The 285,073-nt window shown below is 44.8% G+C and overlaps 13 protein-coding genes across 22 annotated transcripts; 8 read left to right on the top strand and 5 right to left on the bottom strand.

Moving 5' to 3' along the window:
- The first annotated feature begins 2,965 nt into the window (after positions 1-2,965).
- LOC124069141 (tripartite motif-containing protein 16-like) lies at positions 2,966-6,436 on the top strand. Its single transcript, XM_046407970.1, has 2 exons — positions 2,966-3,231; positions 3,384-6,436. Exon 2 carries the CDS (start codon positions 3,463-3,465, stop codon positions 5,215-5,217), a length of 1,755 nt encoding a protein of 584 aa, XP_046263926.1. The 5' UTR covers positions 2,966-3,231; positions 3,384-3,462; the 3' UTR covers positions 5,218-6,436.
- An 88-nt stretch (positions 6,437-6,524) lies between these two features.
- Positions 6,525-38,829, top strand: LOC124069126 (dynein axonemal heavy chain 8-like). 6 transcript variants are annotated; one of them, XM_046407932.1, is made up of 93 exons: positions 6,525-6,550; positions 7,792-7,884; positions 8,016-8,150; positions 8,875-8,959; positions 9,617-9,762; positions 10,296-10,482; positions 10,593-10,756; positions 10,959-11,135; positions 11,472-11,585; positions 12,185-12,292; positions 12,378-12,479; positions 12,598-12,738; positions 12,823-13,017; positions 13,116-13,192; positions 13,267-13,366; positions 13,478-13,597; positions 13,685-13,820; positions 13,932-14,119; positions 14,203-14,283; positions 14,642-14,758; positions 15,048-15,167; positions 15,926-16,064; positions 16,170-16,273; positions 16,357-16,463; positions 16,538-16,643; positions 16,778-16,901; positions 17,221-17,390; positions 17,494-17,620; positions 18,624-18,859; positions 19,142-19,246; positions 19,349-19,462; positions 19,548-19,610; positions 20,020-20,120; positions 20,234-20,371; positions 20,626-20,866; positions 20,967-21,166; positions 21,367-21,520; positions 21,617-21,780; positions 22,056-22,158; positions 22,433-22,537; positions 22,696-22,857; positions 23,416-23,640; positions 23,759-23,931; positions 24,012-24,190; positions 24,273-24,460; positions 24,565-24,651; positions 24,741-24,848; positions 24,927-25,061; positions 25,147-25,308; positions 25,395-25,641; positions 25,888-26,129; positions 26,230-26,370; positions 26,441-26,672; positions 26,766-26,908; positions 27,016-27,150; positions 27,239-27,361; positions 27,445-27,658; positions 27,748-27,857; positions 27,928-28,091; positions 28,175-28,367; positions 28,445-28,567; positions 28,656-28,786; positions 28,917-29,070; positions 29,181-29,345; positions 29,549-29,775; positions 29,893-30,011; positions 30,120-30,223; positions 30,692-30,868; positions 30,958-31,125; positions 31,432-31,647; positions 31,783-31,920; positions 32,007-32,134; positions 32,235-32,406; positions 32,499-32,654; positions 32,910-33,065; positions 33,145-33,327; positions 33,605-33,710; positions 33,814-34,066; positions 34,249-34,439; positions 34,872-34,993; positions 35,073-35,188; positions 35,285-35,487; positions 35,561-35,634; positions 35,733-35,885; positions 36,022-36,177; positions 36,277-36,393; positions 36,471-36,572; positions 36,670-36,830; positions 36,936-37,092; positions 37,168-37,320; positions 37,796-37,985; positions 38,173-38,294; positions 38,384-38,829. In XM_046407932.1, the coding sequence occupies exons 2-93, from the start codon at positions 7,840-7,842 to the stop codon at positions 38,669-38,671; spliced, it is 13,683 nt and encodes a 4,560-aa protein (XP_046263888.1). In that variant the 5' UTR covers positions 6,525-6,550; positions 7,792-7,839; the 3' UTR covers positions 38,672-38,829. The 6 variants fall into 6 exon arrangements, with proteins under 6 accessions (XP_046263888.1, XP_046263890.1, XP_046263885.1 ...); XM_046407934.1 differs by lacking the exon at positions 6,525-6,550 and adding an exon at positions 6,585-6,932 and having other exon boundaries at positions 38,370-38,829; XM_046407929.1 differs by lacking the exon at positions 6,525-6,550 and adding an exon at positions 6,586-6,932.
- A 141-nt stretch (positions 38,830-38,970) lies between these two features.
- Positions 38,971-42,171, top strand: LOC124069159 (tripartite motif-containing protein 16-like). The gene has a single exon (XM_046407996.1). It carries the CDS (start codon positions 40,727-40,729, stop codon positions 41,879-41,881), a length of 1,155 nt encoding a protein of 384 aa, XP_046263952.1. The 5' UTR covers positions 38,971-40,726; the 3' UTR covers positions 41,882-42,171.
- A 1,847-nt stretch (positions 42,172-44,018) lies between these two features.
- On the top strand, positions 44,019-53,483 carry tmem71 (transmembrane protein 71). The gene is made up of 11 exons (XM_046407999.1): positions 44,019-44,239; positions 45,793-45,869; positions 46,365-46,426; positions 47,163-47,208; positions 47,380-47,589; positions 48,444-48,685; positions 49,151-49,345; positions 49,633-49,699; positions 49,892-49,953; positions 50,566-50,615; positions 50,707-53,483. The coding sequence occupies exons 3-11, from the start codon at positions 46,396-46,398 to the stop codon at positions 50,728-50,730; spliced, it is 927 nt and encodes a 308-aa protein (XP_046263955.1). The 5' UTR covers positions 44,019-44,239; positions 45,793-45,869; positions 46,365-46,395; the 3' UTR covers positions 50,731-53,483.
- Positions 53,484-53,913: 430 nt separating this feature from the next.
- On the bottom strand, positions 53,914-57,814 carry LOC124069152 (zinc finger protein 90-like). 4 transcript variants are annotated; one of them, XM_046407985.1, is made up of 5 exons: positions 57,416-57,814; positions 56,771-57,206; positions 56,233-56,321; positions 56,055-56,142; positions 53,914-55,472 (listed from the first exon to the last, which is right to left on the bottom strand). In XM_046407985.1, exons 2-5 carry the CDS (start codon positions 57,081-57,083, stop codon positions 54,559-54,561), a joined length of 1,404 nt encoding a protein of 467 aa, XP_046263941.1. In that variant the 5' UTR covers positions 57,084-57,206; positions 57,416-57,814; the 3' UTR covers positions 53,914-54,558. The 4 variants fall into 4 exon arrangements, with proteins under 4 accessions (XP_046263941.1, XP_046263938.1, XP_046263939.1 ...); XM_046407982.1 differs by having other exon boundaries at positions 53,914-55,475; positions 57,416-57,810; XM_046407983.1 differs by having other exon boundaries at positions 53,914-55,475; positions 57,460-57,810.
- Positions 57,815-58,239: 425 nt separating this feature from the next.
- Positions 58,240-61,279, bottom strand: LOC124069155 (zinc finger protein 181-like). The gene is made up of 3 exons (XM_046407992.1): positions 60,712-61,279; positions 59,684-59,744; positions 58,240-59,207 (listed from the first exon to the last, which is right to left on the bottom strand). Exons 1-3 carry the CDS (start codon positions 61,084-61,086, stop codon positions 58,303-58,305), a joined length of 1,341 nt encoding a protein of 446 aa, XP_046263948.1. The 5' UTR covers positions 61,087-61,279; the 3' UTR covers positions 58,240-58,302.
- Positions 61,280-61,469: 190 nt separating this feature from the next.
- LOC124069157 (zinc finger and SCAN domain-containing protein 2-like) lies at positions 61,470-66,246 on the bottom strand. 2 transcript variants are annotated; one of them, XM_046407994.1, is made up of 5 exons: positions 66,059-66,246; positions 65,735-65,975; positions 64,099-64,211; positions 63,568-63,685; positions 61,470-63,219 (listed from the first exon to the last, which is right to left on the bottom strand). In XM_046407994.1, exons 2-5 carry the CDS (start codon positions 65,961-65,963, stop codon positions 62,399-62,401), a joined length of 1,281 nt encoding a protein of 426 aa, XP_046263950.1. In that variant the 5' UTR covers positions 65,964-65,975; positions 66,059-66,246; the 3' UTR covers positions 61,470-62,398. The 2 variants fall into 2 exon arrangements, with proteins under 2 accessions (XP_046263950.1, XP_046263949.1); XM_046407993.1 differs by having other exon boundaries at positions 65,735-66,246.
- Positions 66,247-66,768: 522 nt separating this feature from the next.
- On the top strand, positions 66,769-90,020 carry dnaaf11 (dynein axonemal assembly factor 11). Its single transcript, XM_046407981.1, has 12 exons — positions 66,769-66,903; positions 68,088-68,255; positions 68,479-68,556; positions 69,060-69,232; positions 70,128-70,348; positions 70,646-70,819; positions 77,857-77,934; positions 80,158-80,223; positions 80,355-80,424; positions 82,802-82,897; positions 83,979-84,070; positions 89,727-90,020. The coding sequence occupies exons 1-12, from the start codon at positions 66,894-66,896 to the stop codon at positions 89,920-89,922; spliced, it is 1,422 nt and encodes a 473-aa protein (XP_046263937.1). The 5' UTR covers positions 66,769-66,893; the 3' UTR covers positions 89,923-90,020.
- An 11,451-nt stretch (positions 90,021-101,471) lies between these two features.
- Positions 101,472-175,043, top strand: kcnq3 (potassium voltage-gated channel, KQT-like subfamily, member 3). The gene is made up of 16 exons (XM_046407951.1): positions 101,472-101,725; positions 102,280-102,724; positions 155,586-155,676; positions 156,019-156,145; positions 156,398-156,570; positions 157,243-157,416; positions 159,186-159,296; positions 159,821-159,916; positions 160,034-160,128; positions 160,594-160,620; positions 164,270-164,469; positions 164,590-164,695; positions 166,049-166,180; positions 166,271-166,366; positions 166,546-166,633; positions 166,932-175,043. The coding sequence occupies exons 2-16, from the start codon at positions 102,411-102,413 to the stop codon at positions 167,634-167,636; spliced, it is 2,535 nt and encodes an 844-aa protein (XP_046263907.1). The 5' UTR covers positions 101,472-101,725; positions 102,280-102,410; the 3' UTR covers positions 167,637-175,043.
- Positions 175,044-175,361: 318 nt separating this feature from the next.
- Positions 175,362-188,381, top strand: LOC124069158 (HERV-H LTR-associating protein 1). Its single transcript, XM_046407995.1, has 15 exons — positions 175,362-176,595; positions 177,832-177,980; positions 178,869-178,985; positions 179,551-179,607; positions 180,037-180,117; positions 180,619-180,702; positions 181,021-181,104; positions 181,179-181,262; positions 181,363-181,419; positions 181,642-181,722; positions 182,122-182,217; positions 182,929-183,243; positions 185,189-185,345; positions 185,809-185,891; positions 187,973-188,381. Exons 3-15 carry the CDS (start codon positions 178,892-178,894, stop codon positions 188,014-188,016), a joined length of 1,317 nt encoding a protein of 438 aa, XP_046263951.1. The 5' UTR covers positions 175,362-176,595; positions 177,832-177,980; positions 178,869-178,891; the 3' UTR covers positions 188,017-188,381.
- Positions 188,382-191,739: 3,358 nt separating this feature from the next.
- On the top strand, positions 191,740-204,639 carry oc90 (otoconin 90). The gene is made up of 20 exons (XM_046407950.1): positions 191,740-191,761; positions 192,708-192,759; positions 193,157-193,225; positions 193,660-193,834; positions 194,541-194,647; positions 194,861-194,992; positions 195,858-195,887; positions 197,212-197,277; positions 198,216-198,329; positions 199,097-199,174; positions 199,409-199,498; positions 199,905-200,099; positions 200,291-200,434; positions 201,179-201,265; positions 201,642-201,935; positions 202,359-202,457; positions 202,568-202,742; positions 203,264-203,370; positions 203,846-204,092; positions 204,204-204,639. The coding sequence occupies exons 2-20, from the start codon at positions 192,717-192,719 to the stop codon at positions 204,508-204,510; spliced, it is 2,559 nt and encodes an 852-aa protein (XP_046263906.1). The 5' UTR covers positions 191,740-191,761; positions 192,708-192,716; the 3' UTR covers positions 204,511-204,639.
- Position 204,640: 1 nt separating this feature from the next.
- efr3a (EFR3 homolog A (S. cerevisiae)) lies at positions 204,641-284,842 on the bottom strand. The gene is made up of 24 exons (XM_046407952.1): positions 284,643-284,842; positions 284,283-284,403; positions 253,735-253,811; positions 251,817-251,944; positions 251,547-251,697; positions 244,458-244,579; positions 241,209-241,358; positions 232,719-232,859; positions 223,105-223,183; positions 222,846-222,981; positions 220,767-220,934; positions 220,528-220,642; positions 219,147-219,198; positions 217,881-218,053; positions 217,687-217,762; positions 216,815-216,976; positions 215,241-215,372; positions 214,947-215,014; positions 213,704-213,831; positions 210,513-210,598; positions 210,307-210,355; positions 210,076-210,179; positions 209,937-209,986; positions 204,641-209,693 (listed from the first exon to the last, which is right to left on the bottom strand). Exons 2-24 carry the CDS (start codon positions 284,290-284,292, stop codon positions 209,588-209,590), a joined length of 2,463 nt encoding a protein of 820 aa, XP_046263908.1. The 5' UTR covers positions 284,293-284,403; positions 284,643-284,842; the 3' UTR covers positions 204,641-209,587.
- On the bottom strand, positions 257,662-260,250 carry LOC124069146 (tripartite motif-containing protein 16-like). Its single transcript, XM_046407976.1, has one exon. It carries the CDS (start codon positions 259,896-259,898, stop codon positions 258,234-258,236), a length of 1,665 nt encoding a protein of 554 aa, XP_046263932.1. The 5' UTR covers positions 259,899-260,250; the 3' UTR covers positions 257,662-258,233.
- Positions 284,843-285,073: the final 231 nt, after the last annotated feature.

The raw sequence follows: 285,073 nt of genomic DNA, 5'->3' as shown, positions 1-285,073 counted from the left end.
ACCATGTAGAGTTTGCTTGGTGGTGACATTTTCTCACCTTTGTGCCGTGGATCTGTTAAAATGCTGGTCGCGAAAATCTTAAAGACAAAGCAGAAACCGAAATCGTACAAACATGTAAAAGTGGCTGAGCCAAGCTTCATCCTCAGCAGCCACTTTTCAACCTGACTTTAATGTGCCCGGCAGGTGCTCACGAGTCCTCTGCGATTTAATTGGGCAGCTCCTCAGTGTGCAGTGTGACTTCGTGTACCAGTTTGAATGTGAAGCAAACGGGTGCAAAGAAATGACAAGCAGGCTTCCATAAATATGGATTAACAAAAATGGAAACTGATGCTTGAATTAGAAATGAGCTGCGGACCTCGTTGCTGTTTCGTTCGTTATGCACCTCCACACCACAGGGTTCACCGCTGCTGGGGGTCCAGACCCCACGACTGCAATTTAGTTGTTCTTTTTCACGCTGGAATTAAATTTATGCACAGAGGCCTGAATGACTGTCATAATCCTCTGGCGTTTCTAAATGATTAAAAAATCCTGACATGTTGTTATTCCTTATATACCATCACAGGTCAGCACTTGTTTGTATATGTTTTCCATCAATAATTTGACTTGTAGCAGCTCTAAACACAGCAATTTGCTGTTCTTGCTGTTCTGATAAGTGAGTGAACATAAAAAGTGTCCACACTCCTGCATTTTCTCATCCATTATTCTTCTTTTATCTCTTGAACCTATGTGATCTGAAAGTCCTAAAACGACAAAAGCCATACAACAAACGGTTAGAAATGAGCTGTAAAACATACCGTATGGTTCATGTGCGAATTGTCATCTAAATTAAAGTGGGGGGAAAAAGTGAACTGAAAAGAAAAGATGGAGCAGGAAAGCAACTTCCTCAACACAGTTTTCCCATTGAGTGTTTCTCTTGGCAATTAAATGTGTCTGTGTATGAAAGACACATGTAACCAGATCTGGTTTAAACGTGACACCGGCTCTGCCTCCTCGCTAACACCGTCAGGTCTGATGTATTTATGCAAAACGAAGGCTGTTTCACTGCCGCAGTCGGTTTAGATCCAGCCTGTCTGATACAACAGAGTCAATGCCCACAGCTACAGTTAAAAAGAAAATCTAATCCATCAGTGGGCTTTTGGAAAGCAGTTCAGAGTGGATCAGAGATGCACGAGTCAGCGCCTGCTTAGTTTTAATGAAGCAAAGCCTGCAAGCTTTCGGTTCAGGCAGAGGCCACCAGAGGTACCAACAGTATGACCGGGCTGATGTTCCTGCACACAGTGTCTGTCAGAATAAGAGGAAGCCATCAACACTCCCCAAGAGTGAAACCTTTTAAAGATGAGAGCCACCGATTGTCTCTGAATGACAACCAAAGGACACTGTCTTTTTTATTGTATAATTACGTACACTTAAACCTGCCGTAACAAATTCTGGCTTCTGGAGACATGGTTTACATAGTATGAGCTGTATGGAGCCATTTTGTGTCATTTTTGGATTGTTTTTAGAAGAAGTCCCTCCTATTTTGTAGAAACTTCACCCGACTTTCCATCATCATGGAGGTGAGTAGATGATGACAGAATCCAATTTTCTGGGGGGGTCGGTGAACTCATCCTCTAAAAAAATGAGCAGCGGTTAAATAGCAATGAGCTTAATGAGTCTCACTTTCAACAAAATGCAGGATCTCCTGCAGACTCCTGTCCCACCTTCCTGTTATGACATTCCTGACCAAAAATAGGAACCTGTTGAACTTGTTTGGCTCTGCAGGGCCAACATTGGAAACACTGAACAGACTGCTGCCCAGAAGCTCTGGAAACTCCACTTTGAATGATTTGACAACCAAATGCCTCTCCAAGCAGGGCACCAGCCTGAGGCAGATAACTGGAGCAATGTGATCATCATGCTGCTGCTGCACAGAACGGGACAATCTGATGCCTCTGAGAAGCTTATCCCATTCCAAGCTTACTCCCACTTATTTTTTGAGCTTGGACTTTGGGAGGTGGTTTAATTTAAGATACTGTAAGTTGACATTGAAGTTGACTTTTTCATTAAAAGTTACGGCTGATGGTGTTACTTCTGAAGCATCCAGTGTTGGTGTTGGTGGTTTTTGCAACACCTGAGGTGAGTGAAAGGTTACATTAAGAAGCATTTTCATAAAACGCAGAGTTACAAAATGAACCACATTGCTGATTCAACTGTGCAGAATTAAGGGTCTCCTCCTCTGACCTTCTCTGAGAGCCTGCATAACCAGCAGCTTTACCCCCCCATATAAAAACCTCATATAGAGACGTTCTAATATCTCGTGCAACAACGAAATTAATCAGTACAACATTAAGATGTAAAACAGGATTGTGGTGGTTAATTTCATTCTTGGGCAGAGTACACCTACACAGGAAACAAAAACAAAAACGTGTCATGGCAACATGTTTCCTCACGTTGGTGGATCTCTGTCGCCCCCCAGTGGTGGCTCAGTTTTAACAATTTGTAATGCTGGTTTTCTTTATTGTAATCAGAAAGAACTAAGCAGTCGTTAAGCTGTGTTCTAACCATATGCTGTATATTTATATTCTATGAAAAATTAGAGGCATCCATCAAACTCTGTCAAATCAGCATACATTAGCAGAATGTTAGCGCTTTATGGGCAAGACCGTCTGCTCTGTGAGAAAAAAGAACGGGATGTAGTATTTTTCGGTTTCAGTTCTGATATTTGATGTCTGATAATTGATACTATATTTGCAAAAATTGAAATATGAAAATGTTTTGGTCCGTAAGTTAGTGTAAATAATTACTCTCGTTCATTGTGAACTACCTCGCGAGTGCCCCCTAGGTGAATTGCAGCCAACTTTCGATGCAGTGGGCTTTAATAGGGAGCGGACAGTCCGTGGAAACGCTGTGGTTTCTTAGGCTGCACGAGCGGAAACACTTCCTGGCTGCATCTGATTGGCTGAATGCTGTCACGTGTGGGTTGCAAGCTCCGGCATTAGTTCATAACGAATCAACAGGGCGGCTCGTTTGGAAACTTTGGCTCAAATCTCGAGAATAGTTCAACTAAAGCTGTTTGTGAAAACATTTGAGGCGAGACATAAATAATGCAGTTTCTGAATATACCTTCATTTTTGATCGATGGCGACAGTAAATGCATTTTTGGTTGCAGTTTCGCGAATCGTGTATTTGCGACGGAGGCTGCTCATTTGCATAAAGCTGAAACTATTCAACTCCGACGCTAACAAACCCCTGGTATTCTTTTCTGTAACATTACACGTGGGCAGTATAAATAAATAATAACCAAACAAAATTTCAATGCTCACAAAATACATTACAATTTGACATAGACAATCTAACGTATCAACACAGTCATCTCCACATGTTTCCTGTTCCCTCCCCTTCAGATCCACAGTTTGAAGATGGGTGTAAGCAAGATGGCAGTGAAGTGCAGGAGCCGACAGGCCTCATTCACTGCAGAGACACATGTTGTTTAGATCAGAGCTCAGACGAGTTTCCCAGGAAGAGAAACTCAGGCAGTCGTTTCCAATGAGAGGTGAAATGGAGCAGAAAGGAGTTCAGCTCGACCGGGAACAAATTTCTTGTTCAGTTTGTCTGGATCTACTGAAGGATCCGGTGACGATTCCCTGTGGACACAACTACTGCATGAACTGTATTAAAACCCACTGGGATGAAGAGGATGAGACGAGAATCCACAGCTGCCCTGAGTGTAGGCAGACCTTCACACCGAGGCCTGTCCTGATGAAAAACACCATGTTAGCAGTTTTAGTGGAGCAGCTGAAGAAGACTGGACTCCAAGCTGCTCCTGCTGATTCCTGCTATGCTGGACCTGAAGATGTGGCCTGTGATGTCTGCACTGGGAGAAGATTCAGAGCCCACAAGTCCTGTCTGGTCTGTCTGGCTTCTTACTGTAAGAAACACCTTCAGTCTCACTATGATGCACCTCCATTAAAAAAACACAAGCTGGTGGAGCCCACTGAGAAGCTCCAGGAGAACACCTGCTCTCGTCATGATGAGGTGATGAAGATGTTCTGCCGTACTGATCAGCAGTGTATCTGTTATCTCTGCACTGTGGATGAACATAAAGGCCACGACACAGTGTCAGCTGCAGCAGAAAGGACTGAGAGGCAGAGAGAAGTCGAGGTGAGTCTACAAAACATCCAGCAGAGAATCCAGGACAGACAGAAAGACCTGAAGGTGCTTCAACAGGAGGTGGAGGCCATCAGTCGCTCTGCTGATAAAGCAGTGGAGGACAGTGAGAAGATCTTCACTCAGCTGATCCGTCTCATGGAGAAAAGAAGCTCTGATGTGAAGCAGCAGCTCAGATCCCAGCAGCAAACTGAAGTGAGTCGAGTCTTGGAGCTTCAGGAGAAGCTGGAGCAGGAGATCACTGAGCTGAAGAGGAAAGACGCTGAGCTGAAGAAGCTCTCACACACAGAGGATCACACCCAGTTTCTACACAACTACCCCTCACTGTCAGCACTCAGTGAGTCCACACACTCATCCAGCATCAACATCCGTCCTCTGAGATACTTTGAGGATGTGACGGCTGCTGTGTCAGAGCTCAGAGACAAACTACAGGACGTCCTGAGGGACACATGGACAAACATCTCACTGACTGAAGTGGATGTTTTACTGTCAGAACCAGAGCCCAAGACCAGAGCTGCCTTCTTAAAATATTCATGTGAAATCACACTGGATCCAAACACAGCAAACACATGGCTGTTATTATCTGAGGGGAACAGAAAAGTATCAAGAACTAGAAAACATCAGTTTTGTCCTGATCACCCAGACAGATTCACTGATTGTTGTCAGGTCCTGAGCAGAGAGAGTCTGACTGGACGTTGTTACTGGGAGGTGGAGTGGAGAGGGGATGGAGTTTGTGTAGCAGTCGCATACAAGAATATCAGCAGGTCGAGCAGCAGGTCGAGCAGCAGGAATGACTGTGAATTTGGAGGAAATAACAAATCTTGGCTGTTGGATTGTCACCAAAACAGGTATAATTTTTGGTACAAGAATGTCCAAACTGCTGTCTCAGGTCCTCCGTCCTCCAGAGTAGGAGTGTACCTGGATCACAGTGCAGGTATTCTGTCCTTCTACAGCATCTCTGAAACCATGACTCTCCTCCACAGAGTCCAGACCACATTCACTCAGCCTCTCTATGCTGGACTTGGGCCTCTTGCTGATGGAATCACTGCTGAGTTTTGTAAACTGAAATAGACAAAAGTCATTAAACGGACAGTGGATTAAATTCTGTTTTAATTCTTCAACGTATTTTGTCGTCGTGTTTGTAGCTGAGAGCTGATTATTTGTGCTGACTGATTTTACCTCTCAGTGAAAATGGCTACTCATTCATTCATTTCACTCTTTTTAAAGTCAAAGCAAACTAGTTTGAGCTCTGATCTAAACAACATGTGTCTCTGCAGTATATTGGGTCTGTCAGCTCCTGCACTTCACCACAATGTTGGTTACACCCAACATGTTACATGCAGATAGTTTCAGCCTCATTTGTTTGAGTTTTGACACGTCAAATTACTTCGTACAGAAGATGAATTGATATGAAAACTGTTAGTAGCATGTTGTCCTCTGTCGTCCTCCAGGACTTCTGTTGTTGCTGAGCTTGTCAGTTAATTCCTTCATTTAAAGATTGTTCCAACTGCTTTGGCACACTTACGTCAAAGCCCTTGAATTAAACCTGAAAGTCTTCACTTTGCTCACATCCTGCGTGGTGGTGTAGAGGGGCTGAGGGCCAAATACCTTATGCTTGTCCCAATATACTGTATATGGACTTAACTATATGTAATATCACACTGCGTCAGTTTGTCCACAGGAGTCACAGCCTGCAACACTGATGCTGATGTGACATTTCTTCACCGCTCAGACATCACCTGCCAGGCAAACATTATGGACGGTACATCTTTTCATTTGTTGTTCTGTAAAAATATTCTATAGGTAGTGGTGTAATGAAGTGTTGTATAAAATGTCATTAAATGATAAATGTAACTCTCTTGATCATAATCAGTAAGCAGATCTTTGATTGTGTCCTTTCACATAGCTGAGGTTCTGCTCATACAAAGTGATTGTGTGGATGAAGCGAATGTGTACATGAAATCACTGAATAAGATTCACTTAACGGCCTTCACTGACGGTGATGTGTGAACAAACTGAAGGTTTCTACCATAAGTTAACAGGCATGAGAAAAATCAATGCAAAACGCTGATGAGCTGCTTCAGATGTTTGAATTCATGAAGCTCTTAAGTTCAGTAACTGAGCCCGAGTTTGTCAGTTTTGCAGAAACTTGGAGCTGCTTCTTCAGCACTTTAAAAGTAACCTGTTGGATATGACGCCTTTTCATGCTGGATGACAGATTATCTTTATTACTCAGTTACTTTAGTAAGCAGCTCTGTCATGCGAGTCCTCTGGCTTCTTGGCTTCAGGGTCCTTCGTTTTCTTACGAGGCAGGAAGTCTCAGTCATTCTCCAGACTGCTAGATTCTACCTCCTGGTTGTCAATCTTCACACACAGGTCTGATCTGGATTTAGGATCAGTACAGGTGGGTCAGCTCGTCGCCTTAGAAGCAACAGGTAGTAGGTACAAGTAGGTACAGTAAAAATGAGCCTCCACTTCCAATCATGAACGTCAGCTAGACGAAAGACTGCAATATTCTAGTACACGGACAAGTATAATTTACATCTTTGGGAGGGGAATAAGGCCCGCCAGGACCGCGGAGGTTCACACTACGTCACCACGTCGTCTTACGCGCTAACGGCTGGAACGCCTGCCGTTTGCGAAGGGTCGAGACGGCGGCGACAGTGACAGAAATTGACATTTTCAGCCGTTGAAAGTCTGAAACCATCACCAAGTCGTACTCGGAATACCATCAGAATATGTGCCCAGTAGGCAACTATAATTTCTTATCAGTTGAGTGAGTTTCGGTAAGGGCAGAAGGTGTAAGTAGTATAGATATATAAGCAATGTTAGGTTAACAAACGGAAGGTATAAGCCAGCTAATAGCGAAACTGTCCGAGATAGTTCGCTCACCTCAGGTAATTTTAGTTGTCATAATGTCAATGCTGGCGCTAGGCTGGTAGTTTGCTATAAAGCTTCACGTTCACCTTATCAGTAAATTAAGATCCGTCACAGTAAAGGAAGTAACGCTAGCTTTTACGTTTATTTAACTTTGAGTTAGCTTAGAACACGGTGTAAAACTGATAAGACTTTGCAACGGTAGTTTGCTAACTACTGGTAATTGACCGACGAGCGTTAGCTTAACGCTAACCTCGTAACTGTACGTAAATTAACATCCATCACATTAAAGTAAGTAACGTTGGGTTTTAGTTTTATTGAACTATTGAGTTAGTTATGCGCATGTTTGCAATACTGAGATGCAGTTTCAGTCGTAGGTAAGTTAACATCACACAAATGAAGCGTTCGTTGAACAGTTGAACGTTAGCCGGCACTTAAGGTCCCGAGTGTGTTGGCGCTAGTGTGTATTTGAGTTGTGCATTGTGTCCAGCGCCACCAACTTGTAACGGGAATATTAGTAAGAAATCATAATAAAAAAGTAGCCTTCTGACCTATTGAACCGTAAATTTTATGTGTTTTTTAACTATTGTATTTGTAGCCCATGTTGATTATTGCGAAGCCAAAGACAATTTTCCAAATTTTGGACAATGAAGTTTCTAACATAACCATCATAGAAGTCTGTGTGTTTATTTGCTAGATCTGTTAATCTAAATGAACAAAGTACATGAGGTTCCATCACTAATTTTTTAGTTCTATGATTAAATGTAGGAGGATAAGCAGAAGAGCTGAGTTTTTCAAGAGCAAAGAGAGGTGTTCATGATGGATGCACATGATTCAAAGGCAAACAAGCATGGATGTCAGGTATATGGATGTAACACCTTTACACAAAGGATTACAGAGTACACGTCAAACAAATCCATCCAATTTATCAAGAACGATACAGTTTTTCAGTGTGGGAAGAGTAAAATTACTACTACCATTGTCTTTCCCAGGACAAATACAAGCAGGCACGAGAAGAGCGAAATAAGCTCCTCACCCCTGCACACAAGTACATGATTGACCTCCTGGCTGCCAGGCTGTTCTTGGAACCAGCAGCAGTAGAGGACTTTATTTTAGATTCTCCTTCTGTGAGTTTTTCCCACTGATTTTGGCAATCAGTGCACAATTCAATTCAATTTCAGTTCAATTCAGTTTATTTATATAGCACCATTTCACAACCAAAGTTATCTCATGACACTTTCCAGTTGGAGAAGGTCTAGACTAAACTCTTTAATGAAGTTGTAATACAGAGAACTCAACATTCCCCTTGAGCAAGCACTTGGCGACAGTGGCGAAGAAAAACTGGCCAGAACACCATGTTAATTACATTTCGCCTTCCCTGCACCAACAGTTTCCTTACTTCAGAGACATGGAACAAAAGAAATGAGAGCCAGGACTTGGCATTGATATGAAACACACCTTAAGCATAAAAGTCATATTGTCTTATATTTATTGGCCAGGTCAAGTTCGCGATATGGCAGTTGTATGATGTATTCAAAGGTGTTGCAAATTGTCAAGACATATCAACACATCATATTGGTGTTTTTTATACTGCAGTACAGCAGACTGAAATTTCTTTTTTCATGCAAACTTTGGATTAAAGTGTACACTGTGTCTCTAGTGTCAATTCGTGAGGTACTCTGTTACAACATTGCTTTTGCTCACTTCATTGTTGATTGAGTTTTCTTTTTAATGTCCCTTCTTCACCAAGAGTATGGTGTTGTTGGTTTAATTTCTTGATTTCTATGTTATAGTGACATTTATGTTAAAAAAAAACCCTTTCATTTCTGTTTTTCTTTTCATGCTGTACAGCTGGCTGCTTTTGATGATTTTTTTGCCAAAGGAGGTCGTAAAACCATTTCCTTTGTGTATCAAGAGGCTGACATCCCAGGACCAGGTAAGCTTCAGTCTAGAAATACTCTGATTTTAGATTGTTTGACATTAGGCCACCATGCCTCATTTATTTGTCATGGTTTAAAATGGTCCAGGATTACGTACTGTTCCTGGACTGTTTTATGTCTGACCAGACCTCTTTTTCAGACCAGCACGTACATTGGTACACAGATAGGTGTGAGTACATTACAGTGACACTTCTACTGTGTGCCGCTTTGCACTGGCTGTGGGATAAGGCCATAAGATGGATTGTATTTGTGCTGGTCGTTTTGGATTCATGGTTCTAGCAAACCACCAGCAAACAAAAGTTGCAATCTGTTTGTTTCTGTTTATTTATGTGAATGTCGATTTCCATGATTGCTGTGATGATTGCCATCATTCCAAACAAATAAGGAAACAAATTACAATATCTTGCCATATATCCAATCTTCATATTAGGTTGTAAATTAAAACTCCTTGGATATTGAAAATTATGATTAGTCAAATACTTTCATTATCATTAATATTAATAATTTAACAAATCAAAGATTACCCAGTTAAGTTCCATTTTTACTCAAATTTAAGATTAGTTGAGAGACACATGGCAAACGCTCACGACACTCCATCTTGTTGAAGGTTGAGGGAGACCTTCTCATCAAAAATCATTTGGATTTAATTTCAGAGTGTGGGCGCTCGTATCCTACCAAAGAGGGGAAAATATTACGGCTGTTTTTAGCCAATTTGTCTCAGACGTGCCTCACAGGCGTTTGCTGCTCTTTCATACGGAGGAGAGTGGACGTTCCCGTGAGTCCAGAAAGCATACATCAGGTAAGACGGTCTTTTTGTGTGTGTGTGTGTGGGTAAGTGATGTGTTTATGTAATTATTTTATTTTTTTGATAGATTCATTTTTCGTAAGATTCTATTCTTTTAAGTTTATTGCTGTGATTATTACATAAAAAGCCACATGTATCTCTCCACACATCATTAGCAGTTATTGTGTGCTAAAATCTCAGTACAACTGATTTATGGCCGTTTAAATGCATCATGTTGCTGGAGTGCTCATACTGGTAAAATACTTTAAGATTTTCTTAGTTTATTCTAAGCTGATGCAGTCATGTTTGAGGAGTTCGGTTTTTCTGTCATTTAACAAACTGCTTATTTTACTCATTTGTACTCAGCCAGTCAGATGAAAATAATTAGCATTCACTGAGTTCATTTAGGAGAAGCTGGTAACTGTTGCCTTTGAAAACATGCACTGCATTACCTGACTGTGACTGTGCAACCAGCATTATGTTAGATTTTACTTGTTTGCCTTTGGAATTTGTGAAGCGATGGATGATCTTGTCTGAATGCCTTGTAGGAGATCTTCTTCTCAGAGGTTGATGCCAGAGATGGCCTCCTGAAAGGAATCAGGAATGCCTTCAACTTTGTACAACCAGCTCTTGATACAGCACAAAACTGGGGTGCTTTAGATAAGTCTAGACATGGAAGAAAATTTATAAAAAACTTCAAGTACACCATAAAACGTTCTCTTCGGTCCTTAGATGGTAAGTCTTTTTTTTTAGGTTGTCAGTTACAGATCTTTCAAGTTCTGATGTTGAAAAAAAAATTAGAACTGTTTGTAGTGATCATTTTGCCTTTCTTGTTTGAACTTCAGAGCTCCAGAAGAGCAATGAGAGTGTTGTTCAGCTGAGCACAGTCACAGATGTTGACTTGTCTAAACTGACCACCCTTGAACACATGAAAGTGGCAGCTGCTGATCCTGACATGGTGCATCAGATGGAAGACATTCTGATTCAGTGGTGCAAGCAAATTGAGAAGGTTGGTAAAGTTAATATTGAATGTTTTTTTTATCACAATACTAACTAACATTGGAAAGAAAATGATTCCGTTGTGAGCAAATCCCATATTTTGTAATGCTTAAGTATATCAGTTTCTAAATTGGTTTTATTGTAGATTTGTTGATTCAGTTGCTGCTCTTAGGAAGGAAATTGTAACTTTTCTCTTTATTCATCGTTACCAGGTCCTGATAGAAAGTGATCTGCTGAGGACAGTGGTTGATTCTGAAGGGCCTCTGAGTGAGTTAGAACATTGGAATAAAATGTTTTTAAAGTTCAACTCCATCATCAGTCACATCAAAGGCCAAGAGTGTAAGGCAGTGACCATGGTGCTCCATATCGGCCGTTCCAAGACAATGAAGGTACAGATGGTTAGACTTATACTAAGTAATACATAAAGAAGTAACTAATCGCGATTTTCACCAGATGTTGGTGAATCTGGTTAAGGTTTGCTGTGTACAGGAATGATACGACTTCTAGTTGTCGTGGAATTCTGTCTGATTCCAGTGTTGAATTATTTTTTGTTCATCGGCTGACGAGTGATGCATTGTTGATTGTTACTGATTCTTGATAACTCTGTTTAAGACAGGGCATGTTATTCAGAAATCTGAAAGCATTACTTTGTTCCCTGGAGCAGTATCTTTTAAAAGAACATTTTATGGACTACAGAATTTCACAAAAACTTTGTACCTTCGCAGATGTGGCGGGAGCTTGATGCCAGAATAACAGATCGTATCAGTGAGGCAAAAGACAATGTAAAATTCCTTAACACACTGGAGAAAGTTTGTCAACCTCTTTACGACAGTGACCCGGTATGTATTAATAATTTGATGTAATGAATATCTTGTCATGTCTAAGGAAAAAGCGTACTTTTTAGTATTGAACTAGAATCTCTCTAAGGTGTAACTTTATACAGAAAGATGTAGGAGCATAATTCACGTTATGCAAAAAATATCAAATTAAAATGAAGTATTTAAACAGCATGCATGCCTTAAGTGAGCAAGCAAATTATCATTTGTTGGTGCTGGTCAACAACCGACAGCAAGTAGTTTTTAAATAACTAACTGGAATATACTGTTGATGTGCAAATCTTTGCAAAATGAATACTAAAAAAAGTGAACAATCTCAGTGGCAGCCCATGTGTGCTACAGGTGTGTGTTAAACCTTGCACACAGTGACCTCTAGTGGTCAAAATCAGGTTCTACTTGAAAACCAAGCGGATACTTTGCACCTTTTGATATCTTACTGAGACAAATGTAATGATGGCAACCGCTCCATCAAGTTCTTCAGACTAATATGTTACCATACACATACATGAAAATATGTGTGTGGAAAATATTTGTTCATTAGAAGGATAAGGGACTCCTGAATATTGCAGGTAACAGAAATATATTCAAATGTGTGATTTCAGGTCACCATAATGAAAGGTGTGCAGAGTATCATCAGTGCCACCCAAATGATTTATGATGTTTCATGTTACTACAATACAAGCGAAAAGATATCTACATTGTTCATCAAAGTAAGTACACTGTCTTCAGTCTCTTGAACTTAATGATCCAGTGTACTTTGTCCCGCTGTAATTGCATGCCTGAAAAAACTTCCAGGTCACAAATCAGATGGTTACAGCATGCAGATCATATATTACTGACAATGGCACTTGTCTAATATGGGATCAAGATGCTGAAGACGTCATCAGGAAGATACAGGTGATGATGACGCCTGCCTGCAGTATCTTTGTCAAATCTCTGGTATCATGGATGACGTTTCAGTACACATGTTGACATTTGCATGCAACTCTTTTCATTCATGTTTTATCTTTGGTAGGACTGTATCTGCCTGTACCAGGAATATCGGTCTTGCTTCCAGAAAACAAAGACTAAAACAAGACCTGGAAAGAAGCCCTTTGAGGTTTCAGAGATGCAGATTTTCTGCAAGTTTGAAGGCTTTTGCAAGCAGCTTGAAAAGGTGCAGTCTGTGCTAATCTTAAATGTGAATCCAGTTCTCACCAAAAGGCCATGCAATGGTGACAATAGGCGTTTTCTTTTATAGATCTCACAAGTAATTGCTGTGTTCAAGAAGTTTGAATCCCTTGGAAAATCAAATATTGAGGGCATTGAGATTCTGGCCAGAAAATTCCACACAGTATCCATGAATCTGAAAAGGAAACAGTATGATATGCTGGCTGGGACAGCCGAATTCGAAGCAGATTTTGCAGGGTTTATGGTTCGGGTCAGTGACATTGAGGTATGTTTCGTTCTGTTTCCAGTCTGTGGTGCATACATATTGGGTGTTGTTTCCCATGGAGATGTTCATACATTAAATTTCTGTCTCCTTATCTGCAGAAGGAGCTGCGGGCATTTATGAGTTCATGCTTCTCAGACATCATTTCATCTCAGCAAGCTCTTTGCCTAATGGAGCGGTGAGTATGATGTAGTATGTTATAGCAGTATAATCTGAAGACTACACCGATCTCATAAATTCCTTTATTTGTAGTTTCCGGAAGCAGAACATTCCCTGTCTTGACAAAGAAATTTCCAACATCTTGGGTCTTATCCTTCAGCGTTATGCTTCAGAAATAGAGTTTGTGAAAAAGGTATCTTGTTTTCATGCATGAGTAGATATGGAGAATTGAATCAAATTTATTGATCAGTATTGAAGTTGTTGATTATATGAACAAATCTACTTATGTGCATTTTTTTTGCAGCTCTATGACGAACAGAGAAATGATCCTCCATTAGCTAGAAATATGCCTCCTGTGGCTGGAAGGATTGGATGGGTCAGGAACCTTTACAAAAAAATAGAGCAACCCATATTTTATATGCAAGTAAGCCTAAATGTTTCTCACCAAAGCAACAAAAACGACTTTATTATTTTACTGAAATATTTTAACTATATTTGTTGTCATCAACAGGAAAACTCTATCATCCTGTCCAGTCCTGCGGGACAACGTGTGGTTAAAATGTACAATCAAATTGCAGCTGCGTTTGTGAAGTTCGAGTATGTTAACCACACAGCGTGGATGGAAGAAGCGTCAAAAATAGATTATGGTTGGTTTTCTACCTCTGACTTCAAGTTTTGCACACAGTGCCTCTTGATATGTTGCGTGATAGCATGATGACTCATTTAAAATACTTTCTCATTGTTCTGCTTTGTAACAGTTTTGAAAGTTACACTGCTGGTTCGTCATCCAAAGACTGGAAGATTATTCATCAACTTGGATCCTAAAGTGACTGAGGTAATTCGTGAGGCTAAGTGTTTGTTGAAGATGGATCTGGAGGTTCCAAGGCAGGCTTTGCGTCTGGTCAAGTCGGAAAGTAAAATAAAATCCAACCACCTCCGTCTACAGGTAAGTCATCATCACGCATTTTTACAAATGTATGGGTTACCTTAATATTAAGTGACTTGTTTTCCTTGTTTGTTTTTTTATAGACCATTTTGGCAGATTATGAAACCACTTGTGAGAAAATACCTGCAGAATTCCACAGCTTGATGGCTCCAAAAATCAAAAAGGTATGCAATTTGTTAATCCAGGACATTTTAAGATGGAACATTTAACTAAAGCATAAAATATCAGAATGCTGAAGAATAAATAACTTCGTATTCACAGGAATGTAAACATAGTTTCACTCTGGTTCAGCTGTCAAGTCAGTGTGAGTACACATTTGAAGCATTTCATCGTCAGGTGCTTGGCAAGAAGCAAACACTCGTGTCTTCTGTGGGGAGAAGTAGAAGCCTGCAAACGTGAAGTTTGCACCAGGTGGTGTGAACAGATGTGCAGCAGGCTTTGTGTTCTTGTTTTCAAGGCTTTTGTGTTTTAGTGAGTTTAGTGTCCTAAATTCTTAGCTAGTATATTTTCTTAAACTACCAGGTGGAATCTGCACTTCGCCACGGGACAGTGCTGCTCACCTGGACATCCCTCCTCCTCGACAACTTCTTTGAAAATGTTGAGGCTGCTCTTCTTGAGCTCAAACGTCTTGTAAAGAGGGTAAGTTGCTGAATAAAAGCACTGAGCAAAATGTTAGCTGTCTTCTGTTTTCAGATATGGGTACTGTTATGATATCAAGTAAGTTATTGCTGAAAGTAACACCAAAATAATTATGTTCTGAAAATCTGATCGTTAATCTGCAGTGAGTGGATCTGCCATGAATAAAAAAAACTCTTTTAGCAATGCAGTCACCAGTCAGCAGCCCTTTGTCACACCTTTACGGTTCAGTGATTCCTCAGATTACTGTTGCTCAGAGGCCATGTTTGTAGATGACATTTCTTTTTGTTAGGTGCAGGATATCTGCGAGATACATATTGATAATGTCCTTAAAGACATCTCAGAGACTATGCTGATTGAACTCCCAGAAGAACATGCATCTTCAGTGGAGCACCTGGTTGAGCTTAATAAGGTATGGACTTTTTATGTTTTGTTTTTTTGGATGACATCTAATTTTGAGCCTCCAAATGAAAACACATGTTTTTTTAAGCTTTGTAGAAGTAGAAGAAGAAGAAGAAGAATCAACTTTATTGACAGTATATATATTTTTACATACACACACTGAATTCGTCTTCTGCATTTATCCCATCCTTAGTTGAACACACACATGCAACACCCGGCAAATTACATGCAGTGAAACACACACAGGAGCAGTGGGCAGCATCAAGCGCCCGGGGAGCATATTGGGGGGTCAAGTGCCTTGCTCAAGGGCACATCAGCCGGCTAATGGAGGGGGGGAGCATTTTTCGCATTAATCACTCCACCACACCCAAATTTTTCCTGCCCGTCTGGTGGGGGAATGGAACCGGTGACCCTCTGATCACAAGCCGCTTCTCCAACCTCTAGGCCACGGCTGGAGTTAATTGAGTTGCTTATGTACTTCCGTAAAATAAATCATTAAAGCAGCTGTAATAGTTTTAAAACAACAATGTTTCAAATGACAATGTAAAAACAATGTGAAAGGAGTCACTTCTAGTGATAAACCTGATCAACTCTAGAGCGGACATTGTTTCTGCTGCTCTCCAGCGTCGTAGGTTTAACAGTTTTTTTTCTTTCTTTTGTGAAGTAAGTAAAGATGAGGTTTGAATTGTTGTCTTTTAAAATATGCTTTGGAGAATGGAAGATAAATTATGAACTATGTCTGGTTCATATGTCTTCATGTTTTCTTAGAATAAATGTAAAGAGTTGGCAAAGACATTGCACGACAAATGTAGTCGTGTCAGCCAAGCAGTGAAGGAGCTGGATATTGTGCTGAGTGCCAGCTATGAATCAAAAGGCACCAAGAAGACTGTCGAGGAACCTGTTCAAGGTGCTCCTACATCCTAGTTTGAAGTATTGCACACAAGTATAAATCATTTAAAAGCGTTTAAATTACAGTCGCACAGCACAAAGAAATCGCCTTTGAACATTTTAGGACAGAGAAGTGTGTCAGCAAAGAGCCAGAAAACCCCCAATGAGGTTGAGGAAATGAGTTTAGATGGTCCAGTTAGAGACAAAGCAGTCAGGCCATTTCAAAAGGTATGTTTGCTTGCCAATATCAATGTGTTCTTGTACTCAGTAAACAAACAAATGAATGTTTGAGTTCAAAATCTGAATTTCAGGAGTTTAAGACGCTTTATGAACACTTTAGTGCAAGGGTTTTGGATGCACTGGTCAGGACAACAAAACTATCTCTGGAGACCCTGAAAAGAAGAATTTGTGGCACAAAGTAAGTATGTCTGTGTTTATCAGTATGTAAAAAAAAAGGCTGATATCTAATAGAAGAAATATGATCTCTTACAGATCGACATCAGTAAATTGGAGTTTTAGTATTTCCCGGAATCCAAAGTCTGAGTCAAAGATGGTCCCCCTGATAAAATCTGAAGTCCAGCTAGTTATACCCAATTTGGTGAGTTTCTGTTGTGTACTGGCGGCCCCAGTTCACTCTAGCTACCTTGTATGGAAGAGACACGATCAAGAATTCCTTCCCAGTCCTGTTAAACAGAAAATTTTGGTTTTCTGTCTGATATTTGTCGTCATCAGGTAATGATTCCCACTATAGATGAGATCCAACAGGCCATCAATCAGCTAATCAACGTAGTGTTGGAAGCTAGTAAGGATGTTGCCTGGCAGCAGGAGTACAGTCGTGATGACACGGACAGCAGGGGTAAGTCACTGTCGGCATGGACATGGATCAGAGGAAACCTGAAAGACTGAAAGTTTACTGGAAGGACAGTGACAATTCATCTTCGTAAAATTACAGCACAGTCTGAAGTTTAAGTTGATTCATCCAAGAAATTCAAAAAGAGAATAATCAAAATTTATTTATTTATTTATGTTTTAATCTGAAAGTCCAGTGTATAATACAGTTAGTCTTCTGACTTGGCCAACATCGATCAAAAGTTTAGTCTTTTTAAATTGATATTTGGAAATCAATAACAATTTCTCTTTATTTTTGTGTTTGCCTGTTTGTGATGATATCTCAGGTGAAGGAAAAGATCATTTTCATCACAGAGTTGTTGAACACAAGGACATCAAAAAGTTTGCGTTCCTTCGATCAGTCCTCAGTTCCCAGAGAGGAGAAGTGACAGATGTTCTAAGTCAGTTCAGTCCTTTCAGAGTGATCTGGGATGAGGACAGGAATCTCAAAGTCAAGGTTTGATTTTCTGCTAACATCACGTGTTCTTGTTTTGAATTTTAGACAACAAATCTGTTTGTTCTTACAGTTAAATTGTTATGATTATCTTCTCTTTCAAAAGGAATTCATGGACAGCAAACCATCTTTGATCCAGATCAAATCTGAAGTCCAGCGCTATGATTCAGTTGAACAGGAGATTGATGATATCAAACCCTTCATTGTTCTGGGGTCTACTGAATTGTCAACAGGTATGGTAATACGTGTTAACATAATGTCCTCTAGACAGAAACCAGATAAATAAATGAAGTTTTTTGCTGTTTTTTTACTTCTACACTACACATTTTACACACTGTGTGGCTGCTGGGTCAGATTCCACTAATGAGTGGAGAGAAATCATTTAAGTGTTACAGCACACAGCCAGAGGAAGGAGCTAAAGCTTTAGGGTCTTCCCACTGCTGGGACAAGAAGAGGTCGGCCGTTTAGTCAGTTTGGCCGATTGGTCGTTGCTGACAGGATGTTTTACGATCGTTTGCCCACTGTGCCTGTCTCCTTCACAGCCACATGTTCTACTATGTACGGTAGTTATTTTGATGAATGGATGTTTGAGAGAATCCACTTTATTCCACCAGCACACACTGACTGATTCAGTAGTTTGCAGGAGCAGTCCACAGTCAAAGAGAAGAAATAACAGGAACTGCCGTAGCACAGAAGCTCGGCTCATTAATCCTGCTCACACTATAAACCTGCTGCCATCAGTGTCAGGCTGGTTACTGTACAATATACTATAAACTTGATTCCTATTGAATTATAACTACTTTGGGGTCAAGGCTAAGGCGAGAGCACAAGGACAGCTTCATGTGTATCACTCGGTCCAGTGAAGTGTCTGCTTCATCAGCGTCTGTCGACTTGTTCCTGCTACAAACCATCGTTATCGTGTATTTAAAATCCTCTGTCAGAAACCTCCTGCCTCTAGAAACAGCATTTGTCTTTCTTTCCATTTATCTTCATCCTATATAATGATACTTTGATTGTTAATTTAATAATAATGAAGTTGAGACTTAAAAATAGTAAAATAGTCATTAGTAATAACTAACTAGTAATAAAATCTTGAAAAGCCTTACCTTTACCAAAATAGAACAGATTTTTTTCTGTTTCTGTCTCATCACTTGTAGGTTCTTTCTGCTTTGAGAAGTGTGCGTTCGAGGGGAATGTGAGAAAATTTGAACTGTAATTTTTCTGTCTTGAATTCAGAACCATTAAAGAAGTCTTTAAAAGCTGAGACCAGAGCCTGGAAGAAACTGTTGTGCAGATATCTGAAGGAGAAGTACAGGAAGAAAATGATTGACACCAGCATTCACATGAACAAGTACCTCACTCAACTGTGTCATCCCGTGGCCAATCTGGAAGATGTGCGTCATGCCATGGGGGCCCTGTCTAAGCTTCGGGATGCTGAAATACAAACTGATATGACATTGATATCCATTGAGGTATGAATACCAAAATAATTTGTTTTCGAGAATATAAATGGAATCTATAATTGCAATGGTAATCTGACCCTGCTGGGGATCACATGTAGCCCACCACCCTTTAATGTGCTCTGTCTAAAATTCTATGCTTATGAAGTAATTTTCATAGGTTCATAAATGCTTTTCACTTTAATTCTCTAGTTGAAGTGGGGCAGGGTATTATTTATTCTTCACAAGTTAGCCCTGCAGTTTGATTAATGCAGCTGTATAATAACCATCTTATTGTAATGTTACATTTTAAAGGAAGCCTATGAGATTTTGACTAAAGCTGAGGCCGAAGTGACCAAAAGAGAAGCCGACGGTGTGTACAATCTGAGGCAGCGCTTCACAAAGCTTCAGTCTAAGGCTGTGAGTGTTATTGTTACTTTATGCTTTTTTGCTTTGAAATTTTATAATGTGTTCTTCTGTAACACAGCTGTGGTCTTGCTTTTTAATTCCTGAATTTGTCAGAGGTCAGTGCAGGACGAGCTTGTTCATAAGCAGCCCGAGTTCAAACAAAACCTGCTGGAGTGTGTTGCCGTTTTCAACAATGATGTTGGCACTTTTATGGAACAGTATGATTCAGTAAGTAATCTGTAATTGTATCAGCTATAAGTCTTTCAATTTAAATTTAATATGTTAATCAGTTTTTGTACAATTCGTTCATTAGGAAGGTCCCATGGTCGATGGCATCGCTCCCAAAGAAGCCAGCCGTAGGCTCCAGGTCTATCAGGTAACACTGCATGCATGAGAACATTTAAAGAAGTGAAAAATATATACTGCACAGAGTATGTGGTACACTCTAAACATTTCAGTTTAAGGAAACTGGAAAATCAAATTTCTGTAGTTCTTCTGTACACTAAGTTTTAGACTAAGTCGTGTCGGGCAAAAATTTAACATAATGAGATGAAGAAAGCTGCTAGTCCACATTGTGGACTACATCTAACATCATGATTCCTTTGTCCCACAAACTACTTGTGATTTGTAATTAACTTCCTGTGTCAACCAGCATCCTGTCCTGATTTTTGTTTCTGTCTATATTGTTTGGTCTTGCTGCGTGTGAATGTCTGTTATAAAATAAAATTAAAGAATATAGCACCATCTTACTTTTCTTTAGTACAGACCCTTTTTATTTTACTTAGGCCAGATTTGAAGAACTTTGGAGAAAATTCAACACATATACCTCTGGGGAGCAGCTTCTTGGCTTGCCAGTCACAGAGTATGACTGTCTACAAAAGAAAAAGTGTGTTTCAACTCTACAAAATCTTTCTCCTTCATTACCATAACATTGAAACTTGAGGTGTTTTTTTGATGGATTCCAACTAAAATATCCATGATTTCCTGTGATTAACTCAGAAAAGAGCTTGACCTGCTACAGAAACTCTATGGCCTATATGATGCAGTGATGAATAAGATTAGCGGGTACTATGGCATTTTGTGGACAGATGTGGATATTGAGAAGATCAATGCAGAACTTCTGGAATTTCAGAACAGGTAATCCAAGTATTTATGTTCATTCTCCATACCTTACTATTGAAAACTTTTTTTCTTTTAAGTGGTCGAAAGCAATCGGGAATTTAAGTAGACATGTGCCAATATGAAAATGTTACCAAACTTAATACAATATGGTCTGTATAGCCACTGTAAGAAGGTGAAAGTACTGAAATGTAAGTTGTGTAAGTATATTATAGTATAGTATATTTCTTCATCTTTACTCTTGAACACACAATGAATATCCTTATTAATAGGTGCCGAAGGCTGCCTAAGGGACTGAAGGAGTGGCAGGCCTTCCTCGACCTGAAGAAGACCATTGATGATTTCAGTGAGTCATGCCCTCTGCTTGAGATGATGGCAAACAAATCTGTGGTGAGGAGACATTGGGACATGATCACAGAGCTGACTGGGCACCAGTTTGAGGTGGAGTCCAATACCTTCACACTGCAGAACATCATGGAAGCACCTCTACTGAAGTACAAGGATGATATTGAGGTTTGCTGGCAGTTTAGAAACCATGTTTTCTAGCTGCGATATTTTATCTTATTTTGTTCGCATTCATAAGCTTGACTTTGTGGTTTCATTTGTGCTGTAGGACATATGCATATTGGCTGTAAAGGAGAAGGATATTGAGGCCAAATTGTCACAAGTGAAAGAGGCGTGGTCCGGCCAGATCCTGACCTTGATGACATTCAAGGATAGAGGAGAACTGATGCTGAAAGGGGCAGAGACGGCAGAGATCCTCACCATGCTGGAGGATGGTTTGATGGTGCTGGGATCACTGCTGAGCAACAGGTACAGCAGCAGTATTTAACACCAAGTAAGAAATATGCTGCTGTAGGCTGAAGTGGTTATAGCTGGTCATCCAAGAGGAAAATAAAGTTTTAATGCAGAGAGTTTTGGGTTCATTTAATTTAATGCATCCTTTCACACGTCATGCTCACACAGCATCTTGTACTTCTTAAAGAACTTGTGTCTTGGTCTGACTCTTACAGATACTGCACTTACTATAAAGCAGATATTCAGGATTGGGTCTCCAAACTGTCAACATCATCTGACATCATTGAACAGTGGGTCATTGTACAAAACCTGTGGATCTATTTGGAGGCTGTGTTTGTTGGGGGTGACATCGCAAAGGACCTGCCACAGGTTCAGTTAATGCGTTTTGTCCTTATATTCTGAAAAATACAATGTTGAGCTTTTCTTTAAAATCTAAAAACAATCATTTTATTTTTCCCAATGCAGGAAGCAAAGCGTTTTGAGAATATTAACAAGTCCTGGATTATGATCATGCAGCGAGCCCAAAAAGTCCCAAATGTGGTGGAGTGCTGTGTGGATGATCCGATTCTGGGATCGCTTCTGCCAGATCTTCAGAAACAGCTGGAGTTCTGTCAAAAATCTCTCGCAGGGTAAAGCTTCATCAGCAAGCTTTTGAAGTTTATTACATTTTTTTGGATACCTCTGTGGGACTAGAAGCATCTTTGTAAACACTCTTGTAAGAAGAACTGCCTTGTTATTGTATAGTGTATTGTATTCATACCTAATTACCACCACTCTTAATGCCGTGTAAATGCTTTGGACCAAAAAAAGAAAAGATTGTCCTGAATGACGCAGGCCCGAGCATTCCTGCTACAGTTGATGGAGACAGTGTGTGCAGTGAAGATGATGTGATCTAACTCAACAGGTACCTTGAGAAAAAGAGGCTCCTCTTCCCACGGTTCTTCTTTGTGTCTGATCCTGCCCTCCTGGAAATTCTCGGACAAGCCAGTGATTCTCACACAATACAGGTTTTCATTTTTTAAATAGTTCAGTGTCAAACAGAATCGTAGTGCATAGTGAGTGTATGTTTTTACCCTCATTTATATGCCTGGGTTTGAGCAGGATGTTTTAGTTATGTTTGGTAAATAAATCCATGGAAGAGAGGATTAGAGTGCACAGATACTCTGATCAGGAAGATGTTACAGGATTTCTCAAGATTGTGAGAGAGGAATGACAAAATTTATAAAAACTACAACGTGTTGGAGAAATAAACTAATTTGAGGTTCAATTCTTTTTTTCTAGTCACATCTGCTTGGAGTGTTTGACAACGTTAATGAAGTGGAGTTTCATGCAACAGACTATGACAAAATTGTGGCTGTTATTTCACAAGAGGGAGAGGAGCTACCCGTATGTAATGTTAACTGCATTTGTAACTGTGATGTAATTCTGTGTTTGCAGAAGGGAAATAATGTGGAACTGCCTTAAACTGTGCTTTAGTAAACACACTTTGTTGCTGTCTTGCAAGTATTGTGTAAAATATAGTAAATGTGTGTTTGTGGTTTCAGCTGGACACTCCTGTCATGGCACAGGGACCAGTGGAGCACTGGCTCGGAGAGCTGCTGGTACAACAGCAGACGTCATTGCACTCTGTTATCAAAGCTTCAGATTTAGAGATCAACGATGAAGACTTCGAGCTTCTCTCTTTTCTCAACAAGTTCCAAGCACAGGTCAGAAGACAGTCAGGTTGTCTGTGAAAATGTTTAACGAGTACACACTTGTAACTCTTAGTTGCCCTCTGATACCTTTAGTAGAGAGATGTATATGGAATAAGTTGCAGGCCATACAGGACAAAACCACACACCTTCTCCATAATATCGTGACCTGACAAAGGAGTGATGTAGCATATGGCTCATTTCACTGTGCTGCTGAGCAGAGAAGTTTAGAGAACTTTTTTTTTTTTTTTTTCACGCACACTCACACACACCCCGCTTTACTGGTAGGACCATGTGTGGTATTTTGGGCACTTACACAACATCTTTAGATCCTTTGATTATGTATTAATTATGCTTAATTTATTCATTTTGCCCCTGTGTCCCATAAACCTATATTTAACCTATGTTCATCTATCTAAGCTGACTTTTCTGATTCATTAAGCGTGCGCTTTAATTTTTGTAGTGTTGCGTTTATATCTGCGTTGAGTGTATATCAGCTCATACTTTCAGGTTATATTTAGATATTTCACTTCATGCACCTTTTCTTTCATTGTTTTGTTCTGACTTTTCTAGGTGGGCTTGCTTGGAATCCAAATGCTTTGGACAAGGGATGCAGAAGAGGCGCTGCAAAATGCTGAAGATGACAAGGAGATCATGCTTTTTACCAAAAAGAAATTCCTTAACCTGCTCAGCACACTCATTAAACAAACCACCTATGACCTGAGCAAATTTGACAGAGTGAAATATGAGACACTCATCACCATCCATGTGCACCAGAGTGATATATTTAATGATCTGGTAGGTCCTTTAAAAATCTGACTTCTATCATGAATTCTTTTTGGTTGTTGGCTGCCTGTTATTGTCATTTATACCAGTATACCCAATACACTGAGATCGACATTCTTCTTGTCCTCAGGTGAAAAAGCGTATAAAATCTTTCAGTGACTTTGAATGGCTGAAGCAGAGTAGATTTTATTTCAAGGAGGACCTGGATAAGGTCATTGTGTCTATTACGAATGTCGACTTCATTTATCAGAATGAGTTTCTAGGCTGCACTGACCGTCTGGTAATCACCCCTCTGACGGACAGGTAGGAGAAGAGGAATTTGATTGTGTTTGATAATTAAAGGAACTTTTTGTTCAGTTCCTTATTTTGATTTTTATCTTCAGGTGTTACATCACACTGTCCCAGGCTCTGGGGATGAGCATGGGAGGTGCTCCTGCAGGGCCAGCCGGCACTGGCAAAACTGAAACCACTAAAGACATGGGTCGCTGCCTGGGCAAGTATGTAGTGGTGTTCAACTGCTCAGACCAGATGGACTTCAGAGGACTTGGCAGGATATACAAAGGTGGCCCAGGCAATGAAACAAAATTCATCATCAACAGTGTGGTGTACAAGATCACTTACCTCATGATGTGTTCTTTGTTCAGGACTTGCTCAGTCAGGGTCCTGGGGCTGCTTTGATGAGTTCAACAGAATCGACCTTCCAGTGCTGTCTGTTGCTGCTCAGCAGATCTCCATTGTTCTGACGGCACGCAAAAGACACAAAAGTACTTTCATCTTTACTGATGGAGACTGTGTCAATCTGAACCCAGAGTTTGGCCTGTTTATCACAATGGTAGGATGCACAAATGCACAGAAATCTTATAAATCCTTAAAATTAAAATTAGGTAAATAAACTATATGAGTACACTCAATAAGTTGTTGTGATTCCGGGTCTAGAATCCTGGATATGCTGGTCGCCAGGAACTTCCTGAAAATTTAAAAGTGCAGTTTAGGACAGTGTCTATGATGGTACCAGACCGGCAGGTGGGCCAAGGCTACGTTTTCTTTGTTATATTTCTTCTCTTTTGTTGTAGTCTTAACGGATGTCACTTCTCCACTCTTGTCCTTGGCAGATCATCATGAGAGTCAAACTAGCTAGTTGTGGGTTCAATGAGAATGTCATCTTAGCCCAGAAATTCTTTGTCCTTTATAAACTCTGTGAAGAACAACTTTCAAAACAGGTGAGCATGCTGTGGCCGCTGTTTAAATACCAATTTTAATGATTAGCAACCTACCAATGCACAACATCTGTTTGTCAGGTCCACTATGACTTTGGCCTCAGGAACATCCTGTCTGTGTTAAGAACACTGGGAGCCAGTAAAAGAGCAAGACCTGATGACACAGAGTCCAGCATTGTCATGAGAGTGTTGCGTGACATGAATCTTTCTAAACTGGTATGACAAGAACTCTGTTGACCATCTGGGATTAATTTAAAGCCTTTTAGAGTGTGTTCAGTCTAAACATTTCTGTATGTTTCAGGTGGATGAGGATGAACCTCTCTTCCTTAGTCTGATCAACGACTTATTCCCTGACACTCAGCTGGATGGGAGCACATATGTTGAACTTCAAGCTGCTGTTGCCCATCAAGTTGAGCTTGCTGGTCTTGTCAACCACCCACCATGGAACCTCAAACTGGTTCAGGTATCTCAAAACGTTTATTTTTTGTGTTTTGTGTGTTGTGAAGTTGTTGGGATCATTCCTTGCTGACACGTCACTGTTACTATCAGCTTTATGAGGCCTCACTAGTGCGCCATGGGCTGATGACTTTGGGCCCAAGTGGAGCTGGAAAGACCACGGCCATCAACATTCTCATGCGAGCTTTGACTGAATGTGGAACCCCACACAGGGAGATGCGCATGAACCCCAAAGCAATCACTGCACCACAGATGTTCGGTCGTCTTGATGCAGCCACCAATGATTGGACCGATGGGATCTTTTCTTCTCTGTGGAGGAGGACGCTTAAAGCCAAGAAAGGTTTGTAACTCAAAGTTTAGTGCACATTCGTACTTACATTACCCAGAATACATTATTGAATTAAATATGATTTATAGAATGGAGCTTGTTGCAGTTAAAAATAATGATACAGCCGACATCTACAAATGTGAAGGTCAGCAGCTGTAACAAAAAGGTCTCTCATTGAGACAGAATAACAGAATGACTTACTGAAAATGTGAAAGAGAATTGAAAACTGTGATGGCTTTGATTATGTTAATACTACAGGGGAGTTCATATGGATTGTGCTGGATGGCCCTGTGGATGCCATATGGATTGAAAACCTCAACTCTGTGCTGGACGATAACAAAACACTGACCCTGGCTAATGGTGACCGTATCACCATGTCTCCATCTTGCAAGCTAGTGTTTGAGGTACACAACATTGAAAATGCCTCCCCTGCTACCGTGTCTCGAGTGGGTATGGTCTTCATAAGCTCCTCAGCTCTCAGCTGGCAGCCCATACTCCAGGTACACTGGTTTGTTACATTATGGAAGGAGAGAGTGTTTCAAAAAGAACCGCTTCTTATATACTGAAGTGCTTAGGTGGAACATGGGCTTTGTGTTGTAGGGGTGGGCTCACAAGCACAATGCAAAAGAGGCAGAGAGCATAATGAGTTTATATGACAAGATATTTGAAGATGCTTACGTATACATGAAGCAAAATCTTAAACCAAAAATGGAGCTTTTGGAGTGCAACTACATAATGCAGGTATGTATCCCAATTCAGAAATTAGATTATGCATGACAAACTGAATTAACTGAATACGATCCACCCTCAGTCTGTGAAGCTGCTGGAGGGCCTCATCCCAGCCAAGGAGGCTGGAGGCCTGGTTAGTAGCCAACACCTTGAACGTCTGTTTGTCTTCTGCCTGATGTGGAGCCTGGGAGCCCTTCTGGAGTTGGAGGACAGGGACAAACTGGAGGCCTACATTAGAGCTCATGACAACAGCGTCGATGTACCTCAAACACAGACGGGCGAGACTATGTTTGAGTACATGGTAAACCCAAATGGTATCGTCATTACATACAGTCGTGCTGCATTTATCTGTTTTTGAGTGCGTGTTTGTACAATTGTGTTATTAAGCATGATGAGTTCTGTTTCAGGTGAATGGTGTCATTGGAATAACCATGTCGGGGAGTACGTCTATCCAACTGACCATGTGCCAGACTACACCTCCATCCTTGTGCCAAATGTGGATAACACAAGAACCTCTTTTCTGCTGGAGACTATTGCAAAGCAGCGCAAGGTTTCCATTTTGAAATAACATAACTGTTTGCCATATTAAAACTTAATTTTTAATTTGTTTTTTTCTCCAAGATATGTCTGTTAAAGATGAATATTGTGTTTGTGCAGGCCGTACTGCTTATCGGTGAGCAAGGGACAGCTAAAACAGTGATGATAAAAAGCTACACAAAAAAATATGACCCTGAAACAGACCTGTCCAAGTCCCTGAACTTTTCATCTGCTACAGAACCGGTGATGTTTCAGGTAGAATATTTATTGTGTTCTATGTGCACGGTTTCGCACGGTTCCAAAATTGGTTTGTGATTACAAAAGCATTTTTGTTCCGTCACAGCAAACAGTGGAAAGCTACATTGAGAAGAGAATTGGCAGCACCTATGGACCCCCAGGGGGACGCAGGATGACGGTTTTCATTGATGACATCAACATGCCTGTTGTCAATGAATGGGGGGATCAGGTGTGTCCTTTATATAGTAGGGTTTTTTTTTTAATATATACTTTATATTTCATGTTCAGTGTGAGTAACTACAGTATTTATAGATCACCAATGAGATTGTACGCCAGATGATGGAAATGCGTGGCATGTACAATCTGGACAAACCAGGAGACTTCACTACTGTTGTGGACGTACAGATGCTGGCTGCCATGATCCACCCAGGCGGTGGTAGAAACGACATCCCTCAAAGACTGAAGAGACAGTTTACTGTCTTCAACTGTACTCTACCATCCAACACATCCATTGATAAGATCTTTGGTAACTGTCTCTAAAATGATTTGATTTTCTGTTGCATTAGGTTGTATGAAATACTAACTGTTTTTTGTTCGTTTGTTTTCATTCTGCAGGTGTGATCGGCTGTGGATATTTTCATACATGCAGGACATTCAAGCCTGAGATTTCAGATATGGTGAAGTCTCTGGTGTCTGCTGGGAGGATTTTATGGCAGTGGACAAAGGTAATCACTGGAAAGAAGAAAATTTGTAAATAGTGGAGACATGATCTGATCTGATAATTTTACTTTGAAGGCAAAAATGCTTCCAACCCCATCCAAGTTCCACTACATCTTCAATTTGAGAGACTTATCCAGGATCTGGCAAGGGATGTTAAATATAAAGGCAGAGGAGTGTAATGATATCCTCACTCTCTTGGCTCTTTTCAAGAGTGAATGTGCAAGAGTGATTGCTGACAGGTACAACGCTCTCATACAGTCAGTCTCCTTAAAAGTACAACACAAATGACAAAAAAGTAAACTGAGGCATTGCTTGGCTGTAGGTTTATTTGCTCTGAGGACAGAGAGTGGTTTGAGAAGGCTGTATCGCGAGTGATTCAAGAGCATGTTGACCCCAGCCTTGTCCCAGCACTTCATCCAGAGCCATACTTTGTGGACTTCCTGCGAGATGCTCCCGAGCCCACCGGAGAAGAAGATGATGATGCCTGCTTTGATGCACCTAAAATTTATGAGCTGGTATGACCTTATTCTTCAGCTCATTTGTATGATATTTGTTCTGTCACTACCATCCAAGCAAATCAACATAATTCCAGGTGCCAGGTTTTGAGTTCTTATCAGAAAAGCTGATGATGTATCAGTCCCAGCACAATGAGATCACAAGAGGTTCTAGTCTTGATTTGGTTTTCTTCATGGATGCCATGACTCATCTAGTCAAGGTCAGACTAAAAGCCAATCTGTCTGATTCACTTTCTGAAGAGCAAACCTAAGATAATTGTGATTTATCTGAGATCTGTCTTCCTGTAGATCTCACGAATCATTCGAACTGACAATGGTAACGCCCTGCTTGTGGGAGTTGGAGGATCAGGGAAACAGAGCCTGACTCGCCTGGCGTCTTACATAGCTGGATATAACATCTTCCAGATCACACTGACAAGGTAAAAGCAAAAAGCAACTCTTGTTATTGGCAAACAACACTGAGGCAATTTGGAGGAGGGCAGTCATTAATGAAGTAGTTGTTGGTATTTTAGATTTTGTTATCCAGATTTTGTTTGTTTTTTTCTTCAGAACATACAACGTAAGTAATTTCATGGATGACTTGAAACTGTTGTATAAAACAGCTGGGTCTGAAGGAAAAGGCATCACCTTCATCTTCACGGATAATGAAATAAAAGATGAAGCCTTCCTTGAGTACCTCAACAATGTTCTTTCTTCTGGAGAGGTGAGGACATCAACAGTAACACTCTTAATGTGTGTGAGGCCCCAGTCTGTTGTAACCCAAACCAGTGGAGGAACAATGAGAAACCCACTCTAAATCTTAACTGTGTGTAGGTCTCCAACCTGTTTGCTAAAGATGAGATACAAGAGATCACTCAGAATCTGATCCCTGTGATGAAGAAGGAGTTTCCTCGTGTTCCACCAACTTTTGACAATCTTTATGACTACTTCATATCCCGGTCCAGAAAGAATCTGCATGTAGTGCTTTGCTTCTCACCGGTAGGTGAAAACTTTGTGCGCTCGTTACCTAAAAGCAATAACCAAAAGGTGTTCAGATGCCTTGTTTACTTAATATTTCATAGCATCTTAACTTATTTCCCCACCTTGTCACTTACTGTGTTTTCATTCCTTAATGGGCCATATTTGTTCTGCTTAATTCAACATTTTTATTTTAACTCTGTTATTTCTACTCTCTTTGACAGGTGGGGCAGAAGTTTCGCTCCAGGTCTCTGAAGTTTCCAGGGTTGATTTCTGGCTGCACCATGGACTGGTTCACCCCTTGGCCCAAAGAGGCTCTGGTAGCTGTGTCCAGCTATTTCTTGTCAGAGTTTCCAATGGTTTGCTCTGCTGAAGTCAAGGCTTCTGTGGTGACCACCATGGGTACATATCATGACAAAGTATCCAGTACCTGTGAGAGCTACTTTGAAAGGTGTAATGCATAAAACATATCTATGTAATTGGAATCATTTATATCCAGATATTCTCAAGTATTTAGTCCAGAAACATTTTGTACTTGAACTTCTATGTATATTGTTTGCTGTCTCAGGTTCCGAAGAAGGATTCATGTCACTCCCAAATCCTACCTCTCTTTTATAAATGGTTACAAAACGCTGTACACTGAAAAGTACGACTACATCAACACACTAGCAGAGCGCATGCGTGTTGGTAAGGTAGTGCGGCAAGCCTGTGACATACTGCGCAAGATGATATGTATTAACAACTCTGAATCATCAGCTCAGGGAAAAGATTTTAAAAGGAGTTACTGTTTTCCAGGTTTGGACAAACTAATGGAGGCTAGTAAGTCTGTGGCTCAACTATCTAAAGATCTTGAAGTGAAGGAAAAAGAGCTGGCTATAGCATCTGTCAAAGCTGATGAGGTAAGTAACAATAAGTAACAATACAGGAAATGGATGGCTGGACAGATATGTGCAACTTTGCCCACATCAAAATCTACAAAGTAACATCAAACCAAGCAGTAAAAGGTGTCAGGAGTAAAAAAAAAATCTTTGTAAAATCATTCATTTGTCAATATTTTAAATGGTAGTATGACTGTCACCATAAATGAAAGGCCTAATTATTGTTAATGTTATTGTTGTTTATGTTTTGATATGTATTTATTTTTTTTTTACCTCTAACGGGCAAGAAACAATATATGGTCACTTTGTTCAACTTGATTTCCTACATGAAAATACATTTTTTAATCAAAATGTTACAAAAGTAAAATGGTCATGTTATTTGCTCCAACAACACAATTTTGAATTTACAAGTATTTCGATGAGTGCCCTTTAAAGGGTTAATGTGATTCAATTTATTATGTGACACTTGTTCTTGTTGTGTTCACGCAGGTGGTGGCAGAGGTGACAGTCAGTGCTGAAGCTGCTACCGTCGTAAAGAACGAGGTCCAGGTTGTGAAGGATAAAGCCCAGAAAATTGTGGATGGAATTGAGAGAGAGAAAGCTTTTGCAGAGGAGAAGCTGGAGGCTGCCAGGCCAGCTTTAGAAGAGGCTAAAGCCGCTCTAAATGTGAGACGTGTGACTTGAACATGTTTGTGTATGTATACTATAACTGTACGTAGTGCATGACATGATATACTTTTGATGTGAAATTACAGACTATCAAGCCTGCTGACATTGCCACTGTGAGAAAACTGGCCAAGCCTCCACATTTGGTCATGAGGATTATGGACTGCTGCCTGCTTTTATTTCAAAAGAAGTTGGATAGTGTCTCTATGGATCCAGACCGATGTTGTCTCAAACCATCATGGATGGAAGCACAGAAGGTAACAAAAGTCATTTTTAATCAGTTTTAGATGTTGAGATTCTGTTCCAGCAGACTATAAACACTTTCTGTAAACCATCATAGAGAGATAAGACTGTGTTGTTAACAACAACAGCAAACATAACTATAACTTATTTTAAATAATAAATAATACAGTAATAATCAACATTGTGACAATAATCAATCGTGTGAAGTACAAACATAACTATAACTTAAAATAATAAATAATACAGTAATAATCAACATTGTGACAATAATCGATCTTGTGAAGTTACTAATGGCTCCCTTTTCTCAAATCTCTCTTTAGCTTATGAGCGGCACGGGATTTTTGGCTTCCCTCCAGCAATTCCCAAAGGACAAAATTAATGAGGAAGCAGTAGAACTGCTGCAGCCGTACTTTGACATGGAGGACTACACAATGGAAAATGCCAAAAAAGTGTGTGGTAATGTAGCTGGTCTGCTAGCATGGACCAGGGCCATGGCCACATTCTATGGCATCAATAAAGAAGTGCTGCCACTCAAGGTAAAGTTCAACTTGTCTTGGTGCTTTTTCATATTTTGCAATGCAGGTCTGGTGTTTTTATTATGAAAATAATCGAAATGCTTTTTTTTAATTGACTGCTGCATCGTGCGTTGTGTGTCATTTTTCTCTGTCCAGGCTAACCTGGCCATTCAGGAAAGCCGTCTGAAAGAGGCTAATAATGAGTTAGCCAAGGCTGAGGCTCAGCTGGCCGAAAAGCAAGCAGAGTTTGACAAAGTTAAAGCCAAATGTGATGCTGCTGTTAAAGAGAAACAGGTGTGTTTCAGTTTATAAAAACACTGGCAATATTGCACTACAGATGGAAGATGAAATTGAAATACTTAAAATATTGTATTTTTCAGGACTTGCTGGATGATGCTGAGAGATGTAGGAATAAAATGCAGGCTGCATCTGCACTTATTGATGGACTTAGTGGAGAGAAAGCTCGGTGGATACAGCAAAGCAAAGAATTTAAATCACAAATTAACAGGTTTGTTACAAAGAAAACAGAACTTAATAATGAAAAATACTATTCCCAAAGGGCACTGCAGCTGCACTTTAATGAGCTCCTCTGCTCCTCATCTTGGCAGACTTGTGGGTGATGTGCTCCAGCTCACCGGCTTCTTGTCCTACTGTGGGCCATTCAACCAGAGTTTCCGAGATATGTTGTTGAAGGACATCTGGGAGGCCGAGCTCAGGGGACATAAAATCCCTTTTACAGAAAACCTCAACCTCATTTCTACCCTAGTGGACCCTCCCACTGTAAGAACCGCAGAAACTAATTTTAATTTTACCTCACTGTTATAGCTGCACAAGAAATCATTCACTCTGTGAATCTCGCGTTTATGTTTAAGATAAGTGAGTGGAACCTTCAAGGACTCCCTGGAGATGACTTGTCTGTGCAGAACGGCATCATTGTCACAAAAGCAACAAGATTTCCCCTCCTCATCGATCCCCAGACTCAAGGAAAGACTTGGATTAAGGAAAAAGAGAAGGCGAATGCATTGCAAGTGCGTAGTGAAATGCAGTGCAGTTATTGTTGTCAAGTATCAATAATCTGATACTTTTTCGGTACCAGCGATGTAATATCCACCTTTGATACTACTGAAAGTACCAAAGCTATTAAAAAACATATTAAAAATGTATGTTTTATACTGGTATTGTACCTCTAGTTTTGCACTTTAGAATTCTGGTTGTGCCAGTTTCATTCCAATGAGCTGTTTGGGTAGCACTTGGTACAATTTAATCTGTGATCTCTCTTCCAGGTAACGTCACTCAACCATAAGTTCTTTCGTTCTCATTTGGAAGACTGTCTTTCCTTGGGACGCCCCCTGCTTATTGAAGATGTGTATGAGGAGCTGGATCCTGCCCTTGACAATGTCCTTGAGAAAAACTTCATTAAATCTGGGACCAGTTTCAAGGTAATCAGTTGTAATACCCGCTTGATATCAACAATACGTCTGCAAGCTGTATCCTGTCTTAATTTCTTCTCTCGTGCAGGTTAAAGTTGGAGACAAAGAGGTAAATGTGATGGAAGGCTTTCAGGTCTACGTAACCACCAAACTGCCTAATCCAGCATACTCCCCAGAAGTCAGTGCAAAGACATCCATCATTGATTTCACTGTAAACATGGAGGGCCTGGAGAACCAGCTACTTGGCCGCGTCATCCTTGCAGAGAAACATGTAAGGGTCTTTGTTTTCCATGTTGTAGAAAACAAACATTCGTTATTGGAGATAAAAATTATAACATTAAATGGTGAAAACGGCCCTAACTGCTTCAGCCCATGACCAACAGCGGAGTGTGTCATCAGGTGTTGTGTTAGGCTGTCTGAGTCAGCCTTCTCTCTTAAAATACCTTGTTATTACAGTACTGAGAAAGTAATATGGATGGTGCCTTGGGCTGTATGTTAATTTTAGTTGCACTAGTGTGTTGTGAGAGTTACTTAAGTTATTTTAACAGGAACTAGAGGCAGAAAGATTGAAGCTGATTGAGGGTGTAACCACCAACAAGAGAAAGATGCAGGAGTTGGAAGACAACCTGCTGTACAAACTCAGCAGCACAAAAGGTACAGTAGTTACTGGTGGAGGTCAATGCCAGTTTCTTCGGTCCTACGTGCAATGTATTTATACATTTCTAAAAATAAAACAGTGTTGTCTGTGTGGTTAAAGGTTCCTTGGTTGATGATGACTCCATGATCGGCATTCTGAGTACAACTAAGCAAACCGCTGCTAAAGTTAGTGCACAGCTCAGTGTTGCAGCAGACGCAGAGGTGAAGATTAACAGAGCTCAAGCTGAATATCGTCCTGTTGCCTCCCGAGGCAGCATCCTTTACTTCCTCATCACAGAGATGAGCATGGTCAATGTCATGTACCAGACCTCCCTGGGTCAGTTCCTCAAACTCTTCGACCTGTCACTGGCTAGGTATGGTGTCATCCAAACCGGTCTAAGATGTATGTCTGTTTTGAGCATGAAGCAGTAACAGTTGTTCTAATATGGACCATATATTCCACAGTATGTTACAAATTAACTGTTGAGTTATTATTTGGTTGGTTATTTTAACACAACCATTGCTTACTCTTAACAACCAACAACTGCTTTTACAGGTCTGAGAAGTCCCCTAAAACTCAGAAGCGAATTGCAAACATCATTGAATATCTGACTTACGAGGTGTTCAGATACACAGTGAGAGGCCTGTATGAAAACCACAAGTTTATCTTCACACTCTTGCTGGCCCTCAAGATTGACTTACAGAATAACAAAATAGCGCACAACGAATTTCAGATTCTCATCAAAGGTAAGAGAATCATCGCTGCCGTTACATGTCCAGTGTGGAGGATGTAGTGGCATCTAGTTGTGTGATGCAGAAGTCAGTCAGTGGGGCAGCTCTCATCTCAGCCTTCCTTGTGATGGCCTCTGAATCTGTGGAAGGCCTTCTTCTCTAGAACTTCTGTTTGGTTTGCTGGTTCTGAGTTACTGTAGAACCTAGCAGACTCCATGGAAAAGGAGCCACTATTTTTGTAGATATTAAAGGCTCATTCTAAGCGAGCACAGCAATTTTTAGTTTCTTTTGATTATACACTAATAGATACATAATTATGAATATTCAATATTCAGTTTCTGCCAGTATTATATTTCTGCCTCAAAGTCCTACAATCTGGATCTTTAAGATTTAATTCTTTTTTTATGGCATCTTATAACATGATATCATCTTTGGATACACAAACAGGTGGTGCAGCTCTTGACCTGAAGGCCTGCCCCCCGAAGCCATTCAGTTGGATCCTGGATATGGTTTGGCTAAACTTGGTGGAACTCAGCAAATTGCCAGAGTTCTGTAGGATCATAACCCAGGTGAGCTTGAGTTCCATGGATCATACATCTGAGTCTTCCCCTCAAGTCCTTAATCCTTGCTACTGACATGTTTTTAAAGGTGTCTCAAAATGGGAAACCCTGGAAAACGTGGGTCAGTCTTGATGCCCCAGAAGAAGGTGTCGTTCCAGACAGATACAACTCCCTTGACGTCTTCCATAAGCTTTTGCTGATAAGGTTGTGTCCTGCTGCCAGTCATGTTGCGTACAATATGTGTGCAGATATGCAGTATGATATAGAATCCAAAATTCTTACGAGCTGTTTCTTTCACAGGTCTTGGTGCCCTGACCGTACTTTGTCTCAGGCCAGAAAGTATGTAGGAAAATCCCTGGGCATGAGGTTTGCTGAGCCTGTCCTCTTGAACCTTCACAGCACATGGGAGGAGAGTGACCCTCGCACTCCTTTAATTTGCTTCCTTTCTATGGGCTCTGATCCCACCAACCAAATTGAAGGACTTGCTAAGAAACTTCAACTTGGTGAGCTTTACTGCCCCTAAGAGACGTACACGTGCCGCATGTCATGACCTCACTGCATTGTTGTGTCTCCCAGAATGCAGAGCCATATCCATGGGACAGGGGCAAGAGGTGCATGCAAGGAAGCTTGTTCAGACATCAATGATGCAGGTCTCTATTTTAAGTTGATGAAGAAGTATGTTGTATGAATGAGTACTTTTTCAAGTGAGGGCTGACCTTGTCATCTGATCTGCGGCCTGAATGTAAAGGGAGGATGGGTCCTTCTTCAGAACTGCCACCTGGGACTGGAGTTTATGGATGAGTTGTTAGAAACCATCACAGCTGCAGAAACCACACATGAGTCTTTCAGGGTGTGGATCACCACAGAACCACACAGTCAGTTCTCCATCACACTCCTACAGGTAACACTTCATGAAGCCTTTATGTGAAGTGTTATGAATCACCGATTTCACAAAGTGCTTTGTTTCCTAAACTAAACCCTAGACTTGCTGTGGTGAGTCTGTGTACAGTACTTGTCTCTCACCTCTTAATCTGTAGTCCTCTATCAAGTTCACCAATGACCCACCTCAAGGACTGCGTGCTGGCATGAAACGAACATTTGCAGGAATTTCACAGAACCAGCTGGAAGTCTGCAACCTTCCCATGTGGAAGCCCATGCTGTACAGTGTGGCCTTTCTGCACGCCGTGGTGCAGGTAGTGTCCATTCTGAGACCACGGAAACCTCAAAATCGAACTGATGCTTAATGACTTGATTTTATATGTAATTATGTGTGTAATTGTTTTGGTTTTTAGGAGCGCCGCAAATTTGGTCCGTTGGGTTGGAACATACCGTATGAGTTCAACTCTGCTGATTTCACTGCAAGTGTTGAATTTGTTGAGAGACACTTGGATGATTGTGGCCCCAAGAAGGTGAGGATCTGAGCAGCAGTGGTCTGAGATCTCCTGGTTGTCTTCTCTCACTGATCATTTTGTGTTTGTTGTCACAGAATGTGTCGTGGGTCACTGTGCGGTACATGCTAGCTGAGGTGCAGTACGGAGGCAGGGTCACTGATGACTATGACAAACGCCTTCTCCAGTGTTTTGCACGTGTAAAAATCCCTTTTTGTTTCAATTTATGTTATTTCTCCTCAGTAAGTTTTTTATAAACTGTTGTAAGACATGAGAATGGGTGTTTTTTTATTGCAGGTGTGGTTCAGTAAAAATATGTTTGATCCATCATTTTGCTTCTACACGGGCTACAAAATTCCAGTGTGTCAAACTGTAGAGGAGTACATGGAAAACATTCAGAGCTTACCCACTGTGGATTCACCCCAAGCTTTGGGCCTGCATCCTAATGCTGATATCACGTAAGCAAACATTGTCCTAAAACTCTTAAAGGTAAAGATGCTGTGATTATATTGTGTCATAATAGCGTTTTCATAGCACTCACACTTTGGTTCAATGTTGAACAGCTACCAGACAAACACATCCGCTGAGGTCCTAGACACAATCACAAATATCCAGCCCAAGGAAAGTGGAGGAGGCTCAGGGGAGACTCGGGAGTCCATTGTTTACAACATGGCAGAGGACATGTTGGAGAAGCTGCCCCCCGATTATGTGCCACACGAGGTCAGTTTGTCGGATCGGAAGGGTTTCAGTCACCAGTTCTTTCACCAACTAAAATTTTAACTTTTGCATGTTAAGGTCCAAGCCAGGCTGTTGAAGATGGGAGTTCTGAACCCATTGAACATCTTCCTACGTCAGGAGGTGGACCGAATGCAAAGGATCATCAGTGTGGTGCGCAGAAGTCTGACTGACCTGAAGCTGGCCATTGATGGTGCAATCATAATGAGTGAGGTCAGACCTTTTTTTTTTTTTTTTTTTTTTTTTTTTTTGTGACATATTTTGTCATTGGAGGGAACTCACTCCAACGAAATTTGTTCTCTGCATTTAACCCACCCAAGTGACGTGCACACACACACAGCAAACCCGGGGCAGTGGGCGACCGCGTGCAGCGCCCGGGGAGCAGTGGGGGTTAGGTACCTTGCTCAAGGGTACCTCAGCCATGGACACCGGGACGGGGAATCGAACCAGCGATCCACCGGTTACGGGTCCAACACCCTAACTGCTGATCCACGACTGCCCCCTCTAGACCTCTAATCCATCCCATTTATTCACTCTGAAACTCCAGAACTTTACTACTTATTTCTTAAAACACTGACTGCAGTACATGTTTTCAATTCAATTCCAACAATTTTTCCACAATTAATGTTGACTGAAAGATTGTGAAGGAAGTGTTGCGTGAAAGTCCTGATCTGTACTCGACTCCTAGAACCTCCGCGACGCCCTGGACAATATTTTTGATGCCCGTGTGCCTAACCTGTGGAGAAAGATTTCCTGGGACTCGTCCACACTGGGCTTTTGGTTCACAGAGCTGCTGGAGCGAAACAAACAGTTCCACAGCTGGGTGTTTGAAGGAAGACCCAAAACCTTTTGGATGACAGGCTTCTTCAACCCACAGGGTGAGTCTGTTTAAGTCACTGTAGACTTAAGAATAAAATAAATAAATCCCAAAACACTAATTCCAATTGATTGCAACGTTTGCTTGTATTAAGATGTGTTTAAATGAAGACGTCCAGTCACCATCAGCTGGGGTTGAATCGATATCAGACTCATGCTAATGATGTCTTTCCTGGGGGACGTTTGCAGGGTTCCTCACAGCTATGAAGCAAGAAATAACAAGAGCAAACAAAGGCTGGGCCCTGGACTCAGTCACTTTACACAACAAAGTCCTGAAGAAGGCAAAGGAGGAGATCACAGCATCGCCTACAGTGAGCGCAACATTGATTACACATCAGTCTCAAATTCACATTCATTTTGACTGTGAAACGAGTGAACAGCTTAAGTTTGTCCTCAACAGGAGGGAGTTTATGTTTATGGTTTGTACCTGGATGGCGCAGGCTGGGACAGGAAGAACACCTGTCTCATTGAGTCCTCACCCAAAGTGCTGTTCACACCCATGCCTGTCATCCACATGTTTGCCATCAACTCCGCCGCCCCCGTGGACCCTAAGCTGTACGTGAGTCCCATCTACAAGAAACCAAGGCGCACAGACTTGAACTATATCACATCGGTTGTGCTGCCTACCTTCGAGTCGCCGGACCACTGGATCCTGCGTGGGGTTGCCCTGCTGTGCGACATCAAATAAGATAGCTGCATGTCTGTATTGATATGTGGTATTGCTTAAAGGTAAAATAAGTCATTTTTGATGCCAAACTCCCTGTTTTGCTGTGAAGCTCCAGAAATGGTTTGTGAACAGAGAAAGCAAAGCTTCTTACATTTATAAACATGTTCTTTCGGCAATAAGAAATGTTCTTTCCATTTCTTTGGCTTTTTTAGTCCACTGCTGTCAACAGGGATTGGAACAAAATTAACAACCAAACCTATAAAAGTGACAGTGTGGAGAATTCCATTTCTAAAGGCCATGATATACAGATAATGTTTTGAAGTGATGTAAATGGTAAATGAATGCTCCTTCTTACATTTGGTGATGGTGTCCACAGGGGTCTTCCATGGCCTTGTAATTTTCCCTCCAAGCATTGCCACAGTACTCAGTATCACCTGTAGGTAAGTGTTGAACGTCAACGCAAAGTTCAAAACCCTTCTACAGACAGCCTGCCTGTTGAGCTACATTGCACCAAAAGTTGGTTGCAATTCACCTGGGGGACACTTGCTAGGTACGGAGCTAAATGGCTTAATTAAGTATTTACACAAAAGCGCAAATTTAAATTCAGTTTTTGCAAATATAGTATCGATTACATATCAGAATTGAAAGGAAAAAATACTAAAGCTTGCTCTTTTTTCTTACAGGACAGATGGTCTTGCTCATAAAGTCTAGCCTTTTGCTAATGTATGCTGATTGGTCAGTTAAAGATTTACAACCAGCAACCTTATGTTACAGTAGACTAACTTTAATTATCATTCAATGAACATGACCACAGCAATTGGTTATTCTTGGTTTTGTTTGTCATAGTCCTTATGCATTTTCCTAATGATGGCTACAGCAGACGTTAGCAGGTTAAAACAAAGCACAAACTTAGTGCTTGATTGGTGTGTGAAACCAAAATGGCGACTGCCGTCAACTGGTGCGTATGCCGCAAATACTGAAATAATAATACAGAAGGGTGTTTTGTCACAAAAAAGAAGAGAATTTCATGGAACTATATTGTCTCTGTCGCTTATACTGAAAACATAATGCAAATATTTACCCATAAAAGCCTCCGTTCATTCTGGACTACGTCGCGAGCGCCCCCTACAAAACCGGAAGTCCCAGACTGGGAATTCTTTTCCTGTAAGAAATTCTCTGATTTGGTCCCAGGTCCCAGGTGGACCTGTTTGTCCACCTCTCTTTGTGGACTTTTCTTGCTCTCTGCTGATGTTTGGAGTTGCCAAAGGCTCAGTGGAGTTTTCACGTCCTGCTGCAGGTGAACAACTGAAATGAGCAAACTGATGAGCGCCACAAGAGGGCGTCCTCGGCCTGCTAACCAGGGACGTGGTGGAGCTCAAAGCAGCTCAGCTCGCTGTGTGCAGGTTCACAACATGTTTACATGCTGACAGAGTCTTTGTATATATGGCTGCTTGTGACACCTGTGTTCAGAGTCCTCCTCTCTGACTCCTTACCTTTGACAGCCTGTCTGGGACTGCATAATGTCAAACAACACAGCTGAAACTGCTGCCTTCATCAGAGACTGTTTGGCTTGTGATTCTCACTGCCTGGAGGTTTGATTTTAATTTGACCTCCTTTATTTCAGCTTCAACAAAGTGAGAAAGAGATTACGCAGCATTTTAAATGGCTCATGACGGTGCAGATTGTTAGCTTCCTCATGTCTTTCAGCTGTTTTCTAAACAGTAAAATACTGAAGATAATTTGAGTAAGAGGCAGTGAAAACACTGAGCCATCACCAAAGACTGAGGAGCTGAGACATATTTTACAGATAAAAATGCTTTCAAATGTGGAGCAGGTTTTAGCTGAGGCTTCTTTCTAAATGAGGACACACAAGTTCACATTCACAGAGCTGCTCCTCTTCCTGGAATGAAACAAAGCCCGATGAGCTCTCCTTCTTCCTGCTCTCAAACACAGTCAGCTCCTCTCTGTCCACATGTTTCCTGTTCCCTCCCCTTCAGATCTACAGTTTGAAGATGGGTGGAACCAACATGGCGGTGAAGTGCAGGAGCCGACAGGCCTCATTCACTGCAGAGGCACATGTTGTTTAGATCAGAGCTAAAAACTAGTTTCACTTTTGAAGGAGTGAAAGCCAGACAATTGTCGTTGCTGAGAAGTGAAATGGCGCAGAAAGGAGTTCAGCTTGACCGGGAAAAATTTTGTTCGATCTGTCTGGATCTACTGAAGGATCCGGTGACGATTCCCTGTGGACACAACTACTGCATGAACTGTATTAAAACCCACTGGGATGAAGAGGATGAGAGGAGAATCCACAGCTGCCCTCAGTGTAAGCAGACCTTCACACCGAGGCCTGTCCTGATGAAAAACACCATGTTAGCAGTTTTAGTGGAGCAGCTGAAGAAGACTGGACTCCAAGCTGCTTCTGCTGATTCCTGCTGTGCTGGACCTGAAGATGTGGCCTGTGATGTCTGCACTGGGAGAAAACTGAAAGCCCTCAAGTCCTGTCTGGTCTGTCTGGTCTCTTACTGTGAGAAACACCTTCAGTCTCACTATGATGTGGCTCAGTTTAAGAAACACAAGCTGGTGGAGCCCACTGAGAAGCTCCAGGAGAACATCTCCTGCAATATTTCACTACCAGAGACTGAAGTGGATGTTTTACCGTCAGGAACAGAGCCCAAGACCAGAGCTGACTTTTTAAAATATTCATGTGAAATCACACTGGATCCAAACACAGCAAACATACAGCTGTTTTTATCTGAGGGGAACAGAAAAGCAACAGTAATGGAGGAACATCAGTCTCATCCTGATCACCCAGACAGATTCACCGACTGGTCTCAGGTCCTGAGCAGAGAGAGTCTGACTGGACGTTGTTACTGGGAGGTGGAGTGGAGAGGGAGAGGAGTTTATATAGCAGTCACATACAAGAAAATTAACAAAGCAGGGAGCTGGAATGAATATGGATTTGGATGTGATCACAGATCTTGGGCGTTAGATTGTTCCAGTCATGGTTACAAGTTTTGGCACAACAAGGTCCAAACTCCTGTCTCAGGTCCTCAGTCCTCCAGAGTAGGAGTGTACCTGGATCACAGAGCAGGTATTCTGTCCTTCTACAGCATCTCTGAAACCATGACTCTCCTCCACAGAGTCCAGACCACATTCACTCAGCCTCTCTATGCTGGATTTCGGTTTTACTGGTCTGATGGAATCACTGCTGAGTTTTGTAAACTGAAATAGACAGAATTCATTTACTGATTTAACCCACAGGTTAAATTCTGTGAGCTGGTTGTTGTGGCGTTTCTTCACTATGCTAAGATCAATATTTGTACTACAAGGTGTTATCAAAATGTAATTATCATGATAATCAGTTAGGCTTTATTATTTTGTTTTATGTAGCTGAGATTCTGTTCAAATAAACCAATTGTGTGGATGAAGTTAATCTGTACAGGAAATCACTTAACAAACTTTACGGATGGAAATGTGAACAAACTGAAGGTTTCATTATGAATAAAAAGACATAAACAAAATGTTTTCTTCTTGTCTTCATTCCAGGATATCACACTATGGAAGCTTTTTGCGGCCAAAAAGGTCATTGTTACAACAAGGCGATTTTCTAACAAGATTTTTCCACATCATAACATTTGATATAATTATGAAATAAAAACTCATCACATTATAGAAGAATCTTTTCTTGTTATAAAAGTATGCTCTGCTGTGCCATGTGCAACACAAAACCTTTAACATAATAACTAACACTGTCAGCACACACAACGTTTCACGTTATTTCGTGATTAGTTGTTGTTACGCTCGGCCTCAGGTCAGTCTGAGTGTAGGATAAAATAGTGACTCTCGTCTTTCCCAACTCACAAGGACATTATTTTAGGCTGGCTTACATAAAGATTGTCTGTTTTTCACCACGTTTTGTTGGCTCAGTTCAGTGTTCGCTCCCATGTTTTCTTCATATTTCTGGTTGACTTTTTTCTTGAGAAGCACTCAGGAGTTTGATTTGGGTGGTTTTATAAGAAATCCTACCTTGCAGCAGCTAAATAAATGCAGCACAGTGGATCTGATGCTAATCTGTGGGACCTGCAAGTGCCTTTAAACTCAAAAGAGGAGATCTTGGTGGAGACGCTGGTGGAGATGGGTTTGATTGGAGATCAGTCCACTGCAGAGGGACGGAGGAAGGCTGACGTGGATCTCCAACACCCTGTACTGTCCTCCTCCTTGGCTGAGGAGCTCCAGCTGACGCTCCGCATTGAGGAAACGGAGGTGCGAAAGGAGAGCAGCATAACAGGGTGAAGTGGTTAGCTCTGTCGCCTCACAGCCAGAGGGTTCAGGTTTGAATCCCAGTCTGGACCCTTCTGTGCAGGGTTCGCATGTTCTCCCTCTTCCTGTGTGGGTTTTCTCCAGCTTCCTCCCACTGTAACAAAAACATGCACACTGCATTCTACATACTGTACATTGGCGACCAGTCCAGGGTGAATCTCGCCCATAGTCAGCTGGGTTAGACTCCTCAGGATCAGCAGAGTCTCCACAGATACTCATCTTGTTCCACAGTACCTGGGGACTGGAGCTCCTGGGGAAAACAAGTCCTCTACCTGTTTTGGTTGCAGAATGGCAAATGTACTTCGTGCCTGGTGGCAGACAGAACAGCAAAGTGAAAGCGAGGCCTATAGGAAAGCAGTATAAACACAGATGGGTCATTTTTCTGTCCATTACACTGTGAGATCAGTGTTTATTCAGTAGTGATATCTTTACGGAAAAGCTGTCTTTCACTTTCAGTATTGAAAGTGAAATATGGCAACAGGTGAAACATATTCACATGCCATGTTTACTGTGAGTGAAGTAGCCAGTAAATGTCGGCACATGATTTGTTCCTGCTGTCTTGAAGTTTCATTTGAATTTTAAAATGCTCATTTTAAACATGAATGTGTTCACGTGGCAGAATTTATGTTTGTAAAAATGTTCAAAGCAGGCAGCGCTTAACGGAGACAACAGAAAACCGAAAATGAAAACTGCCGCAATTATGTTTTAAATATGTTGTTGAACTTTTAAGTGAAGTCCCATTGTGCGACAAGTAACTCAAGCTTAAACCGGAAGTAGAGGTATCTGCCCGTCAAAATAGCGGATAGCGGATTTCGAAGGTGTGTTAGCGCAGTTATAAGCTGCAGAGAGAGGAGCCAACTTACAGTGGTGGGTAATGTTTGTTAACACACACACTTTATGATCTCAGTACTTCTACTACCGCTGATAAATACAGTTTTGTATATATTTCTTAAAAATATTTGTTTATTTATTCGTTCATGATTTTACTTTGAAATCCGTGACCGGAGCCTGTTTTGTTTTGTGTTTTACTTTGACAGCTGGCCGTGATTCCGGTGGGTGGGCGAGGTTCAGTGACAGCTGCGGAGGTCCGAGCTTCAGGTCGTTTGTTTGTCTTCGCTCGCCTGAAGAAGAATTCAGGGTTTATAAACAAGAAAAGTAGAAGACAGAAGAAGAAAAAGAAGAAGAAGACGACGATTAACGCAGAAAGCCCCGTCGCTACGAAGTAAAGAAGAAGAGTTGTCTTCTTCACTTCCGTCCAAGAATAAGTCGGTGAGTTCAGTTTGTCCCGTTATTCTTCTTTGTCTGGATTTGTACGGAAGATTTAGCTGAGATCAACATGAAATATTGAAGCAAACATAAACGTTTCCTGTTTTTTGGGTATTTTTAAGTATGAGAAAAGAATTTAAAATCAATCGGATATCCATTTGAATGTAAAATACACATTGTTGTTGGCTAAGTTGTTCCTTTATCATGAAAAACGCAAGCTTTATTAATTTCCTCTGGTTACAGTTTATGCTAATTGAATGCCTGCAGGACGGACATGACTGACTTTATCATGGAAATATTACAGGAATGTTGCCGTTAAAAACATCGAAGCCGCCACAAGCACAACGTGAACTGCTACGTATGAAAATAAAACACTTAATTGAATATGAAGGGCAACAAACACACTGTGAGGTATTAGAATAATGTTATGAATCATCAAACAAAAAGAAACACACCTCGAAATACTGGAAAAGGGTTTGTAAAATGACTTTTGAGCAGCTTTAAAACTGTGTCGGAATATTATCACAGTTGTTGTTATATTTAAAATAAAATAAAATGCAGTAATGCAATACTTTTAGAACAGTAACGACGACACACACAACAAGCAGCACTAAACAGACATTATGAGGGACTTTAATGGATAACTAAACTTCAAATGAAGATAAGAGTCCGTGCATATTAAACACGCAGTAAAAATACTATAAAAGTACTACAGATCAGTACTGCAGGCAGGCTCGCACAGTGTGGTGCTGATGGTGAAATGGTTTGATCCGTCTTTGTGTTTCCTGCTACGCATTTTCCTCCAACATCAGCAGCTCCAGCACACACAGACTGCTGCTGCAAGGCATGCTGGGAAACGCAGACTGGGAAGAGTCCAATGTGACCCACACGGTGGGGGGATAAAACAAATTAATTAACGTAATCCCGTTAGAAGACCCTGAGGTTCATTAGTTTAAAAATACAAGAAAGAGAAACAGAATGTCATGGAGCCAACAGGACTCTTATTTTGAAATGCTATAAAAAATCTCATTATTCAAATTTGTATTTCACAATGAATTTTGTAGTGTTTGGGATTTTACTGCTTTTTCTTTATATTGTGAAGTGTGAGAATTTCTTTCTTTAGATTTTTATCACCTTTTAATCCAAATTTCTGAAGGTCATGCATGTAGAGAACAACAGGAGGACCGTGAGTGCTCTCCTTTCTCCTCTCGTTTGTTCTGTCTTTCCATAAACCCATTGAGAGCAGCGAAGAGGAACTTGGTTTGGTTTTTGCCCTCCAAACTCTGAAGGGCTTCAGACAGAAAGTGTGAGCTTCAGTTTGTGAGAAAAGATGTTTTCCTGTCAGAAGAAGAAGAGGAGACTTTGGCAGCTTATGTTTTGTGAAAGAGTGAGAACGGTCGTTCAGAGCCTTCAGAGCGTCCAGAGCCTTCACCTCCAACCGAGCCCTGGGGCTTCTCGGGGTCGCCGGCGGACTTACAGCCGCTCCCAGCGGACGCAGAGTTAACAGGAAGCTGCCCGTTAACGGCCCATCTGTTTTCTCCTGCATTCTTTCCCAGGCTGCTGCAGGATGTGAGAGAACCACAACACAAGACGCCGAACGCGAAGTGACATCTGAGAAGGAACGAGTTTGAAGGTACGGCTCAGTATCCTGCGCTCATTTTGTTTCCCGGTCAGTCTGGAGTCGACTCACATTAGCCTGATTTGGTTAATTCCTCGACTGCTCTGAATGCAGAGAAGAGATCCTCTAATCAGGATTAACCGAAGTGACTGAGGAATTTACCGGAGAGCAGCTCAGGGAGGAGGGTAGACTTTTATTTTTGTACCTCTGCGCTTCTCCCTTCTGTCTCCTGTGGCTGGATTTTATTCCAGTTCTTTTATCTTCCTGACCCAAACTGTTCGGTCCATTAAAAACACACCAGTGAGCCACACTGTTGCTGCTTCATTACCGTGAAGCAGCACCAACATGTGGATCGATCTGAGATTACCAAAACCTTTTGTACACGTGAAACTTTGGGCCACTTTTGAGATTTGCATCCTGGTGGTTTTGGTCTTTCTGTGGGATTTGTTGACTGTAAGAAAGACTGCATGTGTCTCAGTGCTGGTGTCGCGTTTCTGTTGTCTTTCACAGATCGACGGACGACGCTCGGCTGCACACAAACATGTCTCTGTTCTTCTCCGGAGCCGTTACAAGTACGTCACCGTCAGCGACATCAGACGCACACAACACGTGGACGTGGACGCGTGCGTCCCTGTTGAAGTTTGTCTGCTGCTCTGCGTTAATAATGTGGGAAATTCTCTGATCGACCTGCGCACACAGCAGTTACACATCGAAAGTAAAGCATTAAATTGTTATAGGAAACACTCATGTAGATACAACACATAGAGAAACCACGTGGAAACACAGTGACTCAAACAGGTCTTCAAAAGGTCCTAAAATGTCACCTGTTTTAACAAATATCAGAGCCTCTGATCTTTAGGTTGTCTTAAATTTTAGCTTATAGCATCGTGCTGCATTCAAGAGTCCACAGGCAACAGTTTCATTCCTTTGGCAGTTAAAAGGTCTGGGAAAGTGGACTTCAGATGTCCCCCACAGACGCCGCGTGGCTTTGCTGCTGTGATCTTGACAGCAGCACAACAATAAGCTCGTTGTCCGTCAATTCCCACAGATTGTACACGAGCGTCACGTCAGCCTTGTTCAGAAGAGCGAGTTCACCTCAGTGGTTTCCCAGGCCCACCTGAGGAATGTTCTCTGGCTCTTCAAACTGACAAAAGTCAAGCTGTCTTTATTTAGAAGCAGGTCAGGTTCACAGGCTGGACAGACACGCTGAGTGTGTGTGTGTGTGTGTGTGTGTGTGTGTGTGTGTGTGTGTGCAGTTCCTCACCTTTTTGCTCGTCTAACTTATTTGATCTTTTTTCTGCTGTTCAGGTTCACCAATCAAACGCAGGCTGCGGGCCAATCAGTCCTGTCAGAGGTAGGAATGAGAGTCTTTTGAGACTGTGTTGGATGGATCTGTAAATTCTGTTTTCATAGCATAACAACAGGTGAACCGTTGTTTAAAGGAACAGTTCACCCAAAAGATTCAGTCAAGGAGCACATGAACTTGGACTAGACTGAGCTGAGCCTCCCGTGTCTCTCCCCTCAGCCTGGACGTGTCTCTCCTCTCCCCTGACTCATCGTATGTCTGTTACTCGTCTGCGGACGGCGGCGAGCCGTGCTCCTGCCGCCGTTCGCCGCGCCTCCTCACCAACGGATACTACAGCGTCACCGAGGACAGCTTCTTCTGGGACGACGACGGCAACGTGTCGCTGTCTCCCTGCAAGACCAGCGTGTCCTACAAGGAGAACCTGGTCAGGTGAGAGCAGATTTTAGAATAAATTCACAGAATTAGCTTAGTTTGTACCGTGGTACAGAGTTAACTCGTCAGCCAATCACAGCTCTGTTGGAGGGATTAAAAGGATGTTAATCTTCAGGAGTCTCAAATGTGGATTCATTGAGAAAAGGCCTCGTCAGGTCTGTGAATCGGCTGATTATTGAAAACAAACTCTGAATGGTGAAGCTTGAGCCGCAGCGGGTGGTGTTGTTATGGCTGAAACACACACACACACACACACACACACACACACACCCTCTTCAAGCATCTCTCGTTATCGTGATGAGGTCATTCTCAGCAGCCAGTGAGAGCGAGCCGTCCAGCATATGTCGAACTGGTTTCAGAGCTGTAAATTCTTCACCTCTGACACATGCGGCGTTCAGGAGCCAAGGTGTGATGTCATCCCTCGCGGTTGCTAGGCGACCCCGGTGTTACTGAAACCAAAGGGTTTCTTAGTTCTCTTACATAACTGATGAAGTCTGTGGTGTTTACTCTCAGTTTTAAACTCATTTCCTCAGACTGAAGGTTTTTTAACTTTAAGATGTCACCTCTGCCTTTGGTAACTTATAACGAATCCTGCTGACTCCCCTGTGCAGTCTTCAGGTCAAACTGCTGGTGGACATTTTATCTTGCTGCATGATGGGGGGGTGTATCACACGTTCAGCGTGACAAGGAAACACTTAAATATGCAGAAAAGATAAAATTGATTTTGAGGTAAGCTGAGGAGTCAAACCCAGAGTCCAACAAAGAAAAAGCACCATTCATAGCAGTTAAACAGAAACATGTGACTGAGGTGGACACCAGGATCATTTCATTCTCATTTCCTGTCTCTTCAGGGTTTTCCGGCGAAGGCGGCGACCTCGCGGCTCTCTGGCTCGCCTGCTGAGTGATGTGACGGAGAGCTGCCAGTCCTGGCTGGACGAGAAAGTCTTCAGAGGCGTGTTTAGGACGGGACAGGGCCAAGACCAGGACCAGAGCTGGGACAGGACCGGCCAGGAGGTCCTGGCCCCATTGGACGAGTCATCCTGGCCTGGATTCACCAGCACCGAGCTGGACAGCAGCCACACCTTCACTTATGGTTAGTAGTTGAGGGTTCAGCTGAGCCACCTCGACACGGCGATCAGTTTTTATCCGGACTCTTCCTTCAGGACTCTTCCTTCAGGACTCTTCCTTCAGTCGGAAAAAGTTCCAATATGCTTCTGAAGGGTTTTGTGTTTGGGTTCTTCAATATGAAGCTCAGAAATATCATTTCAGTGCTGTGAGAACCTCAGCTCTGTTGCACTCGAGGGAGCAGAAATCTCAGACACCAGAAACAAAACTGTCTGCAAGGAGAGACAGAATAAATAAGAAGTCATTTTCTGGGCCAACTGACTCTCAGACCGTTCTGTCGGTCGAAATGGTCGTGTAGTTGTTTCCAGCTTGGGCTTCAGGATGAAACTTGGTCACTAGATGTTTCAGCGGATGGGAGAGGAAAACGGGAACAGCTGCACCTGAGAATGTCCCCACTGCAGGGCTAATAAACACCTGTGTTTTTCTTTTTCAGATCACACCGAGATCCCGCCCCCTCCTGACAAAGAGACTCCGCCCCCAAAGATGCTCATCCAGGAGGAGATTTGTTCTGAGATCAGCGAATCCAAGGAGCGGTTCACCCAGTCACTGGGCGGCCTCTCCGAAGTCCCGCCTCCCTCGCCCTTCTACACCAACAGCTGCTGCTGCCAGGCTCCACCTGAGCGCACAGGTGAGTGGTGACACTTTTTATTCTTCGTGTTTGTTGTTCGTCTGGTTTCAGTGGCGCCCAGCGATAGGTTAAATGTTGTGATTGGGATATTATTGAAAGTTTTCTCAGTTTTTAACAAAATACAAATTTAGCAGCTTTTATTTAAACATGTTAAAATCAGCAAAAGCTTTTTAGTGGCGCATTAACATCAGCGCCTGACGAGAAAAGGTCTGCTTTAGAAACACGTAAATATTTTGTGTTGTGATTGTTTTCTTCAGCTGTTTCTCTGACTTGTATTTGTGTTTCAGGTCTCACAATGAAAGCCCTTGTCCTTTTCGTCTTCACCATCTTCATCCTCACTGCTCTGTGCTCAGGGTAAAATGATTTTCACTTTAAAGCAAATGAGAGACCCACTTCCTGTGGAATAGACCGTAATGATTTGATGTTTCCAGAAAGTAGTCGGTTTTCCCATTCACTTCAATGCAGTTTGTTTGGAGCACCTAGTGGCCGCTGGAGGAACTGCAGCTGAAGACATTCTCAGCATTGTGTTTGTTTCCATTCCTGCAGGTGTCTCTGGTGGAGCGCGACTGTCTCATCGGCCGTGTTCGCGATGATCTCGACGTTTATGTGTGAGTATCACATAAACTTTGATGGATTTGTCACTGCAGGTCAGCGTTATTGATTGGCTGATGAAACGTTCTCTGATCCGGTGAAACACAAAACGCGCAGTGAAACATTTGTTCAACAAATTCCATTTTTTCCAAATTAGTTTTAACGTGATGTTTAGCCGACCCCCAGCGTGCCGTGATGGTCTAACAAGACCCGAAGCGACTTAATTCAGGGGAAATGAAAAACAAATTTAAACATTTGAAATACGCGGGTGACGTATCGAGACAGTGGACAGACAGTGTAATAGAATCAGAATCAGAATCAGAATCAGCTTTATTTGCCAAGTATGTGTGACCATACAAGGAATTTGACTCCGGATTTTTCTCTGTCCTGTGCACCATACAAAATACAAAATAGCAATAATAATAATAAAAAGAAGAATAAAATATTTACAAGAGAAAAAAAAAATATATATATATACATGTAGTGCAAACAGTGGAATGAGGTAGTGCAAACAGTGTGATGGTTCACACAATGGCAAAAATACTGCTGTTTGCTAACTCACAGTCAGACATTGTAGAAAGTCGTTTCCTGGATTAAAACCAGTTCTGTGATGATCCCGTTTCTTTCAGTCCTGACGAAGTCGGGGCCGATGGGCGAGTGGAGGAGGGCGAAGACGGAGGTGAGTCCACCATCGTACAAGTTTCGCTTCATTTTTGTCAACTGGCAGCCACAAAACAGCAGCAAGAGTTTCTAATGATTCTGTTTTTCAGGATATCACATCAAGGAACGAGTGAAAGCGTCGGGGGACAGTTTCCAATGATCCAAACTGGAAAAGAGGGCCAGAAATATTTCACATTTCACTAACTGTTTGCATGAACGTTGCACTTAAAGGACCAGGCTATGCTGGGCTCCAGAATGCATTTTACGGAAACACCAGTTTGATGCTTTGACTGCAGAAGTTCCTCGGAAAAATGACCACTTTTTAAAGGTAAATTTTCATCTCAGCTTGTTTCCTGTGCTGAGACGCGTTGATCAGAAGGCTCAAGTCTGTTTGAAATCAAACTGAAGCAGACGCATTCACAACATTTGACCTTTAAAGCCGTCCCAAGCAAAAGTCCTGCTGCTCGCTGTGCAGGTGGACGATGGTGGAGACGTTCCAGCCTCAGGCTCTGACTGGACGTTCCTTTAACGTTTCCTCGTGTTAAATGTTGGAGTCATGAAACGTTTGAAGGACGTCATGTCTGGATTTTCCCAGAGAGAAAAGCTCAGTCAGACGGAGTGCTTCTGTTAAAAAGCCGAAGGAGCTCACTAGTGTGACACAAGTCACCGTAGATTAGAAACAAATAGTATCTGTATTAAATATACTGTATGTACGTACCTGATGTATTCTTGAAATACTGTAAGGTACCTTCTGTTGTTAATAGCTGAGCTTGGCTTTTTGTTGGGCTGTCCAAAGTAACCAAACGTCAGACTTTCCTTGTCTGGAGAACAAATTCAGGCGGCCTCTCGTCTGTTTAAAATAAGAGCTGCAACTTTTTCTAAAGCAAACGCACAAAAACTACTGGAACCGCAGGAGACGGGTGCCATTTTCTCCTGTAGAAAGTGACTGAAGGGTTTTATTTCAAAATGAAATAGCACAAAATTTAAAAAGAAAAGAAAATCATGTTGGGATTTTACTGTGAAACTGATTAAAAAACGAAAGTTTGGTGCACAAAGGCTGAGCAGCAGGTGAAGAACCTTACGAGGCTTCTGTATTTTAAATATCGGTTGTTCTCTGCTGCGTTTTGTAGTAAAACTCTTCAGCTGTCAAGTGCCTTTCCAGCAGCCAGGAAAGTGTTGGACTTCAGCCCCAAAGTGCTGCAGAGACTTTAAACTGTCCTGCTTCAGTGGAGGTGCTTCTCAGAGGTGGTGTAGCAGACAGGTGCAGCTTCACATCTGAAACATTATGTGGCCACACATTTGATTTCTGAACAAATTACTGTGAGGGAAAAATCTAAATCTGAAGTTCCAGAAAGGACAAACTCTTCAGGTGACCTGCTGTAGCATCTTGATGTCAGCGGTTTGGAGGTGAAGACAGTTAGCTTAGCTTAGCTTAGCTTAGCGAGGGGCTAAGGAAAGGCAACTCAGCGGTATTGATACAGTTAGTATTGATCAGTTATCCCTCTGTGATTCCTGTAGGAGGAAAAGAGAAATATTTAAATAGAAATGTTTTCATCAGGAAAAAAAAGTAAGTCTGGACTGAGAAATGTAAAGGAATATAAGCACTGTATGAATATATCAGGTTTTCACTTTATTATAATATATATTAATATTTAAGTTCTTCAGCTTCAGTCATGTTTGGGCCTCAAAGTACGCCAAGACTTTGGAACCTGAAGGGGGAAGAGACGAGCTGTGCTTCCTTTCTTTGCAACATTTAAATGTTTTCATGTGTGATTTTGTGTACTGAACGTCCCTGCGGAGCCGAGACGTTTTATCTTTCGTCCATCATGTGGGTTAGAATAAATAAATGCCACTGTTGGTATGTTGGTATTTTCTATTGGTCACTGGTGCAAATTCTTGAGTCACCGAAAGTCATTTGTAATTTGTAAGAATTGATTTTAGTTTGTTAAAGATGAAACGTCTCCTCCAGACTTCTGAATGGTTTGTTTTTATTCAGTCAGAAGTGCCAAATGTGTAGAAATCTGACAGTTCAGGACAAGAAAAAAAAAGTCTTTATTAGTGATATTTTTATTACAGCTCCGTGTATCTCGTTACTTTGCATTTAAAGCTGCACTTCTCAATATTTTTATAAGTCAATCAGATGACACTGTGTGATGTGAGACTGTCCACAGCTGTGAGACGCTTTTAGTCTCGTTTGGCTCCTAGTTTTGACTTTACGGATAAGATTTATAAATAGGAAAAAAAATTAAGATAACAAAACTGATCACTGCCCCCTAGTGGCCAAATGTGTTTTAATGCAGCTTTAAATGACCAGAGTTTAAATAAGGTAGTTTGTCATAGTTTTTCTTTTTTATAATAAACTTTTACGAGGTTTTGTAAAAAAAACAACAAAAAAAACAAAAAACTGCAAGAGACAAAAGATCAAAAGTTTCTGAAGCTTTAGTTCAGCTCTTGTCTGTGATGTACACATCTGCTGTACATGATGTTATATGTATATTTTTTTAATTTTTCAATGACTGGACTTGTTTCCTAAGGTGGAAATGTGGCACTCTGCTTGTGATGGCACTTATTATATCTGTTCATTTTATATTCCACTGTACTGTAATCTGCTCTTAACCGCCTGCTCTGAAACTGTAAAATTAAACCTTAAACGATGTACTAACTGGATGATAATCTGAAACTGAGACACAAAGAAATGAACAAAGTAAAAGGACCAGTGAAAGGACAAAGTTGTCCTTTTGTTTCCATAAGGGATGTTTGCCTGTTGTTGGTGCTGCATTTTAAGATTTCATTTTTACAGTATTTTCCAGTTTCAGTGAAAACATTTTGTTTAGTCTTTAAAGTTTAAATGAATGTTTGTCATCCATTAAAGCCCATTTTAAAGACAGTTTCTGTTCAGTGTTCTGACTTCTGTTTCAGCCGCTGGCAGCCACAACACAAGATGATCATCAGTCTGTTCTCCTCAGATGTCAAAACATTTTCAACTCGCGCGGCTTCAACTTCTTAAAGTTTACTGCTCGGACACAAAAAACAGCGTATGACTTTGATGAACGGATCAAAAAGAGCAGGAGACCAAAAACCTTCAGTTAAACTAAAATCACTTCAATGAGTGATGTTACAAGAACCTAAAACGAGACTCTGAATTTGTTATCTCCATAAAAACATGTTCTAATTTTTTTATTTTAAAGAAACTGGTCGACAGCCTCTGAATGAAATTGTTCTGTCTGATAATGTGAAGAGATCCCTAAACGCACCGTTCAGCTGGAGGCCATGACGAGAAAAACCACGGCGACTCTCGGATAATCAGTGCTCACAGATTTTCCTTGTCAGACTTCACTTTTATTACAAAATGACACCATAATCATAAAAACATCACAAAATACAAACATGACATCACATAAACAGCTGATGAAGATCAGCTGGCTGGCCACATGACCGAGTGTTGCAGGCCGTCAATCTGAGTGAGAACATTTTTTCATTCTTGGACTGCTGACAGAATAAGGCAAATCTCCACCACAGTTTGACTGTCTGTTGAAACAGCCTGCAGGTTTTCACCCCGACTACAGACTCCGCCCACTGACGTAGAAGCCCGGAAGTGACGAGTGAAGTCACCTGCCGAGCTGATCAGCTCAGGTGAGAACCTGCAGGCAGCCCTGACGAGGTGAGTCAGATAAACGACTTCTCTGCAGCCTGATCCCAGAACAGTGAATTCTGTGTGTCCAAAAGCACCAGGAGGGACCAGAAACCGGACTGCAGTGGATCCGGGTCTTGATCTGAAATACCAAATTCAAACTTGTGACTGACGCGTTCGGTAAACCCGTTTCTGCTCCTGTAAATCGCTGCGGTGAGAAATAAGCCTTTCTGAAAAGTTCAGATGTTTTCCACCAGGCTGAAGCTCCTGTGGCTCCTGGACGGTCGTCCTCGTCCTCGTCGGCTCCGCAGTCCCACCATCCCACCTGTGGTCACTGAAACGTCGCAGCGTACTGTTTCTCTCCGGCGTGCATGGTGACGTGGCGGCGCAGGTGGCTGCCGGAGATGAAGGTTTTGCCGCAGTACGAACACCTGAACTGCTTGCAGTCCGTGTGGACGGTCATGTGGACCTTCAGGGATCCGGATTGGGCGAAGCGTTTCCCGCAGTGGACGCAGCCGTAGCGTTTCTCTCCCGTGTGGACGCTCTGGTGGCGTTTCAGGTTGCTGGAGTCGGAGAAGCGTTTGCCGCAGAGCGTGCAGACGAAGGGCTTCTCACCTGTGTGGACCCTCATGTGGGTCTTCAGGTTCTTCAGGCAGGCCAGAGTTTTACCGCAGCAGTTACAGACGAACGTCTTCCCGCCGCCGTCCCCCCTGCTGTGATCGGACACCCTGCTGACACCATCCTGATGCCTCCACCTGTCCCTTCTGATGAAAGTATTTTGTCTTTCCGCCACGTCTTTCCTCACAGGAAGCTGCGGCTCGTCCGCCAGTAAGGGCGCCCTCTGTTGGTTGTTCTGGAAACCTGCAGGCTGCTGTTGCTCTGCTGCTGACTGAGCCAACTCAGCGACGGCGAAATGGAAACTGCTGCAGCAGCCGGAATCGGACGCAGCTGAAACAGCCACGTTGGTGTTCAACGCGTACGAGCAGACAGGATCTTCACTCAAAGGATTCTGGGTAGTGACGGAGCCGTGTTGGAGCTGCGGCTCGTACGCCAGACGGTCATAACTGCTGTCTTCTGATCTCTGGTTGGTGTTCAGAGGTTTTTGGACGGACCCGGAGGTGGAGCTGACCTCCCCGCTAACCCACGACCGAGTACAACTGCCACCTTCGTCTGCTACTTCCTGTTTGATCAATGAGGGCGGAGCTTCTGTCTCCATCGTCTGTGCGTCAACAACTCGACAGAACTCTTCTGGAGGGAAAGGAAAGCAGATCATCACACACTGACACATTTTTCAGAGTACAAATTTGCAGATTTTACTTGTAATTTGGAATTTAGTTGAAATGGTGGCCTGAGGTTCAGGTAAGAACCTGACCAGCCGCTGCTGGCCTAACACGAGTCTGTCAGAGACCCACTGGTGCCCCGTATGGGCTGATAGGAGCATTTTTACAGAAGATAAAGCAGAGAAAGAAGCAATATGCAATATTTTACAATCAGTCGCCATATCGGTTTCAGAACATTTCTACTCTGTAAAACTGATAGCAGCTCCAAAAATTAAGAATCAGTCAGGCTCCGTAAAAGTCTGTTTCTTTATTTTCTTTGAACCCGAACCTTTTAAAACGATCAGACAAAATCCACCACAAGTAAACACTCACATTAAAGGTGCTGGACAATTTCAGGCAATTTGATTCAGAAAATAACTATTTTCACTGACAGATTTATCAAGCTGTAACTTCAGCTCTAATTCGGACCCAGCCTGACTCAGATCCGACATCAGGTCCCCGATGCTGGGCATCCATTTGGGGCTCCATTTGCTGAAACCGTACTTACTGTCCTGCTCAGACTGGGACCAGGACTCATCGTCGTCTTCCACTTTGATCAGAGCAGTCGTCAGTTTGGCCGACTCACCTGCAGCAGGCTGCAATCGGAGCAGAGAGAGAATGAAACCTGAAGCGTGAGGGAGGAGATCGAGTCAGAAAACCATGGCTGATGTTCTTCTTCTACTCACCTGGGTGGTATCCTGTCCAGAGTGTGAGGACGAATCTGAGTCTCCATGTCGAGTCTCATGGTTGGACATCCTGGATGGCACCGCCTCACCTGGAGGAAGCAGCAGGTGGACCTTAAAGTGAGTCAAGTTTTTTTGCTGTTTTTTGTCAAACTGCTTGTTATTTTAAGAATGAATTTTGGATGAATACACAGCTGGAAGCACAGAGTCAACACTGTGGGGGACCAAATCCGGTCTGCTGGTCTGGACCCCCCAACCATCAGTAACAAAGCAGAGGGACGGCAGCCTGCAGTGTTTGATTGAACCTGCCCACAGCATTCAATCTGCTGGAGTACGGCAACACTGCTTGGACAAAACACACAGGCCTGCTTACAGTAGTATTTGCACATCAATGTATTGGGGGGGTGAAAATGGGGACGAGTCCCCTCATATAATATTGACTGCCTTGGGTGGATGGATGAGTGGTCAAAATCCTTATGGTAAGTAAACACAACACACGTTCACACGTTGAAAGCCGTCTGTCATTCACGTTCATACCTACCTCGCGCCGCTCCGTCGCTCTCCGGCTCGTGGCCAGCTTGTGCGGGCGGCTGAGCTCTCGCGCGGCCACTCGCGGGCAGCGGCGCGTTGCCGCAGGCGGTGGCCGCTCGCAGGGCGGTCGTGCGAGCGGCTCGGAGCTCCATGAGCCGCAGTTTTCTCCGCAGCAGCTCGTTCTCTTTGCGGCTCCGCGAGATCTCCAGCTGCAGCACCGAGTATCCGCTGTCCACCAGCTCGCAGATCTCCGCCACCGCCGTGTTGGCCAGCACCTCCATGATGGAGGCGAGCTGCGCGTGGAAGGCAGCGGCCGGGGACATGTTGTCTGGTCCACCGCGTGCGTGCTGTGGTTGGACAGAGCGGTCCAGACGAAGGGGTCGTGCCAGGTGACAGACGCGCGCTAGCTCCGTTTATCTGGATGAATCCACCTGGTGTAAACAGTCCTGAGACAAACCCGGAAGTGATGCGGGGGTAACAAATGACCACGGACAACCCAGAATACGCATGTGCGGAGGATCAATTTACATTTTCCCCCCCAGCGTGACCTCAAATACACTATTATTTTATAATCGATTAATCAAACATCTTCAGCACTACAGACGAGTCCGTTTGTTGCCTTTTTGCATCTGGTCCAACAGTAAATGTAACCCACCTGATCCCAACCAGAATCCAGACTTCTGCTGCCACTGCACTCACCTGGTTTGAGTGGTGTCCAAACGTGTCGTTCAATGGGAACCAAACTGTGTCCACACGTGAAGCATGAAGCTGAGGCATCACGTGATCTCAGCTGCTGCCTGCTTCCAACAGCTCATTCCTGTCTGTCAGCCGTCCAGAAGAGGTCCCAGCAGTCCTCTCACATCTGCAGGCCCAGCGGCTGCACATCTGGATGCGTTTCTGAAGCTGCTGGGATTATGTCAGAGTGTGTCTGTGTGCAGCTCATCTCCACTCAGACATCTCCTGTGAAGTGGTGTTCACCTGTGAAGAGGAGGCTTCAGCCTTCTCCTGTTCCAGACGCTTTCACCTGCCAGTGGAGCACATAACCTGGAAAGAGGCCACGAAGGCGTGCTCGAGGTGACCTTTCGTCCGATCAGCAGACCAAAACCCACAGAGAATCACTCTCTCCCGTGAGGAGGAAACCGGCGCATTTGCAAAGCTGTCAAATGTTTGACCTCTGCTTCATAAAGAACTTAAAGTCAGTTGTTTCTCATAGCTGCAGATTAATTTTGATTTATCTGAATGAGTCACTAAACAGAATTCTGAGATTCTTGGAGCTCAATTTATCTTCTCCCCCTTGAGAAAACAAATTACTTCTGAGTTTTGAATGTTCTCTCAGTGTTTCGATTTGTCTTCATTCTGTCTTTTTATTATTCCATGTAAATTCTGACTGTCCTCGAACTACACGCACGACTGAAAGGTGAAAATGAGTCCTGAATGCACCAGCGGAGTGAAATACGACCGTGTGACACTTTAGCTTTGATTTTATGTGAGTTTTATTCTTTTTAAAACAGGACATTTACAGAACATTGGGGAGTGAGACGTTCACTCGCTCAGCACGTTGGGATGACATTTCTTCATGTGTAACTTGAGGCTGTATTTGACGATGAAGCTCCTGGAGCAGAGCGTGCAGGCGTACGGCCGCTCGCCGGAGTGGACGCTCAGGTGCGACTTCAGGTGAGCCGACTGGGTGAACTTCTTGCCGCACTGGTCGCAGCTGAACGGCCTCTCGCCCGTGTGGATCCGCATGTGAACGTCCAGGTTCTGAGACGTGGCGTACGTCTTACTGCAGATGGAGCACATGAAGCGCTTCCCTCGGGCGCCGCCGCTCAGCTGGGGGTGACCTGATTGGTCCCTGTAGAGGGCGAAGTTCATCGCGTCAACGTTGTCGTACTCAAACGCAGAGCTGCTGCTTTCAGACAGCTGGGAGTCAGTGGACGCCGAACCCGAGACGCTGATCAGTTTGATCCCGAAAGCATCGCAGTCCGTGTTCTCGTTTTGGTGAAACTGAGCAAACGTCATGTGACTTTTCGAGTGTTTGGTCCACGTCAGGCTGAGATCGAGTTCTGCTCTGTTTGTGGGAGACTGAGACTCCATCAGAGCGCCGTTACCAAAGTAGGCTGTTTGTCTGTTAGCGCCCGGAGGGACCAGCGAGCACTCCTGCTGGACCAGCTGGACGTCCGGGTCCATCTGTGAGGAGTAGGAACAAATGGACTCGCCGGCGTCCATCTCATCGGAGCGGCTCGGCTCGCTGTGGGGGGAGTCCAGGGTGTAGACGGACATGCTCTTCTTCTGCGTCCCTGCAGTCACTTTGGGCGCTTTCGGCGTGAGCTGCTCAGAGGACGACTTCCTGTCCCCCGCCTCACTTCCCGGCCAGTGTCTCTTCACGCTGCAGCTGATGGGGGTGGACGTGGCTGAGGCCTTCCCTCCATCTGCAGCTGGTTTGTTATCTGAAAGAAAAGACGAGCTGAATGACACGTCTCCCCAGCCTCACAGTGACATCCTGCCTCCACATGACCAATGAGCCGGCAGGAAGTGGATGAGAAAGATTATCTAATTATCACTATTATTGGCAGTCGTGGCCGGTAAGTAATCAAATATTGAACTTAAGTTGATACTGGAGTGTTTCCATTTTCTGCAACTTTCTACTGTTCAAAGGGAAATACTGTGAGTACTAATACAACATATAATCAATAAATGGATTAGAATAGATTAAACTACATCAGGGTGATGTACTACCTAAAATAACAGAAACCATTTTGGAAAGATTTATTTGACTTTGAGTTTTTAGTTTGGCTGGCGTCCCATTCGCTAACATGAAGGGTGAGGGTTTATGTGCTGTACCGCAGCCAGCCACCAGGGGGCGTCCAGGTGGTTTGGGGAGCTCTCATGCATCTTTGTGTGGAAGTGTGTTGTTCAAACTCGCCTTCCTCAAAGCTGTCGTCGCTGTCTGAGTCCTCATCTTTGATCAACACAACATCTGGAAGCTGGGAAAGCACAGCAGCACAGCCACAAAAGCAATTCAGTTATTGACATGTAAACAAACTGCAGTCAGGTAAACAACTAACGCTTTGTAACCGCGAAACGGAGATAAAGTCAGCAATGTTGGAAAAGTCAAAATGTCTCGAGTGTCCTCGTTGGCTGACTCGGCCATCATGGAGGGTTCAAATGTTAATGGGACTTCTGTGTGTCTCACTGAGTGACTGCAGCTTGCAGTTAATCTCCTAATCTGAAAATCAACATTTAATTATCACATCATCTTAAAAAAACAACCTTTGGGTTTTTCAAGATAACAAGAAAATTAATGTGTTATCACAGACATCGAACTTCCGGCCAAGGTAACGAGACTGCGATTTAAAAAAGGTTATCTTTGAGAGATAAGGAAGCAGCATCGCTCCGAGCATGCGCAGAGATTTGATAAGGAGATAATTAACATCCGATTTTGAGATTATGTGGGATTAAAACCCGCGTCTGGTCTCATCATATGCAGCATCTGATTCATATCCTTAAGGAAGGAAGTATCATTATTATTACCATCATTAACGCAAAAGTACGGAGGCCGTTGAGTCATTTTCTTCTCAACTTTTACTGATTTTATCCTAAGGACTTAATTTAAAAACTGTCATTTCCCAGATTTCTGTCTTTACCTTTTAATTAAAAATAAATTTATCCTAAGCGATGGACATTTTTAGAACGACTTTCTAAAATTACATGATAAATCTTTTTTTTTTGTCTTTTTTAAAACTTTAAAATAAAAATCACATCGATTGTTAAAGTAATTAGTCTTAATTCGCTTTGCAGATTTGTTTTTGTTGACAAATGGCTCGAACGAGTGAAGATCAAAACTAATCATTAACAGTAAGTCCACTGTTGCCTCGGTAACTGTTTCTGGGATGTCCCGGCACTACAGGTGAAAAACATCAGGTAAGTTAGCTCCGACGGCCGTGTGTTCACCTCCTCCCGCACCACCACAGTAACGTCAGCCCCTCCGTCTCCGTCGACATCAGCGGCGGCGGCTCCTCCGTCACCGTCCCGCTTCTGCTGCTGCGGCGTTTCCGCCTGCTGCGCGAACTCCGCGGCAGCCGCGACCCCCGGTGCCGCCGCGGCCACCGCCTCCCCCCCGCCGCCCCCCCGGACCACTATGGACTCGATGAGGTGCAGCTTCTTCTTCAGGTCCTCGTTCTCCTTGTGGCTCCGGGTGATCTCCATCTGCAGCACGGCGTAACCTTCGTCCACCACCTCGCAGATCTCCGCCACGGCCGCTTTGGTCAGCGCGCTCATGATGATGGACAGCTGCTCGTGCAGGGCTTTGCTGGTTAAAACGGCCATCTCGCGGCTCGAGGGGAAACCCGACCGGACTGAAACCCGCCCCACCGGACAACACGGAGCTCCAACGGGCTCTGAAGCACGGGCTGCTGTCGGTAACGGAAACGCTGGTTAAATCTGTTCAGACACTACGCTGTCCGTCGCTGATTACAAAGAGGAGAACTGGTTTTCTACTTCCTCCCGAATCGCACTTCCGGAATACCACCGCTGACTTCAAAATAAGAGCGTGTTGTTGTTGTGACGGCTGTCGACAAGAGGAGGGACACAAACAGGAACTACTGGAGAACCATTTCAAGATCCCACAGTAGTTAGTATGTTGAGAAACTTGTTGTACACTGGACAGCGATGATGTGAAGGTGTTGAAAGAGATCTCCGCTGACACCGTCTTGCTTGTATAAAAGTTTATTACAAAGCAACCCAGCATCAATTACATGCATGTGAGTGGATCCAGACCAATAGAATCACACTGCCGAATCATCTCCAACCACCTGCTTATGTAAGTTGGTCTCCAGCGTGGGTCTTCCCATATGGCAGATACCCCTGAACCTAAGGCCCCTCTCTAATCATGACTCCAAGAGAACATTAACCACACTGAGCTGCAGACACCAAACTGACTGAAGCTCTCAGAATGGATGAAAGAGTTAGTGTCTCCAAATAGACAGCATTTAACACAAACTAATGAGAAGCTTTGCCAAACTGACTCCTCCATGTTGCCAGCGCAGTCATCCACGTGCCAAATTTACCCCTCAAGGTGTTTCCTGACATATTGGGCAGATGAAAAGCTCGAAGCCTCCAGCCGTAATGTGAACTCGTGTTTGACTCCAAACACGTTCAGTCTCTACGGACTTTTCTTTTCGCACGTGTAAAGTTGTGTTTGTTTCTGTCATTCTATAACATTAAAGCACACGCTGAATGCAACAAACTTTTAATGGCAGATTTACACCAACCAGTAAACATTCACATGCTGATTACAGGTGTTGCCTCTATGGGAATCGTTTGCAGCAGGCAGCTGTCGCTTGACCACAAAGTACTGAGGTGGACCCAAAATGGTCCGTGTTGTTTTGAGGTAAGAATCGATCTGGATCAGGTCACAGTCCCAGTCACCTACCAAGGCAGTTCTGATGGCTGGAAACACATAAGGCCTGATAAAATGAAAACAGTCATACTTATTGATCAGTTTTCAATGAAAAAGCACTCATTCTCAAACATACTAAAAGGCCCTCAGCTGTGAGATCTCGTTAAACGAGTTCAGAACCAGCAGTGCGGTTCGGTCTGTCACAGTTTAGACCTCCACCTCTGACAGGGTTTGTCAGAGTTAAACAGCAGCAGCGCCCTGCTCAGCCGGGTGGTGTTTCTGCTGATGGATCCTCAGGTTCTGCTTCCCGGCGAATCTTTTCCCACAGTGCTCGCAGGCGAAGGGCCGCTCTCCGGTGTGGACGCTCTGATGCGTCTTCAGGTGTCCCGACTGCGTGAAGCGCTTCCCGCACTGAGCGCAGCTGTACGGCCGCTCGCCCGTGTGAACACGCACGTGTGTCTCCAGACTTCGGGACGACGTGAAGCATTTCCCGCAGTAGCTGCAGACGAACCGCCTGTCCCTGCAGTACCTGTTCAGGTCCAGCGGGTCCAGTCTGGATCCGCTGAGGCCGAGCGCTAAGGGGAGGCCCGCAGCGTTCAGGTCCGACACTTTGTCCAGGAGCGTCGGCCGGTGAGCGACGGGCACCATGCTTGGCAGCCCCTGGTTGGTCCACGTGGAGCACAGATCCAGATCTGAGTCGAAGGGGAGGGAGCTGATCAGAGACACGCCCCTCTTCAGCTCCGAGGTCCTGGGCAGGGAGGCGGGGTTTCCTCCTGACCTGAGGAGGAAAGGCTTCCTCGTCTGGAGTGCGGGTGGAGCTTCACAGTCCGATTCTGAGGCCAAGTCAAACATGACGTCTGAAGAGTTGCTCTGGGAGCCCCCCGCAGGGCCCGGGGACCCCGGAGAGCCCAGCACACTGTGGGAGTCTTGGTGTTCAACTGGCTCTGACAGCCCGGTGCCGTTCTGATCCCATGGCCTCCTGTCAGCCGCTGAGGTGGAGGCCGACACCCCAGAGGGTCCTTCTTCGCTGTCGTCTGCATCGGACAGCTGCAGCTCCGCCCCTTCAGACACACAAACCAACAAACGCTTTAAAACGGCAGCAGTGACTGGACAGAAGTCCAGTGTGACAAAAACATCAGCTGTTTGACGTCTAACGGACAAACACAGAAACGTGATTTTAACATTTTAACAGTCGCTTTGTCACGTTTGGACAGAGCTGACGCGCTCGCTGTGGCTGCGTGGCGTGACTTTTCACAAGCCGAGGACGCTGTGGCTGTAGAAGCTTCTCTAACTTTCATGTGCCTGGTTTTCATTTCGAAGGCTGACTTACGACTGCTGCTGCTGCTGCAGTAGAGTCAGCGTTACTTCCTGGATTATCATGGCTACAGTCAGCGTTTTTCCTCTCTCACCGTCTTCGTTGAGAAGCAGCTCCTCTGTGGCGTCGCTGCTGTTCCCCTCCTCTTTCTCAGCTTCCTCCTTTATCAAAACAACATCCTGGTTATTGGGCTCCTCTGCAGCTGAGGAATCCTGAGAGCAGGAAACAGTGGTGACATTAACAACTGATTGAATTCGCTGCTGGACACTTGATTTCATTTGTTTCTGAGCACAGACGTGCAGAATCATGTGTTCACGTTACAGTGCGATGCTCGAACACTAAACCCCCACAGGCAGCGAGTGAAGGCAGCCCAGGTGATGCGTTTAGACCGAGAAAAATCCTGCACTAAGTAAATAAATACTGCAGTTTGGTTTGTGGTATTACTTTATTACAACATCCACAGGAGGAAACAAACTGGTGGCGAACTGAAGAACGTCCAGTAAATCCAGAAAAACTCCAGTTCGACCCCAGCTGGTCGGCACACTGCATGTACGTGTTACTGAACTGATGAACCTTTGCCAGTTCTCATGAATAAACACCGAACCTTCAAACTTTGTACTCTCACCTGATTGCTTGCAGGGGTCAGCGCTGCCGTCGCCTCCACCACAGGGACCCGAACACCTCTTCTCAGGTTCGCTTTAGGGTGACTGACCCCCACTCCGCTCGGCAAGGCGCGTTCTGCGTGGGATGAAGGAGAATGTAAGTACACACGTTTTCCTATGAGTGCAGCAAGACGTTGGAGATCTTCTACCAGTCTGCCATTTTCTCTGCTGTTGTGTGTCGGGGCAGCAGCATCAGAGCCAGCGACGCTAACAGACTGGATAAGATCATCGAGAAGGCTGGCTCTGTACTCGGTCTCAGACTGGAGTCTTTTGAGACCGTGGTGGAGAGGAGGATCCTGAACAAACTGTTATCCATCATGGACAACGATCAGCACCCCCTCCATCACACAGTGGACAGACAGACCTTCTCCCACAGGCTGCTACAGGAAGTCTCTCCTGCCACATGCCATCACACTGCACAATAACAGCTAAACTCTGCTCATAACATACAGTCACTACGCACTTATGTTTTTTACACACTTGGTTCACTGCACCTTATATTCTATTTTATTTTGCACAACAGTACACTGCTTATTTGGTGTATATACACTTTTTATATTGCTGTTTCAACACATTTCGCACAGGTTATTGTTTTTCTTTTCACTGTATCGTCACTGTGTGTAATGCTGCTGCTGCACTGTAATTTCCCAGCCTGGGATCAATAAAGTATATCTATCTACACTTCTCAAGCCATAATGTGCACAGAAATTATTTGTCTTTTCTGTTTAAAAGAAGGAAAAGCCAGGACTTGGTTCAGTTAAGCTTCAAATTTTAAAGTTGTATTTTAGGGTTTTTACATAAAGCTGTCATGATACCAGATTTTCAGCCAAGGCCAAAAATATTATTAGCAGTAATAATATTATTGTCATGTACCACCAAAATTGATCTCTTTTTCAACAAATGAATTACACTGAAAATATGAGTGTAGGATGTGGACAGAGAGTCCATAACTTTACAAACTGAACTATCGAGGCACCAGAGCTGACTGATGAACCTGATCTTCCTTCTGTGTTCATGTCATGGTCCACCTGCTGACCACTTGCACTGTTTACCTCACCTACCTGCACTACTTCCACTCTGTACTACCTCACTATTGTACTACCTCCAGAACCATATTTATTTTACTTATCTTATTTTGTTTTACCTTAGTCTATTTTATTTTATTATATTATTATATGTTACTCGTTCTTATATTTTATGTACGCACCAATCACCGAAACAAATTCCTAGCAATGTGAAACCTCTTCACTTACATGGCAATGAAGACGATTCTGATTCTGATTCTGATTTGCAAGCCTTTGGGTTAACAGACTGAAGGGTCGAAAAAGTTGGCATTGAGTGACTTTGAAGTTTTTTTATGAATGCCGAATATACAAACTATACGAAACCAATCAGACTCTACTTTACTGACCATGTACAAATACACGGAGTTTCACTCAGGGGGCGGAGATGTTTTATAGACAGTTTTCCAATGGAGTTTGGTGTGTTTGGTGTGCTGTCTGAGCCGCGGGGAGTTCGTTCGTGCAGCGCACATCCTGCCGCTATCTTCAGTGTCATCGAAATGCAAATGAGGGAGTGCACACAGGGCCCGAAACTCACCGACACTGAAATCCATCAGCCCCCCGCCGGCCGCCTCCTGCCCACCGTGATCCAACATCGCGACGCTCCCCCGGTGTCCCCGGGCGATGATGGTCTCAATGAGCTCCAGCTTTCTCCTCAGCGCCTCGTTCTCCTTGTGGCTCCGGGTGATCTCCAGCTGCAACACGGCGTAGCTGTCGTCCACCAGCTCGCAGATCTCCGCCACCGCCGCTTTGGTCAGCGCCTCCATGATGGATGTCAACTGAGAATGAAACGCCTTGTAACTCGTCATCGTGAGAGGACGTGAAACGAAAACAAACGCGGAACGTGAATTAACTCATTAACATTAGCTGGTAACAAGGTGCGTTCATGGAAGCGGGACAACGTCCGGTGAGATCCTCGCGGTTCACTGGCCTTTCCTCAGCCAGACAGTGGATGACCGGCTGGGGCAGGCGGCTGGATGCTGCGGAGAGTCCTTGTTGTTTGTTGTTAGTCGGCTGTCTGCTCTTCAGCGTGTCGCTGAACAACTTCCGTAATGCCACTTTCAAAATAAAAGACCAGAATGAATCACTGAGTGATACCTTCCGGGACACCTTGTAACTTTCTGCTCTCTTTATATCTCTCTCCCTTTATATATATATGTACTTTCCTCTCACAAAATTGCAAGATATTTTTTGCACCGTGACTACTATTCATCGATGGCCTACTATATACATTATTTTTTCTTCCCTTCACATGCCTGCAATGGCTTAAGAAGAGAATTAACTCAGCCAAGTTTCACAAGACATAGTGGAGACGTACAGCAGGCTAACTCGCTGTCCCTCAACACCATTGTTGTCCTGGTAAAGGACACTGTCATACACTTATTTTTTTATTTAAAAAAACCCTGCACATCACCTCCACCCTTAAAAAGAAAGGGCTGTCCAATGAGTGAATCGGTGCAGCCAATGGGAACGTTTTGCCAAAAAGTATTTTCTGTTGCTAGGTTCTGCTTGATTTGTGTTTCGGTCAACTTCTTAGGGAGGATAAACATAGTCTGTGTAGAATAGCCACCACGTGTTATTTATTTAATTATTTATAGTAGTAAAGTCCAGCCAGGTTGTGGTTGAAATATTTCCCACAGAACGTAAACGCAGCATCAGGTCGGTTTCTACAGTAACGCCTGACAACAGAGCGGGAGATGGTTTACAGTAAGTTTAAAAAAGATAAGCGACATACCAAAGTAGCTCCGTCTAAAACTGTAGAGAATTTCTCTGCTTGTTTAATTTACTGATTTTAGTGTTTATTTTAGTGGTTCACAGTTTTGAAAGCTAATAGCCTCAGAGTCGGTTCTGAATGGGGCTAACGTTAAGGCAGGTTGTCTCCAACTAATGTTAGCCGCCAGTTAAGCTAATTATTTGGAAGCTTCTAGCTGGCTTCATGTTAACAGTTCATGTTAATGTGGGTGGTTAGCGGTGTTTCACAGATAGCTTTCAGTGCTAACATACTACTAAATTTAATTAGCGTAGGAGCTGCACACTACTAGCTACTAAACTTAGCAAACTAATGTACTTACTAACACTGTTAAGCTAGCGCCTACTAACAGTACACTTCATTCGAAAGTTAAACATGGTTTTTGTTATATACACAAAGACAACAAGTGAACAGGGACAAATGAGTCCACATTAGTTGAATGAAAACAAAATCGTTTGAAGCTTCGGTTTAGAAGAAGAGCGTTTGCTCTGGATATGTACTCTGTGCGGAAATACTCTGTGACAAGTAGAAGTCGTGCATTTTACTTTCAACTCAAGTACAATACAGTTCGAAAAGTATAGTTACCAAAAATGCATCGTGTTTTTTGTATTATGAGATTATAATTATTGATGCATTCATGTGTTCAGCGATTTAATGTTGAACTTTAACTGCTTGGTGTGGTTTATCATCAGGTGTAGCTTGTGAATTTCTCCTTAAGGATCAAAGTTTTATTTTTAGCTGTAATGTGACGTAATAGTTATTTGTTGATTGTAATTTTTTATTTAATGAACTGAAGTTGTCTAATAAATGTAGTCGAGTGGAACTGAAGTAGAAAGTAGCAGTAAATGGAAATACTCAAGTTAAGAACAAGTGCCTCAAAACTTTGCTTCCGTAAAATAGCTGAGTAAATGTACTTTGTTCATTTCTGCCGCAGCCAGTCTGTCTGGCTTGGTTTTGTGGGATGTAACATTAGGATTTCAAGGTGTGAACATTGACTTTTAATCCTTGGTTTTCATAGTCCCAAAACATCATGGACTTGAATTTTAAAACGAGGAGTTTGAAACGACAGAGATCATCACCTGCTAAGTAAGCGAGGTTCTTCTGTCACGCTTTGACTCTCGTGTGTGTTTCGTCCGTCCAGTTACAGAGGACATGGTCCGCCGACGGGCCGAGCACAACGAGGGCGAGATCTTCTCCCTGGAGGAAGTTTCCCTTCATCAGCAGGACATCGAGAGGATCGAGCACGTGGACAGGTGGTGTAGAGACCTGAGGATCCTCTACCTGCAAAACAACCTCATCCCCAGGATAGGTGAGGCCTCAGAGGCAGCGTGTGGATGATTTCCAAGCACAAGAGAAGACGTCTGAGTTAAGACGTTAGCTGAAGGTTTCTAGATAATCTAAATCACATTTCACTGTTGTGTTAACAAGATGATGTTGAGTCACGAGTTCATTCACTGTTGTTATTTATGTGTTTGGACCAGGAAGTCGCCACATCAGTGTTTGTGTTGAGGACTTATTTGTTTAATGTCTAGAGAATGTTGCTCGCCTGAAGAAGCTGGAATATCTGAATCTGGCCTTGAACAACATTGAAGTCATTGAAAACCTTGAAGGTCAGTATGCAGAATACACACAGTTGTGTTTTATTAGAATTTAACTGAATAAATATTGGGCGTTATTTTTAAAGCACTGGGCCTGCAACTGACAGTTTGATTAATTTGCTGATCTTTTTATTTCTTTGGATTTCTCAGTTAATAATGTAAATAAACATGCCACACTAAATGTCCTCACGGTTTTCCAGAGGAAACATCATCCATCTGCTTCTTTCTTGCTCGTCTCAAACAAAAAAATGTTTTTTAAAAATAGTCAGCGATGACCATCGTCTGCTGTTGATTGACTGAAGGACCATCCAGCCAAAACAATAACTGTGAATATATTGTTTTAAAAATCATTCTAACTCATGTGGATGGCGGAGTCCACACCACATGTTTAACGATGTTTTGAGAACAAAAAGACGGATGTCCCATGATAACCACGTGTCTCTAAAAAGTCAGTGTTACTGTTAACGTTGCACACTGATGAGCGTGCTGTTTGTGTGTTTGCTTCCTGTCTTCAGGCTGTGAGAGCCTGCAGAAGTTGGATCTGACGGTGAATTTCGTGGGCCGTCTGAGCAGCGTGGAGTCTCTGAAACATAACGTCCACCTCACCGAGCTCTTTCTGGTGGGGAACCCCTGCACTGAGTTTGAGGGCTACAGGCAGTATGTGGTGGCCTCTCTGCCTCAGCTCAAGGTAACCGTACCTGCCTTCTCCCACAGGTTACACCTGGGCAGTCTGAGCCCCAAGTGGGGAGAGACATTGTGCCTGTCTGACTTGAGGCTGTTAGAATCATCATTTCCGAAAATACAGATTTAGAAGGTTGTGAGTTTGTTTTGTTTCCTTATCAGACTTAACGTTAAGCGAGATTGTTAAACTTAGCAAACCCGCCGCTTGGGTACGACTCCCATCTGAAACTGCGGGAGCTTCTAGATAGGTACAAAGTGGCATTACAGTCAGGACTGGTCGTGGCTAGCTGGTTAGCATGCTAACTTCAGTAGATACCTCTGCGAAACAATACAGACACGTCTCTGACATAACGTTAGTACCGTCGTTTCTTCACATTCTGTTAGTTGGTTCATTTTTAGAATGCTTTAAACTAACATTCTGGATATTTTGTACAAATTGTACCTTTAAAACACAGACAAAAGGATTTCTTGTTTAACCGCAATGATGAAGATGATGAGGAAGAGGAGAAAATATGACAGAGAAGCCAAAAAAGCCATCTCATTTTGTTTCTGACAGCTTGGATCAAGTTTTAGTGGAACTGTCCTTCTGTCAACTGAGATAAAGGTCACTTAGAGCAGTGTTTCCCAAGCTCTTTTGAGCCGCGGCACATCTTTTACGTTAGAAAGATCGTGCGGCATAACGGCATGCAAAACTTGGATCAGTCGGCCGCTCTGCATGCCACCACACGCTGCCCACCCAGAGCGCTGAGCGGGTGAAGCCGGATGTACACCTATGTGCCGTGGCACAGCGGTTGGGAGTCACTGAGTTAGAGATCAGTTCGTGTCAGATTCAGAGGCTGCTCCGAAAGTCTGCAAAATTCTGATCCTGAATTCAGCTCCCTGCTGTTTGTCTCTGTCCTCAGTGGCTGGACGGGACGGAGATCAGCCGGTCGGAGAGGATTCAAGCCTCTCAGGGACTGGATGACGTAAAGAGGCGAGTCTGGGAGCAGGAGAAGGAATACCTGAAGAGGAGAGCCAGAGAGAGAGAGAAGGCTCAGAGGAAGGCAGCAGGAGAGGAGAAAGGAAACGAAGAAAGGAAACTGGGCTGTGATGGTCGCTGGCACACTGACATCAACAACACGATGTGAGTGTAAACACGACTACTTCCTGTCAAGTAAAAAACTCTGTGAGTGTCTCTAAAGTCGGCGATTATTGCATTGTTGATTCACTCACGGGTCTGGTGTTGCCCTGAAGCATTTTGAATCAGCATTAATAAAACTGACTTTCCTCTGAAATGTGGTAGAGGAAAGAAGAAGGTCTTGAAAATATTCAAATAAAGAATGAGAAGCTCTAAACTGCACGCAAGTACAGAACCTGCCTCTGCTGAACTGAGCTCGACGTGTTGCTGTGAACCTGAAGTCACTCCGTCTTTTCTCTGCAGTCCAGTGTCGGAGGAGAATAAGGAGAACCAGGAGACGGAAGACAACACCCTGAACTCTCACCTGGATGACGAGCAGCGAGAGAGGGAGTTCTGGCAGACACCGTGTTCATTCACCCCCGAATCTCGTCTGGAGGCTCACCACCACCTGGAGGAGAAGAAGAAGGCGAAGGACAAGTAAGTACTCGGCCTAAATTCATTTAGGATGAAGACGTGTGCTCTGATTGGTCCCGTTGAAGCCTCTCACACACATCATACCTCTCTCTGCACAAACCCACTTTCCCTTTAGTTTGTTACCCATTTGTCACGACCACAGCAAACTCTCAGCAGACCAAAGAAGAATTCATTACCTCTAGAGATAATATAATATTCATAAAACTCCATTAAACAGAAGTGCATCAAGCAGAGTTTTGTCACTTTTAGTGCACTTTACTATGTTGGCCACTGGATGTCGCTATAAGACCAACTGTCATCATGTTGAAGTCCACAGTGACTCAGGATGAGTGGGGACAGGCTCAGTTTGAACGACAGCTCTCTCTCTCTCTCTCTCTGTGTGTGTGTGTGTGTGTGTGATTTTGTAAAGGGTGGACTGACAGACGACAGCAGAGTTATGAGCTCTTTGGGGTGAAGGAGAGGGCTGCTTCTCCTCCAGGGACGTCCATAAAAGGAGACACAACAGATAATGTGATAATGAGTTTCATTTCTCTGTGTGGTCCAGAATCCAAACAAATCAACTGTCAGTGTGCTGTTATGCTGGAAACTGACAGCCAACAGCCAGGATTCAGACATCAGAATCCATCGATGTGTTGATTTCGGTGCAGATAATTAGAATTAAGCGTTAAACATCTTAATGTAAAAGCTTAGAAAAACCAGTAATGGAATATAATTAAGTACCATTTATTTAAGAAGTGGACTTAAGTACAGTTTCAAGGTACTTGTACTTTACTTCAGCTTTTATTAAATTTTCTGCTTTATACTTTCATTCCACTGCATTTTGGTGGCAGATATTGTCCTTTTTTACTCCAGTACATTTATTTTATAACTTAAGTGACTTTGCAGGTTCAGATTATTCAGTGTTGACAGGCTGTTAGCTGTGAGCAATCAGATTGTGTTGTGCGTGGGACACTGAGTGAGAGAAACAGCTGCAGACAAGGTGTTGCCACACATAAGAAGTCCAGAAGCAGAACAAAGCGCGGATCACGGGTTCAGGGGTATCCACATACTTTTGATCATACAAGGTGATACCTCTGCTGAGGTGGTACCATTTTTCATGAATATGGATGCTGAAATGCGCTGAGGGTGATTTGGTCCAGTGTGTGCTGCCTCCTCAGCCAATCACCAGAGGAATAGATCAATCTGCCTCCTTATTGACCACACAGTTAACATCGGAGTGATTTGTTTTCAGCTCAGGATAGAAGGAAACATTAGTTCAATGACCAAAAATGAGACCTACGCATCACGTTTTGACACCACAGTTAGCAGGACGGATGAGGCTACGTTCACAGGCTTCATCTGTCGGGTTAATGAGAAGTATTCAGGGTCGAGAACAAGCTGTGCTGTAACTGCAGGAGACGTGAACAGGTTCACAGGCTCAGAGAGGATTCCCCTCTGACGTTTTATTTATACGTTGTGACTAATGAGGCAGTTGGCGAGCTGGAAGGTGCCAATAACCCTGAATGATTTACCGACGGCGTGTTTAGGTGAGCTGGAACTGGACTGTCAGTGACCGCTGTATAAGAATCTCACTTAGATTAACATGAACGTGCTGAATTTAAAGCCTGTGACATCTTAGTTGAGCTATTGCTCGATGTGGAAGTAAACCCCTGTGTGCTAACGCCTTAGCAGCTGGATAATGTGATCATACTGTACATCTCAGTGTCTGTCTGCTTGTTGTGAAACTCTTCTGCCCCCTAATGGACAAAAAAACATATGACTGCATCTTTGAACTTTTAGCTATTTGGATTGTAACGTTTTGAACTAATCACAGGGGGGGTCAGGTGTGTTTGTGAACCAATCAGAACAGAGCACATCTCAGACAGGTTGGCCCTGATGTGGCAAAGTATTTGTTAAGTCCCTGCATGCTGCTAATTAGTGCTCCCCCTTAAGGTGACCCTGTTGCCAGGGTGTTAATTGGATGTGTGTGTTTCACATCCTCTCCTCACTCTGTGACATCAGTCAGCAGCTGGGAGGTTTCGCTTGGTGAGAGCAGCCGGTGGGCCAATGAGGACACATCAACACAATGAGGAAGTGTGCTATTTACCGGCAAGCCTACACTGTGAGATCAATTTTCAAGGTGACACCGGTCGTCTCTGTGTGCCTCCAGTGGAACTTTTGTCTTGTTAACAGTGATGAGTTTGTATTAATCTCGGACTAGCGGTATGTTTTGAATGGTCAGAAACAGTTGAGTATCCCCCACTCCCCCATATTTAGAATTTAGGTGTGACAGGCATCTTTTTCTTTTCTCTGTGGATTGTTGCTTTGAACTATTAATTTCCCTCAGCCCAGCTGCAGTGTACTTGGAGAGACATTCCTCTCTGTGATGGTTTCCTTCTTTTCTGTCCGTAACTTCGTGTGGCGTTCAGTTTGCAGTTGTTGTCATGGCATTTCAGTTTGCTGTTGGTCTTAGGTGGGCCTTGTGAAGCCGGGACTGTAACTGTGATTAAAGACCATACAAATAAACCTGACATGTAATAGATCACGACTCCTCCTTCATTCATCCAGCTCCTCTGAGACTTCAGGGTCAGTCCGGTGTTTGTCCAAGGGCACTCTGACAGTGGAAGTGATGCCAACATTCAGCCTCCAGCCTCCACAGGGGGATAAACCCTCCACAGGGGGATAAACCCTCCTGCTGCGTATTAAACCACCAACCCTCAGTCTGCTGGTCGTAGTTCAGTAACTACTTATTAATCTACCTGTTTTCTGCTGTTGCGTTAAAAGAGCAGAAACAAACTCTTTGGCTGTTTGTGGTCCAGTTTGTTTAGGACTGCAGCAGGCCTCATCGACAAGGCCAAGGACCCCCAAGGATGTAAAGGTGGTTGGTGGAAACACACGGTGATTGGGTCAGTGTTTTAAAGTAAAAACTACTGCGGTTGGGTTTCTATATCATATCATACTGGATCTGGGGCCGGCTTATGTCCACACAGAAAAGTTTGACACATTGGAAATCAAAAGTGTTTATAGTTAGTTCCAAATGGTTGAGGGTAGAGTGAAAAGCCAGCCACCATGGAGAGGGATAGAAGAAATATTTAAATATGGAAATAATGGGGAACTTTCTCAGACTTTCATGGAAGACTGTCTTTTACATTCCTTGAAGGTGAAGAGAGCACTCATATTGGGACGGTACTTTGTAAGTCAAGGTAATTAAATCTAACTGTTTTGGATATGTAGTTTTTAGAGTTGTTAGTGCAAAGCAAACACCATGTTTGTAAAGCGAGGTCTGACTGATCTGTTTGACTTGTTTGTTTTTGATTTGTATTCTGTTCAGCATCCCTTGAGCCTGCTGGACACAGCGCTGACTCACTACATTTAGTTTTCTCAACACCAGAGTCATGAACAGCTGAGCTGAGTTTGACCAAAGCTTTAGAAGTATCCTGTTGGGTTAGTGCTCTCACTGCTGCTTGATCTCCTGCCCACAGGAAACTCGGTACATTAGCCTTTCAGCATTTGTTTCCCGGCTGTGCTCATTATGTTTTTGTCAGATTAGTTTCATCCATCCTCTATCTTCAAGATGTCCTCTCCTCTTCAACCTGCAAATACGTGGGACCGCTTAAACAGAGTAAACTTCCTATTTTATTCCTCACTCAGAGCCCTCACTTTAAATGAAATGGCAGAAAAAACTCACAAAGGAGCGTGATGAACCCCTTCCTGTTGATAATAAGTTGGGTAAAACCCCTGGATAAGCCCTTCTGGAAGAAACTCAACCCGACCGGTAACCCATATCACAAAAGCGTCCCAGGCCTGCGTGCTGCCCAGGCGTAAAATCGGGCTGATATGTGTTGCCTTTTTTGTCGTCCCGCCGCGCGTGGCTGTCAGAGCGCACTGACTTGATGCGTGCAGTCGTGCCGTCACTGGATTGTCAGGAAAGATGAATTTCCCTCTCCTGAGGTGGATTGTGCGATAAGGTCAGTCAGGAGACGCCTCTGGGTTTAACGGCTGCTCGGTTCCTCTGAGAGGAAGGCAGATGAACAGCAGATCCCAACTGCAGTCTGTAGAACTGAACCTAAAAACACGGTCGAGCTTTCAGGTCAAGGGAGACTGACGTGCAGACAAACGGGTGCAGTCAGTTGACAGGCATGAACGAGATGGACGGGTGGAGTGTTGTTGGATGTTCAAATGAAGATAGATTTTTAAAATGACAGCCAGCTATTCATGATTGATTACAAACTTAATGCTCATTTCACTCACTGCTGGGACACTTTGTAGCCATCTTTGTTGCACCAGAAGCGAACACACTGAGGAACACATGGAGGGAGTTTGAGTCGTGTTTCTGGTGTCACATGGTGCGTTTTTTTTTGTTTGAGTTTTTTTTGTCAGTTGTTCCTAATGAGGAGAGGGCAGCATTAAAAGCTTTGCACCAAGCGTCCTCCACCTTTTTCTGCTCCAAACTCTTTTAGTTGACAATTTCCGATCTTTTCAGAAAGGCACTGGGGTCCTCACAGTCGCTCTTTTTTCAGGCAGCTTGACTCGTCTTGCATCACCATGGTAACCGGGAAAATGAAGCAGAGGCTTATTTTTTCTGTGTTTCTGCCCCGAGCTTTATCACACAGAAAATCCTAACAGATCTGTGGGAGCAGAGTGTTGTTGTTTGACGTGGACTCTAACACCACAACGTGCCTCCAGTATGTTCTACGACCTGAGAGTCTGCAGACAGAGTTGTACATGGCTAACTGAAGGCTGTCCAGACAGATCATCCTCAGCTCGGGACTCCACAGAAACCGGTAGAGGAGCTGTCACCACTGATGTCTCCATGACTCAGCTGTATGATAGACCCCCTTTGAGAAAAATAAAACAGAACAGGGTTTTCTTGTGCAGAGAGCCGTGTTGTGACCTCGACAAATCCACAGTCTGTGGCTTAGGTTGGAGATGGAGGCGGGAGAAAAGCTGCTGTTTGAAGTGGGAGGCGGTGCGATGGAGATGCTCCTGTTGGTTTGACTCACTTTAAAAGGGTCTTTGGAGAAGCGCCTAGTGCACATTAGAGTTACTGCTGCTGCTGTTCCTGTTTGTGTTCCATCTGAATTCCTTCAGTTTGCTGAGCACTAAAATACTTCAGTTGTAATCAACTTCAATTATCCTTCAAATGTTTGCTGCCCACTATGTTTCCAGACAATAAAAATCTTGTGATACATAAAAGCTGATGAGGCATGCATTTATGGTTCACTGGGAGGAAGTAGGACTCGGTCCTGAGCATTAAACAGTGAAAGCCAGCAGACCTCACACATAAACGTTCCACTGCACCTCACCTGAGCCTGAACACAGGTAGGCTGACTGGCTGTGTGACTCTCACACAGATGACCACTACAGTAATGGAACTATTAACCCAGGAAGTGTTTCGTCTCACCGCTCGTCTCCACCGCAGCACTTAAACTCATTACAGCTCCCTCTGCGGCTCTATTGAAACCATGAACTTAACATCCCGAGTTCAGCAGCAGATTGAAGGCTCTTCGAACACGCTGTCACGCTCCTCCTCCCTGTGGCTGACTTATGGCTACAGAGGTCACGATGGCTGACCCTACACAGAGCGCTGAACGCTCACCCGCCTCGACCGCCGACTCGTTCATCTGCTGCTCAGTGGGCTTAATGGATGGACGTATGTGCAGTGTGTGTCTCCGTGCTTGTGCTGCTGCCACAGTCTGCTTCGTGTGGCTAATGGAGGGACTGCTCGTACAGCGAGAACACAGCCAATCGTTTGTCTCAGAGGTGGTGGCTTGTAGAGTGGCTTCCATCTGACTGATGTACTGATGTATGAGCTGTTAATGTGATTCTCTTGTACCAATTGTTTTGTTAAAGGCACATGATGTGGACAAAAGTATTAGGACACTTGACCTTCACATCAACAGGGACTTTAAAGATGAAAAGATGAAAGTGACATATTTTGTCATTGGAGGGAACTCACTCCAACGAAATTTGCAGCTCTAACAGCTTCCACTCTTCTGTGAAGGCTTTCCACAACATGTTGGAGTGTTTCTGTGGGAATTTGTGCCCATTCATGCAGTAGAGCATTTGTGAGGTCACACACTGATGTTGGACCAAAAGGCCTGGCTCACAATCTCCGTTCCAGTTCATCCCAAAGGTGTTGGATGGGGTTGAGGTCAGGGCTCTGTGTGGGCCAGTCAAGTTCTTCCACACCAAACTCATCCAACCATGTCTTTATGGAGCTTTGCTTTGTGCACTGGGGCACAGTCATGCTGGAATAGAAAAGGGCCTTCTATATCTATACAGTGTACCTTCAGTTCAGATCAGCACTCTGAATGATTAACATGTCAAACAGGATAAAATGACGAAGTGATGACATTTTCTCTTCAGAAGGTCAAATTCACTGTGTTTCCTGTCTGTTATTCAGCAGCAGAACTCGGGAACTGAAGGGCAGGTTGGGACCAGATTCCACATGTGGTCCCAGACTGAACTGGTGACTCTGATCTTCAGACTGTGCTGATTGTGTTGATCTTCTGAGCTGTCAGGTTCCACATGTGTGTGAAGCCTCCACGTTTTCCAGTCTGTAGCTTCTCTGCAGCAACATCCAGATTGCAGACTTTGTAGTCCACCACAGACTCAGTGGTTTGACGATCACTGCAGACGTTATCTTACATGGATGGAAACTAAGACCTGACTGATTTGACTTGACTGAGAGACGTACAACAACAAGGTGGTGATTCTACTTTACATTGAAAATATTTGCGTTTTTCCTATTTTCCACTAACTGTGACGCATTTCAAATCTCAAAGCATAACTCAATGTACAGTCTGTGTGTGGGTGTGTGTGTCCTGCTGTACAACCTTCTATTGCACATTATCTGTTGTGTCTCCCTTTATGGACGTCCCTGGAGGAGAAGCAGTCCTCTCCTTCACCCCAAAGAGCTCATAACTCTGCTGTCGTCTGTCAGTCCATTACACACACACACACACACACACACACACACACACACACACACACACACACACACACACACACACACACTACCCTCTGTGCTCTGCTCATGCTTTGCTGTTTCTCTGCAGGCAGAAAGAGAAGAAGCCGAAGGCCCAGAGGACGCTTATCACTGCTGATGGACGAGTTTTGAACGTCAACGAGCCCAAGTACTCACAGACAGACGCACTTTCAGTCCAAACAGTGCAAACTTTGATAAAGTGGGATTTTGAAGTAAAAGGAAAGGGAAAGTTGCTTACCAGCAAAACTGCCAAGACCTGCAGACTCACACCAAAACATCACTCAAACCACCATAACAAACCCATGAAGCTCCTCAGTTTCATTCTGTTACTGAAACATTTCAGCTGTTCTCACACAGTTTTATAATACAACAGGTGGTTCATTTTCATCTCAGTTCATACATAAATGTTTCAGATAACAGGGTTGATGTTTTCTACAGTCTGGTGATTTGACATTTAACAAAGACACACAATGATGTTTCGTTTTCATTACTAAGATAACTAGGATAACTAACCAAACCAAATGAAAGAAACACGAGTCAGGCTGAAAAAACAAACAAACAAATAATTTGCGTGCAATGTAATTGAGTTCAATTTATTTACATAGTGCCAAATCACAACAACATTTGTCTCATGACACTTTCCAATTCTAGACCAAACTCTTTAATGTAAGTACTTTGCTGTAGTACAAATTACTCAAATCTTTTCTTTTCGTGCCACTTCATGCTTTTACTACCATACATTTCAGTGGATTAACAGAGAAAATAATCAGCAGATGAATCCACAATGACAAGAATCATTAGCTGCAGTCCTGTACAAAATAGTTCAAAATGAGCTCCAGCTCAACCAACTCCAGCAGTAAAATCCTGCTGTTACATTAATGCAGGAGTCACAATCATCTGATGTGAGATCAGCTGTAACGACAACAGTCACAGGGGATACCGAACCCTTCCTGCTCCAACATGTTGAATCCATCTCATGTCAGCAGCTTTGTTTTGTTGCACTGTGGTACAGTTTTACCAGCTATGGCTGACTGTGAGAGAAACTGAGCAAACCACTCAGCTGCAGCAGCGAACGCAGCAGAAAGCGACCTAAATGAGCAACAAAAATGACTTCCAATCAACTGCTCCAGTTTTGTTTCAGCTCACAGCTCCACTCTCATACACTTTCCTTTCACAGTTCTTCATAGCTGTAATGTTTTTTTCCTTTGAGAGCCTCGATTACCTCATTTTGTGCCTGGTCAAAACTGCAGCTGTGTGATTGCTTTGTATGTGGCCTTCGGTTTTTGATTTCTGGTACAGAATTGGTTCAGCTGTCATCAGAGAGCTACAGCATTGTGCTGGAGGCGCAGCCTGATAGCTGCTGGCCACCCCAGCCCGCTTCCATTAGCCATAGGTTTATATCCAGAACAAGGCCACGGGGGTCGAGGCCCTAAACCGCGTCTGTTTTCATTTGTAATGTGAGCTGAGTACACGCTGAGGTCAGGAACGCTTCCTTCATATGATCCATCACTTGACATCAGGACAGTCTGTTTCACTGGAGTCAACACGTCGCGTGAACCTTGTGTTCTGTAGAAACAGTCAAGCCACACAACTCAAACACAATATTTCACTGACCAACAATCAGTTGTTCACGAGTTGAGGCCGTACATCACACGTCTGAATATTTAGATTGTGTTGAATTTCGGCAGTTTAAGAAGGCAAGAACAATAGAGTGCTGGAATGTGCAGCCTTGAAGCAACTGCGAGGAACCTTTATTTTGTGTTTATTCTGGCACCTCTGTGGACAAAAGCAGTAGGAGCACCACCGACCTCTTGTCACTAAGATATGATCTGCCTTCGTTTTGGAAGCGAGTGAAAGAAAGGCATCGGCTGTTTGCAGGATACACATCGACGTAACGCAGTGAGATAATCCATCTCTCTGTGGCTACGTAAGATTAGGCTAAGATTCAAGCTGAAGGTTGAGCTGTCAGTGGAGTGAAGGTGTCATTTAAGCATTTTAATAATCACTTTTTGTTGAGTCATCACTGTGTGAAAAACCAGCAGATGTCAGTCTAAGGCACGATGCTGTAGATATCTTAAAGAACGTGTCGCTCAGCACTTTCATGTCGTGCACCTAGACGGTTTTGTTTTGTCAGGTAGGCCGTCATATTTTGTCGTGCATTTTGTGTGTTTGGGGAGCGTACTGACGTCATCTTGGAGCGACTCCAACCTGCGTTTAGCGTTTGCAGAAGCAGCCGTCTGACGGAGAGGACAGCGGTTGGACAAACTGCCTTCAGCCACACTGACTGACTGCTGACATGACATGTGTGACAGTGTGTTTAAACATATGAAGAAGACTGTTTGTAGTTCTTCCTCTCGGTGTGCATTGACAGGCTGGATTTCTCTCTGACTGAAGATGAAGGGAACAACACGATTGTCTTAGACCTCTCAGTTTACAGGTAGGAACTCGAAGCATTAGACATATTTAATAAATTACTACCCATATTTGTGTTCTTAATGAAATAGCTAATTTAGCTGTGTTTATATCAACTCTGTCTGCTCCTGACCTCCACCTCCTCTCCCCCCACAGACACATGGACACCTCCCTGATAGACGTGGATGTTCAGCCAACGTATGCCAGAGTCACCGTCAAAGGAAAGGTACCCTGTGTATATTTTCATAGACCTTATGGTAGACTTCCTCCCACTGGTTCGGCTGCACGCTCTGAACTTTGTAACAAACCCATTAATTCAGGATTTTTAGCATCTTAAAGGGCAGCAGCGGAGGTTTAAACACACGTCTTAAATCACTTTCGGCTTGCTGAGTTTATAGGTCAGACCATTACTCAGCGACTTCTTACCATGATAGAGCTATTTGGAGTCAGTCTGTGCTGATTCATCTCTGATACGGTGCCTCCAGTGTACATAAAATTCTTAAAAACAAAGAAACTGTTGCACTTTATGTATTTATGCATTGTTTTTTATGTTATACAAAATATTTTATCCAGTGAGGAATTGTCCCCAGAGCTGCAGCCTCAGCTTCATTCCTCATGCAACCATACTGGACTGTGGCCAGTTTGACCAGACAGTGTAGGTTCTTGCTCAAGGGCACTATGACAGTAGTTGGCAAGGAAACATCTAGTGACCTTCTAGCTTTCACGTCGCAGATATCAACGTGTTAAAAATGTGTTTCTTTCACCTTACTGAGTGACGGTGACACATGTATTCAGACGATGGAGTTCTGTTGATTTGTGGCTTGCAGGAACAGCAGTATGAGCTCTGGTTTCTGAGCAGCCAGTAGATGGTAAAATAAAAATAAATAAGAAATAAAATAAAGAAGTGCTCCTCATGTTTTTACACATTGCCTCCCAACATCCCAATTGAAACAGTCTGGAGTGATGCATGTGATCACTGGCTGCTGTGAATTGATGAAAGTGATGCATGTTGCTGAGTCAGGGGCAGAGAGGAGTATGATGGATGAAGAGTCAGATTTGGAGCAAATAAAAAGCTGTGAGAAGCTGCTGGATCATCAAACTTGTTTCTGTCCATGGTCTTCTCATCATGCATTTATGGACAGAGTTTATTACACCTGCTGAGAAGTCATTTCCCAGCTGTGAACTTCAGACTGTTTTTTCCAAAATGTCAGCTGTCCAGTCCAAAACTGATTAGCCAAAGTGTTGATGTAAATAAAATATGACCTGTAATCACCTGAGCTACCTGCCAGAAGAAGAAGATTGAGTGTCAGCAGATGAGAGCAGTTTTTATTGTCTTGTGTCAGGTGTTTGTTTCCTGCACTACATGAGATCTGCTGAAGTCTGACTGCGCTTTATTGTGAAGGGACCCTCGGTTCTGCATGTCATCATAACCACAGAGTTTACCTCCAAGGACCAGACTCGGTCTGGATTCCAGACAGCACAAGTTCTGCCCTGTGTGATCGTCTGATTCTGTCTGATAAATCTCAGTGATTGTAAAACTGTGTGCACATGAACAAGCCTCAGTTTCACTGAGTTCACATGAAAGGAAGTAGAAACGCACTGAATCACTTGTTTGCACATCGATACTTGTGTGAGCTTCACCACACATTAGGCATGTCAATGAAATGAACTGCCAATAGCAGTTCGGAGGCTATTTGTAGCACCTGTAGTGATGAGCGAGTACGCCTTTATCTGCAGCTCAACTGTTAAACCCAAACAGCATGTTGCTCAGAGGAATGGTTCGCCCAAAAAGAAAAACATTCAGTCATTAACTACTCCCATTACTTACTCTATGCCAGTTTGTTGCTCGACATCTCTTCTTGGTGTCTTCCAAGTTTCTGGAAGGCCCAAGACCTCAAATTAATTTGAAAAGATATTATTTACACTCTTTTTAAATTGAAATCTTCACTGTAGCTGCTAAGCTAAGAGCGAAGTTGGCGCACGAGCTTGAATTCGTTTTGTTTTATTTCGTTGTTTTCCAGCCTCCAGAAAACAAACAATAGGTTAAACAATGACGCTGCAGGATTGGAGTTCCTCAGCCCTTTCTGCCTGAGTCCTGAATATCATGGCTCCTCTTGAAGCTCTTGGTGTATTTATGGATGGTTTATGCTAGGGGTCAACCTGATTGGACGGGTGCCGTGATTTACGCAGAGATACATCAACTCAGGCCTTTAAAATTCATTCTGAATACGAAGTCATTTAGAGGAGCAGGGGAATCGACTGTGAGGAGCGTATATCAAGTCAGCAGACGGCTGCACGGCCTGCAGAGGACTTTTCTTCTCCTGTGCTCTCAGAATTCCCCCTCAACAGGAAACAAAAGTAGACTGAAAAATGAAAAAGTTCATTGCCCATTTTGCCTCCCATTTGGATCATTTGGGTTTCATAGGATTTTGACTGATGGAGTCGGAGCTATTCTGGTCACTCTCCCAAAGTCTTTTCTGGAAAGTGTACCTATAAAAAGACCCACTAATGATTAAAGTCATTTGATGCACTGGGACGGCAGTGCGGTGCCAGATCAGCGCATTAATCTTGCTAATTAAACTTGTGAATAATTTACTCTGCAGATATTTCAGATGGTTCTGCCTGCTGAAGTGAAGCCCGACAGCTCGACAGCTCAGAGGTCCCAAACCACCGGACACCTGGTCCTCACCATGCCCAGGGTACGTACAGAGACACGTCCGACCGGAACACACGTACACCTGATCCAGGAACTGTGAAGTGCAGCGGAGAAAGTCCAAAGCAGTCCAGCACATGCAAAGTCTGTCAGGGAGCAGGCAAGAATAAAACATCCAGCAAATAAACACCAAGTAAAACTGTGGAACATTTGACAAACGGGCAACAAATGAAGGGAACACAGAAGGGCGGGAAGGCTTCCGAGTAACAGGTGAAGCTGATCAAAAACAACCAGGGCAGGAAAATAAAAAGGCAGGATGTACAAAGCAAAGCATGACGCAGAAGGAAATGAGCGGTCAAAGTAAAACCAAGTTTCTGTGCACCCGTGAAGCACTTTGGATTTTATCTGGATGGTGCTGAATGGTTCCTTACTTTTCTACAAACTGTACAAACTGAACTTTTAGCCACGCGAGTGATGTGAATTTAAAGCTAATGATGTCACTCTGGTACGCTTTGCTGACATCACTTTGCTGACCCTCTCACATTTCTTTTAGCTCTGGCATCACATCAAAATTTTGACCTGCTCAACACCACAGCACGAGTTTGTGGCTTAGAGGTTCAAACGTCAGCCGTCAACTGCTGCATCCACCTGTGTGTCGGTTCCTCGGAGGTTTAAAGCTTCGTGGTGGTTTAGTGTTTTGTCTGTAATTTGCATCCCGTAGAGGGCGATGTGTGAGCAATGTGTGAATAGTGATGTGTGAATAAAGTTGCATGATGAAATTTGAAATGAAACCTAATAATTCTGTTAGACGAAAAGTGTTCTCACTATTTCTGTTAAATTACGTCTGAGGAAGTAATGAGGAACTTTCGACTCGGCTGTTTTCTGTGATTGTTTTGCTCCTGCCAATGAGGATGCTGCATTTTGTTGTACTCGGAGCTGTAATGAAGGAACTCTTTATCGTGTCATTAAAAAGAGACAGATGCTGACCCTGCAGAATCAGAGCTGCTACTATTAATCCTCCATATGGCTTGTGATGCAGCCCTCGCCCTCAGCACCAGTAAACAGTGTGGAAGCTGTTTTCGGTGACTTTCAGTGAACATACTTTTTCCTCTGATGTGTATTTTTAGGCTGAAGGTGAAATCAAAGTGACAAAGAGCGTCCAACGTCCACTCAGAGCGAGTCAAACCAGGCGCAGCAGTTCGCCGCAGGACAATAAAAGGTAAAGATCTTCTCCACAGCCCCTGCAGCTTCAAACCTGATGATCCACACATCCTTGAAATGTGCTAACCAGAAGGAAAATGAACAAACAGCTTTGAAACGTCATTCAAAACCAAGCAAAGCCGTGTCTCTAGACTTTATCCTCAGCCCGTTACCGTGTCATCTTTTCTTATGTGGCTGCTTCCTTGATTTTGTCTTTATAATGTTGTAACACAATATATTTGACAACGTGAGCAAGCACTTATGTATAAGAAAAAAATATAAAAATACAATGAACAGAAAGACTTTAGCTTACAACAAAGTCACACAAACACAACTTCTCCTAATGAACGAGTTCTTTGTGGCATCAGGGAAAGTAATAATAATAATAATATATATAAATAAATAATAAGCTTCCTGTTAGTCCAAATCTCTTCATGTTTACTTGTTTGTTTAATTGGTCAATATGAACCCAAACCTGACCAGAGCCAACAGTGGATTTTTTTTTTCCTTGTTCAGTCTGGATGAACACATCCTCATAAAATAGTCAGAAATGCTAAGTTAGTAGTGTTAATGAGGAGCAGGGCTATGGCCTGCAGGCAGCTGTGGGTCTGTATGGATTTATCAGTCAAGTGTTGGTCTCCTGGTGCTGGTCTTTGTTTGGCCTTGAGTTGGACATGCACATATTCACATGCTCCTGGCATAGCAGGTCCCTATTGTCCTAATTACAGATGCCGGTCGTATTTTAAACCCTCTGCGTGATTCATTTTATCAGCCATGTCCATGATACAGCTCTCCTTGCTAATGACTGCATACGAGCCACAGATGACCTTGACCAGAGCCGCAGCATCACAGCGGGAGGAAGACGCTCGCACAGTTTCTCACACACTGTGAAACACTCGCACTGTGGGGTTCAGTCCTCGCTGCAGGCTGCTGTTCTCTGGATGAGGAGTCGTATTCTTGACCCGACCAGGGATCCATGTTGGGACAGTTCATAGCGGTTATTTTTGCCTGTGTTTAATATGATTGTGGCATTGAACAGAGGGTGTTGAACGTGGCAAACTCACACATAATGTTCCAGCTGAAGCTGCAATGCAGTCACACAGTGAACGTTCAAATGTTTCAGAGGAGACGCTTTGGATTGAGGCCTGAAGGGAGGAGGTGGATTTTTTAAAATCAAGCTCAGCGTTAATGAAGTCTTTCAAGAGCACATCAGTGTTTGTTTGATGCTGTGGCTGTTTTACTACAAACTGCACAGGTTCACTGCTGATGATATTCAAAACTTTGCTGTGTTGTGACATTCATGGTCGCAATGTTGGTGATTTCCTGACTTTTTAAATTTGTTTTTGGTTTATAAATTCGGCGCCCTCGCAGGTCTCCCAGATTTATGGAAACGTTTTCACAAGAATGTGAGCTTGCTAATGCTAGCATTTATCAACAAGATAAATGCTAACCTTAGCATCACTAAATTGCTAGCACGTAGTTTTAATTTTTACTATAAAAGTCCATTTTCCTCTCTTCCAGGTAGTCGTTGGATTCCTTTCTAGTATAAAAATCAATGTGCAGAGACTTGAAGCCTGCTTACGTTACATTACTGGTGGGAGGAAGAACAGTGGAGACTTTTGAAATCAATCTGCACTTACACCTGCATTATTACACAACTGTAATGTCACTTTGATGGAAATAGAAGCAGACGATGATGTTTACTGTGATCGATGAGTTTTGAAGGTGCTCCAGCATGGATGTCATGGAGAATGGTCAACATTACTCAGAGCTGCTGTTCAAGAAAGCTGTCTTGGAACTTCACACGGATCTGCAAAACTAAGCATCTTTTATTATAAATTCTGTTGAACAGAACACTCGGATTACATTGGAGGAGGCTGAAATGATCCTGATGAACGTGAGATATGAAATAAGTACAGTTTTTTAAGATTTTATAGCTCAGCACTAACATGAATTATGCTCAGCGGCTCTTCCTCTGTGGAGCGGAGTGAAGCATGACTCAGGCTGGTTTAGTTCAGGTTATCTTCACCTCTTAATGACCACATTAGTGCACAGTGCTCTTTGCCTGAGCTCTGTTTCCTTGCCCGGAGGAGCGCTCGTCACCGCACTAACATCATTGCCATTTTATGACCAGGAGCCGCTTCTTGTCCTTCATCTGGCCCCATCAAATGCAGTAAAGAGTCCCGCTGCTGTCTCGTATCTGCAAATTAAACACGGGATAAAAATGTTAAGCTGCTCCTGCACCACGGCAAGGTGACAGGTGAGCAGCACTGCAGGCTGCTGACTTATTGCATCATTTGGACATGATTAGGGGCGACCTTTGACCCCAGGTTCCCCCACAGATTCTATATTCAGCCCGCGGCATGGATTGAAATGGATGTGAAGGACGTGATTGGGTCTGAAATGGGGTGGCTCGATGACACGCGGCAGAGCAATGTGTGAACTGTATCCCAAGACGGAAAATCAAACGTAATCTAAAAGCGACAGCTCGCGCCAGCTTAGATGATGTCCCACGTGGTGTTGAAAGGTCAGAGGTCAGGGTCAACTCCAAAGTGAAGTGTGTGGTTATATTACAGTCAGTGGGCTTACGTTTCCTGCAGTCTGCGTTTCTTTTGTTGGAGCACACAGCCGTGACTCCACAACTGGGATTGTAAAAACTCATACGTTTCGTGGGTTCCCTACGGTCCAGCAGGACAAAACTGTGCCAACATCAGGAGCTTATTGTTGTAATTCTTTTCACATGGTGATGGGTCTGATGGGTCAAGAAGACAATCAGACCATTTTATCTGTAGTAGTATGTAGTCTCTGTAGTAATGACTGTGCAAAGAAAACAATGAGTGCACAACTACAGCAAGTACGGTAGGTCCAAGTCAGACAGGAAGTGAATTTCTCTGATGGGCAGTTTAGGAAATAAGTTTACTGTTAGCTGTTAGGCTCATTCTCTCTTCAAAATAACTTTGTCTAACTGTTTGACTTTCTGCATCTGTCAGACTTCTTGCAGAAAATGTTTTTAATTACACATTTTGCGGGGGTCCACGGCGGCATCTTTAGGGCCACAGAAAGGTTAGGGCCGGCCCTGCGACCTCTCATAATAATGCATGACTCTACCCATAACAAACTGAGCCAGTGATTGTGCCCCTCAGGGCTGATTTGATTATCTGTTTACAAAAGAATAACCACTATGTTCAACCCCTTACCCTCCTCCTCCTGCTCCTCCTCCTCACCTCCTGACCTTTGATTTTAGCCAGCCAGCAAACTTCACAGCAAATGACTCTATCGATATTGCACCATCCACAGTCTCTAGCTCTCTCATTATCCCATGTTCCCTGTCTGATAATAAGGTGTGAATGGAAGGGACTTCGCTCCTCTGTTGACGTTCCACAGACCTCATTGCCTGTGAGATATAATGACCAGTGGGGGGCCTTTGCCCTGGGTGACCCATTACAGGGAGCCATTTCGGACTTCCTAACCAGGGAGGGCTTGACTAATGACTCCATTCATCTCCCACAGAGAAGTGCTGACCATCAGGTTTAGCAACCCGTTACCAAGATGAGCGCTAGAGCTAAACTTAGACTGGCTCCAGGATGTCATCAATCTCTCCGTTACTCTTTAATTAATAAACTGGATTCATTCAGCTCGCTCATAACATTGTCAACTTTTTATCAACAGAATATATTTGCATCTAGAAAAGGATCTTTATCACATGCGTGAGGAAGGGACCAGTAACCTAACGTTCCAAGATCAGCAAAATGAAACCAGCGATCACAGCAAAAGCTATGACTCAGTTCACATAGGAGAGAAGAAAGTAAGAACCAAAACACATATTCAGTGACTAAAATCTGAACATTTCAAGTAGTCAATGTTTTTTTGGAAGTTTTCTTTTCATGCCTGGTTGGACTTTTGGGGGTCTTCAGCTCAGGACCTCAGTATTTGTAAAACTCTCTAAATGTGGCTAAAGGGGAATTTTCACCTGCTCTCACCTGTTTTTTTCTCTCGCTCAAGCTGCAGTAGCAGTTAAAATGCTGTTTGCACGAGGCGTCTCCCATACTAAACATGTCCATTCCAAAAATACACTACACACTCCTCCTCATCAGCAGGAAAACGGTCTGAATTACTGTCCCGTTTTCTCTGGCCGAGCAGGTGATTTTGGTGCTGTACAGTGAATTCCCTGCAGTGGATGAAGTACAGGTGTACATATACAGCACATGTCCTGTGGCAGCTTTATTCCCATCTTAATAAACAAGTGGCAGGACGTACAGAGTAATGAAGCGGCTCCTCCTGCTGCTGTTTATTGTCAGCTGCTGTGCAGGACATTAAACTGTAATTGCTGCACTCTTCCTGGAAAATCAGCACATTTCATTAATATCATCTTGCCTTTGGTGCCCACGTGTGGACTGATGCCTGTCGTCATATTTACACCACAGGTTTTATAGCCAAGGCTGATTTAAATCCCACAAAGTCGACTACTGGCAGCCCAGTCAGCAGAGGAAATATCAGTACTGGACGTTTCTGCAAACCACGCTGAAACTTTCTGTTTCAGTTTGATGCTGTGACAACACTGTGCTCAAAGTCTGGTTATGTTTAGGCTCAAAAACCACACACACGCACGCACACACACACACACACACACACACTCTGTGTAATCTGGTGATTTCAAAATCATTGACCACTCACATCTCATCTAACTGTGTTTAAACATGAAATTGATTCATCGGCAAATGGAGCGACTTCACTGTTGTGTGGTGGAAGTGAGGCGTTTAATGGTTACATATTGTGTGGTAAACTGGACCACCAGCCCCCTAGAGAAGAATGAATGGATGTTAATAGGTCTCTCCGAACTCAAACGCTGCAGCACACGTCTGCACAACATTCATTCATCTCCAAATCGGATTTAAAGGCAGGCAGGGAATAAAATACAAGTAAAACAAAATCAATGAAAGAACATTGATTGGTTGTCTTTAATTGGCAGCAGAGGAGGACAGAGCGATGTCACTCGTAAGTCACAGCATAACAAGGCTCAGCAGCAGCAACAAGAAAAAAGAAATCCGTTAAACCTTCTGGGTTTGATCAGGCACAGAAACCTAAACAGATCGGAGTGGAGCTCGGAGTCCTTTAATGTTGTGTTGATACAAAACTAATTTCACACATTCGTGAGGGCAGGGACACTTCCCACATAGTATACAAATTCTAAAATGTAGTGGAATTACACATCGAGGTCTGCATCTTCCTGCAGCGTGCTGTCATCAGATATTCCTGACGTCGCACGAGTGGTCTAAAGGGAACCCAGAGATAATTTATGTCCTGCTGAGATATTAAACATACTCTATGTGACATCTGGCCATCTGTCATGTCACAGCTCTGCAGGAGGCTTCCTGCAACATAACAACTAAACTGGGATGAATATGTGCAGTCATATTCCTGGTCTGCACGTCCCGCTCTGTACTACGCGTCACTATTATGTAAGGTCCCGTACCAATGTTACCAAGACAAAAGATGACTGATTTATTGTACTTAAAGTGTTAACTCTGTGTTTTTTACGCCAAGGACCCTGAAAGTACTTGTTTCTGATTGGTCAACTGTTTAATCCCTGCTCTGAATCCCAGTCTGTACTGTAGAGTGAAGAAGAAGCTGTTATTGCCTCTGAATTATTGCACTCTGATGTTTTAACTCCACAGGAAATGTAATGTTCCTGTGATGCTGGAAGTGGACCCCAGTAAACACACATCCATCGACCTCGCCAACATCGTATCACGCCACAGCGCCAAAGAAGGTCCTCCGGAAGCATCCAGGACGGCTGCACCTTCCACCTCAGCTTGCAGCACCTCCTCCGAAGGGTTTGTGGACGACCCTGAAGTCCCCCCACTGATGTAACATTTCAGAGACACATCTGTTGTGTACATCTTGTTGTTTCTGAGCCTTTCAACCCTGTAGCCTTTCACATAGTAGAAAATAAAAGATATTTTTCTGTGTTGGCGTTTGCAGATGTTTGTTTCTTGTCCTGAGCAATGTAGCTGAAAGCAGCAGCACTTCAGAAAGCCGGAAAATCAATCACCCCAGTTTGGTCCGTGTTGTCTGTGGCCCTTCTGTGTTGCTGGAAGCTGCTGTACTCTTGCCCTATTGTGTTTTCTTCCTTCATATGATGCCCCCCCCCCCCCCCCCCCCCGAGTGCCCTCCTCAAAGCTCCACATCCAGTAGTCTGCCAGACTTTGGTCAGAGAGACTCCTCTTTGTGCCCCTCTCTTCTTGAAACTCTGCTGAAGTCTCCTCACTCTTTACTTCCCTCAGAGTTGTCACTCAGAAAGCTTGGAGGTCACGACTCCATCTTGTCCCCTGTGAGCAGCAGTGAGAGCCGGTACAGCATCAGTTTGGTTTTGGACCATTTCTGCATTCTTCTCTTATCACCTCAGTGCTCCAGAGTCAGCCTTTTGGATCGTTTGCTTGTCCAGAAACTGTCTGAGTCTTTGTGAATACAGATTTGTTCCTTCAGGTTTCAGTCTGAGGATTTACTCTATTAAGTCTTTAACTCTATATGTTTAAAAGACAAAATTCAACTAAGTATTAAGTGTTATATCATGGAATTTGATGTTGTTAGGCACATACAGCAGCACACGGCAAGTGTCTCACAGGACTAAGTTTGGGAGTGAAGTGCTCGGACAGTTGGACCTGGCTGCACTACTTACACTTAACGAAGTGAAACGCACTCCAGCAAGGACCCATAAGACTTATTGTTCAACCAGACCGGTCAGTTTAGCTACGTGTGGTGCCCAAGTAAAGGGTATGAAATGAAGATTAAGATTTCCCTTCGCTGTCAGTCAGGAGCCAAGCCCAACCCCTGAAAAACAGCTCCACCACAATCCTGCTCTAATACAATACGACAGAGAGACAAGCGACTTACTGCTCAGGTTGGATCACAGTCTTCCCCGACGTGAACTACACGTCCGACGAGCCCCCATTGTTACGACACTACCTCGGGAAAACCGTGAGACTCCCCTCCTCTGAGCTCCAAGAACCAACAGTAACAAAGGCTTTAAGATTTATTCCAGTTCACGCCGAGTACGTGGTACAGTTACCTGCTGCTCTTAACGTTTCAGCTTGGACTTCAGCGTGCAGGCAGTTAAATGATATCAGTCTTGAGAGCATCCAGTGATTGACATGACTGACTGATCTTCAGAGTCTTCTTCTCTGAAGGATGACTGACATTCGGGTCACGTGATGAGCTCAGGCTGTTAAAACATGAACAATTTTGATTAAGTTTAGCACCTCACTGTGAACATCTGCCATCTGATGAGGGCTCAAACTCTTCCAGACGTAACAGAGAAAACCAGTTGTGTTCAGATGTTCGACCTGACCCAGATCTGAGCACAGGGGGCTGCCAGCAGCACACACACTTTTGCTCTGCCTCATTAACTATTGATAAGTAATGTGGTCCGTCGTGTGCGGTGCGGCTCTGCAGATAACACATGTGCTGGCATACGTTTCACTGAATCCCTTTAGCCTTAATGAGACCAAACAAACATCATCGCTGGCATTTCAGATATGCCAACAAGGCTTAATTTGTTATCTGAGACGCATGCGATCCCCTGGAAATGCTTCATTAGTGAAATTTAACAATTCATTTAACTCCTTTCTATTATCGCTCTGGGATGGTTTATTGGCTTAATGGCTTGGTGGTTTTTGATGAGAGAAGGCCCTCCGAGCTGGACTCCTGCTTCTGGTTGCTTGAGATGTGTGTGTCAGAAGGTGCATGTGGGTGGAGAATCACAGGTTTGAAACTGCATATACAAGACTTATGAAGCTGACTAAAAATGAAGCTGAAATAAAAACAGTCAAAGACTAAACTTTCTAACTTTATTCACTGATTTGGGTAAATCAGGGTCATATTTTACAGAGAAGATACTTTGTTTTCCCCTCCGATGTCCCTGATGAACAGATGGCTTTTCTTTGTGCTGCTAACTGTACCAGGCTCCTGGAGTCAACCTGAGATGAACTGGGACCAGTTCTGAGGTGGTTTAAGGAGTTCCCTGATGGACAGACAGCTTTAATGTTAGCTCAGTTAGCAATGCAGCTAACTTTAGCAATCTTATATGCTGACTCAGTGCTGTCTGAACCTGTCTGTCTGTCTGAGTCTTAACCTGTCTTGCTCTGAGTCTGAACCCGTCTCTATGGGCAGGACAGACATATGTGGACTTGGGCTTCGGCTTACAAAACGGCTGGATTAATCATCAGTTTCTGAGCTTCCAGCTTGGTTTTGGGACATTTGACTCATTATGGATTTTAAAAAGACAATTCAGACAGCAGCCTGACTGAGTTAACTTCTTTAATCTGTTAATTCAGCTGCTCTCAGTCTGAGAAATCCATGTTGTTCTGTTTCAAGGTTTTGTGGAGTTGCACCTTTTCCCTTTTATAACCTCTGGCCATCAGTTGGACCCTCGTTCACACCTGTCATCCAGAGATGTTTAATCAGATTGGAACCAGACAGCCAAGAATCCAAAGTCAGATTTTCATTTTCTGTGTGATTAAATCCAGAGACACAAAGAAAACCCTGAACTGCCTGCCGCCTCCCCACTCCATTCTTATCCATCCGGGCTCCATCGCTGCCTCATCGATTTTTGTCTGTTGCCATGACAGCAGATGGTCCCACTAGTTTTTAGTACGCAACGCCGACTCAGTGAGCTGACCTGGGTCAGACAGGCTTGACTCGTATCTTTCCTGTTCCTCTTTTCTTTTATTTCCACTGATACTCAGGTTTCTCAAGTTATTTTTATTCGACATTTTCTTTTCAGAAAAGTAGAGATGCACTCAACTGTAAATAATAAGAAACACAGTGGTAATATTAACACATTTTCTTATTTATGTCCCAGCTGTGCAGCAACGCAGTTGGAATTGGCAAAACCACACCCAAACTGTACACCACCTGTCCAGCTGGTGGTGTGATGTCATAGTGAGGCAGCGTGGGATCATGGGAGTTGTCTTCATTGTTGCTGATGAGAGACGATGGGCTGATCTTCACACAGATGTTGGTGGGATTGGCTCAGCACTTGTTTATTTGACCTCTGACCTCTGAAGCATGGCGATAGCAGGGCTGTCTGTGTGATGAATAGGTCGGCTCCTCTGTGCTACCTGACGGGAGGTTTTCGAGCCTCCGCAGCCTGGTGTCAGTGTCGTAGTGTGTTGCGCTGTTCAGTCAAACGGCAAAACCCGCGAGTCCCGCCAGCTTTAAGTCTGAGATAGCTGCGGCTCGGATTAATTAACGCCACACCGGCGCTCTGCAGGGTTACGTCCTCTGAGGACGTCGCCCGGCTGCATGCAGAGCTCAGAAATTACATTGAGAAGACTGGATCCCTGCCGGCGATGAAAACCCAGATTGGATGCTTGATTGTCACTCTGAAGAATCAAGGGGCATTTCAAGGATTCAGGAAATCCAAAGACATTTTGTTTCATGAGTGGTCCCTCCTCTTTCTCTCTGGACTCTCCATCGTCCTTCTCTCCCTCCTTTCCTCAGTGGGATGAATTATTTAACTGTTCTCCATCTCCTCCATCTCTCTGTATCTGTGCTGGCCAGGCGTCCTGCGGCAGCCAAGGACAGATCAGAGCTGTGATGGCAGGCTCGCTCTGCAGCACCGAGCCAGTGAGAGACAATTTATTACTGCCAACATCGTCGCTAAAGAGCTAAAGAGCTAAGCAGCTGCTGATTGGTTGTAACATACTAATTATATACTTTACATGAAAGTATTTCCTTTAAGTCCTTTAAAAATGCTTTAAATCCACCAATCAAAGCGACTGCCTGATGAAAGGCCTCTCAAAGACCAGCGACCACCGGCAGTCGTGTTTCTAAACACGCTGCTTTGTCATCGTCTGTTCGTTGAGTTACTAATCAATCTTCAGGTGTCTGCCTGTCATGGAAAAGGCTTTAAAACTACTTTAAAATTGACAAGATTACTTTATTAACAACCATGTCACCTGAGGTTTTCAAAGTCCAACCCTGTGGCCCCCCGTTCTTCTGTAGGCACTGATGGATTTCTTTGCCTTACTTCTGGTGGGTGCTGCATGTTTTTGAATGACAGTTTACACGCTGCTTTGGGGCATGGAAACAGGAAGTCAAATCTTGCCATGGATTCAGTAAGTTAGGTTTAATGTGTTTACATTCAGAGTGTGCTGTTAGCGGCGGCTCGTGTTAGCGACGGCTCGTGTTAGCGGCGTAGCCATGGACACATGATGCTCTGTGGTTCTCAGAACATCTTTTGTATCGTTTTTATGTGTATTTATGGACTTTTTTGTGAAGGACATCAAACACAAAGTTATAGTCAGTAAATGTAAGTCACATTACAAAAGTATTTTCGACTGAGTTTTCAGATTTTTGTCCCTTTTTCAATTTAAAGTCAGGTGAGTGTAACAAGCCTGAAGGTCCACAGGTAGAGTGGACTTTATCGCAGTTCAGTTCAGTTTGTTCACAGATGGAAAAATATAAATGTGGGATTTTACCACTGAAAAGGGCAGATAAAAGCACTCATCATGCAGAATCATATATTTTTTATTAGTGCACAAACCAGCTTTTTATACTGCAGCTCCACTGCGACTGTCCATGGCAGTAACACAGGGACAGAAACTGGACCCTCTGCAGGTCTTGTGATTGCTGATCCCAAAGCTCAGGTGTTTCAGACCCTGTTCATCAAAACCAGAAGCCCTGTGGCCGCAAATCTGCTTTTTAAATCGAACCAGCCAACAGGTCAAGAATAAATTCACTGGATAAATCATAAAAGCTGCTTGCTGAGCGACCTTTTCACATGACCTCTCGTATGAGAGACCGTAGCACCTCTCTGTCCATGTGGGAAGGGACTAAAGCTGTTCACAAAATCAATAATCAAAGCTGCACCTGCTGCAGAGGCGCCTGCATTTGCACAAGTTATGAAAACATCACTATTGAGATTTAAAAAAAATCATCTGTGGCTTCTGAGCAGTGATTTAGTATCAAAGATTCCTGATCCCAGAGAGATTTCCTGGCTCTGCACAGCCTCAGCAACATCTCTGTGTGTTTCCTGGTTTGATCAGAGTGACCCTGGCAGGCCTCAGGGCCCCTCTGGATGAAACGCTCCCCCAGACGTTGCAGTACGCTGGGTACCTGCCCCCGCTCAGAGAGGTCACATGGTGATTTATGCCGATGGGTGAGACTGATACGTTTATTTTAGCATTTATGCTGAATGGTTGTATCTGGTGAACTGAGAGTGTCGGTTCAGCAGCAGCTCGGCCCTCCGGGAGCCGACAGCTGGAGCCGTTTTTCACGCTGCCGGAGACACGAGCAGCTTGATTCATGACGGCTTTCAGTCAGCGAGCGTCTCCAGAGGCCGACCCGCAAAACGACCTCACGTGTTCAGCTCATGAAGGTTAACCAACGCAGTGACACCTTCACCTTTTATCCAACCACAACATGCTGGTTTGACTGAAGGAGAGGAGGCTTACTGCTGCAAGCAAACCTGGTGGAACTGCATCCTTTTCAACATTTCTTTAGAAAATAAAATATGGTATGGTAAAAACAGCCGCAGCCTGTTCTCCCTTCTGCCAAGTCATGTCTGAATCCTTCCAACAAATAACGTGTTATTACTCGTTCATTCATACTTGATTGTTGCATCATCTGACCCTTTAAAGCTGGGTGATTTGATTTTTGTCCACTAGGGGACAAAAAACACAGCCTCCATCACCACCTGCTCAGCCTTGCTTCCCATTTCCCCCCAGTGGTCACTCACAGAATTGCAGCACAGGTTCTTCTGTGGCCAAAACAGTAATTTTTCCCATAGAACACCATTATAAAAAAATGTTTATAAAACTGCTCACAGGATGCCTCAAAATGGAAACAAGATTAGTTATAACTCTTTCTATTATGATTTTTTTCATTCATGGATCAAAAATACCCAAGTGGGCGGGGTGAGCAGGAGAAACTCCTGCACATATTCAGTGGGCTGCATGACCAAGAAGTAAACCAGGAAGCTAGTAAACCTTTAGCATATGCACCAGATGAGTGATCCTCATTGGACCACGTAGGGGCCATCTTGAGGGAACATATCTAATTCTGTGGCTGCCACTTTAAAGCATCATGATCATTTGGAGTTTCTACCTGCCTGAGCTCTGGTCTCCTCCAGCTCCTGAGGACAACATCTGTCTCCGACGTGTCCACCCATCAGTGTCCAACTGTCTGTGTGCTGTTTGATGCTGGGAAGGTCAGCAGTGGAGAAAAGGCTGAGCTAAAACCAGGAGCTAAAAGAGACTAAACGTGGTGTTTGTCAGCTGATCTTTATGTTCAGTAGCGTGTTTATCAGGATTCACCTCAGGCAAAGTGCTGAGCTCTGAAGGCCGAGGAGCCGTTGTGTAACAGGAGCCACGCCAGTCTGAAGACGCTTCCACTAAAATTAAGTGCTGATGTCAGGGATTCTGCTTTCTGCTCGTCTCGCTGTTTTGATGAAACTGAATCTGTTTTCCTTGAGGTCTGAGAGCAGTTGCAGTCAGACGTCAGAGACGAGGAGGATCTGTGAAGCTGCTTCCTGTTCAGATAACAACAAACAGTCCAGGTGATCGTCTATCCTAAAATATTCCTATAACATCATGCTTTGATTGTAAAAACAGCTCCATCCATTCTTCAGGCACAAATTTCATTTTGAAACATATTTTATAGAGCAGCTAATCTTATTTACACAATATGTTTTAGAGGCTTCCCTTCACTTGCTCCTGTGATCTTACCAGTAGCCTCCACCATCAGACAGCTGGTTGAACCCGGAAGCTCCCAGCTGTGGTTGTTGTTGCCTGTGTGAAGGTGAGCAGCAAAATGAAGCAGCGGTGCTCCTGGACGAATGAAAATTTCTGATTTTCTCATCATTTTCTTCTGTGCTGTCGTAGTCACTTCTCTGTGTGTGTTTTAACCTTGTATTATGAAAGTTGGATGAAGCCGATGAATAAAACATGCGCTGAAGAGTCGGCCACATCGTGCAGCTCTAACACAACGCCTGTAACGCCTTCAATTATTCACCAGCTGGAACTCTGACAAAGGCCCTTCTACTCCACAGGAAACCAAAACACTGGGCTGCACCCTCCGTCCGGCCGTCCATCCGTCCGTTTGTGTATATGTCAAATTATGTTCTGAATTTTTAGAAATCCCGTGGAAAATCATGGACATAAATGTTTTTATTGAGTTCTGAGGCCAGTCAGAGGCTGAGCTGTCACATAAACCAACATCTGTGTGGTTGGTATATTTGCTGCTTGGGGAATAAACAGACTACTACCTGATCCTGAGCTCAGCCATCAGTCATGACGCAGCTCCTTTTTATAGCATCACATAACTAATTAAAACCAAACTGATCAGAAAGATAAACTCTTGAACAAACATCAGCACGATAACAACTACCTAAAATGACAGAAACCATCTTTGGGTAAAGTTTATTTGACATTTACTTTGAATTTTCAGTTTGACTCACGTCCCATCTGCTGACATGGAGGAGGAGTTTATGATCTGTACTGCAGCCAGCCACCAGGGGGAGCTCTCATGTTTTCTCATGTCGACCATCTTTGTATGCAGTCAGTGGTTTCTTCTGTCATCAGTGCAATCACAACAAAGTAGATTTAGTTGCTGAAACTTAACTCCGCCTTACAGAAGGTAGATCACAAAACACTCGTGCTTCGTTTTTAAGCACTACAGTTGTTGACATTAATATTTCTATGAAAACCTTTTGGTCACTCAGGCTGCTACATATTCCTAAAAAGTTGCAGAGAAAGAAGAGGAAGGCTGTGTTTTATGTTCTGATGGTCTGATTGACAGTCTGTGAGGAAGACCGTTGGTGTGCACCACCCAACACCCAAAGGCGTCTCGACTGGAAGCCACAAATCGGCTCCTTCGCAGCCTCTTGCGAGCACAGCGTCGTTTATTTTCATCATCAGAATTGTCAGAACGCGATGCTGTTGAATGTGGGGCAGCAGTGTGTGCGAGCAGGGGAGATTGTTTTTCTGCAACGCTGGTGACCTTCAGGCTTGTGTCGTTAAAATAATTTCAGTAAAACGCAGACTGTGTTAACATTGCAGTTCAAAGTGACTCAGTGACTTCTTGGCATGTGAAACGTATCTGACATCAGTGTACAACAAGCCTGCTGCTAAAATGTCATGTCACAACAAGTTCGTCAGCATCAAAAACAATAAAATGCAGGTGCAGCCGTTTCCCCTGCTGATGAATACTGGCGCAAAGTGGTACTACAGACAGGACTGGCCGACCAGCTGACATGATGTTAGCACTGTTGCTTCTTCACCTTCTGTTGATGATGTTAGTTCATTTTTTTGAATGCTTAAAACAAATACTGAAAACAGATTGCCCCTTTAATCTCAGGACTAGCAGGGCTTCTCCTGAGCTAACTGCCTTTTGTCTTCACAGGCTGAATTATGAATACAAGTCTGAGAGAATTAATGAAGTGTCCCAACAACATCCCTGAAGTTGCTGATGAAGACCATGTGATCAGTCGCTTCAGAACAGGCCAGGGAGTGGATCCTCCTGAAAGAAGGTGACACTTTGATGTTTTCAGCCAATAGTGTAAAGGAAAGTGAATCATGTTCAGGGAAAACGGGACAATGTGTGAGACCTGCAGGAGAGTAGACAGCAGGACAGTCTTTCTATTTTAATGTTCTTGCGTTAGAACACATGGTTGTCGGGTTGATTCTCGTGCCTTGAAATTTTCATGTATTGAGTGCAGCTGTTGGTAAAACTGACCTTGTGAAAATAAAAAAGTGCCTCCTCAGAAGAAGAAAGGTCTGAGGCTTCATCTCGGGACACGTGAGCAGGACGTCCCCACTGTGGGAGCTGGACCCGGGACTTTGGCGTTAGGACAGTATCAGCAGCTCGTGTCCTGTCAGCTGCCTGCAGGACGGATGGTCTCTGGCGAGGGACGCCGCGTTCCTCTCAGCCAGTAAAATTACGCGGATGATGAATTTGTTTCCATTCACGGACAGGAGTATTGATCGCAGCCTCGCCATCACCAATCACTTTACACCCACATATTGACACAGGGAGCGCTTTGAAGGGTTCTGCTGAAATCTATCAATCTGCTGCTGCCTGAACGCCCCACGCTGCCTGTGCACTGTGTCAGGGAGGCAGCAGGTTGCAGGTTTGAAACCCCAAACTGTCAGCTGCGGGGGCAGAAAACTGCTGGGATGAAGTACTTGTGTGTACTTTTGTGTACTTGTGCGGTGAGAGAAAAAAACAATGCTACACATCAACTTTGACTGATGTTAGCTTTGGTGGCTAACACTGTGTTAGCAGAGGGGTGACTACCCAGAACAACAAGCCAACAAGTCATATGATGATGACACTCCATCTGCTCCCACTGGTTGGCTTATCTGTCTCAGCTCTGGTTGCAGGACTTCTTGGTTGTCCCGGACTGCTTGTAAATCAGGGCTGTTCCTGTTCCCTGTCCTGAAGCTGTCTTAACTGCCAAAAACACTACAAGAAGCCGTTTAGTCACGAACACAACAGTTAGCTAGAAAGCTAAACACAAACACACGGATGACTGTTGGTTGTGCTCGCAGTTTGGCTACTTTCCTAAAACGTTTGCAGGCTGCAGACTAAATGACGTCTTGGAAACACGTATAATACAGAATAACATCGTGATCGTGGGGCAGGAGGGAGTGTCAGGGTTTAGTTCTGCTTTATCTTGTTTTATTTTGAACTTTTCATGTTTTGTTTGACACTTCCTGTTTCACTTTAGCTCTCCTTCACAGGTGTGTGTTAGTGTGTTTTTCCTTCGTCGCACCTCGTGTTCCTGTTTTGTTCTCGTGGTGCATTTATGGGTCTTTGTTCTGCCGTACTTTGCTCAACTGCTGATAAAATATCAACAGTGGAAAAACACACTTTAAAGCAGTGCGCACATCAAGCGAAGCTCGAATCAGGACTTCATGAGGAAACCTCAGCCCAGTCGTGAGTCAGAGGACGCTCCTGCACACGCAGTCCAATCATTGCTTTTTCAATTACAAACTCCTTCTGCCGGTTTTCGTCCAGATAATTAGTCAAATCCTCCGACCGCCAACGATTAAGCAGAAATACTAAAGGCCACCGAGACGCGCAATCAATCTATTTTAAGATTACTCTGTTCGGCTCCTCAAATCCTGTTAGCGCGCGTGTGTGTGTGTGAGAGAGAGAGAGAGTGTGTGTGTGTGTGTGTGAGGGAGTGTGTGTGTGTGTGTGTGTGTGAGGGAGTGTGAGTGTGTGTGTGTGTGTCTGTGTGAGGGAGTGAGTGAGTGTCTGTGTGAGGGACTGAGTGTGTGTGTGTGTGTGTGTATGTGTGTGTGTGTGTGAGGGAGTGAGTGTGTGTGTGTGTGTGAGGGAGTGTGAGTGTGTGTGTGTGTGTGTGTGTGTGTGTGTGTGTGTGTGTGAGGGAGGGAGTGAGTGAGTGTGTGTGTGTGTGTGTGTGTGTGTGTGAGGGAGTGAGGGAGTGTGAGTGTGTGTGTGTGTGTGTGTGTGTGTGTGTGTGTGTGTGTGTGTGTGTGTGTGTTGCCCGTACAGAGGCTGTGTAGTCAGTATGTGTGAGAGCGGCTTCAGATTAGACTGAGTTTATTTTTTTGTGCTTGTGTGTCACTTCAAAATAAGATGAACTGAGTGTTTTTAAAATGCTTGTACAGTCAGCACAAACACTCCTGATCACCTTACAAAGGGTTTTATTTTAATTAATGACTCATTTATAAAGTGTTTTTCTCCAGCAGACTATAAACCAACAAAACATTGTTAGTTTGGGTCTTTTCATGAGAAAAATATTTAACCAAAATAAATGAAAAATAAACTCCTGGCCCACACGTTGGCCCACCACCGGGTTTGGTTTGGCCTGTCAGGTCTGCGTGACGGTGACGCTGCACAGGAAACTTTAGTCCCGTTTTGCATCTGAGTGATACAATGCGACATGTTTGCTTTTAGCTTCCGGCCCACCACACCCCAGTTTCAGTTTCGGACCTCCTAAAAGGTTTGGGCGCCCCTGTTGACGTGCTTAAGATCCAGGTTAGTTTAATGAGGTGGGTCAGGTGTAGCGTTACCTGATCAGGTAATCAGGCACATTCATGGCTCTGGTTTTCACATGTGTTGGATTGAAACGAGTGACCTGAGGTGTCAGCACCTGCGGGTCGATCTGCTCTCTCCACGCGCTCAGTGTGTCCGCGTTACTGTTAACTCTGATCTTCAGCGTGTCTGCAGCTTTTCTTCTCGTATTTTGAATCGTGTGTGCTCCTGCAGCCTGTGTGTGTGTGTGTGTGTGTGTCTCTCTTTATTTTTCACGTGCACATGCCAGCGAGCACGCACAATCGTGCGTGACTACTCTCTTGCGTGCGTCTGCCTTCGTCTGTCTGTGTTTACGCGCATCAAGGTGTGTGCGTGCACGCGCCACTGTGTGTGTGTGTGTGTGTGTGTGTGTTTGTGTGTGCGCGCACGTCGCGTCTGCGTTGCTGCTGATGAAAGCCTGATCCTCTCACTCTCTCTCCTGCTTCTCCTCCGTCAGCTTCAGTACGCTGTCGACCTCCTTCACGCAGCATCTCTGCTCTCCATCCTCCGTCTCCACCCTCCTCCTCCTCCTCCTCCGCTGCCGCCGCCGCCTCAGCGCCGCTTCCTCTGCAGGTGGATGGAGGCTGGAAGCCCCGGAGACGCGAGCCATGCACGGGAGCAGCTGCCGGTAGGGCTCGGAGCGGCCGCTCGGTGTTTTTGTCTTCAGCGGGTTTCCTCCCATCTGCTGTGTGTGTGTGTGTGTGTGTGTGTGTGTGTGTGAGAGGGGATGCAGCGTGATGCCAGGTCTTTGTTTCTCCGGTGTGTGTCTGCGTGTCGTGAGGGGGCAGGAGGAGGTGGGGTGGGGGGGTCTGCCAAGTGGGCAGTTGTTGCTTTGGATCTCAGATTGATGGACTGATTGACATCAGCTGTTTGATCGCCTCGTGCCGAGTAAAATCTCCCGACACGGGAGTGAAAAGGCGCCTGTGGTGTCTGTAGAGACTTTGTCCGACTTTGTGTTGCTCTCACCTCCTCCTGTGTTATATCACTGTGGTGTTCAGTGTTTTTATCACGAGGGCGTGGAGGCTTTTTGCTTTGCTTCGCGCACCATCAAATCTCCCGTCAGGTTTCTGTTCTGTGGGCCCAGGATGTACCTGATGCTGCTGCTTTCCCAAAATAAAACGCGCTCTGTCTTTCTCGCTCTTTCTCCCTCCTTCCATCACTCCTCCTTTCTCTATTTTCCAGTCAGATTGCTGAGCACCTCCCTTCGCGCCGGGGACCACATCCTTAAATGACCCGCGGCTGAGGAGGGGGTGTCTCCGGATCCAGCGCCCGGATCATGGCATGCTGCCCACGCCGGGCATCCAGCACTGACCATGGGACTCCGGTCCAGGACCGTCGCTAGCGGCTCGGAGGAGCAGAAGAAGACCTCCGGCGCTCCTTCCGGGGACTTATTGGACCAAGGCACCGGGGGAGCAGACAAGGATGGCGCCCTGCTGCTGGTGGCTGCGGGCCGGGACGACTTCAAGCGGGGCTCTCAGGGCATCGGCATCGGGCTGCTGGCCAAGACCCCCCTGAACTACACCCGGCCGACCAAGAGGAATAACATCCGCAAGAGGAGGATCCAGAACCTGATCTACGACGCGCTGGAGAGGCCGAGAGGATGGGCGCTGCTCTACCACGCGTTCGTGTGAGTACATGAAACCGCGTTTGTCCAACTTGTGCGCGCTGGTTAACGTGAAGCGAGCAGCTGAGGAGCCTCGCGAACGAGCGGCTCAGTTTGGTGCAGCAATTTTCAGTCCATTAATGAAGGCTCGCACAATCCAGCGAGGGTGTAACCTAATATTACTGCGGGGAATGAACAGGTTGCGCCTGCGTGGCACTGGAGCTCCTCACAGTCAGAGCTCAGGTGCCTGTCAGTCTGAGCTGAGGGTTCAGCTGCGGTTCAGACAGACAGGTAGCTGAGCTCCCACACGTGGCTCAGCTCAGAGGAAAACTTGGTCCCGAATCCTCTCCGGGTTCGGTTTTAGCTCCGACTCAGCTGGTCTCAGTCAGTGCGGTCCGCTCACTCCAAAGTGAGGTTTGATGTTTGAAAAGTGAGCCTCAGAAACTGCCGAGGAGCTGAAACATGTGCTGAGTCATCGTTTGGTTTGTAGAACATCAAAGAATAACTGAAAAGAGCCGAAAGAGCCGAAAGTGACGTCTTTTCACCTGGCAGTGAAAGTGCTGCTATATTTAACACACCTGTGACACAACAGCACAGTGAGCTGTACCAAAGCAGCTGTCCGTCGCCGGTTTCGCGGTCAGTTTCGCGGAACAGGAAGCAGAATGAAAAGTTTACGGTTGTTGTTGATGATCCAGATGATGTCATAGTGATGTCATCAGGGTTAGTCTGCATCCAATCTGAGGTGTCCTGAGAGACGGGGATCCAGCTGCATGATGGGAAATGTAGGATCCAGTGTGTCTTTTGGGAACATGCTGGTGAAGGTGTGTCATGTTACATCTGACCAATCACGTGTCGGTCAGTCAGGCTGTGATTTAATGAAGCAGCAGCTAATGAAAAGCCTCACTCTCAAGCTGATTATCAGCTGCTGCTCGGTGTGTCGTCAGAGGTCTGCGAGGTGATTGGTTGGCCTGTCTGTCTGCCTGCCTGCCTGTCTGCCTGTCTGTCTGCCTGTCTGCCTGCCTGTCTGCCCGCCTGCCTGTCAGCCCACCTGTCTGTCTGTCTGTCTGTCTGCCTTTCTGCCAGCCTGTCTGTGTGCCCGCCTGCCTGCCCACCTTTCTGTCTGTCTGTCTGTCTGCCTGCCTGCCTGTCTGCCTGCCTGCCTGCCTGCCTGCCTGTTTGTGTGCCCGCCTGCCTGCCTGCCTGTCTGCCTGTCTGTCTGCCTGCCTGCCTGTCTGCCCACCTTTCTGTCTGTCTGCCTGCCTGCCTGCCTGTCTGTGTGCCCGCCTGCCTTTCTGTCTGCCTTTCTGTCTGTCTGCCTGCCTGTCTGCCTGCCTGTCTGTCTGCCTGCCTGCCTGTCTGTCTGCCTGCCTGTCTGCCTGTCTGCCTGCCTGCCTGCCTGTCTGTCTGCCTGCCTGCCTGTTTGCCTGCCTGCCTGTCTGTCTTTCTGCCTGCCTGCCTGTCTGCCCGCCTGCCTGCCTGCCTGCCTGCCTGCCTGTCTGCCCGCCTGCCTGCCTGCCTGCCTGTCTGTCTGCCTGCCTGCCTGGTGAAGTTGGGTCGTGAAGCAGTAATTAACATTCTGCTGACGTGTTCGGCTGCATTTCAGCCGTCCTCTCTGATCGCAGCTGTGATTCTGACATCTTCGACAGCTTCGTCTGCTGCCAAAGTGTCAGTCGATAGTTTGTTTGTTGTCCTGAGCTCTCAGGTTTTCATTGTTTTTCCACATGGCGGTTTTGTAGCTGCCGGAGTTTCCGACTCGTCACGCTGAACAAACATTTAGGTTCCCTTCCCCTTCGGTTCCTTTTCAGTCTTCAGATCTTCATCACGACCTTCAATAACATGTTCAGTTCTGTTTCCTCATCAGGAAGCGTAAATCAGTTGATGTAGAAGCTGGAGCAGAGTACCTGGTTGGTTAGCTGTACTGGGACCAGCTTTGTGTGTGAACAGTGTAGCCACACCTGCAGTCTCGCTTGTCTTCCTCTCTAAAGGTTCCTGTCTCGCCCAGTTGCAGGTCCTGAGATTTAGCACCGATCGATGTGAACAGCTGTTACTCAGTCAAGAGATTTGCTACCCAACGCCAAACGTGAGGTCTTTTTTCCCTGAAACTGGTCTGTCAGGTCAGTTTACCTCTTGGCACCAAGGAAGGAAGGAAAAAAAAGTCTGAGTTCAGGAAAATAAAGTTTACTCTTGCTGGATCTTATTGTCTTCAGTGCTTCTCTCTAACATGTCGCAGGCTCTTCCAGCTGACTTGAATTTATTTTCTACGTATCAGTTTGTGGTCATTTTGAGCTGCAATAATCACAGACAAACCTTAGAGTCTCAGTTCGAGGCGAAAGAGAAAAATCGGAGGCGTTCCCCTTGTTCTCGCCTGCTGACCGGCGCAGCAGTTCATTTCCCTTCATGTCGGCTCATTAACTCGGAGAGGAGGGAGGAAAACACTCTGATCGGACTGACTCACCCCTCAGCTCGTCGCGTGTCTCCTGTTCCACTGCAACACAACATATGCAGCGTCCAATATGGCCGCCCCATATGGACTGCGGGTGTCAGAGCTGAAGCTGCATGTGAAAATTCAGCCTTTTATCGGCGACATCGCGCAGCTTCAGCTTTCTGCTGTTGGGTTTGGTGTGAAGTCTTCTCAGTCCACAGGAAGTGACGAATGAAAGCACACACGGCGCTCGTCTCTAACGTGTGATGTCATGTAAAGTGATATCAGCTGCGGGGTAACACGAGGTCGAGGGAGACTGACGCCTGCTGCGGCGTGGAGCTCAGTGTGTGTGTGACGGATTATATTACATTCACGCAAAACACACAAGATTTGTGACTTTAGTTATGATTAATTTAAGGGTCAGTTCATCTCAGATTTCCTCAGTTAACTGCTCAGTTTTTTAAACTGTGTGTGTGTGTGTTCCTTTAGGCTTCTCTAAAGTTGTTGTTAGTTAATAAGTTAAAATAAATCTGATAGGAAGAGACAATTAACAAAATGAAATTACACTATATGGACAAAAGTATTGGGCCACCTGCCCATCACACCAACCGGGACTTTAATGACGTCTCATTGTAAACACACAGACAGCTTTGCAGCTCTAACAGCTTCCACTCTTCTGTGAAGGCTTTCCACAACATGTTGGAGTGTTTCTGTGGGAATTTGTGCCCATTCATGCAGTAGAGCATTTGTGAGGTCACACACTGATGTTGGACCAAAAGGCCTGGCTCACAGTCTCAAAGTTGGAAGCATAGCATTGTCCAAAATGTCTTGGTATGCTGAAGCATTAAGATTTCCCTTCACTGGAGGTCAGGGGCCCAAACCCTGAGAAACAGCCTCATATCACACCTGAATTGAAAGATAAAGACCTGTCCCAATACTTTTGGTAAGATGCCTCTAAACATCAATAGGGATGTCTGTATTTGTTTTTAATAACTAATTATTTCTGTATTACGTGCAGATGTGGACACGACACATCTGTTGTAGCTTTAAGGCCCTGCTCGGCTCTCCTGAGGTGTCTTTGCTCAGCAGCACTTCAGTGGTTTGTGTTGACTGCAGGCTAAGTGTTACTCACACGCTTCACCCACAGATTGTGATGCACAGGCAACACTTCAACATGACACACGTATGGGAAGGAGAGGGAAGTGGGATGGGGATTAAGGAGCAGGAACGGATGGGTGGACTGAGATAAAGGCAGATGTATGAAGAGGTGGAGGAGAGATGTCACACTGTCAGAAAACCAGTGAGAATCCATACGACAGCTGAAACAAAGCCAGCATGAAAAGTTGGGTGATTTAGAACCTCTAAAAACGTCTTCACTGTCTTGGACAACAAGCCAACCTGTCATACAGAAATAAGGCTTGTGAAGTGAGAAATGCTGGGCTTGTTGCTGTAAACCCAGAGGATTCCCAGAAGAATTCCTCCACAGGTGGGCCTTAATGCAGAGAGGAAGTTCCCTCCAGAGCTCCTCGAACCTCATCGTCAGACCGAAGAGAACATGTGGACTGTTTGCCCGTCCGCCGAATCGTACGATATGACGTGCAGCATGAGACGAAGCTGCGCTGACGAAGCTTCGAAGCGTCTTTCATGACGTTGGCTTTGGGACATTTGAATGTCCACTTTAGAATTTATGCGTCAGGTTGTTCAGTTCAGTTCAATGTATTTATATAGAGCCAAATCACAACAAAAGTTATCTCATGACTCTTGTCAATCAGAGCAGGTCCAGACCAAACTCTTTATTTTAATTTTTGGTGCAGAGAGACCCAACGAAACCCCCATGAGCAAGCACTTGGCGACAGTGGCGAGGAAAAACTATGGCAGGTTATTCTGGGATGTTGTTACCTTGGTTACAACCCACATCCTCTGCACATGGAGTGTGTCACTCCAAACCGTTCAGATCCATCAGCTGTGGTTGGATTTAGTCTGCTGCCTGCGTACTTCTGTTCATTAAAGGAAGCTGATCTATTGAAACCTGAGGGAGACCTGAGTAACCTGGGAACAAACTAAACAGCTCTGCTCCTCACCTGAAGAGCTGCGCCCCCTGCAGGTGACTCTGTGAGCCAGTTTACACAAGTATCAAATTCAAGCTCCTGCCACAGGACTGAAGTACCAAAATGTTGGTTACCATAACAACAGAGAGAGAAATCAGACCTGCCGTGGAGGCTGACAGTCAGGTAGAGCGAGCATGTGTGAAGGCAGGGAGAGAGAGCTGAGCAGAGGCAGACGGACGGAGATGTTGGACATCAGCAGTTTGGGTGGCAGATGAGTGGTGAACCTTGGCCTCGTCCTGGCATCCAGACAGGCCTGACAGGAGGGCTCCTTCCCAGAATGCACTGCTCTCTCTCTCTCTCAGACACTCATGTTGTGCTCTCTCGCCCCCCCTTCCTCCCCTCATGTCTCCAGAATGTGGTTGTTTGTGCTGGAAAACAGCAGCAGCTGTGGGTGCTCATCTCGGCTGTCAGATGAAATCCTCGTGTTGTCAGTGTCGGTGAGCTTCACGCTTTCAGCTCGCTGCTCTGCAGGTGGAGGCCGTCCTCCAGCCCCCACACGCTCATTACTGTCACACCAACATCCTGCTCAAACCACGACTTTGATCCTAATCAGGAAATTTTACATCAGAAATTGTGCATGTTGGCGTTGGTCTGGCGTCTCGGGTTAACTGAGCTGAGGTTTGCATGGTCATGGAGGAAGTGGAAGCACTCTGGCTGCGAGCTCCTACTGAACTGGTTACGATTTGACTTTGGAAGCTCTGCTGTGTCCTCGTGTGGTTCTTATTGTCAGGTGAATGTCACGCCACACGCGTAGGTTGGACGAAAACAAGACGGTTGAAGACGTCTTTTTGGAGTCTCGGAACCTGACCTGAGAACTTGACTGACATTTGTCTCAGTTTCTCTGACATTTTGCAAGTCAAACGAGAAATCGATTGAGCGACCCATCGTAACTGGACCTTCAGTTCAGAGTATTTTGTTCTGAAAACGTACGTGACTGAGCCTGAAGTCGCATCCCGATGCAGCCGCTGTGGCTTTGCTCTCAGACCAGCACGTCATGCATCCAGCAGAGTGTTCACATTGGGGCTCTTCAGTTTAAATAATGTGTTTCCTGTCCTGGTGTGTCCTCCTGTCCAACACTGAGTGGTTTTGTCACTGCACGCCGGACTGGATTCCATAAATCAACAAACTTCCTTGTGCCTCACTGACCTCAGATCTGTGCTCCAGCAGCTCTGAACACACTTTTCATCAACAATCCTGTTGTCTGTGGGTGTTTAGGGGCAAACTCAGGATAAATTTTAGCTGTAATCAAACCTTCCACAGAAGTCTTTATTCAGGGTTAATGCTCAGCTTCCTGCCTCTCTCAGACAGACAGAAGGCGGTCTGAGTGTGGCACAGGAAGGTGGACTCCACCGCTAACATTAAAAAACAGTTGTTGAGCTAACTGAGGAATGTAAATTCATTGAAATGCAAAAAAATCAAATCAAATCAAAAAAGGGTTTGATGTAATTAAAACCTCAGTGATTATAACTCAGAGGAGGTGGACTCACAAATGTTTTGGCAGTTGGTCTTTAGGTTTTGCTTCTGGCCGTAACTGGAGGATGTACTGGATCCTGATCCTTTGGTGACCAGATTCAGTCTCAGAGGACGTGAAGATCACATCAGACGTGCTGCGGCCTTTGTGACGTTACTTATTCCCCCTCTGATATTGTTCATATATTTGAAGAAGCAGACTTTAGCTTCAGCCTAAGTTTTGTTGGGGTTAAACCGAGCCGATCAAACAGGATGAAAGCGACGCAGTGGAGTTAGAGACTGGAAGCGACGCGAGCAGCTCATTAGGACACTCATTAGCGGTTAGCGGCTGTGAACAGCACTCGGCAGCAGAGCCATTCGGTCGCGGCGCAGGACGGCAGGGGAAACAGCTGAGTGTGAGGAGTTAATTGAGCTTACGAGTAGACGAGTCAAAAGGAGGCAGGTTTTTCATCTTAAAGCTAAATCTCCTCTGCCCTGGAAAAAACAACATGATTGCAGTTTTGGTGATTATGTTTAATATTTGGAATTGAAAGATTAGACTATGATAGAAGTGAATCTTCTGGTCTTTTGAGCCTTGAGGTGACATAAAGTGTCTTTCTGACAGTTTCATGCCTCAGCTTGATGTTCAGAAGCTGACGGTTTGATCCTTGCTGCCAAAAACTGCAGGAAAAAGCTGCGTAAGTTGTTTTGTCCTTCCTGGAACACATATTTTTGTAGACTCACCGTTTTCATTGAACAGCAGCAGTGATGTTAACATGCTGTGCTGCGTAGTGGACAAAGGGAAGCCCTCCTCTCTTCTGTTCAGACCTCGGCTGAGCTCTCGTTTCCTGAAGGGTCTCAGTGAATTAAATGTGGTGCGTTTAGACTCAGGCGCCCTCGATCCCTGCAGCCGATCAGTAATGTATCCTGTCACATGCATCCGATTGATTTCTCGTGCCAACGCTGACCTGAACGTAATGAATGAGTCAGTAAAGCAGAGTTTCTGTGGATATTGTAGCTTCGGCAGGCTCGTGCTGAAGCCCCATCAGCCGACCGAGTGGTCAGAACAGACGTCGGCGCTGTGGGTTTCTGCAGGAGTTCAGTGTCTTGAACTGATCAGAAATAACCAGAAAGACGTCAAATCTGCATCCGTTTCTGTCTGAGACGGGAAGCAGATGTTCCATCCGCCACCTCTTGTTTGTGACACATCACTTCCTGTTTGGCAGGAGGGAGCATCAGGTGTGTGTTTACGACAGAACGTTTGCAGGCACCAACAGCTTGTCAGTTTTAGACAAACTGGGGATTTTTGGTTTTTTATTAGTCCAACCAAACTTCAGTCAATGAAAACAGTCTCATTTACAGTCTGGCAATCTGTTTATGTTAAGCCGCCATGGATCCAGTTCAGGTTTCCTAATGGACTCTGTGGTTGTGGTCATTTGGTGTAATGACATTTTCTTCTTCTACAAATGTTGCACCACTGGGAGAGTCGTTCATATGAAATGTGAGCTCAAGGTCTTAAATGTGGGAGAAATGATTTGTAAACACAAACACAGGAATGAAACAGGCGCAGAAGAATACGAGATGCGTTTAGCTAAAGGACTGGGCTCAGAAGCGTGACTCGTTTGTCAGGGACAAAGGTGGAGGTGGCGTAATGTCACGAGCCTGCAGCTGCTCTGAAGTTACTCGTCCATCTGAGAGTCCCTCCCAGTTGGCCCTGAGCCGAGGATCTGAGGGTCTGCTGCCAGATCCTGGACGTGACCATTAACATCCAAACTGTAGACACGAGTCTTTAAAACACAACGTGGGCTTGTGCCAGTTTCAAACTCTTTCTCATTCTTGATGCCATTTCTTGCAGAATGACTGTGCGTGTACTGTGTGAGAAATCAACTGAATGTATTTTACTGCTGAACTGATGAAGGCGTTTAGCTTGGTTTTCACGTGCTGGGTTCGATTGTCGGGACGTTCCTCTGCTCGTCTTGTCCTGATGAGAGGACGGTGGTGTGAGCAGCTGTCAAAAAGCACTTATCTCAGCAGAAAAATGGCTTTCATGATGGTGGATCATGAGTTCATAAGTGAATTATTGTTGTTAGCACAGCAGGATGATTACACACCCAACCAATCACTGGCTTTTTCCTGTCTCTGCTGCAAATGCCTTCAAATTGCGCCGTTTTCCCTGCAGAAATGCACCATTACAGCTAAGAAGTCTAACGGGGGACTGTAAACAGCTGCCTCCTTCCGCTGACTGCCTGCACTCCACACGGTGCATTCAGGGGCTGCGGTGCATTCAGAGTTTCTCCCTGCGTTTCCTTAACAAAATGTCGGGCTCAACTTTGAATCCAACATTGACGAGGAGTTCTGGAACAGTTTGATGGGAACTGAGCCAGCTGCTGATGAGGACTGTGTGATGCATGGATCATGTGTGAGGTCTGAACGAGTGTGTCGGCTTCTCGTGTTGTGCGACAGTCACAGAGATGTCGAGGGTTCGGTGCTCGGTCCTCTCTGATCCACGTTGTTCCAGACGATCTGGTGCTTTGAGATTCGCTCTGTTTTCCTGCTGAGCACAATCACCTCAAACCCCAGAACGAATTCAGTTGTCCCGCTGTTGTCCGTATCAGTTGTACATTTTCCCTGTTTGAATATCCTCTGCTGTCTTCATCCTCTCCTCCTCGCTTTGTTTCCTTCCTATCTTCCCCCCCCTCCCCCTCCTCCTCCCCCTCCTTCAGATGGCTGTAATGTTCATGGCGCTCAGAGGCTCCAACCTCCAGCATCCCGGAGGCTGTTTGCCTCTCGTCCTGCTTCAGAACGATGCCGTCAGGTTTCATTTGCGTCAGGTTGTGCGGCAGCATGTTGTAATGTTCAGGTGTGAGTCAGTGAGCTGAACAGAAGAGCTTCAGGCTCCCCCACGCTGGAAATGTGCAGTTCTAAACCTGCGTAAAGCTGCTCTTTGTCTCATCCAGGAGGCGCGTGGACGTGCCGACAGAACAAATCTCTTGCACGTCACTGGTTTCTGTGTTTGTCGAATCTAACGACAAGGACTTTGACTTTGACTTTGTTTTTGGATTTGCAAAATCACAAAGTGACATGTGGGAGCCTTTCTTGACTTTCCCACATGTGGATCATGACTAAAGTTTTAGGAGACAACCTACCGTAGCTGGTGAGCTAACTGCTAACAGGAACAGGTTGTGCTACAATAACCTGCCAAGCTGGCTGGCATTTGATGTATTTGTATGACACTCCAGTCCTCGTCCCTCAGCTGTCCCCTGCTTGTGCTGTGCAGCAGTTTACACTCAGGCAGAAGACTGTGATTAAATATGGAAGTTCTGACACAGCTAATCTGGTAGCATCCTTGAATTTTGGACTCTCTATGGAAAGATCAGTACAAATATACACTATAAGGGCAAAAGTATTGGGACACACTTTATTCCTGAAGTCGGGTGTGGTATGGGCTGTTTTTCAGGGGTGGACTGATGTCATTAAAGGCCCTGTTGGTGTAATGGTCAGTTGTCCCAGTGCTTTTACCTTTTAGAATGTATATTGATACACTGATGTTACTGTTGTACATGTTGCTGTGACCAGCTGTCAGCTTCGTTTGAGCCAGAGGAAGGTTTAAAATGGGATTAAAAATGGCTTTAAAGTCCAGAAATTTGTGCTCACAAAGTGCACGCATTAGCTGGTAGCTGCACTGACAGGAAGTTTGTTTAATGGCCTCAGTTGATCCCAAAACTGACCAGATAAGTAGATATACGTCTTGTTTATGAGCTGCCGGAGCGGCACAGCTGCAGTTTAGCAGGTGGCTAACGATGATTTCTCAGCTCGTTTGTCTCGAGGCGGAGGAGGTTTACGGCTCACACGATGGATGCCGGGAAACAGTAATAAGTGATTTCATCAACGATGAGACGTTACTCATGGTTTTATTGTGATGATCCTCACCGGGTTTGACTTCTGCTCCGAGTTTTAAGGCGTTTGGTAATGAACACACGGTTGAAGATGGAGGACTTCAGATGTGGGCTCTGACCGTCCTGTTGGCCCGATTCCAGTGCGAACTCACAGCTCAATGAATCGTCTGAATGTGGTCAGAATGACTGGAGACGAGCAAACACGAAGCTCCAGTTCAGACTGTTCTTTTAGTGTGAATGAACACAATCAGTCAGTAATCAGTTTGACAGTCAAACACTTCCTGTCTTCAGGTCTGAAGGTGGATCTGAAGAGCTTGTAGCTTTTTGCTGTGTGTCAGCTGTTGGCCCAGTGTTGTCGGCCCATCGAACAACAGAAGGGAACAAAGTTGTGACAAAGAAGCAGCAGACTGACAAACAGAAGCTACTCGTCATACAGAAATCGACTGAAAACTGAATCTTTTCTCACTCCGTCTTTCACAAAAGGAGCAGCACACAAACTTTTAAACCCGCAGGCCGTTTGTTGGAGAGAAGACAAACATGTGTGTTTCACCGCCTTCTGATTTCAGCTTACGCTGACAGTCGCGGCTCTGCACGACTGTTCAACGTCGATGCAACAATGCTGATGACATCAGCTCTGCGTCTGCTGGACAGCTGACGACACACAACAAGTCCCCGTCTGGACATGAACCTGGTCCAGAGGTGGTGTCCTGACCACTTGTCTTTAAGTGATTTGCCTGAAGAAATACGCCAGGGTTAGTTGGTGCATCCAGTAGTGCAAACCTTTAAATTATTAAAAGTAAAATTAAATAATTTAAAGGAAAGCAGAAAATCCTGAAGCCGTGAAATGTTTCTACACGAAAACAGACGATAGCTGGCAGATGAAAGTAGTGCAGCAAAAGTCCCTCTGAAATGTAGCGGAAAGGAAATATTTCAAATTTCAACCCAAGTACAGTACTGGAGTAGATGTACTCGTTTACGTTCCACCACCTGCTCAAGTTCCACTGAAGAAAAGCAGCCTGTTGATGTGTGCTTCAGTCTCTGCAGATCGTGTACCAAAACTCCACTGGGTTCCTTTTATTAGTTGCTTCCCGCATCAATAAAATCAATAAATTATCAAGAATCAATAAAATGTGCTGCGAAATTACATTTACTGCTTTATCCGCTTAAAATGCCACCCACTGTCATTGTTTAAACACATTTTGTTATCACTGCAGCTGCTGCCCAGCGTGACACCTGAAGCACGCACGCACACACACGCACACACACACACACACACACACACTCTACAGGCAGCATCTCTGATCACTGCCTGGTTAATTTGATACGTGACACTCGTGCACACAGACGACGATCGATGGGTGCAGGTGGAGCAGTCGGACCCTGAGGAGGATGATCTTACCGGGAGCAGGAGAAAGGAGATCTGGCCTTTGAAAAGGGAAACCCGCCCCTCCAGTCCCACAATGCCTTTCTCCACCGCCGGTGCTGAACACCAAACCTCAGCCTCGTCTCTGATCCTGTGTGTGTGTGTGTGTTGTAATGCTCGTTGTCGTCTGTCAGTGAGGGGTTGCTGGGGGTGAGGCGGGGGGAGTTAACGCCCCTGCAGGAGGAATCAGAGCCGAGGGGGGAGTCGGGCTGCGGGAATCATTACTGTCTGTAATTTCAGTCCCGTCTGAATGTGCCACGTCAGTGATTTTCACCGAGTCCTGCGGCCTCGTTTACTTCCTGTAACGGGTCGCTAAAAATAACCTGACGTCACTCAGACGGTTTGTGAACGCTGCATGGCTGTGTTTTGGGAAATCAGACTTCTGTTGCTCTTGAAAGCAGCGTTCATTACAAATTGAGGTTACACCACAACTGTTTATGGACACATCTGTTTCCACGGTGCCCACCGGAGCGCCAGACATCCTGCTGCAGATAAACTGTGAGAGTAATTCAGTTACTGTCGCTGCTCGTATGCAGTGGACGTGGGGACGGGGACACCTGCTGCAGGGGAAACAAAGTTAAATCATACAGGCTGGAGATGATCAGAGATGGTCTCCTCCACCTCCCCGCAGTGCTGAGGGATGAGTCAGAGCCTCTGTGGAGTCGAACCGGCGAGCGATGGAGAGCAGCAGATCTGCAGCATCATGTGTGGTTGGTGGACAGATTTAGCCCGCAGAGTCGAGTCATCCAGCAGAGCTTAACACTCTGACGAATCAGAAACACGAGCGCAGTAAACAGATGAAATCAGCCCGGAGCTGCGTTTTACACTCCGATCTTCCACCAGGTCAGGGAGTTAATCTGCGCTGATTACAGCCGTCCCATCAGACTCGGTGTGCGTTCACTGACTGGTGTTTGTGTCAATCAGATTCAACAGGCCACATTTATTTATTTTGTGCAGCGACTCCATTCCTTACTAAGATGCATCTACAGGTCATGTGTCACGTGACCAAAACATCATGAAACCCCAAAGGACTGCAGTTGTGATCAACTTTCAAACACCGTGAAGCTGCTGTTCCCCACACATCTGAGACAGCTTTCTGAACCAAAGAAGCGTTGAAATAAATAAATGATTTAATGTCTTGGAGCATAATTAATACATGAGTGTATGATGCCTTGATGCTGCTCTCTTTTGGTGGGTTTAAGTGGGTCAGGTCGGCCTGGGGCTGCTGCTGGCCTCAGACGCTGGAGCGCTCAGACCGGCGTCCCCGCCGTGTGGGCCTCATCAGTGCGATGGTCATCCTGTTTGAAAAGAGGAAAACAACAGCTCACCAAGGAAATCAGGAGGTAAATCTCAGTGGAATTTCGTCCGTATGAGGTGAATCTGCGCTGCGTGCATCCATTCATGTCCAGAGCCGGCGATGAGTATCAGTATAGGAAGAAGGTGTCCTCCGTGTCCCGAGGTGAAGTAAAGTTGTGGAGGTTGGGGTGGTGGATTCAGCAGGACTTCCTGTCATTGCCGCGTTGCCATGCGCACATCGTGAAGACTACAGGAGGCACTGGATGTTAAACCAAAGCAGAACTATAAACTATAAATGCCACAGCATTTCCGGTTCACGTCCAGACTGTCCACCTCGTGGTGCTGATCTTCTAGTCTTACTCTTAGGAAGAAAGCCAAACTCTGAGTTGCGGTGCAGTTCGTTCATGTTCACTGGCCTCATGCTTAGCAGAGCAGGTGGGTTTGAGTGTCAGGATTCTGAGCTGCAGGCAGAGGACTGTCAGGGTCTGGGAGTCGCAGTGTATGTTGGTCGTTTTGTGCTGTAATGCAGTGAAAGTCTGATTTATTGCCCCATTGGCCTCACTGTACTGTACTTCTGGATTAGATCATAAGCAGTTAACGTGTTCCTAAATCTTTTCCGTCTCTGAATCAAGACTGTTTCACGTCTGGCTCGGTGTCATCGCCCGGCAGATTCAGTCGAGAGCTTCCTCTTCATTAACCGATGATGTACGACCGGCTGCTCCAATCACAGAGCTTGTGGCAATTAGAGTGAAGTCTGGGCTATTTATGGACATTAGCGAGCTGCTGGCTTGGCTGAGCTACTCCACGCTAACTGTATTAGCATCTTTCTCCCTAACTCACCAGATAGACTGTATGGATGCTCAGTGTGTGTGTGTGTGTGTGTGTGTGTGTGCAGGAAGGTTTGACACGGCTTGCACCAACAGTGAATTTGCAGTTCATTAGCAGGTGCAGCTGCTTTTTATTTTCTTGCACTGCAGTTGGTGTGTGTTCATGCTGATGGGAGAAGGTGTGTTTGTTGTCATGGCTCAAACCAGTTAAAGCCACTCGATTGTCTGAGGAAAGAAAAAGGAAAAAACAAGCTAAAAGTGGCAGTGACTCACCACTTCCTGCAGCAGGGCTTCCCCCTGAAAAGTTGTGAGGCCTGGTGTCGAGCTCCCCACCCCTCCGATAACCTAATCAATACTCGGCTGTTCTCGTTGTCACAGCTTCATGAGGAGGCCTGGCTGCCTGCTGGGCTGACGGCGGCTCTTCTTATCTGTGTCACTGTTTGGCTCGCTAATGTTGACATGCGACAGCTTAGCTTGTGAGAGTCGGAAACATCAGGTGTTTCAGTCAGCGACTGAGTAATTGCTTCGTCTGTAAAACAGCATTAAAAAAACTTCAGTTTTCTTTGATGTATGAGTGAAAAAACAGATGCAAACATCTGCAACCATCAGACGTTTCATAATAACTGATTGTCACCTCCAGTCTCTTCTCCATCCTTTCTTTAACACACACAGTCTCCTCCAGCCTGCCTGTTTAGTAGTGTCAGAGTGTGTGTGTGCGTGTGTGTGCTGTTTACACCACTCTCTGTCTCCCCCTCCTTCTCCTCCCTGGGATCCATTTTGGTTTGAAGCAGACGGTATTAAACCAGGCTGTGGCTCCCAGACTCGCTCTGAGAGCTTCCTCTGCAGACCTCCAGGTGAAAATCATCACCTCTTTATTTATTTATGTATTTTAGCTTGAATGCCACATTAAGACATTTTAATGTAAAAATGAACCTCGGAGCGAATCCTAAAGCGTCTGGTCCCATCATGACTGCTGCTCTTCTCTTCACTTGTTGACATGTTGCACCAAACCTCAGGGTTTAATTACACACACACACACACACTAAAACAATGTTACGGCTGACATGAACACGATGGAAACACACGATCCACTCACAGTCGCACAGCCCTGTCACAGAGTGGTGCATCTTTACCTTTCAAATGATCTTTGGCCGAGCACTGACACCGGCTGACAGACCTCGCTGATGTGGGACTTTGGTGTTAAAATGTCGATAGCTGAATACAAAATTCACAAAGATTCAGATTTGCCATCGAGCTCCAGCCATAACGTTGGATGTCCTATTTTAAATCCTCCAATCTGGTGTTGGAAACCAATCAGGTTCAGCTTCCCGAGTCTCCTGGCTGCTGTCAGCCGCTCTGACATCAGGTCCATCCTCTTCTCTAAAAACCATCAATATAATGTCCACTTCCTCTGTGACCGGCCTGACTGCTCCTCACTGTGAGGAGAGAGGAGGTGTGTGTGCGTGTGTGTGTGTGTGTGTGTGTGTGTGTGTGTGTGTGTGTGTGTGCGCGCACGCGTGTGTGCTGGGGTTTTTCCAGTTTTGGAGTTTGGTTTTGGTAGATTCTTTGTGTTTAATCCAGATTTTACAGCTGAACTGCCCCCAGTGTGAGTCTGGTATTGAATTGCTGAGCTCCTCTGCAGCTGACAGAGCACTTAGCTCCAGTGTGAACTACGCTCTCATCATTTATTCATGCTTTATTTTGCACCAGGAACCATTTGTTCTACCCTTTCTACCCCCCATCCTCTTCTCCCTGCCCGCTCCGCTCTCTCAGGGCCGTAATGGAGCAGCGTTTCCAATTCCTCCGAGGCTTCTCCTTAGGCAACCCCCCACCATAAAGCTTCCTGCTTCCTGAATGCTGGCGATAAAGCTTCGGGTGATTGGCTGTGCCACCGGGTTTGTTTCTTCCTCATGTCTCTTTTGGCAGCGAGGAGGCCGAGGGGAGCTCTGTCTGTTTGCAGAGGGGTGCATCAGTGCTTCGCGTGAAACAGGAAAGTAGAACAAGAAGACTTTCATGTTGAATTTTCCTGTAATTATAACGCGACACATAAAAAAGTCCACATTCCTGATTGGTTTGTAGCTGTCTGTTGGATGGCGGCGTCGCTTGGCACAGAGTGAAGTATTTCAACGACCATTTGATGGATTGAAATGAATGGAATGGAATGAGAATGAGTCCTGCTCACGCTAATGAAATCTGGTTCTGACATTCATGTTCCTGTGGTCCTCTGACTTCTTTTTATCAGGTCTAAATTTTAAATTGTCAAATAGTTTGGTTCATAACCAAATTCATTTAGGACTAATTGGAAAATGTTAGCATGCTAACACGCGAGACTTCAAGGCTAAACATGTCATGACAGCTGCTAAACATCACCGTGTTAGCATTGCCTTTGTGAGCATATTAGCACACTGATGCTAGCATTCAGCTGATGGTCAAACTTCCACCTGACTGGGCTTGTACCGACTGCCGATCATATCAGATACTGATGGCTGCTTTTTCTGATACTGATTCTGAACTTGCTATCAGAGCTGAGAGACGGGAAAATAGAAACGATGGACCGACAGCGTCTCCAGCTGTAGGCGTGTTGTCGACAAGGACGTTGATTTAATAATAATAAAAGTGCCAAAGCTGGTTTCTTCTCAGACAAGCACTAAAGACTTTTCTCCACGTGCTCTTAGCTCCTCATTTTTCTGTCTGTAATGTGTGTCTTGGTAGTCATTTTTAGAAAGATGGTTTCATTAAGAAGATATTAAGTCTTTCATGGAGCTGAAAGTGCCGACATGACCTTTTTTTTTTTAAATAGCTAACACATGCTGATGATTAGCATTCATAATGTGACTCATCAGAGTTTGGAGTAGAGATTCACCTCACAGTTACAGTTCTGTTATCTAAGTGTTAGCTTCTGTGTGCTGTTGTTGGCAGGTTCTTCGTCACTGAATGTCTGCGTTGTCGTGTCACAGCCGCGTGTGAAGGGAAGGCGAGCTGCCGGACCCGGCCGGAGACGCGGCGGGCGTCATGTTAGCGTGGAAGTGGGATGAGAAGTGAACGAGCAGAGGCAGGGAGGGTGTTTCCTGTAATCTTTAACACATACTGAAGCCAAATCGCCGGCAAAGATGCAGGCCCACGCGAGCTGTTTGAAGGGCGGGAGAGGACACGGCGGGAGGCCACAGCAGAGGGAGTTTGGGTGGGGGTGGAGGTGGGGGTGGAGGTGGGGTGGCTGCTGACTTGACAAGTTGGATTTTCCAATTCCAGGCGTTTGTAAAGGTCGCAGCAGCTCTTGTTTGAGAGGACAATGACTTTTCACCACGTATCATTAGTCGGAGTCACTTCCTGTTCCAGGTAAAGGACAGCTTATTGGTTTCATTAGTGTCCTGCCTTCCACAGTAATCTTTGAGGACAAGCCAAACGGTCAGCTGGGATCCACACTGATACTCCCACAAACAAAGAAAGACTTGATGGGAGGAAAGTCTGAGGGGCATTTGATCACAGTTTCCTGATTTCATTGTTTGCTGAGGTTTGCTGCAGCTGTTAGGGTCAGCTAAGCCTAACCTGAACAGCACAGCATCGTGGCTCATGTCGCAGTCTTCTTCTGCTTCTGCTGCAGGACAGAAACGCATGTTGTCAGAATGTGTAATTCAATTCCAGTGAAGTTTGTATATTGGCTGATATACTGATGTTGAAATCTTTTTTCATTTTCTTCTAAGGATCTACTCGATCAGCATTGGCGTCATCAAATAAAAATCCAGTATCGATCTGGTTCAGTCATCTTTGTTATCGTTTAACCTTCTGTTTATATTCTGGATTAAATTATGAATCACTTGGTCTGTAAATTGTCAAAAATCAATGAGAAAATGCACTTTTCCAAGTCTTGTTTTCTGATTTCTGACCACTAATCCAAAACCCAGAGACCATCAGCTCACTGCCAAGTAGTTTGGTTACAGAAGATCAGATGAGTGCAGGAAGACAACAAAACAACAACATCTGCTGTTAATCAACAAATATTTTTCAGTATTTTTTCCACACTGTTAAGAAAATCGTTATCACAGAAATATCCTGAGGTGTCGTCGTGTGATGTTAGGACCGTATTGTAAAGCAGCAGATGAGGTAGAATAAAGCACATAAGTCACTTTAACAATCTTTCAGTGGTGACGATAGTTTGTGATGAACCTTCTGCCTGTTAACTAAACGCCTCCTCGTGTCAGCTCTGCTTTCCGGCCGGTCTGAACCCCTGATGGCGGCCACTGAACGTGTCAGTCAAAAGAAGAAGAAGGATCAGCTTTTAGAAGAAGAAGAATCAGCTTTATTGACAGTATATATATTTTTACACACACACACTGAATTCGTCTTCTGCATTTGACCCATCCTTAGCTGAACACACACATGCAACACCCGGCAAATTACATGCAGTGAAACACACACAGGAGCAGTGGGCAGCATCAAGCGCCCGGGGAGCATATTTGGGGGTTAAGTGCCTTGCTCAAGGGCACATCAGCTGGCTAATGGAGGGGGGGAGCATGTTTTTCCGCATTAATCACTCCACCACACCCAAATTTTTCCTGCCCGTCCGGTGACCCTCCGATCACAAGCCGCTTCTCCAACCTCTAGGCCACGGCTGCCCCCAAACTATGGCAGCGGGGGGACTCGAACCCACGCCCCCGAAGAGACTTGGCAGTATATACATTATTACACATTACACTGTCAGGCGCCCTGGGAGCAAATTGACTGTTAAGTGCCTTGCTCAAGGGCACAACAGCCGGCTAATGAAGGGGGGTTCAGAAAACATTAAGCAGGAGCCCAGAATAAACAAAACGAAGAGACATATATTAAAATCTGTGTGTCACAAACATTCTCACATCGTAAAACGAACGACACGTGACGGTACAAGCTTCCATTAAAAGAAACAACAAGCGAATCAACACAGAATCCCTCAGCTTTGCTTCTTCACCTCCGTCTCTCCACGCTCTGCTCCTCCTGATGGCTCGTGATGTTTGCTGCCTCCCCGATGATGGATGAGGAGCTCAGGACGAGACGAGCCTCCTCCCCGCTCTGTAGCCTTTAAGGGATGATTTAAGGGATAATTAGATCTGGAAAACATTTGGGCTCTGGGACGTGCAGATGTCTTTTTCTTACTCGCTTTAATGGAATCTGCAGAGCAGATGGCAGAAGACCACACCCCAGAGCTGAAGACCTCCTGTAACATAACACGTCCTTCTACTGTAATGTTTTCACTTGAAGTCACAGATGTTTTCATATGACGGCTGTGTGATTGATTAATTATCACAGACGCATCTTCTCCCATCGAGCTCCTGAAGTCACTCTTCTTCTGTACTGATCTGATTATTCCTGATCTGATTTCAGGAGACGACCACCAGCTTAAAGGAACTTGGTTCATTTAGACCTCCAGCTGTCAAATAATGAAAGATTCATCACGTTAGAAGTGCATCATATCATCATATGCATCACAGTAAAGTGGTAAAAAACGTCACAGGCTGAAGGCTAAAAATGATGCATTTCAGCTTTCTGCACCCTTGCAGACATTTATGTTCAAAGACTTTTATTTTAAAATTTCATTTTTGAAATTACAGATTTGTTTCTCTTTCTCTGAAATTCATTCCAAAACGTCTGTGCTTTTGAAACACGAACTGAATGTGTCCACAGGCCTCCTTAAATCCTGTCCAGAGTGATGTCTCTGTTTTTTAAAGAGGAGCTTTGATTTTTTGAAAAATGCAGAATTAGTTATTAGCACTTCCTGTCTGCAGTATCAGCAGCATCACCTCATTACTTTGATAGCGGAGAAAATGATGATGATGATGAAGGTGTGAAGCATGTTTTCCGTGAGCGTGTATGAAGTGTAATCACTCTGAATGTGAGCTTGTGTGTTTCCTGCCTGTTTGTTCAGGCTGTGAATCTGAGCAGGATTCACTCTTCGTCTTCCCCTTCAGACTTTGTCCTGCTCTGTGAACATTTCTGTGGCTTCTCGCTGGATAAAATGCTGTCTGGGACGATGGCTTATTGTCCCCCGAACGGGACTTTACATCCTGTACAGTTTGTTGTCTCTGCACTGAGGATTTTCACACACGTTCGTCTTCATTTTTCAGTTTGGAGACTCAGACTGTAAGAGAGTGAATCCACCTGAACCCACAGGGAAGCTGCTCTCAAGTGCAGCCTTTCAGCCTGACGGACCTGCAGGTGTGTGTGTGTCTGTGTGTGTAGTGGTGCAGACTGAGCATGTGCAGAGCCGGCTGACATTTTCCTGCCTGCCCAAGCTCGTGAATAATTGATCACAGGCGTCACCTCTTTGAGTCTGTGTTAGCTGCCCTCAAACGCCCACTCAGCTGTCCATCCTACTCGTCCTCGGGTCGCCAGTCACTCCTCCTCCTCCTCCTCCTCTTCTTCTTCTTCTTCCTCCTCTTCGTTTATTCATTCATGTGGATTTCCTCCTGTGTGTCACCACATTCTCTCTTTCCTGGATTTCGCAGAGCTTCTCAGTCTGTACTGAGCCATAAATCCTCAGGTACAAGCTGGTATTTAAATAATGTCCCAACCTTAAGGAATCCTCGTCATCATAAAAAATAATAACCAGATAAAATCAGTGACGTGAGGTTCTGTTATTCTCTGTGTTCCAGAGCTGTCTGTAGTTTTAACTCATTGTTATTTTTCACATTTTTGAATAATGAGTAAAATATTTGACTTTGCTGTGGGCTCAGGGTCTCATCCTGACGTTTACTTATCAGATGGGGATACTGACAGGATGGTAACCTGTGCATCGTGTTGCAGAGATAATTAGGAAATGCACATTTTGCTGCATTTGTTAGTGTATGCAGTATAGAAATGTGGTATTAGAACTGCAGGTCCTGTGTCTGTCGGTCTGGTTCAGGTGGAGGACGTTGAGGTAAAGGTTTCGTGGAGTCGGCTCTCTCAGTCAGTCACTTTCTGCCACCAGCTGTCACTTGTCTCTGCTGCTGCTCTTTCCTTTTCTGCGTCCAGCCTTTCATTTCTGCCTCTCAGCCTCCTCTGTTTGTTCTCTGCCGGCTTTTCCTCTCATCTCCCCAAAGCCTCGCACTCCATCCACTCCCGTCTTCTCTTTGTCGTCTTATCGTTTCCTGTCAGGAGCCAGCACAGATAAACTCCATCCACCCTGCTGTCTTCTTCCAGTTCTGTGCTCATGCAGTTTGCTGCTCTTCATCTCCATCTTCTCCACCCTCTTCCTCAGCTGTGACTGTGAAGACAATATAAGGGCGTCTCTGTGACCGCACCCTGCAGGATGGTTGTTGTGCTGTTGGAAAATTTGAGCTTCTTTAGAAAACACAATCTGACAGCCTCAGTGTGCAGGATTTGTCAACAGCCAAATTGTCAGTGATTCAGATCGGTCAGTACGTGATGAAGGAAGGTTATAGCCAGTTTGGTGCCAGGATGTTAGACACTGTTTTGAAAACAGGACAGAAGTTCTGAGTGGTTCTGGTTAATTAAACGTGACGTAAGTGTGGGCATCATCACTGGACTGAGACCATAATCCCATGATAATCTAAAGCCAGGTCCATTTGTTATTCTGCCTGCAGCTGAACTGACACAAGTCAATGCAACGTTTTGTTGTGGTCCAACAAATGTATGAAGCATAATAAATACCTTCATCAAGATTGGTCCACGCTGTTGAAATAAGGCCACTACTGCTTCAGCTTTGAAATTGTGCAAATGAATCCATAACCAAAAACCACTTCAGTGTTGTCCAGATTGGCCAAGCAGTTGCTGAAATGTTGTTCATATCAGTGATTATGCTAAGTAATGCTAATCATACCATTTTTTGCAAGTTAGCACCTGACAGTTTGAAAATGCTGGTACATTTCTAACAGAAGGCTGGCAAACAGACAGGAGATTATAGACATTTTCTCATAAGTTGGAGTGTGTTAAACATACATGCTAAACATCAGCATAAACATTGGCTGATTAGCATTTAGCTCATAGCATCACTGGGCAAGTGCAGCCTGACAAACTGGCTAGCTTGACTGTGCTTTTTTAGCCTCATTTAGCTTTGCATGACCAACGTTATCATACGAGTAAACCCCAAACTACCTGGCACAAAATGTCCTCCTTCACGTTCGGGACAAGACCTAACGTCTTTCTTTCCTTTCCTCTTGTGGAACTGGACGACCAGGAAGCATAAAGGTTTAAAAACAATTTAATTGATCGAAGATAATATACAGAACATATTAGCTGTAAAGATTAGCCCCATTAGTTTGTTGCAGCTGACTCACCACATCCACGCCCTCCCAGTAAGCAGCTCTTACAATAACACACAGTCAGTAAAATCTGCTGCCTGCTGCAGGCTTCGGTCCGAACTGCCTTCCACTGCTACAACAACATGTTCAGCACAGGAGCTTTGAAAAGCCAGAAAGCTTTGGTGCAGCTTTGCAGGGATGAAAATCAGACTGGATAATCTGAGCAAACGAGAGGCAGCAGGATGCTTATAACAGAGATACACCAGAGGCAGCAGAAACCTGTAAACTTCCCAGTGTAACGGATAAGGAGAATATAGAGGAGAGACGGAGCAGTCAGAAGCTGCAGGACCTTTAATGTCGAGCAGGACAAACAGAAAACAGATGCACACGAGGCTGAGAGGAGCTCGGATCAAATTAACAATAAACACCAGCGACTCCTACTTTACTGACAAAGAGTGAAAGGAATTCATATTTACTGACCGACACTTACACACAGTAACACACGGTACTTTGACGTTTTGCGCGGTGAATGATTAGAGCAATTAAAATTATAAGTGCTAATATCTCCTCAGTGTGGGAGCGGATAAACATGATCAGAGCGTGTTTGTTTTCTCTTGACAAGTGAGGAATATTTTGTTTTATGGAGCTATAAAGGGTGCAGAAATGCATATAAACAACCAGAACCTGAATTTGAGTTGTTATTTAAATCCCCTCCTTTGACACCAGGTGCATCAGCTTGTTATGCTGCAGATTAGAGAAGAGAAACGAGAGAAGATGAGACCAAAGTTTGATCAGACCTGGTCACAAATGATTAAGGTTCCTACTCCTGTTTGTGATAAAATGTTAAGAAGAAAAATGTGTTTAGAGGAATTGATCAGCCAGTTGTTCTGAGTATGTTTAATAAATATTTGAATGATTATTAGTTATTAGAAGCTTGCTCCTTTCCTTCCAGCTGCCGATGCTTCCTGTTTTCTCTCTAATCTTTTCTTCTCTCCGGCCTGAAGCTTCCACCTGTCAACCGACTGATAGAAAGCCCTCCTGTCACCTGCGTCCGCTGCTCTTCAGCAGTCCCCCACTGGCATCTGGACCGCTCGCACCGGTTACCAGGGGTAACCATGTGACCCGTTGCCACGGTAACGCCACTGGATGGGCCGACGGGGGGTCTGTTTTGCTCCCACTTTGGTTTTTCCACTCTCGGCGGTTCGGTTGAAGCCGCTCGGTGTTTGAAGTTTTTCAGCCTCCACAGCGATTTGTGTTTGCACAGCAGAGCAGTCAAAGCCGAACATCACAGGATGTTTGCGCTGCGGCTGCAGTATGACAGCACGACCGGAGGAACCACAAGGCCTTCATGTATAAAACACGGGGTTGTAACCCATCAATGGCGTGCGCAGACTCCATCAATGACCGCCTATATTTAGCATGTTGGTGGGTGTGCTTGCTCTGATTAGCAAGTGTGTGTGTGTGTGTGTGTGCGTTTATTACAGCACGATGACACAGACATGTACAACAAATAGTCTCAGTTGCTAGGCAACCCTATCTAAAAATGCTCACTAACCAAAATATAGTGTGTATGCAGCAGCAGCAGGCTCTCAGCTGGAGGAGCTGGAGTGTTTCAGAGGATTAGCTCTCAAAACAGTCATCTGTGTGCCTGCATGCTCGTGTGGAAGCACTGACTCTCACCTGCAGCAGGTGCACATTTTCTAACATCCAAAACCAACCCCCCCCCTCTCCCAGCATGTTTAAGAGACGCGGCAGAGATGAGATGAGGTCATGTGTGTGATGGGGGAGGTCAGGACACACGGACGCTCGGACGGTGTGACACGCTGACCAGCGCTCAGTCAGCTGGTAGAGCAAGCAGCTGCTGTCCGCTGGAGCTTTGACGCCCAGAAGGACATTTATTCTAAAAGTGTCTGTGTGGGGTCTGTGTTGTCGGCTGCGTCCAGGGTGTCTGTGCTGCAGTGTCAGTAACGTAACCACAGCTGTTTATCGTCCGGTTAAAGAATGAATTTCACTGGAGCTTCAACAGAGTCTGAACCTCTGAATGGGCACAAATTCCCACAGAAACACTCGGACATGTTGTGGAAAGCCTCACAGAAGATGTATTTAGAATTCAGTGTGATGATCAGGTGCCCAAATACTTTTGTCTATAAGTCCCAAACTGTTAAATGTCAGCGTTGGCCTTGTAAGGTTCTGGAAGGTTTGAAACAGTTTGTGGTGTGCTGAGGTGATTTTTAATACATTTGGAAAGTAAAATGTCAATAATAAGATATTAAGACTGTATTTCTGGTTGAACGGTACCTCCTTCCTTTTTTTGGCATCTTTTGGAGCCATCTCGGACTCCCTGTTAGCTGTTTTGCCTTGTGTACCCATCAGAGAAACTCTTGAACTCCTCTTTGAACTGTAGCTTGATGACCTCCAGAGGCTGGTGGCAGAAGTTCAAGTCACTCTTCGAACTGGAAAGCCCTCCAGTTCCTCTTTGCACTGCAGCTCGAGCCAAGTGGAGTAATTAGCTGGTGGAAGTGACCTTGGTTAATTAAATCACTGGGAGCAGCACAGAAAGTGTCTGTCCAGAGCTTCGTAATGCTGATGTGGCCTCAGCAGAAGCACTTTCAGTTTAAAAATGTCTGCAGGCGCAGCTTCGGTGGTCGCATCACATCATCTGGTTACTGACAAGTCAGGCTTTTGTTTAAACTGCCTCAAAGACACGACTTTCTTGTTTTACGTACTGAAGCAGCAGAAGCTTTTCTCAGTCCAGCCTGTAGGTACAGTGATGATATTTTTAGACTGAGGCGAATTCAGTTGAATCAGTGTTGCACATGAACACCAGCTCAGCGTAAAAATGCAATAAACTGGCCTGATGGAGGCCTGGGAAACAAAAGAGTCCAAGAAAAATGATTGAATAATCAGCTTCTACTACATTTCAGACAGAATTTTAAAAAACATCAAGTTGAAAACAAAATGGCCGAAAGAAAACAGATTTGTGTGTCAGAACCTCTTCTTCTCTTTTTTCCTCTTAATCACGTGACGACCTCTCAGATTTACTCAGCGACCCTTTGGAGGGGCCCAACCCAGAGGTTGGGAACCACTGCACTGACTTTAACCATCAGTGCTTCAGGTACATTTAGCTGGTAACTTCTGGGCTTGAAGTTGTTTCACTTGTGAAGAAGTATTTGTCAGTTTGGAGAACCTGAGTGCTTCCTCCACCACTGCTCATCTGCAGGGTGAGCTCGTGGGGTTTTTGGACGTGCAGGACCAGACGAAGCGTTTGGTCATGTGACCTCTGTTTTGAAATGGTTGCAGGATTGTGGTTTTGGTTAAAATAAGCTGGTTTTGTTACCTCCCCGGCTTCACCACAGCTGTGGTGTTCTGCTGCGTGTTGTTGACCTGCTGTCCTCACTTCTGTTTGCTCCTCCAAATGGAGTGAACCCTGAGAGTTTGCTGAATATAAATGAGCGCTGATGAAGGCCACTGAAATTTCTTTTGCATACTAAACTGAATGTGTTTGCTTTACTGCACAAAACAAAACAGTCTGCACACGTTCAGGAAAGAATCTGAGAGTTGGTGAAGGTCAGCTGCGCACTGACTGACGGCTGCACTGATCCTCCATCCGTCCTGAACACTTTAAACGTCACAAACCTCCGGCCCAGAACTCCTCGCAGCTGCTATTTCTGTGTGGCTCAGGCTGAGGTCTCCTGAGGTCCAAACTTCAGCAGCGTCTCAAGCCCACGCAGGTGTCCACCTGTCTGACACACGGTGAAGTCAAACTGTACGTCAGCGACACATTGACTTCCTGCATGACTCAGCGTCTCTCTGTGTCTTCTATTCAGACCAGACTCCACCTGAACTGACTAACATCAGTGCCGGGAGAAATTAGGCAAAACATATTCAGTCTTTCCTCCAGGATATTTAGACCAGTGGACACTGAAACTGGACTGTGTTGTTTTTAATCGTGTTTCACCCAAAAATCAAAGCTGAGTTGTCATGTACTCCCCCTCGTACTGATAGGAAGTCGGATTTCATTTCTTAATTCACAAAACATTTGTGGACCTTCACAGCCAAACAGCCTCAGAACAAACCAGGAGCTGCAACAGGAACAAACATGTTGGCATCAACAAGCTGGTTGTCACTGGGATAACTAATTTAGTCTCAACAGATTATTTACTGATAGATTATCAGTTTGTAATGCTGATCAATAATTAAATGAATGACTACAGCTGACCTTAGCAGTCACTAAAGGTTGAAAGGTTAATCTGAGAGGTTGACCAACATGTACATAACCAAGCACCTGTTAAATCATTTCCGTTTGGCACAGTAGGTGGCAGTAATGGGCCCTAACGCTGGCTGCAGCCTGCCACGTTATGGTGAAGAGAAGAAGCAGAAGACACAGGAAGGAGTCAGTTGTTACCACAGTGTGTGGCTAATGGAGAAGGGAGGAGATGCCAGACTAAAGAAAATAATAACTCAGAAAGTGTCATAATGTTGTTAATGTGAAGTGCTTTGGCCTCGATAATCACGTGGTGAGAATCTAAAACGATGACAGCCAGCGAGCAGATGGCGTCTGGTTTCACCTGCGGTTCGTCCGGGTGGAAAAGCTGCTCAACAAGCTTGTTTCATGTTTCGAACTTCAGGTGGAAATTTGACGAATTGTGCGGCTGCTGACGTTTCTCTGCAGACGCCAGAGTCTTTCTTCTCCTGACTGCGTTTCACTCACTGTAGTGTTTTAAAGGCTGTGTAAACCCCAGCCAACGCACACACACGCACACACACACACGCACACACACACACACACACACACACACACACACACACACACACACACCTTGTCGGCCTCAGCTAACGTCTCCCTTTTCCTTCACAGTCAGTTGGACGGCGAGCTGCTCAGCTCACAGTGGAACTGATTAGCACTCTGTATTGATGGCTGAGGAAACGCTGGGCGACGGCCTCCATGGGAGGGAAAAAAGAACAAGTGTTAAGCTGCTAACGGCGCCACGCTGAGTCTTCCCCAAGGGCTGCGCGCTACAAGAAACGACCCAGATAAAGAATAATTTTATCTGATAGTGGCCTGGAACTAAATAGGTCACTTTTATTAATGCGACTCCAAAAGAAAATAAAAGAAAGCTGCAAGTAGAATTCAGTTCGGGTCTTCCTCAGGTGTGGCTGATGGAGGTGATGTCACTGCAGGACATCTCATCAAACTTCTCACGTGCTTCTGGTTATCAGGAGTGCTGAGGCATTGTTACTTTTTGATAGCAAAATGATCCACATCCACATCTGATGGTAAAGGAAGTAAAGCTGTGAAATGAAACTCGTACAATTAAAATGAACGAATAAGGAAATTAAACAGTTTTATACCAGCAGTGTAGCCTGTCAGCAGAGCAGACAGTTTAAAGTAATCAGCCAGTCTGAAATAAAGCTAAACTGAACACAGTTTAATCTATAAGGTGAATCTGTCTGAGAAGTGTTGGAGAGTGATAACTGATGCTGAAGAGGCTGAAGATGAGAGATGAAGATCGTGGGGCTGAGAGGGTCAACTTTCTCAAGTCCCTGCTGTCACTTTTCATCTCCTCTCGCAGCCGATTCTCTTCCACTTACGTTAAAGTCGCGCTTCCTGCTTGTTTGTTTCAGCTTTCATTTCTGCTTCTGTGTTTTGTTTCTGCGTCTGCTCTGAAGCCTCAGAGCCGGAACGAGAGACCGCGGGGGGTGTCTCTCGACGCGTCCCCATCCGGCGTCTGCATCCCGCCTTCAGCCTTCAGTACCCGCCCACCACCGCGTCTGTGACGGCACATCATTAAGAGTCAGAGGATGCGAGAGATCCAGGCTCTCCGGTGAACCTACTGCTCCCAAAGCCACAGCACAGAACACAGCGGCTCCAGAATCTGTCTGAGTGTTTTTAGCTTCATCTGGCAGAGTGACTCAGGATGAGTGAGCCGCAGCATCCTCTCGCTGCCGGACATTTTGCCAGTCGAACTTTTGATCCTACACTTAAAAACCAAACGTCCTGTTTCTCTGAACTCATTTACTCTGAGAATTAAAATGCAGTACGTGTGTGGACGGAGCCCTCGCGAGGTTCTCCTCCTGCAAGTCATTCAGCTTTGTTCCTCGCTGGTGGCGCAGTGAACACCTCTAATATGAAGGCAGCTCACAAAGGCTTTCCACAAAAAAATCATCCATAAGGTCCTATATGGACAAAAGTATTGGGCCACCTGCCCATCACACCAACAGGGACTTTAATGACGTCTCATTGTAAACACACAGACAGCTTTGCAGCTCTAACAGCTTCCACTCTTCTGTGAAGGCTTTCCACAACATGTTGGAGTGTTTCTGTGGGAATTTGTGCCCATTCATGCAGTAGAGCATTTGTGAGGTCACACACTGATGTTGGACCAAAAGGCCTGGCTCACAATCTCCGTTCCAGTTCATCCCAAAGGGGTGACACTCAGGACAGGCCAGAAGTTTAGACAAACTGGATCAGCTGAAACTAATCGATTCATTAGACAGTCCGGGACACTTCAGTCCCAAATTGTGAATCTATCAGCTGAGGTCCAGAGTGGTGAAGGGGGGCCGTTCAGGGTCAAGCCAACGTGACAGGAAGTCGATGACACGAGCCTCATCCTGATCTCTGCTGCTCTGATCAGTTCCACACATCTGTGACGATTCTGCTGCACTTTGTCTGAAGGCTTCCAGCATTATTTTAGATTTAACTCCTGATTTGTCAGCCATGAGCCGAGGTGTCCTCTAAACCCCTGATGAGACTGACAGGAAAAGCGGATTGATTCACTCCTGCTGTACTGTGGATGCGACCAGTAAACTTGTACTGTGAAATACTCCCTGCAGCTGAGAACGTATGGAATAACAAGACTCTAAATAAGAAAAGTGACTCACACTCTGACAGGTTTAAAAGCCTCCCGCTGTCACGACGAGTCCCAGACTCCCTCTGCAATGAGCGAGCAGTCTGAGCCGGGAGCTGAGCCACGGCTGTGCCGAGAGCCTTCTGCTCCCCCAGCTTTACGTGGACTCGGTCAGTGACCTTCAGAACGGCAGCAGCAGCAGCAGCTATTTCTCTGTCATCCTAAGACAAGACGCTGCAGGGTTACAATACCACAGAAGAAGAGTTTGTTTGCATGGAGGTGGTGGGTCACAAAGTTTTCTGCAGCTCCTGAGAAATAAACGGACATGCAGCCGTGAACTGGAAAGAATGTGTCAGAAAATATATTTCCAGTTCATTTTCTCCCATTGACTGGTAGCATAAGCAGCAGTGAAGTGCGTTTTGGTGTTTTCGTGCCACATCTCAGTCAGCGTGGACATTCAAGACCTGATCGAGATCTGCAGGTTCCCTCCTGAAAGCGAACTTTCGGTCATCTTGTGGACGACCAACATAAACGGCTTCTGCTCTTAGTTGCTGATGCATCTTTGCAGCGCGGCGATGAGCTCGTCATGCTCTTTCTCAGACAGGCGGTGATGCTCGCTCATGTGTAGAAATGGCGGCAAATGAATGGAAACGAGGGCAAACCGAGTTGTTGTGTTGACCATAAAGCGCGACGGCCATCAACGAGAACAGATCAGACCACTTCTTCACTGCAGTAAATCAAAACGTAGAGCGAATGAAAGCAATGATACCGGCGAGCTGGTCTGTGCTGCAGGCAGCCGCGGGATAACAGACAAAAGGTTGTTTTTTTCAGCCTGCTGTGTTTCAGTCGCTATGGAAACTAAAATGCCAAACGCAGCGGCGCTTCATTCCCAGAGAAAAGCACCGATCAGGGGTGGAGGGTGGGAAAAGATCAGCTCATTTGATGTTTCATACTGCAAACTCAGAGGAATGTGTCAGCATCTTCGTCTCAGGCTTTATTCACGCCTCAGTAATCGAGCGAGAAAGGCGTTGATTTAAAGCAGCTGTCGGTCACGGGAACGCCGTGTGCACCCTGCACACCTTTTTCACAGAGAAACTCCAGTTCAGCGTCAGCAGTGGCAGGCAGTGAGAGGTGAGCCTGAGAGGCCAAACCCAGGGCCAAACCGCCTCTCCTCGCCCCCCATGTTACGGGAGCCACCTTCAAATTCTGGACATATTTAACATTTAAAATTCTCCATTGTCTACAAGAATGTGTTTTTGTTGTTCATTCTGATATTCTGTGACCGATAGACGTCCAGATTTAGATCTCGACACAAAAACCCAACTGGTCCAAAGTCAGTAAGCAGGACAGAGAGGTCAAACCAGCTCACGGAGACTGAACCCTGCGTCCCAGCCCCGTGGAGCTTCTTGGATCCCACTCCGGCTGCTCATTATTCCACTTCTTCATCTGGGTTTTATTGCTTTGGGTGAGATTAAGTGACTCCTGTACGAGTGCGTTTCCACAGAAGCTGGAGGAGTTGAGGACTGAGCAGGCGGAGGACGAATCCTGATGAGTCAGTGTTTTAACGTTATTTCTGTCACAAAGCTTCACTGCTCACACACTCACATGCTGCTCAGGGGATAAAACTGTCCACGTTTCAGACCTTCAGCTCTTTGTGCGAAGTTGTCTTCTCTGAGGAGGACGGTTTTATTTTTAGTTACACTGACGGGCTTGTCAGGTTTTTATCTATTGAGGTCAAATGATTTGAAGAAGCTCTTAATGAGAGTTCAGGTTAAATTGAGCCTAAATGAGGCTGACACCAGCAGACGTTTGCAGCTGATTATTAATTAATCTTTAATCAATCAATGCTTCTAATAATCTAATATGTAATCAGTTAACCCTTTAAACTTGTATTACTTTTTCCCCCATCTTAAACCCAAACTGTAAAACGAGGAAGCTCTGAACTAACAATGATCCAATGAAGATCCTGTCTTATCATTTTACTGTTCAGCTGAAATGTGAGAGCCAATCATCACGCTCAACCCACAGTCCGTCCCCCACCAGCTGGAGAACTTCTGCTGGGCCGGTGCTGCCCCAGTGCATTCTGGGTATTTACTTGTTTTATTTACATTTTGAACAAAGGGAACACAGCAGCCCCCTTTTCTCTGTTTTCTCTCACCGTTTAGCACCAGAAATATTCACATCCTTCTGCTGTGCAGACAGACCATTTGTAAAATACAGTTCCCATCATGCTTTGATGTAAACAGGACACAGTATAAGGAGGACGCTGTGTTGCCATGGACACCAGCAGTCAGCCGCAGCCTGTATCGGTTGCCATGGTGATGTGCCTACAGCCTACAGCCTCTGAACCGGAAACACACAACAATCACCTCAATTATTGCAATTCGATTTTTGTTTGATGAGAAGCTACAGGGACTGTGCAGATCCTTACAGACGACGCTGAGGGAAAACCGCCGGCTGGTTTCATGCGGCGTTGACAGACGATGACAACAGGACGACGGTGCAGCTTGTACGACACATTAGATCCCATGCTAATTAAAGTGTGTGAAATTAACGTAGCAGTCTGTGGTGTGAAGGTTGTCACACGGGAGTTAATTGATTATGAAACGTGCGGTTAGAGCTTTAAATAAATCGCACTTTGTCGTATAAGAATGCAAAATGGATTAAAGAAGAAATTACAGTCATGTCCATCAAGCCAGGAATACACACAAAACTGAAGTTGTTGCACAGATCCACGACCACATGATGCTGCACACCAAATCCGTTGGCTTATATTTGGATTAGAAATTATACCTTTAAACCTGAAAGCTTCCTGTCGGAGCCACTTTTCACCCTCACTTTATTGTCACAAACTAATCTTCTCGAGCCGTGTTCTTGCAGTTTGGTCTTTGCTCCTGGAAGATCACGATGGGTTCATCCAATAGGAATGTTTGTGTGGTAGAGAACACTTTCAGTGCCGTCTGTTCCAAGCAAATGTCCTGTTTTGCCATGTGATTGTATTGTGACGCGGATGAAAGGAACGTTTAAGAAGCTGCCGTTCGTTCTGCTATCAGCTCCACGTTCCGCTGGAGATAAAAGGTCGTCTCAAGGACCGTCGTCTTAACACTTCAGTTCAGTCCAAGTCACAAAAGAAGAAGAATTACAGCCTGACATCAGCAGTTTTCTGCTGTCGTGTCTCTTGCTTTGTGATGTGGGATTACTGTCATCTGGCCTTTAGCTGTATGACAACCTCTTAACATTTCCACTCTTACTTTTGGTGCCGACACAGTTTTATTAATACAGACGTTATGAACCCCGAGTGTCCAGTACAGGACTGAGCGTTGAGCAGGAACAGACAATTAAATTTGATCCAGCAGTTCGCTGTATACACGTCAGTTTATAAAGACAAGGTCTCGCAGGTCAAAGTGTGACTTCCGTCCTCAGAGATTTTGGTCCTGACCTTCATCTCGAGTAAAGAAAACGAGCATCTGTTGCTTCAAAGCATCCTGAGGTGTGAAAAATGCAGCAGCACGCAGCGAATCCAGAGGATGAATGGCATTAAGAAAGTCGAGGAGGGAGTCTTTAAGTGTGCACACGGAGCCGGTGTATTAGTTTATGATGCATACATTGCATTTCCATAACCGAGGCCATGTGTGCGTCGTGGCGTCAGGCAGCCAAGGTCAGAGGGCCAACCCAGCGGTTCTACATGCAGAACCTTGGCTTAGGAAGGTCTCCTTTATTGATGGTCTTAAACCAGGTTGTTTAAATTCAAACCCACTGAACCAGCAGTTGTCAGGTGTGGCAGAAAATGGATACAAATCTACCATCAGCCATTGACGTTGTTTTCTTCTGCGTGCTGATAAGGTGGAGCTGATGTGTTGTGGCCCTTAAACAACCCTTAAACTCCGCTGTCCCGTCCGACCACATTTCCTCTTCCACATAAGTTAAGCCAACATTAGCTTGCTCGCTATGCGTTCAAGCTGAAATTGGCTGTAAATCTTCCTCCTCCTTTTGGCCTTCTTGGCTGATGGATTTATGTGTTGAAAGAGATCAGAACTTTGAGCTGGATTCCCTCTGGCGTGAACCTGCTGTGTTTCAGAGATCAGGTATCAGCAGACAACTGGGTTTCTGTTAGCCACATGAGGCCTCAGCTTTTCCCCCGGACTCTCCGTCGAGATTCTGACACGATTTGCTGAGCTCCTGTGTTTTATGGCTCTACGGTGACCACGATCCCTCCATTCACCCCCATCCCCACAACATCCAGATAGTGTTCCTCCCTTCACCTCGGGGACACACACTCAATAGAATCTATCTTCTCCCTCTCGAGGCGGCGGTGATGAATTGGCTCGGCGGCGGTGCCAAAACAACTGCAGCGCTGAGCCTGCAGGGACACCGCAGGGTCACAGACGGATTCGCACTAATTCACAGCCGAGTCCCCGATACGAGGGGTGTAATTCATAACATCAAGGCAGGACTATACATAAAGATACTTGACATGCAGATACTGACCTAATAAATAAATGGTCTCATGAAAGTTTTTGGAATATCGATTTATAATATTTTCGTGGCTAATTGGTACATTTTAAATCTGTGTTCACAGCGAAGCCGCAGTATTAAGCTGTCCTTGAAAAGTCACAGACATTAATAATGGGCTTGACTGGGCTGGCCTGGAGCCCTCAAACTGACTTGACTGAGTATGTGGTACATATACTGCAGCTGTATGAATGTACACGAGTGTGTGTTTGTGTTTGTAGTTGGGCTTGGTGTATTATGTAAAGAATTAATCATGATGATCCGGTGTGGAGAGACATCTGGGAGAAGCAACACGTTTCTCAATGCACTTGACTCACGCACACGTGTGTCGCAGTTGTGTGTTATTTAGATGTAATCTACCACTTCTAACGCTGTTAAAATCTATGCTTGGGTGGGAGATCATCTTCAGAGATGAAGTTACACTGAACGTCTTCACACAGTATCGGTGACGAGACGCTCAGGTGTTGCTAAATGAGGAGCTGGTTTGGTTTGGTTTGTTTTTCTTTGATATCAAGCAGCAAAAAACTGTAGCATAACATGTTTGAGTTTGTTTGATTTGATGTTGTGTATCCTGCAATGTGATTAATGTGTCCCAATACTTTTGTCCACATGGTGTACATTTGCGTTATTGATCTGTTAAGGACGTGCGAATATTATCCTGAATACTTATTCTTAGAAAAAAACTTAAATAAGGTGGGTCCTCATATCTGATTGGTGGACAGGGTCCTGGATGGAGTAACAGGTGTGTTTTCTCCACAAGAATCGGACATTGAGAATTGAAAGAGCAGGTACTCGTAATACTGCTACTGCTAAGGTGATCCTTTGCCAGTCGAGCGTATGACTATACTTCACAATAGGATTAATTTTACTTTTTGGTAGTACTGCTTTTGCCTAACGGAGGTATTTGAAGACAGTACTGTGGGTACTCGGTTCAGTTGTCTTGTCCAAGCCGCTCACTGAGGAGGTGGGAATGAAAACCTGAGGCGATGATGAAATGTCACACCAGTCAGACCCGTTTTATCGCCGCGTTTGCTGTGACCCACTTGGGCCATTATGTGCACTTCTTTAATTGGCAGCATGAAAATCTCTGAGCCTCCAGATGTTACCGCACATGTGGCGCCAGTCAAAATACCAACGCCCCCAGTTTCATCCCACCGTCTCTGCATCACGTTTAGTGAAGAGATGTCGTTTTCTTTTCCGTTTTTGTCCACAGCACAGGAAAATCAGAATCAGAATTGTCTTTATTGCCATGTAAGTGAAGAGGTTTCACATTACTAGGAATTTGTCTTGGTGATTGGTGCGTACATAAAACCTAAGAACGAGTAACAATAATAGAATCAAATCAAATCAAATAAAATAGACTAAGGTAAAACAAAATAAAATAAGTGAAATAAATATGGTTCTGGAGGTAGTACAATAGTGAGGTGGTACAGAGTGGAAGTAGTGCAGGTAGGTGAGGTAAACAGTGCAAGTGGTCAGCAGGTGGACCATGACATGAGCATAGAATAAGAATAATTAATTACTATCTCAAACTAATTACTTTGTACCCTAAAGCAATGAGGAACCTAACTTTGAGGTATTAAGTCATTACTCTGTGGTGGTACAGTAAGTCATTGTCTCGAGTTTCTCAAAGGTTCTCTTTATTGTGACTTACTGGTTCTTTTTCATCACAATGGCATCAATGGGCTTCCGTACCTCTGGCCCTGTCTTCACGTGGACCGGGTCCTGCGTCATCATGATGCGGCTCCCTCCCCGCGTCCCCACTGGTCGGCCCTCAGCAGCGCGTCAGTCTGGATCTTCCTGCTCCGTCACCGCTGAAGCTCTCGGTGGACGACACGACTTGTCCATTAAGAAGTGATGTTCAGTCAGACATGTCTGATCTGAGGGACGGCTCTGGTTAATGGACCGTGTGTCCAGTCTTTACAGGAATGTTCTCAGCCCTGCACTTATGTGTACAGTCACTTTAAAATGCAGCTGAAGTGAAAAGTTTTTTGGGGGGCTTTGTGGTACGAGTGTGGACACTGTCTGGGTTCGGGGTTCGGTTTGGGTGAAAAGTAGTACATGAATAATGCAGGACGCAGTTGGTTGTTATGTCAAGATCCTGCTGGGAGACACACAGAAACTACTACTGCCAGGTTTGGCTGTTCTTCTCCGTCCAGAGTTTTGGTGATGTGGTGTAAAGTTCACAAACAATCTGCCTCTCCTGAATGTTCGTCATCCCGTTGGCCTTAATGTTGTCGCTAAGCTAACGTCTTCATCGTGAGCTGCCATCTTGAGTTTTTCCACTGACTGAATCGAACCCTGCTGTGTTTATTTCTGATGATGTGCTGCTGCCATCATCATCATTACAAATTCTGTTTGAAGAATTTTCAGAGGGCTTCAGTTACCACACACAGTGCGATTAGAAATGAGTTCCTTATGTAAAGACACCTTTCCTCCAGGCCACTGTGCTGCATCGTATTGATTTTCCTTCACAGCAAAATGTTTAAACGCGTTCTGATGTTTGCAGATGCGGCAGGATTTAGGACTGCATCTGATTAGCCCATTTTTTGTTTTTAGCTCCAAAGGCACCTGCTGGTTTTTGTCTGAGATGTTGAGATCCATCCTGAGGTGACAAACGGATGCAGTCAGAACATAAACTGATCTTTGCATCTCTTGTGCTCTGTGAGTAGACGACCGGGAATGAGCTGAAACGTGATTTAACAGAGTGGATTTAGTTTGTTTTCGTTTTGTCGTTCAGTTTCATTTTCCCACTAAAATGTCTCAAAACCGTCCACTGACTGTTCAGCTGCCGAAATCCCCCTGACAGGAGAACATTCACAGACGGTCACAGTCTGAGTCAGCGGTCGGGAGGTGGAGTCTGTGTGTCGAGCTCCTGCCAAGACACCCACCTGACCCAATCAGGAGCAGCGCTCAGCTGTCAATCATGACAGCATGATGTGAAATTCACATTTGGAAAATTCATGTACAAAATGTACGAAATGTATTTGCAGTAAACCCGTTTTTACATCTGCTAACATGGAGGAGGAGGGGCTTATGAGCTGTACTGCAGCCAGCCACCAGGGGGAGCATGACTACCTTGACTATGCTTGACTGCCACTCACTGTGCAGTTGCTTCCCTTACTGCTGTTCCATAATAGTTTCCTGTGTCCACACTGATTCATGTTAGGAGGCTTTTACAGGAGACTAAACACACTGTGCAGACACATGTGACGTCCGTGTGAGTGGACCATGACGTGTCGTCACACACGTCACACACTGGAGGTCACAGCGAAGGCTTCAGAGTCAGAGATGAGTTAAACTGGCAGCCTTCTTGTCAGTCAGTCCTCCTGCTCTGTGACGTTTGGTTTGTGATCATAACTCATGTATGCATGAATGCATGTTAGCGCGTCTCTGGCGTGTTGCTGTCAAGTCCAGGACGGACGCTCTGCTCAGGCTGCCACGTTTAAGAATCTTTGAACTACAAAAGACTTCATCATGTGACTTCATTTCTTCATTTCTCGTGCACCTGTACAGGCTGCAGCACACCTGGAGAAGCAACCACAACAACCGGAGTCGTTGGCAGTAAAGTATACGTTTGTTTTTTTGCTGCACCGATGAACCACAGAGAGACTTCAAACCGTCAGGGGAAAACACCAACCTGATGACTGTCACACCTGAAGTTTGGTGGGACTGAGGACAGTGCAGCCTGGTCTCACCAAAATGCAAAATGTCCTTCGAAGCAGCATGCTGAGATCACGTGGGACAGAAACGTCCGTGTTTGTACCCGGTTCAGACAGGCAGGCTTAAGTACTACTTAAGTACTGCATGTAATTACAGTTTTCAGTGTTCTGGTACTTCAAAACTCCTCTCGACTTTGTTTTCGCTCGGTGAAGTGCAGTGATTTTTAGATGTGAGGAGACCTTCTTACACATCATGCGTTCCTCTTCAAACTGATTTAAAAGCACTTTGATATCAACACTTCTGCTCTGGATGACAAAGGCAGCATGAGTTTACATGAGAGCACAAATGATCACAAACCAGATTCTAAAGGGATCGAATATAAATAATCAAAGATTAGAAAAACTTCTTCAGGGCTGCAACAACATTGCTGATGTGTGATCAAACCAAATTTTTTTCTTGGTCCATTTTTTCCGCACTTTCCAGTCAAAGTAATAATACTTTTTAATCGTGTACACAGGAGTAGTTTCCAGCCCTCCCCGACCACCCAGTCTGGTTTCCTGCTAAGTTCTCAGTCTGAAAACTCGACACCAGCGGAAGGAAGATCTCAGCCTTCTTTATAAGGTGGCACATTATTCAGAGCCTGCGGTGCTGCTAATTTTACTTTCTGCAGTGAAAGGAAAGTAAGCGCACAGAACAAAAACCCTTTCAGCGCTGCCTGATTTCCACGTTCTGACGCTGGCTCTCAGTGAATGTGGACTGATTTTAAAGCATAAACAGGGTGTGTTGGGCTTCCTGCGGGGAAACGAGGAACAGGATGTTCTTCACAGGTTATGCAGAAGAAGAAAAGTCAAGAGATGAGATTAAACGGGGACAAAGATGAAAGCAGCTTCTCATCTCACTTAAAGGACTGCAGGAAGACGGTTTGAAGTCCGCCGTCGTCCTGCGTGTCCCTCAGTCGGCCGTTTGTGTCCTCCTTCAGCCACATGGAAGAAACATCTCCGCAGCCACAGGTGGCTTCAGCTTCTGCAGGTTTGCACATGAAAACATCATAGATTCAGATGCTTTCAGTGATGTTTTGTTCATAGTGACTGAGGTGCCCATCAGCACACTGACAGAAGTTTTGGTTGTAGTATAAATACATGTTTATGCGTTCCTTTATTAGTATTATTTGTATACAACAATCAAAAAAGCTTCAGTCTCTGGTTTTCTTTACTTCCACAAAGAGCAAAGAACAGTAGAAGCAGAACATCTCCAGGCTGCCTGACAGATGATGTTTGTCCCAACAAAGTCTGCACCTTAAATCACTCAGTTGAATACAGAAACAGAATTTGTTCTTTATCATTTGTTGTTGTTATTTTACGCCGAGCTTCACAGAGCTGCTCGTATGGCTGCAGGATGTTTACGTGTTAATGCAGGGCTGCAAACCAAATCCCTACGTAATCCTAACCCTGCGCCAATGATAATGACAATAATAATAACAGTGAAGTTGAAGATTAAATACACATTTTCTGCCTTGTAACGTTTCAGTAGTGTAAGTCTGTCTGAGTTTCAGCAGCTTCACTGGTTACCAAAGCAATCGTCCGCAGTGTTGTTTTTCTCCTGAATCGATGCAGGCTCGTTGAACGGAGGCTTTATTGGCGTTTCGACCACCTGCTGCAGTGTGTCATACAGGACGTATTGACATTTCGCAGACGTACATGAGAACAGTCAGGGGCCTTTCGAACCGACTGGCTTTCAGGTTGTCCTTTAAAGGCTGATGTAAGCGATTGTCTTCTCTTTGTCCCCATCGCTGTTGCTGTCTTTGTGTTTCCTTCTTGTCTCTTCTTTGGTTTTGTCCTCTTTGTTGTCTCTGTTGTTGCCGGTTTCTGTGTCTTGCTTGTCGTGTCCCTGACAGACAGAATTATCAGTTTGTTAGCATCTGTTTCCACTTGCAGTCTGACGGGGAAAAGCGGGTTCGAGTCTCCATAACGGGAGGTTAAGACTAAAGCTGACTTTTAGGTTTCACACAGGACTCAGGTCTCCTTCAGAGGTGTGTTGGTCCTGCGCCGTCAGGACGAGGCTCGCCGTAGCTCCTGATGTCTTCATCGTTGTCTTTTGTGGTTGTTCTTGGCTTCGATGTCATGCGTCTCCTTGTTACGACTCTGTCATCTTTTTGTTGTTGTTGTTGTCTGGGCTGTAGTTTTGTTTCACATGCTTAGAAAGAACGACAACCGTAGACAAAAGTAACTAAATATAGCAATTGGTACATCTTAAGATGCCTAATAAACCTCAGAAGTTAATTAGAAACTCAAAGTTTATCAGAAATTTGAACCCGTTTGGATATTTGACTTCTTTCTCCTCCTTCGTCCGGTTCTGAACAAAGTGGTCCCGATTCTTGGTCAGTCCTGCACAAACACAACAAGGCCGATTGATCACAAACACTTATCGATGATCGATGGACACAGCAGAAGCGTGGAAATCATTTTGAGAAATCATTATGGAAGGCTGTTAGGAAATACAGCCGCACTCTGGTGATCGTGGTGTTGATATCGATGCTTTCATTACTGCTATGGGACGGCCATCGATCGGGCTGTGAAAGAGGAACTCATGAGGTCAACCGGTAATCCTTCCTACTGTGAACCAGGGTTTCCCGATCTGCGGTGCAGCGGCTTCCTGGAGTCCAACAGTTTCATCTTTATTGAATTCAGTCAACAGCAGCTCTGCCAAAACGTCTGCTGAATTTATGGATTTGTAAAGATGTTGTAATGAAAAAGGGCCATTAAATGTTTCCACATTAAATGTTGACATATTTTCACTTGATAAATTACTTTAACAAGGTTTAGGCGACAAATCATTTCGCCACTAGTTCGAAGTCTGTTGCAAACTGTGAGCTAATACAGAATCATGAGCTGTGAAAGCAGTAGCTCGAGCGAGACTGCATCACCGACGGGGCAGAGCAGTCCAAGTCAACTGCACATCAGCTGGTATTCATCATATAAATACAGTGGAGGAAGATTTCTCTGCCTGACTCACATACAGGACTGCAGTACTGAAGTACATCCATCCTGTGCAAACCAGTCAGAGCCTGCAGTCTCTGTTCTTCTTCCACCTGTGCTAAAAAGGCTAAATGAATCTCTCCTCGTCTGCCGCTCGACTGCCTGAACAGAAAACATATTTCCGTCTAAAATCTCCTCCGGCGTCCAGGAGCGGAGACCCTCTCACCGTCTGCCATCCAAACACACTCCGACGCAAACCCCCTCGTGGCTCGCTGTGATATATGCGTCTGGTTATCATGGGAAATAAACTGTCAAAAGCAGCAGAAATAGCTTTTTCACACAGCGGATGTGGGGTCATAAATCTGAGCGAGACGGCGGTGACGGCGATGGTGTCTCTGGGTCGTCGGCCGAGGCCTCAGCACGGCAGTGTCAGTTTATGTATGTGTGAACACACCCAGAACCAACCCGACCAACTGTCACCATGAACATCAACGGGTCCACACAAAGGTCCCCTTCACGCTAATTATTAGCATCCTGTGACCTCAAATAACTCTCTTTGTTGCACTTGACAACAGTAGTCTGCAGGATCATCACACACCTCCAGGATACAAAAGATCCTGTCTGTCTCAGGCTGAACGTAAAGGCGATCTGTGCAGCGTCGTGCTCCTTCACAGCCGAGCTGGACTGTGACTTCCCAGCTCTCCATCGATGCAGGATTACAGATTACAGCATCTACAGCGTGTTTGTGGAGGACTGGAAAAGATCAGTGCATCCTGGCTCACCTTCATCCTCAGTGACAGCTGAAGGGGAAAGAGGCAGCACCTCTCACCTCATTTTCCCAGAGTGCGATTCAATCACCCGACTGCCGGAGACCAGTGAAAAGCCAGACTGCTTCAGGGGTTTGGGTCGGGGTTATCCTGACATTCGAACGCCGCTGGCAGCTCTTACAGTTAGAGACGAAGGGCAGCATTTAAGTCGATGCCGCTGAAGGATTTCAAGTTGCGGTTTGGAAGACAGTCCAGTTCGATACTCAGCAGACACAAGCCTGCAGGCTCCACTTTTAATGTTTATTTCACTAACCTGGTCGGCCAACTCGAGTCAGAAATGTGCTCGCCCAAAGTCAGTTTTTACTTGCCCCTAAACAAATTCGTCTCCTTCATGCAAAGCTAGAAAACAGGAAAACAGGAAGTATTAAGTATTCATTTTATTTAGGTCTAATGTGCCCTTATTAACATTAAGAAGAAAAAGGCAATGGATGGACGGATGAACTCAGAGTGGAGCTCGCCAGACGCTGGCGTCACACGGGTAGCGTGCGTGTGTTATAATGTATATAATTTATGACATTAAATGACTTGAAAATGTCAGCGTGCAGTGTTTATACACAGGTACACCTTCGTGCGGAGCGACTGTGTAGCTGTTGTGTTTTTACACATGTAGAGCTGTGAGGCGGGCAGCCGGCAGACGAACACGTCAGGATTCTCTGTTTACTCAGAGGAAACGCCGCACCAACCGGACCCTCCGCTCCTAAAACCCACCAATCACATCGCACCACACGCAGCACCTTGAACCCGCTCACCCCGCGGCGAGGCTGCCATCCAGCATCGCCATGGAAACGCATACAGACGAGGTACGACCGGCGATCCCTGACATGTCTGATGGGGGTGAGAGGAGGGTGGGGGGCTGTCGCCATGGCGATTTGGAGACTGAGGGATACTCCAGTGAGCAGCTGTTGCCATGGAGACACACAATGCATGTCATCGCAGGTTTATGAGAGGGGCGGGTGGGTACAGTGATACAGCACACTGCATTTGACTACTCTGCAAAACAAGGCAGGCACAGAGAAAACAGAAATCTGAAGGTGAAGACGAGGAACTCGTCCATGACTGGAGGCACAGTGATGGAGCTTTTCTGTGAGAGTTTCAACATTTTCCAGTATGTGTCACACTGAACATTGCAGCCATGTGTGGTAGGCCACAGGCCAGCATACTCCATGTAGACGAAAGTATTGGGACACATCTCTTTAGTATATAATCCAGGTGTGGTGTGGTTCTGTTTCACAGGCTTTGGGCCCCTGACGTCCAGTGAAGGGAACTCTTAATGTTTCAGCGCACCAAGACATTTTGGACAATGCTATGCTTCCACACAATGTCTGTGCACTTAGAATGCAGTGTCCCCAGTGTGTGTAATGGTCAGATGCCCCAATACTTTTGTCTTTATAGTATGTGTTGTTTCACCAGGCTGCACTCATGCTTTCAGTCATGTGATATGAAGGAGATGCCTTCCCTCCTCTAACAGCTTGTTGTAGTTGGTCCAGGCTGCTGCCAACCGCCTCGTATGAAGTCATCACGTAGAGAAATAAAGCCGTAAAAATCCGGTCAGCGAGGAAATGCTCAATAAAATGAACTCTCTGAACTGATGTGTTTGCCCTGTGCTGCTGAGGAGGTGTGTAATTCAGAGAGCTCAGTAAATCAGCTCCTGTATCATTAAATAACTGAACCATTATTAACTCCAAAACGCTGCAGCCGCCTTGTCTCCGCCCGCCGCGCTGCCGTCCTCTTAACCCTCACAACAATAGAAGCTGTGGCTGCTCGCTGCCTGAAGGCACCTTTCCTGAGGTCGACCAGTCCTTTCAAACAGGAAACTGACAAACCGTTGGTGCAAAGTTAGAAGAACTCTAAGGAACCCAAACCACCAGGAAGAACAGACCCGACCTGTAACTACTGTTGACATTAAAGACTAAAGCAATAATGAACCCAGGAGTGGATGGTGACACCAGGAGTTTTTCTTTTTCATTTCACGGGACCACAGAAAGCTTTTATTTCTGGGCGTGTGCTCTGTGGCTTTCTGGAGAGCCATGAAGAAGTCGTGCAGTAGTTCACAAACTTCTGGCTTCAGTATTTGCTGCATGCGCTGAGCCACCCCTGCAGCCGAGCTCACGGGCCGACGGCCGGGACGATGGGTGAGCCGTCTTTTCAGACGACAGGATGTGTCAGGCTGGATTTATCACGCTCAGATGTGCTGAGTGAGCCTGTTTTCATTGTTTTCTCTGCATCAAAAGTGCAAAGACTTAAATGAACATGAAAATGAACAGTGTATGTGAAACTATCTCAGCTTTGACGGTGGAACCACAGATATGTTGGTTTTGTACACGTTGTCATGTTCTGATCACGTGTGTGAGTCCCTCTTTGGTGTGATGGCTGCCAGGCAGGAGACCACAGTTGGAGACCACGTCACCCAAACGACATGGCCACCGTTGAGACGTTTAGCGGCCGCCTCCGACCAACAGCAGATATTTTGAAGGACGTGTTGGGACCACAAAGTTGTCAAAACATAAAACTGAAAAGTAAAACATAAATTAACATACAGTTTCAACATAATCCCTGGTCTGTTGAATTAGTCTGGTGATTGGGTCGCTCACTTTTCACCTTAGTCACAAACACAATTTTTTTTTTGGATCATTCCTGTGAGTCCTGCTGCTTTCTGTCTCCTGTGCTCTGCTGGGACAGAACTGCATGTCCACCATGTTCCAGGACTAATGAGCGAGCACCCTGACCGGCCAAGGTCAGAGCTGTCAGGTGGACCGGAGGCTCCTCTCCTCTGGAATGAGCTTCCGATTGGCAGAGGATCACGGCGGACTGAGTTAATGAACCAATCTGTGACTGCAGAATGAGCCTCAGAGGAACGTGGCTTTGTGTTATTTACTGAGCTCACACTTTAATGTTACATCACAGTCATGTCACCACCAGCCGCATTTTAGTGGTCCGGTGTGTCCACATGTGTCCTCGCTGGACTAACCGAAGAGACAAAAGGAAGCAGATTCAGCCTGGTTTGGACAGGTGTCTCTTTAAAATCTTTATTACCCATGTAGTTAATTTGAAAATCTGATTTTGACAATCGACTGAATGTGCAGCGTGTCAGTGGAGCACGTTTTGATTTTAGCTAATAAGACGGACGTATTTTTACAGAGACAAAGTCCAGTGAACCTGAAATAAATCAGCTATTGTAGCAGCAGTTGAAGTTAAGCTCTGTGCACATGTTGTTTCTTCCTGCAGGATCCTAAAGCGTTCAGACAGTAGCTCGCCGCCTGTTTTAATCAATAACAAACAGCTGTTTCCAGAAGAATGTCAAATTAGAAGCTAATTAAGCGAAGCGCCCAAGACGAGGCTCTGATTTATCTTTGCAGGCCAAAGAAATCAATATTTAGTAGAAAACAGATCATCATCCGTCCTGCTGCAGCTAATCTGGAGTTCCTGGAAATGAAAGCAGCTGACTCGTTCTCCTGCTCTCCACATCCGTCTTGCAGGAGGGAAACGTTTTCCTCAGACCTCGATCTTTGCTTGTTTTTGTTCAGTACGACTCATATAATACACTAATGACATTTACACTCAGCCCACAGAAATCAAATCAACACCCACTTGCTTTTCCTTTTGTCTCTGCTACATACAAGATCAATGAAAGCTCGAAATGCTTCACATTCGTATCGCATACGAATAAACGTTTGTTTCTTTGCTCTTTATCCCGTTTTCATTGAACGCACCCGTCAAACCAGAGCTGAGTGGAGCAAGCGGCCACCAGGGGGCGCTCAGATCTGCAGGTTATAAATGACTGTTGTCAGGTCAGAACAAAATCAAATCAAAACGTCCTCATTATGTTAACAGAAGCTGTGATTTGGTCGGCGTTTCCCTCGAACCGTTTCAGTTGTATGTTTATTTCGAGGAGACGAGGCTGAAACCAACCGCAGGACGGACGGCTTTGTTTCTTTAAATAAACCTGTTAATCTGCCGCAGCTTCTCACGTTTTGGCGTCTGAAAGCTCTTGTGCTGCTCTGCTCTGTGCCGACACACACTCAGATGTCGGGGTTAGCGAGCTGAGGTGCTTTTGTGCAAACGAACGGCGCTGTCGTCCGGCTGACACTGATTGCTTACACCTCCTCCTGCCAAGCCAGTAATGGCTTCCCCGGCCTCGAGGGCACTCAGGTGACAAATTACAGCCTTTGGCAGGCAAAACCCGCGGAGATCCAGTCAGTCGGTGAAAAGCTTGTGGCTCATCGAAGGCCCTGCTGAATTGCACAGCTGTGGGCTGTTGGATGTATGGACTGCATGTAGTGTCTCAGCCCCATCTGATATCCCACATGTGAAAAGAAAAAGATGCTGAAGGCCAAAAATGCCGAGTTGTGTGGGCTGATGGATGCTGAGCAGAATTTGGTTTGACCTTCCAGGAAGGTCTCGAGTCCTCTGCTAGTCTTTTGAGGCTTTATCTCACAGTCTCTCTGAAAATTTAAAACATACTGTCTAAAATACTCTCTGAAATTTTTTCATTTTTTGTGAGGCATGTGCATAAACACTGACGCCAAGAAACGAATTATAAATAGGACATTTCCTGGTTTTCTCCACGTCAACGTAACCTCGGACGTCAGTTGTTCTCAAACGCACAGAAGATAAAAAATGTTGCTTTTTATGACAGACACAACTGCAGCTGCCATTGGAGAATCATTCATACTTAAGCAGTAAAATATTTTTTGCTTATAAAAGTTTAATAGGTTTTACTGCTGGGACTTCATCAAAGGTACAGAAGGTGAACTAAATGGCTTTGAAAGTGTGGAGTGCTTTCCCTCTCACTGAATACCCCCATCATCATCACCGTCTTCATCATTTATCAGGACAAACCTGGTCTACATTTATCTCCCTTCCCTCCGCCCAGAGACAGCTGGTCGTAGTGACGCTCCCTCGCTCCCTGAGGACCGTGACGATAGCTCCTGCCTTTGGAAGTGGGTGAATAAGTCTGCTTTCATAACTGCGGCAAACAAACACAAATGGCTGCTCATTAAAAAGCTCCACGAATGAGCGAGAGCCTCTGTGGCTTCCCTCCGGGACGCTTAATAGTGTGATTCTTCATCATCGCTCCAGTTCGTCGTTATTAACTTCAGAAGAGGCCACGCGTGTGACGGCGAGCCGCGGCTGATTGATGGGTGGAAACCGTGTCAGAGGTGGTGTTGACTGATGAGTGAGTGGTGCCCTTTAGGACCAGTGGATCGAAAACAGAAGTAACAGCCATAGTCCAGGATTCTGGTTCAGTACTTCTACTTTGATCAGGTTCAGGTGTGACAGGCTTCAGTATCTGTCCTCTTTCCTTTTGTGTTTCTGTTTTCTGTCTTTGTGCACTTCTGGCCTCCTTTCCTTCCTTCTTACCTTCCACATTTTCTTCCTTCTCGTCTCTCAGTTTCTCAGCTTCTGTCACTTCCTTTGTCACTTCCTTTCTTTGTCATCTCAATCCATTTTGTCCCTTCTTCCTTTCCTTCCTTCCTCTTCCTAATCCCTCCTTTTCTTACTCAGCTGAGCCCAGTGAAACTGAACTCTTCTCGTCTTCCATAGTTTTCCTGCTGAAACCTGTTTATATTAAAATGTGTTGTGTTGAAGGTTCAACATTTCTACCAATCTGTGGATTCTGCTTCAGCTCAGAACCATTTTGATTTAACTGAAATATAACTGTGGCAGCCATACTTGTCTTCCGCTCATCTTTCTGTCCATTACTGAAGGGGCAGAGAGGCGTTACTGAACCTCATTTCCTTTGGAATGACCCTAATTATACGGTCAGGAAATCTAAGATAATTAGCACTCAGGATTTGAGATTTGGTCCTTAACTCCCCAAAGATGAGGTCAACCAAGTGCGTCAGTTTCCCCTGCAGAGAAAAGTGAGGGAAAAGTCACAATAATCTAAAATGGAGGACGGGGAGTCACTGAAATAAAGAAACCGATGGAATATCAGCAGGTTTTTGCTCTAAATGAGACAATATAAATAACTGCATGTTGGTGAGGGAGTCAGTGGCTGCTAATGCTCAGCTAACATCATCCATGATCGTGAAAAAGCTCCAACAACAGCTGATCCAACTCACTAATTAATTACATGAAGGTGTTTCTGCCAGCCTCAGTCTGTCCAATCAGAATAAACCAGAAAAGCCCCACCAAAAATCTGAATTTCTACAACCTAAGTAATGACAAATGTTTAAATGTACCTTTTTAGCATCTAATTGATCGAGATCTTCTGATTTTATGATTCCTACATTCCTGCTTTTCTTTTTCCACAGTATTATTTAGTGTAATGTTCATTTTGGACACATTTTGCCTTTCAGTATCTTGAACTGTAAAATACTGTCAGACATTTTGTTGAAAAAGATTATATCTGAATGAGTGTTGCTTGCTGAATAGACTAACAGCTCAGGTCACCTCATCAAAACCAACAACAAGCCAACAAACAAAGCGCAGAATGATGTTGCTGTTCACGTCACAGAGACGTGCTCTGAACCCCATAAGTCTTTATCAAGCAGACACAGAAGGAGAGATTAAAAGAGAAAGCTTCATTGATCTCCTCCAACAGCTGACTTTGGTCCCATGAGGACACAGATGACTTCATGGTAAGAGTCGTTCTGATTGGTCATGTGTTAAGACCCCCCACTCGACTCGGCGTCACCAAGAGTTTCTCTTCAGCTGCTCGAGGAAAACTCTGATGTGTATTTGCTTTTTGTACTGTGAGGCCTAAATTAGCGAAGGTTTCGTAATTGGCTCTAATGAGTTGGATTTGTTTGAGCAGTCGCCTCGTTCGTACTGTTCAAACATCCGTCAGGGAGCAAAGACACAAAGTAAACCAATCAGAAAATGTGTCGCGATTCACAGGTGCGCAGTGGTTTTCATCAGCTGAGATGAACAGCTGACTGTGTAACACACACACACACACACACACATCCAGGGATCGGGATATTCCTGTTCAAACACCAGCTTCTGCATGATCAGCAATTCACACCCTTCCTGCTCTCCCACTGCTGAGCTGCCCCACAGCGGGGGGAGGGTGGGGGTTGGCGGAGGAGAAATCCATCACCTTCCCGTTGAGATCACTGCAAATGCCGACAAATCTGACCTCCTGTCGAGGTTGAGAGGCGACATCGCGGTTGCCTGAATATCCTTTGAGACAGATTCCTGACAGGTTCCAGCCGGCACTCGGCCCACAACGAATAACGAAGTAAATAATCCAGCTGTCAGGTCGTCTCTGATGGTGAAGGCCAGCAGGAGGTGAGCAGGTGGAGAGTCTCAGAGTGCAGAGACAGGACGTCCTCTTTGTCTCTGCGGTGGCTTCACGTAAGCTCTGATGTGAAATAGGATTGCTGCTGAATTATTTGAGGACACATTAGTTTGTCTGAAGGTAAAGTTAAAGTGCACGTTTTACAGCCCTTTTCCCAGAATAAATGTTAGCACCGTACGTTTCTGCAAACCACGGACAACTAGAAACTTTACATCACTTAACGTTGTGCTTAGGATCTGATTCTGTTTCATTTGGTTAGGGTCAGGAAAAGCTGATGATAAATATTAAAGCATCCAGTTCAGTCTCCACACACACAAACACAGCTGGAAAATGTCCAGGTCACATGGTCACAAAAATATCCGCTTGTGTCGGCGTCCTTCGAGGTCATCAGATGAACCAGCTTCATCTGAAACTGGATTATCTGGTTTTCAACTCCTGTTGATGACATTTATATTTCAATGTCAATTTCACCTTCAGATCAGATTTTTCCTCGCGATATTTAAAAGTTTCAGATGCTGGATTTATGAAAACTCTCCAGCTTCTCAGTGAGTCAGAGAACTGCAGCTGGCTTGATTTCAGCGTGTCAGCAGGATGGTTTCCCTGCAGACTGGCTGCCATTGTGGTGAGAAGCTGCTTCCAAACTTCTTCTCAGAGAACCTCGGCTGAGTGAAGACCACCGCCTCTCATCTCGTCCTTGTGACTGCGGTCATTAACGGCGTGTTGCTGCTGTCCTTTCCCACCAGTCTTTGCATATCGCAGAGCAAATTAACTGTCAGAATTGCATCGTCTGCACTCTCTGTATTGAATCTCCCTGGCAAATTGGTTGTTAGGAATCCTCAGGGGTGGTATCAGCCCCGGGGAGGCCCGGCAGGGCCGAGCCTCTGCTGGGCTCAGGGATATGAAGTGGATTAATGGAGAGAGAGGTTGTACAGGTGAGCTGCTCTCATTATTACTGCCACATGACCTTTAAGAACAAATAAAAATCAGTGAGCAACTGGTAAATATTTTTGGTTCTAAACTGTCCGATTCAGTGTTGGGTTTTCGGTCACAAAAAGAGGACGAGTGGTTTTGAAACACGCTTGTTGCAGTTCATCTAACTGTTGGAAATATGATTCATGATTTTAACCCGAAGTATGAAGAGAAAAACTTCCTTCAGGAAGATGATTGTACCAGCTTAACTGAGAATCATTTATTTAAGACATTTCTTTATTCCATCCTCTGTCATCTTATCAAACAAACAATATCAGATAAAAGTCAAACATGACTTTTATCTGATATTAGTGACTGCTGTTGTCTTCAGGATGTCTATCTAAGATGTATTTATGTAGACATGTCTTTATGTAAGTTTATTTTACCACTTTCATTCCAAACATTCATAAGCCACATAATCCACGGGATCTGAAGTCTCGGTCCAGGATCTGTTGGGCCATTAGCTCCATACTTGACTGAGCTAACAGTAGCCGTAGCTACAGCCAAAGATAACTGCAGCAAACAGCAAGCAGCAGGTGGAGGTCACTCTGGTGATATGTTGCCCCTTGGAGGTTTGGAGGTATTTTATTTCCGGTCGTATTTTACAAGTTCCCCCTTTAAAGAACAACATGATCATTTGTGTTTAGTCCTGTCTGAGGCCACCTGATGGATGTAAGTGTCCAATATTCCCTCTGTTTTTGGTCTCCACCCCCTCCTGAAGCAGATATCTCTCTTTTAGCCACCAGCCAGTCTCTAACTGTGTCTGTTTGCTGCAGAGCAGGTGGTGTTTAGTGGAGCCAAAGTGACCCACCCATTACCACTTCCACCTTAGACACCAGGTCCAGTCCTACAAACTGAACCATCTGAGTCTGAAGGCGGTCTCTCTTCAAACACAGAAAATGGATGGACAGACAGATTTTCTCTCCAGGTCTGGGCTCTCTCCCTCCCTTTGAGAAAGCCTGTCTTGCCAGTCACAGCACAGATTGGATTCCATGGTTCGTTTATTTGGCCAACAACAGGTAATGGAGTGTTTCAGTGGTAGCATCCAACAGCATCACACCATCTGACTTTATATCCCCCCACTGTGATGATGAACATGTCCCAGGGTGACCTCCTCACCTCAGGACACGTTCATGTCCATCACTTCCTCCTGTGTGATTGAAGGACAGCCCTGTTTTTTTAATAAAGTAGACCTACCTACCTCGGCCTTCCTTACCAGGTGTCCAGTCTTGCCTGAATGAGTTGCTGTTGTGTGGCTCACAGTTGCTGTGCTGTATGTGTGCAGCCTCTGCCTGGTCCTCATGGAAAAATACTGAATATGTTGACCGGAGCAGCTCTGGTCTTTGTCACATGAGGTTTGTATTGATTTGTACTTTTTTATGTATGACTGAAGCCAGAAATGATCTTCCTGTTGAATCTAGAAAGCTGAAGTTCAGAAGAAAGCATGAAAATCGGATCCTCCTGAGTGTCGCGTCCTCATGTTTTAAGATTTTCCTGATAATGTCCTTCTGTTGATGTGTCCGGTCAAACGGACATCGTCGTGGCTCTGATTGAACAAACTGTCTGAAGCTGAATAGGAAGCCGACTGTGTTGCAGATCAGTATCTGTTGGGTCATATCGAGTTAACATTGATCTCCTCCGCTCGCTCCAGGATTATCTCTGTCCTCTGGAAAACTTTGAGGAAAAACGCTGCAATTGAATTTAGGGGACAGGAAGTTTGGTGTAAAGAGGCAACAAAGCAACCACCATCCAGCGCCGAGCGCTCGGACGTCAATCAGGAGACGTCTGCTCTCAACTATCATTTCCTCCTGGTGAATTATGTAACGCTCTCCAGGCTGTTTGGCTGTAAAATATTCATGTTGTTATGGTTGTGGAGCACTTCGGAAACTTCTCAGGGATGTCAACAGGGCCTAATGGCAACACAACAGGCCATGAATGATTCACGATGTCGAAACAGGTTTAGAGCAATCAGTGGTCCTCTGGTTTACTGTAATGTGGTTTGTACACAAATTAAAGATTACGGGGATTTTCCAAAAGAGTAAAGCTGCAGTACGTTCTTAACCTCAAGGACGAGATCGTACTGAAACAGTTCCAACAAAAAACGTGAAGTATTCACACGTTTAAAACAGTTTATGTTTAGTTATTTTTATCGACAATAATTAAACATAAACTAATAAAGAGATCTGATGAAGAACTGGTGTGAATCAGTCAGTCAGCAGCTGCAGCCTACAGAATCACACTCTAATTATCTACCAGCTTTTGGGCTTTTCCAGCAAAAGACCTGCTCTTCCAATACAATATAAGCTTTATTGCGGTGCTTAAAGGGAAAGTTCGCCCCAAAAACACGTGAAACTAGATGGCTGTTTGCTTGTTGGGCTGAAAGCACCAAAAAAATAGATTTAGAAACCTCATCAGCAGCCATCTAGTTTCATCATATTCAAGAGAAGGCAGATGTTTTGTCAGCCGATACCTCCTAACCTCTGCAGGTAAGAGGAAGAACATGTTGTTTTGATTTGGGGTTAACTTAGAGGAAGCTCGTCGTCTGGCTCAACACAGAAACATGAACCTGAGCTGTGACAACATGCTGCTGTCGAATGAGCTGAGAAAGAGCAAAATAACCTTTTCCACAGAGGCGATGGTGGAGAATATTGGACACGCAGCGTTGGGTAAATGTTAATTGGCGGCGTTGCTGTGCGGTTCTGCGGCTGGTTGAGTTTATTTAGTGTGGTTCCACGTCGTATATCATAGCAGGGTGGTTAACTGCAGATACGGCCGGGATGTGCTCCGGTACAGCAGGATTTAAAAAGACTTTTGTACGTGTGCATCAAATTCATTTCGGCTCTGAAAGGGCTAAATATAGATGTGAGACGTTTAAAATCCAGGATTAAACTGTGTGGAGCTGAACATTTGTGTTGGTGGAGCACAGAACATGAAAATGAGTTCAACCGAACACACCTGAACACACGTCCATAAAGTGTGTGTGTGTGTGTGTGTGTGTGTGTGTGTGTGTTAACATTAACAGGTGAACAAATGTTTCCATCCACAAATAGCCAATCGATCAGTCGATCAAAACACTATCAAAACACTACCAAAAACGTTAACTCCTGATGATCACTTGATGGTTTCTTATAGGATTAAAAGGATTCAGTCTGTAAAGGTGATTTGACTAACGTGATGTTAACATGATGTGTGTTTGGGTGCAAAGAGGAGTTCGGTTCCCGCCAAACGTGATGCTAACATGATGTGTGTTTGGGTGTAAAGAGGAGTTCGGTTCCCGCCTCACCTGACAGTAGAGGTTTAAACGCTGCAGCCAGACCCAAAACCCTGGCAGATTCTGGAGGGTTAATGATGCAACAGCAACCCTGCAGAAACATGACTAATACTGAAGGTTTTCTGTAGCAAACAGCTTGTGAAAGGCGATACCCACCAGAGGATCACAGCGCTTTGTGAAATAATCACAGATTTCATATTTTTAACTCTAACCAGAGTTACTTTTCAAAGTACGGGTGAAGCACTGAACTGGTTCTCAGCTCAACACAGCGTGTGTGAATTAGCTAAACTAAAGCACAGAAATCTCTCTTTAAGTCACCTGTTTTGAAGTTAGAGATGATCCACTGATCAAACTTCAGCGCTCCGATCAGGAGGTACTTCCTGTGTGTTTTTCACAGGGTGCACACTGTTTCTAAACTTTAAAGGGTTTTCAGCTTCATTTAAAAGCCACTTAACCACAAGCAAAACCCAGATCTGATATGAGATTCACGGTGTGTCGCAGTATGTGTTAACATGGCTGTACACTATACGTGTTCTCAGTGAAACCACCGCAGCCGCAGGCCAGCAAAATCTGATAAACGAGTTATTGCTGCTTTTTTCAATTTGATCCTCTGATACACTGACCTCCAGGCAGCCACAGTCGATTAAAAACATAAATCACATTTAATATAAAGTACGACTGGTAAATGATAGATTACCGCAGCTGTGCAGAAGTACTCTGATTTTAAGCACAGCAGAGATTTTCTGTAGGTTCAAATCAAAGTGTTTTTTCTGTGACGTGTGCCAGCTGAGATTATTCGGTCTTATTTCAAAAAACAGACTGAGCCAAAGGCAGGAGCGGCGACTTGTTAGACATGACAGCAGAGGTGTGGCTCCCCCTGCTGGTAACATCCAGACACTGCTGTGTGTGCTGAACCGTCTGCTGGTTTGTGTCTCTGCAGGTTTTTAATCGTTCTGGGCTGTTTGATTCTGGCCATCCTGACCACATTCAAGGAGCACGAGAAGGTGTCTGCGCACTGGCTGGTTATCCTGGTAAGACGACGGGGAATCCTTTTGTGTTTGGCTTTTTGTAAGGTTTGAGGTGATGATTTTTCAGTTCTTATTAGTGTGTGGAGCAAAATCATCTCTGAAACAAAAAATAATAATATGACCTCTTATAAAACAGATTAAACACTGAGGACCTTTTGCGTCCAAAAAGCAGCTCGAAGTGCTTTAAATTGTTTCTGTAAACCTGCTGACAGACAAACCGAACAGAAAACGTGACGAAACCACTCAGTGAGTTTCCGTGAAAGCCAAGCCTTTTGCGGGGGCACTTGCATGTATCTTAACTTTATTTCCTTCTCATCTTGGTGCTTTTTTTGTTTTCCTGGACAGGAAACCTTCGCCATCTTCATCTTCGGAGCAGAGTTTGCACTGAGGATCTGGGCAGCAGGATGCTGCTGTCGCTACAAAGGATGGAGAGGGAGGCTGAAGTTCGCCCGCAAACCTCTGTGCATTTTAGGTAAAGATTCATAAGGTGAAAAATAACAAACCATCGTCAGCTCCACCTCAGTGTGACAGCTTGTCATGACAACACTGTGAAGCACTTTGAATGAAGTCTGTGTCAGGACTCAGTCTTATTAACATGGTTAGAAGCTAATTCTCCTCAAACCCTGTTCGTCGTTTCACAGAGAAGACTCGCTAACTGTGTCGGGTCAGACTCATTACAGCAAAGCCTCACACACAGGCTCTTTCCTGACTCTTTCCGTCTCAGACATCTTCGTGCTGATTGCCTCGGTGCCGGTGGTGGCCGTGCGTAACCAGGGTAACGTGTTGGCCACATCCCTGCGCAGCCTGCGCTTCCTGCAGATCCTGCGGATGCTGCGCATGGACCGGAGAGGAGGAACCTGGAAACTGCTGGGGTCCGCCATCTACGCACACAGCAAAGTAAGAAGGCACTCGGTGTGATGGCGATCACATTCAGCTCTGACTTCCTGTGGTATTTTCCACCGTGTGAGCTGTGTGTGTGTGTGTTCTGTAAACTGTCCTGTTTGTGTAACACTGAGAGCAGACTGGAATCAGTTCTGTCACAGGTTGAGCTGATGACCATCGCAGTGTTACTGGTCTACATGTTAATCTCTAAAGGAGCGTGTTTATGTGTTTTATGTCAGAGACAAAGAGAGATCGCTACCCATAAACATGTTTCAAAGACCTTTTAATGTCTCTACAATACATGCGTACAACCTGTAACGCCTGCAGCCAAGTCACAGAATAAATGTTGGCTCTGTGTGTGTCTGTAAACCACTCATGATCTTCACACTTAATGTTTGATATGTTGAGGTCGGGTAAAGCTTAGGCACTGAAAGCACTCGGTTAGTGTGAGGGGAAGGTCATGTTTTTCTTTAAAATTGCTGGTTTTGTTGCCATAAACGCTGAAGAATGAGTCGGTTTGTTGGTCGCCTGAGGTGGTCTTAAAGGTAATGGTGGTCTCTTGCTAACTCCTCCACCTCCTGATGTCAGATTCAGTTCTTTTTACATGTAATCATGATGTAACACGATGTTCATTGTACAAACAGTACAGTACAGTTCTAACATGTAACTCTGGTGACGGGGTTGCAGGAGCTGATCACAGCCTGGTACATCGGCTTCCTGTCTCTGATCCTGGCGTCCTTCCTGGTCTACCTGGTGGAGAAGGACGACGTCTCCATGGACATTTCCGACCACGAAAACCCCACCGCTCAGCCCAAAGCGCAGGACTTCGACACCTACGCCGACGCTCTGTGGTGGGGGCTGGTACGTACATCACGTCTCTGTAAGACATCTTATTTGAAAAAGTAGATCCTTGTTGTTTCTCTGTAAACTTTCCTTCACGTCTGAATCAGCAACATTCCTTAAACTGTAACCCAACTCAGCTGTTAACAACTACTCAATGTTTAACACTCACAGAGTAAATCTTAGAGATTATTATAGATTAAAGCAGTAAGATATGAAGGACCACAGTCCATGATGGGTCATGTTGTCCCGCTGAACCCCGACTGGACTGCTGACGGTCTTCAGCTTTCCTTATTGTGGGTTGTCTTCTCATATGATGAAGACGTGTCCTGCTGCTTGTCCACATGTCCACAGGTCCACAGATGTCTTGTGTCCAGTCGTGGATTTAGGGACCTAAATCCTAAATCCATCCAGTCGTAAACAAAGAAAACCAACACTTTATTAACAACACTTGCTTTGTTCTCAAAACTTTCATCTGAAATGGAGTGAGATTGATTCGCAAATGAATTTCCAATAAATTCACTTTTCTTGATACCAGACATTGTTTGGTTTTAGATTCAACAAATTCCTAAAACATGTGAAACAGTTTCACAACACTGGCAGAACTCATTCTGTTTAATCCCAAAGTGAGGCTTAAACACCGCATGCAAGAATAAATCACACAGTTAGCGGTTTTTAGCAGCTCACGTTCTGCTGCCTTCATGTGTTGACATGAACAACTTCAAAGTCAGCTGCCGAACGTGACGTTTTGTCGGATGATCCGAGCTGGCGGACGGTCGCTGAGTCGGTAGTTTGCTGTCGAATCGCCCGGCCTTGGCAGGGCTTGGTGCTCTGACGAATGCCTCCCAGTCAGAGCAGCACGGCCCAGCAGCGTGGCCTCACTGGGCCGAACATCCTTCAACCCAGAGGCCAGAGTTCAGGTTCTACGACGGCAAGCATCCGCTCTGCTGAAGTGTCCTTGAGCAGGACACTGAACTGTCTCCAGCTGCTCGTTGCAGATAGTGCTGTGGCCCCGTGAAACTCTGAACTGCCCTTCAGTGGAACAGTCCAGAGGTCACAGAGCGCCATTACAGTATGTTACAAATGTCTTCTGTCTCACGCACCACCTCTCAGTAGCTGATGAATGTCTCGGTCCTCGTGAGCTCAGACATCTGACAGTCCAGCACGTCTTCATACCTAAACGACAGAATGAGTCATTTGCTGAGTACTCCTGACATGTGACCACTGGAGAGTACCAGCGACTGAACCCTCGTCACCGTGCGGTTAAAGTGGTCTAATTAGGTTTAGGTTTAACCAAAACTACTTGGTTAGGTTTAGGACGAGCTCACGGTTTGGGTTCAGAGACGTAAATTTATTTCTTATGTTAAAGTGGAAACCACTTGACGGTGCTGCTGTTGCAAAGACAGAACGGAGGACCAAAGCGTGAGTTCGTTCATTCATTTAGTCAGCCTGCCAGCCTGACCGGATCACCAGTCGGCCCTCATTTTCAGACAGAACTGCATAATGAAAAGGGAACCAGTCTAAACGCTGGTGGTGTTGTTATTCTGTAGCCATGACATTTAACTTATTTCTTCAGAATGATAAGTTAAAGTGCAAAACCTTGTCTATTGTCAGTTTTAAGTTAGGCTTAAGTATCTTACAAGTTAACTTAATAAGTCAAAGATGTGAAAAGGTTAAAGGTTTTTCAGTTCTCATAATTTCCAGCCACTAGAGGTCGCTGCCTCACAATAAGCACAAATATGGGATCCAATAAGACAGAAACGATGGAAACTTTTTTTTGTCTTTCACAGATCACACTGACCACCATCGGTTACGGGGACAAAACCCCAAAAACCTGGGCTGGAAGACTGTTAGCCGGCACTTTTGCTCTCATTGGAGTGTCCTTCTTCGCTTTGCCTGCAGTGGGTATTCCTGTTGGAAATGTTAATGTTAGCTGAATTTAAACATGTTCAAAGATTGAAACAACAAAAATTAGCAAAGTTATGTGTTAATTAAAGGTTCATATTTTCACAAATTTGCTCCGTATTTTCTGTTGTATGATTGTAACGTTTACATCTGACTGACTTCCTGTTGCACCACAAAGGTTTTCTGTAAGATGCAAACCCAAAACTCAACAATCCCATTTGACCGGAGAAGAACTGTAGAAAACAACATTAATTAAATCTCCAATATTTACTGAATCCGAGTGAATATTCTGATTGTAATGATTAACTGTGACACCTGCATTTATGTCAGAAACTCCTGTGCTGACCCACACACACAGCGTCGATTTTCAGTTTCCACATGTGAGACCACAATACCAGGAAAGCCGCGTACTCGTTTGCTCGGTCAGCCTTGAGAAGATTGTGTGAGCAGCACCCAAAGCGTGATGAGCTGTGTGGTGTGGGCTACAGGTGCAGCAGCTGACGGTGTTTTGTGTCTGCAGGGGATCCTGGGTTCAGGCTTGGCTCTGAAGGTCCAGGAGCAGCACAGACAGAAGCACTTTGAGAAGCGCAGACATCCAGCCGCCGGGCTCATCCAGGTGAGACGCTACCTGGCATCAGCAGGTCCAGCTGTGCTTTTTATCTTGATTTAACTGAATCGTACAGCTAACATCAGAGCGCCTGCTGTTTGCTGTTCTCTCCCTGTTTATTTCAAGTCTGCCTGGAGATATTATTCCACAAATCCAATCAGGGAAGACCTTATTGCCACGTGGAGATTTTACGAAACTGTCATCTCTCTTCCCTGTTTCAGGTCAGTAATGTGAAATGAAACTGCTGCACATGAATTTTGTTTTTGTGTTCAGTGTTTTGCTCCAGCACTCGTTTATATTGTCCCACTCGTTATGATTTTTGTTCAAACTTTTCATTTCCTTTAGTTTGCATGCTTACCATTAACCTGAATCCCAAGTCTGTGGTTTCCGTGGAAAGCTGGACGCTGAACAGTTGGGGGTAGCAGGTATAACCGCTGTCATACATGTCATCATGTCTTTTCCAGACACATCTTAGCTCAAAGAGAAGCTTGAAGGCCGTGAAGCTTAACTCATCATCTTCACTGTGGCAGCACTCGTTGCTCCTCTGTTGCCTTTTTTAAAAAAAATGTTAAAAGTGTTAAACTGATGGCAGAATCTCAGTGTGTAGCTACGTGTACTTAAGTCCTTGGTTTAAGTCCTGCGCTGTAAATCTGCTAACTGTACTTTCTTTCTCTCTCTGGCCAAAGGAAGGAACACTTGGAGGCCATGGCGAGGTGGGTCACTGTGGTTTGATCTCCATCGGAGAAACTGTAAATCACACTGTGATGGTGCTTTAATTCACCCCATATGCTGGGAAGAGTAATGAAGGTTTCCTTACATATCCACCCATTCACGTTTATATCTTTCTCTATATTAATTCACGAGTGGAATAAATCTCTGGGCTAATGGCCGTGGTGACTATGTGAGCGGTGATATGAGGCTCGCACTCGTCCCGCTCTTTCATGGCACCGCCTTCAACATCAGATACTTTAATGACATTTGAGCTGAGAGATCTTTTTAGAGGCCTATTAGTGAGTCCCATTAGTAACGTTTCAATTATGAATGACAGTTTTGAACGGTTAATTAGTTCCTAGATGGGGTCTTGGGGTTTGATGATTTTCTTTTTCCCTCCATGTGGAGGGATATGAATGAGTCTCTACATCAAAGCATGAAAATCTCACCGAGGAGAGTTTGATTTGTTAAAGAAATCAGCCGTAATATTTGGTCACTGCTAACCTCAGTGGAGCAGCTCATCTTCTTCCCAGAGGAGCTTTAAATCCAGCCTGAAGCAGCGATGGGATGCAGGACACCACAGGACACAACATTACAAGCACTTTACGAGGACAACACAAGAGTTCACACAAATCCAACTGGACAAGATGCTCTCTGCAGTGTTTTCTTTAAAACGCTCCCAGATGCTACTCGGTCGTCTCCCAGCACAAGAGGAACCACAGTGATGTGTGTGTGCGATGACTGGCACTTCAGCCTTCCTGCTGGTGGTGTCAATGCTATTGAGATGACGTCACTCAAACAGAAAGCACTGAGTGTATGAGGATACTCATGAAGATAAGATAAGGAATTCACCACACAGCTGATGGGTGCAGGGTCTGAACAAAACATCTGGAATAATGCAAGCACACAGTTCATCAAACATCTGCACCAAAGGTCCAGTCTTTGTTTTAACTTAAACTGAGGCAAAAGCTGTGGAAACAGAAAATGAAGATAAAAAACACCAGTGGGGTCAGTGATTTTAGTGCCTAAAACCGTGTCTCCGTCTCCGTCCACCATGTCAGGCTGTTGGACCCTCCTGGTCTTAAGGCAGCCTCATTACACTCGGAGCGTTCTGCACCGACGCCTCCTGGCCTCCGCTGAGCCGCCATGTTCAACAGGCTGGATTAAGTTACTGCTGCTAAAAGCTACTGAGCAGCAACAACAGGAGCCCTGATAGATGGGCTGATCGGGAGGAGGGGAGTCCAGTTCACTGACACTTAGTCCAGTCCGGTTTGGTTTACAGGCTGCACGTAAAGGGCCACTTCACCTAAATTACTAGAGGACATCATTTAGTAGTCACAATCCAAGCACATAATTTTGGTTTTATTCGTCCGTGTTGTGATTATATTTAGTGTGAGAAGGTAACAATGAAAGGCACTGCGCTTCACACCCCGAAGGAGAGACGTTCCTGTTAACCACAGACATGATAAATTTACATATCGATATTGAAACACACTTGGTTAGGTTTGGGAAAATACCAACCACTCATCCTGCTGACCTGAAAGTCAGCTCCGATGCATACAAAGAAAGGAGCAGAAATGTTGATATGATGTGTGTGAAACTTAATGCACTTAACGAATTAGCAGCCCAAACCCCTAACTGTAAACATTAAAATTAATAATAAAGTAAACTTGTACTGTGTCCCCTGGAGAGAGCAAAAAATACAGAAGAAGATGTGGAGGGAAAGAAGGAAAGATGGAGAGAGGGAGAAAGAGAAAACAGAGAGGTGAAGAGAGGATCAGCGGCTGTGGAATTAGCAGCCTGACATTATCTTGTTGCTCCGAGCGAAGACGTGGACGACAGCCAGAAACTACAACAGTGCTGCCATGTCCAACAAGAGCGTGATAAGAGACTGTGTGTGTGTGTGTGTGTGTGTGTGTGTGTGTGTGTTTCACCTAGCCATATTAGGCCTTTTATCTGAGTAATCCAGAGCTTTTGTGTGCTCTATTCAACACAATACGGAGAGAAAATTATACCCTGTCTTTTGTGTGTGTGTGTGTGTGTGTGTGTGTGTGTTCTTGTTTTGTTGTGTTGAAAAGCATGTTTCAGACCTTTAGAGGCTGTCTGGACAAGCTTCATGAAGCTCTTAATGTTCAGTTTTTGGAGATTTTCTTACAGTCATCAAATCCCATAAGAAGGCCAAAACCAGCCATGTGTTAGTCCATCTCAGTACTCTGACTTCCTGTCTGTGGCTCTCAGCTCCAAGCCCACTGGAAACCACTGCAAATCTTTATAAACATCTCACAAAGATATAGTTTCAGTGTTTCAAAGAGGAGGAAACAGTGGGGACTATTTTCAGCGGCGGAGTAGTGAGTATTCATGGCAGGAGGATGGTGTATGTGGGACTGAGTCCAAACAAACTACAGTGTGTGTGTGTGTGTGTTTGTGCTGATGAAGGAAGTTTCTTCATCACCTGTTCTTCTCACTGATGCTTTTAACAACACACGAGTACTTTGATCGATCAGTGTAAGTATTGTGTATGGACACGCTGCTTTGAGTCTGAATGTGAGATTTGTTATCAAGGGGGAGAAGACTTGACAAAGTGACTTAACATTTAATTTGGAAGTTAAGAATTCGGTCTCATTTCATTGTTTTCACAATCAAAATAACAACACAATTGAAAGCGTAAACAGTAATGTGTGTGTGTGTGTGTGTGTGTGTTCCTTGGGAAAGCAGGGCTGTGGGAGATAAGGAGCATTATTTTTTCCTGCTGTGTTGCCTCGTTTACAGAGAACCATTAGATAATCACATGTAATTTTCTGCTCTTTATTTGGTGGAAAAGCAGTCAGAAAGAGATTCTCTCCTCCGTTAAAGCTTCCCATTCTGCAGCCTCTCAGCGCCGTAATCTGCCGTCCCCATTCTGCCCCACATAGAGCCTCACATTGTGTGTCTGCTGTGGGAGCAAAGTCGCTGAGAACGCTCCACGTTTCAGAGGGCTGTTGTCGGCTCCGGTTACCCCGCCTCTCTGCCTCTTCCAAGGCACACAGAAGTCTTATTTTACCCAGCGAGCTCTTGTCTTTGTGCTGCCAAATATCGTCAACCACCCGGACAATAAAGGAGACCAATCTCCTCACAGCTCTTTGAGGCTTCCTTCTGCCAGGAGAACAGCACTGTTACGGTGACGCAGCCGACTGTGAAGACTTTCAGTTCCTCAGTGAGAGCAAAGCCAACTCAAGGAAATCTGTTTCAACGACAAGTGGAGTGCAAGAACATAAAAATGCCCCCTAGAAATGGCTGGAAGGCAAATTAACCCGGCAGGTCAAAAGGCCTCACTTGTTAGCTGATGTCAGGGTTAAATATTGTTGTGGTTACAGCAGGATTTCAGTGGTTACACTTCAAGTCGTAGCTATGTGTTCAAATAAACCCTGAAAGGCTTTGAAAGTCTGAAAAACTTAATTTCAATTTTAACCTCCATGTCTTTTGACCTGCTAATCAATAAATCAATGCTTTGTTGGGAAATAACACGTTTGAGGGATAAGCAGTCTTCCTAAATGTCCTTTCTTATATGACCAAAAAAGATGCACAAAACTAACATATTCATGGTTTGAAAGTACAGCTTTGGTGTTTAATTTTCATCCTCCATCCTTTACTTATTCTTTTCTTCCATTTCAGCCAAAAACTGAGCATCCTCGAGCGTGTTCGCCTTCCCAATGCACGACCATCAGTTGGGGTGGGCAAGAAGCTCACGGGTAACACCGACTCCATAGAGGAGAGTCCCTCCAAGGAGCCCAAACCTGCCGGCTTCAGCAACCGGGAACGCTTCCGCACCGCCTTCCGCATGAAGGCCTACACACTCCGCCAGAGCTCTGAAGGTATGAAAATAAAGGCCACAGTCATCCAAATAAAAGGTTCTTTTTCGTTCTGGCATCACGTGTCTGTGGTTTGTTACTGCTCAAACTTTAAATCTTAAATGAATGTTTTTTGCTGTTCAGATGCTGGAGCCCTGGCAGACCCTGCCTTAGAGGAGCGGGGATTCCCCTCAGACATCCTCATGGAGGAGATGATCCCCACACTGAAACTGGTCATCAGGGCAGTCAGGTCAGGAATTCTGAAAGAGCTTTTCATGATGATCTGTGCCCCTTCAGTGTCACAGAGATACAGCATGTAGGGTCATTGTTTTATTTGAAGTAAGAGCAATTAAGTTTGTCTGGCAAACATTTCACAATGTCAAGAATCCATTTTAAAGTATTCTCAACCTGCCCCAAAAATAGATCCATTCTATTTTGGTTTGTGACCTGACTTTCCTCTACATTTCCCTGAAATTCGTTTTTATATGTCCTAATTTGAGGACATTTTTAAAATGATTATTCAAACAGGATATAAAATATCAGGGAAGTCATCGGGCCAAGTTTTTGATGCCAATTTTCTGTACTTGAAAGTTTAAACTGCTACAGGCAGATTTGTACTCAAAATGTGTGGAGGTCAGATACGAACCCAGTCATTACTGCAGTGTGGGCAGAACTTACTCATGCTTACAGCCTGCTGGTAAATCTATAGGCCACCATGCTGACATAAAGCAGGAATTCAATCTAGCGTGATGGCCTGTGAGATGAGTGATTAACCCTGTGAAAGTGCTGCTTCCACCCACACCATTATTTCATGCCTGAATGGCTCTCTGAATGGGATGATCAGACCTGGAGGGTTTCAGTTTCAGGATCTGAGACTTTCTGCCAAACACCAAAGTTCATGCAGCAGCCACTGAAGAGTCGGGTTCAAGTCCGCTCAAAGTGGGAGATCTGTGAGACAAAAGAAGGAGTTTGGTGGGTGGTAGTATGAACTCAAGGTTGAAGAAGACTTTCAGTGACTTCAGTGATGGTTGCTTTGATCCCAGGTATGATCAGCAAGAATTGTCTGGTTAATGCTCACGTAAGACTAAGTGCTTGTCATTGTTCTCAGGTACAAACATACAAACATGTGTGTGACAAACATCAACTAGATAGCCACTGTTGGAGCCATGTGATGCTTTACGACAGTGGCACACGTTGGGTTGGTTTAGAGCTTAGCATGAAGTGGTTCTGGGTCAGCAGTAATACTGGCACTGCACTAGTCTGTTGAGTGGATATTTTGTCTTCGGCTTGGATCAAACAAATGGATAATGTTACAGTGTAAGCAAATTAAATGCTCAGATCTTGAGGCTTCATAAGTGGCATCATTACAAGCAAGGCAGGAACATCAGTTGTCATATGATCAGGTTGTAAACAAACCCACAGTTATTTGTAGATGAAACCACTGAGCATGCTTGAAAAGATGGTAATTGTCCGTCACTGCTTAAGAAAACTATGCATGAGCAATAATGGTGAGTACAGGTAAACCAGGAACATCTGCAGCATCCAACAGATTTTCATCAGAGAGAGAATGCTTGGTTTTGCATTGAAAGTCTTTGTCTTGTAGGATCATGCAATTCCTCTTGAACAAGAAGCGGTTTAAGGAAACTCTGAGGCCTTATGATGTCAAAGATGTGATTGAGCAGTACTCCGCTGGACATCTGGACATGCTCTGTCGAATTAAATACCTCCAGACAAGGTCAGCAAATACATAAAAGATGAAGGAGTCTGGTTGAGGAAAGTGAAAGTTTCCCCTTCCTCAAGCTTATCCTGTTTCTCTTCATTTAAGGATTGACATGATTCTTGCCCCTGGACCTCCTCTCACCCCCAAACAAAAGAAAACTCAGAAAACGCCCTTTACCTACCCGCCCAATCAGTCGCCCAGGTAAATCACAGTCTTATTGTTCTCATCATGTAGTTCATTATATGTTTTAGTCATCTGTGGACAGTTCCAACAGTAAAGTAAGATTTTTTGGTTTCTGAATCAGTTACTCTGTGCAGGTGAATCTTCTGTTCAACAAATGTTTGTGCAGCCCTTGTACACTCAGTGTTCCTGTGTTCCAGGCATGAGACTTACCTAGCCAAAGCTGCCTCCATGCCAGACGTTGAAGACCAAAGCATGATGGGTAGATTCGTCAGGGTGGAGAGACAGGTGAGGATCGGAACTGCAAAGTGTCATGTAGTTACTCCAAACTTGAAGCAAATTTTTCACGTGGCATGACTAAGTCAGTGCAAATGAAAAGTGTATTCACGCTATTTGAAAATATTCAACTTGAGTGGACAAGTGTTGTGCGTCGCAGGGTTTTGCACAATGTTGTGTGGGGAGGACCAATCAGAGTGGAGGGAGAGAGACAGACTATCAACCAGCAGTTGTAACTAACCCTGACTCCTGTAGCAAAATGTTTTAGTCAAAACAACTTGGCTACTGGTGTAATGTGTCTCTGTTCCAGGTGGAGGACATGGAGAAGAAACTGGACTTTCTGGTGGACATGCACATCCAGCACACGGAGCACCTGCAGGTGGACTCTGCCGGCGCTGCCCACATGACCCTGGAGACCTGCGATCCCACGGGAAATGGTGAGATCCGTCGGGTTTTCTTCAATTACACGGAGGCGTTCCCGCATATGTCATACCAGGTGCCTGTCAGCAAGTTGAATCCGTATTATGGCAGTGGAAGAGGAGGTGGAGAGGGGATAGGGTTGGCTGGTGGAAGCCGTGCACCTTCAGACCATCAACCCCCACTATCACACCTCCATCAACGCCACCCTCCAGCTGCCATCCCCACCTACACCGAGCGTCCCACAGTACTGCCCATCAGCTCTTTGCAGGACTTGTCAGTGGGGCTGGGAAGGACCACAGGGGGGCGGGGGGGCGACTCGCCGCTCTCCATGCTATCAGTGAACCACGAGGAGTTGGAGCGCTCGCCCAGCGGTTTCAGCATCTCTGGGGAGCGGGAAGGGGAGGAAGGGGGGGACTTGTCAATGGGGGCTGGGGTGGCGATGGGGGACGCCGGCTGGACAAGACCCAGACCAAGCTACCTGGCAGAGGGGGAGACAGACACGGACACTGACCCCTTTACACCCAGTGGGGGGCCCATGCCGCTTTCCTCCACAGGGGAGGGATTTGGTGATGCTGTGTGGAACACACCACCCTGAGAGGTGTGGATACCACGCAGATATCCACACCTCTGAGTGACGACCTTAAATCCAACCCATGCCTCTAAACCCAAACCAGTTTGGGTCAAAGCCACACCTCTGGACCAAAACATTTGGAGGGAAGGTGGGTCTAATCCACCTCGATGTTGTGAGGTTGTGAGCGAGGTCTACGACCTTCAGAGGCCACCGCTGATCTCATCAACCGACCGCCGTCCAGACTGAGAGCCATGGCAACAAGACTGCCCAGGAAAACAAAGGGAAGCCGGACAGTTTGTAAAGTAAAACTCTGTACAGCACACTCTTCGCAAAAATTTAGCTAAAATAAAAAAGAACATTAATATACACACTATATACACCCAAAAGCTTTATCGCTGCAAAGCCAACCGCACTGCATGTAACGCATGCGATTTTTAGTGTAGACACTGCAAAGTTCAGGATATCAGGAAACAGAAAAAGCGACTGAATGGATACATATACTTGCTATGCCATTTTGTAACACTTATTTTTTTATATGAATACATTTTCATTGTTTTTTGCATGGTTTGCATGATAATGCAGCATTCTAGGAGTGACGACTGGAGGGTGATACTGGAACCAAAAGTCTCCTGTCTCTTCGTTTTGTGTGTTGTTGGTGAGAGTGTGTGAGGGAGACCGTTGACCAGAGAAAGGGGGACTTCGGTAACAAAACACTGGTTAGTTGCTGGCAGTCTTGTTTCTGCTTTCCTCATGCTGTGCTGTAACCCCCCCCGGCCCGTGGATCACTTCAGATCCCATCACTTTGTTGTCACACCACTGTGCTCTTGAGTTGTATGTCAAAACTGCATACAAACTTTACAGCTGAAAAAAATGTAAAATTCAACAGAATTTGAAACACTAAATCTCTGCTGCTTTGATGGCACATGAATTCAGGGATATAAACCACCTGTCAGTCTTTGATTTACAAAGACTGTTGAGCATCTTGACTGCTAAAAAGTTTGTCACTGCCTGAAAATAATTTTCCCTGACGATCAAATGATTTATGTTATCTAACACTAAAACAATATCTTAATATTACTGATTTCTTTACTTTCACACGTGTACCAAACTCCACCACCTGGCATCTGGACATACACCCACCAAAAAATTCAGCCACTGTGTCGAGGTTAGTGCATGATAGAAAGCCATGTAGCTGTCACATATTGTCAAGTGGGTCTAAAATATAAGGACAATTTCAAATTCTGCACTGAGCTCCGGTCTTGTCTCGTTCCAAAGGCCTTTACACGCTGGGTCTTTTTTTAAATTCTCAAATCTTCTAGTTGTGTCACACTGAATTCAAGTAAAAAAGCGAATTACTGACTGATTTTTCTGAGCTTTCACACCGCAAGTCAGCACATCAACCCATCATGTTGTGCAGGAGAGACAGAAATTCACAAGACTGAGAATAGCACACCGAACTGGAAAATTTGAGGCTTTTATAGTCATTCTTTGTCCACAAATCTGGTAATGTTTCATGCATTATATTAATTGTCTTCTTTATTGTTGAGAGGCATTTTAAAATTCAGTGCAGACACATAATAAAACACCACAGTAAAGGTTTGTACTACACATTTCTATAACTTCTGCGTATTATGAACCTATTTAAACTTTTGCTGTGGGTGAATAATTGGCATTTTTGTGTCGTTTCGGTTCGTTCCCAGTGTGTTAAGGCCTTAAGACAAGCTGCTACCTCGTGACTTGTTGTTCAACACTCAGATTCTTCTTGTCCAGACTTGTCCAGCTACTCAGCAGTGAGGAGAGGCTTCAGTAATCCCTCCAGGCAGTTATTGTTATACTTAATTATTGTAATTATTATTCTAAAGAAGTGGAAAATTGAGAAAACATTTACATACAAATTGCTAAATGTGGCCATGAGTGTTTGGCTGTCACACTTGGCAAAGCTCAACATCAAGTATCAGTGTCAGATATCCAAAAATCGGTAAAAACTTCCAATTATAAACAAAATATCATTTGTAAATTGTAAGAAAGGCCTGCAGCGAGTAGTTTACAAAATGAATTTACTTCCCAGCTGTCCAAAAACCTTCACAGGGTTGCCATTTGAAAAGAAGAAACTAAAATTCTGAAGAAACACGAATTACTGCACAGATCACTGCTGCACTGCACGACTCGAACGTCCAGTTCAGAGCGCAAACTCACACACTGTAAGCAACAACACCACACACTGGAACGGCTGGAGGAACATGTACAAATACTGAGGCTGAGGGGTTTTTAAGTAGAAGATACCACACGAGCTGGAGCACCGCTGACTGCAACAACAAGAGCTTTACAGGAGATCACATAAAGGCCTAAACAGCATTTACTACTTTAGATTTAGGACGACACAGATACTGAATGTAATATTTGACAACCATTTATATCTACAGACATGGATTATTACACAGTTATAGCATGTTAAAGCACCTTCGGAGTCAGTCAGTCACTCAGAGTCAGTGAAAGGAACGAGGTGAACCAAACTCTTAATCTATTTATCTTATTGTATTACAGTTACTATGACGTATCTTCTGCTACTGAAACCCATTCAGATATATAACCTAAAGGATCTTGCAACGCAGATACAAATTGTCACCACATATAAAGTTCATAATGCGACGATATATCCCTGTAGACGTTCATTCATTGTGCCTCTGAAGCTAGACACGTCCTTCAGAAAGACTCCACGGCATCATCCTGTATTTAGTGTTTCAGTGCCAATCTGTCTCACCGCACACGACACCGGATTTCTGAATGTGAACTCTGTTTCCTTCTGTACTGATTTGTCTTTCCTTAAAGTAGCACACGGTGCTGTCTTGCTTTTGTGAAAATGCTGTTTTGTAGCTTTGTGACGCTTTATGCTCATTGAGTGAATTCTGACATGATTTCAGCTGCACAGAAATGTAAAGGTTGTAACGTTTCACTTCTCGTTTGTGGTGTTTGTTCACCAAAGTGGAGATGCTCTGTTCTGTTTTTGTTGAAGTTTATCCTCTCAACATCAGAACAAACTCACCCTCCAGACTCTTCAGTTTTTGTTGTTTTGCACATCAAGTTACATTAACAGAAAATCTTCTGTGGATTACGGCTACTTTGCTTCCATTCAGAATTGAAACTCTCATTGCTTCCTTCCTAAATTTACAGGCACGCGTGAGTCTGAAAATATCACTGGACATTTATATTTACATGGCAAATTACTGTTAAATTGACATTTTAATATTTTGTAAGTTGTTAAAACAGAATAAATTGTCTTCCAAGAAACACTGGGAAAAGTGATGCTGGCAAAGACAATTGACTTCTGTTGTGAATGAAAATATTTTTCAGATGACAAACACTTAAAACTAAAATTATTCTTCTATAAAAAATATAATGAAGTCATTCAGCCACAAAGTTTTCTTCACTTTATTTCTGTAAGATAAAAAACCAAAATCTTCCAGCCACGTGAGATTATTTCCCACTCATTTCATTTTCTTGATATAAGTGCAGTAATCTGACTCATCATTTCAAGACACTGAAGCTCAATAAAAATTTCATAAAAAATAAGCTTGAAAAGTGATGACAAGACTCATTGACTTGTTGAGCAAAGTGTGGGGAGTCTATCCCACAATTTCAAATGGAGTGCTAGCGTTACTTTTTACAGTGTAAAACCAATTCTAATTTCATTTCCTGCCAATTAAATAACATTTTGTGTGCTATGGGCGAATATTCCTGGATCTCATGTTATTCCACGTCCTCTTTTGCATACTTCCTTAACGACAAAGAAGGTCACCTGGAAGACACTTCAAACCATGTGAGAGAACTTTGGTTTTATCTTTTGTCCAATGCAGACAAATCTGTTGAGAGAAAAACCATGAAAGTAAATTGTGCCATCCACTTTGCCTTGTGAAGCTGATGCGGTCACTGGAGGGACTTCCTGCTCCAGTAAACACAACCAGTACTCTTCTGACTTCTTTGTCTTCTTATTTGTCTGAATCAGCTGTGTGTGAGAGACTGAAGTGCAAACAGGATGAGGAGTGACTGAAACATCTGCAGTATGAAGCGTCCTCACGATAACTTCACCTGATTAACACCTGTTCCAGCCAGCACAGATGTGCACATGATGTGTAAAGAAAAGATAGCAGAGCAACGTGATCTCATGAGATGACCTTTAAACAGCACACCACACCACATTCTGTGTGTTTCAAATTTCATGCTTTTAAGCTTTTCCCGTGTCATTTACCGGCATCTGCATTTTCTCAATGTGCTTAGGCTTTTGGCATTAAAACCACTTGGTTTGGTTTGGTTCACTTAGATTATTTCATCGGCTTGTCCACCACCTCCGGCTCCTCCGGCTCCTCCATGTGTGGATTTTCTCACTCTTTGTACTACATCGCATGACATTTTTTTCTTTGTGAATTTCATGCCTACTAGGACACGTTAAAGACTTAATGTGGATGCCCTTAAATGACACACGAAAAGAAAAAAAAGTAAAAGTTACGAGACACGAACTGACTACAGACATTAGCCTGTTATTCTAACGCCATTTGGTGAGACCAGGCTGACCCTTCAGAGATCCGTCCCTCAATCACCTCACCAGCTTGAATTTAGTTTTGGTAATTGGAAAGTAACTGAAATAATTTGACAATCAGCATTTTGCTGTTTTTTTTGTTCAAGTTTGAAATATTTTCAGAAGTCAGAATTGTAAAAATTAAAAGCAGACAGGACTGTTTTTGTTTGGATTATTTTGAATTGACACACAGTGATGTTTCCTCTCCTTGTTTGTGTAATATTTTCATGATTTGGTCATTTTGTTGGTCTTATCTCAGCTATGGTACTAAATCTTTAACTGTAGGTTAATGAACTTTCAATCCCCAGTGTTTCTCAGTGTTGCCGGAAATCCATGCGTAAACTACATTAAGTGAAACGTCTGTGTTGTGGGACTGTGTTTGCACACTAAAATCAGGGAGTTTATCTCTTCTTAACTTCTGGCACCAGTTTTTATTGACTTGTTGTCAGACAAAATGACAATATCTGGTTAATTTCACGTGTTCCCTGCCTGCCGTGGTTGGTCTTGCTGTGGTGACGAGCACAGATGAAACACTGCTTCAGAGCTGCAGCAGCCATTCACACTTTTTACGCTCGCAGGCATTTCTCTTCTGAATGTAGAGGCAACACCTGAGAAGGTCCCAAATGCAGCAGTTGTTAAGTGAGCCTGCAGAAAAATGGTGAATACACATGTTGGTACTGTTTCCATAACATTCATGTTACTCTTGATGGTTTAAATCAAAAACCTTCCCCTGTCAAAACGATAATCTGGTCCTGACATGAAGAGCATTTCTGCCCTCTCACCTGTGGACTCTAGTTTGTGTTGTTTGCTTTCTTCATCTGTCTGTGAGTGAACTTGTCTGTATGGGTGAAAAGGAGCACTTTATGGCATCCGTGAAGTCAAGAGGGCAATACTGCTTGCTATGATTATTCTGTTAAGTATGGTTGTACTCACTGTAACTGCATACCAAGCAATGCACTGATCGACACATTCTACATAACCTGTAATTTTATGGACATTTTAATTGCTATGAATTATTTGTGCCTTGGCCTTTTGCAGTACTTTTTTTGTTTTTCAAAGCATTTTTTAAAAGAATTTTGTTGATGCTTTTCTCGCTAAGACTGTCAAAATGCAACACAAAGCTGTTGGTAATATCTACATGGGAGGCTGCATTTATACGTACAAAAAAACACCTGAATGTTAACACTTTATCAAACGTCATATGCAGGCTTATCACAAGATAAAACAAACAGTTTCGTAGTTTAGTTGGAATTTTCACAGATGCTAGCAGTTGGGCTAGCAGTTTCCCCCTAGCTCCCAGTGTTTGTGTTAAGCTAAGCTAAACACGCCTGAGATTTTATCTGTACTGCACACACACACACACAGATGAAACTGATCCTTAAATTCTCATCTGATCGTGATGACAAACTAGTATCTTCCCAGAAATGCTGGCATCAGGCGTCATAATCCAGCTCAGTTAACTTGGACAAAACGTTAGCTCGCTACTTCCGCTACTTTTCGTTTAGCAGAAACAACACTGTTAGCTGATTGAAGAAGAACAAGAAGACGCGAGCCTCATCGGATTAACGTGTTTCCACACATGTTGGCCAGAGCTATGGAGCTACAGAAGCTAACAAATTGGAGTTTCTGTGTTTGAATTTGTTAAGTGTGACGCGTCCCTCAGTGGTGAAAGAACAGTTTCTTTCTTTTCCATCATTCACCCAACTTTTAAGCTTGAGTTATCAAACATTCACATATATCCCATTGTGTGTTTTTTAATCATTTTCATTATCACAAATGTGAATGTAGTCTCACTTCAGCTCTCTATTTTGTAGGAAGCTACATTAAAAATGTGCCAAACAGCTGTGAACTGAAGTCAATTTGTAAACGTAACTTAGACTGAACAGCTACTCGGGCCAGCGATAGCGCGCTAAAACACTGCACGTCTTAAGACAAAATTTGCTGCACAGGAAGACGATATGGCCTCGTAGACATCAGGGAAAATATGAAGAATCAACTTTATTAGCAGTATATATATTTTTTACATACACATACTGAATTTGTCTTCTGCATTTGACCCATCCTTAGTTGAACACACATGCAACACACTGATTGAGGGGTTAAGGGCACATCAGCTAATGAAGGGGGGGGCATTTTTTCCCATTAATCACTCCACCACACCCAAATTTTTCCTGCCCGTCTGGTGGGGGAATCGAACCGGTGACCCTCCGATCACAAGCCACTTCTCCAACCTCTAGGCCCCGGCTGCCCCAGCAGAGATAAGATGCAAAATCATATCCGATGTTCTTGTGTAAATGCAGCCGTTATGCTTTGGGAAACAAAACAGGAAATGTTTCTACAAAGGTAGAGATTGGATACTACAATCAGCTTTGTGTGAGTGAGCTGACAGCAGCTTTTTTTGGGATCAGAAACAGTTTTGATGTTCTTAGGCTTCATTTAAAGGGAAGTTTGGACAACTTTACACTAGTGGCCTTCAGAGCTGTGCGTCATTTTTCTCATTCCAGTTTGAAAAAGAAAAAAAAAAACAGGTTGCCATTTTTACTCTGTATTAGACCACTTTGAATATTTTTGTTTTGATGATATAATATGCAAATGTATTCTTACTTGATTTTTTTATTTTTTGTCTTTTCAATTGCACCAGTTATTAATAAAGTATTGAAATGAAAATTGTATGAGTGGCTGTTGTATATTTGAGAAAAATGTATTTGATGTGTACTTTGAGTTTTTAATTTGGCTCATGTCCCATCTGCTAACATGAAGGGGGAGGGGCTCAGTGCTGGGAAAGTTTACTCTTTACATGAACTAGTTCAAAGTTCAGTTCACAAATTTTAAAATAGTTCAGTTCACACTTCATAATTCAACATTTTGAACTAAGTTCAAGGTTCCAAAAATGAACTAGTTCATACGAGCCACAGCCCATAGAGAACCACAGACAGCAATTATTTTATCAGGTTTAGCATTGAAACTATGCGTCAGATTCATCTTCGTATCCAATTTTGAATCCTTATCCAACCAGGGTTGACGTTAGCATTGAGGCGACAGCATTTCCCTAACGCTTTGTTCCCGCCCATTCAGCGGACACCAGCAGCAGCAGCAGCAGCAGCTTTCACTCCTACAGTATGTTCTCAAAAATAAATGGTTTATCTTTATTATAAAAACAGAAACAGGACTTCAGTCCTTAAGGTGCAAACGTTTTTACATTTCAATATTGTTTCGAACAGTCAAACGCCGTAGACTCTGAGCGGTCCGGGCTCGCGCTGCCTTCGTCCACGCTCCGTATTCTGATGACGTAGTTGTTAGTGCGACAGGTACGACAGCTGTTGCCAGGTTGGGTCGCTTTTCCGCTACATGTTAATGGCTGTTTACGGTGTGTTTAGCGTATTTTTTCGCCCGGAAGGCTCTGTGGAAAGCTGGCGCGCTCTTGAACAAAGTTATACTGTGAGAGAGCGCCGTTCACAAACGCCACAATGAACGTGTTCACTAACGTTCATCAAGCGGAAATACGGCACGTTTAGTTCACGTTCGCCCAAAATATGAACGAGTTCGTGAGCGATCCTGCGTTGAACGCGTTCAGGCGCAACACTGGAGGGGCTCATGAGCCGTGCTGCAGCCAGCCAACATTTAAGAACAATAATGGAAAGCATGCAGATAATGTTTGAGCGTGAGAATGAAGGCTCACAGTGTGTGTATATGTGTGTGCTGATTATCTCTTCTGTTTCAGGTTTATTTGATTTCATTCTTGTTATAATTAGTCGTTAAAATCAGCGTATCTTTTCCCTGGGGGTGGCTGTTCCCAGGCCTTCAGCAGCCCTGTTCCCTCCTGCACCAATTACTGCTGTGAAAGCCAAGTGCCCAGCCTCGTTAAAGACTCACATTGGCTCCTCTTATTCACCCCTCTTCCCCACGGCTCGTATGTCGCTCCAGCGGCTTATTATGGCCGTTTACCCACGCTGCAAAAAATGTCCTTCTAAACAGGAAACATGATTGAAATTATATCCTAAAATAAATTAGAAGCTGTCCAAAACAATCCAAACACATGATTTTGTGAATGTTAACACAGACCACTTGATATCAGGCTAAATAATAGCTCTAAACTCAACTTCATGGTGTAATTATGGAAAACAATACAGCACTGAAAAACTTGGGACAAATTACAAACCAGGCAGGTCCAGAGCAAACTTTTTAATTTAGTCTTTAATATACAGCTATGAGCGGGATGTACAAATGTGTGCACTACTTGAAATGCTAAGCTAACAGTCAGCTGTTTACTTTGTTGTCATGGGAGCAAACCTGAGGTCCGGTCCACTTGTGAGAGACAGCGGCCATGTTAACTGTTCAGCGCCAGCTACAGCCAGAGGACTGAATCCAGAGGATGACGAAGCTCTGAGAGACTCAAAGACGTTTGGACACGTAAGGTCTCACATTTAATCTTTCAGCTGTATTTAAATGGCCCCTGTCGGTGTGAAGCAGGTCAGAACTACACATTAAAATACATTACTTCTAAATTTACTTGAACCGCGTCAACCCTCAGCAGCCCAGTCGCCAGAACAACAAGTTCCTACTGCATGTGTGTGCAAAGCTCAGATAAGTTGAGTATCCATCAACATTTCTACAGTACAAATCACATGATGCTCTCGTAACACGTATGTGAGCTGACTTTGTCGTCTGGAGATGGAGGGCAGGCCGGTGGCGTGAAGCAAAAGGCGAGATGGCGGCCAAGCAAGAGGCCACCGGATGTTTTTAACAAGATGCGCCTTCCTAACCCTGACCAGACCTGGGCAATAACAATCATTAACAAAGCTTCATATTGTGAACATACTAATAAGCTTTTCATGGAATCAAGTACCCTAAAATTTAGGGACATTGTGTACTTGAAAACCTTGGAAATACCATTTTGTGCTATAAACAACAATCTTCCTCTTTGCCTACAAAAGTTATTTAAATTCCTAGATGAGCATTATAATTTAAAAGGTTTGTTTATTTTTGGAGGACATAAAGCCAGAACTAATGTTAAGCGCAGATGTACTTCTGTTTTAGGCATAAAACTGTGGAATGAGCTTAGTGACAAATTTAAAACAAGCAGTTCTTTGTTAAAGTTCAAAAAATCTTTAAAATATAAGTTAATTAATAATTGCCAGGAAATGTAAAATTAAAACTTAAAGGTAAACATGTAGAGAAAAAGGTGGTATGTAATATCATTTAGTAAGATCTTTGTTTGGCTGACTTTCTGAAAAACTTCAGGATAGGCTACAATAAGCCAGGCGCTTCAGCCTACTCCTTTTGTTTTGTTTTGATGTTCAAATGTATTATGTATTGTGACGTATGTGACCAAAAAAAAAAAAATATTCATTCATTCATTCAAGCTCAGCAATGTCACAACACAAGCTTAAAAACTGAAAAGTTTCAACACGCAGAAACACCACAACAACGAAGGCCGAGCCACAGAAAGCCTCACACATCACCGTCTTACGTTCACAGGAACTGCTTTTGTACGAAATCTGACTTTGGCGCCTCAAAGTGAGCCGAATGCGGCTGAGTTGGGGTCGGTGCGTTGGATACTTTTTGCAGTGGGGCTGGTGGAGTGGTTTGGGATGGGTGCCCAGCCTGCAGCCACACACCCTGTTGGATTGTGTGTGTTTTGTGCAGAGCTCAGTAAGCTGCCAGCCTGAGCTGTTCAGAGGGGGGAAAACAGGCGCTTCGTCCTTATCTGACTGCAGGCGTGTGAGACGCTGGGCGAGGTTTGATGCTGCAGGGGGATCATCAGGACCTGCAGGAGGATTCAAGGAGCGGCTGAGGTGGGTTTGTTGGCTTTCTGGATTAGAGGCTTTCATGACACTTTAGACCAAAAGAGAAGGTGAAAACAGGACCTTCACACAAATACAATTATAGCTTAAAGACCTGCTAGTACAGTTAATATTCCATCAGTGGAGTCAAAACAGTCATTAGCTTATTTCTGTGTTTGGCTTGTGTGGATGCTTCATTACTTGTCACTGTGTTGTCATGTTGTTTTTTTAAATACTGCTCTTCAAGGTTGTCAAAATCATTAAAGTACCTGCACCTTTTCTTTGTTTGAACAAAATCCAAAGCTTTAAAAAATACAGATCTCAGATCAGTTTCAGCCCCGGGCTGCACAGACCTCAACGTTATCATGCTGGTTTGTGTTCTGTCACTTTTGCTGTAGCAGCACTGTGTGCAGGTTGTTAATAAAAGTTACAAAATGATTCAGAGTTCAAAGCATTTATGTAATGATTTTACATGCAAACCCAATCATGAACAGTTATTGTGTTAAAGGAACAACTCACCCAAAAGTCCTTTACTGTAACACTTGAGAAAAACCAGACTTTCCATCAACTTGGGGCGAGGAGGTAAAGTCTGAATTTTCATTTTTAGGGCGAACTGCTCCTTTATGTATTTGCATCACTAAGTGTGAACATCTACACAACATCTACACAACATCTACACAAAACCCTTTTGAAGCCAACTGAATTTACCTGAGACATCAGAGTACAGCAAGAGGACAGGAGACTGAAACCAGTGTGTGTGTGATGTGTGCGTGTTTCTGTGTGAGGTGTGTGTGTTGTGTGTGTTGCTGTGTGTTGCTGTGTGTTGTGTGCTGTGTGTGTGTTGTGTGTGTGTTGTGTGCTGTGTGTTGCTGTGTGTTGCTGTGTGTTGTGTGTGTGCAGTTGCAGCCAGCTTCAGCACACTCATGGCGGGCTTACGGGGAGCCACACAGCAGCTTCCACGCCTCTGGTTTGTGATGTGTGTTTCTGCTGTTCTGCTGCTCGTCCTCTTCAGTCGAGGTGAGTCTCAGTTTCACGTCAGCTTCGTCAGTCCGAAACCTGTTGTGTTGACGTTTATTTGTATAAAAGAGTCGAGAACTGTGTGACAAAGATCAGCAGGGTTCAGTCAGATTCCTCTGATGTGTTGGTGTGGAAATGACACCAGTAAGTCCAGTAAAAGTGCTCAGCTGGCAGCCGCCACACGGCTGCAGCAAAACCCTTTAGGGGCAGCTGGGACTGACGAAGTCTGAGTGTCTGACAGCATGACAGGAAGGATCCCTGCAGATCCCTGCAGAGCGAGAGGCTCTGAAACCTCGTCCAGACTGTCGAAATCTGCTCTCAGCAAACGGCAGCTCTGACTTCCCACACTCGACTTCCTGATGTAATCAAAACTGAAATCAGTTAGTCCTCGATGGTGTAACTAGAATCTGATTCCACATTTTTCAGATGTGATCTGACTGTATTCTGCTTATTTCCTGTCATCTGACTGCGACCCTGCAGACAAGCTAAAGCAGACAGGAAACTCGAGTACAGAAACTGATCTGGAACGAATGAATAAAGAAAAATCTGTTTGATTTCCTGTCAGCGTTAAGAGACGGACGGCAGGACCAGAGACACAAGCGGGACGTCGAGGACTCCACAGGTGATTTCATGCTTCTGCTCTTTTGTTTGCATGATTTCCTGTTCCTGATTGGTCCCTGATGAACTTTACAGGTAAGGATCCTCTGACGGGGTTTTCCAGGCCGATACACATCTCTACATCTTAGTGATGGAGTATAACTGAGTACATGTACTCAAGTACTTAAGTACAAATTTTGCTCTCTTCATTATGAAAGGGAGGCTGCTTTCAGCGACCTTCTCTGAGATAACAAAGTGATGTGGCTGCAGCCTGGAGGACGTCCATCAGGACGTCCAACAGAGAGCCTTCAGGGACGAATCCCCCTCGGTTCCTCTCATTCCTTTGTCCTCTTGCACTCATGCGACCACATTTTGCTGATGCTGCTAATTCCATAACAGACATTAAAACCAGAATAAAATCCCATTAACTTTATTGTTTGCTTTGATTTCCCAGATATCCCAGCAGAGCACATCGATCCAGCGGCCATCGACCTCACTCCCCTCGTCAATACTTTAATAAATACGAGCCAATCGGGTATGTTGTCACAATATCAGTCATGTGGGGATCGATTCTGAGCTGTAAATCTTTCATTTGTGTCATAATTAAAGCACAGCTGCAATCTGTTAATTTTTTCTTCCTGCAGAGGTCAAACTGTGGGCAGGATGGTTTCATAAAGGACCAGTTCACTCAAAACGTGCAGCACACTTTGTCACCTCGAGCGGCGTTTGTCCCTGCACACTCGTTTGTCTTTCCGTTAAGGTTTTTAAGTAAAGCCCAAGCTCTCTGCACTGCCGCATGTCAGCAGAGGTGAAGATGTGTTTTTTTCTGAGATGTTTGGGTGAACTGTCCTTTAAACTCCTGGTTGGTCCCAATCACCTTTTGGGTGACATTTGTTGGATTTTAAGTGGCCAGCCGGCTCTAAAAGTGCACATTTAATCACGTTTGTGTGTGAGGACACTGTTGTGATGCCCTGTGATGAACCGAACCACCCTGAGAGGGTCACCTGCTCCTCCCGTGTCTCCTCTCGTCTTCCAGGCTCCCGTCAGCTCTTCTCCCTCCTCAGCGTGACGTCCTACAGCCCTCTGGCGCTCCACAAACTCACCCTGTTGGTGTACAACAGTAAATATTCCCTCCACACAAACTTGGTCTTCCTCTGAAGCTGAGATTAAGCTGTAAAAACAGTCAACACCTCGTGTCAGCATTACAGCATCCGTCTCCATAACTGTGTCAACAGGGCCATCTAGTGGTGTGAATGTGTAACTGCACTCAGCACAGAAACCTCTCACTGCATATGAACTTAGATTTACATCAGGCTGCTTCTTTCTGAAACGTAATTTCCGATGCTTTACGTGACTTCCAGACTCGCATCCCCCTGAACTGTAATGTGTGTGTGTGTGTGTGTGTGTGTGTGTGTGTGTGTGTGTGTGTGTGTTGCAGTCTCCAGCATTAGAGGTATAGAAAGCAGCAAGTTCAGGAGAAGATTCTGCTACTGCGTCTCAAACGAGACCAACGATCTGACAGGTGAGCAGATTCAGACAGCAGATCAAATCTTTAGTCCCCTGCAGCTCTGGACGTTTCTGTCTCTGTCCCATCAGACTTTGCAGCCATACTGTTGGACGTGATAGGAAACTCAACCAGTTACCTTCATGAGCTCTTCAAATCCGCCTCCATATTATCAGGTGGGCGGATGTGAATGATCAGCCGGTCAGATATCGGTGTGTTTCCTGTTGTTTCACGGTGTGACGTACTTCCTGTGTGCCTTGTGTTTCTGCGTCTCAGTGAGCCAGAGGAACAACTCCGACTGCATCTACATCTGTGTGATGGCAGGGAAGATGGGTAAGTGTCCTCCACTTACTCCACCCGCGTGGATACAAAACAAACACATACATTCAGAGAGCGAAAACTCAGGTTATCTCAGATTTGCTGTTTAGCTAAATGAGGGGTTAAATGTTTCAAACCAGAAGGATCCAGCTGACACCAGAGATCTGATATCCGATCCAAACGGTCTTTTGAAGGGTTTGCTGCTGTGTGAATGTGAAGTGTGTGTGTTTGGTCCAGGCAGAGAGGTGCTGGAGCTGTGGGATGTCGACTCCATCACGCCGCTCTTCAACCAGACCATCATGGAGGGACCGCACAGGGGTGAGTCGACAACACGCCGAGACTCTGCTTTTGTTCACTGATGGCATCCGAACCAGCAGGGGGCAGCATCAGCCCAGGACAGAACCTCAATTTCACATGGAGTTCACCGTGTCAAACTCCAACACTACAGTGGATTCTGAAGATCTTACGAATAGCTGGCCCGCTCTCGTTTTGGAGCCTGTAATTGAACTGCCAATCAGCAGTTAATGAAACAGACTCAGCAGGCTCCTCGAGCTGAGCAAAGCGTCACCGAGCTCGGTGTGTGTGTGACACTTGACACCTGTGTGGCCTTTCCTGACTTTACTCTAAGCTCTTGGTAAGGCAGAGCGTGAAAAGTGCTCTGCAGATAAACATCATTACTGTGTTATTTAACTCTTGTGTCTAATTGTGTGTTCTCAGCCTCCGAATGGCACCAACCTCCCACCAGTCTGAGTCACACCCCTCCGTCCGGGATGAGCTCCGTGCTGACCAGCAGAGTCCATTCCACAGCACACGGTGAGTCTCCGCAGGAGGCCGCCGTCGGCGTTCGGGTCACTTCCTCCTGACACCTGCACACAGGGAATCTGCCCTGATGTTATCCAGTGTTACAGTCCTGATAAGCTCCTGCTTCACAGAGTTTCACTCCGCCGTTATAATTTTGTATTATTTATTTTTGATGTTTTTTTTTGCTTGAAAGGGGTGTTGATTAACTGTAAGGGCTTTGGTTTTCCTTCAAATGAGAACATCTGGGCTTATTTTACACATCTGTACATGAGTAACATCAGGGAGTTTCTTTGTAAGAAATGCTCCATTCGTTCATTTTAAGTCATTATTGTAGTAATTATTTCATGTTTAGAACATCAGTATATGTTGAAGTTTCCAGTCGGCCAGTTTCACGTTTTTCATTTGTACTGTACTTAAAAATAAGACATTAGTATGAAACTGCTGGGTTCTTCCCAGGAAAACAATCGCTCTTAAATTAGAAATAAGAAATTCTGGATGTGTTAAAAACATAAAGAAAAGAAAAGCTGTTGACTTGCATGCTGCAGCACCTGCTCTGAACAGGAAACGGAAGAGCATGACCATTTGCTCTGTCAGTCATGTTCAGTTAAAAACGTTGTGACAGTCAGACGTCTTGTTTTGTCCGCTTGCTGGTGAAAAAAGTCCATTTGCAGTAAACGTGCTGTGAAAACACAGCAAAGCAGAACACTGCGATCTGTCGTCCAGGTTCTCCAACGGCTGTGCAGGAAGCAGCAGGCCAGACGTCCGCCGACGCGCCGGGGACGACGCAAAGAGCGACCACTCGGAGAGAAACAAGACAAGCGGCGACTACACCTCCAGAAAGACCACCAACCACAACCATCCTACCACCGACCCCCGCCCTGCAGCTCGCCGGTCTGAGCCGGCTGACCACAGCTACACGCCAGCCAGGTGTGACTTCCACAGTTCATCTGGAGAGACCTCCACCAGCCCGGCCCACCGCAGGACCCACGGGGGCCAGAGGGGCCACTACAACACCCAGCAGGCCTGTGGAAAAACCAGGTAAAGACCTCTCAGTCCAGTCTGCTCTCAGTGCTGATCAGGTGCACAAATTAGAGGACAAGTTCACCCAAGATACCAAAAAGCCTGAGCTTCACCTGTGAATACACACCTTCCTGTTTACTGAAGATTAGCACAGCGAGGCCGCCGGTCTCGTGGGTCCGCGTCACGGAGCCTGCGCATTGGACTTCACGTCTGAGCGACGAGCTGCAGTCAGTCAGCAGTTTGACTGCTGACCTGCTCTCACATCACACACACCCACTGTCATCTCTGGACAGTGTGTGTGTGTGTGTATAAAACCATCGTAACCATGGCAACGCAGGCACACACCCCCCTCCTGTCTTTTTTTTTTTCCTGAAAGCTTTGATGGTTTTTAGCTGCAAATTAAAGCCAAATATGAAGCCGGTGCCGGTGCCTTCTGGTTTGTTTTGGTAAAGAAGAAAAGACCTGAGCCCACCAAAGGAGTCAAACGAACGAATGAATTCAAAGAGTTTCACATCCACGACAGTCAGAGACCGTCAGGCAGGCAGCCTGAAAACACGAACAGGAAATGAGCCACCGACAGGCCCGAGCTCAGCATTTTGCATGAAACACGCAGCAGAAACACTAGATGGCAGTAACGTCTCACTGCAGGGACGCCAGCTGCTCCCCCACTGACTTCTGCCTGGCAACAAGCACAAGGCCGCAGCCTCCTGTGTGATTTGTCACCGAGTCATTAGTGGGCAGTAAAATGAGCGTTTGCTGCCCAGCTGCAGTGTGTGTGTGTGTGTGTGTGTGTGTGTGTGTGATGAAGCTTCCTCCTCCCCCACAGCACGCGTGTGAGTGAATTTGTCTCAGGTTAAACACAAGAACCGACAGATTGGCTGCAAGCTGCACAGATGAAACACAGTGTAAATAAATAAACTGTATGTGCTGTGTGTGACATTTATCACACACCACAAGCCTCGGCCTTCGTCATCGTGCTGTGTACTTCTGTTATTCAACTCAGGTGTGACGTGGGTCTGTTTCTCAGGGTTTGGACTCGGCCCCTGACCTCCAGTGAAGGGAAATCTTAATGCTTCAGCATACCAAGACATTTTGGACAATGCTATGCTTCCAACTTTGTGGCACCAGTTTGTTGAAGGCCCTTTTCTATTCCAGCATGACTGTGCCCCAGTGCACAAAGCAAAGCTCCATAAAGACATGGTTGGATGAGTTTGGTGTGGAAGAACTTGAAGCCATCCTTAAAGTCCCTGTTGGTGTGATGGGCAGGTGTCCCGGTACATTTGTCCATATAGTGTAGCTGTCTCTGACTTTGGGGTGAACTGTCCCTTTAAGTGTTTCTCTCACCAGCTGATGCGCGTTCTTACCACAGAACATCTGGATGCTGCATCCAGCAACTTGTTTCTTTGTTATGAAGACAGAACCTCCTCGTGCTTTTTGAGTCCTGAGTGTCGTCGTGCTGAGCTGACACTGATGATGTTCGGACGAGACGAGCAGGCAGACTAACTGCTTACTTTTCCAAAGCATCAAAGTCTTTTTGTTTAAGTGTGATTTAAAAACAATATTCCTGCTCTGGATATTGCAGTGACGAGAAGAGCAAATTGAGCAAGTAACTGCAGAAATATGTAATTAAAATTCCCATCTGAATATGTATTGTTATGGTAATGAGGCGGCTGTGTGTACCTGCGGCGCATTCATTACCATCAGAACGCATCAGCAGCAGCGACTGCATGACGAGCGCTCGTGACATTATGACGGATGGCTGTGAGGATGATTCACTCTGAGCACTCCGAGACTTTAATTATGATGTTTTAATATTTCACATGCAAACTTACTCTTCTGATCATCTTTTATCTTCGTAATTAACTTCTTAATCGCTTTTGTTTGGCAGAATAGACCGAAGTCATTAAGCGGCTTTTGAATCAGAGATCGTTTGTGACTGACCTCTCACTCTGTGTGTCGAGAGGCTGTCCCTGGAGGAGACCGGAGCTCACGGGCGTCTCGGCCTCCGGCAGCTCGACGACCGTCGGCGCTCACAAGCTGCAGCCCTGCGTCCTGGAGCTGTGCAAGTTCTTCTCCCAGTGCCTCTGCAGACCCCTCAGCCGCAAGACGCGCATGAAAAGGTTTTCACGCCAGCAAATTACACTCCGAACGCTGCAGATTAGGGATTTCATTACACTGATGTCTTAAAGCCATAAGAGTGGAGGAGCTGAGAGACAAACCAGTAGAAGAAGAAGTAAACACTAACGAAGGCTGAAGCTGATCAGCAGATCTGAGCAGGTTTTCCTGCAGGTTGGACTGTGGAGCTGCACAAACCAGTACGATGATACAATAAATGTAATGACGCAAAGCTAACAAGGATTCCACTGAACTCTGAGCACCGTATCACATGTCAATGTGTGGAGGAGTAGAAACAAACTCAGGAACTTTCTGGTGAAGGCATTTGATGTCAAATCAGAAACAACAAGGTTGACCTCAGCACGGGACGTGGACCACAGACGGATCCACCCCGTGCAGAGGTGCTCCTCATGGGGGTCTTTAGACGACATGCTGAAAGCTCTTTACAGCCGTCCTCTTGTCTTACAGGTACTGCGACGACAGCCACGTGTGGTACGAGAAGCACACGTCTGAGGTGTGTCGGCGGGTCAGGAGGGTCTCCTTCTCCAGAAGTAAGTGGACCTCAGAGGAAGCTGCGGTGGCGTGAACGTAGCGCCTCTGAGTCCGTACGTTTTTCAGTCCGACACACACTGGAATCTCACATTATTAAAACCGTGCTGGTGCTGATGTTCACTCTGTACGAGGTGTCACACTTGGCCGTTCTGTTACTGCACATTTTAAAGTTTGTCATCAGGCCGCCATTTTTCTCCCGCCTGAAAATCGCTCAGCGCTACCAGCCCTGACTGCTCAAAGATCCAGCATTTTGCTCTTTTTTATTTTATCTACAGTGAAGGTTTTGGCTTCCAAAAGAGTTTAAGTGACATGTTTTCAAATCAACTCAATCATGACTGAAATTCATGACTTGTTCCTTTGACTCTCAGCCAGAGAGCACATCAGCGTACTTCCTGCTCCTCTGAGTCTCACCTCAGCTGTGGTCAGTTTGTGGCTTTACAGGACTGACGTCCGAGAGGCTCGTCGTGACTGCAGCACTTAGAGCAGAAATTCCTTCAGTATGAGGGACCCGGAAAAGCGAAATAAAGGAAACGTTCCAAACGTCACGGTGACACACGTGACCCACAGCGCTCGCCTCTCTGTCGTCCACTTCTTCAAAAATATCAAACAACTTGGAGAGACGTCTCGTTTGCTGAAGTGGGAGTCGCGTTGGTGCTTTTCAAGCGCGGTCGACTACAAACGGAGCCGTGAGCGAGGGAATCAGAAATAATTGGGCAGCGCTCTTCGTCCCTCACCTGTACTGATGAGGACGTGTCAGCCACTTTGCTGGGAGTCGCCATCGGAGCTCATTAGAGCTGCAGCTCTGCAGGAGCAGCCGCGAATCCTCCCGGCTAATGGGCTCAGGAGGTCGCCGAGAGAGCCGCCTCTCTCACAGCTCCTGACACGCCGACCGTCCGGCGCCGACCGCGCTCACGCCGCCTCATGTCCGTCCTGCCTCCAGCTCTAATTAGGCCTCAGTGAGTATTTTTACACTCAGTTTCAGTCAGACTTGATTTGAAAGCGACGTATGAGACTGCTGAGCGAAAGAAAGATAAAATCAGCTGAGATAAAATCAGGATATGCTCTCTGATCAGAGGCAGGTCATTTCAGAGCCTCGGGGCCCTGATCACAAGCTCTTTGTCCCCCTTCAGTGTTGGCCCAGACTCTGGAGGAGCCAGAAGACCTCAAACTACACAGACGTTGAGAAGGGACTGAAAGCTTTGAAATAATTTGGCACCAGACCGTGAAGAACCTCAGATTTTGGGATGTGATTCTTCTTGTTAGTTCTGCTAAAAGTCCAGCAGCTGAGTTCTGTCTGTAGTTGTTTGATGAAGACAGTTGTCTGTCAGTTGACTCATTGATGGATGGTTTCAGCACCACAGGGCCGAGCTGTGTGGTGCTCCTCACAGTGGAGGTCATTGTCTCTTCTTCACGTCCACCGACCAGAGGAACACAGGCTGTTCAGTTCACGCTGGACGTGAGGCTAACAGGAGTCATCATCGGATCTGTTCTGGACAAGTGTTCAGAATGTGAACGTACACAAAAATACCCTGACTTCAAAATACGTTGAAGGCATGTGAACGCACCACCAAGTCCCTGTGTGTTGCACTGCGTGGCTGACGGCCTTCCTGCCTCGGTTACGTGCAGCTCCTTTAACTCGAGCACTTCGGGAATACAAGTGGTGCTGCAGACACATCAGACAGGATAACAATTAAAACACGTCAGGTTAACCAGAAAGCTGCAGCGGCTTCTTACTGGAAGTTTGAGTAACGAGAGTGAAAATCCAAACTGTGAAACCAAACTGTGCTTCAACTGCTGGATTAAAGCTGATGTTGACCACATGAGACCCACAGCTGAGAGAAGACTCCTGGTCTAACCTCCTCCCCCCTTCTTCTCCACCTCCTTCCCTCCTCCTCCTCTTCCTCCTCCTCTCCTTCTCATCCTCCTCTTCCTCCTCCTCCTCCTCTCCTCCTCCTCTTCCTCCCCCTCCTCCTCCTCTCCTTCTCATCCTCCTCTTCCTCCTCCTCCTCCCCTCCTCCTCTTCCTCCTCCTCCTCCTCCTCCTCCTCCTCCTCCTCCTCCTCCTTCTCCTCCCTCCACAGATTTGAAACAAAGATGCCTGACAAAGATATGCAATAAACTGTGACCGCAGAGGAAGCTGAGAGGAACAAAGAGCCGTTCATCATCACAGGAAGTGACTGAAACCACAAACTGCAGCTGAGTACTGAATCTGCTCGTGTCCAGGTTGGACACCTGAAGATTATTGGACAGTTTTACACGTCTGTGTTTTCATATTTGTCCATTTAAACTCTAGTCATCAGCACAGTGTAGTTAGTAGTGCCAAGAAGACTTCAAAATCTGGAATTCAGAAGCTGTTAACCTGCTGACTGAACATTCTGGACTATTTATGAAATGATAATCGATGCTAAATCCTTACTATTTAAAACAAATTGTAAAGCAAATCTTCTTTTCCTGTTGTCAAGAAGCTCATAGTGTCCATGCAATAAAAAGCCTGTTGACTTTGTCAGCTGTTTGATGTTTCTTCTCCGTCAGTCGGATCGTGGAGTCAAAGCACAGACGTCCAGCGTGCAGGCTGTTAAACTGAAGCACTGCAGCTTTCAAAATGTCAGCAGCGTACACGTCATCACAGCAGCTCTGTTCATCGCCGCCATCCTCAAGGGAATCAGTGATTTTTTGGATGCTTTAGTGAGAGCTGCAGTCAGCAGACACGGAGACCTGCTGATCACTCATCAGCATCAAAAAGAGAAACTAAGGCTGCAGGACAGGAGAGGACAGGACGGAACAGGACAGGACAGGACAGGAGGACAGGTCAGGTCAGGTCAGGACAGGACAAGAGAGGACAGCACGGGACAGGACAGCACGGGACAGGACAGGACAGGTCAGGACAGGACAGCACGGGACAGGACAGGACAGGTCAGGACGGGACAGGACAGGACAGCACAGGTCAGGACGGGACGGGACAGGACAGGTCGGGACAGGACAGCACAGGTCAGGACGGAACAGGACAGGACAGGATGGGACAGGACAGGTCAGGACGGGACGGGACGGGACAGGACAGGACAGGTCAGGTCAGGACAGGACAGCACGGGACAGGATGGGACAGGACAGGATGGAATAGGACAGGTCTCAGCTGCAGTGTGTCATCTGTGGCTGCTTATCTTACATACAAACAGGTGGAGCTCTGAGGATACAAAGGTTGGGATCTGCTGTCCTGTGGTGAACATCATGTTTCAAACGTGACTGCAGCTCTGAACGTTAGAAAGAACAAAACACTCAAACGCTCAAAACAACCAAATACAGATTGTGGTTTTCATTTCTGTCCTGGAAGTGTTTTTGTAATTTTATCCACTTCCTGCCTGTAACATCTGCATCGTCCTCCCTGCACCTGTCTCATACAAAGCCCCACTATCAGCCCCCACAGCTCCGATCTGAACTCCTGGGAGGCTCACACAAGACCAAGTCGACCTCAGGGTCACAGATTCACCTCCCTCACGGGACAAAGAACACTCTGTGGGTCCCCCTGTCAGGACCCCACCTCTGTTAAGACCTCAAATACCAGCACAGGAACCAAACCGTGATAAGCTCCTGCTCAGGTGTCACCTGATAGCCAATAAGAGCTGAACTGAGGGGGATACAGGTGCCCCACCTCCTCCTCAGGTAGGACTGATAAACACAGTTAATGGGGCTGAGACTGCAAAAGGCTTCGAGCCTCCCTGTAGAGTCTGATTCATTACAATGACTCAGGGTCTGACACCAGCCTTCATTCAATGAGGAACACAACAGCTTCTGCAGCCGCTGCGCCACAAATAAGGTGAGCCTGACTTCACTGTTCACTCACACTCACACTCACAGGCCTTAGTCGGTTTTACTTGTCTGTTCGTTTTCATCCAAAAAGCTCTGACAAACATGAGTTGGTGAGCACTCAGCAGCTAGAGGTGGAGACCAAAAACAGAGCTACAAGAGGGTGAATGTTGAACAGTTGACACAAATGTGAATCCACATGAATGATGGTGTTGCTTTGTGACTGCTGGGTGTGGAGTCAGGCAGCAGCTTTAAGGTGACTCACTCAAACTACACCTGCCTTCAGAATCAGGGATCCATAAAGTTTTATCTTAACATTTCAGTGATATAATATTACATCATAATTTACTGGTGTATGGCGTTTTAAAAATAAATCTTGTAATCTTGTTGCCTCTCTTGAGTAGGCGTATAAAGTGTCACAAAATGGAAATACTCAAGTTAAGTACAAGGAACTTGAACTTATACTTAGGTGCAGTATTTGGCCAAGAGTACCAGTACGAATGTGATCAGTGACTTTGCAGCAGTGTAGGCCTGCAATGGCCACAGACCCCAGATTTTTATCAGAGAATTTAATTTATTGCTGTCTGGATATTTCCTACAAATAAAACAAAAAACTATCCTAAAAAACATTAACTACATTAACCAAGAAACAATGTTAAGTTTATTTTATCAGTTTTCGTCTTGTGTCTGTGTTGTCTTGTGATTTCCTGTTTTATTTTGTAAGTACTTCCTGTCTGTGACTATTGTCGTCAGCTTTGCTTTTCCCCTTTGTCTGTTTTCCCTCCTTTGGGATTACCTGTCTCCGCCCTGATTGTTTCCACCTGTGCCCTAACCTTGTGTGTATATATAGTCCTCGTCTCCCTTTGTCCTGTTTCAGTTCGTCTTGTCCCCTGTGTTAGACAACCAGCGTCTTCACCAGTGCCAGGTCTTGTTATTTTGTTACTTTGCTCTAGTGATTTCCTGTTTTCTTAGCCAAGCTTCAGTCTTGTGAGTTTTTGTTTCTTACTTTGGTGTAGGTTTTTCTCTGTGGTTTTCAGTTTGTACTTTTTTTGAATAAAAACTTTATTTTGAAACTTTGAGAGTCGTGCGTTTGGGTTCTGGTCCATAGTTCAGTTGTGACATTAACAACCTTTGCGTTAATTCAATTCCATTTATTTATATAGCACCTTATACAATCAAAACTGTCTCCAGGTGCTTTACAGAGACCCAGAGCCTGAACCCCCGAGCAAACAGTGACAAGGAAAAACTCCCTTTTAACAGGAAGAAACCCTGAGCAGGACCCGACTCACAAGGGAGAACCATCCTGCTGATAGTCAGCTGGGTGAAGGAGGAGAAGAAGAGGTAGACAGGACAGAGAGGATGAAAGAGAGAGAAACATACATGCAGTAAACATCATGCATCACAAAGGACAAACATGATTGGTTGTTGTAACTGGAAATCTTGAAGACTATGTATTGTATGTATTTGTTTTTTAGCTGGTATGTTAAGGGTTAGTGAGAGCCTTCACACTGCCATCTAGCTGTCGCAGGTTTATACACAACAGAAAAGTATTTTGTACACACCCCAAACCTGTTAGCCCCGCCCACATCCTTCCTCATAACCACCTGTCATTCAGCAGAACCCCCCTCCTCACCCCACCAATCTGGACCGTACTGACGAGCTAAATGTTGGCCTCGCTCTTCCTACAGGCTTAAAATTTAAGTTTTCATTTTACTTCTATATCTATAGCTCTTTGATATAAACCTTCGCACATCCCATAAATTAAACATTGTGGTGGTTTGTGTCCGTCAAGAGTGAACCCCTTCAGCTTTGAGGAGACATTAAAGTTGGAAGTATAACTGCATTAATGAGACCGCTGACCTCCTGATAACTCCTGTGCTCTGAGTGAAAAGTGCTCGGGGCTTGAATAACATTAATGATACACTTCAAGCCACAGGTGGGCCGAGCTGTTTGAAGCCATTTCAGACCAGAACCAGCAGGCAGAGAAGGTCGTTGTCTGTCGACTGGTGCAGCAGTAATCAGCACTGTAATCACGGGGCAATTTGTGGAGCTGGGGAGGAGATTTCAGGGTAAATTCAGGTCTCCGTTACACAAAGTGACACTTCTGGCCCCGTCTGATAAGCATGTTCGTTTGTTCGATTGAGTGTGGGGTCGCGGCGCCACCAGGAAACGAGTCGTGCATTCGTACCTTCTGTGCCGTTATTATTTAACAGCAGCATTCAGTTACTGCAGTGGATTAATGAGCATCAAACTCAGTTGTAGGCTGTCTTCTGAGTGCTGCCCCCTGTGCTTGTCCTGAGAATTACAACATGCAGAGCAAAGTTATTTTCTGTTACGTTTCAGGCATTTAACCCGCAGGAAAAGTTCTCATTGAATTCTTTAAAATGTTTTTATGTTGGGAAAGTTGAAAACTACATTACATAAAAATGTATAGATGTCTGTAACCACTTTCCATAGCTTCAAATAACTAAAACAAAAAATAAAACATTTGAATATACACCAGTCTGATAAGAAACCATCTTTAGAAAAAATTTATTTGTGGTGTACTTTGAGTTTTTAGTTTGGCTCATGTCCCATCTGCTAACATGGAGAAAGAGGATTTTATGAGCTGTACTGCAGCCAGCCACCAGGGGGCGACCCACATGTTTTAGCTTCACTATTGGGGAGTGTTCATGTCGTCCATCTTTATGTACAAAGAATTTAAAATGAAAAATGTAAAAAAATTTTTTTTTAAAAACCTGCTATAGCATAAAGGTCTTAGCAGGGGTTCACATAACTGGTATGCAGGTAGGCATGCAGGACAAACATCAGGAGTGCGTCATGTCACTTGACCGTCATGTTATCAAGTACGCAAAGGCGCGTAGTAACACCAGTGACATGACGATTGTTGTCGCACATGCATACATGCATACCAGTTATGTGCACCCCTGGTCATAAAGGTTAAAAATGTTTTACTGTAAAATAACCGTCCAGTTTGTGTCTTTTTCTCTGATTGGCATCTTCCTCTGAATGCAGGTACCAGTCATGTTTCTGATATGGATTTTCATGCTTTCTGCTGTTCCAAATGGTGAGTTTCCATAAACACATGCAACCAAAATCCAAAATAAGTAAATAAAATGAAATATAAAAGTGTTATATAATTATAATTTACATATTAGTTTATATCACAGTCTTGCAGAAGAAGAATTAATATTAGAGGTTTGTGACTGATCTATAAAACAAATCATTATTACCTACAGCATTTATGAAGACATTAGTAGACAGTCTATTTGGTTATGTTATATATATTTTAGATCAATCAATTATTCATATTAACAATGCATGATATAATATATCTATTATATTCCAACTCTTTTCCATTATGGTTCCAAGTGTTTTATACTAATGTTGCATGATGTAATCTGATGGTTTATTGATGTGTTAAATGTTAATCACTATTATAATAATTTGTTGTGTTTGTTCAGCCTTTTCTGCCAGCTCCATTTTCTGCCCGGACCCAAAGGCCAGCAACCAGAGCGCCGATCATGTGACTGGTAAGAAACCTGTAGGCGATGTGAGAGAAAAAGCCTTGATTAACACTAATTAATGACTCAGCTAATTAAATTTGGTGAGTCACAGGTCTACTGAGTTCAAAAGCTCAGTGACGCAGGACTTCAGGTGCAAGTGACACTTTCTGATGTTGTTCACGTCAAGGTCGCCTGATTCCCGACTTGATGTTCTGGGACCCCTTTAGTCCTAATCAGCTTGGCGGGTACATCTGGCAAATGAGAGCTGTCGCCTGAATCATTTTCAGCGCCGCATGCTTCTCTGGTCTCAGGTTATTAGAACCTGTCAACAGGATTATCTATGATTAAATCTCAGCTCTCCACCTGCGAGATGGAGGAAATCAAACTGCAGAAAGGGTGAAATTGTTGAGTTTTGTTCTTCCTCTTGAGCTTCCGTTTGTTTCCCTTCTCTCTTCGTGCAGATTGTCTGGGCCAGCGCTTCTCCTGGCTTCACTCCATCTTCGATAATTTCCCTTCGCTGCTGCATTTTGCACTGAAGTTGCGCTGTGCGACGGGACTCTGTCCACGTGACCTGGAAGACTACGGCTGCTCCTGCAGATACGTTCCCTCTGGAAACCCTGTGGATCCTCTGGATGTGTGAGTAAGACTCTGATCGCAACAGGAAGCGGCTGCTGCAGCTGCTGGAAGTAAAACACAGCGTGGTGGCTTCAGGCTGGCATGTGCAAAGTGGGCTGGGAGAGGACAGAGAGCGAGTCCCTCTAAATCAGTCGTCCTCAATGTGTCTGTGAGGAATCAGGGCCCACGAGTCAAAGATACGTTTGCCAGCACAGAAACAGAATCGGAAGGAACAAAAAGGCTTCGCTCTGATCTTTTCCTTTATCTTGTGAATACTGGATGTTTCACAGAAGAAACAAATCTGAGAGGGACAACTGGTCTTTGTTTTGAGTTGTTGTCCACCCGACTTTGTTTCAGTCAACACGTCCTCATACATAAAACCTGAACAGGTCATTTCCAGTGACTCCAGCCCAGCCACAGATATGACTGCTGGATGCTGGCGGTAGGCATGCGGGTCAACACTGAAGCGGCTGCAGTTTGGTTAGGTTTAGGAAAAGATCAGAGTTACTCAGTTTAGCCCCACCCACTTTGTCATCTGATAATCTAGCAAAAAACAAACAAACTTCTCATCAGACAAGAATAGATTTATATCAGATTTTGTGTGACTTTAGTCCATACAGCGATGAAACAATGTCAGTTATTTATTTTAAACATACTGTTCTTCAAAGCCATCTGCTTGTGCGTCCCTGAGATGTCTGTTGTAGCGCTCATCTCTTCCTCACTGCAGCTGCTGTGAGACTCACAGGATGTGTTACCAGAATGCTGCCCCCTGCAGGCAGCAGCTGCCTGCGCTCCCAGACAACTTCACCTGTTCAGCAGCAAACAGCAGCTGTGGTAAGTTTAAAGGAACAGTTTAACATTTTTGGGAATATGTTTATTTGTTTTCTAGCTGTTGTGTCTGTATGGTAAACATGAAGCCAGATGGATTCATGAAGCTAACCAGCTGCCGGCCGTAGCTTGGTGACTCCCACTCTCCATGACTTGATGTGCTGTATATTAAGTGGCCATGCTGTCCGTGGACATTGACTGGTGTTTTTTGTGTGGGAGATGCTGGTGACTGGTGTGAGCAGAGGTTCTGTGAATGTGACAAAGCCGCCATCGACTGCATGACTTACAGCTCGTACAACTCGAGCCTGAGAGGCCTGGCACACTCGTCCTGCTCTGCTGCAAATCAAACAGGTAACCCCATCAGATGAGTGCACTCACTCCAATACTGTGCTTAAATACAACTTTGATCAACTCTTACTTCATTTTCAGATTTAATAATAGAAGATGGAGTCACCCTGACCTACTCGCTGTACATCATCCAGCTTTTTACACGACTGCTTACTAAAGAAATAAGCAAGATGGCACAAAATAGTTCTTAGATGATTTTGTTGATTTAAAAATAAGCTTATTGCTTCTGCTAAAAAAGCAGTCTGTTAGATTCTACAGTTGGAACTGTGTTCATAACAGTGTAAATTCTGTGGCCTTCTTAATTAAATTCACATCAAACATTTCCAATGATGGTGAAGTGAGACAAGGTGAATGGGACTTCTTTGGGAATACTGACGTTTCTGTCCTCATTCAACCCCATGGATTATCTTTCTAATAATAATTTTAATATGTTTAGATAGCATGAAACTCTTAATTCATAGTTAACGACTGAACTGTTCACAGTACAGCGAAGGAGATCAAGAACAGAGTGCAGAAGCAGCCGAGCTCTCCAGATACAAGCTTTACACCAAACGGTTTCTCTAGTGACGATTAGACCATTGATGACCAGCATGTCTCCACTTCCTCCCACTGCACAAAAGCAGAGCCGAAATATCCCAGACATGAGTTGAGTAAAAGCTTTGGATGCAGGACTTTTGCTTGTAAGAGGGTATTTCTACACAATGGTGTTACTACTTTCACTAGTGTGCAGAGAAGAAAAGCACTAATGAGGAGAACATGATGGTTAAACTTGCAAAGACTACTTACTGGTTAAATGCCTTCATAAACTGTTCTGTTAGCAGCAGTTTAACAATCTGAATCTCTCATTAGTTTTTATTCTGTCTTTCAGATGTGACCAGCGAAGCCTTCAGAGGAGCAGGTGAGTCCGAGAGACGTCAGCTGAAACTCCCATCGAGTTAGTCAGGGAGCTTTGAGAGGATGTCAGTGTCAGTTTTCCCCAGACTGTGCGTCACTTTCTGAGTCGGTCAGCAATGTCACAATGGAGGAAGCCATTGATTGGATAGAAACGCAGAAGGCTGAGTCACACCTCTGAGGCTCTCAGCCAATTAAGACAATGACCTCTTGGTGGTTAATCCTGCAGCTTCCTGCCCACACACACACAAAATCAGAGATCATAGTGAGGTCCTCTGATCTGTCAGGTCCAAATATAGATGAGCTGCTCTCAGTCGGAGAGGCCAAGTTTCAAGTTTATTAAAGTGGAGAAGCCAGCTTTAGAGAAAAAGTTCTGTTTTTCTGCTTGAATAAACATCTGGCCTGCAACGTCCCATCTGAACTTGAGATCACCTTTAAAAACACTTCCAAATATGCATTTGTAGTGTTAAAGAGCCACCAGGGGGCGATCCAGACATTTTGTCCATCTTTACATACAGTCAGTGGTTAGCATGTGATCCCTCTTAACAATGCAGTGAATGTAATTGCACCTCGACGCACCCCAATGCACCACAAATTTGCCTGGCGGGAACCTGCAGACCTGGGCAGGGTTCATTCTGTCCTGGGTTAGCTAGCTCGGTCACTTCATGAAATGAGAAGGTTGCTTAGCTTAACAGTGTTAACATTGTCTTTTTTAAGAATCTTTTGTTAAAATCAAAATACTTGTTTACATTTTGGCTAATGTAGAGCTCTATGTAGGTGATAAGCTACATTTTTAACCTGCTCACTTAGCCAGTTGAGGGTGCTAACTATAAATCACTAGAATTCACAAGGTTAGCCAGAATATGATCAATTACTGCAGTCTGTTGAATTTAATTACACAAATCTGACTGAAAAAGATTAACAAGTTCACTTTTCAGTTAGCTACTTCTCCACCAAATGATGCTAATAATTCCAGTAGCCTGTTAACAGCTAGCATCCAAGCTAGCTAATGTGTGGAGTTAAAAATGTAGCTAAGTTTCCATTCAGCTCGACATTAAATACAACAGTATAACAAATATAACAGTGCAGCCAATCGAACCACAGCTGGTGGGATTAAATGTCCAACGACAAAGCCCGTCCTGTTCTACAGGCTGCAGCCAGGTACTCCTCCAGGTAACGTGTCTGTAAACCAGTTTGTGTAAACCAGGAGGAGCAGAGATTAAGGAAGTTGAAATGGTTTTGTTGTGTGTCCATTTTCCTCCCAGCTGTTCTTATCGTATTTGATGTGTCTGTTTCTGTTGGTCTAATCCCGTCCTCCACCTTGTTTCCAGATGTTCTCTCAGCAGGAAACGACTCTGTGAGCTACCAGCTCTCCAGCTCCTCGCTCCTGTCAGCAGGTAAAAAGTTCTGTTTGTGCTGGAGTTTCACTTTCTAAAGCTCCCTGTTCACACTCTGCAAATCACTGCAGCTCAAGAGGGGACCAAAAATAGCATTTCAATTTCACTGGAAGAGTTTTATGATGCTGAAGTTCACATTCATTCTCAAAGCTCCCCTACGTCTAAATTAAGACAGTTAATAACACATCCTCATGTCCCAGCTCATCAAATACAGCAGCCTGGCCGATGCCTTTAAGGTTCAGACTCTGCTTAACCCCTCTAGCATCAGGTCAAGTCAGCTGCAGTAAAGCTAGAAATAATACATATGCAGCAGAAGTTTTGGACTGTTAGGGCCTGCTCTTATTTCAAGGGCGTCAAGTTTGGCATGTGGCCCTTTTGGCATGGCCCCCAGAGCATCATCCTTCACACATAAAGCATCTCTACTTCCTCTTACTGTACCAAAGTAATGTTAAATATCTGATAGGAACGCTGCTATCTTGTTCTGGTGACATCATTTGGAGCCAGAGTCTGTGCAGTAGTGAGCAGGAGGTGGAGTTATCAAGTTCCCGCCCACACACCCATCTGAGCCAGACGGAGGCAGCTCTCAGCTGTCAATCATGATGTTTCAGCCCCTTTTTAAAGCATCAAATAACTAATTCAAACCAAAGGAATCAGACAAATTAACACTTGAGCAAACATCAGTGTGATAAGAACTACCTAAGATGACAGAAACCATCTGTGGGAAAAGTTTATTTGACGTGTGCGTTGAGGTTTTGGTTTAGCTGTTGAAGTGACAAGTTGAGAGAGGTGAAAGGCGAGTCTATTGATACATAACTAAAAACAGAAGTTGATTAGTTTAAAGTCTACTTTAAATATGAACATGTGCAGCAATGCAGCGTTTCCACAGTTCAGACAGTTAGACGATTTGACTGCTCTGTGCTGTTATTGTGTCTGACCAGCAGAGATGGACCCACTAATGACCAGCAGGGTGGACAACCAGAGTGACACCGCTGGCGTGAACGTTGACCTCATCACCCCACCGCCGGGGCCGCCCCTCCTGCTGACGCCTGCTGGTATGTTCTGTAATTGGCCCACAGGTCACAGGTTTAACACGGGGTCGAACAGAGGGCGAAACCTGGATGATTTAAAGACATGCGCACACACACACACGTTACTGTAAGACATGTCATGTGTTGTGGTAAAGTTTCCCTCTGGACCAGTTGGTCCTTTCAGCTGATCCACATTTCTCTGCCAGGGTCATGAAATTGTATTCACTAAATAAGAAAGCAAAGTTACCAGAAGATGTTTTTAACGCTGACAGACCCACTGGCTCTCCCAGTCAAGCCTTTAAGAGGCTGTGGAGGACACAAGTTAGCACGACAGGAGTGGAATCATGTGAAATCAGACAACCGAAAGCATCCAACAGTGTCAACCATGTGAAGTGCGCTGACCCAAAAAGGGGCTAAATAACACTTAATATTTAGTCTAAATTTTGATGAGGGAAAAACTGACGCGGCCATTTTTGTTATGCTAATCCCATGCAGATTCTTTCATGAAGTATAGACGTGTTATCATAACCTGTGCTAGATAAAGTGTATTTGACTATTTGTGCACACTGGGACCAGACTCATGAACCTTTAATGCTCATTAACAGTGCTGGCATTTCTAGCATTTAGCTGTCATTAGCGTTTAGCTCACATCTCAAATGTTTTTAAGTACAGCCTCAAAGTGCTACAAGCACATTTGAATGATCTTATTTACAGAGTAGTATTGAGGTTATTAGTCATCTTTTTGGGAAACTCATCTCCGTTGTGGTTTTCTCTGTGGTTTGTCATCGCAGAAGAGTTTGAGGAAGGTGAAGGTGGTGCAGAGGAGGTAGAAGAAGAACAAGAAGCGCACACGAGTTTCATCTCCAAAGGTAAAAGCGTCACATTACTCAGCCTCTCGTCTCCATCTGTGATCCTCCCTGAAGTACTTTTCTGGCAAACTCGTGTTTTCCAAGCTGCTCATAATTACATTTGGCTCGAGCTGACTGTCCTGTCGCTTCCAAAACACCAGAAATAATTTCCCCGCCGTTCGTCTCCTGCTGCTCGATGACTCACTTGGCTCAGATGCTTCCTGTTGCTGCTTTTATTTGTCGCTGCTTTTACAGATTTGAATGAGGCTGTGACAGAGGAAGCACTCAGGCTGGGCGAGATAAATCAGAATGAGACGACCCACAGTCCTTCAGCAATCAGCCCCGGTGAGCCAACAACACTGCACAGGAACACACTCCTGGTCTTTTTTTATTTCCATGATGGAAGTGAGCAGTGATTCACCTGATTCTGAAACACTTCTCGTTGCTTCTGAACTCCCACACAGGAAGTTTTTTTTCCTCTTAAGGTTTCTTTGGAGTAGAAAGAAAGAAAAACTATGATTAACCAGCTTGGAAGATAAACTTGAAGTCTTGAATGACTTTGAGAAAAATACTTTAGCTTTTATTTTTAAAATAACTGCGTGTCCATAGATTAATGAAAACAAGATGGCGCAGGTGTGTTGATTTCAAAGGTTTTATTAACAATTTCAGAGCACATAACCTCACAGACAGCATATTTAAATACCCTTCAAATTCTGAGCCGCAGATTCACTTTTGTTTGTCCGCGACGCAGAAACGCTGAGCGAAGCACAGCCGACCGAACTCTCTGCACTGAGCTTTGGAGATGGAAACACGGAGATGTCTTCAATACCTGCGACTTCTCACGCTGCCGTCACACCTTCGACTCCAACTACAACTTCTCTGAGGACTACAACTCCCAGAGAGCCGACACCAGCTGGCCAGGAGGAGGAGGAGTCGTCTGAGGAAGGTGGGTGGGGCAGGGTGGACTGTCCCGAAGGAACGTGCTACAACAACAGAAACACATTACAAACAAATTTAGAAATAACAAAAAGTCAATCAAAGTATGTAGATTGAACACTAAAAATCCCCCTGAGAAATGTGAGAAAAGTCGCTGAACATTCAAATCATTCAGTTAATCATCATCTAAACTCTCTGCAGGTTTGGCCACAACTTCATCACTAAATTCAGCAGAAGCACAAGTCAGCAGATCAGAGGAAATAACCAGCACATCCAGTGCAAAGCCCTCAAAGTCATCTGAGGAAGAGCAGGATGGAGAGGAACAGGAAGCTTCACATGAGCACGGTGACTATAATGACACCTGAGTTTAGTAGAGTTTGAGTTTGACTTGAGTTGAACTTTTTATATACAGACAAAAGTATTGGGACAAATCAGGTGCAGTGTGGGTCTGTTCCTCAGGGTTTGGGCTCGGCCCCTGAAGGGAAATCTTAATGCTTCAGCACACCAAGACATTTTGGACAATGCTATGCTTCCAACTTTGAGACTGTGAGCCAGGCCTTTTGGTCCAACATCAGTGTGTGACCTCACAAATGCTCTACTGCATGAATGGGCACAAATTCCCACAGAAACACTCCAACATGTTGTGGAAAGCCTTCACAGAAGAGTGGAAGCTGTTAGAGCTGCAAAGCTGTCTGAGTGTTTACAATGAGACGTCATTAAAGTCCCTGTTGGTTACTTTTGTCCAAATAATATTTGTATATCAATTGTAATCAACACGCTGTGTGAGTTTTCAGAGCGAGGTACACACACACACACACACAGCCTCATAATGATTTGATTAAGTTTCACGTCCCTGCTGTCAGGTAAAAAACATGTAACTGCTAACGTACTTATTTTGCCCTCCGTGCTGTAATTACACACTGAGGCTTTGACAGGCGTCTGAGGGGAAACTCGCACCTACACAGAAATTATTATGAACAATTCCAGGTCAAAAATAAATGTGAGGGCTTTTTCATTAGTGCCTGGTTTAATTAAGTGGAAAGTCTTAATGTCTAACTTGTGAAGGTCTTTTTGTTCTGCTCTCCTCAGGTGGAGGAGGTGTCACCTTCACGTTCACACCAGCAACACCTTCAGCCTCAGAGGACGGAGGCGAGCAGGTTGTCAGCACAACTGAAGGTCAGCTCCCGGAGCCACAAATGGAGTTTTCTCCCAAAGAAAGTCAGCGCTTTGCTCCAGAGAGCAGGTTTAACGAGCAGAGTCTGAACTGCGAGTGTTAGAGAAGCTGAGCTCTGCGCAGCAGCTGGTTAGCTTAGCTTCAGGCTCCGTCCGCACTGACAGCCTCCGTCCGCACTGACAGCCTCCGTCCGCACTGACAGCCTCCGTCCGCACTGACAGCCTCCGTCCGCACTGACAGCCTCTTTTCATTGTGTTAGCTGCCAGACTGATTCTCGCTTTCCATCAGACTCTTCAATAACCTGAAGTATTTTAGCGCCTTTCATTGCACTGGACAGTTAGATTTCAATCACGACGATCTCTCACCTTCTCGCTTCAGGACAAGCGACTCAGAAATCCACGAACTCGCCGTCGACCCCAACGAGAGGCGACTCTCAGACGACCTCCGTCAGAGCCGGGTCAGAGATCGGCTCGTCCACCCGACCCGCGGCCGTCAGAGCCGGGTCAGAGATCGGCTCGTCCACCCGACCCGCGGCCGTCAGAGCCGGGTCAGAGATCGGCTCGTCCACCCGACCCGCGGCCGAGTCTGAGGAGGAGCTGCAGGAACAGTCTGAGGAAGCTCCATGTGTGGAGGGAGAGGCGGCAGGCAGCTCGCAGCAGGAGCACACAGACGGTAAAGCTGGGTCACATTTAGGCCAAAACACCCGACAAGAGGCCTTCAGGCTCACTGATTCAGCTGAAACTTCAATGAAATGAATACATTAAACTGGTTTCTCTCGCCGGTTCAATAAAGTTAATTGCATTTAAGGTGATGTGATGATGACAGCCAGAAGAAACACCAGCAATAACAGACAATAAACTCACACTCTCCCAACGTGCAGATTGTTTGTTTGTTTGTTTTTGCAAGTTAAACGTGCTTTGACACAGCTTTCCCCTGCTGGTCATGTAAATGAATAAAGTGAATGTATTTATTTGACCTCTCGGTGCCTCCTGGTCCTGGTCCTGGTTCTGCAGTGTGTTTTCAGCTGAATATGAGGAAGGGGCTTGTGTTAGCTTGTACCTTCAGCACTGATGACCGCAGTAAATGTGTTGGCAGACCGGGACATGGCTCAGAAGAGGACCGTGCCGTACTTCGCCTGGTCCCTGCTGGAGTCCGTGGGCTTGACCGACATCCAGCTGCAGCCGGACAGCAAAGGTAAACCGCTGCAGTTCAGTTGGCTCCAGCTTCCCTTCCCTTCCCAGAATCTGCCCGGTAGTTTGACCTCAGGTGAACGTACGCACACGTGTTTCCGCCTGTCCGAACAGAATGCAGCCGCTCCTTCACCGTGTACGGCGGCGACGGCCGAGCCGCTCGGGAGATGGCGGCTCTCGGCGAGATGCTCCACTGCCTGACCGGGCGATGTCCACACGAGTACGAGATGTACGGCTGCTACTGCGGCCAGCAGCAGGGCGCAGGTCAACCCCTGGACCAGCTGGACAGGTCAGGAGCAAACAGGAAGTGACGACAAGCTGCTCGATTAATCGGCAACTTCTCTGATGATCAGCTAGTCGTTTTTAGTCACTTTGAAAGAAAAATTCTCTGATCTCAGCTTCTTAAATTAAATATTTTCTGCTGTGTTCAGTGCTGCGTTACAGTAAACCCAACAGGCACCAAACAAGACACTTTACATCTGACTTTTGGTTTAACCAGCACAACACTTCTGCACGGTCCTGCCATCACGCCGTTTGTGTCTCGGGGACTTTTCGGTTTGTCTCCTTGTCTCCTGGTGGACGCTGTGGCAGCTCAGTGGCACTCAGAGAAACCGATCGACTCGTCTGATCGGCCTACACAGACACCACCGATCAAATTATTGATAATGAATATTGTGGCCGATCAATCGGAGCACTTCAGTGAATCTTGTGGTTATCTTATTGGCTGATCAGTATCACCTGTTTACAGGAACGAGGCAGCTCCGTGTTTCTTTTAGTGGTTCGTGCTTCACCTCTGCTGCTCCTCCTCAGGTGCTGCTTCTTCCATCACTGCTGCCTGATGCAGATCAGCTCCATGGGCTGCAGGTCGGACAGGAAGCTCAGCGCTCGGGTCTCCTGTGAGAACGGCAGACCACGATGTGAGTAGGGCAGGACTGAACAGAAACACAAAGCAATACGCTGCAGGGCTCCACATCTTAGCACATTTTATTAGCCGAACTCAAGCTACCGACGGAGGAACTGACTCTCGTACCGTCCCAGCAGCTCTTGTGGCCAATCAGATTGCATCAATGTGAGGAAATAAAACACGCACAAGGTTTCCATAAGATTTTAGGCACTCAAAATTCATTTTACATTTTAAAGATGTAGTTTAATAAAGATATGAGGGTTAAAGTCATGCCAGGTCATGCTGGGTTCAGAGTGCACGATTTTTAGGGAAACTACAAACCTGACTTATTGTGAAACAAAGCTACATCCACTGACAGAAAAAGTTTCAGTGGGAGACTTTCTGACTCGGATTTCCTCCACGTCCTTCATCAACAAAACAACAAAGAATAAACATGACTGTCACCTGGCAGCTCGTCCTTAACTCCTCCTCCTCCTCCTCCTCCTCAGGTCAGGGCGTCACGGTGTGCGACAAGCTGCAGTGTGTGTGTGACAAAACCACCGCAGAGTGTATGGCGGCGGCACACTTCAACCACAGCCTGCCGTCGCAGCAGTGCCGCGGCCCCACGCCTCCCTGCCGCCGGGCCAGCAGACCCCCCAAACCACGGCTTTCCCCTCAGTCCAGCGAGGAGACGCAGGGAGGAAGCTCTGAGCTGGAGGACACAGACACACCTCCACCTCCACGAGTCCAACACAGGTGAGAAGAGTGAGAGTTCAACTCAGATCACATTCAGACCCACAGAACTTTATTAAGGTTTCCAAACAAAGAAGCTAATTACAGAAATCTCTCTGCTCCGTCTGTCTGCAGTGATGAAAGCTCTGACCTGAAGGATGAAGACAATCCTCCTGCCGCGTTGTCCGGCAGCGCCACACCTCCGCCGCCGCCGCCACCGCCACCGCCTCCTCCTCCCTCCAGCGTAGAGAGTCGAGGGCCGGTGACACACAGTGGGATTCAAACCCACAACCACAGGCCGAGTGCAGGGCACAGCCAAGGTCTCCAACCGGCTGGGAGACCAGCAGGGCCCGAGGTAAAGGGTGAGGAGGAGGAGGAGGAGGAGGAGGAAGGAGGAGAGGAAGAAGAAGAAGAAGAAGAAGAAGAAGACTACAGGAACTAGAGGCGACTGCAACTTTGGAAGATTTCATCAGATTATTGTCAGATTATTTTTTCCCCCATCAAGGAAAATTGTAATTTAAAGACATGACAACAAAAATGTTTACTGTGAATAAAGACATCAGAGCCAGAAGCATCGATAGAAACATTTTATTTTAATCTCGAACATTAATCTTAACACAGAGTCTTTGCAGTAAGGCGCTGAGGCTCTGCTGCCGCTGCAGCCCATTTCGTTCATCGTACAGACTGAACAGAAGCTTTGTTGGTTCCAAAGACACTCGAGACGTTTAGAAAGTGGAAGATTTTCAAAGTAAACTGAAGGATGAGGGATGGAATCTTAACCCACAGCATTTCAGATAAAATGTTTGCATCAAGCAAAGGTTTCCAATACTTTCTGGCTCCAGCTTCTCGTCTCTGTGAACTGAATCTCTTTGGGTTTTGTTCGGACTGAACCAAACTTCTGCAGACACCAAGAAAGACTTTCCTTAATTTTTACTGACAATCAACTGATTTCTACAATAAAGGACAGACTGACACAAGCTAACATGAATTCAGAAGCTTCCAACACATCACAAAGCGAAGTGGAGCCACTTGAAATTATTTTGCCTCACAAACTGTTCCCGATGATCAATAGATTCATTGATAATGGGATCACATTTTAGCCCAACACTCCCAAAGAAAATAGTGTTTGATAGTCACAACAGTGACCGTACAAACCAGTCAAACTGTGTCCCAACATTTTGTAGTTTTAGCCTTTTGACTGAACCTTTCAAGGATGAAATGAACAGAAGAGAAAAAAAGAAAAAAGTGTGCGTATTAACTGATGAAAACACTAAACGTCCTGAGGAACCACTCAATCGATCGATCAATCAACACCACAGTGAACCCCGGTTCCCAAATGTGCAGCGGGAGCAGAGCGTCGGCGCCACCTAGTGGTTAAAATCATCAACGTGTGTGTGACACCATGACGTTTTGTCTCTAAAACTGGCACACAAATACAAACTGCTGCCTCACAATCGTCATCAGAAGCTCAGCTTTCCGGTTCTGCTCGTCTTTCAGCAGAACTCGGCCGCTAAACTGAAAAAAGTCCGTCATGAAAAGTGAGGAGATCACATTTCTGAGAGCAGTTTCTGTGTGCGGCATTGTGAAGCATAAGGCAGATCAGCAGATCGCTTCTCTCGTCTGACAGACTTTAAGACTTCAGTCACCAGTCAGGAGGGACCGTTTTGACAGCTTCCTCCAATCATCAATAATCAATAAAGTGTTGATTTGTTCCTGTCATCGTACCTGATCAAAGTGCAAACACCACATCCTATTTTACTGTTCCGCCTTTTATTCTAATATGTGCTAAATATTAAACTGTTGATTTATGGAAAAAAGCAGAGTTGATTTGTGCGTCAGGTTAAGTTTCAGAGGTTCTGGCTGAAACCTGATGTATTGATCAGCTGCAGCAGGCGCAGCTCCAGGCAGATTCAGGTCCAGATTCACCAGCAAAACACTGCGCTGACTGACTAATATTTTTATATTCAAGATTTCACATCACGTTAAAACACAGAATTTCACTGACGCGTTTCGTTATCGCCGCGTCGATCAATGACGGCATCAGTCAAGCTGCTGAGAAGTTCTGCCTCTCAGTTTGAAAAACCTTTACTTCTCGACCAGACAAAGCGAGAGCTTCTGCAGCAAAGTGTTTTGCTCGGCGGTCTTTCAGAAGGAAACGCAAAGGTTTGTCACACGTGAAAACCTTCTGCAAGAGAATCCTGGTCAATCTGGAGCCGAGTCTCCTCCATCAAACACACTTAGATGTGAAAGCTTCCTGATGTCGAAGCTGAAGCTGCAACTTCTGCAGAAGAAAAAATCAACGTGGACGCTAAAGCTGGCAGATTGCACTGATTTACTCCAGCAGTAGCTGATATCAGCTGACAAAAGAGTGAATATTCATTCATTTTTCAGCACTTTTGAAATGATAGCATGAATTTTACAATAAAATAAAAACTAATCAAGTAACGTTCCCAGAAATGAGACCTTTTCTCCCTGAACAGTCAGCCTCTCAGCAAATTCAGAAATAAAAAGCGTTTGTCTTCAGCTCGACAAACGTGATCGACAACAATAAATCTCTAAATCTCTACCAGGCAACCATTTAACAATACATGATGCATAAAATGTACAAAAATATATGATATACTGCTATAATGACACATTCATAGAGGAAGTGACTCCAGCCACATCTAAGCAGGCGATTCATCGACTTCAAATCAGACTTTCCTCCCGAGGGAAACCGGCGGCTCCTCGCCAGTACCAAGAAAAATCTGGTTTTAGGATCCAGCAGATAAAACGACTTGTTTAGATGGATTTTTCAACAAATATTCCCAGCACCCACTCGGGGATCGACAATATCAAGATATCATGCAGTTAGTCCACATAACGCATGTGTTTTTTTAGTAGAGCTAAGATACTGCGATATTACATCATAAGAGTTTGCATTTAAAGCTAAGCAGGATACGCACAGAGAATAATGCATCAGTTTAATGCTTCGTCTGCGGACACTTTGTTCTACAGAGGAAAATAAAGTTCTTAAAGTTTTATTCACTTCAGGCTTCGCTCGGAATTTTGTCCCTTCGGTTCTGACTCCTGGACTTTGACCTGTGGAGACGACGGACTACGGAGGCTACAAGTAAAAGCTAACGTTTCAGCTGCTACTCACAAACATCGGCAGCCATTTGTAGTGTTGCATAAGGAGCGACTGATACTGGCTGGTAACGATCAAGGAGACTTTGATTGTGATTATTGATACTTGGATATACGTTTGCAGTAAAAATAAAAATCTTACTGTCCAGTGATAGAATGTAGCTGAGTACATTTACTCAAGAACTATACTTGAATACAATTTTTGAGGTACTTGTACTTTACTAATGTTCTGCTACTTTATACTTCTACCTCACCACATTTTGGAGGCAAACATTGTACTTTTTTACTCCACTACATTTATTCGACAGTTTCAGATCAAAGTTTAGAATATAAATCTACTGTTAAGAACAATTATTTTTAAATTAATTCATCCTATTGGCAATCTGTTGTTCTGATGTTACGCGTGACACAAGCTAACAAAGACTCCATTTACACCTGGAATCACGCCGTGAACACAAACATGAGCCCTTTTCAAACAGAGACGTCGTGAGGAAGACTCGTCGCGTCGGCTACCACCTGCACTGCCGGGTTCAAGGTGGACCAGCGAACCGGGGGGCCTCTACGGCGTGCGAGGCGAGGGTCATGTGACTCGCGACAGGCAACCACACGCACAGCTGCCGTTAGACGACACGTGACGTTTCGTGACGTATCTTTGCTAGCACCAATGTCACCTCTGCTAGCGTCAGCGATCACACGACCCTCGTGTTGCACGTGGTTTCGGTCCCTCGAGGGCCCCGTGAAGCCACGCGGCTGTTCGGGCTCCGCTGCATTAACGTGTTTACCGGTCCGGTCAGGAACAGGTGGAAATGAGTTCAGCAGCTGCTTGGCCGGCAGACAAACACTCGTGTTAGCGATTCCAAACAAAGTGCACTTAGCCAACCTTCAGAAAGACAAACTACGCTCGACATCTTTAAACCACCTGAAACACTCATGAGCACGTGCAAAAACCACCTCCTGCTCAACACAACACACACACCTCAACACTTTCTCCTGCGGCTCTTACATTCAGTTTTCCATCATTCGCCATCTAACTGTGTGCGACTGGAACAGATCTGATGGCAGCAGGTATCTGCCTCCAGCTGGAAGGATTTTCTTTCTTCCAGCACTGAGCTCAGATCAGAGGAAACACTGATAACCATCTGCTATTACAGATCACAGCTGCTCCACACATGAAAGATCGCAGTCCAAAAACGCAAACAACACGTGACCTTGTGGTTAACCGTACACACGATCAAATCCTCCAAAACGTCGCGGCTTTGTGTCCGAGCTCTGAGGGCGGCTGCAGATACAAATACATCCAGCGAGGAGCCGCTGCAGCTCCGCTTTTATTCTCCAATGAAACTGTCCGTTTGGCTGCAGGACGCTGATAACATCCTGTTTCTATTTCTGCATTAAGACATTCTGAATGTGAGAAGCAGGAGGGGAACAACTTCTGTCTTTGGCAGTGAAACGTGTTTTTTAGAGGCTGTTGGTCGTACAGCACAAAGGATGAAGCTTCTACAGCTGACGCCGCCGGTGGAGCCAGACGGTCACATTTTACACTCCAGGTGCAGGTAGACAACAAACCGCCTCAGAAACACTTCAGGGATAAGAACTCGGACCAAAGCTTCGCTTCGTTACCGAGCGTGTCCGAGGCATCTCCACTCAACACTGAACTTTCAGACCGATTTAAACACAACACAGTTTCATTTCCCGACGTGAGACGTGGCTGGTTGTTGAGGTCGTTTAGCTAAAAAGATCAGCCGTGCAGCAGCGAGCCTAAAGCTAACCCGCCTCCCTCAAACACCGAAGTTATTTCGTATATTTTTCTAGCTGACTGATGAAATACTTTACATTTTTACTAATCAGTGACTGCACTGAGACGCCTACTGATCACCATGACAACGCATGTTAAGAGGCTGAAGCTGGCTGTGAAGAAACCAGCTTCAACGGGTTTTAAGTGTGAGGGGCGAAGCTTTGGCTGGACCAATCAGGACAGACTGGTCATCAGATTCACCTTCTACGCACTGAAATCTCACAGTTGTTTATTGTGTTTGTTCTCGGGGTCAGACGCGTGAGTCAACACCAGAGTGCAGCGACTCAGCTCATTTGGGGACCAAAGTATTTTTTAAAGAGCGCAAATTAAGACGGCATCTCTGGCTTCAAGAAGCGTTTTCACTTTTGAGGCTTTCAAACCGAGTTAGAAAGTCTTTGGGTTTGGACTGGGAGAGTTTCACTGAGACTGAGGAGGCTTTAACTGCTCTTTAAACCAAAGTGAACATGACTGCAGCCTGCGTTCATGTTTGTGCTGCTCTGAATGGAAGAAAGTGGAGTTTCAGTTTGGGGCTTCACGTGTTTTTGTGGGCGTGTGTGAGTGTGTGTGTTGTCTTTGTGTTGTTGTGTGTGTGGTGTGATCAGTAGACACACAGGTCTGGAAACTTCATCTCGTACACGGGGACGGACTGGTGCTGGGTGTGTCCCGCTGAGATGGAAACCACTCCGGACGGGCTGGGTGGAGGCCTGGGAGGGTGGGGTGATGGGGGAGGGAGGGGGTGAGGGTGAGGGTGACAGAGGGGCCTGTACGTTAAAGTGGGGCTTAAATATTGTCAGTCAGATGGAAAACTTTGTCCTCCCAAGCGACTCAACGATGATGTTAGCTGTCTCTGATTTCTCCCTCAGTGTGTCTTCCAGTTTAAATAATGTTTGAGTTTGACTAAAATTAATAAAAGTTTTACAAAAAAATTCATAAAGTTTATGACTCACCGAATTGTAAGTTCAAAGATTTGTGCCAGCCGGTCGTGCAACATGTTCGCCTGGAGAAAAGCAGGAGTTAAAGTTTAGACACAGACGGTTCACCCTCAACGCCACCCGGTTTTCACTCTTCCATTCGGTCATTTTTTACCTTGGACTCGCAGTGGGCGGCGATCTCCTCAAATGGAGCTTTCTGGAACTTCTCCATCACCTGGCGCCTCTTCTCCCTCTCCTGCTCCTCCAGCCCGGTGGTGTCTGAACACAGCACAGGTGTACAGTAAGGTGCTCTGGCGTGTATTAACTCGTACTGTACTCAGGGAGGCACTTAAAGGAGTGCGGCGAATGGCGAGGGGAGGAAAAGAGTAAAAGCTGCGCTACTCACCGATGGCTTTCTTCAGGGTCTCAAACGTGATCTCCTCAGCCAGCTGTGACTACAGAGGAATTGAAAAACACAAACAAACAAACAAAGGCGTGATGTCAGCCCGCTGACCAATCACCACACAAAGCCTCGCTTAGCGAGACCCGTGACCGAGGCTGAAATGCACACTGTGGGATAAATGAAGTTTGACATCGTCACGTCACACTGACCTTGTCCGGAAGGCTGCTGGACATGATGTCCACTTGAAGCGAGATTGTGTCCACGAAACTCTTCCTCCTGGTCAGACGATCTTCATCTGCAGGACCAGAGACAGTTGGTCAGTTTGTTTTGTTAACTCTAATTTTCTGGTTCATATCAGGTAAACAATTAGTGCACACAACAACACGTAACGTAAGGAGCACAATCCTACAAAATGAAAAGCTTCACTGTCTGTTCGACACAGGCGACGGGTTGTCGACTGTTTCAACTGTTGGCTTTCGCTCATTCATCCACATAAGCATCGCAGCAAAAACGTGTTTGGACTGCGTGCGTAGACGCAGCAGTGTCCACAGTTTTTATTCTGCCTCTGTGACGTCAGACAGGAACCTTCGGTCACCATGTTTAAAAATCAGCTGGTCATTGTGCTTGTTGTTGACTGTGTTTTGACGTGGAGTTACAGACGACAGATGAACCGATCTTTGTTACACGGTCACATGCAAAAACAACGTGCTAAAACAGCCAGCAGACTAATTTGCCGACTCTCAGAATGCCAAACAACTGAACTGAAAAACACTACTTGGAGCTCAAAGTTCTGGGTACTTTGGACGGAAAAACCACTTAAAGAGATCACGTCAGCAAAAGGTCTGAATGTGAGACTGCTGCTCGCCTCCCATCTCCTCCCAAACCTTCTTTAACCAAGTCGTTTTGGTTGCCTGAACTCTCCTGACACAACACTGACTTTGTCATTTAGATTTGACGACTTGACTTGTTCTGAGTGGCCACTCGATAACAGCAGCGGCTTCTCTGCTCCTACAGCAAACTCCATTATCCACACAGCCGGAATCCGATTCTGTTTCGACGCTTAATACGGCAAGGAGCAAATCCATCTGATCCTGCAGAGCGATAAACTCCTCGAGTACCTCATCCCCCAGGAGGGCCTGATCTTAATGCCTCCGCCTTGAGCGCTTCACAGTTCATGCATCCCGCACTGGTAAAGGTACAAACCAGAGTGCAGCTACTTCCACAGCACCAAGGCCATCTGATAAGGTTCAGAGAAGGAACAGATCAGGTGAGGTGCGACAACAGAGCGAGAACAGCAGCACGTTATAATTGTTGTTTGCATGAATCACGGCGACCTTTGTTGTTCACTTTGAACGGGTGTGACTCAGCTGCCGGCCCAGAGGCTGCTGAGAGGGAGCGCCATGTGGTCGTTTGACTCTGTCTGTTACGCAGGACTACATGTAAGGTATTTAAAACAAACCTAAATGAGCTGACAGGGATTAGTTAACAAAACTAACACACACACACACTTATTTTAAATATTATCACTGAATATCACAGCAACATTTGCTACTGTATCCTGGTATTTGGGGAAAGTTTATGGTTCAATGGTTTGGCAGCAACAGGACTAACATTAGCAAGCTGATAAACATGGCTGCTAAAGACAAACAAAAGTTAAATCAGTCAACTCCGCTTTCACAAATGACATCATGATTAATCTATTTTGTCTATGAAGTGGATGTAAAAATGGATGGTCACCTCCTCTGTGCTGAACTCAACACTGATTGGCTGTCTGTCAAGATGGTTTGCAATTAGATGTGAAAAACTGGCACATCAAAGTGCCCTGAAGTTAACTTCCAACAACAAAAAAAAATCTCTCTGCCTCTGCAATGGTGGTCACATTGAAATAAACTGATGTTGGTGCAGACTTTAGCAGTAATGAATGCGAGTATGACAGGGTCTTAGTTCAAAATGCTGACTTTAGTGCTGAACCCACCGTGAACCGACGTCGTAACTCTATGCAGCTTTTAGCCTCGTTTCACTTATGAGTCATACAGGATCTCATCAGTTCTCATTGAAAACTGGTCACTAATTTGCTCTATTTTGGGCAAACAATAAAAACTAAAGCTAACTGCAAATTAAAAACAACTTCCTACACCTACAAAAGCACACTGCACAACGACAGGCACAAACTAGCACAGTACATGTACTCACCGTGATATTTCCAAATGCAATGCAAGCAAAACAGTTGTGAAAGTGATCAAGGCATTCTGCTTCTGCGTACAGCTACACACAACAGCAATCAACGGAAACAACAACAGACACTGACAAGCTACAAGAATCTACTCAAGGTCAGTCAGTTATCTACGGCTGTGGCACAGTTTTGCTGTTTGTATGTGGTAGCTTAAAGGGCATCCAAGCTGCAGGACTGCAGGCTCCGGTGGCTTGTTGTCTTACAGCTAAAGCAGCAGCATCTCGACTGTCATATCAGCTACTTCAGTCAGTTTCTAGCTGAGCTAAAGCCAACTAGGTCGACTGGACTCTGGCTGGTTACCTCTAGACGTCTGCTTGCACCTGTGGAGGATTTTCCCTACTGTGTAAAGCACTGATGTTAGATGGCAGCATGGCAGAGGGAAGAAAACAGAAGCAGACTGTTTGTTAGGCTGAAGAGGAGCTCAACTCCTTTCATAACTTTATTTGAACAAATAATGTCTTCTTTATAGCTTTTACATCTTGCTTTGCATGGATTTCAAGCTTACTTTTGGGGCCAGAGCTTCAGGAAGTGAACACAAAGGGTCTTGAGGATTAATTGTTCCCGGGGAAGCGACTACTTGTGTTCAAAAAATCTGACAGAAGTTCACGCTGAATAATAAAGCTGATCACACGGTGCGTTTTTTAAGTTTATTTCCTATTCGTTAAACAACTTCTTAAGCTGTTAATCCTTCAAAAGCCTTGTCGGCTGAATCTTTGCAGAGTGTCGACACTCCTGGGGCCGATGCCAGTTTAAAATAAGGAGGAACGTAACCACAGAAGAGCCGTGTTGAACCCTCTCATCCAAGTCATTTTTCCCTCTTAAACTCCTGATTTCACTCTAACTCTCTGCTTTCCTTAGTTTAAACAAAATAAATAAATTTTGAGAAAATTAAGTTCTGTGGGTTAAAAGGAAAACCGACTGCAGGAGCTTGTAAAGGGGTAAAACAATAGAAAGAAATCCGTCAGTGAAGGTCAGCTTGTTTTAAAATGCCTGGAAAACCACCTTCAGAAATGTTTTAAACCTCAAAGCTCCAGGGTCCTTGTAGTTTAAATGCATAATATTTAACCGCAACAACCCACAAACCTTTTCAGACCTTTTCCACTAAACATCACCAAAGGCTTAACCTTTAAAAAAAACTTTAAGGAACCAGCGAAGGACCGTTCGTACCTGTGACCTGGGGGACGTATGGGACGGACAGTCTCTCCACGTTGTATCCCGGTCCTGCCAGGCACTCGGCCATGTCGACCGTCTGGAAGTACAGCACTCTGTCCTCCTTGTCCAGAGACTCAGGGAGTCTGGGAAGAGAGGGATGAAAACTGAGACCACATTCCCAACAAGGTGTCTGGACGGCTTGGTGATGACTTTGGATGAACACCTGGGGTGTCCAGATGTTCTAATTGAAACAAATCTGAGCCACCTAAAGTGTTCAGTAGAAGAGGGGTTTAAAGTCAGAAAGATCCGGGTTCTTATGATCAGGTTTAATCAGCAGATTGTTTGTGCTTCCAGGATATTTAAACACTGGAGGCAAATATCAAATAAAGACACAAAGATTCACGACTGACACTGTGGCTGCTGTGCTTATCAGTGAGTAACGTTTAAACAGATAAATGGTTCAAACACAAACAAGAGACTGAAGGGTTTGGCAGAAGGTCGCGAACATCCTCGACATTATCTTACCTTTGACTTTAAGCCGCCATGTTTTCAAAAGGATTTTAGGGTTGTTGCTTTTTTTTTTTTTTGAGGAATAAGAAGTAAATCTGACCTCAGGCATACAACACAATCACCAGTGGATCTCTCATTGATGTCAGAGATATTTTTTGTCTGATCTGAAGAGCTCTTTCATTAACTCTGAGTCTGTGGAAAGCTGTTCAGTTTTTAAAAATACATCATGTAGAAATCTACATGAGAAATGATGTGGAGGCAAACAACAGGAGATCATTTTGAAAACCCCACAACATATAATACTGATTTAGAATAGGAACTACCTCATATCTGGTCATTTATGTCAATGTGTGAATGGATTATAACTTCAAAAGAGAGACCTTCCACGACAAACAAGCCATAAAATATGATGTTACATTATTATAACAAACAGCGTTAATTTTGGCCAACAATAAGTAACAATACAAAGCAAATGTGTGTAATTGGTAAAATGTGAATAATGTTTTCTACTAGCCAGAAGTGATACGAGGCAGGGCAGCCTGCTGCCCATCTGGACCCTCAGCCAGGCTGTGGTTGGCCCGCTGGCTGTGGTTCCACTGTGCAACGTGGGTCTGCGTTGCCGATTTGCAAACAACAAGCTAGTTAGTGTCACGTGGGCCTGGGCGTGACCCAAATATGGTTCAAATTTGTCTTGTTGCTAAGAGTGATTAGCTAACAAAACGTCCGACCTGCTGCCATGGATACTTACGGACATTTGTCTCTGAAGACGTGTTCTGGCAGGAGGTACGGAGCGTCCATGTTCCTCAGCTCAATAACCTGGACAGAGAACGAGGGGCGGAGGGCAGCAAATGGTGTTCAACAGGAAACCACATCACTCCACAGCAGGTAAATAACGACCAGAACTACAACAGCAAGCTGGGTGTAATGGCTAAAAACAACAGTGTGTCATCTGCATATTAAAACTTTAAAAACTCTTCAGTGTGCAAAGTAAAAACAAGCTTCACAACAGGGTAATTTTACAGCGCAGCCTTAAATGACGCACCTTGCTGACATGCTGACAGAAGGGAGGGTTGGCGATCATCTGGCTCAGGAAGTTGAGATACGCCGCCACCAACGCCATGATGCCACAGCGAATAAACATGGGCATGTTCTCCTCATTAGCCAGAGCCATTTCCTGCACGAACCAGCCACACATCAACATGTCATTATGTACTGCAGTCTACTGTGGAGGCGAATTTTCACGCAATCAATCAGTTAATCAATACTTTAACGACTACTTGTCGCTAAAAACAAGTTTACTGAAGCTTTCAGTGACTGGTCAAGCAGGATGGTCATCTGTTGGGTTTTGATGAATGCAGATATTAAGTTTGACTTAATGTGTGACTGTGTTTATTCACCACACAACAACAGAATATCTTGGTAATTCATTAAATATTAAAAAAATTAAAGCAAAATACGTGAAAAAATGCCAATCATTCTCCAGCTGCAGACAATGTGCTGCTTTTCATTGTCACACAACATAAACTGAATAATTGGGTCTTTGCTTTCCTACTGGTTGGACATTTTTAGAAGAAGAAGAATCACTTTATTGACAGTATATATATTTTTACATACACACACTGAATTTCTCTTCTGCATTTGACCCATCCTTAGTGGAACACATAAGCAACACCCAGCAATTTACATGCAGTGAAACACACAGGAACAGTGGGCAGCATCAAGCGCCCGGGGAGCAAATCTGGGGTTAAATGCCTTGCTCAAGGGCACATCAGCCGGCTAATGGAGGGGGGGGGGCATTTTTCACATTTCACATTCACATTTGCAGAGGTCACTTGGGTCTCTGCATAGTCACACAATAAATAATTAATAAAAGAAGTAAAATGAAAAAGAACGATGAAGATAATATTAGTCAGAGTGTAAACGAAGCAAACCAGAGGACATCACAGAGGAGCACATGACAAGACAACTTATTGGCTATTAATTAGCTCATTATTTCCCACAGTGGCTGTAATTAACACACACATGACAAGCCGTGAAGCCATGCAGCTCATCATATTCCACCCTCCATGACTGCCGTGTCACCCTGGGGTCGTTACCCCGACGATGACCTTTCACCTGACGCCATGAAACCGCGACCTCTGAGAATCGTGCTTTGGCTGCAAAGGGTTAAAGACGTCCTAAATGAGGACGCCTTCTCAGGGACAGCACATACAGCACAACGTTCACGTGCGCATTCATGTGTGCGTTTGTTCACAACGCTGACATTTCAGGATGATAAGATCTCGGCGTGATACACAAACAAGCAGCTGGTGTGTGTGTGTATGTGTGTGTGTGTGCGCGTGGTGTGTGGGTGTGTGTGGGGGTGTGCGGCGTTGTTCCACACCTCTCACCGAGGCTGTGTTTGGTCTGCAGTCTAACGACATGAAGGACTGAACATGTGACACCGTGTGAATTCGCCCTCATCACAAAGAGGCAGCATGAAGACTGTCGAGGAAGCCGCATGTTGAAGGTTGTACGCCCGCTTCAGACAGGCTGCGTCTTTTCAAAATCGGGTTCAGAAACGGCAAAATTTATCATAAAACACCAAGACTCCCCAAGATTAAAATCCAACATCACCTGCAGGGCGACGGCAAGCCGAATGAGGTCGATGACCACTTCCTCGTTGGCCAGCTCGATGGTCAGAATGGCCAGGGTGGTGAAGAGCAGCTCGAAGTTTTTGTGGACGTTGTCCTCCTCTTTACAGCCCAGGTAGATGTGACGGTAGAGCTGCTGGCCGTGCTGGAGGTCAAAGAGAGAAGAATCAGAACAACAAGAAAGCAGAGGACACAGAAATGGAAAGAAAGATGCAGATGGAACACGAGCCAAACTAAAACTCAAAGCACACGTCAAATAAACTGTTACCAAAGATGGTTTCTGTCATTTTAGGTCATTCTTATCACGCTGATGTTTGTTCAAGTGTGTGGCTCCTCCAATGGCTCCAAATGACATCACAAGAACAATATGGCAGCGCTCGTATTAAGGACTGTTTTGTTCAGTGGTCAGAGTCGTCTTGGTGCAGAGATGGACTCAATAACTAAAAATGCTGTCAGAGTTTTGCTCCTGCAGCCTGATGTAAAGTGACAGCCAATGACATCTCTTCACCACTAATGAAGAGAGTCAGACGGCGTTAATGAGCAATGACAGTGCGAGAGCTGGTGATGATGATGAGGTAACATCCTGTGACGGCTGGAGCCCTGCGGATGTTCTCTCAGGTGTTTGATGAGCGGCTAAAGGTTACAGCTCAGGTGTGATTCACAGGTGAACCACTTGAACTGTTTTTGGAAATGTTGAGGATGAGGAGGATGAGGAGGAGGAGGAGCAGGAGGAAGCCTCCCCTCCCCCGGATCCCCAACCGGACATTGTAATGTAAACTGTACAGAGGGCAGATCATTCAGAGCCGACAGCTGCAGTGTTCATTAACGACCTCAGCAACATCACAGACTTTTTACCTTCTTCATGAATGCAACGTCTTGTTTGGAAATCTTCTCTCTTTTAATCTTCAGTGCTGCCACATTAGGAATGATTCTGCAAAAGAAACAAACTCACAGTCACAGCAGCAGTTACTGGGAGACCAGTCATCCAAACCACCGTCAGAGCCGCTCTCCGGGATTCAAACGTGGACCGCATGCCCGACGTGTTTTACCTGATGCCGCGTAGCTTGGCTCGGTTGTCATGGCGATCGATGATGTTGTGCAGGATCTCCAGCACCAGCTGCCGCAGCTCACTGTCCTCCATCAGAGAAATGGAGAAGAGAGGATCCAGGAAGGGAGGAGGCAACGCAGCTGCCATGGACTTGGACTTAAAGCCGGAGGTTACCTGAGGTAGAGGGGGGAGGAGAAGGGGAGGTGAGAGGGGAGGAGAGAAGAGTGAGCAGAATTATCTCAGCGTGATGCGATTAAACCACAGGGAGGCTCGTTGAGAAACAGCGCTCAACAGAGCTTAAAGGTTACGTTCACGAGCAGCTGAAAGTGTCCAAATGTTGACCTTTCTGCTCATCCGCGACTCTGAGCTGATGATTTATGAACCCTGTGAACAACCGGGGTGAAACAGCATGGTTTACACACCATAAATATCAAACTTTTTGTCAGCATGAGCCCTCGACACCACCGAAAGAAAACGCAGAGCTTTAATGGGATCTCTGAGTCCAGAGTGCTTTTCCTGTTGCACTCTGGTTACTTTCTGGTATCCAGCAGCTTTCAAACTGAGATTTTGTGGCCATGCAAAAGACTGATGTGTTCTAAATGATGTGGAACTGATATCAGCTGAAGTGTTGTCGTGTCGCCGCGCTTTCCCTCGTGTTGAGCCTCCAGTTGCGTTCACACCTCACAGCGGAAGAGACGGAGCAGGAGAGTGATTCAGCTTCAGCTTTCACCCCAACCAGCAGCCCTCAAACATCTGACAGCCTGCAGTGTCACACACACACACACACTCCCTCGCTCAGCATCATCTGCAGCTGCACGGCGTTATAAATATTTTGACCTTCCAGCCCTCCTCCAGCTGCACTGAGAGGCCAGGTGGCGGCGAGGAGGGGAGACGAGGACAGACGGACGCTGTGTTAAATCTGAGAGTGTGCAGTGCACGAGGATGCTGCAGGAAAGTGTGTGTGTGTGTGTGTGTGTGTGTGTGTGTGTGTGTGTGTGTGTGTGTGTGAGACACTGCTGTGACACCTGTGCCTCCTCAGCTCAGGGAGATGAGGGTCTTTCTCAGGGGTTGATGAAGGAGAAGGAAACGTCTTTACAGTGCCGACCCCACAGCCTGAGCCATAAATCGGCCAGTAACTGATGAGTAATTCAGATTTCACCAACGGACTTAAAAACAACAAGTGAACAATGTCATAATGAAACAAAAATGAGCTCAGGGGGTCAGGGGGGCCAATCATCAGAGCACAGACGGGTTAACATGGACTCACCATGATGAGCGAGCTGAGCAGCATCGTCTGGATCCGCTTGGTTCCCTGATGCCTGAGTGAGCAGAGAGCACATCAGATATTCAGTCAGAACAGGAAACTAAAGCACACGTTTCTGATCTCTTCACTGTTCACACATGCTGAGCAGCTCAGCTTACAGCAGAGCGGCCAGAACCGAAGCTCAGGAAATAACACCAAGTCACAGGATGTCTGTTGTGGTGCAGAGCGCTGGCCAATCAAACGCATTCCTGCTCTGAAGCAAGAGGAGAGAAACTTACCTGAGGATGGAGAGACAGAAGATTTCATCATGGCTGGACATGGAGCCTCGTGCTTTAAGACTCTTCTCCACTCATTTGGTTTGTCTGTACTTTGGTTGCTTTTCTCTTTGTTTTGTCACTCCCTTAAATCACTGAGTTGTTTACTGAGATCCTCTCCACAACGACATGGTACAAGTCAAGGGCTTTAACCTAATAAATAAATCTGAAGACGGGTGCTGCCCCAGAAATGACAAATGAACAGAAGATGTGATGGACCCGCTAACTCAGCTTTGATAATCTTATTTCCTGTTCGCGGTGAGGCCGAACGCATCACTCTGGATGAAGTACTGAAGCGGTTTTCAGTGAAACCTGCCAATGCTGTGCCGACACTCACCTTCCAGTGTCTGAGCGTGCAGTGTGATTGGATGCTAAAAGTTGATATGAGGGGCTCGAGTGAAGCTAATGTAACGTTGACTGTTTAAAATGAGTGCAGCCGCTCAGTCACAAGGACGAGCTGCAGAGGCAAACGTCTCTGCTGCAATCACCCAAAAAGGAGAGGAGAGCGAGGAGGAGGAGGAGGAGGAGGAGGAGGAGGAGGAGGAGGAGGAGGAGGAGGAGGGGGTTCGTTTGATTTGGGATTATCTGTTCGTGCACTCCTGAGGCCGGAGGGATTAGCTTGTTTTTCTTTCTGGGGTTTTTTTTTCACTCTGGGAAGGAGACGGCCAGCCGTCGCCTCAGAGACCCAAGAGCTGAACTCACTGCAGGACGTCCGGGAGGTGAAGTGAGGACAGATTAAGACACAATTCACTTAGGATGAGATGAGAGTGTGTGAGTGTGTGAGCTTCCCTCTCTATGCCCTGCAGCCAGCATGGTGTTAAAATATAAAATCTGGCACAGAAAAGAAACCCTGAAGAGGGAGTCGTTAGCATTCAAACGTTTGTGTCCAGATTTTTGCAGTTGGCGGCAGACAACTTCTGCTCAGAGCTCACAGAGGCTCCACGTGTCGTTCACAAACCGCTCGGTGTCCGTGCTGATTGGGTTAACCGCCTCCACATTCGGGAGACTGTGAGCCGATTGGCTGTGGCAGCAAGCACCCGGGGTGTTCGTGTAATGGATGTGTGACTCACCCGATCTTGACGGTGTCCAAGGTGTGGCAGGGGGTCCCGTACACGGGCACTTTGCCCATGATGAACATCATGACTTCGGCACGCTGGTAGTCTGGCAGGTTTCCTCCGAAAAAGCCTGGCAGGAGGACACGAGAGACGACAAGTCAGCGCTCAGACACAGAGACGGCAACATTTACAGGAGGGTTAAAACTCTCTTCTGTTTGCTCTGATGCTGTGTGGAGGCGAAAGGCGCGCCGTACCGATGGTCTGGATGATGGCGTTCTGGACGATCCTCTCTTCGCTCTCTTTGCCGCGGCCGGACGACACGCTGGCGCTGGAGTTTCTCCTCGAGGTCTCGCCCAGCTCGAAGTCCACGCTCATCCTCAGGTGTTTGAGCAGCGTGTTGAACACCTCCAGCACCGTGGGGCCTGCGGTCACAGCAGAGGACGGACGCATTACGAAGGCTGCGTGGATCCATCACATGAAAATGTCTCGTTTGTGTTTGTGTTCATGAAACGCAACCTGACGTGTGGCTGCATTTGGTCCACGTGATAATACCTTATGTTTCATCAGAGTTTTGTCTGTTTCTGCTCTCAGTTGCTTACTCATGTACGTTTTTTTAATTTCCTCGTGAACATGAACGTTTAATCCGTGTTTACACTTTGTACTTTCTGTCAGTGCAGCAGAACTTGAAGATGATTATGCAGTCCCCAGTAACAGACTTGTGTCTGTGCTGCTGGTCCAGTTGTCTTAATTCCCTCTGTCACACAAAGCAACACCTCAGATTAAAGTGCTCACCTTTGCCTCCTCTGGCACATGTAAACAAATCACGGCCATAACACTCAGAAAAACAAACAGACGATTCAGAAAATATTTGACCAGACTTTTTTGGTCTCAGGTTTCTTTGGTAAAATCCACACGCCTGAAGCAAATTAAAAAAAATGGTTGAAAATGAATCGGAGTTGGACAGATTGCAGCAGGAGCGACAAGAACACAACCTGTGCTAAAAACATTACAGGTGCATGTTTTTGTTTCCCGCCGCTGCGTCTTTGTGCTAAGCTACACAAACACACACCCGGGACACGTCTCTACTGCACACACACACGTGAAAGTGATCACTGAGCTAATCTACAGCACCGACACGAAATCACAGCTCGATGTGTCCTGCTGAGACCACAAACCGGACTGACACCAAGACACAAGTCAGGACATCTGTGATGTATCAGCTTGTACTACGTGATGCAGACGTTTCTGTATTTCTGGCCTTAAATAAAAAGATCTGTTGGTGTGACGGGGGAGATTCTGTCTGCATCTCATATTCAGTCGCTGCCTGAGCCTTCAGTGTGCCGACTCGCTTCCTGTTTGTGCAGCAAAGTTAAGTCCCTTTGACCTTTTCTCACGATGAAAATTTGCTGAAATTTTGGGGACTCTAAAAGATTTAGATCTCAAGGGAGGAGAATATCAGGGTCAAAATACAGGCAAGATAAAACATGAAATTAGTTAAATTAGTTTAAAAAGTGTATTTATCATATTACATTTACATTTCCTCAAATATCAAGTGCATCTGAACATCTGCGGGTAATTCTGTCGTCACACTCTGGCTTAGTGAAACACCTGAACAGAAACACACTGTGATTACCCAGGATGCTTGTTAATGCCAGATGTGTGTGTGTGTGTGTGTGTGTGTGTGTCTGCTCTACACATACATACAAGTACACTGACTTCTGATCACACTGTCATACTGTACCGAGCCACAGATTAGGAGGGATCGTGATTTCACTTTCAAAGCTGAGCGCGTCACTTCTTTTGGTCTCTTGAATCATTCCTATCCAGAGGGAAGGTTGTGTTTTGTTTTGTCCCGGCAGAGGCAGTAAAACACAGTGTGGAGGAATTAAAACACACAACAAACAAAACAGAAAACTTCTCTCAGTGAGCTCAAATATTAGCTAAGTTTTGATTCAGCTTCATTTAACGCTGAGTTTAACATTAAAGTTACATTTTCACTGGACGTTTGGACGTTTTTTGTTATTTCTCGCCGCTGAGAGTCTCCACCGTATCCTGGTGGAGGTGGGTGAGGTTTACATGTGACCTCACCCACCTCCACCGTATCCTGGTGGAGGGGGGTGAGGTTTACATGTGACTGTGACCAACAGCTGCAACGATTAATCAACAGACAGAAAATGAACTTTTAAAGCAGAAATGTCAAACATTTGCTGTTTCCAGCTTCTCAAAGGTCAGAACTTGCAGCTTTTCTTTGTCACAGTAAATCAAGACTCTTATTTTGGCACTTCCTGTGTAACTGGGACAGCGGTGGAAACCAGTATGGTCCTGTGACTCACCCACTGAGCCTTTGGCAGCGATGGCCACTGTCTCCAGAAGCACCTGGACGATGCCGGCTCGGACCCGCGGCGTGTTCCTGTTGTGAGTGTCCAGGTGATTCAGAACCTGCTGGATGACGTGGTGGGAGTGCTGGGCCTGGACGGCGACAGACAAACAGACAGAAACCAAACAAACCAGAAATCAAAAGTTAACTTTTAAGATCGATAAGCGAAAAGTAATTGCCGTGTTCGGGATAAGGTAACTCGGCGTGTACCGCACCTGGATGGAGTACATGATGATTCTGAAGCAGGAAACAGCAAACTCGTTGGGGTCCCACAGGTGGTGGTTGTCCAGGTGACTGAGGACAGAGGAGAAGAAGAAAATCATTAATGATCTCACCTGACCTGGACAGACAGGTTCGTCTAGAACAGAAACTGTTTGACAAAGTGTCTGCCTGACTCTGATACCAAAGGTTGGCCTGTCAGGAACTCAGGATGGTTGTCCAGCTGTCCTCATGTCTTACAAACAAGTCAAACGGCTGCACTGCACTGAGTGTCTTTTTCCCTTTAGACAAACATCAGTTACATTCAAGCCAATCGATTAATCCGATCACCACCAGATGAAACTCCGTCTGTGGCGACTTTCCCTGAGCTGACAACTCTAATCCCGCCTTTCTCAATGGAAACAGGCCAAGATGGCGGCGTGCGACTGTGCAGCGGCTCTTCGCTCTTCATAAGCTCGTACGTTTTTTTTCTTAACGATACAGTAACGATGAACAACAAAGACAGAGCTCGGGTTTTAGGTTTAGGCAAAATGATCCTGATCACCCTTAACCGAATGAAGAGCCGCCTGCAGACTCACAGATGAAGACACGCAGATATAATTAGACAACGCAGAGGAGGATCACGCACACTGAAAGCATAAAAATGCAAGAGAACAGGAAGAGAAAGCCTGAGACATCAAACTGCTGATCCTGTAAGCTCGTCTCTTTAAACTTGAACTTTGAGCTGAAGTCACAGAGGTGAGACACACATCAGGTGAAAGGCTTTATAAAGCAGCATGTGGGTGTTGAACACACACAGACGAGGTTTACTCATCTCTGTGGGAGCAAGGTGAGCTCATCTATCACACACACCTCTGATGTTTACGTGTGACCAGCGCGCGCGCGCACACACACACACACACACACACACACACACACACACACACACACACACACACACACACACACACACACACACACACACACACACACACACACACACACAGGCAGGAGGCTGACGTATTCATCCACCTGCTTACAGCAAGACGAGCTTCAGCGTCACTGATTCAAAGTCTAATCAACATAGCGAGTTTGAAAACAGAGGCGAGAACATCGAGTTCGATCCCGTCGGAGCCAGTAAAGCAGTGAGGTTTTATCTCACATTTCTCTGTGGGCATCACCTACACAATGTGAACCACAGGAACATCTGTGTCTTCTGAGGGAAGGCATCAAAGACCTGCTAAACTCCGTCAGCGTGTTGGCAACAGGCTGAGCAGCTGTGATGTCTGCCGTGGTCACCATCACAGTTTCACGTGATGACGGGAATGTCTTTAGCTTTGGAATTTTTGGTTGTAGGTGGAAAAAACAAGGATCACCGAAGTCAACGCAATTCAGAACTGGAGAACATAAATATCTACTGCACTTCATGACAATCCATCCGGCGTTTGCTCGACTACATCAGTGCGATAACATCCCCACCACCACCAACAGCACAAAGAAAAATCCTCCACCAAACAGATAAAGTCTCTGGTCTGAGCTGTCATGAGGTTCTCCTCACCAGGACCAACAGCCTGAACTGCCTTTCAGCTTGTGGGACTTGTTAGATGAATGTTTTCTATCGTTCTAGAAACGTAACCTATTTGAATCTTTTTGAATTTGTTACCTTGAAGTATTTGAATGGAAACAAGACAGTCTTTTATGTCAGCCAGCTGTATCATAACGACTCAACCTGAACGCTATCAGTGATGCACTGAACACGGCTTTGAAAGCAACAGCTCTGTTGACTGTGAGCCGTTCTTTCACTCGCAGGTCAGTGGTCTAAATCCTCCACAGAACATACTCTGCATATGTCATGACCAGTGGTTCCATTCTGTTTCTTGCAGGACCTTTCAGAGCAGCACTGAAGCCCTGGAGGTCATCGGGAACATCTCAAACATCCATCACATCTGCCGACTAGCTGACCCTGAGAGGTCGCCTTTCTTCCACACACTTCGTCCAAGTGTGCCGTAATAAAGCACAGCATCCGACCAGACGCTGCACTTCGATCTCATTCAAAATGTTTTCTCTTCTTACACTCAGTTTCCTGAGCCTTTATCTGATGGCCTGATTAAACTGAAGGTGATCTTTCAGTTTAAACTGAAGGGACTTTACAGCAGTCGGAGATTTTGAGTCTCTTTGTGGTCATTTCGTGTAGTATTCTATGTAGACAAAACTCTAATGAAGATACTTGTGCTTCAGCATTTAAGTTTTACAGGCCGTGTCAAGTGAAACGTGAGGATAATGTTGGATATTGATCAGTGGGATTCATATAGTATCATACACCATATAGACAAGAGTATTGGGACACCTGACCTTCACACCAACAGGGACTTTAATGACGTCTCATTGTAAACACACAGACAGCTTTGCAGCTCTAACAGCTTCCACTCTTCTGTGAAGGCTTTCCACAACATGTTGGAGTGTTTCTGTGGGAATTTGTGCCCATTCATGCAGTAGAGCATTTGTGAGGTCACACACTGATGTTGGACCAAAAGGCCTGGCTCACAATCTCCGTTCCAGTTCATCCCAAAGGTGTTGGATGGGGTTGAGGTCAGGGCTCTGTGTGGGCCAGTCAAGTTCTTCCACACCAAACTCGTCCAACCATGTCTTTATGGAGCTTTGCTTTGTGCACTGGGGCACAGTCATGCTGGAATAGAAAAGGGCCTTCAACAAACTGTTGCCACAAAGTTGGAAGCATAGCATTGTCCAAAATGTCTTGGTGTGCTGAAGCATTAAGATTTCCCTTCACTGGAGGTCAGGGGCCGAGCCCAAACCCTGAGAAACAGACCCTTATCACACCTGAATTCAAAGATAAAGATGTGTCCCAATACTTTTGTCTATATTTCCACTCCATATTGTAACAGCACTATTGAAATGTTTGATACTCATAATATGATGGGTGGATATTGGGGCAGTCGTGGATCAGCGGTTAGGGTGTCGGACCCGTAACCGGTGGATCGCTGGTTCGATTCCCCGTCCCGGTGTCCATGGCTGAGGTACCCTTGAGCAAGGTACCTAACCCCCACTGCTCCCCGGGCGCTGCACGCGGTTGCCCACTGCCCCGGGTTTGCTGTGTGTGTGCACGTCACTTGGGTGGGTTAAATGCAGAGAACAAATTTCGTTGGAGTGAGTTCCCTCCAATGACAAAATATGTCACTTTTCTTTTCTTCTTATAAGTTACTCATCCCTCCTGCAGTGATAAACACGCTGCGACAGCAGCCATTTTAAACTATGTGTCAGGACTGATACCAACAAAACTAGTGTTAGTGAAGGAAAGGCAGAGGAATGAGAAGGAGAGCACAGAGAGAGAGAGAGAGAGAGAGAGAGAGAGAGAGAGAGAGAGAGAGAGAGAGAGAGAGAGGATAAAAGGGTGGAGAGAAGAAGCTGATTGTATGGGAACAGTTCAGCAACATGACGTCAATCCAAACCCCCAAAACCCTCCTCCCCCCGTTAACCCCAATCCCTGCTATTTATAGTCTGAAAGACGCTCCCTCTTCTTCCTCCTCCTCCTCTTCCTCCTCCTCCTCTTCGTCCCTGTAGGAGCTCTGCAGGAGGAGAACTGGTCTCACCCACAGACTCAGACCGACAGATGAGAAGTGCAGCGGCTGTTTAATCAGAGAAAAATGAAAGAGTGGACTGCAGTGATGAATGTTTTCACTCCTGCTCTGCTGCTCACACACATTCAGGTGAGCCTGCATCGTGTCACTTACATATATTATACTGTATAAACTACAAATATTATACTGTGTAAACTACATATATTATACTGTGTAAACTACAAATATTATACTGTGTAAACTACATATATTATACTGTATAAACTACATGTTTACCTCAGTGAAAAAATGACATAGCTCGACTTGAAGACAATGAGCTTTCATGATGCTGAAGATGGCCACCATGTCTCCCAGTCTGTTAGTGGCCCAGGGGATGTGACACTAACTGCTGTATGCACCAGAGTATCTATTACCTGGCGCAATAAAAGATTTATAAGCCTAAATTCGAAACTAAAATGAGCTGAATAAAACGCAACCTTTCAATCATGGAAACCTGCTGTCACATTTCAGAAGCGCACTCGATCAGGACAAAAGGCTTCCGTCCTGCCTGGTTTACAGACCACTCAGTGGGTTAAACACACGTCTGCCTCTGCACCAGCTGCAGTGACGCTGCATGGCCTGTAGGGGGCGCGTGATGCCAGCGAGTCAGTGGTCAGGAGCTGAAGGTGACACTGGGAAGATGCTGCCTTAACACAAACACACACTCACAGGGAGTGTGAAGATGGCCTGATAACTGCAGTGTTTAGGGTCGGAGGCTGAAGGCCAATGTGTTGCAGGCGTCCCTGAGATCTGAAAACAAAGGATTCTGGGATTGTCTCCGGTTGCAGAAGGAGACCCGACAGCAGCACATCTGGGCCAGCAAACAACAATTAACACTCAATCCACTAAATTATTTTGGCTAAAATATGGACTAATGACTCATTATGAATGAAGTTCCTAGAGATCAAAGTGATGTTCAAAATGCTTTTTTTAAATCCAAGAACTAAATGAAGAAAGATAAATTCAAAAAAGATGAAAAAGACAAAATTAATGCAAATCAGCCAAAAGTTAAAATTTCACCAGAGAAGCTGTAACCAGTTGAAACGGTTTCAGCCTCTTTCAGCTCTGAGTTGTGGTTTTACAGCACCTTTCGGTTCAGTCTGCAGCAACAAGCAGCTGACAACAAAGACTGGCTGGACCCACTGAGCATCACCTTGGATTGGATTTTAAGTCATTCCCATATTCGAGTAATCGTATTCAAGCTTTATCAACTCCTCAAGTTTACATATTCTCTGAATACCCAAAGGAAAATCCAGGTTGGAAGTCAGTGACTGGACGACATGAGAGCTCCCCAAAAGTGAAGCTAAAACATCTGGGTCGCCCCCTGGTGGCCGGAACCCTTTGTGTTTGCTGTCAAGTGCGCATGTTGCTAGTTTTTCTTTTCTTAGTATATGCACTACAAAAAAACCTTTAACAAACCCATCATTTTACCACCTGACATACTATCAGTGACAGCTAAGCTCCGAAAAACTGGGGAGAATGAATCAAAACTCAAGCCACACAGGTTTTCAGTTTGTCGCAGGTGCAGCTCCCTGAATCAGACTGAAAATAAAGGTCGTTTTCCTCAGAGAGAGAGACAGCAACAGAGTGACTCACACAGAGACAGAGACACTTTAATAAACCCTGGCTGGTAAGACACAGGAGGAAAGACAGGAGAAGAAGAGGAGGTACACTACAATAAACAACTGCTTTACGACAGCTCGAAGACGTTCAGTAAAAGCAGGGAAGCAGTGAGCAGTTTTGGGTTTCTTTTAGAATAATCAATCTACATAACCAACACAACCAGCAGCTTGGCACAGAAAAGCATCAAAAGAGGTGAAAATCACTACAAGTCGGGACACGTTGACTGTCAGCTGCCGCCACGGAAAAGGAGAGTTACTCTGTAAGCTAGCTAATGTGCAGGACGGCTCGACGAGGTTTCAGTCACGAAGTTATGAGTAGCCTTTCACCGTGTACTTCAATGGTTTTATGGCAAACTGCAATGTGTGTGGAGTCGCAAAATTAGCCTTTTAATTGACATAAGTGTAATTCATGACACAATTCAAAAGGACTTAAAAAATTTGATCCCGTCCCCCCACACTGACAAACAAAGGTCTGACGGAGCTTCACAACATACTTAATATTTAATATTATAGAAAAAAGTAGCTTTCTTTTAAAGAGCCTCGGCCTCTTTGTTACAGGGCTGTCTTGGGTTAAATAAACAGTTTTTGTCAGGACATGGGAAACTAACTGTGATCTGTCATTTCTGACAGGTTGGGTTTGTTGAGTATAAGAAATCTACCCCAAACACCTTCACTTAAAGTGTGGTGAGGTCACCTTATTTCTACTGTTTCTCTTTACAGACGAGCTACACAACCGTATGAAGGCAGGACCAATGAAGACAGTCTCACTCCAGCAGTTTTACATTTCTTCTCATGTACAAGTTGAATAACAGAGGTACAACACGTTAATTAGCTTGTTGCAGAGGTGGCGGTAAGCACATTATTCAGTCAGGCTAATTGCTTTTCCCTGCTCCTGTCTTTATGCAAAGCTACACCAGCCTCAGCTCCGTTTCACACGGACATGACACCGATACTGATTTCACAATCTCACTCTGATACAGAAAGAAAGACAATAATAACATCTGCCAAAATGACAACGCAGACTGAAACCTCCCGAGTTTCATTTGAAGGCAGCATGATGTGAGCCCAGATACTGGAAGAGGAAAACATCGAAATGACTGAACGAGTTTACATCCGTGTGCGAAACATGTGATTCAAGAGCTGAATCCCAGCAACTCAGTGACTGACTGGATGCATGGAAAGTAATGCTACATGCCACATCTTACCACACATGTGCACATATCTCTGTTTAAAGATATGGTTCAGATGCATTTTGGGTGTCAGAGAGAGTCGAAAAGTGTCAGCAGGTGCAATGATTTAAACCAACAGTGAGGCAAAGAATAATACATGCAATTTGTTAAACTATGAGTAGAGGCTAATTCACGTATTGTAATTTTTTGCTAGTCACCACTATTAGTTGTATTAGTGGACTCAGTTTATGGTAAACTTGACATCAATGCCGCCTGTGTTGAGCTTCTTTTAAGTCTAAGCTTCCTCTTTAAAGTAAACGTTGACTTTTTTAACTGACATCCATAAGTTAACATAACGTAAAGTCACATGTGTAATGCAAGTAAACTTATTTTAATCCAGATTTTCCTGAACTTAACCAAGTAAGCAGCAGTAGCAACACCCCGTCCCACGAGATCACAGTCTCAACTTGTCACTCTGACTCAAGGCTGGAAAAACTGACAGTAAAAACCTGTCGATGAATCTCAGGAAGACTAAAAAGCTCAAATGAACCCACGGTGCCTTTTTATGTTCTTATTGGAAAGCATTTGATATCTAGTGTCACAAAGAAATGTGTGAAAATGAGGTGCAGACTTTCAACAATCAGCAGCTGACATCCCATCAACCAGTGTGTGTCTGCTTTATGGGGAGGCTCTCTGGAGAACTAATTAGCGACAGCAATCACAGACAACGGGACTGCAAGTCTAAATTAACAGCAATTAAAACACTGTGAAGTAATTCGGTTTGAGGGAGACACGACTGCGGTGTCAGTCTAACAACGCTAAACAAATTAAACCAGAACGGACCAGCATGTCACACTGGCATACTCGGAGAAATCAGGCCTCATCTACGTGGACACAGGATCAGCTGGGCTGTGGCAGACCCACAGTCCAGTCTTTCTGCCAGGCTCCTGGTGTGGTTTACGTCGGTGCTGTACAGCTCTGCTGAATAAGTTAGAGAAAATAAGCTTTTCATCCTTTGCAGGAAACTTTCCTGGGACATTACAGGCAGCTGTCCTCTCATTGGTTGTGCACTTTCTGATTCTGAAGTCTTGATGTTTTTAGGTTTTGTCCTCGAACAAACCGAGCCCACCATCAACTCAAATCAAAAGACCCAAAGGAATCAGAATGTAAAACTTCAGAGAGCACTTTGCTCACACAAAACTAAAATGACCTGACTTGGTCACCTGACGCCACCACACAGAACAAGCCTTCGTAATGATTTCTGTCTTCTGCCACTGCTGACTGCCAGCTGTACTGAGCTTCATGTGAACTCAGGTCACAGCTGGAGTCACCTGAACTCATCAGTGGAGGTCTTCGAGCTCATGCACACACTGCTGTCTGACAAAGCTCAGGTCTTTCACTTTCTTCTTGTTGCTTTAATTTCTCTCCGGACTTCCTGTCAGTCTGCTGCGACAGACAGCAGGTAAACCGTCGGGCTGTTGTGGTTCAGACCTTCAGGCGACTCACTATTGATCTGAGTATCTGCTGCTGCATTCAGTGCAAGTCCTGTTTACTGAGTGTTGTCAGACCTCAGGAGGGAAACAGCCACTAGGTCGTTAGATTTCATTTTTTTTCTCTTATTGCACAGGTGAAACGTAAAGGATTCTCTATTAATTTAGCAGCAATAGAGTCATTACACATAGTACTGCACAAGGAGAGTGATGTGCAATTTAAACCACAATGAGTGTGTGTGTGTGTGTGTGTGTTTGGCACTATGAACCAACATTAAATCGTTCCGGCGTCACCAGGAAGAGGCCGCTGGGCCCGTGATGTTCACACTGATAATGACTCCTTGGCTCAAACGGTCCCCAGTGGCAACGGCATCCTCAGACTGTTCACACTCAATATTAATACTGTCATTTCTATTACCATTGCTGCTGCTACTGGCTCAGAGCAGGAGGTTACTGATAGAACTACATGTCTGTACTACACTATATAGACAAAAGTAATGGGACACCTAGTACTGGGACCTTGCTTTGTGCACTGGGGCACAGTCATGCTGGAACAGAAAGCTAAAGCATTACGATTTCCCTTCACTGGAATCAGGGGGCTGAGCCCAAACCCTGAAAAATACCACACCTGAAATCAATAATACCGAGGGATGTCCCAATATTTTTGTCTATAACTTCTATAACGTTTAGCATGTTTGGCATTTTCTCTTTTTCTTTTGTTTAGAAACAGCAGCGTAACTCAAGTAAAAGGACAAGTGCCGGCGTGAAGAATTAACGGCGTTACGATGGATGAAGTCAGCATGATGACAAACTCCTATCATTAGCATTTTAGCATCGCAGGCTAAACTGTGGCATTTCAGCATATTACATTAGCATTAATCTCCCCATCTTTCGGCTGAAGGGACTGAATATTTTATTAGAGTTTTCATTCAAAACTAAAACTGTTGGACCAGCACACTAACTAACCGAGTGACATCACGATCTTTGAAGCCAAGCTGCTACCATGAGCCTTTAGTCCGGAAGCTGCCGGGGACACAAAGGGCCGGAGTGAAGACTCAGAGTGGCTCAGCAGAGCAGAAACAGACAGAAAATCTCAGCGGGGGTCGGCTGCTCACGCCATAATTGTCCAATTTATGCGAACCGTGCTGAGTGGCGGGGCGGCGGAGCCAACAGGAGCAGTGAGGAGGATTTTTGAAATCCCACAAGGGGAAGACAATCACTGGAGGGCGACGGTGTGCAGCGCTCACATGGCAGCCGCCCACGTGATAAGAGAGCTCATTTAATTTCCTCTGTGTGCTGGGAGGCTGCATATCTGTGTGTGTGTATCTGTGTGTGTGTGTGTGTGTGTGTGTGTGTGTGTCACTGGGCGACAGGTTTATTTACTGTCCTGTCACCTCTCCTGCTGTCCGTGTCGGGACTCGGGACATGTAATAAAGCGGGTTATGAATCCAGTGCTTCTGCGAAATGAGAAGATGAAGGTCGATCTGTGTGTATTCTTGTCTTAAAAAAGATCTAAAAGGAGCGTAAATGACAGACATGTGCAAACAGTTCCAGGACTGGCCCAGTAGATTGCCTCAAACGGCGGCGTAACCCTCTGGGACGACACTGACCATCGAAGTGCGTCCACCAGCAGCGTGTTGTTGTTGATGGACTCGGACTGTTAGTGCAGCGACAGGATCCCTACAGGCCTAAAGAGCTAATGTTCAGGTACTCACACCAACACGGGTCGGACAGCGTTGTTCATGTTGCCGTAGGCCGCCCTGCCCAGCAGCTCTCTGAAGCAGCTCTCTGCCAGCGCCGCCGGGTTTTCCTCGCCGTCCTGACCCGCCACTGAAGGCGTGCTGGGGTGCCCCGCCCTGACAGGGAGAGAGAGAGAGACGGACACTTTAAAAAACAACAAACAAACAGACCAGGCAGCGCTGTGTTAGCGTGGACTGAAAAGAGCTGAATTTATCGCAGCACCAATTTAATTTAACAGGAAAAAAAATCCCGCAGTTAACCGAGTCTGCATGAGAGACCCAAGAATCAATCCTTCATGTCGCACACGGAGAACCTGTAGAGTGCAATAACATATTGATGAGGGGAAAAAAGAAAAGCGAGAGAGCTTTAAGAAAGGAGAGAGAGAACAAGAGAAGAATGAGGGACCAAAGACGAGGGGGAGACTGAAGAAAAATCAATCAGAGCAGCTGGAAAAAAGGGAGAAATCAAATGAAAGAGTTATCGACCAGCCTCAATCAGATCTGTGTGTGTGTGTGTGTGTGTGTGTGAGTCAAACACTGTAAAAAAAAGAAAAAAAATAAAAGAAAAGAAAATAGATGCTGGCAAACAATTTTATCTAACATGAAGTACTTCTTTTCATTAGAAAGCTTTTCTTTGTGAAACTGCCTGTTGAAGTCCGTTAAAAATCCCCTTTTGTACAAAACTGCCCATCACACTTATGTCTGTCTCACATCCTGAACTTAACTTAAAAGGATAAATTAATTTGTCCAGATGTTTTCTAAAATAGCTTTGAGGGTATGAGAATGAAGATACGGGACTCAAGTTTCTCCTCCAGCACATCCATGGAGTTTGGTAGCATGAAAAGCAAAGACAGGACAAAGAAAGCTTACAGATGTTGGATTCAGACGGATCCCTTCAGCAGGTCCAGGGTCTGCTGAAGGGATCCGTCTGAACTGTCTGGACTGAGAAAACCTTGGGCTGCAGGTCAGGCTTCACGAAATGTTTGCCGAGTTGTTTTCTTCTTCTGCAGCCAATAAAAAGCCATTTCAGTTAAATCCTCAGAGGTGGAGAATACCCCAACAAAACTTCACTTTCCTGTCTGACAAGGAAGTCTGATTTCACAAACAAATCAGATAAAATCATGTGTTTTACATGACTGGGATTCTGCACAAACACACAAACTGCCCACTTTGGTTTTAATCACAAGCTTTACTGGGGACAGAGTCTCAGTCCAGAGACAAAACATGAACACGAAGTGTCTTTGTCCCCAGCTGAAGTGCAAATAAGGTGAGAGCTTCTTGCTTCAGATGTTTTCATGACCAACAGTTTAACGCATGCTGGTGTTCAAAAACACCACAGAGAAATTTACTTTTGATTTCATACCAGATGAACATCAAAGAGCTGAAAGTTGCCAGTAAGAAAACCAACTTAAGTCCGATTAATGTGAAGTGGGCAATAGAAGAAAGGATGACAGGACTGGAATCAAAGGACGAACACAAAGGTGGAAGAAGGGATTGAGAAAAAGGAGAGGAAGAAAGACTGCCAGTGGAGGGAGATGGAGAGACAGACAGACTGAGAGAGGACAGAGAAGGGGAGGTGAACAGTCGATAGAAAGTAAATCAGCGTTTTGATGGACTGAAGCAGAGGAGAGCTGCACGCTACTAAAGACGAGGAGCAAACAGCGCAGTTTTCCCACAAATCCAGACTTCAGGAGTTTAGTTGGTCAGCCTGAATGAGGATCAGAATACCTCAGCGCGTTTGGTCTGAACATTAACATTTGCTCTTCAAACCATCGACTGCATACAAAGACAGAAGACATGAGAGCTCGTTAAAAGTGAAGCTAAACCATCTGGACGCCCCCTGGTGGCTGGCTGAAGTGCAGCTCATAAGGCCCTCCCCCTCCATGTTAGCTCAAAGTACACGTCAACTAAATTTTTCCCAAAGATGGTTTCTGTCATGTCAGGTAGCTCTAACTGTCACCGTCACCACTGCACAGACTCTGGCTCCAAATGACATCACCAGAACAAGATGGCAGCACTGCCATGAGTGGCCTTCCTGCCACAATCATTCTTATACCACAGATTATTGCCCATTATTGATCAGCGTATCGGATTCTACTTCAGTCTTGCTTATTGATTACACATTATCACACCGCTGAACAACCCACCAAGGAGGGGAGATTCTTTCACAGTTCCCAAATGTACAGTTACATATCAAACAAAAAAATGTGAAAAAAAAAAATACAAACAAAATCCATTCTTTCAACATATACCAAATAGACAGAAGTATTTGGAGAGATTAGATTTCTCTTCACAGGAAGTCAGTTTCTCAGCCCAAACCCTGAGAAACAGCCACATAAAGAGGAGTGTCTGGATACATTTGTCTATTTAGTGTACATTTACAGTGAACTGAGCTGCTGAGGACCTCAACCTCCCGCTGCAGACCAGCACTGCATCAGATTAACACATTTCCACATTTACTTTTGAGAGAGCGCAGTCATTATTCACAAGACTACAAGCGGTCACTTGTGAACAACATGTAAACATTTGAAGCTCTTCCATAACCCATGCTGTGGGCTTTCTAGAAAGAGTTTTTGTTCTATACAAGATCAAACTTTTTTTTTTTTTTCTGTCAAGCTTGTCATCTCATGCAGAGTTGCCAAGAATCTAAAGGCCTGGCGGGAGACCAAGCAGGCCTCTCGTTATGTGTTATATTGATAAAATAATGCAATAGTAAATCACTTCTGCAGCAATAAGCCCAGTCACAGATGGACTGTAGGCAGCCGGGCCTCGGGAGGGAAACAATGCAATTACTGTCGGCCCACACAGACGGTTCAGGGGAAATTAAATGCTTATTGCTTGTAAGAGGCAGGGACATGAGAGATAAAAAAATGAAAATCTTTCCTGTACTATAAGGTAGCTTGGTGTGGTTTAATGAAGTGGCCAGAACAAAGTTAGTAAAGGTGGGGATTGTTTCCAATGATTGTTAGTTGGAGAAAAATACAAAATAAATACTAGACTCTTTGTGAGATCTAAAGAACACAATTCAGCCAGACAGGCATGTAATTTAAATTCTAGACAGGATCCTGCAGGCTTCATTTACCGCATGTTATAATGAATCCTAGGAAATGTGTTGGAAATGATGCACAGGATATTTAGAAAACTTTAATTTGCTGCCATGGTTTTGAAGATCTGGCTGTAATGGCAATTAAATATTAATAATAATGACTATTATTGCTATAGTCTGTCACATGTAATAGGACTAAACACATGCCAGAAGTATGCTGTGCTTTCTTGAACTACAGACAAGTCTAATTAGGTTTTGATTTGTTTCTAGGGTCATTTCAAGAGGAAAGGAGGTGATTCGGTTTGGGGGCCATAAGCAAGAACGAATGAATGAAAGTTTCGTTGCCAACGTGTGAGCTGATTGTAACTTAAGAGATTATGATTATGAGATTGTGAGCCAGGCCTTTTGGTCCAACATCAGTGTGTGACCTCACAAATGCTCTACTGCATGAATGGGCACAAATTCCCACAGAAACACTCCAACATGTTGTGGAAAGCCTTCACAGAAGAGTGGAAGCTGTTAGAGCTGCAAAGCTGTCTGTGTGTTTACAATGAGACGTCATTAAAGTCCCTGTTGGTGTAATGGGCAGCTGTCCCAATACTTCTGTCCATATACTGTGTGTGATGAAGTGAGTAACTGAAGAGTTTCTCTGTGGTTAATTTGTCAGTGTGAGTTTTACAGGCTGTGATACTGAGGTCAGGAATGTAAAGCACCGAGATTCCAACGTCCTCAGTTCAGCTCCGTCAGGGATCATTCATTACGTCGTTCTCTCTACTGTCGCTAGTTCAAAATGAGTAAAGGACTGTTAAGATTATTTCATTATTTTATTTTGAAGATTACTCTTGTAGTCCTGATCCACATGTGTGGTGTGTGTCTGAGATGAAGAAAGACAGCAGAGAAGCTGAGATGTGGGAAGTCCAGAGAAAGAAAAACAGCTGGAGGTCAAAGTCATCATCAAGGTGGAGGTCACCGTGTGTGTGTGTGTGTGTGTGTGTGCGAGCTGTGAAACAAGACAAGTAAGCATTTACTTGTGATGCAAGGCGAGTCTTTTCTTCATTCTGCGAGCTTCCACCTCTGGTTTCTGCATGCTTTCCACGTCCGCCTTCCCCGAGAAGCAATTAACAGAATCAAACGCCCTTGACCGTGGCTTCCTGCCCAGGTTCGCCGAGGCTCGATTAGAAAGCCCAAAACATGCCACCGTTGGACAAACTGACCATGGCCATGTTTGGGAACAACATTATCTGAAGCAGATTGTGTTTGTGAGTTCCAGGAAGGGAAAAAAAGAAGTAAACACAACACGGTTGTTCCTCCAGAGCAGTTCTTCTGTCAGAGGGTGCAGGTTTCATTAGAGAACATGTTGGGTAGATTTAGCACTTAAAGTAAAAGCACATTTTTTTTTTATCAGCAAAATCAATCTCCAAACACAATTTTAAATTCATTGTTGGGTACCGTGGTAGCCATTAGACGACCACGTCAAGCCTGTGCATCTGCCAGCTGCTTGTTATGTGTTTCTGCAGCACGAAAATCAAACTGCTCCAGAATATTAAAGCAGATGCTTTTATTGGATGTTCTGTTCTGAAATCAAGTGCAAATGTTGGAGCTTTCATTTGGCTTTGTGTCCAGAATTTTATGGCAATCCATTTAACACTTGCTGTGATCTTTCACAAAACGTTGCTGACAAACGAGCGCCGCTTCAGTATCTAAAAGGTTCCAGTGAGCTTAAACACTCACAGTTAAAGTGTTGGCATTAAGAGAGCAATGCTTCAGCTGCTTCAGCTGCAGACATTCAGGAGTCATTTAGGCATAAGCTCATGATGGACGAGGCAGAGACACCAGAAAAGTAAACCACACGTCATGTGTTTTCAGTGATTGCACAGAGTTGCGTGATATATGCTGCATGATTACAGATGATGATCTCCATGATTACTGTGCAGTCGGGTGATTTCTTCAGCAGGATTTCTATTCCTTTCCTCACATTTCCAGTGATGTCTGGCTGCGATGACTCTCGGGGTCAGACAGCAGACTAATAAACTCCTCACTGTGCATCAGTGGTTTGTCTGCGGCATCGAGGAAGCCTTCGATCCCCTTTGAGAGATCATTACAAGTCTCCGCTGATCCATGTGACTTTATGCTGAGGGTGTATTCACACCTGCTTCAGGTGGCGCAGTTGTTTCGAAGTGCCCTCAAACACTGGTTTGTTTGAGAACACGGTCAGTGAGTTCATGTCCATTAAAAAGTGTGTGACAGCAATCGCACAGTAATAAGCCCCAAATCATTACTGCATGAGGCGCCGCGTGTGCTGCCTGTCTCCACCTGTTAATACTAATAATGCTGATAAATTAAAAAAAATTCATGAAAATTTTAAAAAATGAATCATCTCTGTGAGCTCTTTGACTCTAAAGAACATAAACATAATCATCAGAAGAAATAAAGTGCTTTATAAACTTCATTTTTTCACGTGTTCCTCCCGTTTGCCCTCACACGTCTTCCTTCAAACAACCGACTGCCAGCCTCAGATCTGACTGAAGGATCTGCTCATTAAGACGCAGGAAGACCATTAGAAACGGCTGAAATGTTTCCATTAACACAGAGCCGATCCCTGAGGTGATGAACGCACCACCGCTGCAGAAATATATGCAGCGTGATTGTATATGATTATGAAAAGGCTTTATTTCCACTAAAACACGGAAGACTCGATGTGTTGATTGGACTGAGAAAGAACAAAACGGTGAGATTAAAACGACAGATAAGGTGAACATGAAGGTTGTATTTTGAACTGCTGAGAGCCAGAAGGAAACAAGTTTTTTTCTGTTTCCTGTCAAGAGTCAATCCACGACCAGCTGGTCCTCTGTGGTTTTGGACTCTACAATTTGTCTTTTTGGATTTTCCTCAGCCAAACTGAAAGAGGGCCGATCCCCTCCCTGTTCAGGTGCAGGAGCATCCAGCGACGGGTGTTCGGACAGCCTGCGTCGTGCAGTCTACGGGATCAGGATCGACCGCGACACTGAGCTTCTCATGTGGACATCAACGCCCACGCAGGAACTCCACCATGTTGAAATAATGACATGGAGACACCGGCCGGAGTCGGATCACATCCTAAATCCTCCACAGGTGATGGAAGGAAGTCGGTACTCGTGGGGCTTTAGGTGGAGTTAAGTGAGCGGACAGGAAGAAGAAGAAGAGGAGGAGGAAGTGCAGAAGGAGGGGGGGGGACGTGGTCCAAAAATAGCTTTTTGTTCACATGGAAACCACCAGAAGGAGACAGAGAGGGGAGGAAGCCACAGTGAGAGAGACAGAAAGGAAAGGTGATATAAAAGAGGAGCGTAACAGAGACGGAGGGAGAAGGTGAAGGAGGAAAGAGGAGAAGAGAAGCAGATGAGGAGGAGAGGAAAACAATGTAATGCTGTCATTTGTAGTTTTATCTCATTTTGTGTTGTTTCTTCTCTGAAGCTTTAAGCCGCCATCTCGGCCAGCGCTTCCTCGTGAAAGACTTTCTGACCTCAGTGAGGCTTTGAAGGTTAAAAAGTGGGCTTTCTTGGCCCTGGGCTTTGCCCATCAGGCTACACATCTGATAAGATGGAGGATGTCGGAGCTGAGCAGGTGCAGACACGACTCAGTGAACTGATTTTGCCAGCCCGTGTTCTTCAGGTCAAGAAAAGAATAATTTATTATGATTTACTTCCTCATCTTCAGCGTTAAGCTGCCTGCCTCGTCCATCTCTGCCATAAATCTTCCCGGTGAAAGCAGAGCAGAGTTCTCAAGTCCCAGGGGGGCCGTCCGGGTGACACATTGCGAGGCTTTCCTCCTTCACCTGGACTACGGGCCTGAGTCTGAGGATTTGAACCAACATAATGAGGTCTGAGGTGTGTGGAGGCGTGAGCAGAGTGAAGGCTTTCGTTCCCAGGATTGAGGTTTGCATTCCTTCAGCCAGCGATCCTGATCCACACTGACTTACATCAGATCCAACAGCAGGATTTAGTTTAGATCCTGATTCTTCTCGCAGTGCAGGCGGCGAATGTTAAAGAGGTAAAAGGTCGCACAACTAAGCCAGAAAACACACAGCAGACTGCAACAGGCTGGATGGAACAACAGGAGAGACAAGTGAACGTCTCATTTTATTGCTGCTGATTTCAACGCCACGAGAATCAACCATTTTCAAAGCTTTCAAGACTTCAAGACTGCACAAATCCTGTAGGCTGTCGCAATGTGAAATCTGCAGTGGAAAGCACCTTACTGTTATGAGAGTACAGACACTCAAGTAAAATTTAATAAGTAATAAGTCTTTTTTTTTTTGCTTTAACACACTATTTTTACTCTGTAGTACTGCTACTTCTACCTCAATAACAGACCTGAGTGCAGTTTGTGCTTTGCTGCATTAACCTGCATTAACTGGACAAAATCTCGTTTTGTCCCCAGAACGCTCAGATGTGATAAGTGAAACGTTTAGAAGAGAAAAACAAAAGCTGTAGAGAAAAAAAATCTCTTTTTCCAACTTGAGTTCTGACCAGGTGAATCAGGTGAACGTGAGCGATGTGAACCTGGAAATGAAGTGTTAATCACGAGCAGTGTGGGTCCTCAGCATTGAGAAACTGAAAGATACGAACTTAACAGCTGCAGCAGCCCCACGAAGGGGGTGTCTGGATACTTTTGTCTATGTGTTTAACGCTGGGGGACACATACCGGACATTTCTAACATACAGATTTGTGCTACTCAATATTTCCAGGAGTTTTCTCACAGACATTTTTTTGCTCAATAAATCTCGTGTTGAATGTGTTGAATTTGTCAGCCGTGCGTGTCTTAATTAACGCATATAATCCGCAGCTCACTGTCATTTTCTCTCCATTTTCCTGGTCACTTTATATTACAGATAGTGTTTTGCATTAAGATAGCTGATTTAGTTTAACCAAACACGGCCTGAAAAAAAAAACAAAAAAACATCCAAAATATCAAAATAAGCATTAGCAAGATGGCTACAGAAAAATGTCTCATCGGTCACTACGATGAGCCGACTGGGCGGCCGGTCGGTCGTCTCTTGGCAGCAGAGACTCGCACACCACCTGGCTCGAAACGCAGCTCGTATAGAAGTAATCGGAAAGCAATATAAAGACATACTGTAGAAGCTTTAACGTTTAATTCTGGCGACCGGGCAGACAAATGAGCCTTATTCTCAAAGGTGGAGAAAAGTCTGATGCTTCAGGAAAAGTAGTTCGCCTTCTCTGATTGGCTCGGGTGACAAAAGCCACATGTATAATTGACCGAGTGGTGATTTCTGAGGTTTGAAGGTCACTTCCCGACTAGAACGGAGAAAATCTAATATCTGTGTTGGCTTCAGTTTGAATTCAGGGAGGAGAATAATGAGTCAAAAACAAACCAAACAGAAAGTGTGATTGTGTGTGTACTCGTGTACTCTGTGCAGTACCTGTCCAGGTCGTCGCCGTCCTGCATGTTGAACAGCATGGACGGGATCAGCTTGTCCATGTGCTGAGGCTCCCAGATGATGGCCTGCAGCTCGTCGTTCACCGTCTTCCTCACCACACCCTGCAGACCTTTGATCCCGGCCACTCGGATCCTAAAGCGCACACGCACACACACACACACACACACACGGAGGAGAAGGTTTTTGTAGCTTATGAATTTGCATGTTTTGTTCATGTTCTCCACAGAGTTCTCCACACTCCACACAGTGTAACTGAAACCAGAAAGAACTTCATGTTTTTGCCCGAGTCTCCACTCAGTGTGGCTTCTCACATCACTTAAGCTGAGGGGTTGACTCAACTCCCAACTCTTACCTGATTTGAGGAGACAGAACTCACCGTTAAATAACAACATCATTTCCAATGCTAATACACACACACACACACACACACACACAGTCTCTCCAGTCTGCCAGTTAGAAAAACCTCGAGAGTCTGCAGAGAACCACGAGTCTCAGGACCAATCAGAGTCCAGCGAGTCTATTTCTGTCTCTGCTCTCCGATTCCCATATAAACAAAAGAATGAGCAATAATATGAAAAACGGGGCGGGTGACCTCGCCTCAGGCCTAATCCAATAACCACCAGAGAAATTCTATTTGGGAATTCCTCTCCACCTACAGCGAGGCGCCGCCAAATGGAATAATGAAATACAGAAGAAGCAGCGAGGAGTCACACTGTTTACAGCCCGGCAGCAGGCAGGTATCAAGCCAACTCAAGAATAATCCCAGCATGCACTCTCGCTCATAAATACAAATGGAGATAAAAGTGGATTTCTGTGCACGGAGACGCTCACGCACAACCGCTGCAGGGGTATTTTTGCAAATAAGTGCAGTAAAACGGGAGGAGGGAAGTTATTTTTGCAGAGGTCTTCAGGTATTGTTTTAATCCACTGCTGACGAGCATCACGGGCAGAGGGTGGGCGTCCCAGCGGGAGAAGGCATCTTGTAAAGTGCTATGCCGTGTCACAGCCTGACCTGAGCCTCTCCGCCGTCGCCATCGCAGTCGCCGAGCTATTTTTACCAGCCGGCTGGCAGGCAGAGGCTCCTCGTGTTCAAAACAATGGAAATTTGTGTTTGCCTCACATCTGGATCTTTAAACAGGCTCTTTTTCTTTTCTTTCTTTACCCTTATTAAAAACACAAGGGAAAACTGCTGCTGTTAAATTGCTCCACATACCAGGAGAATAATGGAGCATGTGGAGAAAATTGGTATTTTGTACAAATGAGCCTGTTTTGCATGAGGGCGCCGTTTTTTGTAATTAAGGAGCCTTTCAAATTCCACCTGCTCTATTGCTCTATTAAAATTATTATTATTATCAGTGTTGTTATTATGTGGCTTTTCAATCCAGAACTTAAAATAGGACTTGTGTCCATTGGATAATACCTGGCTGTAATTCACATGCAAGAGGTTTTACTTTCTGTATTTACACTGAGAAGAATACAGAATCAATTCAATTCAATTCGATTCAGTGTTATTTGTCCCTGTAAGGCCACCGTATACAGCAGCTCAGATACAAGTGCAGTATCTATAGGAAAAGGAAGAAATATAGTGCTAGTAACATATAGAAACGAATAATATATATATTATATATACATATAATATATATGTAGAACTGATCCAAACAATCAGAGAGGATACAAAATCCTGAAATCCACACGGTGATGAGTACAACAGCACAGAGAACAGTAATGGGCCTAACACTGAGCCATGTGGGGCTCCACACGGGACGCTCGCTGGAACAGATCCTAAGCTGCCTGAAGAAACCATAAAACTGGCTGGAGGATTAATTCTCATGTCCACTAAGACAGCAGTCCTGTAGTAAATCATCCGTCATGGATCCCTTCGTGTTCGGCTGCTGTTGTCAGAGATGTGCTCCTGCAAGTTCCCGCCCGTTTGTGAGGTCACACAGGAGTCCATGATGGTGTTCATGTTTTGTGAAGATGCTTCTAATATTTAGTCTTACCTCACCGACATAAAACATTAACTTATCTGAAGTGTAGCAGAACATCATCATCACATGAGGGGTTTCCACCTGCAAACACCTGACCCCCCCCACCGTCAGCTAGTAAATCTAAGCTCTTTTAAACAGAGTACACTTCACACCATTTCATATCTCTAGGATGAATCTTTTCACATTCTGATAAATGTAAACAGGTATCTGTTGTTGGACTTTGTTTTTGATGTAATCTCTGATAATCTCTCATGACAAAACAGCAAAAATGATGACCAAGTTATGATACATTAATAAATCAGAATTCCCCTTCCACAGTGTCCTATTGATCCCACAACAGAACATTACAGGCAGGTAAACTCATTCATTTGTAAATCACACCACATCAGGTTTTCCACGTCGTTTAAGCCGAGCCATTCTCTTCATTTCACCACCAGCGTGTCTCTCGGTGATCGTATTTCAACCCGGCGAGTGCAGCGAGGCTCTCTTGCGGTGGTGTTAGTGAGCCATGAGCTCTCAGTGGGAGGGGCAGGCCATGAGATATGGATCAGGAGGAGATATATTTACTTCTGCATTCACTGGATTCAAGTGGGACGAGACCTGCGCTGGTGGAGATTGTGTTACAGTCCGGCTGGATGTGCTATTGGTACCATCCATCAGTGCATTAAACGAGGAGGTGGTCGCTGACAGAAGAGTGCGAGCTGACGGCGTCTCCACAGTAAGTGGACAGCTATGCTCTCGGTTTTTAGAGGGAGGAAAAGGAAGCAGATGATTTCTCCGAGTTCAGCTGAATTCCACCACGTGAAGTCAACTAATCAGAGGAACTACTTGCAGTGTCAGTGATCAATCAGCTGTTTCCGCATGAATGTGCACGGCTGCAGGGAGCCGCCTCACTTCTTGTAACAATATTTAGATTAGCTTTGCTTTGAAATGCAGAAAATGAAAGAATCCAATAAGAGAGAGCGAGAGGTGAGCGCAGATGGAAGAACAAGGTCAAGATGTTAACGCTTCAGTTTTCAAAACGCTGTGCCCCATCTAACACTGACGGTCCTGACGTCTGTGCAGTCAGTCTGTCTGCTCGGTATTTCAAAGTTATCGGTGTGGCAGTGAAAAGGGTTTTCCGTGTGAGGGTCCTAAAACTGAACCGTGAGGGATCCTGCGTGGAATGGCGTCAGGAAAACGTGACAAAATACCTACAAACACGAACACAGAGGAGCAGAAATAAAAGTCCCTGTCTTCTTACCTGGTTCTGGTCTCAGGATCTTCATGAGTGGAGTGGCACATGGCACTGAACTGGGACACAAAGAAGTCGTAGCGGCGGTGATACGACGGTGTGTCCTCCTCAATATTGGCAAACTTCACAAACTAGAAAGAGACAGGAAACACTGATTAGAATCATTTGTCTCAGAGCCTTAGAGAGGATGAAGATGAGACCTCTTCAAGCCTTCAAGCAATTAAGAAGCAATTTTTTTGGTTGATATGGTGATTTGGTATAAATAACTCTTGACATTTCAAGATTTCTGTAAAGACTGCAGTTTTCAGCGACTGGATGGCGAGTTTTCCTGTTCTGGAAATTGCTCACGACGCCTCTTACTGTCAGCCATACATCCTCTGCACGCGCTCAGAGGTCACAACAGGCCATTTCATAAAGTCAGGTCGAGTTTCAAGAAGTTACTCAAGAAGTTACAACTGGGCTCATTTCATTCACGGGAATCTCAGTTTTCCAGTCAGACATATACTGAAAAAATTCAAGTAATACAAAATAAAAAAATAATACATTTATACCGTAAACTCCTAGAAATACTTGCAGTTTTACAGCTTGTTAAAAAGGTTGCCACTCCATTACAATTTTTGTTTTTAATTTTCAATTAAAAACAAATTAATTAAAGATGAATTCATGAATTAAAGATGGATGAGTACGGACTTCGTGTTGGTAGATACTCAGTGTCGCTTTCGTAAAGGAAAAACTCAGTCCACCTCCAGCAGCCTGCACTGTGAACCAGCTGAGATTCAGAACGTTTCCAGTGACCTACCGTGAAAATATCTTTGCATGGGCATGCAGTGAACGTGATGATGATAATAACCATTTGAGAGGCACCCCCTTTTGTCCAGCCTGTAATTTCGTCCCTCCAAACAGGCGTAAAGTGTCCTCTGAAGGGGCCTCCTCGCAGTCAGCTGTGCTCGAGTAGCCCTTCTGGCCACCCTATCATTGTCCACTGCTACAAATTGCCTCTATACAGTTCGGCGTTGGTGACCAGCACCCCGCCGCTCTACCTGGTAATTTCCTCCCATTTTGTGCCTAACCTTTGTGGAGGATAATGGATCAGATGGAAGGAGGTTTGCTGGCAGCTGGCGCAGACCAGAGTGGCCTCCCTCAGCTTCCCAAACGTGATAAATCCAAGCGTTAGACACATCAGCGAGAGGGGACTAATCACTGGGCTGCATTTAAGAAGTTTGGTTATATTCGGTCATAAAGTAATACATCACTCCAAAAATAGACCCAATACAAAATTAGAGGTTCTCAAAACAAGAGACAGAGAGATTAAATTGCCCTTTCTTTTCCTCCACCAGTTTCCATGGCAACATCAGGCTGCTGGTTGCTCAGTCTGTCAATGCACAACTTTAGTCCACACTGAACTGCCTTGATGCAGAGCGTAGGAGGGTTGGACTAACCCTAAGTCCCGACAGTGTACCTGCTAAACATTAGCACGTTAGCATTCTCACTGTGAGCATATGAGCATGCTGACTACCGTCGTCTCCAGTCCAGCCTGAAGTGGCTTCTCACCTGCTGAGGACGAGCAGGTGATTCTTGATGTTGAGCCCTTTGTGCACTGAGTTGGACAACCAAACACACACACACACACACACACACACACACACACACACGTGCACATCGATGGCAGATGACTTTGCAACATGAATGCGTCGTTGTGAGCAACGTGCAGTACTGTGCTGTCTGGTAAACCTTCAAACTTCTGGATCTGATCCTCAGACTGGATCTTATTTTATTTTCTCGTCATCTACCAAATGAACGTAATGTGAAATAAACTGAAATTAAGTTTGGTTTTGCTTTGCAAAGAAAACACTAAGTTCTGGGTGTCTCGGTCATTTTCAGCATTTCCCTTGAAGTGAGCAGAGGACTGAAGCCTTTCACATGGAGAGGATAAGTGCTTTAAGTGAGGACGGGGTAATTGTGGTTTCATCATGTAAATAAGACTAATCAAAAAGCGACAGGCTTCATGCCTCACTGATGCCTCGTGGCAAAGCACTTAGCAAAGCAGCTCAACAATGAAAAACTGAGAGGGCGATCCAAACACCAGCACAATTTCTTTTCCTTCCCTCAGGCCATTTTAAAGAGCTCGATTTGAATAAGGTGTCATTAAAGAGTTGCTGTGAAATGGACTGATTTTACTCATCTATGCAAACTAATTACACAATAAGTGGAAAAGACTAAAATGCATTTACACAGTCATCACAAGTGAGCCGTTTTGGTGAAGTCCCATCACTCTTTGGAGCCGAAGCACAGACAGCATTTGGAAACATGATAGTCAACGGTTTTCCAAGGATGCAGTTCAGCCAAAGTAAAAATCCTTCTTTTTTCTAATGGGACAAACACTCACTGTGCCTTTTTCATGTCTTCTTTATGGAGCTGAAGACTCAAACTCTTCCTCTGGTGCAACTCTGAGATGACATGAATTAGGTGACTAACACTGCAGCTTTGCACTGAACTCTAAAGCCGATAGCGAGTAGCATTTGTTTTCCCTTAGAAAGGCGGAACTTGTTGCAAAATTGGATGTGGATGCGCTGATCTAACTTCAGTAAACAAGCAGACCTTCAGTGGGAGTTTTTTGTTAGTGACTAATCTTTGAAACTGCTGTTTGGTTAAATAACAATCCTGAAGTTTTCTTGCAAATCACCAGTCAGCGTAACACACACACACACACACACACACACACTCGGGGCCTGTTTCCACACAGGTCCACGAGAGGCGAGACGAAAAGTGGAAAATAAGGTCTAATTACTGGGGGCGTTCACTGGCATTTCATGAACTATCAAAAGCCTTTCAGTTTAGCTTGACAGTTTGACGCAGGAGGACGAGGACAATTCGCTGACTCAAACCAAGAAGTCGGATCCTGTAGCCTGAAGCGATTTTACAGCTTCTCCCTTGACAGTAGTTTTGTGTCCTGAGTTATCTCTCACGCCTTAATTTCCTGAATCCCCACCATATGGGGCATTTCTGCACCACCATCTCGTCAGAAGGCCTGGCATGTACAGTTTATCACAGGAAAGTGTTGACGTGTTCTGTCGCAAACAGAGCCATCGCGGGCCGCTGCCTCCCGAGTCCCGACTCGGGTCACGATGAATGATGACGACCTTCCCGACCTGTGGATGGTTACATTGGGAGTGTGTTCCCTTTCAGTTCCCGTTCGTGCTGAGCGATCATCAGAGAAGTTCACAGGGAGGATAAGGTTAATGTGTATTTACTGTCTGCAGGTTCATCGGGTTGGCGTTGCAGCTGCACTAATCAATATCCTGTATATTAAAATGGATCAAATGACAAACGTGTAATGTGCCTTTAGTGACAATCTCATTTTATCTCATTGTTGTGGACTTATGACCCGCAAATTGTGTTCTTATCGACCCAGTTTGCTGTCATCAGACTCACTCCACACTGCCTGCCCAGCATCCAGCAGCAGACTTACAGCACCTGGGAGACCAGGGCTCGAGTCCCACGTGTGATCAAATGTTTAGCCGCTTTGTTTTAGACTTACGTTACTTTACATAAGTTAGGTACATAAGGATTAGGTATTAAGTTATGTTATTTCTGCTATTCCTGGACTCTGTACTTTTTATGCCCAAACCAAACTGTGACCTTTTTTTTTTTACAACGTTAATGACAGTCCAAAAGTCAAAATATGTCACATGTATGAAATGATTGTCTGCAAGCTTTATTTTGAAATTCTAATCGCATGTTGCAGACGTATTATTGCGAACCCTGCAGACAGGTAAGAAGAGCCTCACAGAAGTGTTTGTTGGTATCTGGTGTTTGGTTTGCACCTGGGAGAGTTCACTCAGGTGAGGCGTGACTTTGGTTTAACTCCAGGGGAAACAGAAGAGAACATGGGTGATCTGCTGCCTAATTTTGTTTGTGAACACTTCCAAGAACTTCTTCTTATCCACAAGTTGTCTTATCGTGGAGCTAAAGACAGCAAATGTGAAGAAGACTGAGGAGACAAACAGAAAACACAGATTTTCTTGGTTCCCGCTGAACTCCCCCGAGTGTCTGACTCGATGGCTTCATCTGTGGACTGACGAGCGTCTCTTCTCTTGAGACGGAGTGGACGGACGGAGAGAAGCAGATAATGTTGGCGAACGCTTGGCAGCACAGACAGGAGAGAACCAGTAGGGCGACACACACACACACACACACACAGAGGAGGGTGAGCAGGTTAAAAATAGAAACGCTGCTCTGTTGTGAGAGGGAAAGGTGTGGCGTTAAAGATGATAAATGGTGCATGATTCTAATGAACATGTCGTTCTTGGACTGACTGGAAAACTCTGATCGTTTATTTATGAACTGACTCATCACCTCCACCCAGGAGGTTTTTGTTTCGTCTGTCAGCAGAACATTTCAAACGTCTGAAATGAGTGACCGACATGTTCTCACATCCAACTCGTCACATACAGCAGCTCGGTCTGTGGCTTCAAACTGTGACGCTCTTCTTACCCGTCTGCAGGCTTAGCAAAACTCAGTATGCAACATCTAGTTAGACTTTCAAATTAAAGCTTCTTGGCAAACATTTCACACACGCAATATTACCAAAAGTATCCAGACAACCCTCTTCATGGGTCTGTTCCTCAGGGTTTGGGCTCGGCCCCTGACCTCCAGTGAAGGGAAATCTTAATGCTTCAGCACACCAAGACATTTTGGACAATGCTATGCTTCCAACTTTGTGGCAACAGTTTGGTGTAGAACAACCTGACTGGCCCACAAAGAGCCCTGACCTCAACCCAGTGTCATTAAAGTCCCTGTTAGCGTAATGGTCAGATGTCCCAGTACTTTTGTCTATATTGTGTATGACATATTTTAGCATTTGGACGTTTTGAAGCAGTTACAGTTTCAATTGGATCAGGCAGGAAGACTACTTGATTAAGTTCAAGAAAAATATCATACTAACATAAGGATGTTTACTAAATCTAACAGGACGGTTTGACCCCGATCACCTCCTGACTCTGACCTCGCTGACGCTCTCTATACTCCTACACTAGACAGAAACCTCCTGAGATAACGCTACAGGACTGACCACAGCCGCAGCTCCAAAGCAGGTTATCTGAATGTGTCTTCACAGGATTGATGAGCTTATTTGGAGGAGAAAACAAAAGTAAAAGTATTAACCATACGTGTTATCAACATGCATCACAGTTTACAGACCAGTTGCCTTCTTCATTTTGACCTGAAGGACCTAATGAAGATGCATGTTTCCTGAGCAATGAAGAATTAAATTTCAGTCGACTACTGAATTCAGCGCTTTAGACCGTCAGGATAAACCGATTCGCCACTGCTGGGTCTCGGCTGAAAGCAGCCAGTCGGTTTCAAACAGTCCTTCAACAACTTGTTGAGCTCGATCCTGTTCTGCAGACATCTCGGACAAACTCAATAACCTGATAATTACCCACCAGAACAAACACACGCACTTTTTTTCTTCCTCAGCAAACACGCAAGACCAAACGGCGACGTCAGACGGAGCATCTCGGCTTTGTAGCTGGCGCCATGAGGGAAATTCAATTACGGCGGCTCTCTCTTAAAAGCGGCGTGTAGCACTGCTGAAACCCCTCCACCCTCCCATCCCACCTTTCCGTCTCCACATCTGCTCTCCTCCTCTGTGAGAGTCTAAATACCACACATAAATAATGCAAAGGCTTTCACATCTAAACCTTCGGCTCCGTTTCCTGCTCAGTCGAGCCGCCAACAATGGCGAGGATGACAGGCTCAGAATAGGAGGGGAAAAACACTTTGGGTTCACCTTCAGAAGATTCGGAGGGAGAAATGGGGCTGACATTTGCTGGCAGCTTAGAGGCTAATAATAATCAGAGTTTTTCACAGGATACGGCATAGGACCATTTCCCCCGCCAGAGTAAAACCTGAATTAGGAACAGCGGCTGAGTGATGCTGTTTGTAGCGTGTGTGCAGTATGAAGCTTTATGTGAAAATCATGCACAACTACAGAATTTTAACAAAAATGATCTAACATTTGGTGAAAATAAGCTAATAAATTGAGTGGCTGTTGTGTCAGGTTGTGTCAAAGAGTTCAGCTGATGTGAGGGATATTGATCGACAGTTCGATACTGACAAGCTACTCACTGATACTGAAACAAAAACCTGTCAATAATAAAACTGTAATTGTTCACAAGTAACAAACATTTAAAAACAACATTCAGGAGGCTGAACACTCGTCTGCGTCTCCTGCGTAACCTGAGCTTTCAGAGGCCAAACACAACCAGGTCCAGGTAGCAGTTCTTACCTCTAAACCGGGTCCCTTTAACCTCCAGTCATGGTGACAAAAGGCAAAAGGATCTTATTGTTTCCCTTCAGCAGCAAGCAGCTCATTAAATAAATTCATACTTAATTTGTTTTGATCTTCTGTTCATATCTCACTGGCTCATTTCACTTTCCGACTGCACATTCAGTCATCCATTTTCCTCCCACACAGCGTTTACATTCCCTCCCATATGTACTGCCATGTGCGTGCCCATGCATGTAATCAAAATATATTCTCTTAATATATTTTATCAACTGAGCAGACATAAAGGAAAAAAAGCTGTGTGCTTCCACTGACTGACTGAAGGTTTACTGAAAAGTGTGAAGCTTTTTTATTTATTTGCACTCCATTAAACTGACAACAAACAACAAGTGTTTTTACTGACGTGTCCAGTGATGTTTTTGGTTCACTCCATTTTGGCAGCTCTGAGCCTCCATAGAACCTGAAGTTTTAAATTCGACCCACAAACTACAAAATAAAACATTTTGTGAGGACAAGCGACTTTCCTAATGCTAACATTTAAAAGCACTTTTTCTGAAGTCCCGACGGAGCGAGCATCCGATTTATGACAGCTTTGTCGCCAAAAGTTTGTTTCTGTTTTGCGACTTCCTCTTGTGCTCTGTTGCAGCCATATGTAGTGTAGCCTACAGCGCCACCTTCTGATGAAACTAAGTTTGGCGGTTTCAGAGTGAGTTCGCTCCACACCAGGTTGAGGAACTGCACCTAACTGGCCGTCACTTTCTCGTGACACAAATTTTCTACACATTTTGTCATTGAGTTTTCTGTCATACCGAGTTGGTTCCCAGGACTTGCAGGTCTGGTTCTCTGGACTCCAGCAGCTTGGCCACCATGTGCAGGAAACTCTCCACAAAGGGCTTGATGCTCTGAGAGTGACAGGCCATGAGCAGCTGGTCCAGAGCCTCCATGGCGATCACCACGTACCTGCACACAGTGGCAGTTTGCAGGTTTGGTAAGGTGTTAGTGTGGGAGTAAAATTACTCCACTTTGGTAAATGAACAGGAAGCTTCAGTCCTCCTCAGCTGCAGGAAAAGGAAACTCACCCGTAGCGGTGTCGTACCACGTCTCTGCTCAGCCTCTCGGCCAGGTAAGCTCCGATCCGGTCCAGCTTTTCCGGAGCCGACACGGCGTAGAAGGTCAGCTTCTCCATGTCTGATTTGCTGAGGCCATCCTGAAGAGAAACAGCAGTGAGTCGAGATGAAGCCTGGCACACCTTCTTCCTCTGTGCCACGAGCTCCACTGCTGTCCATACCGACATGTCGTTACCACAGAGCTGGAATATTTTCACATCTTACTCTCTGAAACTGAGGATTTATTATACCAAAGAGGTGACTGTGGAAAGACAAACGAAGGTGGTTTTGGTGAGTTTTATTTTGCTCATTTATTTAGTTGAGTTTATTTAGTTTTACGATGAGGTAACAAGGCAGTTCAGCTCGTCTCTGCAAACACAATACAAACACTCTGTGTCTTCACATCCTGATGAGCCAGTTTTTCTATGTTTTAAGTTAAGTTTAAATTGTATGCAAAATGCACCTTTAATTTGCTGATGAAAATGGTCCCTAACACTTATGCCCCATTTCCTCCTTTTTGCTTACTAAAAACTACAATGAGCAGCCGTTTTAACAAACCATGAAAATTTACGTCTTCAACAGGAACCAATGAGCTTGGAGCTGAGAGCCACAGACAGGAAGTCAGACCAACACGTTGTTGGTTTAGCTCTTTTTGCTGCATTTGTTTGGCGCTAAGAAAAATACAGATACAGCAGATCACATCTGGCAAAAGTCAGGTTGGCTTTGGGCATCCATGTCCACATCTTTCTAAGACAAGTCCAGACTCCGATACTGGTCCAAGTCCAAGTTCAATGATTCTTTTCGTACTCTAAGTCAACTTATTCTGTATTCTGACTCCATTTCCTCAGTGTGTGGCACTAAGTGAAACTAACAGTGATGTGTAATGGTCTGATGTGTGTGTGTGTGTGTGTGTGTGTGTGTGTGTGTGTGTGTGTGTGTGTGAGCTCTCCTGCTTTGACAACAAATCACTGAACAGCACTGATCGATCCTCGAAAACTACCTCACAGACTGAAACTGCACACAAGTACAAAATGAAGTCAAGCTACAGTAAACACGCTGAAAATGTTTGTTCTCGTTTAGGCTCTGCCTCATTACATTCAGTGGCGACGGCGGGATGTTATTTTTACATTAACTGCCTTTCAGGAAACTTTTAGAGGACTCACACTTCAGCGTCTAATTACTCCAGAGGACAACGGACAGCCGATACAAATACACGGCGGCCAGGTGTCGTACGTAAAGAGGAGGCAGTTAACTCGACGCCGTCTGTCCCCTGAGTGTTTGCAGCTCCTCAGGCTCTCAGCAAGTCATAATTAATTTGACAAGGTCTCGACCATTCGAGCATTTCGATTTCCCACCGCACCCGTTTGCTTACACCGAAGGCCTCTTGAGGAGATGTTGGAGGGAAAGAAACAGAAAAAAGAAAAGTCACCCTCTTGTGTACAAGATAAACCTTGTACACATTTAGCGTTTTAATTAACAGGTCGAGGAATCAAACGGGAGAAAATAAGTTGTTGCGGTCCTGTTGTCGAAGCCATGTCACATTTAATAGCCGGATTTATCAAAGTCTGAAGCTTTCATGTGGCTCCGCAGTCATCCAATTATTTCTGAGCTGTGACTGGGAAGCTCTCTGGTGGTGGAGGTGTCACTGGGTCCTCACAGCAATCTCCACACTGCGATAACAACTGGGCACCAAGCACAGCGCTAATGCACCCATAAAGGCCCAGGCCGTGACTGTGCTGTCTAATGTGGTCACACTGGCAGATTCACTTTTTGATACTGCAATTCAGTAACGTGACGTTTCTGAAATCTGATTTAGAGACTAAATTTCTCTATCTTGCATCTCAGCTGAAATCACTTTAAAGGAGGACGTACAAAGCTTGCAGTTACTTACTTTGGGGTCCTCAGGGAAGATGTTGTCCACCAGTCGCTTGTACCTCGGCCTCAGTGGCCCACAGCAGCCACAAACTCCTGCAACAAACAGCAAAGACATGACGGTCAGTGACGGTAACAGCTGACCTCGAGACAGTCTGTCATAAACCACCACACACCAGGTCTAACAACCCTCCTGTTGAACTCAAAAAACCCAAAGACACAAAAGTTTGTTGTTTGAAAAAAAAAGCCACAAATCAGTTGTTTCCCTTCATTTCCTAAATCAAACAACGTTAACGCCTATGAAAAATTAACATTGGGAAAGTGCCGAATGCTGGTAGTAAATGGCGAGTAAATCTCTGAGGAGGATGTTTGCACCAAAGCAGTCTTGTGACTGAAGACTTTGCTGAGAGCATCTGATGTGTTGTCTGTATCTGTCAACTGCTGGCCGTTTACGCTGGAGTTTGATACACTCTCACAGGGACTTGATGGTGCATTCAGGTACACCTCGTACACTCTGAAACCTACATGACTTGGTACGGCAAAGCATGTGGGCGTCAAGCAGGATTTCATGCTGTATTCAAATACACCACCTCAACTCTAGACTCAAATGGTCACAAAAATTGTTTCTATTCTATCCATTGTTCCTATTGTTTCTAAAAAAAAAAAGTTTGTATTTTTACATTCGGTGAAGAGAGCATCACGACTTGCTGGGACTCGAGCTGGGACAGTTATGTGATTTCTTTGCGACTTGGTCTCCCCTCCGCCGCACATTAGCAGCTCAATATGCCATCTCACATCAGATTAATGAACGTAGACGACCTGGTGGCAGAACAGGCTGCAAAACATCTTTGTATTCTCCTCCTGTGACTCATATCGAGCTCTCTGAGTGCCTGAGACAATCCAAAGTTTACTCTGTATTCAAGAGGAGTCTGTGATAGGTCATCTCCTATTGACTGGACTGAATTTGTATTATCAGCAGCAGCCTGTGAGTCAATAAGAAGTGATGAGTCATCAGAGCCCACTGCAGAGAACCTTGACTGCGATGTGTTCGCTGACATTTGAATAAACGTCCATAAAAATCAAAGTGATTCTGGTCCCAGTCCATCATGTTCATGGGAAACAGAAGTCCCAGTCTGTCAAACGTCTGTTAAATCTTATGGTTTTCTACATTCAGACAAAATGCAATAACACACACACGCTTAGATAAAAGTGTTAAAATGACATTAATTGATATGAAAGAGATTAAAAAATAAATAAATAAATAGCAAATGGACAGCAAAATATAATCTGAAAGAGAAAAACAGGTAAATTATATATAATTTGAGCTCAGGAGTATAAATGTGGCATCCAGTTTTTCCACATAGGTTAAAAATTGTATTTTGTCTCATGTAGATCAGTGAATTTTCTGCAGAGTCATCGTAGAAGCTCTTTGATCCAAAGCTTAAAGGTTGGAGGGAACTTTTCCTTCCATTTACGTTTTACAAGCCGGTTTGTCCATCCCAGTTTCAATATCTAAAAACATCTGAAATACTGATTGACAGAAACTGTTTAGTTTTGGACAAAACCAAAACATATGCAAAAGGCTGGACAGACACTTAAACTGGATGTGAGTAAGTCATAAGCAAACCGAAAGAGAAATGCTTCCTCTGTAAAACGTCAGCAGGAAACTGCGTCACCAGATCACTCAGCCCTCCCCTTGAGGAACCTACAAACTGAACTTGCAACCGGTGCAGCTGATGCAACCCAGAAAAGAGGAAATGATCTCATCAACCGATCAAACTCTCTCATTTTTGTCATGTTCCTCCCTGAACGGCGAGTGTGACTGTCAGAACAGAGTGTCTCAAGTGAAATGTCAGAGCTTTTGTGTCTGAAGGAGCAGCAGACCACAGCTGAAAGGTCACAGCAGCATTCAGCTCCTCTGACAGACCATCAATGGGCAAAGTCTTTCAGGTTCAGGGACCAAACTCAGCTGAGTCAGAGGTGTTTGTCCATTTTCAGCGCACAAAGAAGCTGTGTGAGCAGGTGACTTCACACTTGTTATGTTGATTTACGGCTGTTATCAAGAATTATTTCTGTAAATAAACTTCAAACCTTCATTTCCATCACTATTTTTCACAGAAAACTTTTTGGATGATCAACCTGCACACTGCTGATGGTTTAATAAAGTGAGGTCTAGGGATCAAATTTCAATTGTCTTCACAATCCTTGAAAGTTTACCTTTGAACGTCACCAACCACAATACTGTTATACAAAGAGTGCTTAAATCCATCCATTATAACGCATGAAGCAGGCTGTTCTTTCTACATGACCGATCTTTGACTTTTCTTTCGCGTAACGGACACATCCACATTCCCTCCTAACATCTGCAGGCAGCACCTCTGAAACTAAAGCTCCATCTGGTTATCTCAAGGCCGTCCTCCACTGCCATTACCCGTAAGAGTCCATTTTCCCTCCTAACACTCAGAAAGGAGCTCCCAAGGTGCCCTTCACCTCACGTAAAGACCTCTCAGGTGATGTCACCTCAACTGCTCCAGAGTTTATTTGTTGGCTTCAGCGTGGCAGAGTTTGATGACGGCCCTGGGAGTCAGGACATTAATCAGCTTCATTAAGGCTCGTGCCGACGCCTGTCGCCAAAGCAACCTTTCCAAGGCTGAGGCTTTGAAACGCTCATTATGGATCCTGTGATTACCTGCCACATTAAGGCACAGAGCGGCGAGGGAGCTGCTGCGTTGGTATTAGTGTGATCAGCCAGCTTCTGTAGAACTCGGCTGTGAATGTGAAGATCTGAGGAAAAAGTCAGCTGACCTCCTGCCAGGTGAAGGTGTGACCAAAGTGATGAGAACATGTAACTCCGAAGGTGATTTTCAAAAACCAAACCTATGCAAAACACATACACAAATTACATTTGAGGCTTATTAAATCTAATTATACAGTCTGAGTGAATACTGGATTCTGATTGGCCGCAGGGGGGCCATTAACTCCTGATAATTGACACCTGCTCAGTAGTTCCAGTCAAACCGTCTGTTAAATTAAGACTCTGGCTGCAGACTCTTTGACATTGGAAATAAATGACATGAGGAATAATGTGAATATGAACACTGAGTGTAGTCCTGCAGAGACTCGTCCTCACCACAAGATGGCGACTGTAACCCACAAGCTGCAGCAGCCTACACTGCCTCTCAGAACTCGCTCTGTAGGCCGTCAGAGACCATCTCACACCACCTTCACTGTTCAGCTCTACTTCAGACTGAGCCGACAGCACACATGGACCATCATCTGTTGGTGAAAAACCTCACACTGATTTGGGGACAGTAACACGGCTGGAAAACTGATAGTCTTGTTGCTCAACATCCTGTCAGATTATATTTTACAAACTTTACACTTGGATCGCAAAATGGATGAAAGACTAAATGAGTGGTCTTCACTGTGTCCCTTGGTAAGCGACCCTGGTATGAGTGGGATTATGCCCTTCGAGGTGTCCACAATCAGTACGCAAATGACTGACTCAGTTAAGGTACCCTTATGGTAAAGTGTTATCAGCATGCCAATATAATCACTTGGTTCTGTTAGCTGTTAGCGAGTTTGTTAGGCTGCAGCTAGCAGGACTCATCTGTGCTAATAACAGTTTAAGCAAATTAGCAGCAAATTAATAAAACACTGAACAAAAGAATGTGTCCAAAATTACTCTATAATCTATAATTATATGCAAACATCCTGAGTGTGAAATGTCTTCACTACACGGAGTCTAAAACTCCCACCAGTGGAATCAGAAAAGTAACATCCACAGCGTGGACACGATGTTCTGTTAATGTGAAAACATGGGATTCACAATCTGATTTTATAGATGCAACAGTCAACAGTCAGCACACCTGTGAGTCATCAAGCAAAGTGATAGTAATCTGAGTTCACTGCTCGCTGTAAACTACAGAGTCTGATATGTGAGAAGTGAGAGTCAAGAGGTTTTTTTATTGTCATTTCAGCTGTTTACAGTAACAGTAACTCCAAGAAGGAACAAAGAATTTTCTTCTCGTCTTCATTCCGGGCTATCAAACACGGCTGATGGAGAATCATGTTCAAACATTTCAAACACGGGTTACTTTCTTCTGTTAAGATGGATGAGGGCACACAGTGAACGTTCAGATTAGTACGAGTCAAGAGCCAAAATACCACCAGCAAAATCAATAACTTATCGATCTTCTGACTGACAGAAGGTTGACACCACAGACCGCCATGTATGACACAGTTAGAAAGTTAGAAATAACATTTTACACATAACTTACATGAGGCTGTTAGCATCCTGACTTCCTCTGGCAAAGCAATAAATGTAAATGTAATTATAAATTTCCTTACAAAAGTACAAAGTGGTGAGAACAAAATATTAACAATGTTTGACTGACAGCTGATCTCAGTGCAGTGAAGAGACGCCACAACAATCAGCTCTCAGCAACAAACATGAAGACAAAATGAGTTGAAGAATTAAAACAGAATTGAACCCACAGCCCATTAAAGGACTTCTGTCTATTTCAGCTTACAGAACGCAGCGTCTCCATAATCATAAAGTCCAAGTCCAGCATAGAGAGGCTGAGTGAATGTGGTCTGGACTCTGTGGAGGAGAGTCATGGTTTTAGAGATGCTGTAGAAGCACAGAATACCTGCACTGTGATCCAGGTACACTCCTACTCTGGAGGACGGAGGACCTGAGACAGGAGTTTGGACCTTGTTGTACCAAAAACTATATCTGTTTTTGTGACAATATAATGACCAAGATTTGTTGTTTAACCCAAATACACATTCATGTCCCCACCCTGATCTGCTGATATTCTTGTATGCGACTGCTACACAAATTCCACCCCTTCTCCACTCCACCTCCCAGTAACAACGTCCAGTCAGACTCTCTCTGCTCAGGACCTGGCACAAATCAGTGAATCTGTCTGGGTGATCAGGATGAGACTGATGTTGCTTCATTACTGTTGCTTTTCTGTTCCCCTCAGATAAAAACAGCCATGTGTTTGCTGTGTTTGGATCCAGTGTGATTTCACATGAATATTTTAAGAAGGCAGCTCTGGTCTTGGGCTCTGGTTGTGGCAGTAAAACATCCACTTCAGCCTCTGAGACGTTTGTCCATGTGTCCCTCAGGACGTCCTGTAGTTTGTCTCTGAGCTCTGACACAGCAGCCGTCACATCCTCAAAGTATCTCAGAGGACGGATGTTGATGCTGGATGAGTGTGTGGACTCACTGAGTGCTGACAGTGAGGGGTAGTTGTGTAGAAACTGGGTGTGATCCTCTGTGTGTGAGAGCTTCTTCAGCTCAGCGTCTTTCCTCTTCAGCTCAGTGATCTCCTGCTCCAGCTTCTCCTGAAGCTCCAAGACTCGACTCACTTCAGTTTGCTGCTGGGATCTGAGCTGCTGCTTCACATCAGAGCTTCTTTTCTCCATGAGACGGATCAGCTGAGTGAAGATCTTCTCACTGTCCTCCACTGCTTTATCAGCAGAGCGACTGATGGCCTCCACCTCCCGTTGAAGCACCTTCAGGTCTTTCTGTCTGTCCTGGATTCTCTGCTGGATGTTTTGTAGACTCACCTCGACTTCTCTCTGCCTCTCAGTCCTTTCTGCTGCAGCTGACACTGTGTCGTGGCCTTTATGTTGATCCACAGCGCAGAGATAACAGATACACTGCTGATCAGTACGGCAGAACATCTTCATCACCTCATCATGACGAGAGCACATGTTCTCCTGGAGCTTCTCAGTGGGCTCCACCAGCTTGTGTTTCTTAAACTGAGCCACATCACAGTGAGGCTGAAGGTGTTTCTCACAGTAAGAGACCAGACAGACCAGACAGGACTTGAGGGCTTTCAGTTTTCTCCCAGTGCAGACATCACAGGCCACATCTTCAGGTCCAGCATAGCAGGAATCAGCAGGAGCAGCTTGGAGTCCAGTCTTCTTCAGCTGCTCCACTAAATCTGCTAACATGGTGTTTTTCATCAGGACAGGCCTCGGTGTGAAGGTCTTCCTACACTGAGGGCAGCTGTGGATTCTCCTCTCATCCTCTTCATCCCAGTGGGTTTTAATACAGTCCATGCAGTAGTTGTGTCCACAGGGAATCGTCACCGGATCCTTCAGTAGATCCAGACAGATCGAACAACAGAAGGTTTCGTGGTCCAGCTGAACTCCTTTTTGCGCCATTTCACCTCTCAGCAACAACGACTGTCTGACTTTCACTTCATCAAAAGTGAAACCAGTCTGAGCTCTGATCTAAACAACATGTGTCTCTGCAGTGAATGAGGCCTGTCAGCTCCTGCACTTCACCACCATGTTGGTTCCACCCATCTTCAAACTGTAGATCTGAAGGGGAGGGAACAGGAAACATGTGGACAGAGAGGAGCTGACTGTGTTTGAGAGCAGGAAGAAGGAGGAGGCTTAGAGATCCTGTGTGTTTAAAACGTGTTTACAATGGAGCTCATTTATCACCTTAAAACACTGTTCACTTCAGCTCAGAGGAGGTAAACTCTTTTCATAATCAGGAGGTTTGGAGGTGACTCCACAGTTTTTTTATGTGAAGTTCTGTTCTGTAAAACGTTTTCTAATAAATGATAAATATAGCAACTTCTGATCAATCCATATCAATTTCAGTCTTAAATTAACAACTTCCGGTTGGCCACACCCACTTCCGGGCTAAGCCACGCCCTTTTCGAGAAACAGAAACAGGTGTGCTTGCTCAGGGGGGCGGGCCTTCAGAGCTTTTCACCTGCTGCTTTCTGTTTAGCTAGCATTTTCACTGCTGTTTCTCCCTGTAACTCAGGTCTCAGGTTAGCCAGCGCACGTCAATCAGTCGTGTGTGAACATGTGAGCACAGCTAGTTTTTGTGAATTGCTTTATTGCTAACATAGAAACTTTGTGAGTTTCTATCCCACCTGCTGTGCAATAATAAACCTCAAACAGATCATGAAGAACATATGACCTCATGAGGCTACAAACCTTAGCAAAGAACAGAGGCACTCAATCCCTTTGAGGGAACATCTTGATCGATCAAACTTCCTGTCATGAGCAAACACTTGTTGGGATGAGAATGCTTCACTGAAAAGCAGTCTCATCACAGGATGGCGACTGTAACCCACAAGCTGCAGCAGCCTACACTGCCTCTCTGAACTCGCTCTGTAGGCCGTCAGAGACCATCTCACACCACCTTCACTGTTCAGCTCTACTTCAGACTGAGCCGACAGCACACATGGACCATCATCTGTTGGTGAAAAACCTCACACTGTTTGGGGACAGTAACACGGCTGGAAAGCTGATAGTCTTTTATCCTGTTGTGATAAAACTGACCACAGCTGGTCCTGGTTTGGGAAGCAGTGATGCTTTAACTGCTGCACAGCTTTGAGCACTCAGTGAACCTAATCACCACTGCTCTCTGTATGCACCACAGACTTACTGATCTGTAAGTCTGAGAAAAACACCTCGCTGACTAATCCAATCATCAACCCTTCACAGTCCATTCATTCATCTGTTGAATCGAAGTTTCCATCATTTTCTCCTCCCGCGGCAACACCCATGACGCAGATGAAGACGTGACATACCGGCTGGAAAGTCAAAGCTCCTTCACGTGAATGGAGACTAATGTTTCACGTAACGATTGGGCCTCTAGATTTCACACAGTTCAAACTGTCCTGGACTCAGTCCGGGTTTCTGCTAAGCGCTGCCACGTGGCTGAGTAGACAGATGAGAGAACGTTTGCAGGAAGCGAGTGAAATAAAGCAACACCTGCTGCAGTTTTGAAAAGAAAACCACCTGCAGTCTGGTGTCACAAATGGAGATTCTTTTTCTCTTTATCTTCTGTCTTTTCAGCAGGACTACGCCTGAGACCAGGTGATCCACTCATCTCTGCCAACAGGTATCAGTATGAAGTGTATGTGCAGCATCTGATGATCCACTTTAACGTGTTCCTAGATGGTATTTCATCACCGTTCTTACACTGCGTCCCTCCAGACTGACCGCTCAAAGTGCACGAGCCTGCACTCACCCATTCAGACATCATCAAAATAGGCCAACGTGCGAGGTGCCACCTGCCTGTCAGGAGCGATAACCACAAACGTCGATGAAGGAGCCATCAGGAGTAGTTTGGTGTTCAGTGTCTTGTGGACTGCAGGCGTTCCCGAACACGTGGTTATCCTGTGTATTGTGCACTGCACCGCAGTAACTTAACTTATTCCAGTCTTTTCCCCACTACAGCAACATTATAGCAACCTGACCTGGTTATGACAACCTTCACATTGGAAGAGATCTGAAGATGAACACACACACACACACACTCGTGAGGGGCTGTTGCAGCATCACAGCAGGTGTGTATGTAGACACTGAAGATGAAATGAAGACACCTGGGAGGCTGCGACTCCTCCTGTGCGGGGTGTTCAGGGACAGCAGATGGATCGAGGACAGAAGCCGCAGAGACGAAGGTGAAATGACAGCTTTTTTATCTCCGTCCTTTTATTCTGCTTATGATTGGCTGACTCAGACCGGAAACGAATCGGCCTAAAAAGGAGTTTGGTTCGAGTGTCTGACTGGGAGAACGTGTGTGCAGTTATGTTAAAACACTGTTTACCACCAGCAGGTGATTTCTGCCTCCTCATGGTGCCGAGGAAAACACTCACAAACCAGAGTGGGATAAAGACAAAGTGAAACTAAACGTTTCATCACACCAGATGAACTTAATCGCCCTGTTGCTGTAGCCATGTCAGGTTTCACTTGACTGCCACAGAACAGGTCAGGAAATAACCAGTGATGGACTGAAACAAAGTACAGCTCGCTCACAATTCTGAGGTACTTGTGCTTTTATTCAGTATTCCCATTTTCTGCATTTAGAAGGCAGATATTGTACTAAATGTGGCACGCAAAGACTGGAAGAGGTGACCTCTGGGACCTTCTGATGGATGATTCTCTGATTTGATAAACCGGAGCAGAAGACGATCGTCAGTTGTCGTCCCGGTCCTGATAGAATATCTCGAGTGTTTTATAACTCTGTGGCAATATAAAACCCGCCACACAAATATATTTCCTGCACAGAGGAGCTGATTGCATTCAGCCCCAGTCATGTTTGTATGTTTGTTTGTTTGTTTGTGCAGAGGCACCAGGGGTAGAATATGAATGACAGAAGCTCCAAATTACATTAAAAGCCATTCGGGCCCAGAGCCGCATGGCTTCAGTGCTGACAGATCGGACGGATGGAGGTCGTGCATCAACTGGAGCATCCAGCTTCAGATGTGAAGAGAAGGCTGCATAATCACAGCACAGAGAGCGACTGAGATCGAGAGACGTCAGCGATCATACGGACTGATGAATTACACCCCAACACCCCCCGTCGAGCTGGCTGAGAAGAGGCCATTAGAGAAGATCAAATGCATCGTCCTGCTGCGACGTAACACACAGACACAGAAATGTAAACGCTCATGCAACCAGCCTGCGCTGGAGGAGACTGACAGAGCGGAACGTGTTTTACGGTTCATGTTGGGTGTGTTGCCTCCTTATTTATTCAAACAAAAGCAGATCTGGACAGCCACCAAACACACAAAACTCTGAAGTATTGATTAGGGATCGACTGATGCGGTAATACAGGTTATTAGTAATGCAAGAGATCAATAACTGAAACATGACACTGATGTGGTGCAGTAAAAATAACAACTTCAGTGTCGAATAGTATAGAATAACCGAAATGTAGAATAGCCAGTGATGGACTGCAGTGAAGCAGAATTTACATATTATTTCCTGCTATTTTATACTTCCACTCGACTACATTTCTGAGGTGAATATTGTACTTTTTACTCCACCCCATTTATGTAATAACTTTAGCTAATGTGCAGAGATGTGTTCACTTTCACCACATTAATATTTTAACTCCATATTGTTATGATTTCTGTGCCACATGTGCAGCTGGAAAGGAGCAGCACAAAATAAACTTGTGATTAATTTAAAAACAAGCGGTGAGTGTGATGAGACGGAGGGTTTAACATCCAGCCTACCAGAGTCCAGCGGGCCTCGTCTGTTTGAGGCTCGGCCATAGTTGAAGGCTCCGTCAGCTTCGGTCCGAGGCACCTGTCTGTACCTCCTCAGGACGCGCCGCCTCAGGTGGACGCAGAGAGACGGCATGACTGCAGTGACTGTGGACTTTTCACAGCTTTCAGCGCTCAGACATGCAGCCTTCAAGTGAAAGAGCTGCGACCGGTTCTTCACAACTTCACAAAGTAAATCCAACACCAGTGAGAAGGGCTGACATTCAGGTTTTCTTCAGGTAGTCCCCCCCTCCCCCCCCCCCCCCCGACATACACACACACCTGTCCAGGTGAGAGCAACCAAACGGCACGACCACAACATCCCAGCTTCACCTCTCTACGAATCCTTCCTGCTGCAGGTTCTTTAGAAACACCACCTGTTCGATGGACGGCAGGTTCAGCCAATGGGACGGCAGCTCCCACCTGGGATTACCCCTCGCTCTGACAGAGAAGACGAGATGCTGTCGGCTCTAATGTGAGCCCGTCAGCAGCAGCTCGGGTTACCGGCCTCTGTGTTCAGAGGAAACCCTGATCCTTCACACAAAACCTGGAACCTGAAAAGCTTTGAAGTTTCTGTGGCTTCACAATCAATAAACCCTACAGTGAGCTCAAAGGGACAAATGAAAATGATATCTGCTATCATCTCACCCTGACATGGACGCTTACAGTCAGAAACTGGATCTCTGTTATCATATTCACAAGGCACCTGCAGTCCCTCAACACATGAGAAGAGTTTCTACAAGTGAACACAAAGAAGACCTCACCTCACTGAAATATGACGATCACGTCAGATCCACGTAAACGTTAAACCAGTTTCTTACATTTACGTAAAGTCACGATTCTGCTTGTGCTGCAGAATACAAAGCGTTTGTGTCCGAGCTGGGATCTGAACCCATGACAAACACGTTCCACAGTAAATCTCACCTCCGGCTGCTCCGACTACTTTAATCTACACCTGAAGCGTCTGTGAGGGCCGTAATCTACAAGATTAAAGAGCGCTCTCAGTGCTCCTGATTAATTCCTTGGCCTTTGACGAGCAGATGAAAGCCACAACAGCGTTCTCAGTCTGTCGCCCGACAACATCTTTCTCTAAGTGTCCTTATTCAGCTCAAGTTTTTCAGTGTTGGTCAGGAGTGTTGAAGTGAACGTTCCTGGTTGACATTTTTGGAGGCAAACGTGGGCAGGATAATCTAAGATAAGATAAGATGAACTTTATTGATCCCGCAGTGGGGAAATTCACTTGTTGTGGCAGCTCACAAGGACAGAAGAGGAGTGCAAAAAGCAAAGAGTGTGCAAAAACAGTTACAGAAGAGTGTAGAGGTAAAATAAAAATAAATTAATTAATTAATCAATTAATTAATTAATCTCATGAGGAACACAATTCTGCCTCTACGGGACTACAGGAGGGCTGTTTAAAAGACCGAAATCCAGCACAGAGCCAACGAAGGACGACTTGTTCAGCACCGATTCAGTTCTGCAGGACCAGGATGTGTTTAAAAAGGACTGATCACTGTGTGATGTCTAATGAGGTGGAAGACATTCAGTTCACAATGATAAAAAGCAGACAATCATCACAATTAGGAAGCTGGTGAAATGGCATAATGAACAGATCTGCTTCAATTACAAACCAGTTGCCCATCATTTTTGTACAAAAAGATTAAAAAATGATCCCACATCTGTGATAACAAAGGCCGCTGCAGCCGTCAGAGGCACAGAGGAGCGAACATGAAGAATCATGACTGCAGAGTTATTGATTATCACAGTGATGTGGCTGACGAACACAGGGAGCCTCCTCAGAACATGGCTGCCCGTCTTTACACATGAATACGTGCTGAACTCGCTCTGTTATTTATGCGTTGTGCAAATGGATAAAGTGTTTGCTTGCTTTGAAAACCAGGGCTCTGAATGGCTGGTGGGCTCATTGACTTGCATTACCACGTCCCGCTTTTGAACCTTGAAGGGCGCAAGCACAAAAAACAGATGATGACCCATAAATTTACAGCCTCCCCGTCGCTCTGCTTCGGCCCCAGCCAGACGGATATCTAAATTTATACTGCTTAAAAATCAGGTTCTGTTGCCTCACTGTGGCCTGGAGTTCAGCAGCCTGTCGGCAGGATTATCTGACCGGACATGAGATTTCTCACAAACAAAGACCTCCTCAAGGTCTCTTTTGTATTTATTACCAGCAAAATGACAGTTCATGCTTCATTTTATAGTTCCCATGTTATCTTAAATCTCTGACTCCAGTACTGCCAGCACTAATTTCTTAAAGTTAAACGTGGACAAAAACTGGAGTAATTTCCACTTATTCTGGTCAGAACTTGTTTATTTATCTTTTTAATCATCCATGACCCACAATCCTTCCTTAACCTCAAACAGGCCAATCAGTCGCCTAAAAGTAACCAGAAATCAGATTAGAAAATACAGATCGTAACCAAAACCGCTTTGACTGAACTCACCTTATTTATTCAGCCTTTGTTAGATTGTATCTCACCTTGCAGGGATTATTTTTAAATTAGTATTTTATTGTTTTGTGTTGTCCCCCCAGCCTCACTGGTGTTAATGGTTTAAATAAAGTCCATTAAACTGCCTCCATATATCACACGTGCTGCATAGTTTCAATTGTCTTGCCTTTTTCTATCCACAGCTCAGACGGCACAGCTGGCGTCCAACGGGGGGGGGGGGGATCTCAGTTATTTATTTCTTAATTTGGGCCTTTAAAGTCCATTAAAATGAACAGAATAATAATCCTGGTCTGTAGGAATAAACCTGAACTAATCTAAACACCTAATCTGCGGAAACATCAACATCTAATCTTACTCTTAAACTCACGATTATATGATTGTTCCCTCACACAAAGCTGCTGTTTAACATACTGTGTCTCTTATTCAAGTCTTTCACTCCTGGTATATCTGCTTCACTTTGAGCCTCAGAGGTTATTCATTGACGCTTCTCATTATTCATACAAGAGTCAGATGGATTAGAGGGCATCAGATAGCATCGTCTCCTTCCCTCACAAACATTTAACCAGCGACCAGAAAACACTCTGTGATAAACGAGTTATGTCCAAACTGAATTATGAGCCAGCTGTAGATGGTGGATTTGTTGCGGGGGGCGATGAAAGCTCAGTATTTCTTATTTAAATATTCATGCAGGGCAGACAAAGGGAGGAAGTGGAAAGTGAACCTGACGAAATCCCAGGGTTAATGTTTCCAAGGTGGAGGAAGAGGGAAGAGGAGGGGGAGGAAGAAACTCAAGCCCTCCGGAAACGCTCAGGTGGGAAGACAGAAATCCGAAATCTCGTCACAGGCAGCAGACACATTCTGTCTTTGAGACCGCTGTGTTCACTGAAGACCACCACAGAGAACTCAGCGAGTTACAGACATGTACTGCGACCAATGTACTTCTGAAGCAGACATGAAATCATGCTAAAAGACAGGAAGGAAGTAGAGAAAATGCTACAATTTCAGTTTAGGCTGCAACTTGTGATTATTTTCATCACTGGCAAACCAAGCAGTGCATTTCCAAAAGAAAATCTGCAGGAAATGCAAGATGACAACCCAACAAGGAGCAACAACTTGTTGAGTCCATGTCCCTGGAGACCATCGGGGAGTCCTCCTTACTGCCCGTGACGTCCTGCTTATAATGTGGACCCTGGGAGTACATCCAGTGACATCTGGGCCTGTTGAAACACATTAAAACAGAAGCTTCTCTCCTTCCTGCCAGCCGTTTCATCAGTCTGCCGCTGAGGGGGAGCCAACGCAGAGCCGCTCCAACAATGACTCCAACGGCCGAGCTCAGAGATCCATCAAAAGCAGCAGGGGAGGGGATGATTGCAGCACCGGCCCATCCATCTCTGAGCGAATTACAGCCACCGCAAGGGAAAAATCAACCACAGAAGGAAAAGAGGGGGGTGTATGGAGAGAAAGACCAAGGAGGAAAGAAGGGAGGGAGGACAAGAGGCACAAGTAGAGAAGGAAATAGAGAAGGAAGTGAGAATTGGATGGGAGGGGGATAGATGAAGCGTGAGATGAAAGGAAGGAGGGGAAAGGCAAAAATAAGAATAAGGCAAGAGGGAAAAGGAATAAATTAGTGCAAAAGAGGAGAGAAAAAGAAGCAGGAAGAGACAAACCAAGGTAGGAAAAGGAGGAAGGGGAGCAGGAAAGGATGAATGGACGGAGGGGAGGAAGCGGACAGTGAGAGAGGAGGCTGTTTGGGCCACAAGGTGACAAATGAGGCCAATATTCAGCCTGGTCTTCCCCTCCACCTCCAGACGATGGATCTCTGAGGAGGCTGAAGACAAGGTCATCGATCATCAGTCTGACGCGCCAAACAAACGCTGAATCCACAGACAGCACAGCATCCAACAGCCATGAAGGCAGAACATTATTATTTATTGACACTTGAGTTTTTTCCTGAACTTTCAACCCGGGAAGTGAAATAAACGTGCGTCTCCCCAAAGCAGCCTGCATCTCAGGGGTGGAGCTCAGAAAAATGGCAGCTGATAAAACTGAAGCTGGTGGGCGTCTGGGAGGAGGAGGAGGAGGAGGAGGAGAGGAGACACAATTACCTGTCTAAGCCTTTTTATTGACGGCAGAAGATGGAAGGAGAGGATTTAGCTGGAGATTCCTCTTCATAAATCTTCAGAGAGCTCAGGAACCTCCAGCAGGCTCGTATTACCTTCTCAACGCTTCTCAGCTCATCCAGTCACTCTTAACGCAATAAGAAGATAGCAAAGACTCAGAGGCGACACACCGATTCAAACACACCACTTATTTCACATCAAAAGTCAGCGCTGGTTCATTTTACCCAAGACTTGTCTACCTGACTTTGACCAACTTTTGCGACTTCCCAAACAACAAGTTCTCTGTCAGAAATGTCTGTGACTTACAACACAACAATGTGACCCATAGCATCTGTGTACATGAGTCAGCACTAGTTAAATATGGTGGATTTGTGCCAACGTACACGAATCCTAAAGACATAATGCTAATATTTCACAAACTGATTTGATATTAACATCTAACTGAAATCCCTAAACTTAAACAAAGACTAAATTTTGTGGCTGAAAAATATCTTGTGTTTTTGTTGTCTAAACCACAGACAGGATTTGGACCCTGGATTCTGGTCTGACCGTCCTGCACTCAGACCACCACCCTGTGACTCCTGTGAGCAGTTTAGAAATCCAGTCAAAGAAACGTGTTGCAGGATTCAAAGATGTCCTGCTCAGTAATCATTTTTTCATTGATTGTTTTTCACTGTTTGGTTCCTTCCATTTGCCGTTTTTTCTGCTCATTTATTTTTTACTTATTTTTACAGTTTTCAGTTTGTCTGTTTCCTCAGATTGACAGATTTTATTTATTGCATTGTGCTTTTTTTGCAGTTTTTGCTGCAAACTACCACAAACTCTAATCTTACACGCAAATTTACATATTTACATTACATTACATTACATTCCAACTTTTTGGATCCTTTATCTCAATAGGACATAACTGATTCCATAAAAGACACGACAGGATGAGACACACACACACACACACACACACACACACACACAGCATGAGTGAACTTATCTAACATGTTAATCACATGTGGAAAATGTTTCTCTATGAGGTAAATTCACATGTTTGATTCAGATCTGTTCTTTAAGGACAGGAAATTCTCTTTTCAGCAGGGAAGAAAAATGTAAACACAACACAAATACAGAACAGACTTCACACACACTCACTGTGTGTGTCTGTGTGTGTGTGAGAAGAGTTAACAGCATCTCCTCCCATATCACAGGCTGACAGAGTGTCGTCCTCTGGCTGTTATCAGAGGTGTCAGTCTCATGATGAAGAAGCTGTGGGGGGGCAGCAGACCTCCACAGTAACCACCAACTGCTGCCCACTGCGTCGTTTGCTCATCTTAGCTACGACTACAGCCAAAGGTAACCAGTCGGAAGTGTGTTTGGCTGTAGCCATAGCTACTGTTAGCTCACTTACATATGGAGCTACAGGCCCTGTGGCTCACTGGACTGTGCCTGGACCACAACCTCGGATCACGGGGGGCTCACTGCAGGCCAAAGGCTCAGCTCAACCTCCCAGTGAACGCAACTGGACACCAAACTGGGACCAGACTCCAGTTTGTGGACCTGGGATACAGTACGGAGGTGACTAACAGCTGCTCAGACGAGGACTAGGACTGACAGGGCGTCTGGTCGGACATCAGCAGCGAAGAGAAAACGATGGGTAGACCACAAATATTTTCATATCTTACTCTGTGAGCTGAGGATTTCTTTGCACCAAAACCAGAGGTGATTATGGAAAAACGAGCCAAGACGGTTTTGTTGAGTTTCACTTTGTTTCTGTCTCGTTTGAATGAAGTGTGTCTTATGATTTATCACTTCGTCTTCAATTTATACTCCACCCAACTCCAGCGACTCACTGCTCCTGCACAAACCTGCAGGACCGACACCACCGTCTCAGCATTTCAAATAGTTATTCATGTCTCTGTACCTCATCCGGGTACTCGGGACAAACCAAGCTGACAGGGATGGCCCTGCTGCTTCACTGATTACAATAAAAAAAAGGCACTGAAAGTCTTCTATCTGCCAAGCCTTCAATTTCACGACGGCTCTCAGCGGGAGTTCAGGCTGAGCGACGAAGGAGCTGCACCACACTGTGATCATCAAAAAACCCCCCAAAAGGGAAAGGGATCAAAACCCTGCTTTCCTTTTCCCCACGCTGCTGAGATGTGCGTCAAAGAAAAACAAGAAGAAGAATCACCACGGAGCAGGTCTGTACGCATCCCCTCCATTAAGTCTGAATCCTAAACCCGACAATGAAAGATGACCAACTGATGAACAGATTTTACTGTAACAGCAGGAAAACTGAGACGCTGCTCAGTCCGGGAAGCACAGCAAGAATTCAATTCTAATCCTTTTAGAGGCTGATTCATCGCTCCGATCAAACAACCGAATGGGGCCATTTTGAGTTTTCTTTGTAGGTTTAATTCTATTGTGGATGCCAGAAATATCTTAGAGTGTGATAACAGATATTTCAGGTTGGATTAATTTCAATACCACTTTCAAAGCCAGAAGAGTACAGCATCACGGCAAAGTGAAACTCTGCACTACAACTCAAATGAACAGAACTGTTATTTTAAACTATTATCCAAGAGGACTGAAAGGCATAAATGGACTCCTTTCCTGTTCCTGTGGCCTGCCAGGAAACTGGGCTTTATCAAACCGCCAGTCTCAAAATCTCTGAGTGGGTCGATTTTCTGCTGCTTCCTCTTCCTTCTGACAGGTCGTCTCAAAGTGTCAATGAGGCAGCGAGCAGGCTGCCAAATGCCACCGCAGGAATGGATCAACAGCATTCACGGGCATATGGTGCTGTTTGCGCAACACCATTCGAGTTTACTTGTGCTGAGAAAACACATCTGCTCAGCGCAGCAATGCAACAACGAGCGCGAGCAGCAGCCGCGGCACACGAACGGAGGCTCAGTGTGAAGGAAAAGTTAATTTAAAGTACAAACTTCACTTTTTGTCTGTTTGATGTTTTTACTGCATCATCAGACTTTTAAAACAAGTGCGTTTGTCTACTACAGGGCCCTGAGCTCAACTGAAAATGACACCATTTTCAACAGATACGTGCGATCGTCGTTTAAACGTTGCTCCTCTCAGTTATCTAATTATCATTATTACTGTATCAATGTGCATATAGGAGTCATTTCTAAAGCTAAGTGTGTGTAGGACACCACACTGTCCAGCAGGTGTCCCCTTTGTGTTCCGACAGGTGCGTTATCAGCCAGCCTACAGGACACGTTTAAAGCACAAACCAACATCATTTACACTGAAATGTCTTCGTAGTCACAGAGCTTTATGAAAAACAAGCATCCGTTACTGATGTTAACAGTTAACCATTGTGTCTGTGGTGTATTGTATAGTACTGACCACCAGAGGGAGCAAACTCACCTGGAGCTGAAATCTGTCAGCAAAACAACAGAAGAAGAACAGCTGCTGTATCCCTTTATACATTGTGTCTTCCTCTGACTGCTTCACAATAAAAGCAAGTTTAATGCTATTATTGTGAAGCAGCAGCAGCAGGAAACGTTGGGTTAGCATTAGCGGAGGTTAATCCAGCTCTAATGTGATTTTAAGGAATGATCTTAGAACAGACTGACACCAACAAGACAATATAACAACAGACAGAAACACTGGATCACACGCTGCTCCATTTCCTGTGAGGGGAAATTTCAATCCAGCGTGGGAAAGGCGGACTCCACCATTCACAATAAAGACTACGATGCAGAGAGGTCACCAGAGAGGTTTGACACCAGCGTTATTTTGACCTAATGGATAATTTTAACCATTACAACTTTTGTTGCTGCAGACCTGAAAGAATCCAAACTGGCCACCACTGATAATATTGCATATTTATCAAAATCAAAAACAAACCGTGTTGTTCTTCGAGCAGACACATCAGCAGCTCCTGTGATGAGACACATGACCGAAGACAAAGAGTCCCGACACCATGAAGCACGTCACATGACCACGCGATGGCGAGCACCCAGCAGCAGTCTGAGGCAGCGGATCACTTAATTACCATATACCATACACTCCATGGAGCCCTGCCAGGCAGCCACACTGAGCACAGCCAGAGGCCTTCAGGTCCGACAGACACAGTCGGAGACCTTAAGACTTCTGCAGTCACTGCTGTGGCTTTGATCTGGGACCGCCTGGCCACTCTTTAACACTTGTTACGTTTATAACTAAATTCATTAGAAGCTTGTCTTTGACCAGACCCGATAACAATTTGTTAGCATCAGTGATCAGCTGGAGGAGCAGAAGGTGAGAATCAGGTATGAATTACCTTAAGTTGTCTGCTGTGGGGAGGGACGGCTTAGATGTCCACGCATCAGTCTCAAAATGGAAGATCTGCCTCAGTGTCTTAAACCTTCGGGCCACCGCGGCTTTACTGTACATTTACAGTGATTAGCGCACTGCCGCGGGGCTCAGGCAGGTTTAATTTAGATTTGCAACATCAGCCTGCAACATGTGATGACCGCGTATGGAAGCTGTGGCTCAGCTCAGGATGACCGACCACAGACAGACACTCGTTTTCTGTCTCCAAACTGACGAGCAGGAATATGAACTAAAGTCATCCTGGCTTCATCAAAATACAATCAAACAACCAAATGAAAAAAGCAAGAAAATCTGCTTTGTCTGTTGCTCATTTACAGTCCACCAGAACCGGCCTAATACGGAGGCCTCAAAGTGCCAAAAGCAAAACTGAATGAAACTCAAAGATGATCAAGAATAATAAAAAAATAAACACACTGAATGGTCTGTAATTAATTATTTATGGATTCTTATTATTCAATTACTCTGTTAAAATTAAATGTCATTAAAATGTCAGGAAGAAGCTTGAATGTCTTGTTGCGCTGGTCAGACTGCAGTCCAAAACTAAAAGCTAAATTCATCTTCACTGGAAACACCAAAAATCTTCTCACCAAAACATCTTTTACCCTACAAAAATCTGGTTTAAGTGCCAAAAACACACGCACACATCAAATAGTGCAAATTACACAAGCACAATAAGTCATAAAATCAGCGATCGATGTTTAGTGGAACCCCGCCTGTTTATCATGGCTTTGCTGGATCTTGGAGAGCTCAATCAATAGCTGATCAATACCTTATTAAGTTTAATCAGATGTGTTTGTGCTGGAATTCAACAAAAATACACAGCGGCTGTGAAGTAGTGAAGAGGTTTGAGATCAAATACGACAATCAGTAAATCCTGCAATCGTCTCATTTCGCTCGGTTTTTATCATTTCAATTTACTTAGTTCTTATGAAACCACCTGAAAAGCAGCGACAGGTACAAATCACCTGACATGACGTGGACATGCTTAACAATCTAATGCTGGAGCGTTAGCGAAGTCTACGAGCAGCGAAGCTCCTGAGTCTGAAAACGGCCTTTCGAAACTCGAGAAGTCGTGTGTCTTTTAAGCCAGGCAGCAAATCCAATTAATTGGGGCTGCCTCTGAATGAGTCTCTATCAGGAATCAAATCTTCTCCATCTGCCAGAGACAGAATTAAACTGATCACGTTAGGACTTCAGCCACGGGCGTATCAATTAATCCTGCAGTGCAGAAAGGGAATCAGGGAGGCGCAGGAGTCTCACTTTACTCCCATTTCATCAGGAAACCTGAGAACGTCAGGCTGTAACTTCTGGGCCGTGAGGCAGCGAGTCTGATAATAAAAAGGCCCACGTTTACAACATCTGACCTCAAAGTCGTCTGAAATCTGGAACAAGTTCTTCATGCTGTCTCATCTGTTATCTGTGCACACACAGACAAATGTGGACGCCATCAGGGATTCTCACTGGTGTGCTGTCACAACACACGGGTTACAATTCAACACGCTGCCATTTTTAATCATGTTTTAGGAAAGCTAAATAATGAAAATAACAAAAAGATTAAAATTAAAAATGTTTTTTTGAGAAATAACACGGTGTCCCAAAACTTAATACTGCAACACACAGCGTACGGACTCCTCCTGCACTACAGTGGCTGTTAAAGGCACAAAAAGCTCTTTCTAAGGTCCGGGGTTTGGTTTTGTTTTAAACTTTGGCTGTGCCTTTTAATTACAGAAGTTAATACCGTTTGTGTTTGCCTCCAGATGGTCGTCTGTGGAAGGAGACTATCGCATCTGGTGGACTATGACGCTTTTAAAATCGTTTTACAAACAGGCCCGTGGCAAAGTAAAGTGGCCAAAGTAAAGTGGCCTGCTGTGATTGGTCCAGACTTCTCCTGGGACAGCAGCCTTAAAACTGAAAAAAATAAAAGTCCAGGCCTGTTAAACCCAACCACAATGGTGCAACATGGCCGACTGGTAAAGAGGAGCTGCTCGTCATACGGTAACAAAACCCAACGACTTTTAGCTTCCACTGATCACACACTAATGAAAACATACGTGTGAATTTTATATTCCATGTCTGTCCCCAAATCCCCCACACTGGTTCTTTAATCTGAGATTGTTGGTCATCTTTGGTGCTTTCTTCAGTGCATTTTTCACATGGAGGAGGCCGAGTGAAGGTGGGGAGGAGCCTGATCACTCAACTCGAATGCCATCAACATCATCGGCTTCAGTCATCAAATGGTGCGCGCACACACACGTCTATACGAACCAATCAATTCACACACAGCGATGAAGTCTGCAGCTCTCAGCTCTCATCGATTCAAACCAGGCTCGTCTGCAAGCCTGTGATTTGAAATATTCATAACGAAGATCCACGGCCATCTCGTTAAAGTCATTTGTGGCTCTGGCTGTCTGGACTGAGCTCCCACTGGAGAAGAAAACTTGTGAAAGTGGAGCTCAGTGTTAAAAAAACGAGTGATTTCGACACCGCAGCAGTCAGAAACCCGTCAGGCCACAGGAGTGCAGAATCAAAACCTCCACTCCAATCCTACTACTCTCACTTGAGAAGTCAAAGTCCCCGTTTGGGCTCAGCTTCTGTTCAGGCCATAAAGATGAAATGTTCCCAGGAGAAGATGAGGGTGTCGCTGCCAGAGTCTCCTGACAATGATGATGGCTGTGGACCACTTTTAGGAGGTCCAAGACTCCGACTTCGACAGATAAGGGATCCGTAAGCTCCACAACTGCTGGACTAAGGAGGAGGGGGCTACGCTGAAATGCTATTTGCTAGCTTTTCTGAAACCGAGTCCTTCCAAAACATCCGTGAGAAGCTCTGACTGTGACCTGCCTCAGTCACCTGAGATAAAAACCTGCAAATCAAAGCTCATTGTCAGCTAAATGTCTGGACAGGTAAGTTAAATGTCAGCAAAATGTCTGAAAATGTTAATGCACAATACAGGTCAGGGGGGAGGAGAGAGGAGGGGGGAGGAGGAGGAGAGAAGAGAGGAGGAAGAGGAGGAGAGAGGAGAGAGGAGGGGGGAGGAGGAGCAGAGAAGAGAGAGGAAAGATGAGAGAGGAGGAGAGAGGAGGAGGAGAGAGGAGGAGAGAGGAGGAGGAGAGAAGAGAGAGGAAAGATGAGAGAGGAGGAGAGAGGAGGAAGAGAGAAGAGAGAGGAAAGAGGAGGAGAGAAGTGAGGAGGAAGAGAGAGAAGAGAGGAGGAGGAGAGGAGAGAGGAGGAAGAGAGAGAAAAGAGGAGGAGGAGGAGAGGAGAGAGGAGGCGACAGAAGGAAAGATGAGAGAGGAGAAGAAGAGAAGAGGAGGAGAGAGGAGGAAGAAGGAGGAGGAGGAGGAGGAGGGCAGCTTGAGGCACAGACGGAGGGATTTCTTCATACTGCAGATGAAAATCACATTTCATTTTCTGTCTGAGGGGTTTCAGAGGGTTCAGACTTCAAAGATCAGACTGAAGTGTGAATCAGCTTGATGATTTGTTTATCCGCGTGTCACATGCTGTAATCAAACCCAGGCAGCAGCTTTCCATTAAAAACTCTTTTTATGATGTTGTTTTGCTGTTTTCACCTCTGAAGCAAACATTGAAACATGACATTTCTAGCATCACCAGGAAACAAACTTGGCTGTAGAAGACACAACGACATGAGTGAAGACAAACACTTCCTGTGTCAGTCTCCAGAGACAGGAAGTACAGACACAAGAGAGACGAAAAGTGGTTTCTCAAATGAATGCGTGAACATAAATCCTTTAGCCAATCAAAACGCAGTGCTGAGGACAGGAAACGTGCGACAGCACATCAGACATTCACCGTGAAGATGAAGATGAAGCTTCGTGTTGCAGCACCAGCCTTCATTCCCAGCTCTCCGACGGATTTTACAAACCCGTCCGCCGCAGGTGAAACATCTTCCTGTTTGTTCAGTTCTTCTGTCGCGTCCGACTGAAGTCTGTCGCTCAGTTTGTAACCTTCAGCGTTTGGTACTGAAGTTTAAATCAATACACCCCCCCAGCTCCACTTCTCCACCTGCTGTGCTGCACCGTCAGGCCAGCAGTCACTGAACTGCTGGACTCTTCAGTCCTGAGGACGTTCACACACTCACCTCTTGTTTAATTCTTGTCTTTTGTGAAGCAGGCGTGTGTTAGACTGCCTGTGTGTGTGTGTGTGTGTGTGTGTGTGTGTGTGATGTCGTCTTGCTCATGCAGCTGTTGTGTCATGTTTGTTTGCATGCATGTTTTTTAACTGTGTGTCGCTGTAAACATCTGTGTTTGTGCTCCTAGACTTCTATCTTTGTGAGGACATTTCTGGACGTCTCTTCTTCAGAAGGCTGTTGGAGTGGAATCACGTTACAGTTTGGGTTCAGTTAGCTGCATACATTCAAATGAGGGTCCTCACAAGTGTAGAAGTACAACTGTGTGTGTGTGTGTGTGTGTGTGAGGGTGAGTGTACAGCAGAGAGGTAAGGGGGGAGGGACTTAACTGAGCATGAAAGACAGCACATGACCTCTGGAGCTTCAGCGCTGCTGCCAATCAAACATCTGCCAGCCAGAGGCTGAAGGATGACCACAGACCAGCCGAACACACACACACACACACACACACACACAGAGTCCTTCATGCTCAGCTTCTCCTGTGGACACCGACAGCACACACGTTCTTCCCAAACTGGCTGATAAACATTGCAGTTCTTCCTGTGGCCTGCTCTCACGGCTGAAGCAGCTTGTGGTTTTTAATGGATGCTACTGCGACTGCAGCCAAACGTCACAACGGCCACATGGGAAGTGAAAGTGGGGAAAATATTTTGTTGAATTCAAGGCAAGAAAATACAAATATTTTCATATTCTGTCAGGTTATTAGTTACAAGAGCAAAGTGAGGACATAAGAGTGGAGTCAAAGCTGCAACGTGTCTGAAACATAAATGTTTGGGCCGACTCTGACAGTCAAAGTTACGTCCACTAAAAGTGCTTTGTTCTGCTGCTCACAGGCAGATTGTGTCTGAGCGTCTGATAACATGACAGAGGCAGAGCTCTTCGTCACAGAGGAAAATCCTTCTTGTTTAACCAGAAACACGCGTCTCACTCTGAAATCTCAAGAGTGAAAACACGACATCCAGCTTTTAAAATCCCAGAATTCATCTTCAAGCTTAAATGTTTCAATAATTTCTACTGAAAACTACTGAAAGTTCACGAGTTTATCTTAAGGAGGACTGCATGATTCACGGTCGGATGAGGTTTACCAGTCGATAACACAGCGATGGTCACGTCGCAGACGGAGAGTCCACTGGTGTGTGAGTCACGCAACACGCCGACTGCAGCACAGGAACAGGAAGTGGGAAGAGGAGACTTGACCTCAAGGTTAACCCAGTCAGAGCGCTGAGCATTTTAAAAACCCTTTAAAGTCGCACAACTGAGCTGATTTCATGAAATTTCACTGAACATTCATAACTGATGATTAAACATCCCGAAGGCACACACTGAAAGCCATTTTTAACTGCAGGCTACAGACCCTGAGAATAAACAACATGAACTCAAACTGATGCACGACTACAGCTGCTCAGACTTAATTCATAAAAACAAAAACTACAAGTCATCAGTCACCAGCGTCATCCCTGGCTTGTTATGACAGTGTGAAATCTGCACCGATTGGTCCTGAGGCGTGTCAGTCAAGTGGAACCCGGCAGCTGATTGGACGGTCGGGATGAGTGTGCTCGACAGTTCAGGGAGAGAGCAGATCAATGGCTGCCACAGTGCAGGTTTGGTTCAGCAACACACAGACCTGGAGTCTGTTAGCCCCTCTTATTCTGTCACTGTCTCTCTCTCTCACACACACACACACACACACACACAGTGGGGTGCTGCAAGACTGCACACACAGACAGGCAGGCGCGCTCGCACACACACACACAGACAAACGCAGGCAAGTCACAAATTGAAAGACAGCCCCCTACCCGACTCGTTGTTCTCTGAATCCATGTTGGTGGAGGCGAAGCAGAGGACGGCCTGCCAGGTGGACCTCGACGCCTTCGTCTCTCTGTGTGTTTCCTCCCTCTCTCCACCTCTCTCTCCCTCTCCCTCTCTCTCCCTGCTCTCACACACTGACTCTCATCTCTGACCTTGCAGTGTTTGTGTTTCCCCTCGCCGCCAGCAGCAGCAGCAGCAGCAGCAGATCTGCTGAAGGCTGCAGGTGAAGCTGCAGCGTCATTCAGTCCGAACAGCTAAAACACCCAGGAAGCCCTCGGTACCGAGTCCCCTGAGGGACAATTCACATAAATAAAGATCCACACACATGCACGTACGACAGGAGGGGACGTGTGTGTTTTCTGTGTGCGTGTTGGGTTGAAGGTGTTTTAATCATCCTGATTGAAGTGTAATCATGCAGATTTACTGAGAGTGACTGCTGTTGAAGGAATTTGGCATTTTAAAATGTGTGCGCATGTGTGTGTGTGAGTGTGGTCACAGATGGCTGCAGCAGACAGTATCATACCACATGCTAGTCACACAGATCAGACTCCAAATTTAGAGTCCGTCAAAGAACTGGAACAAATTCGCTGAAATTCTTTTTCCTCGGTGACATCAGATGCATTTTTTCCTCGTAAGCAAGTCTAAAAAGCCTTCACTTTTCCTGTGCAGATCAGTCACTGAGGGCTTGCACTTCCACTGCTCCACATACGTGCACTGCAGCTTTTTTTAACATGCAAACCTGCCAGTTAGGGAGGAATGAACTTGGATTTGCTGACCCTCAAGCTCACAAACACCAAAGGGATTGTGGCGCACTCAGAGTCTAGAGCTGCTATTATTTTACGTTGTTTTATTTTTATTCTACTGAAATCAACTCATCGATTAATCGACCAGTCATCGCAGCAGTCCCAACGGGTCCAGTGATCCTGGCAGGTTGGAGTCGTGTGCCGCCTGTAGTGCCGCCACATCCGCCACCTGCGCTCGCAAAGCAAACATGAGATGGACGAACGGCACACTGCAGGCCAAGACATTTAAAACATGAGACTGACATGAAAGGCATTGTGGGAGCTGTAGTTATCAGAACAGTATGAATGAGTCTGCATGGAGGCAGCACAGTCCTGCTCCTGATAAAGGACTCTGAGGGTCCGAGGTTAGACCGTCAGACCAACAGGGACTTTAATGACGTCTCATTGTAAACACACAGACAGCTCTGCAGCTCTAACAGCTTCCACTCTTCTGTGAAGGCTTTCCACAACATGCTGGAGTGTTTCTGTGGGAATTTGTGCCCATTCATGCAGTAGAGCATTTGTGAGGTCACACACTGATGTTGGACCAAAAGGTCTGGCTTACAATCTCCGTTCCAGTTCATCCCAAAGGTGTTGGATGGGGTTGAGGTCAGGGCTCTGTGTGGGCCAGTCAAGTTCTTCCACACCAAACCCATCCAACCATGTCTTTATGGAGCTTTGCTTTGTGCACTGGGGCACAGTCATGCTGGAATAGAAAAGGGCCTTCAACAAACTGTTGCCACAAAGTTGGAAGCATAGCATTGTCCAAAATGTCTTGGTATGCTGAAGCATTAAGGTTTCCCTTCACTGGAGGTCAGGGGCTGAGCCCAAACCCTGAGAAACAGACCCAGCTGAGGACAAAGACAAGAACTTCTGTATCTTTTCACCAGGCCACCAGAAATTAGCAGACAACCTGAGTCTGACAGTTGTTTAAGTATTTTAAAAGTGGAAACACTTGGTTATGTCAGTGCAAATGCTGACAGTATAAAAAACACTGCAAACATGAGTCACATGTGCAAATCGTTGGAGAAACAAATTCTTAAAAACATCTTTTAATTTACTTTAACACACAAACACTTTGTGGTTAACTTGCACACGGAGACGTCTTTTTATTGCTCAGTGAAAAACAGGAAGATGTTGACTGAAGTAAACCAGTTATTTCCTGCTCAGCCATTGCTCCACTGCGGTCCTGCTGCTCGACATCTCCGTACCGACGCCTGTCAGATGTCGATAGAGACACAACTAAACATCCGACTACACAACAGACCGGAGTAAAACTGTAAAATCCTTCAAAGAGTGCAGGAAAGCAGTAAGCCGAGCAACACGCAACAAGCAGACGAAGATAAAAGCTTCCGTCTCTGCAAAGATGCAACCGGCGGAGGAAACAGAGGGAGGCGCGTCTCCTTTGAAGTTATATTTAGGCCAAATCCTCCTTTGCAGAACAAACCATCTTCCACAATGCATACAAATCACAGCCAACAACTGAGGGAGGAACCGCCCTAAGAGCACAGGAAGCGACTACAATCAGCCGGCGGAGCATCAAAACGACGCAGGCCCGCTGGGTTTGACTGACTGATTCTTTCTGCATCCCAAATACTCCTGCGCCACCTGGGACACAGATGCATGATGGGTGATTTGGGGTAGGGAGTCTCATCGGACACGACTCGTAAGACCTGAACTCACAGAAACCTCTGTGCAGGTGACCCAGATCCACTTAGACAACAAGCTGAAACGCACTTCCAGCACGCAAACCTCCGAGTGGTCGTTTTTAACAGCAGGTCATCGACTGGAAAGGAAGAATCCTGTCTGTCAAATGTACAAACTGCATTTCATTTAACAAACTGCCGCACTTCAATTCCAAATATCGGCTGTTAGTTTGCACTGAATGGGAAACATGTAGATTTTCATTATTAGAGTCTCAGCACTGAAACAGTCTGAGGACAGAAATGAAGACGATTCTCTGGAAGCAGGTTGCCCTCTGCAAAGAAAACACAAAAGACTCGACAGACACAGGATAGAAAGGCATCCATCCATCCATCCCCGTCTAACTGTGTGCTCATCTGACAGCTGATTGGGTGTAAAGCAGCAGCAGAGTGTGAGCGACAGCAGCGACGGCGGGTTCGTCCTACATAATGACTTAATTGAGGTGGTTAACACTTTGAGAATAATGAGAGCCTCTAGACCACAACGGACCCAGGAGTGTGAGCCACACACACACACACACACACACACACAGGAAATCAGTGTTGATTATTAATAGCAGCAGCTCTACAAATCAACGCAGGTCCGTCCGACTCAAACAGTCAGAATTCTTCGCTGGAAGTGCAGCTGAAAGGGCCGAATGCAACGTGTCCTGTCAGGAGTGAAGCGCATTTCAGCTTTGAACCACTACAGGATTCTCCTTTGTGGCCTGTGGAGAAAGTCCACAGACTCCAACATCAGCAGACTGATTCACCACCTCCACCTCCAGAACGTAACGAGCCCCTCTAACGACGCCGACCTCTCATCCAACTTTGTGTCTGAGCAGCCAACTGGGTTTTTAGGGGAGAATCCAGTAAACAGCAGCTGGTTACCTGCCAGAGCAGCTGCTGGAGGAGAAGGAAGCTGAGGGCACCCAGAGTCCAAGTTTCCCAAAATAGAAGCACTGTCAGACATGACAGCACACACACACACACACACACAGTTTGTAGGAGGATCTGTGATAGAGCAGCCACAACTGGAGCTGACAAAGTTACAGAGTCTGCAAGACAAGTGCTGAATTATTGAAAAAGATAAAGTGAAACCGTTGCGGTTTGACTCACTGCACCGACAGCAGATGGACAATAAAACTGCAGTCAGACTGGAATCCGTGAGCACGAAGTCGAACACCGCGTGGTGGCTGATCTGATGCACCGAGTCCAGGCTAAAAAGTCCAAACTCAGTGCTTCAGTGTCACTGCTAACAGTTCCAGAAAAATACTTTTCATTGTTACAGGGACCACGAGAAAAATGTGATTCACATTTCAGACTGGTGGGTTAATGTTTGTGACAAAAAGTTGTTTTGGGGCCGCTAACGCTGCTATTTCTGGCTGCTGTCTTTGCGATGCATTCAAGCGTACCTCACCAACTCAGAAATCGTATAAGAATATTTAAAACTGGAAGATTTTTATTTTCTTTTTTCATCATTTTGCTTTGCTGGAGCACACGGGCCACACCTGTCATTACTAGTTTATTCAAAACAACAACCCATTCATTTCTACAGGCAGATTAAAATTCTATTAAAAAAAATCAGATAAAATACACCATCACAGCTTCCTAAAGCACAGGGTAAGTGTGTGTGTGTGTGTGTGTGTGTGTGTGTGTGTGTGAGAGAGAGAGAGAGAGAGTGTGTGTTCACTATCAAACAAAATCAAAGTACCAGCAGAATGACAACATGTGCTCCAAAGCAATGAAAATTCAGTGCAACGCGTTGATCTGATGATTTTAAATGCCACCTGCTCCACAAATGCAGCACAGGAATTGCTTCCAAATGTTCGCTTTCTCTGGGAAATTTGCTTTGCTCGTGTGAGGACTTTGACGTCTTAGTCCTGAACATAAATCAACACCCAACGACCAAATGCTCAAAGTCAAAGTGACTCACAAACATCCTGCTAATCACACACTCAACAGGTGACCATAAATGCAGCGCTGAGTGTGTAAATCCCATGGTGGGGCGGGGTCTGAGGGACAGAACCGGGCCGTGGACCACCTCAATCCGGCCCACCCCTTTTACTGTCCTACAGGTGGCGCCATGTTTTCACAGTGCACATTCAAAATCACAAACCCTGAATGCAGCACAATCAGGAAACTCACAGCAGCAACAGAACTACAATTAACAAACGCTTCCACAGCTGATTAATCTGTCAGTTATTATCGTCCCTCCATCCATCCATCCATTTTCTATACCGCTTATCCGTCAGGGTTGCAGGGGAGCTGGAGCCTATCTCCAGTAACTTCCTCCTGTAACTTCCAGTGAGGAAGGACGTCGGGAATAAAACTTTAAAACGTGAGTCTCACATCAGATTTTTGCAAACGACAGTAAAGACTACAACTCCCACAAGCGGCTGCCTCCTCTGCACTACTGTTTTTAAAGGTGCTTAAAGACAATTTTCTATACCTGCTTCACAGGAAAGGTTACAGAAAACTGACCTCCTCGAAGGGGTCACGGGTGAATTAAAAAGTCAAATGGAAGATGAATAAACTGTTTACATTACTTTTGACGCTCAAATTTAAAGGATTTATTGATTCCAGTCAGCACATAGAAAATAGTGATGCATTTATAGTGACAGCTACAAACTTTGTTCTCTTTAGTGATGTGAATCAGATTTTATGACCACTACACCTCCAATAAAAACACAAAGTTAACTGTGAGCTATTAGAGGCACAAAGGGCATCACGTGTTATCTGCTATAGGTGTTATTTTTATAATCATGGGGGCGCTGTCCTCCTCTGCCCCCCCCAGGTCCACCAGTGGATCCATTTAAATCCCAGGAAGTTAAACATCTTTGTGTTTAGGACTGCATGCCACAACACCTTTAAAGGTGTCAACTCAGACAAGCAGTGACAGATAGTTTATGTCACTTAAACAGCATTTTAAACTATTAACCAAGAGACTATCGTGAAGATTATCCGATATGTCAACGGCAGAAAGAGACCACACACAAGCAGTGACCCTGAACGCACCACGACACTTTTTTTAAATCGTTTTAATACTCGGGTCCCTGTTATAATTAGCCAAAACTGTGACAGTAAACGCAACACTTGGACACATTCACACACATTAAGTCTCTCTCTCTCTCACACACTCACACACATAAACAAACAAACACAAACACACACACACACACACACACACACAGCTTACCGGCTGGCATCCTGGCGCTAATGTACCGCAGTTCCTCTGTCCGTCGGCTCTGGGTGAAGTTAGTTAGCCTCCATGTAGCTTCTCCGGCTGCTTGGCTTCACCTGGCATCGGAATGACGACTCTGTAACACCAAATCACCTGTTCACGAGTCCACACGACACATTTAACAGGCGCTTTAAGTGAGGACATGAAGCCTCAATGACAGGCTAAAGCTGTCCGCTGAGACACACACGAACAGTCCTAAAAACCCGGACTCGGAGCGTTCACAGCAATTAGCCACACAAGCTAACGTGTCCGTGAAGCGCAGGCAGCCGGAGGACACACTGAGACATTAGTGAGGAGCGTCGGGGATGAACATACCTGTAGGTAAACAGCAGACGGGCACGTCAGCTCCTACACATTACTACAGTGCTTCCTGCTTTACGGTGACAGACAACACGGAAGTGTGTGCCGCAGCGGAGCAGCTCCTCGAACTCCCCCGCCGCTCCCGCGTCCAGCACGCAGGGAGCGAGCCAGCCCAGAGGCAGCTAATTATAGCCGCCTGCGGCCCGGTCAGCCAGGAGAGGCACGTTTAAATGTTACACGGTTACAGATAAGTTTCCTGTCAAAGGTTCATGTAAATTTGTCACATGTTTCCGCACTAACGCACTTCACCTGTGAAGCCACGTATTTTACATTTAATGTAAACTCTAACAGCGTCTCTCTTTACTGTAAACGGACAAGTCTGACTCGTTGAAGTAGAAGAGTGTTTTTATTTATGTTTTATTTAGCCTGGTTTAACCAGGTTAGTC

This window comes from Scatophagus argus, chromosome 13 (genome assembly GCF_020382885.2).
Source record: "Scatophagus argus isolate fScaArg1 chromosome 13, fScaArg1.pri, whole genome shotgun sequence".
In the NCBI taxonomy this organism is placed as follows: domain Eukaryota; kingdom Metazoa; phylum Chordata; class Actinopteri; family Scatophagidae; genus Scatophagus; species Scatophagus argus.
This window is presented reverse-complemented; position numbering and strand designations above follow the sequence as displayed.

Coding starts and splice junctions, on each gene's coding strand:
- LOC124069141 (XM_046407970.1), top strand. CDS start 3,463: ATGTTGTTTAGATCAGAGCTCAGACGAGTTTCCCAGGAAGAGAAACTC.
- LOC124069126 (XM_046407932.1), top strand. CDS start 7,840: ATGATGGATGCACATGATTCAAAGGCAAACAAGCATGGATGTCAG. Junction 11,136..11,471: donor GCCGTTCCAAGACAATGAAG/GTACAGATGGTT, acceptor GTACCTTCGCAG/ATGTGGCGGGAGCTTGATGC. Junction 27,659..27,747: donor ATCCATTGATAAGATCTTTG/GTAACTGTCTCT, acceptor TTCATTCTGCAG/GTGTGATCGGCTGTGGATAT.
- LOC124069159 (XM_046407996.1), top strand. CDS start 40,727: ATGTTGTTTAGATCAGAGCTAAAAACTAGTTTCACTTTTGAAGGAGTG.
- tmem71 (XM_046407999.1), top strand. CDS start 46,396: ATGTCTCTGTTCTTCTCCGGAGCCGTTACAA. Junction 47,590..48,443: donor TACAAGGAGAACCTGGTCAG/GTGAGAGCAGAT, acceptor CTGTCTCTTCAG/GGTTTTCCGGCGAAGGCGGC. Junction 50,616..50,706: donor GGAGGAGGGCGAAGACGGAG/GTGAGTCCACCA, acceptor TCTGTTTTTCAG/GATATCACATCAAGGAACGA.
- LOC124069152 (XM_046407982.1), bottom strand. CDS start 57,083: ATGTCCCCGGCCGCTGCCTTCCACGCGCAGCTCGCCTCCATCATGGAG. Junction 56,322..56,770: donor GAGCGACGGAGCGGCGCGAG/GTAGGTATGAAC, acceptor TGCTTCCTCCAG/GTGAGGCGGTGCCATCCAGG. Junction 55,476..56,054: donor GTCCCAGTCTGAGCAGGACA/GTAAGTACGGTT, acceptor CTTTCCCTCCAG/AAGAGTTCTGTCGAGTTGTT.
- LOC124069155 (XM_046407992.1), bottom strand. CDS start 61,086: ATGGCCGTTTTAACCAGCAAAGCCCTGCACGAGCAGCTGTCCATCATC. Junction 59,745..60,711: donor CTGTGGTGGTGCGGGAGGAG/GTGAACACACGG, acceptor GTGCTTTCCCAG/CTTCCAGATGTTGTGTTGAT. Junction 59,208..59,683: donor CGACGACAGCTTTGAGGAAG/GCGAGTTTGAAC, acceptor CTTTTCTTTCAG/ATAACAAACCAGCTGCAGAT.
- LOC124069157 (XM_046407993.1), bottom strand. CDS start 66,005: ATGACGAGTTACAAGGCGTTTCATTCTCAGTTGACATCCATCATGGAG. Junction 64,212..65,734: donor GCTGATGGATTTCAGTGTCG/GTGAGTTTCGGG, acceptor CATCCCACGCAG/AACGCGCCTTGCCGAGCGGA. Junction 63,220..63,567: donor GCTGCTTCTCAACGAAGACG/GTGAGAGAGGAA, acceptor GTGTGTCTGAAG/GGGCGGAGCTGCAGCTGTCC.
- dnaaf11 (XM_046407981.1), top strand. Junction 77,935..80,157: donor TTGAACGTCAACGAGCCCAA/GTACTCACAGAC, acceptor GTGCATTGACAG/GCTGGATTTCTCTCTGACTG. Junction 82,898..83,978: donor TGGTCCTCACCATGCCCAGG/GTACGTACAGAG, acceptor GTGTATTTTTAG/GCTGAAGGTGAAATCAAAGT.
- kcnq3 (XM_046407951.1), top strand. CDS start 102,411: ATGGGACTCCGGTCCAGGACCGTCGCTAGCGGCTCGGAGGAGCAGAAG. Junction 156,146..156,397: donor CAAACCTCTGTGCATTTTAG/GTAAAGATTCAT, acceptor TTTCCGTCTCAG/ACATCTTCGTGCTGATTGCC. Junction 164,470..164,589: donor ACTCCGCCAGAGCTCTGAAG/GTATGAAAATAA, acceptor TTTGCTGTTCAG/ATGCTGGAGCCCTGGCAGAC.
- LOC124069158 (XM_046407995.1), top strand. CDS start 178,892: ATGGCGGGCTTACGGGGAGCCACACAGCAGCTTCCACGCCTCTGGTTT. Junction 179,608..180,036: donor GGACGTCGAGGACTCCACAG/GTGATTTCATGC, acceptor TTGATTTCCCAG/ATATCCCAGCAGAGCACATC. Junction 180,703..181,020: donor CACCCTGTTGGTGTACAACA/GTAAATATTCCC, acceptor TGTGTGTTGCAG/TCTCCAGCATTAGAGGTATA.
- oc90 (XM_046407950.1), top strand. CDS start 192,717: ATGTTTCTGATATGGATTTTCATGCTTTCTGCTGTTCCAAATG. Junction 202,458..202,567: donor GCTGCAGCCGGACAGCAAAG/GTAAACCGCTGC, acceptor CTGTCCGAACAG/AATGCAGCCGCTCCTTCACC. Junction 202,743..203,263: donor CCCCTGGACCAGCTGGACAG/GTCAGGAGCAAA, acceptor GCTCCTCCTCAG/GTGCTGCTTCTTCCATCACT.
- LOC124069146 (XM_046407976.1), bottom strand. CDS start 259,898: ATGGCGCAAAAAGGAGTTCAGCTGGACCACGAAACCTTCTGTTGTTCG.
- efr3a (XM_046407952.1), bottom strand. Junction 251,698..251,816: donor GTGGTACGACACCGCTACGG/GTGAGTTTCCTT, acceptor CACTGTGTGCAG/GTACGTGGTGATCGCCATGG. Junction 213,832..214,946: donor GTCTTCAGAGACAAATGTCC/GTAAGTATCCAT, acceptor CTCTCTTCCCAG/ACTCCCTGAGTCTCTGGACA.